Here is a 288,358-nt window from a genome sequence, read left to right as displayed (position 1 = left end):
GAGGCGGGATGTGAGCTGAGGCCCAGCTTTTTCCAGAGTCTTCATAAACTCCTCCTGCGCAAACGGTTTAAGCTGAGGAGGACTCTGAGAGGTGAGGAGGGGGAAAAAAAAGTAAATGTTAATCACCGTCATAAACGGTGAAACGTTTCTAATAGCCTTTTTACATTTTACGTGCAGTGTGCTCCAAATGTCTGGGAGCACTAGTGAGTATCTTTCTATTATGATTGCTTTCCTAAACTGATACTATTTCCAGTAGTTTCATTAATAACAAATACTCAAGTATTAAAAAAAGTAGAATGAATTGCATTTAATGCCAATGAGCACTCCAACTGGCATAGACACTGCAAGCCTGTGCAAAACCTAATTTTAGATCAAATCCTTCAGATTTTCGTCTGACCACATGCTTCAGTAGAAGAGATTAGGCGTGGGAAAACCTGCACTTGTGTGAGAACAGTTAACATGATCGATATCACACAGTTGCTTAAATAGGGTGCTAGAAACTGACGTGTCAAGAATGATAAATATTCAAGATATTGATCAAAATGGTAAAAATCTAATTTAATGTGGGGCTCAGACATTTGTCCACACTCTATGTATAGCAATACTGGCAATAATAGTCCTAACCGATCCAGATGATTATATAAAATAAATAAATAATAAAAAAAATAAATCATACTTTCCAGGCAGAGATGCTTTTCTGCAAAGGCATCAGGCTGGCCACGTAGCGCTCCTGCAACATCAACAGACACTGAGATTAGAAGAGACAATTTGTATTTTCACTAAACAAAAAAAGGTTAACTTAACAGTAGATGTACCTTCACATAATCGTAAAATATACTGACTTATATTATTTATTATGATATTAAAATTTTTTACCACACGTGATCCCTGGAATTCAAAACCATAAGACTAATCGCCTGACACACACGTCCTACTGTAACATTAACAGTCATCAATTCATACTAGTAAAACCTAGACCTGGTCAGGAAAATCACTGCAGCATCCATAAGACATTGGGCTTTGTAACTGGCACTGCAGGCTGAAACCGTTAAGGCTTTGAGTTACTCATAAGAAGGTTGTGGGTTCAAGCCCCATCACTGCCACTGGTGAGACCGTGAGCAAGTCGCTTGACCCTATCTGTTCGATCCTGGTTGATCCTGGGTTCTGACCCCAGCTTCCTAACCGGGATATTTTGAAAAAAAAAAAAAAAAAGAAGAAAGTTTTTACTCTGCTGTAAAAAACATTTAACACATAAGTAAATCTTAATCATAAAGGCTATTCTGCAGGGGCTTCCAGATTTTAAAGGATGTTGTTTCTCTTTACAACTGACATTTTTGTGCATGATCATGTGGCTCATGTAAGGTATGATTTGTTGCAGCCAGGACAGCGGTGAGAGGAAGCGAGTCGGACCAACAGGGAATGTGTGATAATTCTTATCGGAGTGTAATCTTGTGATTTAGGGGGGAAGAAAACAAGAAAAGCAGAGAACATGCATCACAGATGGAGAGCGAGACAGGAGTTGCTGAGAACTCACACACACGCAGAAGTGTGACACTGGAAAGTGTGACACTGGAAAGTGTTGATGAGGTGAAAACCCCAAAACATCAGGAGAGAATTTTATTTTATGTTTGTTTCTGTCAAATGTTGCAAAGTGCTAATGGGAAGTGACCCTGTAGCTCAGCGAGTCCGCCTGTCTCCGAGCTGCTCTTCTTGTCCACTTTCACACCCACCAGGCTCTACAGTAACCATAACAACACTTTACACCAGTCCTAGCCAGAAACAGCCTGTTAACTAGCCTGTCTTATTAGAAAGATTAAGATTACTGTCAAAGACTAACCCCCTCCCTCTCTCTCTCTTCTATCAGTCGCAGTCACATTAGCCAATTCTAGGAACCTGCGAGCTCATGCATGTGAAATGTGACATGTAGCTCTTTCCTCTTTGGGTGTTACACCACCTTATGACACAGCATGATCAGGAAAGACTTTTTCCCACCATGGTGCGCTTCCACACCACTGTAACTCTCACCAAGGGAATGATGAAGCTCTGCGTTAATTCCAAGAAGTATCGTCGCAAAATGGCATTCTGGGCTTCGGATGGACGTTTCTGCTGAACTCCCTGGGAACAATTATGATCATGATTATTATTATATAGAAGTAAATGAATAGAGAAACATGTATAAACAAATATTGGGCTTTAACCGACAAAGTGATGGTGTCTGCTAACCTTCTGCAGCTGCTTAATGATGTCTTCATCTTTGTTCAGAAAAGGCTTGTATGCCGTGTACACACCTGTTCATGCGAAGCGAGAGCATGATTTAATAAATGAGTTAATTACTTATGATGGTTTTATTATGGACAAGAACAAAAGAAAAGAAGCCACATAGTCACCTGGTTTGGAATCTAGAGTTTTCAGGTTCTTTAATTTCTTCACCTTCATCTGTTTGGCCATTTCTGCTTGAGGAGGAATTAAAAACAGGGATGACTGATATCACCCAGTAAAAAAATTCCCCTTTAAATAACTCTTATAATACTGTATGTATAGCTGAGAAATACCGTACTGAAAGGCAGTATTGACAGACACAAGCTTGCGTATGTTGTTTCCTTCCTTTAAGTTGCATTAAATACTCAGTAGACGTTTATTTTATTAGCAGTAGTATCAGTTGTAATTTTATTTTTTAATCAACAATACCCCATCACGTGCAGACCTTACACATTACTTGTTCTAATTTCTAATTAGGCATTATATTGCATTTAAGCACTTAATGCAAAGTTCTTTCCTTCAGCCTGGTTTTTGCCTTGGGGCCAGCTTAAACAAAACAAAACTATGCTACGACGCAAAATACACCACATTAACTTCCTGCCTTTGGGTCGATTATTTTTATCTGTACAACTAAAGTGCACCAGAGTTCATTTGGAAGCAAAGCAAGACAACCTCGCTCAGGTGCTCTCAGAGCTAAAAGTTTAAAATAGATTTATATATAAAAAAATAGAAAAAGATTTTTGTGTTCTGACTTGATTAAACACCTGCACCAAAATGGAAAACCTTCATTTCAAATACACTAAGGTTTCAGTCATTGTTCAATCAAATACAGATTATCAAAAAAAAAAAAGAAGACTTTTTTCCAGATTTAGCTTTGATTACAGCACACACAGATTCCTCATGCTCCCAGAACCACTCTGAGTTCTGAAATGCACCCGAGTCGTTAGGGAGGGAAACTTCTTAACTTGATACGCTCATTAATCCAGGATAGTCTCAATCTGAATTCATCATTTTTCGATTCCCATTTCGGTTCGATTCCCATCCAAAGCCCAAACCCCAGCCACTGGATACAGTGCCGGTCCCAAGCCCGGATAAAATGGGAGGGTTTCATCAGAAAGATATCCGGCGTAAAATCTGTGCCAACCTTGTATGTACACCAAACATTTACGTGATCTCTGATCACAAACATTCAGTCCAGTCCAATCCACTGACATATAATAATGTATCCTCCTCAGACATGATATACACATCTCAGAATGAAATTTTGTTTTTACACAGAGACTGACTAAAGTGGGATGAGGGAATTTTTAAAACAGGTTACCTGTTTGCTTCATGTCCCCTATGCGGATGATGTGCGGCCAGTGCTGAAGCGTTTTAGCAAAAAAAGGATTAGTGACGCCCAAAATGACAGAGGGTCTGAAAACAAAAACAGATACGAGCGATAAGCATGTCATCTGTCGGCAGTTCTACATACCTTACACATGGACTTTTACCTACAGCGTATACCTACAGGTAAAGATTACCAACAAATAAAGATGTTTTAAGATTAGATTAGAATCCTGGGCTGTAATCAACATGGACTTTGTAAATGGAAAATACACTGGCTCGGTTAACTCTAATATATCCGTCACACGGCTTGCTATCACAGTGACAAAGTCTCATTGTTAGAAGAGGACTGCTCCAAACAAAACGAATCAGTCTTGAGGGCAAAGACAGGACACACAGCTGTATCGTCAATATCACCAGATAAACATAATTAAATCTAGAAGAATAAATAGCAAGCTACAACCCATTCAGTAGTTTAGATCTAATCTTGAGTTTCTGCAACATTGAGAATATGACAGAGAACACGGGGATACTCACGGAGCCTGGGTACGAGTCGTGTACTCCTTGAACTCACTGTCGTGGATGGTGAAGTAGGGTCGGAAGTCACTGCAGTACCGTAGCGGGGCGATACAGCTGATAATAAGAATCAAAAACAAGAAGCATGGTATTTTATCTAATGTTTCATGATTTAAACAGTTACTCATTTTTGTTAAGTGCCTTCACTGCACCTTTATGATTGTGCTGCATCCAACCTCACTACACATGAATAAATGCATTGCAAATTCATCGGCGCAGATCGGTCAACCCTGTTGCTATACAGACTTATATATAAGTATATAAGTCACCTGACTAACGCCAGCACCGTGTCCGAGGACTCTGCCGGTGACGGTGCCATTACAACCAGGGCTTCCCCGAGCAGCACGAGCTCCCACAACATCTGGATGTGAAAGAAGACGGGGTAGAAACACCTAGAGTAGAAACAAGAAGATTCTGGTTATCAAATGCATTCCTCTCACTAAAGTAAAGCAAACCACAAACCTTTACCCTGGGACCTTCCTTTTCCTTCTTATTTTTGTATTTAAGTCCAACCAGGACTATTGATTGTACAGAAAACAGAGCACAGTTATAACCTCTGTTACACTAATGCGCTCAGCCCAGTGTTGCACTAGTGCTTGGATACCATCGAGGTACTGTAGGTACGTTTTTTTCAGTACACCAGAGCCCCTGCTTCATGTCTGAAACACTGGCCTTACACGTATATACACCGTATTCAGATATTATACTATTCAGATGCATAATGAGATAAAAATGTGAGTCGCTCTGGATAAGAGCATCTGCCAAATGCCTAAATGTAAATATAAATGTATATACATATACATACCTACACACGCTTTTTTCTTTTATTTCTCAGTATGGTAGGAAAGGAACAGATGGAATCCAGACACAGAGAAGACAGACCACCTGGGTGCCTCTCCACTTTTGCCCTTCTGCATCAGTCTCTTAATCATGGTGGACATTTACAACCATGAGTCATATCCTAGTCTATTTTACATACGAAGGAACTGAAGAAAAAAAAAAAAAAAGAAAAAAAAAACATCTTCCTGAAGCTAGGATTAGATTACATAACTTTAATTCTGATGAGTAACACTTGGGCAGCATGCAGAGTCAGTGCAGACTTGCTCTTGTGTGCAAATTTTATGAAAGGACAGCTGGCACAGATATACTAAGTAGGACAGACTACATCCTACCCTGCTGAGTAAGCCTCATACCAGTCAGAGAGCATTAAAATGTGATGCTAGTCGAGTGTGCTGGTCATGGAATTACAGTATGGGAAAGCAAAATGTGGACAGTGGACACGATTTGAACTCGATTTTTCACCATCTGGGTGCACGAGAGAAAAAAAACCCACCAAAACTCTCATATTTTAAAACAAAGACTACAGGCTTAAACAGGGACGTGGCACCTTGAGGAGGGAGAGGTAGAGTTTGCGTGAACAGCTTTGATTTAATACGTTTAAACATAATCGTGTCATTAGAGGGAAAATGATGTCAGTTTAAAATGTCATGTCTATGTGGAGAAGGAGGTAAATTCCACAGTTCCAGCTGTTTGGACATCCATGCTAGAAACACGACATCATGCTTTTTTGACTCTGACTTTGATTTCCTAACAAGAAGACATCTGAATAACAACAAGACTTTTTGTTATTCAATGTAAAATTTACAGTAATAAACTGCATTAATAAAAAAAGAAAAAAAAGTAGAAAAAAAAGTTATATACATACAGTATGTAAGTGGTGTATTTATATTCCTAAAGGCGTAGTGCTGAAGTTTAATTCTGTGTAAAGCAGCTAATAAAAAGCGTGAACTTCAAGTAATCCAATATAACTAACATATACAACAAGTCTTTTGTCTCCTCTTTCTCTCTCTCTCAGGACATAGGTGTCGCAGCAACCAGATACAAGCAGTGTGTAAACAGCGTAGTCATGGAAAGAGCGGCTCTGCAGTCTTCAATTACCTGCACTTCCAATTACAACCACCAGGTGGAAGAATCAATGATTGCATAAATACCATCTATTTCACAAATGCACTATTGAGCTCTGAATCATGAGGTAATAAATGCATAAATATGGGCTTTACCTGAACAGATCCACTTCATGCACGGTAGGAAGTACGACAGACACGAGACTGTCGCTCTGTAACGGTAAACATTCCAGAGTTAAACACACACACACTCATTGAGTATAACTTCATGACATGCACTTTTCCCTGACGTTCATCTTACCGAGGAGGACTGCACAAGCTGCGAGGTGCCCGGCTTGTCATAACACGTCGGTATACGCAGCTGAGGAAAGCAGATGGTGGTGTTAATGAATTCCTGTGCACCAATAACCAGTCACTAAATTAAAGGTGAATTAAGCGGTTACCTTCATGACAACACCCATGATTGGGAGAGACAAGATCTTGCCTGGACATGGCGTCGGCCATCGGTCGATATCGTTGCAAGCTATAAGGGCAATGAATGTAGCTTTTAAACAATGCTGTACGTGTGAAACACTTGGAGATTAAATGAATAACAAATGCACATAAACATTTCTGGTGAAAAACATACATTATGCGGGGAGATGTGTTGAATTTTAAAAGGGAATAACATTTTTTATTTACATTATATACGGTATAATTGTGTGAAATTGACATTAGCCACACGCATGTCTACGCAACACGTGACGAGAGAACAGCACATTTTGGTCAAAAACAAAAAGATGATCACTAGAGACGCTATTGAAAAAAAAAGAAACATCGTTCTTCCTGATTTCCAGGATCCAAAATAAATTCCCGCCTATTTTATTTTGCAATCCATTGGGCTACGTTTAAATGAGAGTCCTAGCTTACTGGACTTTCAGGGAAGTGTAAAATAAAATAAAAAAATTCAGATCTATATTATTATTATCTAGATAGCTCTATCAGTTATTACTACTTACTAGTCCATCGAGAGCTTTGTGATGTCTAGAAAAGCCAACCTGCTGTACTCACCGGCTTCTAAACACGGCTCCTGTTTCTCGAAATACTCTGGGGCGATGAGCTTCAGAAGCGAGTGGAAGAAGGTGACATACGGGAGCTTGCTGATAAGAACTAGAGACTGACACACAAACACAATGAACAAGAATATTAATGAGGCCTTTCTGATACAGTGCACTGAATACAAACCAAATTACACTTGGCTAAGAAACTACACTGCCTGGCAAGAAAAAATAAATAAAAAAAGTTGCACACACCAAGATTTCATTCAATCACATTTAGCTTTGATTACAGCACACAATGTGGTGGCCGGTTCATGTGTTCATTCCTCATGCTCCCAGACCAACCCTTTCACAACTTGAGTCCTGTAGTATTCCCGTGCCATCAGGGAAGAAACACTCCATAGACCGAACCTGGTCATTCAGTATATTCAGGTCATCAGGTGACTTTGACAGTTTCTGAGTCCAGACCTGAGCAACTGAATTTACCCCAGATCCTAACACTCCCTCCAGAAGCTCGTACAGTGGCCACTATGCATGATTTTGCATCGTTTCTTCTCTTCTAACCCTGATGCACCACTTGCTCTGGAATAGTGTCGGTCTGGACTCATAAGACCACAAATCAATCAATTAATAGCTCAGTGGTTAAGGCATTGGACTACGGTTCAGAAGATCCCAGGTTCAAACCCCATGACCACCAATGCTACCACTCTTGGGATTTTGAGCAAAGGCCCTTAACCCTCAACTGCTCAGATGTATAATGAGATTTAAAAAAAAAAATGCAAGCCACTCTGAATAAAGGCGTCTGCAAAATCCCTAAATGTTAATATTAATTGTAAAGTGTTGGCCAAATTGTGTTAAACTGAGCTAAAAACAGGATAAATCAGGTCTCGTCTTGTATGCTCCAAGACCGACTCGCATTGACCATCTAGCAAATCATAGATGAGGCTGAATTCTTATACTCAATCGCAGAAAGACAGAAGGCAGGATTTGCTGGAGAAATACAAATAAACCCAACCTTACCTACACTAGCAACAATTTGAATCATTAACAACAACCTTATTTAAAACTTCATTAAAATTACACATAAACATGGTTAAGGCTGACACTGAGATTAAATAATTAACAAATATTGTGCTAAAAAACTTTTGTTTTTCAATATAATGTGTGTATATTATAATAATTATTATTATAATTTTATAACTCATATTGTAAACAAGGGTGTTGTGAAGCTATGCTTTATTAAAAACCTTCAAGAGAATATTCCATGGGAACCCTTGCGGATCCTTCCACCGAGCTTACAGGTTACATAACAACCACTTGCACTGCCACTGAGCTCTCGTAGTGTGAAAGCTAATTACGGTTGTACCAGGAGAGTGACTCATACGACTGAAAGGAGAAACAGACTTAAGAACTCAGAGATCCCTCCTGCTCACTCGTGCCTCCGTGTTTCTGTTTTTAGGACTTCAGCAGTAGATTAAAAGCGCTCCTACCCCGAATTGTCTTAATTAGACATGACTGACAGTGAGGAGAATCAGCAAGGTGCTGCTTGTGTGAGACTTCCTCTAGTCTGCATTTGTACAGTGGATCCTGGCTTCAGGCTTTGTGGAACTGGATTCGTAAGAGGGTCTGACTGGAAAACTGGTCAACAAGCCTATTTAAGTACATGAGTTACTGGGGGTTTAAGCTCCTGCAACTAAATCGGAGAAAAATGGCGGTGAGTAGTTAAAGAGTATGGTGCATTAAATGAAATTTGTGTAAATAGAGTAAAGAACAATTTCAAGAAACACTGGTTTCCTTACACTGCAACAACATAATAGTCAGGTATAAAGATTAATGGTGCAATGTCTACTGTCAATTAAAGGACCCAGTGGAGTGGCTTTACTTATATGAGGTCACAACAGGGTAAAAATATATTTGGCTTGTTTAAGCCTGGGGCAAAACAAAAAGGCTACGTTCACTTTACAAGCCGCATTGCTCAATTCAGATTTTTTTTTTTTAAATGATTCAGTCTGCCTGTTCTAATTCGAGTTGCATGACCCCGTATCAGATACATCTCTCTGATCGAGGACCACATACGGAAGTGACTGTACAGACAGCAATCATTTAAAAAAAAAATCAGATCTGTGTCACAGAAAGCTGGAAGAAAATAAAAAAATCTGAATTTAGTCACTTCTGGTTGATAATGTGAACGTATCCAAACAAATTAAAGGCAGGAAATGTTTCTCCTTAATTAATTCATGTTTTTAGCATTCATCGATTGTGCAAAACTGTGCAAAAAAGTATTTAAAAAAAAAAAACCTAAATAGAAATGAAAAAACATATAGAAGTTGTGTGTATATTAATTCATATTTTTTTATGCGTGTTGTAAACAAGAGTCTTGTGAAGCCATGCTTCATTAAAAACCTTCAAGAGTATATTCCAGTAGATCCTTGCAGATTCTTTCACTGCTTACAGGTTACATAACCACATACGGAAGTGAGATCTCTGTCTCTATGAGGCTGAAAAATCTGAATTGAGTCACTTCAGGCTGGTGATGAGAACAGGGAAATGTTTCACCGTTACTCATTTTATGTTTTTTGTCCATATCTAAAAATGACAAAATAATGTTTGCTCTTTAATTCTTCTTGTGAGCAGGTAGGAAAACCTTTGCACTCCACTACAGGATCATTTTAAGAGTTTAACCAGGTCTTAATCTTTTAATTTGATCCCATCTGAGAATAACTCAGAACTTGTCATGATATGCATCATGCAGTAGAATTTTAACACTAATCGAATGAGAGCCGCTACCATGTTCCATCCTGTATGTCCAGATTCCTTAAAAGTGAAATCAGGTTTTAGGAGCGTCTTTAGATAAGCTAAAGTGAAGACAGCTACAGTAAAGACTTCTTCGACCTACTGTATGTTGACACACAAGAGTGACGTAGAATCTTTTAATCTGATTGGTCAGGAGGTACTGATTCACTTCCCTTTATACAATACTGACTTTTACAGGATTCTCCTAAATCAGTGCGAGTCTAAATAACAATTCTTAACCGAGAAAATGAGACAGAGATGCTGGTGATGTCTTTATCTCACCTTCTGAAAGTATCCCCTCTTCAGCGTTTTATCTCGAACTTGTCTAAAGTAGACGTAACCGTAGAAATGCCCCTGATCTTTCTAAAAGGTAAAAAAAGAAAAAAAAGATAGCATTCTGTAATTATTATACTGCAAGTTGTCTTACTAATTTATATTAACATTCTAATTACATGGCTTTAATTAGAAACTACTACATGAGTAAAAATAAATCCATATTTTTTTATACATGTGCTCGTTCTTAAAAAGCTTCCTAACCTTGAGGAACACCGGAGCGTCCCTGTCGAAGTGGTCCAGGAAACATCCGAGTGAGGACTTCCTGCCCGCCGCCTGCCGGAAACGGAAGCAAAACTGTGTGTCTCCTAAACAGCCTGGGAGTAGAAAGAGGAAACAGGAAACTCATCAAGTCAGGAATATAGGATAAATATCCCTGGAATTCTTCGTGCAGACTTGAAAAGTTTTTTAAGAGGAAAATTAGAAAGCAGCATGTATTCGTGAAACAGCCGTCATAACAGAGATTATCCCGCATGGATAGAATACACTCAAGGATAGAAGCATGGTTTTGTCTTCACCTGTGTCCTTAAGACAAGTGAAGGCCATATGATAGCTCACACGCTGATATCTAAAGTACAGTGTATACACTGTATGCAAACTGAAGACTCAAGAGCAAGGTGTTTTCAGCCATGTTTACATGTCATTTTTGTTGATACAGTATGTATATGTATAAACAGGTATTATAAACAGGCTGAGCGTACAGATACTGAAACCCCAGATCAGACTGCAGTGCGTCTACAGCGGCAGCACAGACACCAGACAGAGGTGAGAGCTCCTGAACCATCACGCAGGTAAATGGAGATGAACCTCCAGTCGTATTTAATGTTAAAACCTCACGCTAGTACATTTAGCACTGTACGGTAAAAGGCCAGAAAATGTACTGTTAAACTTCACTAACGCAATGTGTCTCTCTATATTGAAAAAAGGCAAATATCACACACTGTCTATTTATTTAATTGTGGCCCGTCTGTATTCGTCTTCCAATTACATTACAAATATATAAGGGTGATTGTGTGTAGACAGTTTAAGGAGTGAAAATTATTTTTAAAAATAAGAATAAAAAAAAACTTTTACAATTCCATTGATAAATCGGGTGACACATGGGGTCGTGACCCCTGGTTTAAAAACATTTGTGCTATAGTTTACATTTCGGTTCAAATCTTATTAACTCCTAATTAAGGCTCTTAACCCCCATCTGGTCCAGGGGGCGCTGTATCCTGGCTGACCGTGCAGTCTCACCCCAGCTTCCCAACTGGAATAGGTGAAGAAAAAATATTCCACTGTGCTGTAAGGTACCTGTGACAGACAACTGAATTTGAATGAACTTTTAATATTATATAGTGTGGAATTTATACTGTGTGTAAACAATGTAAAATAACTCTATTTTAAATACATCACAAAAAAGAAAAATAGGAAAAAACCTCCATGCACCAAGTATAATTCCTTACCAGCTTGAACACTAAGAAAACCCAGTGTTCTTGTCTCCAGGTCGGCTTTAAAGCCGTGCCAGACGGCAGTGTGTAGATCAGAGCAGCTTGAAGTACCTCTCTGCCCTTCCTACATTCCAGGCTTGAAGATCATTGGGCGGTAATTGAAGCAGGATGTGTTTTGGTGATGGTGAACGCTAAACAAAAGAACCTGCTCCTATGTAGGCGCTCACTGATCCTCGGGTGGAGATGTTGAATTTAGGCTTTAGTGCTGCGGGTTGAAGAGTGACATCCCGACTCTGTGCTCCTCTCTTTAGGGAGGTCAAACGCTGGCTGGTGGGATTGTGTGTGTGTGTGTGTGTGTGTGTGTGTGTGTGTGTGTGTGTGTGAGTAAATCAGTGAGCTGGGTTACAGGATATGACAGATGGATTACCTCCAACAACTCTTCACACACTGCTTATTGGTGTGTCCAATCGCATTATTTCTTTTTAAGCAAAACTTATCCAGTTGTGTCAAACATTTCTCAAACCATTTCTTTTTCCTTTTTTAAAGCATTTCTCTAACAGGGAACACACACCCAGGGCTTTTTCCAAGACAAACAAACACAGAGTGCAATTTTGAATGAGAGGCCTTATTTATAATCCTAGTCTAAAGCTACTTCCACACACACACACACATACACACATCACCACCTCTTTATTTCTTTTACTTATTCATTTGTTATATGAATTATAAGACTCAATAAAAAAAAGAAAAAAAAGATTAGTGCTCTGGCTGTAACATTTATTTTCCTTAACTTTTAGAAAAGATAAATACATCTTTTCTTCGACATGATCTCTTTGCTTTTCCACACACTTCTCACACCGTCTCTCAACTTTTAAAATGTTACGGCTGAGCTGCGAGCCACGAGTGTATCGCTACTTTACTTTTTCATCAGAAGTGAATCTTTGTCCTCGTAGGTCTACTTTTAAGGGACCAAACAGGCGAAAGACGGATGGACCGCGATCTGGGCCGTGTTAAGGAGTGTAAAATGCAGGGATACGTCATTTTAAGTCATGAAGTGCTGTGCACTGAACAGTTGTGTACATTCAAATAATTTCATACAAATATATAAATTAATATTCAGTATAAAGAAAAACTTTATCTTCATGAATGCAGCTTGTTTTTCATTGATTTCATGCTGTGTTGTGGGAATGATATTAATCCTCAAATGATCAGTTCTGCTGTAAGAGCCACGTTTGATTTATTTACGACACTGTCATGATGACATGCAAGATGACAACGCCCCTGGATAGCAGTCCTCGTGTTTAATATGAAGTTTAGGCTTCAGCTCTTTAATAAGCATCGCACTGTTGATTATCGATCATTTTTTCTGTTGATGTTTTAATCGTGGCCTTTGAGAATCCCAGAAAACCGGAAGCATTGATAAATGTTTCAGCTGATGGTTGACTCTTGAACTCTTTCTTGGTTGGAGATTGAGGATGTTTCCGTTCCATACTCTGCAGGTTACTCTCAGGCTTGTGGAATCCGTGTTTGCCACCAGTAACGTTTCTCTTTGAGAAATCCTTAGATTACCGATCAAAACTGTTTTTGCAAATATTTTTAAACAGTGGAAAAAGCAAAATGGTGAAATCCGCGGCAGTTGTCTGAAAGCTTTATGCACACAGACCAAACGTATAGGTGTGACGCAGCTGCATCCTAATCAGACAGCTCCAATCACAACTGTTTCAAGCCCCTATAACAGAGATCAGATTGTGATAATCTGATCAAAATTATGTAAAAAAAGAAATAAAAAAAGGAGAGAGAATGAGAACTGTTTGATTGCGAAGGCAAATGCTTCTGTTTATGTTTCCCTGCGAGTTACGAGGTACAAAATCAGACTACAAAAAAAAGGATCACTGCACACCGCGCAAATCACAAATTCGGCCTCTATTTTCGCTCACAACGCAGTTACAAATGAACTGATGTGACACGTTCACACCTGCACAGCTGTGACCTTCTAGACAGCAGCCTCGAACAGAAAGCGCTGATAAGACTTATCAGTGTTTTAATATAACTGGAATGTTACAGAATGCTTCTGTCATTACTTAAACAAATATGTTATAGCTGATGCTTATTATATATTAAACTCCTATTAAACCCCCCTATATAACTATTAGAATTACTCAGTTAGGATAATACCTGCTTCCCTTCTGGATTCACGCTCCAGACTCTGATGGAAAGTGAGTAAGGGCCCTAAGTCCCTGTTGTCATGCCAACCAACTCACTGGAAATGAAACTTGGACAGTATAGCATGAACGTTTCCACGTATATAGAGCAAACGTGCCAGATTGCAAGGTAACCTGATCAGGATGTTCTTCCACACGTACACGGACCTCGGTCCTGCATCCATCCTGGCTGTTTCACACAGAGACGAGAGAATCGCTGTCTGTCCGGCTGTCAGGCTTCGACTGCACAGCTTTTGTATCGATGTATACACCATACATGATGGGTACGAGACGCGATGCTCCCATCATGTATAGTGGACTCTGTACAAGACTATGGAGGCAGTGTTATGATTTCAATGCAACCAGAACTAATTTAGGTTTTCAATTATTAGGGATAAACACCTACACAGACACAACTTTTGCTGTCGTGTGAATTCCTTTCGAGTATCTGTTCTTAATGCAGCGTCAATACAACTAAGTGGTAAAGCTACAAAATCAAACAACTGGCTCGAACTATTCCTCTATCTCTTCTCACTGCTGGTGCTGTATAGCGTTTTTTTTTTTTTCCGTTTCTCTTTTCGCAGCTTTAGTTCCCATTTACTGTTCGATTTAAAAAAAGTAGAACAATACCTTACAACTGTGACACAAACTATACGCTGCCCCCCCAAAAAAAGTGACTGGAATTGTCCATAACGTTATTAAAACCAAAAAGGACAGCGCTGAACCATCAACTCGTTAAAAAATGTGTTCACAAAAATGTACAACGATTGTGATCTGAGATCATTTAAACACTTGGTGAAGTTGCGTTATACTAATAAAACAAAGCAGTAGGAATCAAAGTAAAAGTAAGATCATTTCTCTACACACAACGTGATGAGAACTCACGAGATTAGGACTAAACAGCTGTGTGCCCATAATAAAACAATTTGTTAGTGAAATGCTTCAGTTTGATAGGGAGCATAAAGATTAGACTTTGGAGCAATGAGTAAAAAAAAATAAAGAAAACAAAGAAAAATTAAGTTTAAAAAAAAAAGGGGCAGACACCACTAGTGTCTGAAGAACGTTTTTTTCGCTTGAACACTTATTCACCTCTCACCATCAGCACTGCTTCTGTCCCTCGCTCTGATTCAGCAACACCCATCTTCTTCATCTCTCACGTTCGTTTCTACTTCTTTCTCTTCGCTTATTTTCTCATTTCTTTCCTCCATGTCCTTCTCTGTCTCTCCTGCCTACTCACTTCTTCTTCTCTTTTCATATCTTCTGCAGCCTTTCTTAGTTAAAGGAAGTTGCCAATATTTTGACTGAATTGATCTTAACTCCTGGAGGACCACCTGTTCCGAACATTTTAAGTGTTTTCCTGCTCGGTCACGGTTTTTTAGAAAAGAAATGTTCCCTTTGAACTGCACATTTTCGCTCACTGCAGTTTGGAATCACACTTAACATGGCTGAACACCTAGTGAAGTACACTTCGCAGGGTACTTCAGGCCGTTTGGAATGCTCCAGGGCTGTGAAGCAGAGTTTTAAACCATATTTTTAGTTGCTTTACATTTCTTTTTCACTAGTGTGACCAAAAGCAGTCAAACGGGGCCTCATGGTTACAATCCTCAACTTCATTAACACAGTGAAACTATACGATGAATAAATATGCAACACAGTGTGTATGATTGGAGATGGAGGCACAGGGTATAGTCAGTAGCACTGTGGCCTCGCACCTTTAGGGTCAGGGTTCGATTCCCGCCTCGGGTCTGTTTGCATGTTCTCCCCATGCTTGGTGGTTTTCCTCTTCTGGGTACTCCGATTTCCTCCCACAGTCCAAAGACATGCAGATTAGGCCAACTGGCGTTCCCAAATTGCCCGTAGTGTGCCTCCATGTAGATCCATCCCCTGGCTGTAGATTAGCACCTCTCTCTTTGAAACTAAAAAGATGCTGAAAAAGCTTTGAAGATTGTGTTTTTTTCATTCAAATACTAAAATTCAAATATCTGTTTTCTGTACTGCATCCTTGTGTGTAAATTCTTCACACATACATACAACTAGTCTCAAATTGCAACAAAAAACCCTACAAAAAAAAAAAATGCCCATCGACTCCTACTTAGGTCTTCCTGACCTCAAGTTCAGTCAGTGACGTCAAATCGCCATGGCCACCCACAGCATCGGTGTTAAACAGCGCAGGACTTCTTATACTGGCATTTGCTTTTGATGAAGCAGCATACAGACACGTTCGTTTGTTTGTTACATCCATGCATACAACACTGACTATACACACCGCTTGTTTGTGGAAAACATACACTCATTACGTTTAACTAGCTAGCTCGATGCTAATAAAAGACCAAGTGGGAATTACGACGTGGGCCACTACAATGTAGGAAAGATCTAACTCAAACGGCTCTCAGGCGACTAATTCTACCCGTAAAGTCAGAATTTCGTTTAAAGAAACAGAACTTTGATTTAAATGTTGAATATTCAATAAAATATAAATTTAGAAGAACTAGAAAGCGTTGAAGCACTATTAAAACTGCACTATTGCCTACCTTTTAAAAAAAGAATTAAGCACAGGAAGTCCCCTACATATGAATATTTGTGTTATGAACTTTTGAACATACAAATTTTGGAAGTTCAATCAGATGTCCGGTGCACATCATCACGTGCGTGCAGTGTGCATCGCCGGATGTCCGAAACCAAGCGTGAAAAAAAGCAGCGATGTAGCTGGTAGTGCTAAAAAGTTCCAAGAAATAACGATAGAGACAAAAGTAAAAATAATTGAGATAATGGAGAGAGGTGAAAAGATGGCAGACATTGCTCGTTCTTTTAACGACTATTGGCATTATTCTAAAGAACACTACTGTAATATACTGTTTATAGACAAATTGTGACGGTATGCTAGTACCTAGACTATGTCTGCTAGACTTACGAACAAACTGGGCTTACGAACAGGCTCTCGGAATGGAGTTCGTTCGTATGTCGGGGACGTACAGATAGCTAAGAAAAACCTATTTGGAGATATTTGTTTTATTTCCATGCAGTTAACATGGCAAAAAGCAGGAAATTCAGATTTCCCATTTGCCATGAACATGAAAAAAAATGTAGTTATTACCTTGGATTTCTCTTGTTCGAGAAAAAGTTAAATGCAGGATTATAGCCTTGAGCTTAAACGCAACATTGTGCTGAGTGAGACACAATTTGGCAACCATATTCATAAAAGCTCAAAACACACGACTATGAATAAAGGTATTTTTCTGTTGAACAAGCCCAGGACCAGGGTGAGTCAAAAATTATCCGCAGTCTGGCTGACAGGGGAAAGACAGTAGCCTTAAAAGGAAAATACTGATAAGACAGTGTCGACTGACAACAGCTTTAATCCAGCACAGACAAGGTTTGACGCAGATTTTGCTATAACTGGCTAACATGGGGTTTGTCCTGAATCTTGACTGATTTTTTTTTTATTCGTCTCATAAGGAGAGCTTTAATGATTAATTTGTTTACTCATTACACAAGTATGCCTGAGAGGTTTAAATCCCCACTTAACAAGGACGTTTTCACACACACACACTACTTCTCCGAGTTTCTACCTTTTATTTGAGAAAAAAAAAAGCTTTGGATTAGCAGTGGGTCACGCACACGAGCGCTGCGTTATCATGTTTCAGGAAGGCTCTTACCGGTATGATGCTGTGCAGACGGAGGAGTGCCACGGATGCTCTGCTACACAACGTCTGACCGCTTCAATGAGTCACATGTGTGTGTGTGTGCGCGCGCATGTGTTTACTCTATTAATAAGAGCTCGTTACACACTCCTACTGCACAAACACCGACATCCTAGAGCACTCAAATATTAGGACTTTAGGAAATGCCACATTCAACACATCAGATATCACATTAATGATTTCATCCTCATAATAATAATAATAATAATAATAATAATAATAATAATTATCATCTATACATGGGTCAGTGCACAAGTTTGTACACCCATAAGCCAAAATAAAGACTACAAACATTTATTTATAGTGTATGGGGCCTAAAATGTAAGGGGCGTTCATGTCAAACTGGGACTTGTGATAAAATTTATTAGCAGGATAAGGCGTTGCTTTTTAAAAAATAAAAAATAACTCTAATAAAAAATGTTCAGGATGTGTGGTTTATAAGCGTTTTATGTCAACAGCCGATGTCTTCGCGTGGAGGGGCGGGGCTATGACAGACACTGTGTTTGGTCAAGTGTGAGGACGAGCAAATCAATACTCTGCATGCATCTGAATAAGAATTTACCCACTTTAAATTATTAAAAAAAAGAAAACCTCTATATAGGAGATCAGTGTGTTGATACTGTGTTTAACGACACAAACTAACCAGAGTGGAGGAAACACTGGACTGTGCTGCTAGAATTGTATAAATAAAACTTCACTTAAAACTTTGCCTTTAGGAATGACATTTTTACAAGCGTTTGCCTCTGCATTCTAGTAAACAAAAGAAAAAAGCTTACAAATTTTTTGTGTTTTTTTTTTTTTTTTTTTGCATTTTGTGCAAGATTTAATGAAGACATGGGTCCCAGGAATGTTATCAAGGACAACAGCAAGAAGAAAAGAGAGCCACTTTTAGCTTTGTTTTAAAAGCAGCCGGTGCCTAGAGAAATCACTAATTCAGGTTTAAATTCAAAGTGTGATTTAATGTCTATTTGTTTCATCTCCCTTTACATGTCTTTTTAATTTTTTTTATCATATTTAGATGCAGAAAATATGATTATTGTTGATTATTGATGGTAACATTGGTAATATTTTGCATTATTTCCTACTGTATATAAAAACGCGTTTCGCAATACGAATTTTCTTAAGAACTCGATTCACAGATTCAATTTGTATGCCGAGGTTCTGCTGTATGCATTACTTGATACACCTTATTGACCTTTCACATGAAATTTTCAGCATGCCAGTGCCACCAGTTACTGAAGAATGTTATGTAATCCTAAACAACACTTTGTCATTACAAAGTGCTTTTAAGTTGTTCTGTGTCCCAAATGTGTGGAACAAGGTATTGAACACTACATATACACAGTGCACTAACCATCCATTTTTCGCTATTTGGGATTCAAACCTAGAACAATTAGGTAGTTATTAATTAGAAAGCTTTTTTTATGGAGACACAATTTTATGGAGCGTAAAGCATATTTCCTTTGCCACAGAAGTACTGAACTATGAGCTAATGCGATCAATACACCACAGAAAGAATAACATTCTTGTACACCAGCTAAGGTTATAACATTACGATAACTTCTGCAAATTAATATCTTTGTTACTTTTTTTATACATTTTCTTACGCTTACTTTTCTTTTGAATAAATTACGAAGTCCATCATAACATACTGCATATGAAAATAAGGAGAACAGAAGCCATCAGGTGCTACGTTACTCTTTTATCTGTGAGACAAAGCATCAGGTCATACACTAGGTCATCAGGTAATCTTTTGGCTTTAAAATACACCTTGAAGGTAATTATCAATGAAAATCAATGGCAGCCTAACATGGGTTAACTGCTTCTGTCCGCTACTTGTGGTAGTCATGTGACTGCAAAAGACCAATAAGGACGTTTACTGTAAACACTTACCAGAGTTAGAATCTGGAAACGACAAGTAGCAGATGCTCATTTTCTGGAAAAAAAAAATAGGAAAAGATATAAGCAGGATATAAGCCAAGAGTTGTGCGAAAAGCACTATAGGCACATAAGATCAAATAAGAATAAATAATAAATAAATCAGTTTCCTACCTCTTTCTCTGTTAGCTTAGCATGGTGTGGGTATATAACCTGAAAATAAATACAAACAAGCACAAGTTACTCATTAAATAATTTTGTTTATCAAGTGCGTCATAAAATTATATGATTAATCTGATACATCAAACATAACACACAACAACAAGCTATGATTAACAGCAGGGTTTAGAGGGTTGTTATAATGTTTCATTTCATCAACTCATTAACTCAAATAATAATAACAACATTAAAAAAAAATAATAACAACAACAACAACAATAATAATAATTCTGCATAATAATACTCTTCTGCAAGTAGGTGACAAGTTATTTTCAAGGATGAGATGTTCCACTCGCTGAATGTTCACAGGAACGACTGCAGCGGGCTAAGAACCACCTCAGCTGGGATCGCTATTCACTCAAATGTGTTATCGCGAGTCTCATCACTGTACTGTGCTTCACGTCTTCTTTAAATATCTAATGATATCTAATATATAAATAATTGCTTTTACAGCTTCATTCACCATAAACTTTATCATAAATCTTAGTTTTACTCGAACGCACATCATTATAATAATGTTCTGCTGTATGTTATGTTTATACTACTACTAATAATAATAATTATAACAATAATAATAAGCTGTAAATTAGCATCCTGTTGAACTGAAAAAAGCTAGTGTGTAGACAAACCTGAAGAGAGAGCTGTAGAGATAGACAGCAACAAAGATAAACAGAGAGACAGACTGGCAGAAAGATAAACTAAGACAAACATTCACAAATGTTGTGTACAAATGGGATAGTTAATTGATATAAAAAGATTAATGAATATATATATATATATATATATATATATATATATATATATATATATATAATTTTTTTAGACATTATGGTTATTTTTTCTTACACAGTTATAGTTATCGCACTTTTACAGTTTAAGTTTGGTGCAAAGATAATTTCCTAATTTCCTCTCACACCACCATATTGTTTTGAACATGTCTTTTATATTTGTAAAAAATTTAAATATATAAGAGTTCTTAAATTTAATAAATCTGGAGAAAATTTTTGGGGGTCACAATCTGTAGACACAGACATGTTAAACAGACAAATGTAGAAAGATAGACTGACAGATCAAAAGACACCAAGTCTATCTAAAGAAATTGAAGTAAATAAAGAGAGATCAATATAAAATGACAAAGAGAGAGAGAGAGAGAGAGAGAGAGATACATAAAGAAAAAAAGAAATGCAGAGAGAGAGAAGAAGAAAAAAAGAGAGGGGGGCAATGTAGAATGACAGAAAAATGAAAGTCATACAAAATAACAGGCAAATAAAGACGGAAAGAAACAGACAGAGGGGGATCAATACAGAAAAAAGAGTTGGAGAGAGAGAGAGAAACGGAAAGACATGGAGAGGGAGAAAGACAGAGAGACTGAAAGAAAGACAGATAGAACAACATAAAAACAGAAGTAGAGAGAGTTACAGAGAGGGAGATCAATACAATATATGTGAGACAGCGAGAGAGAGAGAGACAGAGAGAGAGAGACAGACAGAGAGACAGAGAGAGAGACAGACAGAGAGAGAGAGAGACAGAGAGAGAGAGACTGAGAGAGAGAGACTGAGAGAAAGACAGACAGAGACAGAGAGAGACAGAGAGAGAGAGAGAACGACAGACAGAGAGACAGAGAGAGACAGACAGACAGACAGAGACAGGATGCTCGTGGAGAGGTGCGAGCGATACAGCACTAACGGATAAACACTCTCTCTCTCTCTCTCTCACACACACACACACACACACACCTCTCTAACGTGTATGTGTGTGTGTGAGAGAACGAGAGTTAAAGGCAGTAATACGATCTTTCTGTAAATCCTTCTGATAGAGCGATGCATCCTAGGCTCACTATGCTAAGCTAAGCTAAGCTAGCCGGTCATTACAGACGGCTCCAGCTGTGAGCTCGCAGGCCGGATCATCAGCACCAGGCCACAGAGCGGGTACACTGGGTGAGAGATACCAGAATAATCAGTGAGAATCCCGGAGCAGCTCACCTCCACTGCCTGGCCGAGCTCCAGGTCGAAGCCAACCACGCAGACGCAGTGCAGCCAGGCGGAGAAGCGATCCCACGGCAGCAGTAGCTGCTCCGGCTCCGCATCCCCGGGCCCGTCAACAGGCATCTCCTCCGCCGGGGAAATCCGCAAATCCTCCCCGTCCTGCGTCCGCTCGGCTTCTTCAGGCTGCTCCGCTACTTCCTCCGACCCGCGCGAGGCCATCCTCCAAGACCGGAATACAGCGCTCGATCCTCGGCTCGGGTCCTGACCGTCACCTCAGGCTTCGCTCACCCACAGCGAAGCGCAGCTCGCAGTGCGAACACTGCCGCGTATTCCTGAACCCTGATTACGCTTCTTGCGTAGACGACGCAGGCGTGCTTGGATAACGGGCTACGTTATGAGTTGCTCAGAAAATTCACAGATATTGATTTAATCTACTTCCGGGGAAAGTCATAGTGTATTGAATGCAGATCGAATATGTTTGCTACTTCCGGGTTGTTGCAAAGCAGCGGAAATACAAACACGCAACCGGAATCTTACGTCATATTCTTATTATATCAAATTATGAAATATCGTAGTAACAAACGTAATATAAATAACAAATAAACATATCTTACAGTATTTATCGTTCATTATTGTTATTATTATTATTATTATTATTATTAGTAGTAGTAGTAGTAGTATTGTTTAAATATAATTTTGCCTAGTTGTAATCACTGCTACAATAATGGCCCTCCCACAATATTAAAGTGAAATAGACGATTTCAACGTTTTTCAAGCATTTCGAGTCTGTAATTAATTTACAGTATTCACTTGTTTACATCTATTATACCGACTTCATGAATCTCAGTCTGGGCTGGAAAGAAATCGGCCTCAGCATTGCTTTGCTTATAGATCAAATTTAACATTATTCTTATAATAATGTTTCTCACTTGCCATGCGGAAGGCCCAGGTTCAATTCCCACCCAATGCCCAAACCCCAGCCACTGAATGCAGTGCTGGTCCCAAACTCGGATAAAACAGGAGGGTTGCAACTGGAAGGACATCTGACGTAAAACCTGTGCCAAAAGGTATTGCAAATGTGTGACCCTGTGATGAGAGCAGCCGAAAGACTTACAACAACAACATGAATGGTGATGCTGTGCTTGATTCTAATAATAAATAAATAATCCAAAATGAATGCTAAAGATAATAAGTTGGCAATATACACTGCGGTTTATTTCTTACCTCTTACACCTTCTTACGCCAGTCTGATCCGGTGGGACTGTTGAAAAGTCTTAAATCGATTGTATGAATGACTGCTCTTTTTTTCTTTATTTAATTTTTATTTTTTTTATCCCTTTAAAGATTTCAGTAATGCAATGTGTTGTGTGTATGATGGTGCAATGCTATGTTGAGCAGTTTGAAACATGTCAAAGCAAATTCCTGAACCTGACAAGTACTGGCAAATAAAGTTAGTCTAAACCGGCTCGGCTTATAAGGTTTTTTTACTCTGATTAAAAACAGTTTTACTTTAAAAGCATTAAACTAATGTAATATTTGATAAGAAATTATAGCTATAAAAAATTATATCGTTATGTATAATTTTAATTTTAATTGTACATATTTTACATGAATTAAATGGTAAAATTAAAACAATAAGAATTAAAGTATATTTTTAATTAAATAATTAAAATAATAGATGGAATGGTGGCTTTGTGTTTAGCACTGTCACCTTGCACCTCCAAGATCTGGGTTCAATTTCAGCCTCGGGTCTGGGGGCATGGAGTATGTATGTCCCTGTGCTTGGTGGGTGCACCACGCCTTTTGCCCTAAGTCACTAAGGCTCCAGGCCCTCCGTGACCCTATTTACAGAATAAATGTGTATGAGTGAGCGAGTGATTGAGTGAATGTATTACTTATTATTCTTTTAGTCTCATATTATTTGAGTCTCATATTATTTGCTTGATTTAATTAAATGTTAATAAATAAATAAATAAATACACCAATGCAATAATAATTAAAGCATATTTACAATTAAATATTAAATAAAACAAATAATGAACGAAATACTGAAAATAATTTTATTATGTCTTTAAGTACATTTAATTTTACACACGCTTTCATTTTCAGTTAGTCTCTCTCTCTCTCTCTCTCTCCTCCACTCCACTGGGTGGAGTCTTAACATAAACAACAACAACAAAAACAAAATAGTCCGCCCATTAACCCCGTAGACATTAACCTAATTCCCATTGGTTAATTTTATATACTTATTCGTTGTTGATTGCCTATTTTTAAGTGCGTCACTAAAAGGTCCCGCCCACCCATTAATCCCTTGGAAGACTCGTGCGCGAGCTCGGGTCGGCCAATTTGTGGTGTCATTCCAATATGGCGGCGGGAAGTCAATTAGGCAGTTTAAAAAGTTTTCCATAGTTGTTTTATTAGCTTTTTTTTTTCATAAGGTGGAACTAGATCAACATCTATAAGAAATAAGATTGCTTTATAATTTAGTATCCAAAGATAAATTGATGGATATTACTTGTTTTAATCTAATCGTATACATGATGTAAATGTGATACATTTGTGTGTCAACATATAATTATAATTATATATGTAAAGGTTCCCACATGTTTTAAAAATGTAAACGCAGCATAAATGATAAGAAGGTTGCCATCGGTTACATACGATCAGCATGCCCATTGGTTAACTTTGTATTCCGAGCCCTGTGGTGATTGGCTATTTTTTCAGTTCGTCACTAAGATATCCGCCCCACGGAAGATTCATGCGCGAGCGCGGCGCTTGGCCGGTTTGTGTGTGTTTCTCCTTGCAGTATGGCGGCGCGCGCTGCGGAGGAGGACGAGTATCTTTAAACTGCGCGTCATTTCACTCGGAGCACTTTATATTCACTTTGGATTTCCACTTGGACCAGGGCGGGACTTCGGTGACAACCGGTAGACTAACCCGAGTTTCGTAAAAAGAAGAAAACCAGAAACGCTAAGTGCTGCTGCGACGGAGAGTCGACTCTGAGTCTATTAGCACAGGTTGCTACGCTAGCTCAGCCTTAGAGACTTAGCGCGGCTAAGCTAACGTGTTTACGCGGATTAGACTGAGCGTCTCGTCTTTCCAAGTTCCTGACGTGTAGTTTGACGCCTAGGAGAATCACACTGGGTACGATATTCAGGAATTTAACGCGAAGTTGACGACCTCGCGAGCTCGGTTTTACTTCAAGTAGCCATAGTTTGTGCTAGCGCGCTCGTGCACTTAACGTTCTGCGCTAACATGCCGGACAAACACTTCATTCTGTATGTGTGGCCCGGTTAAGCGTTATTTAGCGTGTCTGGTAAACGTGTTTAGACGGGTTTCATTTGGTCTCAGCTAGCTAATTCCGAATTTAGTGGCCTTAATTATTCCGACCGTGTTTGCGAATCGTTTCCACTGAAAGCAGCGCGAGTCGACTCCTCAACCAACCGAGCCAACAGGTTAACCACCCAGCGCGAGACGTCTCACGTTGTATTTATATCGGCTTTATTGGGATTGGGAAAGAGTTCACCATTAGGTTTCTGATGAGGCTCGTTTGGTCGAGTAAACACGCCCATGCGTGTTAATGTAAGGCGATGCAAAGTTTGGAGCTGCGGCCCCTGGATTGCGTTTAACATCATGGTGGATTTGGAAGTCAGGATTACCACAAGAAGCAGAAGGAGGCTCGTAGAGGACATGATGTAGGATTGTTTTTTTTCCTTCTTCTTCGCAGTATATGATGCATATTTATTCGGGACCCGCAAGCAAAACGCTACTCCTTTATTACTAAAATATATAGATATATAGATAAATATTTATAGTCAGGCGTATCAGAAGGTGTCACTCTGGAGCAAGAAGCCCTGCCTTTCTCCTCTGGTTGGAGTAATACACTCAAGGCGTCATCAATGCCTTCGGCGCTGGCCGTGTTCACCTGCCGCCCGAACTCGCACCCGTTTCAGGAGCGCCACGTCTACCTGGACGAACCGGTGAAGATCGGGCGCTCGGTCGCGCGCTGCCGTCCGGCCCAGAACAACGCCACCTTCGACTGCAAGGTGCTCTCAAGGAACCATGCCCTCGTCTGGTTCGACCACAAAACAGGCAAGGTGAGGCTTCAGGCGAGGATCATTATGCTTGATATTATCTATATAAATAACAAGAAGGGTTTGTCTGTACATTGGTCAGAACTCGCTCTTTTAATAATATCTTTACGTCTCATGCATTGGAGGACCTGAGAACAGTTTCATAAAATGTTTGTCTGTATGTCTGTCACAGCATCACACATAACTGACTGAACAGACTTTAATAAAACTTTGTCCGTCCTTGGATATCTGCCTGAATTTAAACCTGGGAATAAAAGTGAAATCGAAATGTTGAGTGAAAGCAATGCTATAAATAGTTATGTGCTGGATAAGTAATTTAAGTAACATTTGCACCAATAGATATTAATTAGAAAAGCTAACCTGAATATTTTTTACCAGGATAAGTTCTGAAGTGGTATAAGTGAATTTTAACACGCTGGAGTTGTTTTAAGACAAAACTTTATCTTTATCCAGTCTTCTGTGATTCAGTCCCGGATTATTAGACAGGTCGTTTGGTAGTTCCATTGGCCACGACAGAGGTACAATTTGGCATAATGCGATACTCAACCTTACAGAATGTAATTTCTTTGTATTAATAAGTTAAGCAGGGAGTTCTCCCAGACAAATAGAGGCAGACATGTATGTGGGCTTCATCATCATTATCACATTAAATCTGATCAGCTTATTTTAAGCTTTAACTTTTTTAACTTTCTAAAAACTCCTTTCCTGTCAATGAAAGGTGCTTCCCTGGGTACTTCATCTCGTCAAACCTAAACCGTTTCTTGATTTCTTTTTCTAAACCATGTTGAATTTGTTGCTGCACAATGCTAGTTTAGGTTGTGGATGCTATAAACCCTAACTGGTTTTATATTAATCGGTTTTGATGGTACAGTGTTGGCTCAAACGGATAATGTGTTGGTTTTGAGTTACTGGATAACTGATTAGATGTTTTGGGGGTGGTCGGTTAAGCCCCAGCATTGCCAATCTGCCCCTTTACCCACCTACCTGCTCCATAGATGCTCGTATGATGACTGACCCTGCACTCTGACCCCAGCTTCTTAACAGGGTTGTACTGAGGGGGAAATAAAAAATCACTGTGCTGAAAGGTACATGTGACAAATAATTAAATCTTAACCTTACATGTATTGTATGTCCACACATGACTATCAAAGCAACATGCTTGTTGCACATCCTGTTGCTTTTCTAACAAGCCCCACTCTTGTGCAAATACCTTCTGCTAGGTGTTGAAGCATGCTTGTGGGAATTTGCTTGTTTATTCATTCAGCCTCGGGAGTTTTTTTTTTTTTGTCAGGTACTGATCCTGGGTGATGAGTGTTCAGTTGGGATGAGGTCAGGGCTCTGTCTAAGACACTTAAGTTCTTCCACTTCAGCTTTACCAAGCCATGTGTTTGTATTCAGCGTCCAATGAAGGGGAAATTGTAACACAACAGCATACAAAGACATCCTGTACAAAAGGTGTAGCGACAGTTTGGGAGAAGAACCACATGAGTTGTGTAATCAAGGGTGCACATACTTTTGTAGGTTATTTAAAAATTTAATGTATTAACTTTTTATTTTTCATTTTTGTATTTATTTTTTAAGTATTGGTTCAGGCACAGTTTAGGCACTTGTATCGATTTGGCACCGATATCGATAAAAACAAAACAAATAATACCAAACCCTAGTGACAACCTGTAATATCGGACCTTTTGGCCAACTGACAGTTATTGTTGCTGAATGTTTGTGTAATTTTAATTAATTAATAATTTTTTTTGTGGTGAGTTGTTTCTCATTAATGCCAGTTCAAAACCAAATCTGGTCTTAAACTCTGTGTTGCCATTGGATTAAATGTTTTATTTATTAATTTCTTTATTTATTTAGATCCTTTAATGGTTCCCATGACTCTATAACAAGATCTTGGAGAGTTGACTCAGTTTTTCAGGGGACCAAAGTATTGGGTGTCAGCTGATGCCCAGAGCAAGGGTGTGATAACTCGCATCACAATACCGTCTGCTCTCGATATCATCTGTACTTCTATAATCCAGCTGGACTCCATTGTAATTCTCAGTAGTTTATCTTTTACACTTTAAGATCTGTGCGTATTTTTATATGCACACATTTGAAACTGTTTTTTTGCAAGTCCAAAATGCACAGATATTATGGATAATGTATTAAGTGGGATTAATACAGTGCCTAGCCAAAAACATGACTTGGTGTCTAGTTCATGTGTGAAAATGATTCCTCATGCGCCCACAGTCACTCTTTTACAATTTGAGTCCTGGAATATTTCCGTGCCATCAGAGAAAAAAAAAACTTCTGTATATGTGGGACCCTGGTCATTCAGTACATTCATGTACATTTTTGCCACATAACGTTGCTGAGTTTAGACATGACCAACCTTAGATCACACCACTGGCTCCAGCAGCTTGTACAGTGGCCACTATGCATGATGGGTGCATCACTTCACGTACTTCCCTTTTTACCCTGACAGGCACATCGTAACGGGGTCACTCTGGACTCCTCAGACCATGTGATTTTTATTTATTTTTATTACACTCCTCCGGAGTTCAATCTTTATGCTCCCTACCAAACTGAAGTATTTTTTTTTATAGACACAGTTGTTTAGTTTCAGTCCTGTGTGTGTTCTCATCACATTGTGTGCGTATGAAAATGCTCTCACTTTTACTACTAAATATAGCCCTTATTTTTGTGGTTAATTTTAATTATTTATTTATTTTTTAACCATGCAACTAAGTGTTTAAGAGGGCGCCGTTCATGATTAATTCATGTCCGCATTCCATACACACGACTGTTCAGGATTATACTTCCCGGTTTAATAATGTGTTAAAGGGTTCCTGATCCTCTTCCAGTCATTTAAACTCTTGTTGTTTTCCTTGCTTGATGCAGTCCAATAATTTGACCCTTGCCTTTTTTTGGCTGGGCATTGTAGTAGTATGTCTAGTGCCCTGAACCAAACTGACAAGTTTTGTATTTCTGAAACTCCTGAAAGAGAAACACAGGCTAGATTGCTTTTTTTTTCCCACCTGACACTAGTGGTTGCATGGTCATTTCAGTACCGATTGCAAAGATCTGTTCTCTCTAAATGTGTTTTGCCTTACATTGAGACAAAACAGTTTGACAAGTTTTTAAATGAAAATTTTTTTTTTTTTTTTTACATTTTAAAAAATTACTTTGCCCCGGCTTGAAACCTAGTGTAGCTAGTATATCTCCTCTGCTCCAGTGCCTCTTAGACAGTCTGGTCCCTTTGTTGTGACCCACATGATGCAAACATCCATGTTTGTAGAAAATACGATTTCCTAGAAATTCATTTCTTTATTGCTGCTCTGATGCAAGTTGCTGTGAAAAAAGTTGTCAAAAATGTATTCCAACTATTCCCCTGATAAACAAATTGAGTCCAAATGGGGTGTATGCCAGTGACCGACTAATTTCGGGTGAAAATGTTTTGCAAATAGTTTCATTTTTTTTAGTAATATAAAATATATATATTTTTACATAAAGCATTTACTTGGACTAGTTCTTTTATTGGTGAAACCGAATGCGGGTCTAAAATGTCTAACAACGTGCTATAATTTTCTTTTGTGAAGAGAAAAGCAGGTGCGTGTTTCAGCATGTTAAACAATGATCCCGATTTCCATCCTGTAATCCCCTGTGCTGATGTTATCAGACTAGGCTGAGGAAAGGACTTGTTTTGGCTCTTCGGTTTGTGTCTGTGGCTCAGCTGGCAGTCTTGGGATTCGATAGAGTCGTCTATAGGGAGTCGCACAGGTAGATGTACGGGTTTCTCCACTCCGGATGAACAATAACTGTAAACTTAAGGTCGGACACTGAGAAATTCCCAGTTGTTTTTTTTACATGTAAAAACACATTTGTGTTCATTCGTGAAGGACAGATTGTGCTGTTGTCTATAACTTGCATATGGTCTCCCACTTCATACATACAAGTAACCTGGAGGCTAACGGCCTCCTGCAGGCTTGTTGTTTGAGGCGTTTTCACATGTGGAATAACATTTGCTGGTTTTATTAATTCCTAAAAGCAGTGGCTTTTTGTCTGTCAGTATTATTATTATGATAATATGTCACAATGTATAACCTTCACAATCTCCACCCTCAACTTTACCACTGAGATTGGTGAGTAAACAGGAATCGTGTTCTCATGCATCATGTGTTTACGTTCCCCCCCCCCAGAGTAAATCGAGACTCTTGTCTTCAGGAAACACTTGATCTGAGATGGATCAAGTGTCTCCATCATCGTTGTCTCAAAAAAATTAAAGCTGAAACCTCATGAGAAGAGAGATTCCCCCCACCATGGGGATAAATGAACTGTTTTTTCCTGGTCTTGTTTTTATGTTTAAATATGATCATTATGATGGTGGTGGTGATGAGCACACAGATAGGCTCGGCTAATTCTCGGAATAACCTTGAACCCAAGGAGTAATTAACTTTGTATAATGTTTCAATATCGAAGTTTATTTTAAACATTATACAAAGTTAATTACTTCTTGGGTAATATAGAAATTAACTGGGTATTGTGATGAAAAGCTATCTTTAGCTCTTGCATGTAGTTTTTTTTTTTCTTTTCAGAGCGAGTCCAAATAAATGTCTTTTTTTTAATTTTTTTTTTTATAGTTTGTAAGGATTTAAAATTTGTCAAAGTTGCGCGATATTTCCCAGCAGTTGCTGAACCGTGGAAGGCTCCTCACCCAAAATGGCGTCTGTGTGGATTCTGGTCACGTGTCTGACTGAATAGTATGAAAACGTGGAAGCGGAGGTTCACTGTCTGTGGAGTATGGTCTTCTCGTATAACGGCACAACCTGCAGTGTGTTATTCCTTTTATACTACACTGATGTTGCAGCGTTTCATTTATTAATGAATCATGTGCTGTGTGGTTGAGCAGTTTTTAGCTAATTTAATGCTCTGGAACATCTAACAAGGACAAGTTTGGTCCTGTTCTCACTTGCATTATAACTGATGATCAGTTGTTCCCTCAGCAGCAGAAGGGGGAAATAAAAAATAAAAGGCTGAGCGTGTGGAGAAAGGTTTACACATCACATGATAATATTCTAGACTGGGTAAAAAGCGACAAACATGCTACGTTAATTTCTTGAAATGTCTAGCAAGTGCTCAGACAAACAATGTTTATTATTTTTTTGCTTTGTCTTACTCATATAGGTAAGTGGAGGGAGGGTGGGTTGGATCTGTGAAATATATTATGGTCAATTAAAAGAAATGCCCAATTAATTAAAATATTGTGTTTAAGGTCACGAGTGTCATCTGTAGTGGACCAGTCTGTGACAGCTTTTAATACACCCTGTTCCATCAACTACAACCACGAATATCAGACCAGTGGGAAAAATTGTTGTTGTTTGGTTCTAAAGAATTTAGTTTGCCAAGATTGTCATAAACACACGATCATCAGCTAAAGAACTAGTGTCTAAATAGTTGTCAGATTTCTCTGCTTTTATTCGTCGTAACAATATCAGCTTATAAAATCATGACATTTTGGAAATGATCCAGACAGAGTCAAGGTCAAATCTTTAAAAATGTTTTTTTTTTTGTTCCTTCAATAACTTCCCTTGCGCTTAAAATTTATTTTTAGGGTTTTTTTCATGCTTATAGATTTAGTAACAAGATGGAGTAGACTTGTTGGCGATGAAATGTGTCTCTGCAAGTTCTATTGGGTTTAAAATCAGTTGTAAATTGTAGTAATGTTAGTTGTGGTTTCCACTGTGTCGAGCACCGCTGTTTCACATGGAGGTGGTGTGAAACCTTCTACAAACTCTGCTTGTAAAACCCCCTTTTTTATTTATTTATTTTTTTTTTAAGGATTTGATGGAGCACCCAGTTTGCGAGCTGGCTTACTTTAGACAAATGTTATAAGATTCTTCTATGTTTTTTATTTATTTATTTATTTTTGCAAATACCTAAGCTAACATTCATTTTGGGGTTTTAAAGCTGCCAAATAAGTACGTTTTAGTCATTTAAAAGTTGCACTTCTGTTTTGAAATAAGCCTTACATGTGAGGATGGATAACATTGATTGCGAAGTGTAAAAGACACTCGAATCATGTGAAATCTAGTTTTGTTAGTGTTCGGTGCCACTATAAGCCTCCTCTTTCTAGAATCTGTCAATGTTTGTGAAAGTGTCTGTGATGATAACCGACAGAAACACTCCGTGCCGTGTGTGTTATGTGCATAACCTGTGTTTATTCTAATCTGTACTGTCACTAAATTTGAAAGCATGACCAGCTCGTGCAGTAGCAAGATATTTTAAATAATATGAAAATACTGAACTGAAATCGAGCTTCTCCATTGTTTCCATACATTTATAAGCAAATTAAAACCCATGCCGGTCAGATGGTGTCAATTCATCACCATACACACTCCTTTGCATAAAGCTGAGCTCTGTTGAACTTTCGTTTGTGAGCCAGATTGAATTTGTCTCATTGCAAGTGGACAAACTTGCAAGGAGACAAAGAGGTGTGTTTTTCCCCCTAATGTGTGTAAACTAATTTCACCCTCAATTTGAAAGCTTCTCTCTCAGGTATGTGGTTCTTGCATGTAGCGTTGTTAATGCTTCGTAAAATGATTAGTGTTTATTTGTTAGTTTGTTAGAAAGTTAGTTTAAGTTAAAAATGATTTGAACACTAAAAGGTTTCACCTTTATGTGAAACTCCTATGATTTCAGGTGTAGTACTGAGTAATTATTACTATTGTTTTTTTGATAAACAACTGATGAAAGCTTGATTGATTACATTTAAGTCCTGTTCCACTGATGCGAATCAGAACAAAATAATAAGTTGTGAAATAGTAAGGCGTGGCGCTGAAATTAAGACCGAACATTTCTCAGAGCACCGTGGGCAGGTTTTCATTTTTCTTGCAGATACAGTTCACAATAACCACAGTGCAACTAACAATCTGGTGCGTTTGTCTTTGGTTTTTAATTTTGCTCTAATTTAGACTTTATTTATTTTTATTTTTTTCTTTCTTTTGGTCACACCATGGTTACAACAGGCATATGTGTATAGACCTTGTTTTGTTAACTTCACTCGTCAATATTGGTTCACACAAATGAGATCTGTATACACTTCTGTTTTTCTGTTTAATGTTCTTTAAACTTTTTTTTCACATTTACCAAACCAGCATTTCTGCTACAACTAATAACCGCATTAATCCTCAGGTTTTTTCCCTCATTAGCGTGATGCCTGTTTGTGCTTGACTTCTCCTTCTGACTGCAGATTTTTAGCCTGTGTGTGTCGAAAACAGGTATGACCTGTTTTTATTCTCACAATGAGTGGGAGACCTAATGTACTTTAAATATTTTTTGACTGCAAGTGTGGTCAGCTTGAACTTTTAGGCCATACCCACAAACGTTCATCACTTGAGGCGGTGTTTGGTGGGGGAAATATCTGTGCATGTAAAAGAAAATCAAAAACCCTTTTCCTACATTGTCGGGTTGATCAATTTGTTACCAATTTGACTTAATTTAGTCCTCAAAAAGGCGTCATTCAGGCGCTCCAGCAAGTGTGATGGAGAGAACTAGTGTGTGCGGATTGTTTATTTGTCTTTTGGCTGTTCCCTTTTAGGGGTCGCCACAGCAAATCATCTGCCTCCATCTACCCCTATCCTCTGCATCCTCTCATACCAACTAACTTCATGTCCTCTCTCATCCATAAATCCTCTCTCATCCATAAATCTCCTCTTTGGTCTTCCTCTAGACCTCCTGCCTGGCAGTTCAAACCTCAGCATCCTTCTACCGATATATTCACAATCTCTCCTCTGAACATGTACAAACCACCTCAATCTGGCCTCTCTGACTTTATCTCCAAAACATCTAACATTGGTTGTTTCTCTGATGAACTCATTCTCGATCCTATCCATCCTTGTCATTCCCAAGGAGAACCTCAACATCTTTAGCTCTGCTACCTCCAACTCTGCCTCCTGTCTTTTCTTCAGTGCCACTCTAAGCCGTAGAGCATCGGTGGTCTCACCACTGTCCTGTACACCTTTCCTTTTATTCTCGCTGATACTCTTTTATATGCTGTTTGTCAGATGCTTGTGAGACTCCACAGTAAATTAAGTGATGTACTGTATAACAACCGGATAACGGCAGAGAAATATCCTGGCATTTTGGGTTTACTTTAGTTGAACAGTCTAACACATTTTTTTGTTGCAGTAAAAAGCCTCAAGCATTGTTGTTTAGTTACTGGAAGTGCACTTTATCACAAAACTCACCGTTCTCACTGTATCACGACTTTTTGTCAGGGATCAGTTCATTTCCCATCAACTAAAAAAAAAAGGAGACTAATATAATTTAGCCATTTTTAATGCAACTTAAAAACTAAATCAAGCAAGGAACTCTAGAATATCTAATCAGATAATTGTTTTAACTTTTATAATTAAAAACCACGGTAAATTAGAGGTATGTATAAATTAGTACTGGTGTTGCTGTGTGGCCTTTTATTTATTTGATCATGATTTGGCAGGGGTGAGGGGTTCACCACTGTATAGGGGGATGTGCATCAATGTCATCTGGCAACCCTGGTCTGCAAAAAAAAAAAAAACACACAAAATGTTTCTTGTTTATGGATTAGGCCCAAATATTACACTGAACAATAGTAAACTCTTCATTTAGATATTAGAATCAGAAGATCAGATTTATCCTCCAGTACTACAGGTTACGATGTTGTGGAAAATGTGTGTCTCTCTGGATAAAGGTGTCTGACAAATTGTGTAAGTGTAAACTGTAGTTTGTATGTGTATGTCCTGTGTTGCGATGGTATGGATCACAAGTGAACGCTGATCTGTTGCACCACTATTATTTAGTCTTTGTAAAAACCCACTGCAGCTATTTAAACTGAGCCAAGTTTTATTACGGGCCAAAGACAGTTTTCCAGCCAAAGCTAAAATGCTAAAACTAAAACTGGGCAGAAGAGCACCTACTCTGGCAACGGCGGCTCTAATAGCTTCCTAAACGGATTGTGCTTGGTCTCCACACACCATGACATCCTAGTTTCGTTTATCAAAATACGCGATAAGCATCTTATAGGATGCCCAGTGCCTTAAGAATCATATCTGTGGATCTACAATGATGCTCAATGTTTCACTTGGGTTATAATTTTCGCCACCTAATTTCAGTCCATTTTATTTCATTTTTAAATAGTTCGGGTTGTCTTTTGTCTTAAATTGGTACAGGTGTTGGGGCATGGTAACATTAGGGCCGGGGGATTACTTCACACTAAAAGTTTTAGATTAGTGAGAATACAATTGTTCTGCGCTTGGGAATCGTGCTTGGTCCCGCTTGGAGGTGATCTCGAGCACGCTACAGCATACTTGGACACGGATCGAATCGGATATGGAAGCCGGTCCTATCCGAGAAAGTAGATCATTGTTTACATGTGACGTCATTAGTGTCGTTCCCTTTCTTACATAGCACGCAGTCTCACCCTTTGAGCTACACAGCCATAGCCTATAAAGTAGCAAAGGCATGCTCAATAAAAGCTCACCTTTTGACCTTTTCCTCGAAATATGGAGAGGAGGGAGCAGTCGTTCCTGGGTGCAGCACAAATCGTCAAGTCGTGCCTGATGTGAAAACGGCCTTGGTCAGATTATTTTTCAGTTTATTGCAGAAATGTTTCCTTTGTCTGTGTTTTTTTTTTTTTTTTTTTTTTTTAGGCTTTCAGTGTACAAATATTCTGATTATCTATAAAAAGAGGTTTTCGTGTGACTCTTGATTGGACTTTTTCTTTCTTCTTCTTTCTTTGTTTTTTTGGTCAAATATTGTTCATTTTTTTAGTGCACTGGTGCTCTGATCAGAATGTCAGTGTCAAGAATCAGTTTGTTTTTCAGAACAAATTTTAATGTAATAAAATGTGCCTGAAAAGACCTAATCAATGGCACAATGTCCCACGTTGTTGCATTTTTGCATCACAATGCATCATTACACCCAGCAGCAGAAATCAACCCCTTTCATGTATAATACAGGTCTGCTGTTCACCTAAAGCAGTGTTTGAAACCCGTTTGTGTTTTATTGAGCAGACTTTGTGCCGCTGCTGGAGCAGAAAACTGGAGACTAGACCAGATGTTGTCCTGGCAGTTTGGTGCTCACTGGCTCTTAGGATAGATTAGATTTCAAAACATTTAGCACAATGGCAGCTAACAATCACTAGTCGATTAGATCCTTGTGATCTGTTGTCTGTCTCTCCCTGTGTGTGTCCTGGCACTGGAGGAGACCTTTCTTTTGTACTGCTTCAGCAAGTACTCTTTTTGTACTTGCTGAAGCAGTACAAAAAGAGTTGTGCATCATCGTTTTATTTTGTGATGGTTTTAACAGAGTGCCTGTTACTCCCGGTCTAACAGAGCTGGTATTTTAAGAAGAGCGGAGTTCCCAGGAGGGCGGCGATGTCATCACAGGCGTCTTGGTGCGGTCAATGTATTATTCAAAACACATCCATGAATACACTGCCTTTGTTTGGAAGTGCTTTTGAGGTTAACAGAATGTTTGGTTATGGATGGATGGATCGCTGCAGTAAATCTCTGATGTGGTGATTGTGTCTGATTCCTGCCTCTGCAGCACCTGATAGACTCCTCTGACAGCCCAGAGATATTAACATACAGCTTGGTGGTTGCTTTTATGTTGCAGTGTGAGTATGCAACGTCCTCCGCTCTGGTGTGAACAACATAAGCATTTTTCCTGCAGGTTTAATCCAGTCCAGCAGCTCTGCTCGGTTCCTCAATAAAAGTAGAAAATGCTGGTTACACAGCACTCACTTACGAGTTTCGGGGTTTTCGCGGGTTCAGAGCAATGCACTAAACTTTGTACCTTATTATTTGGTATTTTAGTCTCATAAAACCAATAAAACAGTGCAACTCAGCTTTTACCCATTATTTTGACTTGTCTGGTACAGAAATGACACTGAAAGGCTCTGCTTTTAGCTCAAAGTGTATTTTCACTAGCGATCATGGTGGTTATGCAGTATGACCTGATTTGTGAGTGTTGACTTCAGAGTTTTATGGTTTATAAGGCACATTTACACTAAAGAAGCTTGTTAATCGTGTTTTATGTTCGGCTACTGAAATGAGAGGGGGATGAGAATGAGGGCCAGGCAGGAAAAACTAGCGAGCTAGTGAAATTGTAGGAGAAAGAGGTAACCGTGGCAACCCTGGCCAAAACAGTGTTGCACATTGGATGAAGGGTGGGACAGGGCCGGGAAGTTACGCTTTGTTTTTTCCATGGGCTAGAGGATCACGTGTATACATTTGTGTACCACTTTCCCAGCAATATTAGTGGCAAAAAAAATAAAAATGGCTTTACGAGCAGTTCTCCTAGCTTTGCAAGTCTGCTTTGCGATCAAAACATCATTACTTCAAAAAAAAAAAAAAAAAAGTCCATTCTCTTTTTTTTATTTATTTATTTTATTTTTTTTTTTTTGTAGTAGATAAAACATTACACTACTCCGGTTTAAACATGGCATTATCCTGATGTAAACAGTTTCTTGTTCAAAGTGCTTTATCTGTCTGAAACCAAAGAATTCGAAACTAGGCACTGGCTTTAAATGAGTTTCAGAACTGCCTTGGTGGCAAAGGGGTAACTAATAATTTCTAGATACCACCAGCTATAGATGGAATAAGACAAACCATTTATAATCGTAACAGTGGTAATGAGTTTCATGTGACATGACCTTTAGTATGATCAGACTCTCTCCATCTAAACCGCCGTAGTGTGAAGGTATGACGCCACAGGTATGTCTTTAAGAATCTTCACAAATACAGATTTAGTTTTACACTATTGACAGAAGAGCCTGATTGGTGAAGACGACCTGAAGTCTCAGATCTCTGTAACAAGCACTTTATATCCTGCATGTTGGATTGCTACACACCGAGGAGACGAAACATTCTCAACACCTTCTTGTATGCTGGACTCCTCAAGGCTTGTGCTGCGGTATCCGACACCAAGACGTTAACAGAAGATCATTTAATTCCTGCAAGCTGCAAGGTGGAGCTGCTGCAGATCAAACCTTTTGTCCAGCACATCCCACGTTGAGATCTGGGGAATTTTAGAAGCCAAGTCAACACCCAACGTATTCCTCAAACCCTGTATAAACCATTGCGAACTGTGGAAGAACACATTATTCTGCTCACAGACATTCCTGCTTTTAGGGAATACCGTTCATACTCATGTGGCGCTGAAACGATTCTTTGAGTAAATCGAGTAATTTGATTACAAAAAATGATCGTTTAATTAATTTTGTACGTTTGTATTATGTTTTTGCGCAATTATTTGTTGACGGTGCGTTTTTGACAGTGCGCTTCCGGATGCAAGCCGTCACTAAACACAGACGAAAAAGAAGCGCTTACGTCACCCATAAAGTGGAAGGAGAGACAAAGAGTTAGCTGTGTATTGATTTGATTGAGTGTTCTGTTGTGGGCTGCAAAATGTAAGGGGGCAATAAAAATATCAGCAAGCCAAGAGAAGAAAAAATAAGCAAGGGTAAATGACAAATTGTCAGTAAAGATTATATATTATGGCTGAAATGTAGATTTTGAAACTTTTAGTCCTGAAAGTTTAGTTGCACAACTTAGTGTTTTTGTATAATTATTTATTAGTCATATAAGTCATTAAAATATATTTATTTTTTATTTTTTGCATCTGAGAAAAGGCTATAAAATAAGAATGTATAGCACTGTAATGCACTTAATTCATCTCAGTCAACTTTAATACCCCTCTCACCTATGCAGTTTCGCACGGTGGCCAAAAGTAACATTCATCCTGATTCACTGGGAGTTTTGGCGCCGCGATTACGTTTCCATCTTTCTGCTGAAAAATAAAACATGTTTAAGCCACCTTAAAAACATGTTAAAATTTTTTTTGTCGGACCTTGCAGAAATTCGCGGAATGACGACGGGCAGTCGCGGCGGCTCACGGTGCCTAACCCCGCATCTCACTGCTAGTCAAACCGCATAGGTGTAATAGGGGTATAAGCTATTTCTTGTATTGTGAATATTGACAATGTTTATTTTGGATAAAATGCTGTATGCATTTAAAAAATAAAAGTTGTTGGTTTTTCGGCAAATAAAAATTGATTTTTTTTATAAAGAAAACCGATTAGTTTTTGTTCCTCTTATATATTTTACAAATACTCGATTAATAAACTATTCGATAGCTACAGCCCTATACTCATGGTTTATCTGGTCAGGAGCAGTATTGAGGTATGATTAGATGTGACAAATTGGCATTAACAGGGGAGGGGGAAAAAAAACATACAGCCCCAGTGTTATCCAGCAAAGTCTTGTCTGGGATGTTATCTCCTCAGTTGGCTTGTTTTTTCCCACAGTGCAGGACGGTATACCGTGCACACTTACCCTGTTGTCGATGTAATGTAAAATCAGCCTGGATCAGATCCTGCCTCGAGCATAAAGATGAGAAAGCTGGCGTATCAAAGCTGCTAAGGTTGTCATGTCCCCTGCATCCAACCTGCCAGTTATGAGAGTTTACTGTCAACGTGCCTCACCGTTATGTGATGAGCATTATTTATTTTAACTGAGTAATCAATCTTTTGTTTAATTGTTTTGAGATAATTGTGTGTATGTACTGTATGTATGATTGATTGATGGATTGATTTAGGCAGGTCATGTCTACAGATCTACTCAGGCTATGGGTAGCTCTGGCTAGTTTTAGCTTGCATGTAATGTTGCTGTGTGTGTGTAAGCCCAAAATTATTCATTTTCTTTGTCTTTTAGCTGTTCCCTTTCAGGCGCCGCCACAGCAAATTATCTGCCTCCATCTAACCCTATCCTCTGCATCCTCTTCTCTCACACCAACTAACTTCATGTCCTCTCTCACTACATCCATAAATCTCCTCTTTGGTCTTCCCATAGACCTCCTGCCTGGCAGTTCAAACCTCAGCATCCTTCTACCGATATATTCACCATCTCTCCTCTGAACATTTCCAAACCACCTCAATCTGGCCTCTCTGACTTTATCTCCAAAACATCTAACATTGGTTGTTCCTCTGATGAACTCATTCTTAATTCTATCCATCCTTGTAACTCCCAAAGAGAATCTCAACATCTTCAGCCCTGCTACCTCCAACTCTGCCTCCTGTCTTTTCTTCAGTGCCACTGTCTCTAAGCCGTAGAGCATCGGTGGTCTCACCACTGTCCTGTAAACCTTTCCCTTTATTCTCGCTGATACTTACCTCGAACGACACACCTTACACTTTTCTCCAACCTGCCTGTACCCGCCTCTTTACCTCCTTTCCACACTCTTCATTGCTCTGGACCGTTGACCCTAAGTACTTAAAGTCCTGCACCTCTTTACCTCTGCTCCCTGTAGCCTCACCGTTTCTCTTGGGTTCCTCTCATTCACACACATGCATTTTGTCTTCCTGTGGCTAACCTTCATTCCTCTGCTTTCATGAGCAAACCTCCACCTCTCCAAATTTTCTTTCACCTGTTTCCTGCTCTCGCTACAAAGCACAATGTCATCTGCAAACATCATAGTCCATGAAGACTCCTGTCTGACCTCATCTGTCATCCTGTCCATCACCAGAGCAAACAAAAAGGGGCTTAAAGCCGATTCTTGATGCAGACCCACCTTGAACTCTTCTGTCACACCTACAGCACATCTTACCACTGTCTTACAGCTCTCATACATGTCCTGCGCCACTCCAAACTTGCTCATACAACATCACAGCTCCTCTCTTGGCCCCCTGTCGTACGCCTTCTCTAAAGCCACAAAGACACAATGCAACTCTTTATTACCTTCTCTGTACTTCTCCACCAGCATCCTCAAAGCAAATACTGCACCTGATGTAGTCTTTCTAGGAATTAAACCGTATTGCTGCTCACAAATGCTCACCTCTGCTCTTAACCTAGCTTCCACTACTCTTTCCCACAGCTTCATTGTATGACTCATTAGCTTTATTCCTCTGTAATTGCCACAGCTCTGCACATCCCCTTGTTCTTAAAAATCGGCACCAATACACTTCTCCTCCATTCCTCTGGAATCCTATCACTATCCTATCACTCTTGTTAAACAAACTACAGTAAAACCTCGGATAAGGAGTAACGCGGTTTACAAGTGTTCCGCAAGACAAGCAAAGATTTTTAATAAATTTTAACTTGGAAAACGAGCACCGAGTATCATGTATCACGCATGCGCTTCTTGATTTGATGCCGAGCGTCACGTAATCACAACTGAGCCAACGTTTTTTTCTCCCTGTTGTGCTGCGGGTAAACATCTCCCCTGCTGGGTCTTAGTGCTCGTCTTTTACTGGTATAATCAACATCCGTGTGTGTGTGTGTTTCTTTCTCTTGCGCTGCAGAGTGTGTGCGCGCATAATTTGACACCACGCCGGTTCACACACACACACTCTCTCTTTTCTTTTTTTTTTTCTTCCACTTGCGCTGCAGAATGTGTGCGCGCGTGTAATTTGACACTGTGCCGGTTCTCTCACACACTCGCTCGCTCGTGCTCTCTTTCTCTCTCTCGCCTTTACTGTGTGGAAGTGTTTGAGTGTGTGTTTTTCTTTCTCTTGAGCTGCGTAGTGTGTTGTGTGTGCACGCATGTAATTTGACACTGTGCTGGTTCTCGCTTGCCTTTAATATGTTTGTGTGTGAGTGTAAAACAGAGAGGGGGTGGTTCACTCGCATCACCGGCACAGTGTCAAATTACACGCGTGCGCACACTCAACACACACTCAGTAGCGCAGGAGAGAGAAACGCACAGCCCATGTGTGCATACATGGAAACACTTATCTGTCGGGGATTTTTTATTACTTTTTTTAAGGTAACGTGCAGGTTAATTTGTTTTATTTTTACTTTATATTTTGTGTTAATTATTTTTATGTATTTATTTTTTTTAGCTGTGGAACAAAATGTTAATTTCCATTGTTTCTTATTGGAAAATGTGCTTTGATTTATGAGTGTTTTGGCATACCAGCCTGCTTCCTAAACGAGAGATGCTCATAATCCGAGGTTCCACTGTAGTTCGAAACTCTACTGCCACCTCTCTTAAGCACTTCCATACCTCCACAGGTATGTCATCATGGCCAACAGCCTTTTCACTCTTCATCCTCTTCAATGCCTTTTTCACCTCACTTTTACTAACATTTGCTACTTCCTGCTCCACAACAGTCACCTCTTCTACTCTTTGTTGTCTTTCGTTTTCCTCATTCAACTCCTCAAAGTACTCCTTCCATCTTCCCATCACCCTCCTGGCATCTGTCAGTACATTTCCATCTCTATCTTTAATCACTCTAACCTGCTGCACATCCTTCCCATCTCTATCTTTCTGCCCCGCCAACCTGTACAAATCCACCTCACCCTCCTTACTATCCAATCTAGCATACAAGTCCTCATAAGCCTAAAATTATTCATACCCCTGACAAATTGTGACTTGGTTACTTTTATTCAATAAGCAAGTTTTTTTTTTTTTTCTTGGTTAGAAATGAGATGGGCGTTTCCTAGAAGATAATAAAATATTATTACTCATCTTTTATTAACATTTAAACGTAAAGTGGCATGTCTAGAACTATTTACATCCTTTTCAATAATTAATAGGAAAGCCTTTTGGCTATTAGAGCAATCAAGTGCAATTGCTGACCCACTCTTTGCATGTCTTCACTTGTATTTTTTCTCATTCATCTCTTTAGCGATGAGCTTTCTCATGTTGGACTCAACTGGAGAACCTCAACTCTTTCAGGTTCGAGGGTCTCATTGCCATCACCCTGAGCTTTAGCTTCCTCCACAGATTTTTAACTGGATTTAAGTCAGGACTCTGGCTGGGCCACTGCAAAACGTTAATGTTTGTTGTCGTGCTGAAATGGTCACCGGTACCTATAACCAAGTTTTCGTTGAAGACTGCCTGATGTTGAGAATGTTGATGTATTGTTCCTATTTCATGGTGCTGTTTACTGTGATTAGGTTCTCTGGGCCACCGGCTAAAAAAATACCCCCAAAGCATTAGGCTCCCACCACCATGTTTGATGGTGGGTTGAAGGCTTCTCCTTTTTTACATTAAATGAAGGCTACCTTTTTGTGTGTGTATGTACATATACATAATTATACACATAATGTCTGTCTGTCTTGATGAAGCATGAATGCTGTTACATACGAGACTAGAGTTGACCTTATGTTTATATCTGTAGATGTGTTTTCCCATGGGATTAGGTACAGCTTAGAACCTCAGATTACTGAGAAACATGGTACTGTTTTGTGTGTGTGCATTTCAAAGGAGGATAACCTCTACGTTTTGTGACTGGTGGTTTCACATCACACTATGTACAGGTCTGACTAAAGAGAGAGGATTTGATTGCATGTTGATTGACATTATAAAACGTAAAGCGCTAATTGTATCCTGTTGTCACAGCGCTGGTGCAGTGCGGCAGCATTTATACCAGCTAGAGTCGTCGTCTCTGATTCTGACCAGCCTTCGGTTTTCCGTAGTATTTAAAACCCATTGTCTGTAACAGCTGTTTTCTGCTGCCAGTTTTCATGGAAATGAAAATGTGATGTCATCGCTGAAAATAGGATTTGGAATCTGAATGTCTGACCCTCTTACCAGTCTGTTATTATCAGCGGCTCTGAGTGACGGTTACTCAGCAGCTGACTGGAGCCACCAGACGCCACTGCCTGATGGGGGAGAGAGTCACACACGCGCACACACACACACATCCTGTCAGTAGCTCTGTGAGAATTAGCTGTGCATGAAACTCACTCGACCTGATCCTGTTTAAACTGAAATAAGTCAAAATATCTGGAAAACCTTGTACAGTTCTTTTGACCGTTTTGTGTACAGTGCAGTTTTTAAGCCATGTTTAAATGCAAACTTCTATAGATTAGTGATTACATCGACATGTATACATTGACATAAGAGTGTGTTTAAGATGTCAGGAATGAGGTTTGACCAAGGGCCGCCCGGTACGATATCACAATACCTATGGGCAGATTCGATCTGTATCGTGATTCTATAAGTATCATGATTTTATATAAAAAAAAAAAAACTCATTTTATATAATTACAATAATTTTACAATTCAAAACTTGCATGGGAAAAATTATTCGCTGCTACCCCACTTGGTGCTGTGAATAGTTTAGAGTGCACCACCTGTAGGATTGTAGATGAACTGCATGTAATTAAATAAATATTTAAAATATAAATAAAGAGATTTGTAGGTAATGCATAAATTGCCATACAAAATTACGATACACCGATTGATCCCCCCCTCCCCCCCTTTCCCCCATTTCTATAACATGTGCAGTGTAAAAGTCTGAGTTTTTGTTTAAACACTTGGTTGTTGGATGTGACTTTGACTCCTGTTATAGTCGTCACAAAATGTAACCATTATGTAATTTTAACAATAACTTGGTATTTTGGGGATCAACTTGGGAATTTGCAAAACGATCTTGGGATTTTTTTTATTTGATGTTGGGTAAGTAAAGTTTTCATTTAGCAGTTAAAGTCAAATTAAAATGGATTGAAGAAACCTAATGAACACTTTTGCCGTACTCCTGTTCGTCATCTACGCAATTCCTTTACTTTCTTTTCTTGGGCTTTGTTAATTTTATCTTGGGGCTCTCCACATTGGATCATTTGATTGGGTTTTACACCAAATTCGCAACCCTCCCATCTAACCAGCCTTGGGATTGGGTATTGGACCAGCAGTGTAGCTCAAAAAGATTTATAATTACTTATTTTGTTTGTATATAATTTTTTTTTTATTTAAACAATTTTGGATTGGTTAAAGTTCTTCAGAATCTTGGGATATCTTAAAATGGAGAGCGCCAGCACTGTTGATCATTAATGTCTTGTGACTCTGGATAAAAGCATCCACTAAATGCTTTCTTTTTGATTGACATAAGCAACTTGAACTTGATTCTGTATTTCACATGTAAAAGTTTGATAATACTCACAAATTTTCCCATTTACAGTTAGTATCAAAGTTAAGAGGTTTAGATTTGGTCATTTTATGTTTGAATTTGCAGATGCTCACGAGCATAAGTAGCATAGGTGTGAATTTTCAGTGTTCTCAAATATCATGCGTGTCGTCTAATTGTGCTTTTACTAACGTTTCGTTAAATTAATCTGTTCGTATCCTACCTGATGTACAAGACCTACACATGTATAACTAACGTTGACTTTTTGTGTCTAACTCCGCTCTAATGAATATCTTTTGACCTCTAGCTCCTGACCCGCCCCCTCACCCACATCTTTTGCCCTGTCAGCACACAATGTCTGTTTTGCCCTCATATCTTATAGAAGGCATGAGTTTTTATTTTTTTCAGTCTAGCTCAGCAAAATTTTACACAGATCTTAAACAACCCTAATCACCTGTGTAAAATGCTGTACAGTGTATCCAAAGGGTTAAGGCGATCTAATACCGTAAGTCATTCAGGACGTGGTACGAGTTGGTAAATCTAATTATTATAACTGTTATAAGATAGCTTAAGTTTTGTTGACGTCTTATGAGCAGATCCCAATAGCCAAGCGAATGGTTGTACTTTTATTTGACTCCTCTGTAGAACATTTGTAGAAACGTTAATGTACAACTTTGGGTAAACAGTGAATCCAAAATAAAGTTTGCAATAGCGTGAAAATTATTTATCTATCATTTATTTTAATTAATTAATTTATTTGGTAATTTGATTTAAAGTGTCAAACTCATTCTAGATTCATTACATGTAAAGGGAAAAATCTTTCACACCTTTGTTTGTTTTAGGCTACATAAACCTCACAAGCCACGTTGTTCAAATTTTGTTCACGGTTTGATTTTATTTTTTTTCTTTGATCAGATTGTACCTGCGTTTCATGATGTTTCGCATTCATATGTGCATGTCACTTTTATCTGACTGTAATGTCTGTCATCTGAAACAGCATGTTTGTGGGACTACTCGTTTATTTCACACAAGCGATGAGCGTTTTGCTTGGACCAACTCAATGTTCCAAATATCTACTAAATCATGGGTTTCACTTTTCTCGCTGCTCTCCTTCATTGTTGAAATGGAACGCCTGTGATGGTGGTACTGAGTGATGACATGAGCGAGCGCCACAGTAGAGGCAAAAGTCACATAAATTCTGATCTGCTGTTCTCATTGTAGTCGCATGACCACAGGCCTGAAAAATTAGATCTGTGTCACGTTAGGATAAATTGCTTTTTTACTTCACTTATCGTGGCAATGCATTAATTTTGATGATGCAGTTTAGAGCTCATGGGTGAAAAAAAAATTTCACTTTGACTGAGTAAATTACTGTTCATACCATATAAATGCAGTGGATCTGTTGGTCTAGGTAAAGAGAAAAAACTTTTTTTCTACCTAGACCAAATGAAGGAAGATAGGCCTTTATAACACCCCAAAAATATATTTTTTTTAAACCAAAAGAGAATGCATTCCCTCTTACATCAGTGATGCGCCAATTAGTACTGCAAGTCATTTAACAATGCCATCTTTTAACCATTTAATTTTTTCTCTTTTTTCTTAAAAAGAACTAAAATGCATTTTGAAGAAGCTGTTCGTCTTTTATCATGAGTGCACAGAGATAATAAAACACTTAAGTCTACAACATATCTTTTATAGTGAGACCTCTAGCAGAAAAGGTTACACCAAACAATTGAAACGGAAGTGTAACACCAACTCACTGTTACACACGCCTGGGACGATGGGATACAGTTGCTATTTTTTTTATATTCAGGGATGCCGTGTTACCGCCCAATCTTACAGACCATGCACTTTATTTCCCCCCTCAAAGTTTCTAGTGATGCTGTCATATTTAAGGGACACGATAGGACGATTTAAACACGCGTCTAGTTAAAAGGATTGCATCTCTTGGTGAATTCTTCCTTGCTGAGACTTTAGGAATGATTTTCCCTCAGTATGGCCAAGGTTGGCAGGATTTAAAAAGGTAAAGCATGTGCCAAAGCCCGGTTGATAAGAGCTTGGCAGAAGTTTTAGGAGTTTCCACAATCCTAATGTCATCTTTTACCTGGCAGATTTTCTGCCCGCAGACTTATTATAATGAATCTGTCCTGTAGCCTTCATGCAGATTTACTCAGCTTCGGTTCCTCATTGCAGATTTCTTTTAGACATTGCCTGTTGAGCTGTTGCTAGACACAGTCCAAGGCATCGTTCCTTTGCGTCGAGTTCACACTCGGGGTTTGAGTTGCTGTAAACACGCCGCACATCAACGCTTATTCTCGCTGATGGAGCCAGAACTCCCACTGCAGATTGTATTGTTTACAGAGCGTGCGCTTTCTGCCACGGAACTCTTCATTTCACGTCATCTACTCTACATTGTGACCATAATAGGCTCATAATGGTGATTTTATGAGGAAAAGGTCATGTCTGGAGAGGGACTTTGCCTACAAAAAGCAAAGAGTCTCGAGCTGGTTTAGTCTGGAGTCTTTAGTCTGGGATTCTGCAATACAAAAAATAAAAAGGAAACACTCTTATCGAGTAAAAACATGTTAGTCAGACTAATCAAATAAGTGTTATTATGACAAGACAAACATACCGCTAAGCTCGTTGCTAGACTTTTTGTTTATTGGGAAGTACCTGTAAAATATTGATATTGTAATTAAGTATCTTCAACTTTGATTGTTGTCATTTGTTATATAATAAGAGTCAACTAAACCTAATTAGAAGCTGATCCGTCAAACTATAAAAAATTTAGTTAAAAAAAAAAAGTATATAAGTGTATTTTCTTGTTGATAAATTTATTCGGACATTTTAATGCAACACTGCGAGTGTCTGCATGGACTCTGATATTCTAGTAGTAATACAGTATAACACCTCAGTCTGACCAAACACAATCCAGTCCAATCAGAATTAATTTTCTGTGGAAACCTTTTGTATAATCAGTTCAACAGGTAAGTATTAATCATGTAAACACTAGACATAATCATTTCTGTTGTTGGAATGAATATATTTTCTGTATGTTTACCCTACATGGAAGAGGAGGCAGCGATCAGCTCACTATTTTAAAACATCTATCCAGTCATTAGATGCATGATTAATTTTTATTTTACAGCATATAATTAGAAATAGAAATAATTATAATTAGAAATTAGGTGCCTATCGCAATCAGTGAAAACTTTTCAGGAAGCAATTTTGTTTTCATTAAGTTGCTGAAGGTGAAAATCCTCAAGCTTCATATTTGCTGAACTGAGTCGTTTTTTATATATATATATATATAAATAAATATTAAAATGAGAGGTTGGAGGAATAATTTTCTATTTAAGACGCTTAAACTGGGTTAAGGCATTGTGTAATGTTTTCAGGACTTTTGTGATAACACATTGGTTAGGCAAAACAGGGATATTTATTTTTTTAGTTTTTTCAGTAAATAACCGCTTCGATGTAATAAAAAGATGGTGCCATAGCAAGTCAGGATAAAGAGTTGAGTGTTCAGAGCCTTTGTAGAAAGGCGGAAGGGGTTTCCTCACATGAGAAGTATTCTGGAGGCGTTTTGATGGAAACACACACACACACACACACACAAACACACACACACACCACAGAGGCTAGTGTGCACTTGGATCCAATCCAGAGAATGAGTCAGAGTATGCCGTGTGGATGGTCTCGGCTTCAGCTCTGACCCAGAGTTCACAGGAAACCGCTTTCTGTGTCCAGTGTTTACAACGGCCAGCTCTTTACTCCAGCAGCAACGGATTGCATTAATGCTCTCCACATGTTAACATTTTATGCGTCTGTATTTCTGTATTGAAATTGCTTTTTTACACCAGAAAAGTGGCAGGAGCACTAAATGAAACTGGGACAGAGTCTGGTTTCTAATGCAGTGATTAGTAACTCGGCACTCCTCCACTCCGGTCTGTCTCGTGGTATAGTATTATTTCATTTTTGTTCTTACATCGGGCATGATGAACATGCAGCCAGTGCGAATTTAAGGGAACTTGTGCTAGTCTGCCCATGCTTTTGGATATCTTATATCTTCTGCCTGTGTTTGTTTATTTATTTATTTATTACTAATTAAAATTTATTTTTTAAAATAAAGTGATCACCAAGCCCAAGTTTTTAGAAATATTTCTTTTCTTTTTTTCAAACATGTATGCAGTAAATGCGTTACGCCGGGGGGAAATACCAGACGTTGGTTACCACTCATAAACCAAGCTTGGGCATGCTGCAGTGCTAAAAACCGTGACCGTAAATAATTGTAACAAATTATTAGCTGTACATCACAGTACGTTCATTCACAGCTTTATCAGATTTGCAGTCTGTCCAAAGGAAGTTGAAATAATTTAGAAACAGATTGTTGCTCTGCTCTGCAGGTTGTTAAAAATTGCATATAATACTATACAGACCGCGATGAAACATGCGTTACAAACCACAGAGCACTTTTTAAAAATATATATATTTTAAAGCTGCAGACTCCACGGTTTCCAAAATAGCGTCTAACTGTCTAATGTAATGTGCTGTGATGATATCGGGAGACTTGGTAAATTACCAACATCATTATTTGTCCTAAGGCCGAGGAGTCTAAAATACTGTATGTTTTATGTTTGGACCTCCAAAAAGCCCCAGATGCTGGAAAGAAAAGCATTACACTGCGATGTCACTCAATGTCATGTCACTCAATGTCATGTCACTCAATGTCATGTCACTCAATGTCATGTCACTCAATGTCATGTCACTCAATGTCATGTCACTCAATGTCATGTCACTCAATGTCATGTCACTCAATGTCATGTCACTCAATGTCATGTCACTCAAAGTTATTAATAATTTTTCAGTGTAAGTTTAAGGCGTTACCACAGCGGATCCGTTTCAGGTATCAAAAATCCCTCTACAATTTTGCATCCTCTACCTCTTTGGATCCCATCGGCCCAGTTTGGTGGCGATCATATAAATTCCCTAGGAAGAGTGAATCAAATTTCTTCGAGTGGGTTTTGGCAAATGACCCAAAATAACTGACTTCCTGTTGAGTTGAGCCCATGACATGCAATTTAAAAGTTGCTCAACTCAAGGAGATCTAAATGTCTAACAACTGTCATGCCGTTACTACAGCAGTTTTTTTTTTTTTTTTCTCCTGTTTTAAGTCACACCCATTCGAGTTTGAACACAGATTGTTCATAGTAACAGCACTAAACAGCTCTCGATTTTTTTTATTTTTTTTTCTCGACACTACACAACATTTTTCTTCTTTTTCTTTAGGGCTGATTTTTATTTACGGTTAAAGCGCGCAACCATGTAATTAAGCTTTGTGATTTTTGGGACAAGAAGATGGAACATCCTACTGTTTTAAAGTGACACTCGCACCTTTTAACGAGCGCTGCTGCCAAGTTTAAGGAACGATGTTTTTCCTTAAATTAAGTTTAAATTCAAGCTGTGGGGACTAAACTAGATTTATTTATTTTTCTTAAACCTGCAGGATATGTGAGGTATTCTGTTTCATGTCTAAACCTAGGGCATGTTCACAGTTCTGTTTGTGACAACTGGAATTTTATTCAAGAAAGAGTGAGGTATTAATGGTTGATGCATTTGAAAGCTGTTTGTCATGGATCGATGTTCTGTGATCATCTCAAACCTCCGATCTTTTGTTTGTTCAGAACAATGTTATGATAATCCGATGACTCGTCCAAAATCAGCTCACGTCAGGCCAATGAGTGTGGATGTGCTGTTACTGTACAGATCTGTAAGATTTTGCTGGTGAAGGTGTGTGCGCGCGCGTGCAGTTCTTTATTTGGATACGAAAATAACTCTTCTGCCTCTCCTTTAATTATCGCCTTATGAAGTGACAATCGTGTGATTTTTCTCAGCGCTCTTCTTCTTCCGCGTGGGAGACTTTCAATGCTTTAGTACCAGATGACCTAGAGTTTATTATTGAACCGACATCCATTTTGTTTTTAAGTCGTCATTTTGCAATACTTTTGTTTACGCTGCTTGGGATCGAATCAAGCTATGGGGTGGACGTGCAGTCCAGCGATTAGATGTGTAGTGATCTCACAAGATCCGTCACTTACCGCCCACCAGCATGTGTAGTTTAGATTCAGAGTGCTGCTAGTAGTGTACAGTGCTGACTCTCCTGGGCACTTCAGGGCTTCATAAGATACCGTAATTAACAGACTAATTAGCTGGGCTGTTTTTAATCATACTTTAACATAATGGTATGTTTGAGTAAAGTTGAATGAAGTAGTTTTAGTTAATTTTTTTTTCTTTTTTATACCACAAGTCGTGTTGAGTTCTTCATTGGTCAGAAGATATAATAATCTATAAGAGAAACTTGGACTGCACTTTAGCTACAAGACACAAGTACAGGGTTACATCATGATGTCCTTGTTCTAATAGAATGCTCACCAAAACGGAACACCCGAAAGAGTTTGTGCATGTGTCAAATAGACAGCGCAGAAATAGTTTTAAGTGCTGTCGGGGATAGCGCTGTGGTTAAGGCATTGGACTACGATTTGGAAAGTCCCGAGTTCAAACCCCTGTTGGGCCCTTGAGCAAGGCCCTTAACTTTTAACTGCTCACATGTATAATGAAATACAAAAGTACGTCACTGTGGATGACGGTATCTGCCAAATGCCTAAATGTAAAAAAATTTTAAACCATTGAGATCTATAGCAGAGTCTGACTCCTAATGTGGGAGCACTAAGTACCTCTCATCCCTCCCATCTGAGAGAGCTCGGCCAATCATTTCTCTTTCGGCTGCGAGAGGTTACAGCATCACCTGGTAATCAAACGTGTTCATGCTTTTTAACAGGGGTAACGGTATAAGTTTTCGACATGAGATTAAGAGGCTTAGAAGCTTTGTCGTCCGCCCCACCACAAAGAGAAATGAGTCCAGTGAGAGAATTTATGCTTTTTAAAATTTTTATTTCATTTATCAGTTAGACTTTATTATAAAAATAAAATATACATGCATACCAACACAGAGTACACACAAACGCCCTGCAATTGCTCTGATTAGTGACCGATACGGTAGTCATGTCGAAGATTTCAGTGAGCAGTCCAAACCTTGGGAATGACTGTGTTTAGCTGCTGTAGTGCAAGAGATTACAGAAACTAGCAGGTGTAACACAATATTAAACACTTTGATGTCCATGGATGATGTAGAAAAATCCTTGAAAATATGTGCAGATATGTTGTACACACATACAGTCTGGGTTCTATCTGCTGGGTGCTAATCTTGTTTTTTTTGTATGTGTGATGGCCTTGGATTTTTTCTGTAACCATGGGGACCAGGCAACGAGAAACCGCCTCACACAAGATGCTCGAGCCGAGGTGGTGCTGTCGACTTTTTGTCTTTTCCTTTTTTGTTTAATGCTGGCGTATATCTGAATCAGACTGGTGTTATTTGAATCCACCTGCACGCTGAATGCATGGGTGAATGAAAGCCGATCTGTTGTGTTTCTGAATGCGTGGATGCTGTCACACTGAGGGGGAGATGGGAGAGAGAGATGGGTGGCTAGGCAGCACATTACCACCCATGGCTGGTTTTAGTCTCGTTAAAATGAAATAGTGTGTTTATTTAAAGACATTTATGCCATAATAAGTCTGCCTCGTCTGTACCTCATGTGTGCCAAGGATGGATTCTGCTGATCGATCGGTCGGTCTATGACTGTGAGTGTGTGAGTGAGCATGGCGGAAAATGAGCTCACACTCAATAATAGCAGAGACCGAGTACAGAGTAAGAGCATAAAATAAAGCTTTCTGTCTGAGCTGGAGATTTGGATGGAACACAGATAATTGTTGCAACATGAAAACATAATTTTTCAGTCCGTCATTTGCTAATGTAGGTACATCAAAGATAAAGGGCTTACATTTGTATTATAATGACGCATGCCTGATGTTTCATTGTTCAGGCAGGGCCGCTTAGTATAAGATTACCGACTTCACTGCACCACACTCCACCTTAGTCCCAGGATATACTTTTGCTTCCTTAGTGGCACGGAGATGGTATTTCTGTCTCACAGTTCAGGGGTCCCCTTTTTAATCCTGGGTTTGTGTTACTGTCCATGACACTTCTCCAGTTTCCTTAACCCTCTCAAAAAACATCCTTTTACGATACACTGCACTAAATTAGCCGTGTGTCTGTGTGTATGCATGATGTCTTAAGATGAACAGTCATCCCATCCTAGCTGTACTATCTCTCTACATCCGGTATAAAATACTTATGTTTGTAATATTTGCCTAGTGAAGTTCAGGGCAATTGGGCTGCCCGGTGGTTTTAGTGGCCATTGCCGCCTTATACTTTCAGGGTGTGGGTTTGATTCCCAACCTCTGTCCTTTTGTTTATGAATTTTTGCATGTTCTCTCCTGGCTTGCTGGGTTTCCTCTGCATGCTCTAGTTTTCTCTCACAGTCCGAAGACGTGCAGATTAGGCTAATTGGCAACCTGTCCAGGGTGTCCCTCGTCTCTTTCAGTCTTCTGGATAGGCTCCAGACAATAAACACAATATTTTATTACACACGTAATGAAATTACTTAATTAGAAGGCAGAAGGAGAGCGCAGATCATTGGCGATCGGCGCTTTAATTGATTGTGACCGAGCACGGCCAGCCTACCGAACGTCCTCGACTCCTGTCTACAGACGGCAACTACAGAACTTGCCATCACCAGATGATGGAGCCTTTTTTTTTTCTTGCCGCGCCACTTTGTACAGAGTCTGAAATACTCTGAAATTAGCGCAGTTTAAAGGCCAAGTCCGAATGTTCAGATGATGTCCAACACAGTTGCTTAACAAAAAAGCAACAAAAGAAACGTTGAGTAATTTCTGCTGATTGTGTGTGTGTGTGTGTGTGTAGCTTTGTGTTTGTTAGCACTGTTTTTTTACTTAACTTTTTACTTAAGGCAGAGTTTTTCTTTCTTTCTTTCTTTCTTTCTTTTTACTTACAACCCCCCCCCCCCCTCCCCGCCTGGAAAACAGGACTACTCAAAAGCTGACTGTAGCTTTGTTTTGTCAGATTTGGAGACTTTGAACTGTGGCCATGCTTGTTTATCTGCTGTTCGGTTCTTTAATTGTCTTTCTATTTTTTTTTTTTTTTTTTAAACAGTTTTACCTCCAGGACACCAAAAGCAGCAATGGCACCTTCATTAACAGCCAGCGCCTGAGCCGGGGCTCTGAGGAGAGTCCGCCGTGCGAGGTGCTCTCCGGTGACATCATCCAGTTCGGCGTGGACGTAACTGAAAACACGCGCAAAGGTCAGCCTCATGTTCTCCCTGTCTGTTATGAGCGTTACAGCTTAGAGTTTTTTTTTATTTAGGTAATGTAGTGCTCGTGTTGCTCAATAACAGCATCCTGTTTTCTCTGTGCTTGATGGTTACTGAGAAAATGTCAAATAAGCAGCACACTTAAATGTTAAGAGCTTGGAATGATGCAAACTTTTTTTTTTTTTTTTTTAAGTTAGAGAGCATGGATAAAATTTTTTAAATTGCTTTTTGGTCGCATCCTGGGTATCTGGGTTTATGAAATCCCTGAGCATTTAATGATCGCTGCCTCCAAGGTGTTGTAATGCCAGCGGTGAAATGACGGCTTTCGCAATCGGATAAGAATGCAACGTAACTCGCGTTAAGAGCACAGAGACGAGCCTTGGAAACACACATAAGAAGACTGTTTTTGAGGTTATGGGCTAATCAAGAAATGGATAATGTGTTTAAGTATTGAGCCTTTTTTTTCCATCTTGAGATTTATTTTGTTGATAATGACTTGACCATTGTGCCTTTGGGTTGAAAAAGTTCTGGCGTGTAAAGCTGTTCAACTTGTGCATGAGTCAGCGCTAAAAGGGAGTGCCTCAAATTTTTCATTACACACCAAAGCAGCAACAATTCAGCTGTCTTCAACAGAAATCGGGGACTGTTAAGTTTCCATGTGAAGCTAGGATCTTACACTGGAATTAGGAAGCTAATAAAGATTTCAAACTTGCCTTGCTGTGTAGCGCTCTCCTGACTCTGACTGAAATAACTTATTTGTCGTCTTTTTCTTTTTCCTCTGTAGTCACTCATGGCTGCATAGTGTCGACCATCAAACTCTTCCTTCCAGATGGCATGGAAGCTCGACGGCGATCTGAGTAAGACCTGACTACTATGAACACTCTCTCAGACACACACGCACACGCGCACAGACACAATGTTTGTAGTGAATGTAAGCCTGGGGTGTTAGACTGGGGAGGGGTGTTAAATGTTCTAAGTGGTGATGGTCATGCGGCAAGACAACCACAGTGCTGCGTAACAGCGTCTTCTCGTTAGCGGTTTCAGCTTTACGTAAGGTCGCTGTTAACTAGAATCATGTCCCTGTAAGTCATACAAGACAGTTTTACTAACACTGCGTGAAGTGCATGTGCCGAAGACTCAAGTCTTCCTTTTGGGTTTTTAACCTGGTTTAGATAATACAAGTATACGAGAAGTTTCTTACTGTAGTTAAATGTTATTGTATTTTCTTCTGTCATAAAGCTAGGGACTGAATGGTTTAGCTCTTTTGCATATGATTTAAAAGATAAAAGCAAAAAAGAAAATAAATAAAGCTAAAATTTTCATGCAATATCAATACTTCAGAAAAGCATTTGATAATGAAAGTGAATCCCTACGATGCTCGGGCCATCCATGGCTGTAAGTCTAATTTGTCATGTCAGAATGACTTTTTCTCCTATCAGTACGAGTGCTACTAGCTGATAAGACATGTCTCTCACACGTAGAAGTGAGAGGATAGCACATCCTCCAAGTCTGCCATTCTGCCACAAGACAGAGTCTAAGCTTAACTAGTTTGAAAAAAATCAACAAGTCGGCCATTACCCTTAAGGATCCGTAGCTGTTGCATAATAGTGGACGTTGCACTGAAGACAGTAAGAGCAAACTGAGACTGCATTAAAGACACAATCTGGTGAGTTTTTTCCCAAGGAAAACAAAAGCAGCAGATTTGAACCTGTTCTCTTTTAGGGCTGTAGCTACTATGCACGCGAGTTTGTAGTCACCAGGCTGCGGTGTTGAACATGAGCATGAGTATCCTGGTTCTTTAATAACATATGTTAATATGCATAATTTAACACAGGCTTGTTAAAATAAAAAAAATATTAATAAATAAAAAGTACTCTTGGCTGTTTATCTGCTTTATGATGAATTTGAAAACTCAAAGTATTTTTGGAGATACTAATGCCAGGATTTGACTAACGCTAGGTTATAATAGAGTGGAGTCCAGTAGCAAGTTAAACCATCTAGGCAGGAAGGTGAATTCCAGATAATAGAAAATGTTGGTTCTATGGAGCATTGTTTACAGTAAACACCAAGGGAGTTAAGGGGAGTTGTTTGTCTCACTATTGTTGTTTGTGTCTGTGGTACATCTTTTAGTCACAAGGGGGAGTTTGTAGTAATAAACTAGAACCACTGGCACGGTTTCTGTCATAATTCCGCCTATAGTTAGAGTAAGAATAAAGGAAATAACAATAAGAGTCTAATTTAGAGTTTGAATTTATTTCGCCATAATTTTTAAAGTCTGGTTGTATCATTAACTTTTGAAATAAACATTTTCAACAGTGATTTGTCTGTTATCTCAAAAATGCCTGGTTTACCATTCAGGGTAATAAAGTGATGTGTAAACGGCAATAAAAAAAAGAATTAGTGACGTGTAATTTTAACCTTCATGATTTATAACTGATTGTTTATCACAAGTTGTCATTTTAAGTGCGTGCCAAGGGAAAAAAATAGTTTAGGAAACGCTGATGTAGAGGGTACTTACCACATATTAAATCATTAGCATTTTATTAATCGTGCAATTTACCGGCAAGCTTGGCGAGATCACACCGAATTGGCAGTTGAAGTTGTGTACAAAAAACGAATTTAGCTTAGTAGAAACGATGATATAAAGTCAATCTGTGAAGTATTGTCGTTTATCTAAATTGTAGCCAGTGGGTGTGTGCACAGACGTGTCACAGACGGTCCTTCCTGAATGTAACGGTAGCGTCATCATCCTTTGTCATAATATTGGCGTGTCACAGGCGCTTCTCACCAAATACAACAGTAGACGGTGTCTTCTCCAGCGAAAAACGGGTATGTAGGACCGAGCTCATAGTTACTGAAACTTAAAAACTTTTTTTTAAAAAAAGGGTATCGATCAGTCGTGTCAGGTTGGCGACCACCCCTTATTAGAAATCTGTGAACAAAGAGTCGAGCGCATGAAGCCCTCATGCTTTACTGTATGGGTGCTCCTGTCAGTGGCTTACAGTAGTTGTTTTTGGCTTTGTGTTGAGCTGCTGCATGTCATGTCTAGGTGTGTGGATGATTTGCTGACATCTAGACACTGACTTACAGACTGTGTGTGTGTGTGGATCACTGGCATGCCGTTGAAAGCTTCCCTGCGACTGCTGGCTCACAATGGGTGCTGCAGACCCAGCGCTGGCAAAGCCCGTGGACAGGAGGTACACTGTACCCAGGCATCCATGCTAATTCTAGCAGCAGGGTTGTTTTTAGACGCACTGCTTATTTAACGCTAAACCTGGAACTCGGGTTCAGATCCATTCTAAGGAAATCATACATTCAAGAAGTATAATAACTGATTTTGGCATGTTGATATTTTTAACAGCTGAGTCTGTCTGATTCAAAGGTGTCTGCTGTCTGAAAGAATGTGTGGGAGTTTTTAAGGAGTGTACGTCGAAGATCATGGACCAGCAATCTGTCCTTAAATCGTATTTTCATAGTGTTGCTATTTTTTTTTGAGTAAATCCAGTTTTGTACTCAAAGGATAGTTTAGTAGTTCTTACAAGCGAGCAGTTTTACGAGAGGAGCCATGTTTGCCTTTTTAAGTTTTTTTAAAGCTTTTTTCCACCTTGTGAAGGCATTGATGCCCAGAAACCTATAACATTATAAAGCTAAATGTGTCATATTGATGTGAAATATTGAAAATGTGAGGTTGAGTCAAAAATGATCTACACACTAGCTGTAGAATTTATTTTAGTTCATAACGCGTTTGTATAGCAGTCCTTTGTGTCTAATCCAAAGTTTATTCTTTAGTCAACGTCTCACTGTAATGAGCACTGTCAATTGTTGATGTTCCAATACTGGCCCTTGACAATCACATAAAACTGTAAACTTTAATTTTCCAGTTGATTTACTTTTTAACATTTTTTTTTCTTTCGGCGAGGATGTTTGCGTTCCAGACTTTGTCCTTTATTCTCAGACTCGTAGTGATGCATTCATGTCACATCACCAGTAATAATTCTCCTCAAGAAACTTTTAACTTCCATAGAGTATCGTCCACAGTATACCCTCAGACCACACACAAAAACACTAAAACCCTGCATGCTGGTTTTCTTTCGTGCAAATCACAAGCGGGGAATCTATTTTTGCTCGCACTGCAGTTACAAATGAACTGATGTAACCCGTTCACACCTGCACATCTGTGACTGTGAAGAGAGTAGCCTTAAAGTTTTTTTTTTTTTTTTTTGGGTTGTGCATTTGTGTTTTGTTTAAGGATACGGTTATGTGGGGAAACCCATTTTATTAACGTGGTTCTGCTTAGTGCTGGAACATCCTGTGATTCTGTCTTTGTGCACCGTTGAAGCACTAACTAAGATTAAGGTGTGAGCCGGTCTGTGTTAGATTCGGAGGTGCATGGTTTGTCAGATGGGGCATCAACACGTCAACACTTTTGACTTGAAATTCATAATCCGGCTAAGAATCTCTCTCATGTGGAGTTTAAATAGACAAACATTTCAGTGTGTATGAAGATCCTGGATTTATTTGATTTTAATTTCTTTCTTGCTCGCTCGCTCTCTCTCTGCTTGTCCCCTCTTCCCACCCTCTCGGGGCTCTCCATGCCATTCCTCTTGGCCTAAAGTCGTGCTTGCTGATAAATTTTCTTTTTTACCTGAAGCCGAGCTCTCAATCTGAACCTCATTCAGTGCCGTGTTCACGCTCGTCTCTCAGACCGAGGCCCTGTTAACGGCGGTACTTATAGAAGCCACATGCTGCTCCTTGCTCCTCTTCTTCTTCTTTCTGGAATGCAGCCCGGATGAGCGTGATGAGGGCCCCCGGCTCATTTTTTGTCTCCATGTGCACCTAAAGTTTGTTTAAGGTTATGGGTTTTTAACGCTTAGCTTTTAAAAATATATATTTATTTATTTTCTCCCTCTATCTACAATGCCTCAGGACAGGCCTGAGTAAGCCGAGAGGAGCTTCTTTCCAGGCCCGGCTGTGGAAAATTCTTCCTAACAATTCGACTGAAGACATCTGTTAAAGATATTTCTCCATGCTTTTTTAGAAAGTTGCTCATCTATAGAGGAAAGAAAAGAAGAAGAAAAAAGCCTGTGTTGCTTTTTCGTTCTGTATGGAAGGAAAGATGATAAAAGGGTGATAAATATATAGATGGATGAAGTGACTACAGGGGAGTGGCTCAGACTGTTTTTTTTTTCCTTTTTCTGGGAGAGCAACACGCCAAATGAAGATGGCCGTTTCCTCTAGGCCTAATCCTGAATGCTGCCTCATCATTGCAATCCCCCTTTCTCTCTCTCTCGATTTTAGGCAGCGTTCTTACTTTCACTTAGCAAACCAGGTCTTCATTGTAATATCTTTTAATATCCTAAGCATGATAATGGGCAGGGTACATCCCGGGCAGGGTGCCAGTTCATCACAGGGCACCAGTGCATACCCACTCGCGCACGCTACGGGCATTTTGGGAACACCAGTCAGCGTACTCTGCATGTCTTTGGGCTGTGGAGGAAACCGGAGATCCAGGAAGAAACCCACATAGCACAGGGAGCGCATGCAAACTCCCAACGCACACAGACTCGAGTTGGACCACTACGGTGACATTTGGGTATATAGTGTATATTATACAACAAGGCAGGGAAGACTTTTGTCCTGTCCTGTTAAGAAATGAATAGGAGAAATAACTGGATGTAATATTATGACAATTATTAGTCTTTTCATTATTTTAGCTTTTGTATTGATTTTAATTTCTAGTCAGAACTGATTTGTACTATAAAGCGAGTTACTGGAACATGGTTTGATCTTTTCTGTTAATGTAAATATTTATGCAGTTGAAAACAACATGACAAGAGTACTGTCCTCCTGATTGTCAATCCTAAACACCACGAAGACATCGGCAGAGATTGTGTCTTCAGCCCTAGCACAGAAACACTACTATGACTCACTGGAGGCTTACATAAACCTGACAGAACACGTGTGAACACACACACATACACACATATATAGCAGGCAGTGTGCCTTGGGCTGTACTCAGCTCTGATTTTTGGGGACATCAGCTGAAGCCAGGTGGAGGTCCAAGCAACATGGAGAGATTTAGCCACTTTTGGATTCAGCTAATATTTTAGCTTGAGTTCCTGTTCAGGATGGTTATGATGTGCGTTATGATGTGATCCCAACACAATGTGTTTCTGCATTCAGCTCTGGACCCGTACTCTTCTTCTTCTCCTCTCAGCGGAATGTACTCCAACCTGTTAGATTGGTTCCTTCAGCACATTTCTCCTACCATGCAATCGACAGCAAGGGGATCAGGTTTGGCAGCTTGATATCTCCCTGACTGGGGCTTTACCGCTTGAAACATGTGACCTGTGGAGATCCAAGGCGAGAGATTTACCCAGTTTAACCTCAACCTGCAGCTCTACGAGGCGCGTCAGTTCGAAAACTAGAGAAGTGAGCGCTACGTTTACGAGGGAGGATCATGTAAAAGCAGGAGAAAATGCGGCTGGACCATGGAGTATTTTATTTGAAACTGGAATAAGGTATAACTGAGACCTGTTCTGTTTAGTCTACGTTATCTGGATATGAACAAGCACCTTCTTTAATTCAGGTAACTGAAACTAACCCAAAAGAGGAAGAGGCATGTGCTTGTATGTGTTGTTCTCCAGAGGTCATACATATGACAATTGATAGGAAACAATAAGCTCAGTACCGGGGGAAACTTACAGGTCACCTGACTTTACGTTCGTCCTAAGGCAGTTATCGCCAGTACGCCGATTAGAGAAGGGCGTGTGCATTCAAGGTACTGTACTTATCTCTTTACTGTTCACTGGTTTATAAGGCAATCTGCATTCTGTGGTTATCAGTCAAGTATCACTAGAGTTGAAGTGCAAAAGTAAACAAGTACAAGTTTTAAAAAGCTTGTTGTAAATCAAAAAGTGATGCAATGCATCATATAGAATTATGATTTGCCATGATATATAGCACTTTGAAAAAAGAAAATTGCAGTATGAATCTCTACAAAATGATTTTGACATTAGTTATTTTGTGACTGTGCTTTAATTTCCCATATTTTACTATTTTTTTAGCAAATTAACTGCTTTAATGCTTCAGTTGAAATGCTACTCAGGTTACGCAGTGTTTTGCAGCTAAAACCCCATGTGTTTCACTTCTCCTCCTCCTCCTCCTCCAAATGTGCCGTTTCAGTGTCTGTAAATGAGCAAATGCTGAGCCGCACCCCACTGGCAGAAAGGGGGAGGGGTGTCTTCTTATGAGGTCACAATAAGGGGAAAATCTAATTGGCTTACAGGTCGACATAAAGTGAGAGTGCAAGGTAGTGCAAGTAGCTGTAGTGAACATTACATGTACTATGACGTGTAGTTCACACTAGCAGGTAGCAGTAAGGTGCAGTAGGATTAAAAAATTTTTTTTTTGAACAGCGGGTTGAATATAGTCCAGTTCAATTGTTTGAGGGTGGTTGCCTGTGGAAAGGAACTTTAGGTGTGCAGAGTGCTGGTTGTGTCCGGTGGTCTGTGGAGATTTTTCCTGCCTGTTTTCTGAGTATTGTAGAGTGGTGAAGTGGGGGGCAAGGGAGCGCTTATTATTATTATTATTATTATTATTATTATTATTTATATTAATTTCCTGCTGTTTATGCTGTTATATATATTTTTTTATATATATTAGGTCAGGCTCAGTGACTGCTGTATAGAACTGTGTCTCAGCAGCTCCAACTGTGTGGCAGACCATACGTCCTCAGTTGGCGCAGAAGGTACATCCTCTGCTGGGCCTTTTTTCAGGATTGACTTGATGTTGGATTTCTATTTCAACTCACAGAAAATGGTAGTTCTCGGGAGTTTGAAGGTCTTTACAGTTGACGCAGTGTTGTTGGATACTACTGTGTCACCTAAAGTTCAGTAAACCGCACAAGGTGATCCACCTCCTGCTGATATGCAGATTCGTCACCATGAGCCCAATGAGCGTAGTGTCCTTGGATGTGCAGTCATTAGTATAGAGGGAGAATTGCAGCGGTGAAGGACACATCCCTGCGGAGGACCAGGGCTGACGATCTGCACAAAAAAGTGTGTTCATAAGGAAAAACGGAACTAATGAAGAAAACGCCCATCACACACATTGATTCTGTAATTTCACTTCAAATGTAGAAGCGTACGTGGCAGTAACTTTAATTCAGGAAATGAATGATTTTTGGATTAATGCACAGTTGTATTTCTGTGCTCTATGAGCAGGTTTGTGATTTTTGCATAAACTGGTCTGATATTAACGTCAGACAAAGCTCTCATGATAAACCAGAGTAAAAAAAAAAGCGTTCTTCTGTGTGTGGAATCTGTTATACTGTACAGTACATACTGTAGCAAAAAATAGCGCCTTGGCTTGAGCCTATAGGCTTGTGCTCAGTGACCTTTATGAATGAATCACCCTGTTGTGACGCGATCCTGATAGCGTCAAGATTTCATCTCTGGCTCTCGGCCATTTCAGACACCGCTCCAGTAGCACTGCTGACATTTCAGGCTCGCAGCCGGTGTCTCTCATTTGGGGTCAGGAAGCAGCATCGCAGTGTACCGGGCTGTCAAGATGCCGCTCCTATCTGCTTTTCATTAATCTTAACAAGGGGTTGAAAAGGAATAATGCTAAAAGGGTCTTGGATGTTGCTTTGTTGATTTGCGTAGACTTTCATTTGATGCACCCCCCCCCCCCCCTTTACTTTACATTAAAGTAAAATAGTACTTTAACTGAGAAGTCAGCACTATCTACTTACTAGCACTAGCATCTTGTGCTAGGATGTAGCATGTGTATATTCACGTATCATTTTAATACTTTCAGTAACAAATTTCATGAATTTTCTTTTTTTTTTATCCTACACGTTTCTATGATTTCTTTTTTTAATCATAAGCAAGAGAAAAAAGCAAAACGTGAAACCTTAAAATTTTTAACACTTATTTATAATTTTAAAAATAAATGTTTTAGTGTTTAAAAAAAAAATAATTCCCCCGCCCACCACTAAAGGGTTTTCTTCTTCCTTCTCTGCTTTTCTTGTTAGGAATGTTGCCGCTTTTGTATGAAGTCAGTAAGTCTTATCTGGGAGCGAGCTTTAACTCCATGGTTACGCAGCCACCATGCACCTGCTGCGTCACTGTTAAACATTAAACCAGAGCAAAGTAGAGGCCACCTTTTTTTTTTTCTTTTTTTTTTTTTAAACTGAAAAAGGCTGGACGGCTACATGATATGCACGTGAACCGGCATGAGTTAGCATTGTTTTGATCCGTTATTGATCTGTTTTTCTCTTTCTTTGTTTTTTTCCTCCAGTGTCATTCAAGCACCACTACCACTACCTGTTGATAAGGTAAGGTTTTTTTTCTCTACATACTATTTAAACTGTAAGCTTTTGACCTGACTTTAATTCCTAAAACTTTCTGTAGGCGATATTTTATCTCTTGTGACATGAATGATAATTTGAAGCGCGTCTTTCGCTCCTTCTAGAGGCGTCTGCGTCGTCTCCAGCATGTAAGGCGCTTCCTTTGGTGTAATGTTTATAGCACTTGCTACCTCGGGATAGTTCGCTCCACTGACTTTGCTCTGTGCTGTAGCTGGCTTGCAAATGATTTTCTTTTCTTTCATCACTGCTGGAGTTAATGTTTGCGCTGTAGTGTGACCATATCGGGGTAAAAGCCAGCTCGCTTTCTTGAGATGTTCCTCAGCCTTTGCGTTACCTTAGAGTAGCGCGAGCCTTTTGGACAGTAAGAGTATATTTATTTGTCTTACTTGATCTACTAACTGCTCTTTTTTTTTTGAGTTAATAAGTCAATTATTGTAAATTTTTGTTCTTATGGTTAGAAAGATGTATCGTCCCAGTTGACATGAGGGTAAAGATTTTTCCTGTGGGGGGAAAAGAGGAGGCTTTGTTTCATCACCTCCCTGTAACTAAAGAAAACTCCAGTTGCAGAACACTTTAATACAAACACAATGTCTTACTTGCACATCTGAGCTTTATTTCGTGTTCTGAACATGTGTACATCATAGAGGTCTCGGAGATCATACAGATGGTCCAGCATGTGTGGTCCCAGTCTCTTTACAACCGCATCAATTCAAATATTTCTTTAATAAAGCCTTATGAGAAATAAAGTGATTTATGAATGCTACCCATAACTACTTACTCATAGCCTTTTCACTCAGACGTTTGTTTAATTATCTTGTTTATGAATAATGTACAATCCAACATCAATAATGCAGCTGACTTCACTCTCATATCATCATCGCCTGGGTGGGATATCTGTTCTTGGAGCACCTGAGCTAGACAGGAATTGACAAACAGTCTTCCCTCTCTGAAGACAGGAAAGAGATGCGAAGAACACTTAATCGCATTAGTGAGCAAGCTGAAATCTAATTAAAGTCTTTTCACCCTGGCCTTGAGCCTGCTTTACTGATTCTCACAGTTACTGGGAGTCTCCAGGTATCGTTTTTCTTTAACTTAATCTCATGCTTTATTTGTGTATTTTTTTTTTCGTCATGTGAAAGGAGTAATTTTTAAAACGGAGGGAGGGAAGATGAAATTAAAATGGTTAAAAATAAATGGCAAAATGAGAAAAATAATAGAAATGTGACACTTGTACAGATATCAGACATGTCTGTGTGTGTTGCTGCAGGTTGGTCAGGCTTGAGTTGCTTAGGTTTCTGTTTGGTTTGTAGACATCACTGAATTTGAACACAAAAGCATCTCCATGTATATGTCGCATTCCTAGCACATGATACCTCACAGCTTCAGTCTCCACTACGTTTGGGGTGTCACTTACTCCTCGCTCCTTCTTTTGGCACGTCTGTGCTATCCCAGAGAGGGTGTAGTCGGTGTTGCTTCCCTCTCGGCCCTCAGGAATGCAGGCCTGCCAGGGCTCTGCTCATTTACAGAGACTCGTAACAGTGCGCTCACCATCGCGTATATATCTGACTGCAGCATTTGGCGCTGTCCGTTTGAGTTTATCTACTCCTCTCTCTCTCTCTCTCTCTCTCTCTCTCTCTCTCCTTTCGTGTGGACTCTTCTGTTTGTGAAAATTCAACATCCTGTTAGCGTTCACTGACATTTACCTTGTTCACAGCGAGGTCCAGATTCAAGGTCGAATTCATTCAAGTGGGAAATAAAATGCTGTCAAAAATCAGCCGTGTCACTTATTACTGTACTTCTGTGTATTGTTAATCATTAACGGTGCCACCATGAGTTTAGCATTTTCATCTGAATTCCTAGATGAAGCACGGGGCATGTATGTGCTTGTGCTGTTACATTAAAAAACTTTTCCCGAAGCCTGAGGGGGTGCTATGTGCGATTACACTATATGTGGGGTTGCTCAGTTTTTTTCACTGCTTTCTCTTTATCCCTCCAGGTTGCTGCAAATACGCCCAGTATGTACTCTCAGGAACTGTTTCAGCTGTCCCAGTACCTGCAGGTATGGTGCTGCACTGACCCCTAGTGGTCGTTTTAATGAAACGTTTTAAATGAGTAGCTGACCTGGAGTTAATTTTAATGTTACCATTAATATTTTAATATTAATATTTTGCTAAAGGGTTTAAGTTGAGCTGTATTTTTATTTTTTTTTGTGCTTGTGTGCGTGCACCATTTTCAAATCTTTAGGAGGCCTTACACAGGGAGCAGATGCTGGAGCAGAAGTTAGCCACTCTGCAGAGGCTCCTGGTCAGCACACAGGAAGCCTCTGAGAGCAGCTGGCAGGTAAAGGCTTAATATTATTAGCCTAAAAGCTGCGCTTTTGCTTTCTGCCAAGATAAATGGAAAAATGTTATTAAAACAAATCTTATTAATTTATCAGTGTATATTCAGTTATATTCTGCTTTTTAGACAAGTTCATTGTTATTAAACACAAAACAACACTAGGATAAAATCATGTTTTTAGGGGAAGCGGATGCTTGCTTGTTTATTTATTTTCCTTTTTTTTTTAATGGACTGTTCCTCTAACACTGGTGTTAAGGTTTTATAACTCTGGATGTCTGCAGGCTTTAATTGACGAGGACCGGTTACTCTCCAGGTTGGAGGTGATGGGAAACCAGTTGCAGGCGTATTCAAAAGTAAGGCATTTGTAAATGTAATGTTTTTTTATTTAAACAGTCCTAATTTCATCACACTGCTCAGTAACGAATCCTTTTACAATCCCTCCAGAACCAAACGGAGGATGGGATCCGAAAGGAGCTGGTAGCCTTAACGGAGGACAAACTAAATTATGAGACTACGGCCAAAGAGTCCCTGAGGCGGGTTCTTCAGGAGAAAATTGAAGTGGTTAGGAAGCTGTCTGAAGTGGAGGTAAGCTTGAAGTGTTGAACGTGATCGTAGGAATGCCAGATCCATATAATAATACATACACTTTTTTAATTCCCCCTCCCCCCAGCGAACTCTGAGTAACACAGAAGATGAATGTACGCACCTGAAGGAGATGAACGAGCGAACTCAGGAGGAGCTCCGAGAGCTGGCCAACAAGTACAACGGAGCCGTGAATGAGATAAAAGATCTCACTGACAAGATCAAGGCAAGGCTGATCAGTGTGGTGGTGGTGGTGGTGGTCCCCCTCCCATCACCCCTATATGGGATGTAGAAATGAAGAAGCTGCTTTATTCTAGATGCTTTATTCTAGATTTATTTTACAATGCCATTGTTTGTTTCAGCTGGCTGAGGGCAAGCAGGAGGAGCTCACACAGAAAGGTCAGAACGAAAAGAAGGAGCTGCAGCTGCGAATCGAGGAGATGGAAGAGAAAGAACAAGCACTTCAAGCGCGCATCGAGGCACTACAGGCAGACAACGACTTTACCAACGAGAGGCTCACAGCTCTTCAGGGTATAACATGCGCGCACACACGCACACAAACATACTCTTATCAGTGTTTATTGAGTCTGGTGCGACGAGCAGAGAACCTCCCATCAACATCGGTGTCCCTTCAACCAGGAAGTGTAAGTGTAACAAAGTACACGTGCTTTACTGTGACAGAGGTTTATGGATGGGAGAATCTGAAGCAGTAATAACTGAAAAATCATGCAGCTCAAGACATTGTTTTTTTTGTTTTTTTGTACGAAGTTCGTTTTATCTTTCTTTACTTTTAGTCATCCTTCATTTGTCATTTTTCAGTCCGGTTAGAGCAACTGCAGGAGAAAAGCATAAAGGAAAACAACAGTTTAGGTGAGTTGGGGTTGCTCATGACAGTTAGTGTCGTCTGCTAAATTTGCTTCATCTCTCCTACTAATTTGGCATGATGGCTTTCCTTCTGTTGCCTGTTTGTCCCACATCAGCTGTCACTTCTGGTCTTTTTTTCTTTTTTTTTAAGGTTGTAGTGTGATTTATTTATTTTTCTATATTTGAATCCATGCGTGAATACATGTGCGCACATACTGGGTTACATTTTCAAAGTCATTACAAGAGGTATATGTTCTTTCTTGCTTTCTGGTCTTTAAGCATATTTGTATTCCAAAAAAGGGGCGAATGATTAATTTCAAACACCTATGAAGTTACACAAGGTGTTGCTGTGAACTGACAGAGCTGCGTCCATTGTCATGTAGTAAATTATTTTCTTTCCTATTTGCCTACATGTGGTGTGTGTGGTATACCAAAAACAACAACCTTTTGGCAAAAGGGAACTAGAATGAGCCTTAAGAGTTTTAGAAGCTAAAAATCATTGGAAGAGCATCAGGATTTTTTAGGATTTACTACACTTAATCACCATACAACAGTACTGTTAAAAAAAGGAAAGACATTAAGAAATTGATGCGTTAAATAGAATGAAGTTGTTCGATAATTTGTACAAGAAGACAATATAGGTTGTCCAGTAGTAAAAGTATATACTGTATGTGTATACTATAAGAATGTACGAAGGTGGGTAAAAAATTATCCGTACTCTGGTTATAATAAATCGTCTGATTTATCAGCACTTTCGGTTCAAAGCTACTGTCACCCCATTCATTCGTCTTTACAGTAATAATTTTTTTGTGGTTTGATGGTGTGTCTGGTGTCGTTATTTATCGAAGAATTTGTGTAAAGGATCGGGAACGTATATATGAAGGGGGATGATGAAGTGCAAGGAAGATCGTACTAGTGTTAGCTATCAAAAAGAAGCTGGATGCCCGTCCATGGCTGACGGCAACATTTGAGCGTACACATGAAACGATCGTCAGATAGACGAGTGACCATGGGTTGATGGTCAACTTTTAAACTTTTTTCTTTGGTTGGAAATTGATTTGCAACATCAGCTGGAAAATTTAAGCTCATAGTTTTCTGAGATTCTTAGAATGCTACTGGAACATCATCAGGAAAAGGTTTTAACAATCAACAGTGCTTATTAAAGATCTGAAGACTAAACTTCAGATTAAACCCAGACTGCTATCCAAGGGCATTGTGATCTTGCCCGATCGTGCACTTCTGCTCATGCCATCGACACTCTGTTAAAGCATCTTTCCAATGTCTTGATCTTGCTCCATCAGACTTTCACCTGTTTGCTCTGATGAAAGCATCTCTACAAGCATGTTGATTTATTTAGTCTTTTTTAAAAGTAAATTTTTGTCCCTTGTCGCTTTGGGAGAAAAGTCCTATGGCTTAATTAAGGAATAATTTTCCAAAGCTTTGTGTCATATATGACACGTTATCAGTTAATCAGGTAATATTTCCTGACTTTGTGAGGGCATTTAAAAGATTGTTAGTTTGTCATTCCAGCAGAGTTTATAGCTTTGTGTGTGTCTGTCTGTGTCCAGCCCCCTGCATCTCTGTCTCGTTACGTGTCATGTCCTATGTTTTTAAGCTGGCTTTTTATTGTTGTTTTTATTTATTTATTCCTAACCATGGCTTAATTCAACACCCCTCAACTTACCGTAGGGGGACATTCTTCTTTCAGAGCCAATATTATTATTTAATGGTGGGTTTTCCTTTCTTTGTTAGACCACTTTCTTTTAAAGAGTGGAGGGGATTGCACTTTAATCCAACAGTTCATTGAGTGCCAGCGTGAGTACACAGCATTCTTTCCACTGCCTTCTACAGCCGCGCTAATGAAAAGTCTTACTAATGGACTTCAGAGCCACCGGGGAGAGACTTGTTTTTAGTTAAGAAAAAAAATTTATGAGCTAGATCTGTGTTCTCTCCGCGGCATGGCTGCAGACTTTATGCTCTTTGTAGGCTGTTTGAGTGGTTTGTAAATAATGTGGCTTTATGGTTTTTATTTAGCATCATGTCAATGGTGAAGTTTTGATTATTTAAAAAAAAAATCCCCCTGGTAAGTCAAATGTTTAGTTTCTAGAATGAACAAGTGCTTTGTATGCATTAACAGCCAGTTCATGTTTAAAGTCATGTCTTTACAAGTCTAGCCACTGTACTTGTATACTACAGTACATGTAGTGAGGAACTGTCTGTTTTACATCATGCAGATTTTCCACAAGTCGTTCCATTTAGTCAGTGTTTGTGTTTTTTTTTTTCCAGATTTTATTTAAATTTTTTTTTTTTTTCCAATTTCCAGTCATACATAGTATGATAAGCAGTGAAATGCTTATATGACCACATGTGCTCTAAAATTTAATCAGGAAGAGTATCCAAATAGAGACACAAAATATGAAAGAGAAAAATATAGAAAACCGTTAGCTAAAAAAATGTTTACAGTATGTACAAGAAAAAAATAGAAATGTACGTTAGATGTTAATGTATAAGGATTTTCGTTATGTCCACTGATTTCTCACTGCAATTCCTATCTTCCATCAGCAATGTAATTCCTCTCTGTCCTTATATGGACTGTGCAATAACCTAGCCTTGCATGTCACCTGTTACCATCTCACTCCTTACCGACTTTGGGTTCCCTTTTGCTTTGGGTATTTTTCCCTCTCACGCGCATGCCCTTGGGGTGCAACAAGCATCGCTTTTAATGCCCTACCTGCCACACGTGTATGTTGATAAACAACTATAACTCATTCTTGTATTTCCATTTAAAATTATTTGATAAAACTGTTGGATTGTTAAAATACATAAAACGCTGCTAGATAACAACCACTGCTGATAGTTTTTTTTTTAATCAAGCCAGTCGCCCACTGTTCGGGCACACAGTCATACATTTCTCTCTTCCTTAAATAGCCGTGAAGCAGCTGAAAGGAGCCGTGGATTCTTCAATTCACAAACTGTCAAACTTTGACGGTAAGCTGCAAATAACTTAATTTATTTTTAAAGAAATCAAACGTACATAAGAGAGAATTTATTTTAAAAATTACCAATAATTTCTCTATTTTTAAAGAAATCCCTGCTTAGATCTTTTTTTTCTTTAATTTAAGCACAGTGGGTTAATTTAGTACATTTTAGTGAGTAAATGTTTAACATTTCAGAGGTTATAGACGCACATCTTCAGAACAACCAAACAGATGACAACAGCTTCACCACTCCAGAGAAGCTTAAAGGTATGTTCCTTTGGTGATGCAGTCACATAGTACCACATTGCTGCTGTTATGACGCTCAATGATAAATTACTTAATATTTTTTGAGCTTTCAGACACAACATTTTGTCTAGAGCGATTTGTAAAAAGATTTCTGCAGTGTTTAGAAAATAATATACAGTACACACCTCTGTGCTTACACTACAGTAAATGATTCTAGTTTTGTCTGAGGCTGTGGCGTTTCCCCCTGAACTGGAAGCTCGGGCTTTCAAAGCCTGCATTACGAATGTCACATTATTAGAGAAGTGTATCAAGAGCCAAAAATCGCTGTACACTCCACCATATGTGATGAGATCATGGCTTTTTTTATTTCCATCCGCTTTGGCAGCAGACTGTGGTCTGTTAGTGTTAAACTTGCATAAGTAATTGATGTTAAGACATAACATGCCGGATAAGTATAACGGAAATATCTTTACACTTTGTTCCCCCGGCTTTGTTGTGTTTTAGCTCTTGATCTAAAAGCCTGTCCCGCTGCCACAGCACATGTCATTGTCCAGATTTTTCCCAGTTTTCAGTTATGACTCAGAGGCGACCCGGGCCGATCCCTGAACAAAAGCTCAAAACTATTTTAGAATGCAACAGTATCCCCTTCTGCTGAACGCTCAGCTTGGGTGTATGACCATGTGTGGTGAATAACTCTCAGGAGTGAGAACGTTCAACCTCTGGAGGTGTTCGTTCTCAAAATGAAACTTTTTCTTTGCTAACCTGACATCCAACAAAAAAAATATTGTTGTTAGTTTTGTTAGATTTATAAAGATAGAACCATAACCAATCAGAAGAACTGTTTGAGATTGCTGCTTTGGACTATTTGAACTTGTTTATTTATGTCTCCACCCCTTTCTGTCTAAGTGGTGTCTTCCAACCTGCCCACAGAAAATCAGATAGATGCTAAAGAGTCTGATATGTCAGACACTCTGAGCCCCAGCAAGGACAAAAGCAGTGACGATACTTCAGGTATAATTTGTTTAAAATTTATTTTAAATAATTGAAAAAGTACTTCAAAATAAGATCTTGTATTGCATTTTTTTCCCTTTTTATTGATTTTCATGTACTTGGATTTTATATCTTTATGCCCCTTATGGTTATGAACATTATCTATTTTTTTTTTTAGACGGACAAATGGATGAACAGGAGCTGAATGAGCCACAAAACAGGGTCGCCATGATTAAAGGTACTTTATTTATATTTATATATAAACACACACATATAGATATATATATATAGCGTGTAATATATAAAAAGTGTGTGTATATGTATGTATGTGTGTGGAGATATATATATATATATATATATATATGTATATATATATATATATATATATATATATAAAAATAGTGTGTATCCGTGTGTGTGTGTGTGTGTGTATATATATATATATATGTATGTATATATATATATATATACATAATATATATATACATAATATATATATACAGTGTAACATAACTCCTCACAGCTACATAATTTCTCGACCACTCTGTGCTGCTTGAGTTAAATGTGATGCTCTTATACAGCGTATCCTAATGGGTGTCGAGTTTTTCTCACATTAGGAGTTTAATACGTGTGAAGATGAGAGTGCTGGTGTTAAAAGCCAGGTATCTTCTCTACAGAACCTGTGTGTCCAGGCTAAGCTTTGCAGCTGTCTTACTTTTGCCTTTTAGTGAAGCACACAACGGTGGCAGCTCATGAATGTAAGCCAATTAAAGTGCAGTTAGGAAGGAATGGCCTAGGGTGGGGGACTACTGTTGGTAACGTCACGTACGTTTTGGACAACAAGGGTCAACTATAAAGTGTATTATTTACAGATGTCTGTGCACATTTTTTCATGGCACCTGGTTTTATTTTTAATTTATACGGCTTGGTTGTCACATGTATAATGAATCGTTGTTTGAACTCATTCATCCATTCAAATGACTTAAATTAAACGTATGCTAAAGGATTCTCTCAGCTTGTATGTTTAAAAATGGTGTGACGTTCCTGAGCTAGTGTTAAACACTGGTTTGTGTTGGTATCTGGCTTGGCTGTCAGCGTAATCTCCTGTCATTCTGCAGACTTTAAACTCGTCTTCTCCACTGATCTCGTTTATCCATCAGTTGCTTTTTGCTTTTTGCCCCCCCCCCTCCCCCCCCCCCCCTCCCTGCTGGAGCCTTTGAAAGTTCAACCCGGCTGCTTTGCACTCAGTTCTAATGGATCTGTCCAGTTTGGGGATTTGACGTCGTTCCAGCTCCAGCATGACTCGGCTGTTTTCTGACCGGTGCATAAAAGGCTTCTCATTCCTCTAGTCCCTGTTTATGGCTCTGTATCCATGTCTCCATGCTGCTGCTGTGGGATTTAACACATGACTATGCCCTAAACACAGTCATGCAGTGGTTACAGCATCCACCTGTTGCACAACTGCCTTAAAAAGACATACTGAGCATGCCCAGCTTAAGCCCTGGTCTGTACTGGTACATGAGCTCTGGTTAATTAGGATCATCATTTATTAAAATAATTTCCCCAACGACTGCTGATTTATAAATGTATCTTGATTACGGCTTTTAAGAGATATAAGCCCAATTTTTAGTCTGCGTTTCGCAGTAGATGAGTCACGGAGTGCCCGTACCAGAGCCTGGCGCTGTTTCTTTGGTTTTTTTTTTTAATTGGTGTGACATTATAGGTTGAAGTTGAAACGTCCTGGTTTGACCACTGGGTGTCACTATGACATGATGCTAAATGTAGTATGGTTTAGGTTTCAGACTACCCCAGCCTTTTAAAATGAACCATAGCTATGCAGGATATTATACAGGCTCCCAATAGGGAGTTTAATGTGTATTTGTTAAAAATGTGTTACTTTGATGAAGCATAAATGCTGGGAAATATATAATTATGCATTTAGTTTCACAAATGAATAAATGTTATTTCACATAATCTTTGTCACATAATCGGTTTCACATCCCACTTTGTTTTTTTTTTTATTTTAAAAAATAAATAATCGTGAACACTATGCACGCCTGCTTCAGTGAGACTATAAAGGGCCGTATTAATCAATGAACATTTTCTCCATAAACGGCGCTCCTTTTTAAAATTTTGTTCCTGTAAGCTGAGTCATCCCACCAGCAAATAAACTATCGTTTGTGTTCAGAGTCATTGAAACTGTCCCTGTCTGCACCATCTCTTAAAAACTCACATTTGAGAAACCATGTCATTCATCTATTAGTGTCTGTTGATGTTCTCTGCAGAACTATTTTTGGCAGGTCGGAAAGAAAAACTTGTGGCCATCCAAAATGTTTTGCTGATGATAAGTGTGTGTTGAGATCACCACTTCTTTCCTGTCGCTTTAATATGGCGCTCATCTGTTCACAGTGAACTCATGTCCTTTAATGGGAGTCTGATAACAGACGCTGGCTCTGGGTAACATGCTGCGAGATCCAGGGGAGGAAGTGGCCTTTCACAGGCTCATTGTGTTCTTGAACTTGGTGACAGATACAACGGCAGCTAGAGCAGTAGGGGGTAGGATGTTGACACTGGCGCTGAAACATGAAATGCCTCATAACTTATTTGCTGCTGGACTTTGGGGTTGGGTACATGGGGGGTTTGGGGTATTCATAAAACATTGCACTTGTGAACTTACTTAGTGGAATGCGAAAGCCATCTTTAAGCTCTAAACTGATATTTTGTGCTCCTGGAAGTAGTGATCTGGATCGCAATATAACCTTGGATTGTTGCATTCACACTGATGTGACTGCGACGACTCTTCCTGTTATTGCCGTTTGTAGGTCGGTGCAGGAGTCAGAATGCCTTAATGACAGCTGGAGTGAGTAATATATTTAGAGGCAAATGACCCAAAATACTAAAAGTTTGGGGACACCTTCTAATTCCATGGCCTTTTTTGATTTCTCTGTACACTGTAAAACAATGCTGAAGGCATCCAAAAATGCAATAATTTCCATCATATGAGTTTTCAAACTTTTACTCGTAGTTTTTGTATATATGTCACATTAAGCCTAATGCAATAGATCTGTGATGAGCCTTTACTAAACACTAGCCAAAAATCTGTCTTGGGTATGGACTTCAAGTATTCAGGACAAGTTTGAAAACATGCATAGTGTTTTTCTTTTCTTTTTTTCCTTCTTCTCACCCCCCCCCCCCCCCCTTTTTTTTTTTTTTAAATAAGGCTTCAGCAACTATAAAGTGATCCTTGAATAGAAATAGCAGTGGTAAAAAATAAGATGTGGGTGAAGAGCAGGTATGCGTTGTGGGTGAAGGTCAGGTAGGCGTGACTGAAGTGCAGCAAATGATCTAACCGGGAGCGAGATAAATGTTCCAGGCAAAACTCATCTGTGGTTAAGGAGGTGAGCAGTCACTAGAAATGAATCATTGAATGAATGAATGCAAGTACAGAAGTGAGTACTTTAGTAGCTTGGGATTACACACAGCCCACATTTCTGTTGTCCTCCTTTTTTGGCCTGTGTTAAAGCACTTTTGTTGTTAAGTGAATAGAAGTGAGCTAACAACAACACTGACCCTAGTTTTATTTAAACCAAACTCTTGTCCTCCTTTCACAGTGTTTTTACTTTTCTTGTAAATAGGCATTACATCATTCAGACTTTAATGTGATTTGGAGTAGAGCAGGCTTTTCCTAATTGTTTTCTTGAGTGCTTCTTTTTTCTCTTGGTTACCTCAAACATGACATTCTCTGGTGCAGAGAACTTAATGGCCCAAGGGCAAAAACAACTTTCCTGTAGCACTAATCAGTTATTAGTCTAAAGTTTATATTGTGTGATGAAAATGCGTGGAGCATCGTCAATCTCTGATAAACTTCCCTGCCATTTCAAAGCAGTAAATGTTACTATAAGCTGGTAAAAAGGTACACCGTGATGTGTGTAACTTTAAACAATCCTGTAAATCAGACCAAGTGCATTGTTGATTAATTTTCTCAGATGGCATGCTCGGACTTCATGTAAAGGCATTTCATACATCTGAAACAATATTTTAGCCTCCAAATGATTAGGGAGTATAATTTGATCTTTATACACCATATATTCACGCTTCTTACCACTGAGTCATTACTATGCCATAATGGCATGCGATGTTACAGTATCTTTCAGCACTCCTGTGCATTTAGGACAAATCCAGTGATTTACTTGTGCATTATTCCTATGGATCAAATCCTGACTTTTCATTAAGTCTGTGGCAAAGGATCACAAGAGGGCAGCGTTTCTTGCATAATCGCTCATGCAACACTGCAAAACCTCGAAACCTCATTTGACAGGCATTTGGCGTAAAAGACCAATCTCTTTGAGCTAAAACCGGAGTATGACATCAGTGTTCACATCTGTACCGAGACAAGCGAGATCCACTGGTTTATGGACGGGGCTGAGGTTTTTGCCAAAGCCTGTCATTTCTAGAGCACATGTGGGGATCACAAGGAACGGCTTCTCCGTGGGGAAGAAAGACTGAAAAACCGAGAGAAGCAGTGTGGAAATCTTGTCAGCATGGCTGCAGGCACTTACAGCCTTCTATTGTGGATCTGGCCTGTAAACAGCGCAGGTCTTCACATAAAACACTGTGATTTCTGTGTGATGGAGAAATGTAGCGTATATGGAGCAGTATATCATGATGTCTTATCTCTCTGCTTGCACTCATTCTCTATCCTCTTCTGAATTTACACACCTGCTACATGATTAAGCTTTTTTTGAGGGGAATTTAAATCACACCAATATGTTAGTAGTCAGCTGGTGGTGATATTACTGCTTCGGATACCACACATCAGTCTGGTTATGTAACGCAGCAGGCACAGATGTAGTAAAGCAGAAAGTACAGATACTTGTTGTAAGATAATGTGGAGTAAAAGTAAAAAGTTCTCATTAATTAAACTACTTGAGCAAAGAACGAGTACGAAAACTGTACCGAGGGGGGGAACAGTAACCTTTTACCTCTGATAGTCAAGTAAAACACATCCAAAGCCCTGGCTTTCAGTTGACAACCCGTAAGATAATTGCTCCAATATGAGTTACAGCACAGTTGTGTTTGGATACATATTCAGAAGTGCTAATGTTTTGTACTTTGACTTTCAAAATTGCTCACCTCCCACCATCTTTTCCCTGCTCATGTTTTACTTTATTTTGTGTGTAGATGAGCTCCAAAGGGCCAACCTGGAGCCTGGAGACACGGAGCAGGTCATCCATCAGTTGCATAGCGAGCTAATGGAGGCACAGGAGCTCGCCAACACTGGCAAGCAGAAATGTCTTGAGCTGCAAGGTACTGAACCTTCTTGCAATAAAAAAAAACTTGATTGAAGTGCTCATTGTGTTGTATAAAATTTATTATTATTATATATTTTTTTAAATAAAATTTAGCTCGTCTTAGATGAGGCTGATTTCACAGAATATAGATTAATCAGAATTGGGTTTTATTTGCCAAGTATGTTGAGCGCAAGGAATTTGATTACGGCTATTTGTGACACTCTAAGTACAGACCTACGTAGTTGGTGTTTGCTGTTGATGCAGAGAGTTTCAGAGGACACTGCTAAATGCACGTTCTCACTTTCAAACCGATTCAGCAAGCCAGATGGAGATGGCGATTTCCTGGAATTGTTCTGTAGCTTTATCATCTGTGATGGCTAAGAATCAGTTTGGCTGATGTGGTTACAAACAGAAATCATGGTGGTTATGGCAACGTTATATTTTTGCAGAGAGCTGGAGAGCATAAATTGTTTTACATGCATATTCATGGGTTCGGGTGTTAAGTAGAGTCTTGGTGTAGATGTGTTCCTAAGCTGTTTTTTAGTAGTCAGCTGGGCATTAAACCATGTAAAACAATTTATTATATGTAGTTTATTTTTATAGTTTAAAACCACTTACCCAGGGGTACTATAAGACATCTGAAGGATCACTTAAGCTCAGAATATCAGTTTTGTTCCAGCAGTAATCTGACATGCAAGATTCCGTGTTCTGCCTTAAGTAATTTAAATAACTAAACTCTGTATAAGATTAGCACCTGAAACATCATTATTTTCTGCTATGTTATTTGTGATTTTTCTAAACTTTTTCTCCCCCCAAAGCTCTGCTTGAGGAGGAACGGAGAACCAACAGGCAGCAGACTGAGGAATCATCTAAACAGATCCAGTACCTCCAGAGTAAGTGTGACTCTGAGACACCCCTCTGACAAAAGCAAATGTCGTATAAATTTTCAGTTTTTTTATTAATAGTAACACATACGTATCCACAAAGGTGTAACAATAAGATGTGTTGGCTACGTTAGAGTGTAAGAGTTCCCTTGGGTTAAAATGGAAAAAGTTTATTTAACATTATGGTTATAATAATGCAAGGAAAAGTGCTGACAGGAAAACAGGTTCTACCGGCATTCTTTTAAACACAGTATGACCAGTTTGGTTGTGTAAATGAATAATGGTACATATTTGCCTAATTGGATTATTTGCACAAAAACGAATGCTGGTTGTGTTTTTACACAAGAAGGTCTTGTCTGGCTGCGAATTGTTTTAGAACTTTCTATAAAGTCTTCAAAAATTATCTGCACTTTGGTTATATAAGAACATCTGTTGGCTATTCTGTCAAGTTTTTTTTGTTTTTCCTTCCGCAAGGCTACTATCTCACCATTTAGTTTATTTGTATCTGTGGTGCAAACAAAAATGGATGCCCCACAAAGAAGAGCAGCATGCTGTACCCTGAGGGTGTAGCTGGTGTCGCCATTTATCAAAGCCTTTTTGCATAGTATGGAGAAAGTGTTTTGAACAACAAAGTGCGTTAAACCTCAGGTTAAATGCAAAGGACTGCTATGCATGGCCTATTGTGATCTTGCACCTCTGCCAACACTATCAACACTCAAGTTTGTTTTGAGGTGTTAAAGCATCCTCCCTATAGTCTTGATGTTGCTCTATCTACCTGTTTGGTCTCCTGTAAACAGGTAAGATGAAAAAGATTCACTTCTGATGAGAAAGTGTAAACTGCGGTCCTTTTGTGGGTGACGGCTAAGCCTAAAACATTTTTAATGAGGGAATTAGTTAAAATATATTCTACAGCCAGAGTGTGGATCATTTTAACTCACCCTTGTAAACATCCACTCATAATAACGTGGTAAAAAATAGTGAGAGCGCTAAGCTTTGCCCTACCTCCTCCTGTAGGCCAGCTCGCCAAGCTGCAGTCGGACATGGAGGCGCTGCGTGAGCAGAGAGAGAACACCATCTCCAACACACGGGAGGAACTCTACAGCGCCCAAGAAGAGGTGCTTGTGCTCCGGCACGCCATGGAAGCAGCCATGGCCGAGAGGGAGCGCGACATCGCCGCCCTGCAGGGAGACCTCGCGGCTGTCACAGCTGAACTCGACAAGTGGAGAAAAGCAGCGGCTAACTACGAGCTAGAGATCAGCTCCCTGCAGGAGAACTTCAAGCTGCAGAGCCAGCACCAGGAGCGAGCAGTACAGCTACAAGGTCAGCATGCATACTTCTTTTAGATTAGTTTTCAGTTTTTTTCATTCTCTCCATGTGCCGTGTGGTGTTCGAGCTACAGACTTTTAGTTCTGATGCAAGCTTTTGTTTGCTTATCATGTCTGAAAATAAATTCCTGTTTCCTGTGACTGCTGAAATGAAGAATGGCCCAGGAAAAAAAATATATAAAAAAAACCTCTAGTGCATCATTTTAATCGATTTTTCCTTATTTACACAGGCACTTTGCAAAATCTCTTCCACATGTGTGACGTGCGTATGTGTTTACAAATCATACAGTGCTAAAGTCTGAGTCTGGTTTGTACAGGCCTGATATCTTTGCTTGAACTGTAATGCCGTAGTTAAATAATAAAATCAATAAATTATTAAATTAATTAATTAATTAAAAGGTCACTGTACCATACCTAACATCCAACTGAGCTTGAATGTCAGGAACCTGGTCTGGGTCAAACACAATATCGCAGACGCTCATAAATTTGCATCACAGGCAAATTATTGAGCTGTCTTTCCATGAACATTTATCTGGTTACACAATGTTAGCCGACAGTTAGGTTACACCTGTTATCTATTTGGCTTTTGTCGTTTCGATCAGTTTCTTTATAGCATATTTTACTGTCCAGTGTTGTGGAAACTTTTACTTTCCGCTGAGATGTGTAAAGAGACTATTCAACCAAGGACATGTTATCTGAATTGACTTTCACTTCCCAGGGCTCACAAAATCTCAAAATATCTGGTAGCCCTTCGGGCAGGCACTCTTCAGTTTTTGGTAGCCTAAAATAAATATAAGTAGCCCAAATAAGCTCAAATATTTGGTTCTAATTGAACAGAAATTTCTATGAACTTGTAAGAACTGGTATTTGGTATATTGGTATTTGTTCTGGGAAAGATGCTGCAGACTGAGCACCAATGCATGTCTTGTGATGCAGAGATTTCTCATGGTTTCTGATGGGGTCTTTCCTAAAATTAATGGTCCCAGTAACAAAGACACTTGTCGAGTCAAAAATCGAGGGAAACTCATGACACACCCGGCAGAACATTGTTATTTAGCTTGTCATAATCCAGCCACAGAAATTCTTTTGCCCATAAAACCAAAAAGCTGCGCTTTCTTTTTGCCTCATAGTCTGATTTGTCATAACTTTTCCGCTTTGTGAAAGGCTTTTCTTTGGTTGTACCTTCCTCACCCTGACCTGTCTTATTTGGCTTAGCAGAACTAAAATACCTGTGTAAATTTTTACACACGCACACACAGCGGTCAGCGATTTTTTATTTTTTATTTATTTTTAAGTTCTCTGCGCAATCAACCTCCATCTCATGTTTAAGCTTGTGGTGGGAGATTTCACTTGTCACATTTGAATAGGAAGCTAATGAGTGATAAGACGATGTCAGAGGAATTGGTGAGAAATTTATTCGTCACTGAACAATCAGTACTGCTGCTCTTTATTTCTCTATCCACTCTCACTTGCCGACGCAAAGTGAAAGTAAAAAACAAGCGTGAATTTAAACGCGATTTCAATGTTTCACATATTGACAGTGGCTCATTGATGCCCGAAAATGACAGAATTACCCAGCTACATTTGCGAAAAAATGCAAAAGCATTGACATTTTTTTTCTTCCCATGATAGCCCGACGGGCAGGGCTGAGATAGATTTTGGTGGCCCGACTGGACCTCGGGCTAGCGATTTTGTGAGCCCTGTTCCTATCTGTGTCATGTGGCTTCAGATGTTAAGTGATTAAGATTTGGCAGAAATTCTAAATAATAAGCTGGATATTAAGACGTGCCATAGTGATTAGCACCGTGGCCTTGCACATTCAAGGTTGATGATTCGATTCCTGCCTCTGGTCTGTGTGTGGAGTTTGTATGTTTTCACTGTGCTTGGAGGGTTTCTTCTGGTCACTCCAGTTTTCTACCACAGTCTAAAGACTTGCAGGTTTAGATTAATTTGCATTCCCAAATTGCTCATAGTGTGTGCATATGTGCTTTGTAATTTCCTGAGCCTCCTTAGAAAGTCCATGTACAGAATAATTAATATTATAGATAAACTTATTGACAAGTTTAGCCTAAAAGATTTAAACAATTTTGTCTTATAAAGCAAACTTGTATTCCACATATACCAACACTGATAAAATGTAATTTCTTCATGGTTAAACAGTCTGTGTCTGTGTGTGTGTGTGTGTGTGTGTGTACGCCCGCAGGTGAACTAGAGAAGCTTCAGGCCGAGTGCTCGACCCTGCATAAAGAGTGTGAGTCTCTGCGCTCAGAGAAACTAACTTTGCTGGAGAAACTGCACAGGCTGGATGTGGAGCTCAGCAGGTCAGTGTTTATCACTGAGAGAGGATTTCTCATTGTTTGTATAAATCTTCCTCAGTCTTGGTTTGAATATAAATGTATAAATGATACAAAACCAAATGAACTTAACCTTCACTATGCAAATCAAATTCAAATTTTATTTGTCACATACACAGTCATACACAGTACGAAATGTAGTGAAATGCTTATACGACTGCCATTGACCCTAAAAGAGAATTAAAGTTTACAAATAAGAAATAAATATGAATAAAAGAAATACAATAGAAATTAAATAGAAAAATTAAATTAGACTAGGAAAAATAGAACTAAAAATAAAAATAGAAATGTGCTAGGAAAAATAGAACTAAAAATAAAAATAGAAATATGATGTACATAAAAAATAGAAATATACGACTGCTCACGACTGCACTAGAATGCTAGCTTTAAGAAAATAAAGCTTTGCGCAATTATTAGTAAAACACTTAGGCCCACTGATTTGTGATGGTGTTTCTTTTGTCATGGCAATAGAGCCCCTGATATAACTGGGCCTTGGTTTCCAGTCCGGATCCAGATTCTGGCGGCTCCGATTTGTGATGAGGACCCATGAAGATTTTCTCTTCGAAACAGATTTTGAAATATATAACACAGCTTTTTTGTCACACAGCTCAAAGGAGCAGAGTGCCACCCTGAGCAGCAACCTGAACGCTCTGGAAAAGAGCCAGGGCGACCTGGAGAACAAACTGGGCTCTATACAGGACCAGCACCAGCAGGACGCCAGCAGGCTGAAGGTGGAGCTCGCCCAGGCCGAGACCCGCACCAAGAGCTTGCAGAAAGAGGTGCTGATGCTGTTTGCGGGAAATTGATAGCCAGATATTGAGAAATGGTTTTATAACTCACGCTGTCTCTCTCTGCAGTATGAGGACACTCAGTGCCAGCTGTCAGACCTGCGGCAGAGGTATGAGCAGACCGAGCAGGAGAAGCGCTCCATTAATGATGAGCTGGAGCAGTGCAAGGTCAATCTAAAGCTACTGCAAGAGCAAAGCAAGAATGTAAGTGTACACACACACTGCCTGGAGTGTCTCCTCTTTAAACCAGGGGCTTGTGTGTGTGTGTTTTGTTTTAACCGCAGATCACACCACTGCAAATGTACTATAGCTTTTCCACGGACTTGACACTTGTACTCAGGTTTCACAGAGACCAGGAGATTCTTTTTGTTTAGTTTCAGTAATAAAAAAAATCAAACGTAAAAATACAGTAGTGTTTTGGAGAGAGACCAGGACTCAGTGCAGCTGCACGACAGGTATAAAAGCGAGTCCCAGCTCGGCTAGACGGCGATCACGTTGGTGACAGTATTAGAATGACGGATGATCTGTTTGAACGGGTGAGGAGTGTATGGCTGAGGAGGTGAGAAAGCTGGACATTTGGAAGGAGTAAAAACACAAGCTAAACTCGCTTTTATTACACAATAAATCTTGATCTGGTGTTATGTAGAAGTTTTACTGTTGGTCAATTAGTTTGGATTTTTTCAAGCACAGCTTCTCTTAAGTTCTGTGCAATTATTTGTAAAACAATTTGGCCCCTGATATCACTGCTTCTTAGTTATAACCTGATGCATATTCTGGCATCTCCAATTTGTGATAAGGACCCATCTTTTTTTTTTTTTTTTTTTTTTAAATCTATCCTGGAGCTCCTAAAGCTGTTAGCATTTTATCCATCATCAGTAAAAGAGGAAAAATCCTTTCTAAGCAGCACCACCTCCTTTTTGTCTTGTTCAGCGTATTTCAGAACTGTTCTGATTTCCCAGGTTGTGAAGCTCCATGTTTGATGGCAGCTAATTAGCCGCTAGGTCTCAGGAGTCCTGCTGCTCACCGAAGTCAGGATAAAGTTGACATCTTGCAGCTCTAGCATAAGTGAATGGCATTGAGGTTATGCTTAGGAAAGTGGTTCAGTGTCAATGTACGCACCTTTATTAATAGGCTTATAAATAATGTGTTTCTTTTATTTTGTGAAATTGTTTTTCCTTTATATTTTCTCATCCAGGCATCAGGCATTTTTTTTTTTACCTGACAATTTGCTACACACAGCTAGTGATCACTGCTTACAGTGTTAAACAGTTCTCACATCACTAGCTCGACACCTCACTGCTCACGTGTGCTGTTGATTTGAGCAAGGAAGTCACATAGGACTCCTTAAACTGGAACCTTAAAGGACCTTCCACCACTTTGGCACATAATATACGACGTGTGTGGCTCATTAGTTAATGAGTAGTACTGATAGATTAATCATTTAATTCTCCTGTTAATAATTAAGTAGTGGAGGACTCCTTTAACACAGTTCCATTTTGTTTTCAGAAATAAACGCAGATAACTTTCTTTGTGTCTATTAACACCTCTCACTGTCCTTTGTTGTATTTGTCCTGCTTCTAGATGTCAAAATGTATCTGTGGCTATCAGACATTCAATAATTTTGTTTTTGTTTAATGTTTTTGTTAAATTGATTCAGTTCTGTTCCATTTGTTTTCCAGTTAGCAGTTACAGTGCTCCCCTTTCAGACCCGATTTCTGTTTGATTATTTTAAAAATTGATTCTTGTAATATCCCTTCCCTCCTCTAGCCATCCATATTGCAGCCTGTCCAAGCCATTTTCATCGGCCTTATCCTGGCTTTGCTGTATTGGTGCTTCGGCCAAATGTGGTAGAAAGGTACACAGCGCTCCTGTTGAGTCCGTGTCCGTGTGTCTCCTGTTGTTTTTCCTCCTGTACTCTTTACCATCTTGTATATCAAAAGTGCATGGCCACCAGATGCTTTGCCCAAAATCTTTTTTTTTTTTTTTTGGTGCTTAGCAACATTTGAGGAAAACTAACCATTTCCTCGTCCACACAATCCCATCCACTAACCTGTCATCCATTATTGTCTGTCTTTGCTTGGACCACTACTGGGAGTGACTCTGCAATAGGGATTTTGGATTATTTTGGCTTACCATGTGCTTATTTTTGTATGCTCATTTTTTTCTTTTTTGTTAAAAAAAACACTGCTTTATTTTATTCCTTTCTTTTTAAGAGAAAGAAGGCTGTGTTTGATTTTTAATGGCCAAATTGCTCTGATGATATTATAGATCTGTCATTCTCATTCATCTATAGATGTCTTTCTCTCTCACGCTGTCACTCTTTCTTCTTACAAGGTCTTTTTTCCCCCTTTACTTTCTTTCTCTCTGTCTCTGTCTCCAAGCCTGCATTCTTTTCCTGCTGTCTCTTGCTCTCTCTGTCTCAGCCAGTTCCAGTGCTGTAAGAGCTGCTCACTCTGCCATTGTCATGGAAATGTTGTTAACCCTGTCACTGTTTCTCGTCATCTTTTCAGAGAGGATGGATGCCCTGGATGCCAGTGGTTGCTGTGATGGTCGCCGTGGCAGCGGCGGTGCTGTATCCCAGTCTATCCAAGAGCTCCTCTTGAGGCAGATATCCAATCACAACACAGCGCGGCTCACCTTGTCACAATAATGTCTGTTTTAATGTTTTAATTCTGAAGTCAGGCTCGTTCCAGACTCATTACCTCTGAACGTGAGAATGCAGCTCCAGGGTCTCTCTCTGTCTCTCTCTCTCTTTCTCTCTGCAAGAGGAGTGCTGACTGTATAAAGTGCAAATGTACATAATCAAGAAAAAGAGGGGGTATAAATGGGTCTAACTTCTGTTATAGATAAAATAAATATATATGCTTTTTCAGTTAGATGGGAACCTTGATAATTAATTAATTAAAGTGGCCTAAACTAGGCTGTTTTTTTTTTTTTTTCTTCCTCATGGGTACCAAATGTTTTCTGTTCACTTTTTGTTTGTGTGCGTGTGTGTGTGGTTTGCCATGTTAGATGTTAATGTGGTATTCCGAATAGATGCAAAGCCAAATTATAATCTTCAGATTAGGCACAATGAGGTGAAGTGCCTAATTTAACTACTACTAAATGTGTAATAAACACGTACTCTCACACACATATGCATTTAAATTTTTTTATTTAATTTTTTTGTCCTCATTAATGTGCCACTCATGCTCCACTAATTCGTGCAGTATTTCATTTGGTTGAAAAAAAGAAATAAAACAAATAGTTCAGTCCCATGTGCTTTGATTGTGCGTTCCAACTGACCTGTCACTCCATTAAGCAGCACAGTAAGGTTGATGTACTCTAGCATAGTTTTCTTTGTATTGTATAATTTAAAAGAAAATATTCTTGAGAGACACTACAGGACTTTTCTAATTCAGATTCCTTCAAGATGTACAGGCTCGGTGAAGAACATTTGACTTGGATGTATTGTAGCTTTTAAGAACACACTGTCCTCCCGTTGGGATTTGGTGGGACTCCTTTCTCTTTCTTTCTCTGTCTGTCTCTTTCTCTCCGTGTTTTTTGAAGATTCAGGCTTGTCATTGAGTGCTGCAGGTCCTCAATTAACATATACAGACTGTTTTTCAGTACCTCCTGAACAAGGCTCTAAGATCTCGCTGCCTTATCTGTAACGTCGAGATCTTATTTTTTTCCTTTTTCGTTAAGTGCTAAATTGTAGGGGTTGTTAAAATGTCTACTTTATCTGAAGCACAGTAACAGAGTGGATTTCTTTGATGTAATTAACGGGTTAACGGGGACAAATCAAACTCTGAGTCAGAACGGAGCAGTGTTCTGGAGAGAAATAACCAATGATTTATATGGTGTTGGTTCACATTTTGTCTGCTGTGCTGTAAATAAACACTCGGTCATGGAGCGAATGGCCTAACGTTCCACCTTGTCAATAAATGTCCTTTTTTTATTTTACTTTATTGTATTTTATTTTATTCTAAATGCAAAACTAACTAAACATCTATGGGAATTTAAAAGAAATGCAAAGCATGGTGTAGCACAGAGAGGTTCACTCTGTACCTTCCCCAAAGCATCAAAAGTCTAAGCACTTCAAGAACTTTGAGATTTTTTGTTTTTTAAATATCAGAAGTTTAAAAGCTCTTCCTTCACACACATCTAAGGCACGATAAGAACATCTGACCTTGGCATTGTTTGTAAATATGTATGTACGAATGTATGTGTGTAAATGTATATAATATTCACGAAATAAAGTTAAATATCAGTGGCACTGATCACGTCAAATGTTCTGCTGCAGTCAGTTTGCAAAGAAAGAATGACGCAAGCTTGGATCACAGTTTAGTTTTAGCATGTTTATTTTATTTTTTTCTTTTTTCACTAGACCAACCCCTTTATCGTTCATATCCTTATTGCTTTTTGAAGTTTTATAAAATTGTTTTAATTTTTCGCACATGATGCATGATGGTTGTTCCCCTAGATGCATTTAAACAAAGCAAAGTCATTCTTAACATAGAATAATACCAGGTTAATGTTGTTAAAGGCTGTCACGGATACGATAATGCAGTACACTAATTCAATTAGCAAGAGTTTGTACCACGTATGTAGCTTAATCATGCTGGTCAACAAATCTACGAAGTATAGTCTCGTCATCCAGACCAGTGGTGCAGCATTCAGCCTGTAAATTATAATTTTTTTTTATTTCCTTTTAGGTCGTTTTATCATTTTTAATTATTCATTTTTTCAGTTCAGATTTCCTTTTCCTTACCAGAAATCTTTGTTTGAAATTCTATTTTGTAAAAAGCACAGAGCTTACAACAGAGTTTCTGGAACACAGAGTGAAATATTTGCACTAACACAATGTGATGTGCATGGTTTTAATAAAACGACTTTCTCTCCTCAACACTTTTTTTTTCACTTATTTCCTTTCGTTTGGTTTGTAAATGCTCTGTGCTAAATGAGATGTCAGACGTGGGTAACAAAAAGAGCTTGTGTCAGACGGGTGTTGGTTTGAGGCTCAGCAGTTACGTTTCTGCTCTGATGGCTAAATGTTATGAGTTCAAATCCTGCTACTGGGCTTTAAGCAAAACTTTTTGAATCTTTACCCTGAACAAGTCAGCTTGTGATCAAAAGATCTGCCTTGGATAGAAGTAATTAGATTCGGATGTGGTTAATCTCTTGTAATAATACTCCGCTTCCTCAGTAATTGGTTAGTTTTGCAAGAGGCGTGTTTCTTTAGGAAAGTAATCAGTAACCAGGGATGTGATGCAGAATTACTCTAACCGTGTTTTATCCCTTTAATCCTTCAGCACACTTTCTGTGCTTTAACAACAAACATTTTCTATGAGGTTATGGTTGTGTTTTTAATGTTTTAGAAAATCTTTAATAGTGTTTTAGAAGCACCAGATCTATAGAATTCTTTATTGAGGTGAAATCCTGTCATGTTTTTGAGTAACTGCAAAGCCTTTTGTGTCTGGGGGGAAAAATAAAGAGCTGACTGTGATTCTTAATAATTAAAACCGAAGACTCTTAAGAAGCCTCCTTTATGTGGATTTCCACTGTACAGTAGCAGTTCATGTCTAACTTATTACAAAAACAAATTTATAAGAAGAATTAAGTAGAAAAGTTTTTCTCACAGGTTGGAATCTCCGACTTATGAATACTCTGGTATACATGAGTACAACGTTCATACTATAGTGAATACGTTACAGCTACAGCGTGTTAAAGTAAATAGTTTGTTACAGTATACTATAGTAATTACCATTTTCACTCGTTTGGGCAGTGTTGTGTTAAACCACGAACACAAGATGGCAGTCCCCAACATATATGCACTACTTATGAGTGGTGTATATTTTCTTACAAACTTTAATTCTACAACACTGTTCTGTATACGTGCACATTCACATGCTGTTAAGCTGTAACAATACGACTCAGGCTCAGTCTGTTTGCCAAAAGAAACAACACGGGGCAGGAGTCGGGGTAATCTCTTACAGCCCCCTCAGCCCTGTCTGCATTGGTGCTGACGAGGACAATGTTTTCTTCTGAGATTCAAAGAGAATTTATAATGGTCTCATGCATATTCCAACAAAGAAAATGTATGCCGGATATTAGCATAAGTATGTTGTATGTGTGTTTGTATGCAGAGGTGGCTTGGAGCCCCCTGCAGTCATTCCCATGAACAGAGATTGGATCGCCCTCTCCTTGAAAATCGACAGATACTGTAATTTGCCGCCAACCTGTGAAAGAGATGCACCTGTCTGCAACTCGACACTCATTCACCAACACAATTTGCACATTACAGGAACTCGGCTGGGAGTTATTGCCCTGTATAGTTCTGTATAGTGATTTTCACATGGTTGGTTTATTAAAGGAATTCCTGGGAGGCCAGCGTTTCAGACATGAACCAGGCAGTCCATTGGCATGTCATTGCTCTGAGAAACTGAAACCTTTTAGTATGATTGTATCCATGCACTAGTGCATTAGTGTAGCAGGGAATTATATAGAGAAACTAGATGGGTAAATTTTTTCGGAAGAAAATGTAAGTGTCTTTTGTCTTTTGTAATGATCGTCTACGGGACCAGTTGCTAAGGAGCTCTAATTGCTTGCTAGGGCGTGGCTTGACAGCGTCATGATGATCTAGAGAGACTGACTGGCTGAGGAAAATGAGCCCACCCCCATGTCTCTATGACAATGGGATTCACAGTTTGGAAGTTACCATAGCAAGGGATACAACTGTGGGCACTTCCTGTTTCAGTGGGGAGTACTTTAACCATAATAATAGGGCAAATTTGGGCACATCCTGCACCCCAGGGGTACAACTTATTTTTTACCTTTTTCCCAAATTCCCAAAAAAGCCACACGAGTTGATCTTTCTTGGGTCCATGACAAACGGTACAGGACTAGTTACACTGCAAAATCTTTTTAAATACAGTAATGTATGAGCTCCTTTAGGACAAATTACTGTGGCAGTGTGGCGTGGCATGGAGGTAATCAGCCTGTGGCACTGCTAAGGAAATCGTTCGAGACCAGGTTGCTTTGATAGAAGTCCCGCAGCTCATTTTTAACTCCGTATTATTGTCAGATATACTGTACAAGTCGGGGGTTTCACAACTCCCTTTTGATAAAATCTTGTGGAAAGACTTTTCTCAAAAGCATTGTGGTTGCTATAGCAACAAAGCAGAAATGAATCTGTTCTGGAACAGGGATTAATGACTGTGATAGTCAGGTGTCCACTTAATTTTGGTGACAATAGCATATATTGTTAAACAATTCTGGCCACTTTTTAAGATAACAGTGTCAAGAGTGACAAATCACCCAGAGATCCTTTGGACTTTGTGCTGAGTGTGTGATAATTTCACTGCACTTGCACTTTGACTTTTAAACAAAACTTAAATAAACAAGGACACTATTCTAGTCTGGAATTCCTGTTGACCCTGCTCTGCATTGTTCCTTTATCAGCTGGATGGGAGGAAGTTTGCTGGACTTGCTATGATTCAAGGAAATACAAGTGCATTCAGTCTGATATTGAATCTATGCGAATGATCTGAGGAATGCATCTCGATCCTGCTAACTCCGAAACTCATCTACTTGTCATGTTAGGAATTATAAATGTGATAATGACTCGAGTGTTTTCAAATGCTGACGGGAAACTTCACACCCTTCAACCTGAGATGTGCCTTATACAGAAAGGTGACAATCAATTCTTAGAAAGGGCAGTGCTGTTTAATGCTTGATTAGGCACAAGTGAGGCAGAAACTCAATGATGACGATAGGGTGTCTGATTCATGGTTCATCTCACCACCATTTTCCTTTATCAGCACACCATGATGTGCTTGATTCCTTACCCAACAGTTCCCTCGCGGTGCTTTGCCATGACGTTAAGTTTGTTTTCAGTTCCTGATTGTTTTAAAGGAAATGACATTGTCTTGTCATTGGCGTGCCAAGCAAGAACATTGTAAATGTTGGCCCTGTAGCGCTGTAGCTGTTTTGGCAGTAAAGTTGCCGCTAGGTAAAGTTCCACTGGTTGGACTGGAGTGCTCTTTAGAATTGCTCCCCTAGCTGTGTTTGTCAGTCAGTCAGTCACGCCTTCACCAAAGAAGAATGAGATAAGTGAACGGGTTCGACTAGCAACCATAGTTTTTTAAAATGCTTTCCCACTTCCAGCATTTTTCACATCATTCCCATTCCATTGACTTTTGCCTTTGAGGCATACCAGATGTTTATATCTTGTGGTGAAGCCCCTGAAATCCTGAAGGTGACGGATGTAGCTCAATGGGTAAGGCGCTGGACTACTAATCGCCCCACGCTCAAACACAAGCACCACCAATTTGCCACTGATTGGGCCCTTCAGCAAGGCCCTCAACCATCAACTGCTCAAATATATATAATGAAATATAAAATGTAAAGCTGATTGCTGTACATGTAAAAGTAAATGTAGGTGATTCATTGATTTCCAGTCAATATAAAATATGTGCTATTCTTTGATACATTTTTTTGGTTTCTGCTCTGTTAATAAGCTAACAGGACGAACGGCCGAGAAGCCAAACCGAAACAAAGACATAGTCCATGACAGACTTGTCATTATTTTATTTTACATTCAATATGAAGTGTTTAATCCAAGTTTACATTTGGTGACAGGAATCTAAGAAGAGCAGATTACTGACAGGTGTACACTGGCTCTAGGGCAAGTTGATGCAACTCCTCAGATGAATCAGCTGATGATGCGGCCAGACAGCCGGGCCTTGGGTGTCGACACTTAGTGAGCACCCTGAGAAGATAATCTTGTGATTGCGACACACTGATTAGCTCAAGAAGGTGGAGCCCTATGAGCAAATCCTTTTGGTCATTCGTTACCATTGTGGCAAGCCAACTGATGTCACCCGTAGATGTCCCGACTGAAAGCCCATGCTTTTTCTTTTTCCTTTTTTTTTTTTTTGAAGAAATACACATCAAAATCTAAACCTGTTGCTTGGTCAAATGGCAAGATGAAAGGCTGTGCACACTTGTACTGTTCTTGTATGACACTGGGTGTGGTGCATGTCCTTGTTTGCAAGGAGCTGTGATGCAATGTTGAATCGTCTGAGTGACTAATGCTGCTCATGTCCTAGCTAGAAACATCGAAAAAAATTAATTAACATGTTACACTCTTAAATAAGTACCCTTCACTTTGTTACTTGGCCGAGAGCAGATTTACCTACAATAACTCCAATAGTGGAAGAGTTAAGTTTAAAGGTTTGATAGTTCCATTGCTCAAATTCACCATCCCAGTACTAGCTTTAATGGGTATGTTGTGTTTGTGCTGGCGTAACAACTGTAATGTAGATATACTGTAATGCAACTTTAAAACCTTCTCATACTTAAGAAGTACTGTTGTACATTCATACCTTGCCAATGTACAACAGATTTCAAATAGAAGAGTTATGGTACAGTTTAGAAGATCATGCTTCATCACATATACACTACAGTGAAATTATTGTTCTTTACACCTCACAGTTTGTTAGAAAGCCTTGGTTAAAGAGTAAGGTCAACCATGATATAGCACACTTGAGCAGTGACGGTTAAGTGCCTTCCTTAAGTGCTCGACAGCAGGATCCCTGATGGAGGTGCCATCTGAGCAATAATACAGAACCTCATTGATACATAGGTGTAAATATGCATAGTACAATGAGACTCATGACACAAGGCAGGGCACACCCTAGACAGGGACACTATGGGGAATTTTGAAATGCCAATTAGCCTACTGTGCATTTCTTTTCAAATGAAGATAATAAGGATGTTGCATTTATAGGGATTTATTTATTTTTCCACAACCACTTATTCTGTGTAGAGTATTGAGGGGCATGGAGTCTATCCCACGGAACTCATTGTACAAGATGGTGGGATCCCGGGCCTGTGTGCATCGAGTTGCATGTTCTTTGCATGCTTAGTGTGTTTCCTCCCAGTCTGGAGACATTGGACCGAATTGGCCTTTCCAAATTGCCTATAGTGTCTGAATGAGTATGTGTACTGTATGTTTGTGTCCTGCAATGTATTGGCACCATGTCCAGGGTGTACCCCGCCTCTTGCCCTACGTCTACTGCTATATGCTGCAGTATAAAGCGGTATAGACCAAGGGTGAGTGATCAGCAGGAAAAATGTTGGGGGAAATATCTCATAAAATAAGTGAAACACTAAAATCATGAAAAAATAAATGATGATAATTAATAATTTGAAATAAATATCAGTCACACCAAATTATGTCATTGTTGTTACTGTTACACAAAAAAACATTTAAAAAACAAACATTTTATCGTTTGAAATTGTTCCTGCGTCCGATATCTCTAGAAAATGAGCACTAGATAAATGCAAAAGGTATGTCAGATGTCTTGCTTCATTGGTTTAGAAATGTCATCATTTATTTTGGGATTTTATGTGATTATGTGCTTTTAAGTCAGTCACATGTAATAATTAATTTTGACATAATAGTAAACCATGTGGGGAGACACAATAGTGTAGTGGTTAGCACTGTTGCCTTGCACCTCCAGGGTCCGGGTTCGATTTCCGGCCAACGGTGATTCCCGTCTCTGTGTGCATGGAGTTTGCATGTTCTCCCTGTGCTTGGTGGGTTTCCTCCCACAATCCAAAGACATGCAGATTAGGCTAATATCCATTCCCAAAATTGTACATAGTGTGTGAATGAGTGTGTGAGTGCATGTACGTGTGTGTGTGTGTGTGCCCTGCGATGGATTGGCACCCTGTCCAGGGTGTACCCCGCCTCGTGCCCTAAACTGCCTGAGATCGACTCCAGGCCCCTGTGACGCTAAATACAGGATAAAGTGGTATAGAAGATGAGTGAGTGAGTGATTAAAAACCATGTGGTCTTACATGTAGTGGAATTCACTCAGCACCACAAATGAACCACCGACACCAGGCTCTTTCGGGGATAAGTCTGCAGTTTCCTGACAGAAGACAGACAATTAATACACATCCCATCACATACGATGTGATTCATCTGAAGGATGCTAAATAAAATGCATTAGTAGCAACTGTAATTCTCATACACAGAACGGTCTATTAACATACGTTCTGACCTTAAAAGAAGTTTCTCACCTTTACCGCACTCAATGACATTTCCGCCGACTCAATCTATTAAAAAATATTGATATAAGAGAACACGTATTAAAACGGAAAAACTCTACGCTCAATTTAGGCGCAGGTGGAAACATGAAACTAACATGTGAATCTCCAACAGGTAAATATGAGTTCACTCATTTCAGTTTCAATACTCCCTCATGATTAATACTACCTCAAACTCCAACTAGTAAAGCACATTTTTACTCTTTTCATGCAGAGCACCGCGCGCACACACACACACACACACACCTGACTCTCTCCAGTCACAGGAGAAAAAAAAAATTGATGAAAAATAAAAGTACCTCTTTTTCTCCTGTTCTATAAGGTAAACAAATAAAAGATCATACTCTTAAAATAAATAAATAATATAAACATTTGTTTGCCTACTGAATTGAATAATTTGGAAACTATTTTAATCATAAACAAAAAAAGTTTACATACACATACACAAGTTCACAAAACTCAACACTACATACACATGGAAGCTATTTTGTAAATTGTTATAATTTTTCCCTAAATTGTCATTGGTGTTGCAGTAATTAGTGTTATCAGGAAGAGAAATAACACTCACTTACTCTCTATATTGCTTTATCCTGCCTACAGGGTAGTGGTGGGCTTGGAGCCTATCCCAGGAGACCTACGGCATAAGGCAGGGCACAAACACACACACACTCACAAACACACACACACACACTCACAAACATACACACACACTCACAAACATACACACACTCGCATGCACACACTAGGTCAATTTCGAACAGCAATAAGCTTAATCTGCATGTCTTTGGACTTTGGTAAAAAGAAACTGGAGAACCCGAAGGAAACCAGCCAAACCCAGGAGAACATGCAGACTCCATGCTCACAGACCCAGGCCAGGAATCGAACCCTTGGCCCTGGAGGTGCGAGTAAAAGTTTCAAAGTAAGGTTTTGCTATTAAAAAGGCTCTATATGTGAAAGAAGATGTACATTTCTGGATATATTTATGGCCCAAATTCCATCTTCTCTGTAGAAGGATCCAGGCCTGATGTGAACTGCTCATTATCCAGAAGCAGTGTGGTTTATAGTGCGCATGCGCTCCGGCAAAGGGGGGGAGAAAAAAAAAAAAATCCTGCAGAGGACAGGGAAGAGTTCAGACGCTGCTCGGCAGTGCAACACACTCATACACACACAGAGGCGCGCGCAGTCAGACTCAAAGTAAGACGACTATATAAAATAATAATAATAATAATAATAATATAATCTAGTTATAGAATAGAATAGTGTAAGAGTTTCAGCATGCCTGCTACGGAGAAGGACCTGGCCGAGGACGCGCCGTGGAAGAAGATCCAGCAGAACACGTTCACGCGCTGGTGTAACGAGCACCTGAAGTGCGTGAACAAGCGGATAGGCGACCTGCAGATGGACCTGAACGACGGCTTGCGGCTCATCGCGCTGCTCGAGGTCCTCAGCCAGAAGAAAATGTACCGCAAGTACCACGCCAGGCCCACCTTCCGCCAGATGAAGCTCGAGAACGTCTCCGTAGCGCTCGAGTTTCTGGACCGCGAGAACATCCGGCTCGTCTCCATAGGTACCAGCATCTAACCTCACCGGACCGCCTAGCTGTCTGTTTATTTACTCGTTTGTTTTTATGTTTGTTTGTCCGCGCGGGCGGGCGCGCGCGCGCACGAATTCGTTGATCTCCGTCTTCTTCTACGCACGGTGAGACTTTAACACCTGCGCGAGGTCTCTATATAACAGCGAACCACACCTGGTCGCTCGAATGGCAGCGAGAACACGCGTAAAGCAGGCATTTCTATACATCTCACATCCACACAGAGGAGTGTGTGCCGCCAAGTGCAACTAAATTACACTTATACACAAGAGTTTGAGAGAATTACTTCAAAAAAGACTCTTGAAGTCCAAATACACCTGAAATATGAAGAGTTATAAGAGCTCACACGTCTAGTATGTGAATGCGAGAGGTTTGCAGACATCACAACTTCAACTATTGAAAAGCTAAATGTCTCCAAGTGAACACACAAATAAGTGAAATTTGACTGTTTTTGTTGAGAAATTCGAATCCGGCACATTTGTAAAAGTTTTAAAACATGTCATTTGACTTACAACACAATTTTTTGAGGTAAAAAGAAGTGAAGTTAAACCTACAATTAGTATCAGCGTTTTTAAGAAAACACTTTTATAAACATGGACACATTGGATCCGTTATCAACCGGTCAAAAAAGATTTTTACAGAAATACAGTAAGCATGACTTACTTGATTAGCTAAAATATCAGCATGAAAGAGGGAATTCTTGTATACAAAAAAACATCTATTTTTTAAAAAGAATTTAAATCTGGCAAATTTCAATTGAATATTAAAAAGATGTTGAGGGAAAATTTTGACTAAAAGTCCAATCAACATAACAGCATTTGTAAGAAAGTACTTCATCGATACACCTCGTCTGCTTACATAGAAATGCCACAGACTAATTCAGCGATTAAAAAGCAAAAAGTAAAAAGTATTTTAAAAAGTAGTGGTTAAAAATATCAACATTTAGCTGCATGGAAATGCTTCTATATACATGGATGCTTTCCTGTCCACACCTACTCTGTTTATGTAAAAACACACCTCTTTCCCAACACCTACTCTGTTTATGTAGGAGGTTACATGCCAGAAATTTCAAGAATGGAATTAATAAAAAGCTAAATTTAACTGAAACAAATTCAAGGCTAAATAAAGCTGTTTAGCAGTGGGTGAAATATCAAAATCTATACAGAAAAATGAAGGCCATTTTCCTAGTACCTAGAATGTTTATGTTAAAGGTAAAAATAAGTTAGTTTTCAGTATAACTTATAACAGAATGTTCAACAGTCAAGTCAAGTTATAACTAATTAGAAGTGGCTGAAAAAAAAATCTTGTATTTAAAAATGCATGCCTCCTTCTTTCTTTACACTTAGTGGGTTTGTATAGAAATAGAACATCACTCAAATTATAAATGAAAAGTGAAGTTATTCTCAAAATAATTTGTGTGACTAAAGTATTAATTTTACAGAATAATTTTGGATAAAAAAATAATTGACAGCTTGGTTGTTTTATGTTTTATGTAAAATAGCAATAATTAAAACTTAAAAAAAAAAAAAAGTTTGTAAACTTAAAAAAAATGAAGCTGCTTCTTTTCTAATGGTATGGTAGTGAATAGTATCTCTCTTTTTTTTTTTTACTCTCCTCTAAATTATTAATTGCAACCCATCAAAGTCCATATTGGATAATAACCCATCTTTTCTTGATTTTTCAGTACTAAAGTTTTATAGCTTTGAAATCAGCAGTACAAAAAAACCTGATGCTATACAATATATTGATCTGATAAACCACTAAAGACTAAGAACAAGCTCCAAAACCTAATCAAATGTAATCCTTTTTTTGTTATTATCATTTGTTGCTTTGATTTATTCCTATGGCATTATTACTCTGTCTAGTAAATTTTACCAGTTAAGGGGTTAATACGTTTTTCTAATGTTGTGTTTGAAAATCATGACCCTGACTTTATAACATGTTTATCTAACAAGAGTTGGTCTAACCAGTCATCATCAGAATCAGAATGATGACTTGCCTTCTTTGTTGGATGAAGTAAACATGGATAAACTTTGCCATGCCATCATTTCCAGCATACAAATCACAACAATGTTGAATTCATTTATCATGAGCTTGAAAGGCTGAACTGCTTCTACAGTTTGTTGTGTGGAACATGTTAGAGGAAAATAATCCATTCGGACAGTTTGCTTTGTACTGGGCATGGGCATGAACATGCTTCTGTCTTATTGAATTGAACGTTTTGAGATTTCCTGAAGCACTTAAGCTCTGCAAGAATTGTACTTGTATAGGCTTGAAATTTCTACAGTTTCTTGTTTAGATGGCAGCATGCTTTGTTCTGATACTGTAGATGTAGATGTTCCCAAATTAATCCTGAGGTATAAATGTGTAAGTGTGTGTAAAACAAGATTTTATCTTGTCTATTTATAATAGTGCCTGACCAAAAAAGGCAAAAAAAGTATAATTTTTGTTACATTATAATATTATATGTTCAATAGCATTTCCATACATTCACAACGTAATGAGAACTCGCAGGATGGTGACTAAATAGATGTGACCACCATTTGTTAGTGAGACTGGTCATAAAAAAGGCTGCAGTTTGCTTGGGAAAAAAAATATTGGATTTTGCAGCAATGTAAAAAGGTCATGTGGTCTGATGAATTTAGGTTGACCCTATCCCTAGTAATGGGCGTGTCAGGGTGAGAAAGGGAAGCATATGAAGCAATGCATTGTCATGCATAGTGGCCACTGTACAGTATGATCTTACAGTATGATCTGAGGTTGCTTCAGTTTGTCAGATCTAGGCTCAGCACTAATACAATGTGGCAGTAAATAAAGTCAGCTGATGATCTGAATGTAGTGAGTGACCAGGTTATCACATCTATGGAGTTTTTCCTCTTGTGAAAGAGTGGCTGTGGGAGATGACGATTCATTTTCACACATAAACTGGACACCACATTGTGTGTGCAACCAAATCTAAAGGTGACTGAAATCTTATCAGGTACAACTTTTTTTCTTTTGGCTAGGCTTTAAATCCACATCATTCCCTTAATTCCCTTTATCCCCTTAATTCCCTTAATTCTAGGGTCAAGGTTGCATTTTGTTTGAGATGATTCAGCAAATCATGTTCTAGTATTTTACAGGTTTATACTCGCATCCTCAACCTCCTGCACCTACTGTACTGTTCCTCTCTTTAGCTTAGTTTACATCACCTTTATCAACTCGTTTATTTACTCAGGAAGTAGATGCTTGTTTTCCATAGGTGACACATTACACAGTCGTGTCCTGAGTGATGGTGACTTCCTGTTCAAGGGATGCTCATGTGTTTACTCTGGCTCTATATGTAGGGATGTTTGGAAATGGTGATCGATGACGGGATCAGTAAGTCGGTGGACATGTAAGCTTACACAACTTTACACAACAATTAGCTGAAGTGACAACTGAGAAACTTGGGTAAATGTGAATTGTTCAGTAAAGTATATCTAATGTGGCTTAGTCACGCCTGGTAGTGTTTGAGGATTGTGATGAAACAAGTCCTGTAGGGTAGATACACGCAAAGGGTCTTTTTTTTTCTTTTCTTTAACATTCTCAGAAGAGGAAAGTCACAAGTTTGAAGCTTATTACATATTCTAGCGATTATTCCTAGTCGCATTGTGTTATAGGAGTGTGGTATGTTCTTTGTTTCAGATTATATTATGAAGATCCTCTAAAGATAGAAATGGGATGAAAGAAAAAACTATCATGTGCTTACGACCAGTGTTGGGTTTAACGCGTTACAAAGTAACATAAATTACTTTTTTGATGTAATGAGTAATTAAACGCGTTATGTCCGCCAATTAAGTACTCAGTTATTTCGTTATTTTTTCAAAAATGTAATCCGTTATTCAGACAATTTATTGGCTCCGTGAGCCAGACAGCCGTGATTCCCAATCCGATATTGTGTGTGTGAAAGTTGTCCTACAAGCCCCGTCCTCGATAACTCCTCCTCTGTTATTCCTGCTGTTGTACCCCTATCTCACCTACAGTATGCGGTTTGTGGGGACCAACGCGTGGAAAGATGGAAACCTAATCACAGCGCCAAAACTTTTTGATGTAACTGATTATTTTTTAAAGACAGTAATTTTGTAATGTAATTAGTTAATTTAAAAAAGTAATAAGACTAAAAACCAAATAAATTTCTTGTCAGTGCTACAATTTTGTCAAGTACTGTCAACACGGTTGACGTGTTTGTTTTGGTGCGAGTTACACTCAGATTTAAGAACGGTTTCCCCGAACTAACGAATGACGTCGTTCTCATTGTAAGGTCAGAGGGTTTCTGCATTGACGAGGGATTAAGTGTCCGTTAACTTCGCGACTAAAAGAGCTGCGGAATTCTGCTATGCTGAGAGCATGCGTTCGATTTACCTCAAAGTGTACAGTGACGGATGATGCACTGTTTCTCACTTTCCACATCCCGATGGATCTCGTTTTACCACGTCTTCAATTGTGGCTCCGTTTCTGCCTCGAATATTTCATCAACCCTGTTCCAACGTAATCATAGTTTAGACTTGAAATGTCTTGAAATAGGCCTAGCGGTCTCCTTGTTTTTTTTTTTTGTTTTTTTTGTATTATTTTTGCTGAGGTTGCTTGCTCTTGGTAGCAGAAATCACAATTTCATAACCCTTTATTGAAGTACAGGAATTGCTTAAAGAACTGCAGGAAATCCATCGCATTTATGATTGCATAATAATCTAAAGCTGGTGTTGCTCGGAGGATATACGGCTTTATGACACGACTTAATGGCACTAAGTGTCTTTCCATGTGTTATATTATTGTTTTTTTTCATGACATGGTCACTTCAAGTTGAGCCGTGGGGCCACAGAGTTGGTTAAAAAGCCACAACCCACATGACGGTTTGCCTTACTGTTTTTATAGCCCTATGAACTCAACCTCGATGCGTTTTCTATCACTTTGGAGAAGGGCTATAATCTGCGCATCTAAAAAGAAAGAAACCGCCGCAGTCCATAAATTCCAGCAGCAGAGCAGAACAGAACAGAGCAGCGCACGGTGGCTGTCGAGCAAGGAGGCGTGACCCAGTCTCTACCGAAGTCACAGCGGAGATCTGGCTCGGCTCTCGGATGAGCTGCTCCGCCGGCGGCTTGTTCACGCACCCTGACCTTGGAAGCCACTGCAAGCTTACCGCCTCCACGTATCTTCTAAGCGCAGCCTAAACAAATGTGTTTCTCTAGGAAGCGTGGTCACGCATATGGAATTCCGCTAGTGTTTTAGGGCTCTTTAATCACGATGACGACCGCAAGCCTGCCACAGACCTGCCTCCCTTACAGATCCAGCGCAAGCAGGAGTCCAATAAATCAGACCATGCCAAAGTCTGATCTCTAGAGAATAAGGCCAGAGAGGAGGACCGGAGGTTCTGTGATTGCTGCTGCTTTCGTAGTTTAAAGGTTGCAAGTTCACATGAGTTTGAACTTTTCCTGGGTGGTACCTTAGAGGTCGTGCTATGCTGTTGGTCAGCATTGCTGTCATTTATGTATTACTGAACTGTGTGCTTTTGTAGGAAGACTAAACAGATACGTGCGTGGTGTCAGATTGCGTAGAACGCCAGGTGTTTAAGGTTTACAGCTGCCGTCTGGTTAAGCAAGCCTACCCCGTGTAGAAAATGCCGTGTATTAAATCTAGAACCAAATGAAAAGACAAACATGACTGGTAAAGGGTTATTAATTAACATTTATGGTGTTTTACCCGACTGCATTGTTACTAGAATTGTTATTATTGTTAACATTATTATTTATGAAACGTTTCTCATCTTGAGTACTTTACCTGGGGGGAAAAAAAAGAAATCTTATGCAAAGTACATATGATGAAGCGCTTTAATGAAATGATCTACAATCGATAATGAGCTGTAATGATGATAATTACTAGTTTTTCATAAAGCTCCTCTCTTTTGAAGCTGATAAGTGCTCCTGTGCTGGCTCTCAGTGCTGCTGTGATGCGTTCGTAGGCAGAAGGGTGCAGCACGACCTTGTGTGTGATTTTGCTTTTTTTTTACCGCATCTCTACAAACACCAATTATTATCAAAAGATTATGATTTGTTTGTTTATATAACCAGTTATTTTTCTCCGCCAATACATCCTTTTGTGGCTGGCGGAACTAAGTAACCACAACTGGCGGAGCTGGCGATAAGACTGTAACTGTATTTAACCGGTGAAAGTAGTTCACGGTACTATATAGCCAAAAGGTGAGCAGAAGGAGAGAGACATGGATGTGGTGGACAGTCCTGTAAATTTTACACCGCAATTAGCCTGGTGTTAAAAGCTAGTTGGCTTTCTAGTTTGACTTGGGCATAGGTAAACAGCCCAAACATGGTGCTAATGTGTTTTACCAAGTGGAAAAAGTGAATTTTCAGATAAGGTCATGTAACACATTTCCTGTAATATATGTATAACATAAAAAAAAAATTCAGCACCAAAAACAGGGAGGCATTTCAAAATGACTTGGAAGCAATTAGTAAGTACACAAAGTGCTAATTAAATTGACAACGTTATCAGATGTGTTATTCCGTTCAAAGTGCTCTCATGAGAATTAAAAAGCAGCACATTAATGCTGCACAATTAAATGCACAAATATCTAAATATGGACCTGCAAAATAATTTACTTGTCATGTATGTCATGGTCAGGAAATTACTATATGTCGAGTTTGTCGATAATCAAAGTGTTAAAAAACCCTCAGGGTCTGTGTGCGTGGAGTTTGCATGTTCTCCCCGTGCTTGGTGGGTTTTCTCCCACAGTCCAAAGACATGTAGATGATTGACATTTCCAGAATGGCATTAGTGTGTGTGTTTGTGTGTGCATGCTTGTGCACTGCCATAGATTGGCACTCCGCTCAGGGTTGTCCCTCAGGGATGGGCCCTAGGCCACTTTCATCCAAACATGTGAGGTGATTTCTATCCTGTACTCCATTCAGATCTGCTGTTCTTTACAAAAGTTAAATCATTCAGCACATTCTGATCAGTCACAGTCCAGTAGTGCTGTGGTATAAAATAAAGTCCAAGCTCAAGAGCTATAATCTGGCTTAGGTAAACAATGGCCTGCGTAATTGTCTTTTTTTTTTTTTTTTTTTTTTTAAAGACCAAACATTTGGTCATATCTTTAAATATCCTATATTTCCTCTTTTTCCAACCCAAAGATTTCAGACCATGATTGGCTCTTGAAGAAAACATCATTGCGTAATGTTCATGCTGAAGGCGATGTTTTTGTCTTCGGTTATTGAACATGATATCTGTGGGTTCAGCTCCGTGTCTCCCTTAGCGGGCGGTAGCCGTTCCTCCGTGGCGCTGTCAGTGGAAGCGTGGCAGGCTTTTGTTCAAACTGTGAATGGTGAAGTGGGTTTGCGAGTTCTTTCTGATTGCCAGAGCTTGCAAGAAGCTTTTGTCCAGTTGTGATGTGAGAAGGCGTTTCTCTGTGATGAGTATACAGCTGAGGGGACAGGCTACTCAAAAGGTGATTTCCCTACATGCTTGAGTGTTGTACTGCTGTCCTCCTCCACTTTCACTCGCTTTACTCCCAGGTGCATTGCTTCAGAGGGCCTGATCTCTCTGGATTCTTCAGCTCCTTAGTTTTAGGCTTCCGGAGAGAACAGATGTCAAGAGGCACTGTCTGTTAAATTACTGTCTCGGTTTAGTGGTAGGTGTTTCATCTGCCATGCGGAAGGCCCGGGTCCGATTCCCAGCCAGTGTCTAATCCCCCAGCCACTGGATGCAGTGCCAGTCCCAAGCCCGGATACGAAGGGAGGGTTGCGTCAGGAAGGGCATCCGGCGTAAAACCTGTGCCAAGTTGTTGTGCGGACCAGATACTAAATATAAATGTTTTTAAAGAAGCCTCAAATATCCATTAATGGCGATCCCAGCCAAGGCCTGCTACAGTCGTTCCCATTAACATTCAACGAGTGGAACACCTGATCCTTGAAAATCAACTAAGAATCTGTAGCCAAATACAGAATAGACGCATTTGACCGTGGGAACTGTACGCGCAATCATTCACCAACACCACTTGCACGTTACGGGAACTCGGCTAGGTTCTACCACATTCCCTTGTACAGTCCTGACCTCACTATCTTATCACTCTTTTGCACCAAGGATTGGCTAATGTCATTATGATTGACAGGAGAGGGAATATAACATCCCTCCCACTCAGTGAGCACAACTAGTTTAACTTCTTTTGCTCCCTGACCCTTAAAGCTTTAGCATCTAACTTGTGATCTCCCAGTGAAAGTTTAGTTTTTTCATTTCATTTACAATTTGTCAAATAATGCTTTAGTCTGTTTTTGGTTTATTCATTATTTATTTATTCCATAGATATTAATAAAGGTACCTGCAAAACTTGTACTGAACATGTTATCACAATAGAAGTAACACAGCCAGTCACCTACACAAAAAAAAAATCGTACTGTATGCAAGATTGCGAAATCTCCAGCGCCAAAGCTTAGCCTTGTGAGAATTATGTGATGGTCACAAGTGTTGGGTAACTGTGCGTAAGGAATTATTCCAGTTTTTCCACATTTCTTTTCGTGAAAGTTCCAGAAATCTGACTGCGTGTGCTGACGGATCGAATGTGACGCCTTCGTACGTTGTCCAAGATCCTGATCAAAAGTGTTTAAGAGCCTGCTATAATTCTGTCGGTATGCTGACAGGGCAGAACTGAAATCATTTTCGTTCCCCCCATAACCCCCTCTCCCACCACCCCCACATGTCTGCCTCATGGGTGATGAAGTTGTATCCGAGCTAAAGTTCTCATGAGGACAAGGATGTGACTAAGATACTCTGAATCCCAGCATGTTTTATTATATGTTTATTCTAAGAGTCTGTCAGTCGTCTACATGGATCTACTTCTTTATTTACTTACACACGTGAATATAATATTTCTTTTTCATTCTGTTGTACTGTGCATGCTGCATGACTGACAAATGTGAATATTTTTGGTGATATTTGGAAGTTTGGTGCCGGCAGTCCTTCTCGTGAGCTTTGAAACGAGTTGTACTTGGCACAGCACGAACATGATGCAGCACTGAGAGTGTGAGACTCAATCATGCAGAATGGGTAGATCTTTAAAATAAGCTTTTTAAATCTTTTTTTTTTTATTAATGCATAGTATTTGAGTCAGATCTAAGTCACTTTCGTATGTGACCCTACATCATATATATATATATGTCTGATACATTATCATGCGACTTGAATGAGAATGGGTAGATCAGAAATCATGTGACTTTTTTGCCACTGCGCATGTTAAGGGCAATTGTCAGTCAACCTTAGCGTGGGGATTTCATAGCAGTGCTAGCAACAGCTGCTAAAACAGCTAAGGCAAAACGCCTGGCTTTCTTCCTTCTGCTGTATTCCTAACAATTACAGCCGACTAACAAATTACAGCCGTCCTCCAGAGCAAAATCCCAATCTAATTTTTTGCCAAAATCGCATCCATTGTTTGAAACGAACGTGCACTCGCACAAATTTGAGACCCAGATGGCGTGAGCAAAGACATATAGATGTGCGCATGCATGCCATTTTAGAGGACTGATGCGTCTGCATTGAAGTCAGATACTGTAAAAGTCACTTGTCATTATGAACGTGACCAGTCATGACATCCAAATCCCATCCGCACCTAAAAAAAATAAAAAAATCTGAATTAAACAACGTGGCTTGTAATGTGAACACAGGCAAGATCTCTGTAGGTTGGTAATGCTCCAAGGTTAAGTGCATGCTGGCACTCCTCAAATCCACATTTTATCGGCTCTTATCAAAGCATTGGGTGTGAACCTGAATTGCCGGATGTTCTGTGCATGAAAAAAAATTCCGTTCCATTAAAGTCCTCACTGTAACACTCTCTGCGAAATGGAACATTTGAGTTGTCTCACACTGTGCAGTTTATGGAATTTATTGACTTTTTCTGGGAAAAAACCCATATAGAATGTTAAACATATGAAATATATATATTATATTTTATTTTCAGAACAAATTTATGTTTTGACCCTGCTTTTGTACCCCTGTCACTGTCAGAAATATAAATATATATATATATATATATATATATATATATATATATATATATATAGATAGATATATGTGTGTGTGTGTGTGTGTGTGTATATATATATATGTGTGTGTGTGTGTGTATATATATATATATATACACAGATTCACAGACAAGAAACCGTGTCCGTATTTATCTGTTTTTAAAGTGAAACGTCTGCCCCACCGTATTTTCTCAAAGGCCTGGAATTCTCATTAAAGGAAACCCCTGCATCAAAAGGCCACACGCTTCCTTTTTCTTTTTTCTTTTTTTTACTTATCTTGTACTTATCTCCAGGGTGACATCACCATCTTCACAAACAGCATCTTCTGTTCAGCCTAAGGTCAAACCTACTAGACCTGCTCTGTTTTTTTATACACGGATATTTGAGTAATTTATGCTCCATGTGTTTTGCATCAAAAGAACCCTTCAGGCGGCGTTCACTCTGGATCGCTTTTCGCGTCCTCTGTGGATGTTATGATTCGTCGTTCTGGTTGTCCAGAGCAGCGTGAGTGGAAAAGACGGGATGCACCTGATTTGGCTGTGAATCGAGAACAGGAGGAATCACGCAGGGCAGGGTTGTGGGAAGGAAGCTCATTCCTTGTGAAATGCCTGCGCTGGAAATCACGGATGCAGTGACGCTTTGGGAATCCAAATGTGCTCCAAAACTCCCTGGAAAATGAGTGGTCACTTTCATTTTGTTGTACCAGTGCAAAAGTTGTAATCTGCATGCTTTGCGGTCAGACTGAAACAGAAACCTTGTTGTTCCTTGCACCTCAGCATGTTGGAATGTCCCGGGTTTGCCACCTCAGGATGAGCAGCGACTATATGTGGAGTGTTTACTTTACATCGATACTGATGCAGATTCTGAAATAATGACCTACTTGGCAGTATTCAGGAGTCATGTTTGTCATGTCATAACCCTCGATTTAGTTTCATTTTTTTCTGTTGTTTGTTTCAGTTTAAGCTGTCTGCTGCTAGCAATGCACTCCTTGTGCTAAATGTAATGCTTGATGAGACATATATATCTTTTTTGGGAGGGATAAAGACAATGAAGTTTATAAGCATAATTTATTTTATACAATGAAATTGGTATAGAGCTTTCAATAATTAGTATGACGTCCTTTTCAAAAAGACATCTGCAGTCCTCTGGTGTTACTCGCCCTGTCTGTGCCTGCCTGATTGCCTCATGAAGATTGTGTACAGAAAACGGTTTCTTCACTGCTACCGGCTTTTTCATTATTAGAGACCCAGGCGATGGCTCCTTCTGAAACTGTACAAAATGTATTTGAGACTATATTCTAAACAAAGGGTAATCATACCAACTAAATATAGAAATTTATTTTACTAAAAACAGTTGTTTGCATGGGTTAAGGACTTCTGCACAGTACCTGTACATGTCTTAGCTAAGCATCAGTATTATGCTGTTATTAAACATAAAAAAAAAAAAAACGCTGTTATTGCATTTCAAAGAAGTTGTTTCTTTAATATGTAACCACAAAACAGGGTGCTGTCATTGCCCGTTGTTCGATTATTAGTGCTCCGACTCGCACGTTGTCCTGCAGTATTTGTTTTCTTATGCATGTATACAGTATAAGCACAGTATGGGTCAGAAACCTGATACCGCTACGCATCCCTAGTGTTTACAGTAGCTTGGTTGTTTTGCCCCAGGTTTATTACTTCGCCGCACCCGACACCTCAAAGTGTCAATGCTTTGTCTATAACTCTTGTACAATCTCAGCTTTCGTCTCAGATCAAGTGTTGCTTCGTTGAAGACGACTGACTCGGCAAGCGGTTTCTCCTAACTATCGTCTAAGCATTCCGCACTGGAAGATGTTACCCTAGACCCTAGACACCATTTTACCTTTTAGTCATCTTCTGCTTTCATGTTAAAATTTCTGAATCTCTTCCATTACCTAAAGCTGAGCGCTCATGCCAGATTTGCCTGGCAGGAATTGTTTTTCCTGCTTTGGTCATGGTCCCATGTGTATGTGTGTGTGAACCCGAGTAATAAAGAGTAGCTTTCCAAGGTCGGCACAGGAAACGCTTATGCCGTCGGCATGGAAACCGAAGGCCACGTTGCGTCGTTTGGAGCGCGGCGCTGACCTTAGAAAAACCTGGGTCTCTGCCACAGGCACAGGAAACCCCTGCCCTCAATCTCGCTGACATCACGGGTGAGCTAATATTTAGGCATGCTCAGACCCACAGAGCGCCTGTTAATTTATGACCGAGCTAGTTGAGAGTTCTTTATGAAACTTAAACACCAATCTTTTTCTTTGAAACATCCCTCGCATGTCGCTCGGTTGTTGGACAAAATATATGATGTGTTGGAGTCGCGGATGAATTGCAGGCGTCGTCTCGCGTCAAACGGCCTTAAGGATTGCGACATGGACTCTTGGAGCGTTTTCTTCCCACCTGGGGAAAAAAAAACAAAAGGTCACGCGGCTCTTTAGCCCCCTTGCTGTGCATCGGGTTAAGATTAAAGTTAATGTTTTACGTTCTCATGACATGCCATCTGTTTTAAGCCCGTGCTTAAAAGCGTTGCGTTCGATGATCTCATCCCTGCCTCGTTCTTACACAACCGTACCGCGCTCCCTGAACGTGTGTTTAAGCAGCAGGGAGCAAATGTTTCAAATGTTTGTGCTCCAGTAATCAAAAGCATGTCCGACTCGTCCACACACCTGAACTTTCTCAGAGCTTTTACGATCTGCAGGCCCGAGCGGATTAGAAATCGGTGCCGATTGGCTGTTTCAGATGTTTTCAAGGACGTTCAAATGGATAGTGTTTATAGCTTTCGACTAGCAGAATTGAGGAGGATTAGGAACCCTTTCAGATCGCAGAGACTCCACCCTTGGGTCAAGGCCAGTGCTTGTTCAGAAACTGTAGCAAAGCTTGAAAGCTGCCATTGGCTGTTTGAATTACAGCTCTGACACGTCTGACAGATTATGGAGCGTGGGGTAGTTTTATGAGAACGGGTAAAATGTGCAAACAAAGAAACCCATAGAAACATGATCTCTTTATCTGGCACGATTCGAGACGTAATCGTCTCTTGCCGTGTGCGTTTCAAATCGACGAGTAGTTATACATCGATTCCTTGCTCCTGTATTATTTGTTTTGGCCGCCTTAGCCAGATGACATCAGATCTATGAATCAGATCTATGTGTCCTCAAAACCTTTTTTTTTTTAAAAATACATCAAGGAGACAAGTTTAGGCATTCGAGTTCAACAAAAGATTATATCTGTTGTTTGCAAAAGATTTCTCCTGGCAGAATGAGACTTGTATAGCATTTCGGCTTGTTCGTTTAAGTTAACGTTATTGGCTGATTTTTGCGTTCTGTAACTATCAGTTTTTATGTCAAACATCCTGTGATTGATTAGTTTGAATTAAGCATTGAATATTTCATTTCTTATTAAAAACAAAGTATTTGAGATTGAATTAATGTTAATGGCATGCCTGACTATCAAACAATAATTGAAAATCATATATGAAACTGGAAACTATGAATGCCACAATGTTTAACTTTAATCGTTACTGTCCGTACGTTTCTAGCGTGACCATAGACAGGCCATTCATGCATGAAAACCCTCCAGTGTGGTTGAATTAAAACAATTCTGCAAAGAAGAGTGAGCCAAAATCCCTCTACAGCGATGTGAAAAACTCATTGCCAGTTATCACAAACTCTTGATTACAGTTTTTGCCACTAAGGGTGGCACAACCAGTTATTAGGTTTAGGTGCAATTACAATTACTCACATAGGGCCAGGCAGGTTTGGGCAGCTTTTTCTCTTTGTAATAAATGAAATCATCATTTAATGGCTGCATTTTGTATTTATTCTGGTTATCTTCTTGTAATATTCAAATTAGTTTGTTGAGCTGAATCATTTAAGCGTGACTTTTACAACAGTGTAAAATTTTACATTATATATATATATATATATATATATATATATATAATAGAATTATAGAGGAAATGTGACATTATGCCACCTCAAATGCAACCAGATTGCATTTTTTTTACTTGAATTTTGAAATCAGTGTGGCGATATATGATTTACCACACAATAGAATCACAATACGTAAAATAATATAAAAAAAAGCCTCTCTAGCATCTCTGAACACCTGCACTGCAGTGCACAACATAACATATTTTGTGTATGTTATGTTGTTAGTAAGGCTTGTAAAAAATAAAAGCTTGTTTTTGCCTTCCATGGTCTAAAAAAGTTTAGAATAGCCCTAGAGTTTATTTTTTTTTTTTTCAGGTTATTTAAAAAAAAAAAAAAAGGCCGCAAAAATGTGGAACTTAAAAAGCATGAAAGATAAACCACACAAATGAATTCAGGTCTCTGCAAGAGGAGGATTTTTAATCCAACACCTCCCTAATGGCGAGAGTGCTTGCCCACCCCTAGGAGAATGTGACGACTTATGGCAGGAAGACATTTAATAGCTGTTTTCTATTAATATCTATTTTTTTTTTTTTTTTAAATGGTATGGTACAGGGGGCGTTCAAGTCAAACCCGGACTTTGGAAATCATGACATTTTTAGTGAATGGAGGTATAAAAATAATTGACATTTACAGAAGACTTCAAGCACAAATGCTAAGATGAGACCCTTAGCCGCAGTAAAACATAGCAGTCATTCCCAAGAACTTTAAGCAAGTGAAACATCACTTTACACCCATTACAGAACCTCGCCTGGGCGTTATTGTCACAACCCCTGTACAGTTCTGATCCAAGCCATTTCCACATGTTTGGGCCATTAAAGGAGTTCATGGGAGGCCAGCATTTCAGACATGAAGCAGGCGTTCTGAGAAAACAGGGACTTTCTACCTTGATGGTATCCAAGCACTAGTGAAAGACTGGGATAAGTGCATTAGTTTAGCAGGGCATTATATAGAGAATATAAAGTAAGCTTTTTCTGTAAAACTGTTTTGTTATTCTGCACGATTAAGTCCCAGATTGACTTGAACACCCCTCGCGCATATACAGACAAAAATCTGTTTATACTGTAACTGTGTATGCTGTGGTGTTTGAACAGCTTTGGGATTCCGTCTGTTTCAGATCAATCCGGGATGCAAACTTACAGTAAACGTAGTCTGTGATGTCTGTCTTCATCGCATGAACAAAACCAGAATATTGGCTTAACGGATTGGCCTGAGACACACGTGCGTCAACAAGATGCTTAAATCTGCGTGCAGTATGGCGTACCTTTGATTTTTAGCCTACCTGTTTTTAAAGCCTAACGCTTTCAAGTTGAATGTGTAAAACAACCTTCTCATCTGATCATTTCGTTACTCATATTTGTCGCTTGTGCTGTTTTCTAAATGACCGCTTTTGTTCCTTTTGGGGTGAAAAAAAAATAAAAATCCCAGTCCAGCTCGTCAGACAAAGATGTGTTTAAAGAGCTCTTTCTTGGAACGCCATCGAGAACTCTTCAGGTTTCTACCCCGTTTCTGTCTTTTGTCCTCCTCCACATACGGCCACAATGCCAGGTTTCTGAGATCACACAATGCTCTACACAGGAGTACTGTGTCTGCTTTCGAGACCTGGAAACCTGAGCTGTGGCTTAGGTGATGCATTCCCTCCGCTGTTTTTTTTTTTTTTTTTTTTCTTTTTAGATGCTTCTTATGTACTTGTTTTTTTTTTTTTTTTATAGGGATGTTTTTCATGAAACTCAGAAAGCTTCTTGGTCTTGCATACAGACAGCTGTTTCATGAACGTGAGCCAAACCCCATCGCTTTTTCTAATGGACATGAACCGTGCGCGTGGTGCCAAGTTCGAGAGCGCTCCCTCTGTCTTGGCTGATGAGCTTCCTCGAAAACATTATTAAACTTTAAATAGAGGCTATATTTTAATATAATAATAATAAGTCTAGTATTGAAGCACTGAGGCTGCGGTGATGAGTAATTAGATTTGTGGTGGAAGGAACTAAAACGATGTAAATGTTAAAAGAATAATTGCAGTCTTTAAAACCGTGCCGTGTAGCACTTTTCCCAGAATTGTCCAATTAAATTACATCCATTAAAAGCAGTTAAATAAACAAACCTTCCCTGGCCGCTGTTACTAGAATAGGCAGGCAAAAGGGTGATATCAACAAAATCTATTACTTCAACATTTTTTGGGAAACCGCATGCATCTGGTATTTGATTTCTTGCTGAAACTCGACTTTAGATATCTGATTCTGCTCCCCAAGCTCACCCCCGTCCTGCTGTTCCAAACTTTGCCTAACACACTTGAACCAATTTGTAAGTTTTCTTAGCTCGGTGTCAGTAAGCTAGTACAGCACAGAGGGTTGGGGATTTCTCCAGGATTAGAGATGCGCGTTTAGTCCTGTCATTATTTCAACAGAGCGCTTCTACGATCAGTATATCTAACACTTTGTTTATCTAAGCCAATGCGTTCGAATGGTTTTAATCATGAGAAACGCAAGTGCTGAAGATTGCATCCAGCACACGACTTTGGATATGCGCCCAGCTCAGGCAGCTGTCCGTGATCCCTAGCTGCTGTCCCTGGAAACGGTCAAGATCACTAAGTTTGTACTTCACCCTTATGTCTAGGGTTGAAGCACTGATCTTAGCTAAATTATCAAATCTTTACATTTTCGCAGAATCTAAAATGACTAATCAAGGTTCCTTTTGGTTTTCATTTCAGCTGGGCCTGTGATGCAGGCGGTAATTGAAAAAATCCGCAAGTAACACAAGTAACAGTACCATGCAAAAGTCTTAAGCCATCCCTCATTTCTTCATGTTGAAGTAAGTTAGTCTGGAGAACTGTTGCTTAAGACTACATTAAAAAAAAAAAGAAGACAAGAGAGTCTGGCTCTTTGGAAGCAAAATACACTGATTTAAAAGAATACACCATTACTTTCAATACCCTCTGGCATAGGGTCCGTCTGGACTCGTCAGACTACATAACCTTTTCCCATTGCTCCAAAGTCCAATCTTTATGCTTCTTAAAAAATTCAAGCCTTTTTTCCTGATTATTCTCACAAACAAGTAATTTTAGTCCCTGTTTAGTCCCAATCCTGTGAGTTCTCATCTTCTCTTACCCTTATACCTAGACAGGGGGTTTACTGTTGATGTTTTACAAGGAAACTTCACGTAACATTTGTTCCACAGAGTTGACGGTTAAGCCCTATCCGTCCATGCTTTGATGAGGTGTTGAAGGGTTCCTAACCCTCTTCCAGCAATTTCAAACCTCTTGAGTTGTTTTATTTGTTTGATGCAGCCCAGTAATTTGACCCTTTTGGCCAGGCAGTTACGACATGAGGGCTGACTCGAGACTTTTGCACAGTACTGTAAGTTGTTAGACTGTACTTCAGAAGTGATGATCTTGGTGTGGCTTGATCAAAAGGTCGTAATATTTTAGGATTGCGGGATTATAGGATTTTCGGTTTATGATGTCCCTCATGTCTTAGGGTTCTCCCTCATCATACCGCAACTTCATACCAAGGTAGGACAACTGCTTTCTTCAAGATGCAGAAAGCCAGATGCCTGAATATATTCAAACTGCTACCCGTACAATTAAGTAGAAACATCTTATGTGCTTCCTTTGGCAGACAGAGCTCATTACCTTGGGATAAGTGCATGCTTCAATAAAAGGATGATGTGGGTTTGAAATCAATGAGAGCCTGAAGAGCCCCTCAGCATTGATAAAAGGTTTAAGTTTTTCATGAATACTGTATGCATACACATGTTTTGTGAGGGAGACGACTGTGTATGAGAGGAAGCTGGGGGTACGAGTCTGGCGGCAGCATGTTGATTTTCTGTTCCGCTTAGATTCAAGAATGAAGGAGATGATCTCGAATGGATTCGGTCAGCCGGGAGTTTTGCTCAAACTCCTTGAGCGAGAATCTGTCGCCACGTCCAAAGAGCACTTCGGATCGGGTTAGTTTTACATACCGAGGTGGCGTGCTATTTGTTTCTGGAGTGTTTCTGGGATAATAGTCTTGTCCAAATCTGTGAAATTGTAGAGCCTGTCATGTCTGTGATTCGTACAGACTCTTTAACCACAGTATTATAGAGTTGTACGAAGCTGACTCCTCTTGTTAAACTTGTGCTGTATTTATTGCATTCATCTCGTTTGGCGCTTTTATCTGGTGCGTCTATTTAGCGTAATCAGAAGGAAGTGTCTTCATGCGTATGAAATAGCTTTTCGTTGAAGGTTCAAGCAGCACTCGGGGCTTCCATATGATAACCGAGTCCATCCAGAATTCAGACCAGACTCAGATAATAATATGTAATTGTAATCCACCCAAGTGACTCAGCGACCACCTGCATTGACCAGTGAAATGTTTCCGTAAAACATACCAGTTTGGTCTTCTGGATTGTGTTTAACATCCCCTACTCATGAACTAAGTGGCCTGTAGTTCGTGTTTTCCCACCAGATTTGTTCAGAACTTTTCACTTAACGGTGGTTCCGCTTTGGGCGTTTATTGAAGTAGACGGCAAACATTACAGTACCCTTTTGTTATTAGTGAAATAAATCTTCAAGTGCAAGCTGTATAACCAAGGTTCACTGCTTGCTCTTGACTGGGTGCCATTTTATTATTTATCTAATGTGTGTTTTTAACACAGGCCATATGTTTTATCCCCCTCCCACTGTTTAATTCATGCCTGTTGAAATGTCTACCTTGAAATCACTGTTATTTTTCTTTCAAGGAGCACAATTATGAAACTGACACAGTACTGCAGTGGTTGTGCTTTTGTTACGCGGGAAGGGAGCCCCTCTGTGTTTCGCATGACCTGACCCGGGAGCTAATGGGGTTCTGGGATGGGGCGCTTTGTTCTCCTTCGCTTCTTATTGGTTGTTGTCAGAGGGGACGGCGGTGATCTCATGGAGGAGGAATGTCCTCTGCTAGGTAAAAGCCCACATGCCTGGTCCCAGACGACGGCCGGCGCTGATGTCATCATTAGGACCACAGACGCTACGAGGCACATAATCTTTGTCATGCATCAAGACTCTTGGCTTCTTCCTCATCGTTAAATCTGAAGCTGATTTACTACTCTTGCTGGGTTTCTGTAGAAAATCATAACAAGCTGTTTGTAGGACTGAAATTACATTGCATATGTTTGACCCCATGGCTGTGAGATGATTTATAAAGCTTAGCTCCTCATTAGCACCTTTCAGATTAGAGAACACCGCCATCTCAGAAGCTCAGAGGAAGCAAGTTTGAGCAGTCACGTGAATTCAGCTGTTTGTTACTGATGAACTGTTTAGATGATCCAGCTCGGTTAATTGATGTGCATTGCGGCTGCCCTGAGCGACTTATGAACCATTGTACGCAGGGTATTGTAACACTTTCCGGAATGACGCCAAGTCACTTCATGCACCCTCGGTCTGCGAGATTGCAGCTGTTGGGTCATTACATCAGCGATGAGGTAATGTATGAAACCGCAGGAAATAAGCAGCATTAAAGTGGATTGATTGATTTGTGCTGTTTCTAATTCTAATTAAAGAGCTGAAGTCACATCAACAAGAACACAAATGGATGAAAAACTCACCCAGGTGGTCAGGACAAGCAGATTTCAAGATTATAATTAGTGAATTTTATTCCTCTTGGTTGCCAAATATTAGACTTTACCAACCAGAATAAAAACACATCTTGTTCTTTTTCCCTTTCAAAATAAGAATATAGTTATTGCTGTCGTGATTGATATGAGATGCCACGAGGAATTCCAACTCGGATCAGTGTGCATTTATGGGCATGTTTTTTTCCTGTGTTTGCTGGGTTTTCTCCGGGCACTGGTGATTAAAAATAGCTGGATAGATAGGAAATTCCAAAGTGGAATCCAGAGTGTGTGCTTGTGTGCTCTGTAATGGTTCGGCACACCCTCCAGGTCATGAGTCCTCCTGGATAGGCCAGGCCTCCCGTGACCATGTACTGGACAAGTGGTTCAGAGGATGAGCTTATCCCTGAGCGTGGCAGGTTTTATGCATGTGTCTCAACACTCTCTCTCTCTTTTGCATTTAGGTTTTTGCAATTCCAGTTTGTTTTGGCTGGCAGGCGTGGCACGAATATACCACCTTCATAGCACAGACTCAGCATCTTAACCGCATTGTGGTGCTCACTTGACTGGCATGTTTCCAGCCTTGGTACCTTTTTTCGGCAGCTCCCGTTTGGTGGTCACCGCGCTGCATCGCTGGGTCCGCAATTTTGACTTGGCACACGTTTTATGCCAGATGCCGTTTGGGGCACAACCATCCCTAGTTTATCCAGGCTTGTGATTGGGACCAAGTTTTCACTGACTCATATAACTCCCAGTAGCTGGGTTACATTTCCAGTTGTGTTCACATTTCCTAAGCCTTTATTCAAATCTCCAATGAAGGCAAAATCCAGTTCTGATTCAGAATCGAGCACAGGCCAGAAGCATAGTTTGTGTGTTAAGGAGTTAAGTTATTCAGTTATATAGTTGACTGCATTTTTATATCGCATATGTCTTTACAAGGGAGTTGACGTTTTTTGTGTGTTTTAGTTTTTGTTTTTTGGAGACACTACAGTGCCTTCATAAACTCGCTCAGCTAAGCAATTTTTCTCTCCTTTGTTTTACACTTGGCAGAGGTTTCGATTGCATCCTGTTTATGACTTCCAGGTGCATCCAGGACCACACTCGCACCACAAGGCACTGATTCGGTCCATTTGGGATGACATACTCAAGCTTGTGCATTTTACTGCAAGGATTTTTTATGTCTTCATGTCCTCTACGTTGGATTCACTGAGACACGTGATTGGATTCAGTTCTATATGACTGACTGGAGTTCTCATTGTTGATCAATAGAGTAAAACCTAACTGGCCTATGTCCAGGGTGATAATTAAACGTTTATATTTTCGGTGTCCTTGGCGTCCTGAGTCTCAACCCGGCGATAAGAGAGCTGCTGCTTCACTCCTCCCCTAAACCAGGAGTAATGTTGTTGTGGTGTTTGCTTTGTCTCCGTGGCAACCACACACTAGAAATTCCCTCATAATCATGTGTCCTCTTCTAAGTATTACGTGCAGACCTTTTTTCCCTCTTTTAAAGCTGTTAATTATACTTTGACAAGCTGGTCTTTCAAGTCCTGTACAACACCCCCACTCACCCCCACCACCACCCGCCTCTTTCCCGAGCCAGAACCTGTCACAGGTTAGGGGTTTCACTGATACTGGCTTGAAATAGTGCTGTGGGTGTGTTAATATCTCTCTGATACCTTTTCAGAAATTCCTGAAAGTATTTTATGGTCCTTGAAGGTTTTAACATTCCAGAGCGAGAGAGAGCGACTGAGAGAAATTGTTGTTGTTGTTTAAACATCTCGGTGAAATGGATGTCCAGATGGATTTCTTTGTCCCAGTTATTAAATAATAGCTCAGCTTTTTATCTTATTTTCTTTCGTTCTTTTTCTTCACCTTTATGTGAAACGTCCAGGCCGTACCCTGGCATATAGACTAAAACATACCAGCGCTTATCATCTTGTACGCTTACACAAACACAGTCCCTGCCCCATAACGTTAACACTTACAACAACGTTGCTCAATCGAATTATGCAAGAGCAGGTTATTATCTCAGCCGTGCACACATGCAGGAGAAGGTTGAAAGTTTCATCCGAAGCCACATTGCGCATTTTATGGGTTTTGTCCTTTATTTATTGTCACTGTGACTTGCTGTAGGCTAGTGGACTTTGCCACTAAGTTAAGTTGGTTTCGTTACCTGCAGCAACCTACAGTAGGCGTGTAAACCTTGAGTTACGAAAATCCTCATGGATGAAGGCGTAAAATCGATTAACGGTTACGGAAAACTTGTGCAAAGGTTTTAAAGAAACCGGTTGGTATACAGACAGTGCTTGCATGTCACAAACACTGCTTGCATGTTACAGGAACTCATCTTGGAGGTTTCTGCCACATTCCACGTACAGTCCTGACTTTGCTACACGCGCTTGCCACATGTTCGAGCCATTTCAAGGAGTTTTATGGAGGCCAGTGTTTTAGACGTCAAGCAAGCAGTCCGATCTTTGCTCCGGCGAACTAAGAAGACTTATACCAATACCAATTACCAATGTGGACATAACACAGTATTGGTGCTGATTGTATTTTTATGTTATACATATAATACAGAAAATGTGTGTGCCGAGGAAAGAACTTATCGAACATGGTTTATGCAACTTGGAATTGACCAATCTTGCTCCCCTTAAAGTTGCTAACCTCAGGCGTTTTTGGAAAGACGGTTATATGTGCCTCCCAAAATTTTCAGGGTTATATTGTCTTTCTTCAAACAGTAATCATCTTAAAATGCAAATGAACCACAGACACCATGGCAATGTTTTGTTTTTTGTTGTTGTTTACCAGACCCTACATTGGAAACCGTTGCATTAGTCTTTGGGGATGTGACTCTCTTGGAATGACGTTTGTTTCCCCAGTGCTGTCACCGTGAGCATGCCTGGGACACTGTGTGGATTTATTGGTTCCACCCATAAGATATGTTCAAGGTGTTTTCCTTCTTTTGTTATCCACACAGGGCAGATCCTAAAAGGAAACTCTCTTCTGTGGTACAATTAAAGGACTATTAAAAGCCAATTAAAGTCAGATCCAGTTAAATAGTACAAATTACTAGATCCTATAGCCTTACATTCTAATTGCGATCTTTGTTTTTGGAACTTTAATTCCAGGTGGTTTACCGTGTAGGGAGGCAAAGCCGTGCCAAGTAGGTCATTGCTCCCACGCTTGTTGGTTTAATGGAAAGGAGTGTTTCATTTCTCTGGCCTTTCACCACCTGCGATAATTTTAAAATAGCTTTTCTATCTTTTAACAAAGAGACTTTTTCCACAGCTGTCCTTCTGTACTTTGTTGCAAGGTAGGAGAGGACCGATAAGTGTGTATGTATCAGATGTTCTGCTTGTTTTTACTGTTCCCGCGTCAGATAATGATTCTTCAGCCGAAAATCCGGAGTCGATCCTGAGCCGTGCCTGGTCCCTGGGAGAAATCGATAAGACAGCGTAGGAGCATAAACGTCGAGGGCTCGGCGCACTCATGAGTATCATAACCCTTGCAAGTGCACCACGCCTCGCTTGGCTTGTTCCTTCTTCAGGAAGCTGAGTTCTGTGTTCCTTTTAAAGCCTATTTTTCTTCTTGATTTACGACCACAATTATGAACATGAATGTGACAACATTCAAGAGTCATTGACCCTGACAGCTTTATACCAAGATACTAATTATGGGCTGTGTTCAAGTTGAAGAACCTTTACTCTTCATACTCAACAATACCCCTTTTCCTGCGAGAGCCTTCGACCTGAATCTGTGCATCCTTATCTGGGAATTGCAGTTGCCCACGCTCATCAGGATCCATGTGCAAGTTGCGCAAGGACAAAACATGAACATGGAAGTGTCGTGTAGACAACTGTGTCGATGTTTGGATATCTTTTTAAGAAGTCATTGTTGAAGCAAAATCCACAGAACAAATACATTTTGGATAAAAGGGGCTAATTCAAACAGGTTTTCATATTAAAACATCCAAAGTCTTCACTGATTTGTCCTTCCTTTGCTCATTTCTTCCATGATATCTGCTGTTGCATCCTTCTCTCTCTTGTCCTGATATCTGTATAAAAATACGTGACTGGTGGAGGTAATGTAAGGGTCTCTATCTAAATCTGAATGTTTTTTTGAATTTGGGGGTTGTCTGTATGGCAATGGTCTTAATTGGTTAGCCTGCATACGTTAAGCAATATAACACAAGAGGGAGTGCTGAACAGCGGTGAGAGTAGGTTTAAATTCTTACAAATACCATGTAGCCAAAAGGTGAGGAGAATAAACTATGTACAGTAGGTGGGGGACAGTCCTGTCCTGAGGAACTCACGCTGTACTTTATTTTTCCACTTCCTTTACTTTAAAATACCAGCTGACTTTAGCTCATATCCGAGTTCTATCCCAAACTGCTTTAAATTGAAAGCATGTGTGTTATGTAGGATGTAAAATCCCTTGTTCCACACATTAAGTATCATGGGGTTAAGTATCATGGCGATCATGGGGTTAGAGAGGGATTTGGGCCTTGTGTTATTTAACAACATGGACGTTTCAGAAGAAACTCTGAATGACCTAGAAGCTGGAGACAAAGTTTTGTTTAGGATGATATAACATTATCAGATGTTCTTCTGTGACTGGTTTTGAATTTGGGTTTTGGCAGGCAGCTGCTCTCCCCTCAAAATGTGTGGTTTAATCAATTTTTTTCTGTTTTTTTTTCTGTATTGAATCGATTAGTCGGTTTTCAAATCGGAATCAATTCAGCTGTTAAGCGGCCATTTAAACAATGAATTCACTACAATCGATCGCTTCCATTAAAAACACAGCACACCATGGCATTTTTGCAGTTTCTGGGTACTTGGTACAATACTGCCACCTACTAGACTGGTGTGAGGACCAGAAGATTGGCAGGATAGAAGGTTATCGTGTTGCATGAGACACACAAATTACACAATGGTTCAATGATTTTTAAGTACTTTTAGCAATTTTAATACTCCAAAACCTATAAGGAATGTAGCTGCCTGAGATGAAATCAAACAATTGTGCCATTGAATCCAAATTATTCAATTTTGCGGTGCCCTAGAATGTATTGGAATCCACAGTCTACCTATGATAAATCACTCTTAAATGTCCTCATAATGAATCTTGTGTTTGGATGTATGCCATTAGATATGTCGTGGCCCCAGTAATCACAATGTTGAAGGTTGAGGAAGTGCTGTTAATCTATACTCACAATCTGAGAGCTTTATCATAGAGAAGATAGAGAGATCTATTTTATTAAAGACACCTCCCTAAAAAAAATTACACGAGTCTGGCTAAAGTGCCACTTAAGAATGATCTTGCTTTGTATAGCAAAACCTAAGCTTACGTTTTAATACTCCGGTGCCCACAAGGCATCTAGTGTTAGCACATTCACACTTTCCCAGGGTTTCGATGGACGACCTCAGGCAGTCTTTATTTTGTATTTACGGAAACTTGAAATGGCATGCACTTTTGTTAAGTTTTTTTTTTTTTTTTTAAATGCCAGAGCTCTCCTACAGCCGCTCGGCTCCTGATGGAAATTCCATTAAGCACCCCTGGTGATGTGGGGGGGCTTGTGTGTGATGTAGAACCCTGCACTAATGAATTATGTTTGGCTGCATCCAGAGCCCCAGAGGCCGCCTTGGCCCCTGTCTGGCACCACACGGTTCTTTTGAAGCCTTGCCAGAACATTCTAGGCTGGCGCGTCACACAAGCAAACGACTTGGAGCGTCCAGTCACATGGCAGTGTGGATATGATGTGGTGTGTGGGTCAAACGCTCTCGGGGCGTATCGGACATTTAGTCGTATATGACACCCCGTTTTATGTGACTGTCTTGGTAAGAATCTCTCAGTGTATTGTCTTATGTTTAATTTATTTCTTCCTTATGAAATTTAGAGCGTAAGGTCAGTTTAGCCTCTTTGGCTCACCACCATAAACGTTATCTTGTGTAATCTTACAAAAATGCCCTGTTTTATATTTTACCCCAAAATGTGATCCATTTGATCCATCGTACCCACGAGAACACTGACTTGTGCCCTGTCTGTCCTTTCTTCAGGGCCAAAGTTCAGTTCAACTGCATGGTATTTTGGCGCTTGCTAAGAGGATGTTTGCAAGAGATGGCTGATAATGCTCCACAAAGAAGTAGTGTCGTACACTTACACGCACGTGTGTGCTGGCTTTCTCGTCACTGTACTGGGTGCCGCTTCAAGGCGTGGCTCTTTTAACTGTAATGTTTTCTCAAGGAGGTCAGAAATAACCAGCTCCAAGTCCGTGAAGAATAGACTTAACTGGTCAGGAATCAGTCCGCTTGGAATTGAGAGAGACGAGACGAAATGTATTTTGTTGTTATTATTTTATTAAAACAGCTGGATTGTTTAATTTCTTTGACTTTGACCTCGTCTAAGCTTGGCTTGGGTTTAAGGGTCAGTGTCTCATTTCACTCACTGGTACAGATTGCATAATGTAACTTACTGATGCATTCCGGGAAATAAAATGTCAAATTATAAACATTACAAAGTGTTTAAAAGATGCCAAAGAAATAAAATTTTATGGAAAAAAAAATATTATTAAGATACATAGCTATTAATAATTTAAATAAACAGTTAACAAAATTAATAAACAATTAACAGCACATAAAATGTTTGCATTAAAAACAATACATTTAATGATATGAATTAAAACACACATTCATAATAAAAAAATTAAATTATGTAATAAATTCCAGTGATGATAGAGATGCTAACTCGATAGAAAGTCTCAGTCTGGTTTTTGTTAACTTGGCATACAAGAATCTTGTACAGTAATGATGCGAAACAAATTCTTCCAGTTGTTCCCTTATTGTCCGAGTTGTGTTCAGCTCCAGTGATTGAGCCCTTTTGTGTGTGTGTGTGTGTGTGTGTGTGTGTGTGTGTGTGTGTGTGTGCGTGCGCGGTCGCAGACAGTAAAGCGATTGTGGATGGAAACCTGAAGCTGATCCTGGGGCTGGTATGGACGCTCATCCTGCACTACTCAATCTCCATGCCCGTGTGGGAAGAAGACGAGGACGAAGAGGTCAAGAAGGCGACGCCCAAACAGCGACTCCTGACCTGGGTGCAGAACAAAGTACCCGACCTGCCCATCAGTAACTTCAGCCAGGACTGGAGGGATGGCAGGGCTCTGGGAGCCTTAGTGGACAGCTGTGCACCTGGTGAGTGTGTGTGTACAACGTGTGTGTACATGCATGTATGTATGTAGTGTATGCCTGCGTGTATGCACATGTGTATGTGCGTGTATGCGCGCTTGTGTGTGTGCGTATGTGTTTTTTTTCTCTTTCTCTATATTGTTCTGTATTGCCTTTGACTCTCTACCTATTTATCTGTCTCTCTGTCCCCTGCTGCTCGTCTGTATCTCTCTCTCTCTTTCCCTACCTGTGTGTCTACTTATGTCTATCTGTCTCTCTCTCTCTCTTTGCCTGGCTCTGTTTGACTCGTTGTGTCTCTGTAACCTGCTTTGTCTCTGTCTTTCTTTGTCTCTTGGTGTCCATGTATGTGTCTCCCTCCCTCCCTATCGGTCATATCTCTTTATCTGTGTGTCTTGCTCTCCGTTTATCTCTCTCACTTACACACTCTTTGTATGTCTCCGTTTCTCTCTCATTCTGTCTATTTTTCTCTCTCTCTCTCTCTTTCTCTCCATGTCTTGTGTTTCACCTCCATCCATCTGTCCATGTGTCTGTCAGGTTTGTGTCCTGACTGGGAGACATGGGACCCTGTGAAGCCAGTTGAAAATGCCACAGAGGCCATGCAGCTGGCTGATGACTGGTTGGGAATCCCTCAGGTGAGCAGCAGTGTGCATCACTCTAACCCCTCATTCACACACTGCCGTAGCCCAGTGTACAAGCTCTCGGGTGTGTGAGGTAAACGAACCGATTGAGTGGTGTGTTGTTGTCTTTCTGATCGACTGAACTTTGTCCTTAAAAAGGGGTTGGACTCTTATCTGTAGCCTGTGCGAAAGTTAATGTGTTTCTCATTTATTCTTAAAAAAAAAAAAGTGATTAAAACGTATCAGATTTGGACGTTGTATTTGTTTAAGGGGAGGCTGACGTTGATTTCATTAATGTTTTATACATAACACGCACACACCCAATCACACCTTCGCAAACAGAAAGGTGTGCAGATCAGAATCACTCGGGATACACCCAGTGGCCTGGACTTTAACCGAGCTACAGTAGTGTGTTCTTTTTTCCCATTTGGACATTGTTCAAGTCAAACCGGGACTTTTGATTTCTCTATATAATGATTTCTCACTTTATTTCTCTATATAATCCCCTGCTACACTAACGCACTTATTCCCAGTGTTACACTAGTGCTTGGGTACAATCAATGTGGAAAGACTTCTCAGTACACCTCGGTGAGCCACGGTCAGACTGCATGTTTCACGTCTGAAACGCCGGCCTCCCAGGATCTCTCTTATTGGCCCGAACATGTTGAAATAGCTCCTAGCCGAGGTTCTGTAACGTGCGAGTGGTGTTGGGGAATGATTGGGAGTACAGTTGTTTACAAGTTATCTGTCGATTTTTAAAGGATCAGGCGTTCTATTGGCAGAATGTTCACAAATTAAGAGTCTCATTACTGTATTGTGCTTGAAGTCTTCTGTAAATGTCTGTTTTAGGCCTTCATACACTTTATACATCTTAGTGTGACTTTGGTGAGAGCATTGTCCATGTTAACAGCCTCTGCACAGATTGTTTCTTATTAACAGCGTTAATTTCTGTGTGTCTCTTCAGGTGATCGCTCCAGAAGAGATCATCGACCCCAGCGTGGACGAGCAGTCTGTTATGACTTACCTGTCTCAGTTTCCTAAGGCCAAACTCAAACCTGGAGCGCCTCTTAAACCTAAACTCAATCCCAAAAAGGCCCGTGCTTATGGTCCAGGTGGGTATACAGTACTAGCTATATTTCCTGTATATTTCCTTTAATCTGAGTTGATTTTATAATTTTTGATTAGAAATTAAGTTATTTGGGTCTCAATAATGACTTAAACTTATAGGTTTTAAAGGTGTATTGTTAGACATATTCCTAAGGTTGCAGTTATACTGGGATACTCCTTCATTATTTTAGAATCTTGAATCTCAGTATCAGGTTTAATTTTTTATTTTTTTTTCCCCCCAGTTGGAAACTGACCATCATAATGCTTATTACCAGTGCAGTTATTCCTAGAAATCCTCCAGTCGTTGAAAGATCCTTTTTTGGACTGTACATTACCATAAAGGGACTTCTATTAAAAACACCACCGAAGATTAACTTCTAACCACTACCCAGCTTTATTTGAACATTTTTCCACCATGTTGCACTCGACCCTGGCACCCATTTCACCTCGTATAAAATCCCGCTGTGTAAATATGGTACGGCTCTGTAAGATTTCATACATGGCTGATAGACCCTCGATAAGCGCCACCCCTAGCCTGTTGTGAAATTCTTTAACTCTGCAAAACAACAGTAGCTAATGCGTCAAGACACATTTAAAGTGTTCTTCGCCCATAGTCCCGGTTTATTCGAATGCCACGTTAAGGCCCTGTTAAATTTGCCGTAGCAAAATGGCTACCTTTAGTGAAACATTAACGTTTTTAGAGTGCGGTCTCTATAGAGGAATAATTCCGGCTAGTTTACATTAGAGCACGGGTATCCATCACTTTAATGTTGCGTCTCCATTATGTAATCCCCTGATCGCTTCCTGCGCAGCCTCTAATTTCAGAGGTTCATAGAAAGCACGAGAGGTCAAACTTCGTAAATCATGTAAGACTGCTTGCAAGAGGTTTACTTAATAATGTCGGGGATGTTTGTTTTCACAAAGCAGGATTAGTGAGAACTTGCTCTAGTGAGTTTCTAAATGCGTGTAGGTTTTTTTTTTCCTGTATTTATTTCCGTAATCTAAGGAGTTCATTCATTTTATTAACTACTCAAGGCTTAAACTCGTACTGACCATAGTACAGCTGACATAATGCATATTATAGTAGAAGCAGTAGATAGTTTGGGCACTCCTTCTAACTTCATTTTCTGTCCTGATTGTTATTTCTTTCTACACTGTAAAACAAGCATGAAGGCATAGAAGATATGCAATAATCTCCTTCGAACTGTTGATATTGAGATGTATCCGCTACGTAACGCCTTCATAACGGCTCTAATCCGATATAGCAAATAGATCACTAAACAAAAAAATTTATTTAAAACAATTGCATAGCCCTTTTCCCAGCGTGTACATTTCCTGCGTTCTGATTGGTTATAAAAATGCGCATGAGCCGTGACCTACGGGTCATTTAAAGCTGCAAACACCAAAACAGAACCGGATGATACAGTAGAATGCCTGATCTGAGTGGTGTTTTAGCTTGAACATTAACACACACACACATTTTGGAGACCTCTTCAGAGATTTCTGCTCACTTGTTAACCCGAAGTAGAATATGTGACCTTTAAAAAAGGAAAATGGAAGGACCCTGCGTAATTCAATTAAAGGAAATTCCTGGTCATTAGCTCCAACAATGGCTTTGTTGTATGTGGATGTTACTAAGGTTGACTTAGTAATGTTCTGCACAGGATATTCACCTTCTTTAGACCTTTTTTTTTTTCCTGGCATCACTAGGTAGTGTGTTAATTAGCTTTCCATCCCTTATGTCAGAGCATTTTCAGGTCATGGATGTATACAAGTTCAGGACTGTGAAAAGGACCTTTTTTCATGTCCAAATCAGTTGTACTGTATATTTAGGGACGTGTGTCTTGTGTTAGGTATTGAGCCGGTGGGCAACAGAGTGATGCAGCCGGCTGTGTTCACCGTGGACACCTTCAGCGCAGGACAAGGGCAGGTCACAGTCTATGTTGAGGACCCTGAAGGTAGGAGGGAAGAGGTCAAGCCTGTACTTAACGAGGGCAAAAAGACCTACGGCGTATCGTACATTCCTCAAGTGATGGGCCCGCATAAGGTGAGTTCAAGGAAATCAAAATCTTCGTACATTTTTTGTTTATTTAAACTCAGGAAGAATTTTAAGACTCAGACCTGTTTTTGTTCCGGTCTCTACAGGTGACCGTGTTGTTTGCCGGCCAGGAAATTCCCAAGAGCCCTTTCGAAGTGAACGTGGACAAGGCTCAGGGCGACCCCAGCAAGGTCACAGCCAAAGGTCCTGGGCTTGAGCCGGTGGGCAACATCGCCAACAAACCCACCTATTTTGACATCTACACAGCAGGTCTGTTGGCTGTGTGTTTAATGTAAATATAGCAGCACTGGCACGGAAAGTCAAGGCATGATGTAAAGCTTTTGAGTAGACTAAAGATTCCCCGAGGACCTGGAATGTCTTAATGCCGTGTCAAAATTGTGATGATTACCCCAGTTTCCGACTAATAAAACTCGCTCAGGTCTTTTTTTTTTTCTTTCTTTTTTCGGTTTTAATTAACCTCAGGATTTGACGTCAGGTTATAAAACAAACAAAAAACAACCCCATGGGGTTCCACTATTACAGCAATTAAGGCTGTAGTACCGGGAATTAACTAAGTTTTACTTTTTTTTTTTTTTTAATAGGATCAGAACACAGAGGTCCAAAATAATTAGTTTTTTACACTTACAAGTTTTTTTTACATTATGTTAAAATTAGTTAAAAGAAGCTGCAGTGTTTTTGCATTACTGCATATACAGTAGGTGTTCGTATATGTTTAGGAGTGTGTGTAACCATAGAAGCGAGTCAGAGTGTAAGGAGATGACCAGCTTAGACTGGAATCCAAATCGTCTCCTTGTAATTACTATAATTCTAACACGATGTGAACGCACTTCATGTTTGGATAGAGGTTTATACACACACACACACACAACCCCACACACACACAACCCCACACACACTCTGGGTTTAGTTAAGGACAAACGTCTGTAATCTTTAGTCGTAGAAGTTGCATAATACTGTCGTATGCTGATGGTTATGGATGTGTGAATTGAGTGCAATTTCTTGTCACCCCAGTATACAGCTGAGACTTCAGTGTGTGTTTGTGTAACAGGTGCTGGTATAGGTGACGTGACAGCAGTGATTAAGGACCCTCAGGGCAACAAGAACACCGTGGAGGCCATGATGGAGGACAAGGGTGACAGCATGTTTCGCTGCACGTACAGACCCGTTCAGGCCGGTCCTCACACCGTCAGCGTCATGTTTGGAGGAATCGCCATTCCCAAGAGCCCTTACACTGTCAACGTCGGTCCAGGTACGCACACCATTTAAAGATCTCATCAGCTTTCCAGGTTACTTGTCTTACTCGTTTAATCTGATTAGTTCTGCTAAATAACTGGCTGTATAATACTTAGTGTTTCAGATCTTGCTTTTTACGTTTTGACATGAACTTGGATTCTTCGCCTCCTAAACCCAAATGTCAAATGTGATATTTCTCAAACCAAAAATACAGTTGAAATAAATGTCCAAAATAAACAGGGCCGTCTTTCATTTACTGAAGATCTGTTACTTTGTAACCCCAAGCGTCTGCCCTAAGCACATGCAGTGGGCATTTTTTTTGGCTGGGTGTTTGGTTAAATGTGCTCCAGAGCTGTTTCTTTCTTGCTAAGGAACATTCTTTCCTATACATTTAATCAAAAAATAAAAGCAACATTTTGACTTTCTAGCGTTTTTGTATGTAAGAGGTGGTACACAATGCAGAAGTTAGCTGATGATGGCGTGCCGACTGTGCTTTTTGTTGATTGTACATGTAACACTGTTGGTTTATACTGGTCTTTCGGGTAGTCCCATTGAGGGGTCGCCAGGGCAGACCAACTGGGTTTGGGTTTTAATATAACAATTTTGGGGGGTGTTTAGATAGATATGTTTTCATATCCTAGTGTTAATATTAGGCACATTAACTGCAAATTATCTTGCATTATTACTTATATAATAATAATAATAATTATTATTATTATTTTTATTATTATTATTATTATTAATTATTTTTATTATTAATGTCTTGAGGGTCCTGACGAGTCACTATCATAGCACATACAGTTTTACTCTATCTATCTGAATAAACCCAAACTGGAATCAGCACTTGTAGCGGTCCTTTCATAAAATATACAATTAAAATATTCTATAAACATACCAAAGAAAATGATTCCATTTGTAAAATAGCATAAATAAATCATGGATTGTGTATAAAGTGATTAAAAAACAATACAATGCATGTTATGATAAGGAAAATCTCCCTTTTTGTCCATTCCAGGGATTAAAAACAGTAACACTGTCAATTTTAGAATCTGTAGAATCTCAGTGGTCCGCGCCCAACCTCTCACTGGGGAGCCTTTCTTTTAATTTAATAGAGCACCCGCATGATTGCTTTAGTAATCTGCGTGCCAGGTTGCACGTTTAGTTCAGTTTATTTTTTATTTTTTTTACTACGTGACCCCACATGACCCACATGACAAATTGCTCTAGTGTAATATGGTTTTTGCACAAACTGCATCACAGAACAGATCTCAGACATTAAGCTGTTTTTCAAATTTAGTATTTCAACAAATTCCTTTTGTCCAGTAATGCTTTGTGGCACTTAGTGGTTACGTACACACATTTCCTAGCATCAGCAGCATGTTCCCTAAAGTCCCTCTCAGGCCATCAGTTTGGTATTAATAAGTCTTTCAAAACCAACACAACACCAACGTCGTCCCAACACCTGTAACGTTGCCAAATTGACGTCACCACAACCAAAAATTCCTGATGTGCTAGCTCATATTAAATCTTTAACCTCTGTTTCGACGCATCTACTTTGATTTGAATATGACATGATATACAGTAACAGTAAAGGAGTAAGTTTGGTAATTAAATTGTCAACAGGATGGAGTATAATGTTTACATCAGTTATTAAAGCAGCGTTACGCTACTCTCCTGAATATGTACAGTACTGGATTGTTTTTTCCAAATCGTTTAAACAATTTCGACTCCTACTGTAGCATTCAATATGACTACTGACTAGTGGAAGGTGGGCAATTTCCCACACATTGTTTAAATGTACAGTTTTGGAAAATACTTAATGTTAATGTATGTTAAGTACCGACACGGCTGTTAAACATGGATTATGTTCAGAGAGTTTTTTGAAAATCAGTTTATTTGTAAGCCATTAGGTAAGTACTCTGTGTGTGTGTGTGTGTGCGCGTGTGCATTCGTGTGTGTGCGCATCAAGAACCACTCCAACATAGAGGTCGATTGTGTATGCCAGTGAACCAGAGTTCTGGCAAACCGATTTCGAGAGCCTGTAAAATACCAAATTCCTTCTCTCTGAGGCAGCTTTTCCAAACCAGGTTAGCGTGCGGCATTTTGGACTTACAGGAAACCTAATTGAAGTGATTTTCCCAAATAAAAATGACGCATTATCAAAATGGTACTTTTTGGTAATGAGACTCTTAAAATAAAAAAATAAAAAAATCTTTTTGCTACTTGTATTTGTAACCGAACAGTGAAAGCATTGTTCAATTTACTAAGAGACGGCCGGGTGAATTTTTGCCCTGCTGTTCTCGGTGCATGTAACAAACTACAAACTGTAATCTGTTAATCACTAAATACAGAACAGGAGAAACAATCTCTTTTGGATGGGGATCTAATGTTTTCGAATTTAATCTCTCAAATGGATCGTTTGTTGTAGACTTCCTGTTAAAGAACCCATACACGTCTCTTACTTGCCGTGTTAACCTTTTCTTTAAAGGAAGAGGCACCATCAAGAAGCAGTAAGGAGGCCATGCTAGTCGTGATGTTTGAATTTTACATATATCAAATGGTGTTTTTCGTGCACTGTTTATTTAATCTACTTTGGGATACTCTACGTCTTCGCCGAATCCATCCAACCTGACACTAGCTAATCATGGAGAAATTCGCTAGACGTTTTTTTACTTACTCTTACTGGTTATACGGTTTTGAGGATCGCCTTCTCGCACAGTATTGCAAATCCTTAGTCTGGTGTAAAACTGCTTCCAAAGTCGTTTAAACCCAGCTTGCATGTTTTTTTTTTTTCCCCCTAAACCTGATGTAAAATAATGGTGTGGGTTTGTGCAGGGAGCGATTATAGTGCAGGGAGTGATTATAGGATGTTGTAGGTGTGTGGAAATTGCATGGTGTGTTGAATGTGAAGGAAAGTAAGTTGGAGCTATGTGGTAGATGGGTAAGGATATTGATAGATACTGTAGAAGGGTGGGTGGATAGGTTGATGGGTAGGGGGTAGACAGATGGGTAGGTTTGAGGGATAGATAATTGGGTAGTGCGTGATAGGTAGGTACAGTACAATGAGTAAGTGATGGTAGATGGAAAGGTAGGTGGGTAGGTAGGTAATGGGTAGGTGACTTAATAAGTAGTTGGATAGATAAGTGAGAACCAAGTGGTGATGGATAGGTACATGTAGGTGAGAGGATGGAAAGATAGGAAGGTGGATTAATAGGTGTGTGGGTATACAGTATTGATATATAGATTTTTTGATGGATAGATACAATAGATGGATGGAGCAAATAAACAAACAAAAGCTTAATTCGTCTAAGGACTAAATTAAGTATAAATAAAAATAGTTTTATGTGAACTGGTGATGGTGTTGAAAAAGAGAGTCTGATCATGCCGGTGTGTTTCAGCCTCCACTCCCAGCGCTTGCCGAGCAACAGGTCGAGGCCTTCAGCCCAGAGGAGTGCGTGTACGCCAAGTGGCCGACTTCAAGGTGGACACAAGAAACGCAGGAAGTGGCGACCTGAAGGTCACAGTAAAAGGTCCTAGTAAGTATTTTGCTCGTATGGTGTTTTTTTTTTTCCCCTCTATAACCCTACTTTTACTCTCCCTGATGTTGAGCCCGGATAATGAACTCTGTAAAGGTCTGTTCGGAGAGTCTGGTTGAGCTCCGAGCTCCTGTGACAGTTTAGCTACAAGTTCGCAACATGAATATGAAGTATGACCTCACTCATAGAAGAGGAGGCCAGGGTGGAGGATGGAGGATATTCCCCGGCCATCGCCAGGCTCTCCTTCCCAGATGACGTTATTCTAGCTGAGTCAGCAGGCTTCGTGCCAGGACGGTGATTAATGACCGGTCTGACTCCACAAGTCGCGGCAGCACTTCTGACTAAAATGACTTAAATTGCTTGCTGTAATTATGCTGCGTCTGGTTGTCCACAATGACTGGTCGCTTTGTTCGCGATATGTTTTCATTTGAGTGAAGATGCACTGTTTCCAGGTACAGCAGACGTGTGTTGTGTTTTGCAGAAGGCGTAGACGAGCAGGTGAAACTAAAAGAGGCTATGGACGGGGTCTACGCTTACGAGTACTATCCGAACGCACAGGGCAAGTACACAGTGAGCATCACATGGGGCGGCCAGCACATTCCCAAGAGGTGAGTTCCTGCAGAGACGTCTACTTGTGGTGTCTGTGGTAGGGCAAGGTAAAAAGGGGCATGTCATTACATCATCCTTTCCAGTGTGTGTGGGTCTAGGCTTGGAGAAACAGTCTCACAGGGAACTCCTGCGCACACAGACCCTGTGTGTGTGTGTTCTCGTCTATGCCATGTGGGATGATGTAGATCAATTTTACAGTGTTTGTGCTCACTGTAAAGTTTATTAGCTTTTTTTCCCCTGATGGTTGTGTTGTTTTAAAAAGCTTCTGTTCTCCTTACATGATGCAAGGGCATGTACTGGCATTCCAATAAAATGAAGAGCATTTATTGGGCAGGAAGGTATTTTCCATGAGATCACACCCTAAAAATGTAATGGCATTTCTGAAAAGGGTGCGCATGTGTGTGCGCGCGTGCACATGTGCTTGCGTGCGTGTGTGCGTGCGAGTGTGTTTATGTGTGTGGCCTAGTATTTACTCACAAATATACCGCTGTGTTTTTGTGTTAATATAATATTTGAGGTGATCTCATACATGGCATGGGAGATGAGAGGACGGGACAGGGTGAGGCTGAGTTATAATACAGCTGGCCTCTGTTCACCTGGACCTTCCTCATTTTCACACCTACACACCCATCAGCCGTGCGGCTCGGTTATCGTTACCATGTTAAACATTCACCGCGTGGTCATGAACTCTGTTAACCCATGCTGCTAGAATCTGTGTCTGCTGCCAATCATGATGTTTTCGTGTTGGTGTGCAGTGTGAGTAATCTCAAATAGTTAAGGCTCTGGGTTTCTCAATGTGAATATGAAGGTCAGGGGTTCGAGCCACCGATCATGCCATTGTGTTGTAATATCTTACTGTATATTCAATTTGTGTGTTGTATGAAAGTTTCGACTTTTTTTTGGGGGGGGGTTTTAGTCCGTTTGAGGTTCTGATCAGTCCTGAAGCGGGACCACAGAAGATCCGAGCTTGGGGTCCGGGTCTGGAAGGAGGCATTGTGGGAAAGTCTGCTGACTTCGTAGTCGAGTCTGTTGGCACAGACGTGGGAGTGCTGGGTGAGTTTTATTATTTTTTTCTGATCATTTGGAGCAGTAGATGTTTTTTTAAAAGATTGGATACTGGATTCAAATTAAATCACCAACTTTTAAAGAGTGGCTTTTAACATCTGGCTTTCTAGATTTCTAATTTCTAGATTTTAAAGCAAGCCTTTTGTGTTCGTCTGCTGCAGGTTTTGCCATCGAGGGTCCCTCTCAGGCCCGGATCGAGTGTGAGGATCAGAACGACGGATCCTGTGACGTCCGGTACTGGCCCACGGAGCCTGGCGAGTATGCTGTCCATATTATGTGCGATGATGAAGACATTGAGGAGAGTCCGTTCATGGCTTACATTGTTCCCGACAACAAAGCAAGCAATCCTGACCAGGTACAAACATATGGCGAGGCTTTGTTACTAACAGTTTAAAAATAAGTGCTTTGTTTCCAAATTTGTACATTCCGAATTATGCATTATGTTGGGGTATTCAGGTCAAACCGGGCACCTTTTATTTCTCTATATAATCCCCATCCTACACTAATGCACCCATCCCAGTGCTTCACTAGCGCTTGGATACCATCAAGGTAGAAAGATTTCTCAGTATGCCAGAGCCATGATCAGACTGCTTGTTTCACGTCTGAAACACTGGCCTCCCAGGAACTCCTTTAATGACCCAGACATGTGGATTGGAGTGAGGTCAGGACTGTACGGGGAATGTGGCAATAACTCCCAGCCGAGTTCCTGTAAGGTGCAAGTGGTGCTGGTGAATGATGTGTGTATACAGTAGTTCACGCAGACAGATGTGTCTCTTTTGTAAATTGGAATTCAAGGATCAGACTCACTGAATGTTCTTGGGAACGACTGCAGTGGTCTCCGAGCCACCTTGGCCGAGATCATCATTCACAGTTGTACAGCCTACTTTAAAACATTTGTACCATTCAAAGAATCTCATCGTCACATTGTTCTTGATTCATAAGAAATTTCATCACTTCATCATTACAAGTCCCAGTTTGACTTGGTAGTATAGTATCATTTTCTATATATAATAATAATATTAATAATATTATGATAATAATGTTATTATTTTTATTTTATTTTTTATAATATAATTATTATTATCATGTATATAATAGTAGTGTGCAGAGTGTGCATTATTATCTGTAATTGATTTAGGTTAAAGCCTATGGTCCAGGCTTGGAGAAGACCGGGTGCATCATCAACAAACCTGCAGAGTTCACAGTAGAAGCCAAAGATGCAGGAAAGGGTCCTTTAAAAATCCTTGCCCGGGTGAGTCCAATATTTTATCATCTTCTGCATCAGAACAGGCTTATGTTCAACATATTCATGTATATTGTTATCATTATTATATACAGTATATTGTTAATATACTATAAATCGCGTACCTTTTTTTTTTCTTTTTTCATCGACGACTCAGAATGCCGACGGCGAGCCCATCGACGTCAAGGTGAAAAATAAAGGAGACGGAGTGTACTCCTGCTCTTACACTCCCACCTCGGCAATCAAACACACAGTGGCGGTCACCTGGGGAGGGATCAACATTGCCAACAGCCCTTTCAGGGTAAGCCGTCCCAAACTGCAGAGCTCCACAGTTCCCACCCCTACTAACACCTCGGCAACTAACCTCTCCACTGAGATCACTAACCTAACGGAGTGTAAGGCGCCTGAGGTGAAGGCTGACCCCGCGGTGGCTGACCTGATCGGATTGGACGGGCCGTGGGAGCCTTACATCCCGAAGCGCAAACCCATCATTGTTATTACCACCTACATCGAGGAGTCTCGCCTCGTCTCTATAATTTGATTTGCTCTTGATGATGCTATGTGGAGTTTAAAAAAATGAAGCACTTTTGCTCAAAGTTGTATTAATGATAACAAAAATTATTATAATTTTTTTTGCTTTTTATTAATATTTTAACAAATCTTGCTTTGTTTACAAACCAAATGAATGGCAGGTATTTTTTTTTACTCTTTCTGACTAACACAATTGTGCATTTGTGTAGTCCAGTGATGCTTTACATGTAGTTCCTCAATGCAAACATTTCAATGTAAACTAAGTATTTATGTAAGGATTTTTATTTTACATACACATTTCACTTTATTTAATGTCATTTTTTGATTTGCTCTGTTTAATAGGTGTAAAAAAAAGTACATGAAGATTTACCTGAATGTAATGCTGTGATGTATAAGACTTTAAGATCAAAGAAAGTTCTCTTTTTCAAAAAGTCTTTGAGCATCTGATCAAACCGGTATCATGAATATGAATTAAAAAAAAAAATGATTTTTGTTGGTGTTGTATAATCCTAAGTAGGAAGCACTTTTGGAATCAAGATGCACTTCTCAAATTTTTTGTCAATAACTGAACTATTAATTGTGAATCTGATATTTGTGTAATTAAAATAAATGTCAATGCAAGGCACATTTCAGCTTTTGCATCTCATTGTTGTGTTCATGTGTCAAATGGAAAAGCAAATATTTTTCATTTTTCTGTTGTGCTTTTGTATCATTGTACTCACCTGCACATTGTGTGTAAAACTTTCAATAGGTAGCGTTATATTCACGCTAATGGAAGATAAACATGTGAACATTCCATGGTTTTTACCCAGGCTCCATGACACAATGTTCCATGAGACACTGCGTCACTGGAAATGCTTTTGTTTTCTCCACTTGAAGTTCATATCCTGTTTCCTGCACAGATTTATAATCAGGAGAAGTGCCAAAAGAAAATGCAGCATATTGCTCCTTTAAAGTTGTTTGAACTATACACACATAAGTGGTGTATCATTTATTTTAAGTACGCTACATATATTGTAGTTTTGTTTTAAATGTAACTTGTGCCTTAGGTTCAAGTTGGAAAGGGCAGTCACCCTCACAAGGTCAAAGTGTTCGGTCCAGGAGTGGAGAGGACTGGCCTGAAAGCTCACGAGCCCACACACTTCACTGTGGATTGCACTGAAGCCGGGGAAGGTATCAAAGACACACACCCGTGTGCATGGACATGCTTTATTTGAAGCACTTGTCTTACTTAATGGGCTCTTTTTCTTTTTTTTTTTTTTTGCCATGCTATAGGTGATGTCAGTGTGGGTATCAAGTGCGACGCCAACATCATCAGCGATAAAGAAGAAGACGTCGACTTTGATATCATTCCCAACGCCAATGACACCATTACAGTGAAGTACATCCCACCAGGGCCTGGACGCCTCACCATCAAAGTCCTTTTTACAGATCAAGTGAGTGAGGTTACTGATTAAAGCTTACAGATAACCTCTGGAACTGGAATGGAGTTATATATAAATATATTGTACCATGTAGGAAATTGCATCCAGTCCATTCCGTGTCAAAGTGGACCCTTCGCATGATGCGTCCAAAGTTAAGGCTGAGGGTCCTGGGCTCGCTCGAGCAGGTCAGTGTTTTCGTGTCCATGTTACGGCTTTTCTTTTGTTTAGCATTCCAGTGCTATTTAAGAGACACGTTCTTTCTACAGGTGTGGAGAGTGGGAAGCCTACTCATTTCACCGTTTACACCAAAGGAGCAGGAAAAGCACCGCTGGATGTGCAGTTCTCCGGTCCAAACAGAGGACAGCCTGTTCAAGCCTTTGAGGTCATCGACAACTATGATTATTCCCACACTGTCAAATACACGCCCGTCCAACAGGTACGGTATTATAATTTTTTTCCTCGTTGCTAAATATCCCAGGTACATTCACTTATGCATTGATGTCATCCCTATACAGTCTATTAAGTATACTGTAGGTTTATACAACAGTTTGTTCTGACGGAGTAATCGGATTGGACAAGAGCCGTTCCCTGAGTGGTGATAGAGAGAATAATAGGACTGGGTGCTCAAACAGTTGCCATTACCTTCAAACATTCAAAACCTTAGTAAGAAAAGACAGGAGGCAGAGTTGAAGGAAGCAGAGCTGAAGATGTTGAGGTTCTCCTTGGGAGTGACAAGGATGGATAGGATCAAGAATGAGTTAATCAGAGGAACAACCCATGTTAGATGTTTTGGAGATAAAGTCAGAGAGGCCAGATTGAGGTGGTTTGTACATGTTCAGAGGAGAGATTGTGAATATATCGGTAGAAGGATGCTGAGGTTGGAACTGCCAGGCAGGAGGTCTAGAGGAAGACCAAAGAGGAGATTTATGGATGCAGTGAGAGTTGGTGTGAGAGAAGAGGATGCAGAGGATAGGGTTAGATGGAGGCAGATGATTCACTGTGGCGACCCCTGAAAGGGAACAGCCAAAAGACAAAGAAGATTCAAAACCTTAGTGATTGCTTCTAAGTCATTCCGAATTGCTTCGGAACCGTCCATGTTGTTCTGTTCACTCTAGCCCCTGGTGAAAGGCACTACTTCTTGTATGGAACACCACCCACCTCCATGGTTTATTTGGGGCTGTGCCCTCGTGACTCATCACAGCCATGCTGATATTCAGTACAACTGCACTCCCTCTTGTGTGATATTGCTTAATTATCTCTTTTTTTTTTTTTTTTTTGGTTTGGTTCAACAGGGCGAAATGGTGGTAGCTGTAACTTTTGGAGGTGACCCCATCTCTAAAAGCCCCTTTGCGGTGGGAGTGGCAGCGCCGCTTGACCTCAGCAAGATTGAAGTCGATGGCCTAGAAAGCAGTGAGTTTTACTGGCACACGCACCTGGCTTTGTGGTTCTTAGTGAATTATTTACTGCCAGTTCTACCGCCAGGCCTGTGGTGTCTTTTACACAGTCTTGTGCCACGTTATGTAACTTTCCCTACGTACTTGTGCTTAAAAAGGTTTTATTTCCAGCACTGGAAAAGTTTTATTAGGAAATGTAACCATTGGGTCTTAAGATGAAGTAATCCTTGTAACCAAATGGGTCGATGCTCATTGCTTTGTAGAAAGTAATGATTCTGGGTGTTTCAGGAGTGGAGGTCGGGCAGGATCAGGAATTTGCAGTCGGCACTAAGGATGCAGGTGGTCAGGGAAAACTGGAAGCTCGGATTACCAGCCCGACAGGCAAGTCCGTGCCGTGTGTAGTCGACCCACAGCTTGGTAAAGGAGCCAGCCTCTTTAAATACATCCCGAAAGAGGAAGGTGCATATGCTGTAGATGTCCTTTATGATGGCAACCCTGTTCCAGGGAGCCCCTTCACTGTGGAGGCCATGTTACCTCCTGATCCCAGCAAGGTGAATCATTTATATGTACTTCCACATAATCTAATAATACCTTAGTATTTAATTATCAATGTAACCCAGTATGAGTAGGTGCACTACCTGGGATGCTCAATACTACTTGACCATGTAACATGCCATACTCATATTATGTGCAGTCAGTTATTATTTTGGAATGTACATTGTCCCACGTACAGTATATGCAGCTATGATGACTATATATATATATATATATATATATATATATATATATATATATAATGTATACACTTTGTTAGATGAAAGAGCATGTTGCTATAGCATAAGCACAGTGTTTTGTATGCTAGAAAAGATCAGCAATAAAGCTGTGAGTTAATACGTTCATATTTGTGTACAGGTCAAAGCATATGGTCCAGGGTTGAAAGGAGGTTTGGTTGGAAATCCTGCACCATTCACAATCGACACCAATGGCGCTGGAACAGGTGGGCTAGGCCTGACCGTAGAGGGTCCAACCGAAGCCAAAATCGAGTGTTCAGATAACGGTGACTGCACATGCTCAGTGTCCTACCTTCCCACTGAGCCCGGCGAATACCTTGTTAACATCCTGTTTGAAAACGTCCACATACCCGGATCTCCTTTCCACGTCGACATCGAGTACCCCTTCGACCCCGCAAAGGTTGTAGCGTCAGGTTCAGGCCTGAAGCGCGCTAAAGTAGGTGAGGTCAGCATGCTCAACGTGGACTGCGCCAAAGCCGGGCCTGGACAGTTGACTCTGGAGGCTGTGTCGGACGCAGGCTCCAAGGCTAAGACTGAAGTGCTGGACAACAAGGACGGCACTTACACAGTGACCTACGTGCCACTGACTGCAGGCATGTATACTCTGCTGCTGAAGTATGGAGGCAAGACTGTCCCGGACTTCCCTGCCAAAGTAGTGGTGGATCCAGCAGTCGACACCAGCAAGGTGAAGGTGTTTGGACCGGGAGTGACTGGAGAAGGTATACAAGGGTTGAAATTTCATATTAGAATCTTATTCCTTTATTGCCTTTTGGAATTTTGATGTTTTTCTGGTTCTCGTGGCATCTTGTTAAGACTCGCCTTTCTTTTTTACCCAGCTCTTTTATAATATAGACATGTCAGAACATCGCCATGTCTCATTATACATTGAATGACCTCATCTTGAGCTTGAGAGTGTGCTTGCCGTGTGTGTGTGTATCTGTTTGTGGACGGGCATTTAATCTGAAAAGAATTTCTGTGAAAGATTATTATTATGTTTCAGAGCACAATAATGATGATGACAGTTTTATGAAGACGAAATGCCTTTTTAAATAGACGGTTATTCTTAGCGAGTTGCGCTCATGCCTGTATACTTTTTGAATTATTTCTTTAAACATCATTTGACCGTTTTTACTTTATCACCCTGCAGGCGTCTTCAGGGAGGCTACCACCGACTTCACTGTCGATGCTAAGGCTTTGACCAAAGTGGGAGGGCAGCATATTAAAGCTCAGATTAAGAACCCATCCGGCGCTGCCACAGACTGCTTCATTGATGACCAGGGCGATGGCACTTATAAAGTGGAGTATACTCCGTTTGAGAATGGTACAGCCCAAAGCATCATGATGTACTTTATTACTACTCAGAATATATTAAATCTTGCTACGTTTTCATGTTTAGAGCAGATGATGACTAGCTTGGTTGCTTTTTTTTTTTTTTTTTAATTAGTGTGGTTGTTGTATCATGTTGTTTTGTAGGTGTTCATGCTGTGGAGGTGCTCTATGATGAGACGCCTGTGCCCAAGAGCCCCTTCCAGGTAGCAGTGATCGAGGGTTGTGATCCCACTCGTGTTGTCGCTAAAGGCCCTGGATTGGAGGGGGCGCTAACTGACAAACCTAACAAGTTCTCAATAATCACAAGGTAACTGTTGTTTTTTGATATCACAAACTGCTGCTTTAGGGTTTATGGAAGTGGACTCCTGCCACCATTTTTTTATTTAAGTATTTTTTCTCTCAGAATTCTGACTTTCTTTCCTAGGAATTTTTACTTTTTCTTTCAGAATTCTGACTTTCTTTCCTAGGAATTTCTACTTTTTCTTTCAGAATTTCGACTCTCTTTCCTTGGAATTTTTTATTTTTTCTCTCAAAATTTTGACTGTTTTCCCTAGGAATTTAGACTTTTTTTTCTCAGAATTCACATTTTCTTTCCTAGGACTTTTGCCTTTTTCTCACAGAATTCCGACTTTCTTTCCTAGGAATTTTTAATTTTTCCTCTCAAAATTTTGATTATTTTTCCTAGGACTTTTGACTTTTTCTCCCAGAATTCTGACTTTCTTAGGAATTTTGACTTTTTTTTTCTCAGAATTCAGATTTTTTCCCCCTAGGACTTTTGACTTTTTCTTTCAAAATTCTGACTTTCTTTCCTAGGAATTTTTACTTTTTCAATCAGAATTCTGACCTGGCCCCCTTCTTATAGCTTTTTTCTGGAGGGGGGGTGGGATTCAGGAAAGAGATCAGTAAAGGTCTGACAGTGTGTCTAATCCCACAGAGGAGCTGGTATTGGTGGCCTGGGCATCACAGTCGAGGGCCCATCCGAATCCAAGATGTCCTGCAAAGACAACAAGGATGGTAGCTGCGATGTAGAGTACACACCTTATGCTCCGGGACTTTACGATGTGAACATTACATATGGAGGACAGCACATCCTAGGTACATATGCTCCTGTGGTGGACTGGCGTCTGATATTTGTACAGCTTGTAAACCACATATGGAATTAGCAACATAACTGACCTCTTGTAAATGAATAAAAAAATAGGAATAAAGTTTTGTTTCTATAGGGAAAATGCACCTGTGTGTAATATAACACATTTACACTCAGTTATAATTGACAAGTACTCGTTTTACGGTTATGTACAAAGAAATTAAAATGTGTCTTAATTTTTTTTATTCTGGTTCAATTTCTAACCTTTGCAGGCTTGAATATGTAAAATAAAACATCGACAAACAGAATCTCACTTCTTGCTAATCTTAACCCAAGGATTAATTAAGTCATATTTCTACCAATGTTGGTCAATTTGCACAAATGTATATCTTTAATTAATTTTTTTTCCCTTAAATAAAATGGCCCATCAGATAACTGACGTATAAATCGAGAGTCTACGTTATTTAGTTTGCTAGTTCTCTTGCCTTTTCTTGCTTCAAAGGTGCACTAACATATAACACTCTCTCAAGGGAAACAGATCTCTTAACCTTATTTCTAGTCAAAGTTTAGTGCAGTAAAACACATCGTTTAATATATCCCTACAAGGGAGCTAGAATGAGATTACGTTGGTTGGAATAAAAGGTATCATATTCCTTTAAGAGCTTTTTTTTATATTTAGTCTGTCATTTTTATTCCCTTTTCAGGAAGTCCGTTTAGAGTGCCTGTAAAGGACGTGGTAGACTCCAGTAAAGTGAAGCTCTCTGGACCTGGAATGGGCTCAGGCGTTCGTGCAAAGATCCCACAGACTTTCACTGTGGACTGCAGCAAGGCTGGAATAGCACCACTTTCTGTAGCTGTAACCGGCCCTAAAGGTGAGGCAATGCTTTGTACTGTTATAAACATAATAATCTAAGAATAAGGCACATTGAGTATGGAATGACTTTTAAGATTTAGAAGTAAGACCTGACTAGACATCTATAATTCCTTTAAAAACTGCTTCCATTCAGGGGTTGCTGAGCCGGTTCAAGTAAAGGATAACGGCGATGGAACACACACCGTAGCCTACACACCCTCTGTGGAAGGACCTTACTCTGTAGCAGTCAAGTATGCCGAGGAAGAGATTCCACGCAGGTACTGTTCTATTTCCTTACACCACAGCACTCGTCTCTCGACTATGCAGTAGCTTGCAATCTGCAATAACATTTCCACACTGGCCTCTTTTCAGTCCCTTTAAACTGCGGGTCCTGCCCACACACGATGCCAGCAAGGTCCGTGCCAGCGGGCCGGGGCTGACTACAAGCCTGCCTGCCAGCCTTCCTGTGGAGTTCACCATCGATGCCAAGGATGCAGGAGAGGGCCAGCTATCCGTCGAGATAACGGTGAGCGCCAATGTGGGGAAAAACTTTTTATCCGGGAAGGGTAGGAGTTTGTGTCGTGTGTGTACTGTATATAGGACCTGATTTAAATTTGTCCGTGTTTATTAGATATTTATAAGAATCTTGCTAGTTTAATATGATGACCGGGATGACTAACATGAGAAAAATTAATGAAAGGATTTCAGTGATAATTGTGTCACAGTATTGTTCACAAACTTCAAGTAATACAGTTGTGCTTTACTTTAAATATATGATGATAAATAAATAATATATTTTTTATTTATTTAAGTTAATTACTTGTTAAAAAAAATTAAAAATCTATGCAAATCTATGCATTCCCATCAGGTTGTAAAATACAGTTTCACCTACCATGCGGAGGTGAGTTTTTAAGGCGAACTTTTATATTGCGAAACGCATATTCCCATAGGAAATAATGTAAATGCATATAATCCGTTCCAGACACCCAAAAAATATTATCAATTTCCAGCAATATTATAATATTTTTGCATATAAAAACAACTAAAACATTCAGAAAAGAATGGTAAATGAAGTTAAATATAAAATAAATAGACATAATTCCCCTTGGCACAGACTGCTTTAGAAACGAAATGGAAAGTGCCTCCTTTTTCTTCTTGCTGCCGTCCTTGCTTCTTGCACCAATTGCAAAAACCACCACAAAAAACATGTAAACTTGATGCCGTCTTTGGCCGCTCGTATGTCAAGGCAAATTTCTTCTTTAGGCAAAAATTCTTAAGGCGGACCCTTTGTATACCGAGTTGCCAGTGTATATATATTCTTTCATTTAATTATAAATTTCACAAAGGTATATTGTAACATTATTTACTATTATTTATCTGTCTATTTATCTGTGTATTTATTTATAGGCTATAGATACTAAATAGAAAATTCCAGTAGTTATAGTTCATGGTACATTAACATGGTTGGCAAATCCACTCTTCAGTTAAAATTAGTTCTTACTTAGTGTACCACACAAAAAGTACCTGATCCTCTGGAGCAATAGAGGAGGTCAGACTTGTTAGACCAATTGAAATTGGTCTAAAGGTACAAACAGATTAAATTAATGGAGTGTAGATTTGTTACTCGAACACTAATCGATTCTAGATTCTCTGTGTGTTCTCTGTTCATTTGTGCTGTTTAGTCGGCCCTCGACCTGTTTTGAAAAATGACTGTGCTGCTCATCCAGTTTTACTGTTATAGAGCTCATACAACACTTTCCCACTTGTCGCCTCCTGGTCCAAAAACAGATCCCAGGGATTACTGTAATAGACCAGCAGTAAGAGAAATGGCCGTCTTATTAAAGCCAAATGCAGTCTCTTAAGCAGTTGTGTTTGAGTTATTTCCGCTAGAAAAATTAGATACTTTCTCTTCCTCTCTCTCTCACCCCTTCTTCTTCACTGTCTGGAAAGTGATAAAGCACTACTACGTGATCATAGAGGTTTGTGATCGAGCCAAAGCTGCACTCGTTTGAGAACTTGTCCTGAGCACAGTCCTTGCCTAAACCTCCTTAAAGAAATTGTCTTGCTTCTCTTTAAGTTTTATTCTTGGCCTTTTTATAGTCCTGATCCTGGTCTAGACAGTAGACAGATCAGTGCTGATGTGCAAATTTGCATCTTCAGGACAAAGACGGGAAATTGAAGAAGATCAGCGTCCAGGATAACCGGGACGGGACATACAAGGTGTCCTACGTGCCGGATAAAGTGGGCCGTTACACCATCGTCATTAAATACGGAGGAGATGAGATCCCGACATCTCCGTATAGAGTGCGGGCAACGACTACGGGTGATGCTAGCAAGTGCACAGTCACTGGTAAGCTTTAATAGCATAAAAAAAGAAAATACTGCATAAAAAAAATGCTTGGCAATACAGCCTCATACGCAACATAACCTTGGGTTTCAGTGCAGCGTGTAAATAATAGTCGAGATTCTTTCCATTTTACACTCACCAGCATGTTTCCATCAATTTTCTCAGCCCAGATTGAACATCTGATTTTAATTTCGCAGGCCCTGGCATCGGGCCTACCATCGGCATCGGAGAGGAAGTGGGCTTTGTCGTGAACACAAAAGGTGCTGGTAAAGGGAAGGTCTCGTGCATCGTCGTCACACCTGACGGGACCGAAGTGGAGGCAGAAGTCATCGAGAACGAAGACGGCACCTTCGACATCTTCTACACCGCGCCAAAGCCGGGAACCTACGTCATCTACGTGCGGTTCGGTGGAGAGAATATCCCTCACAGCCCTTTCAAAGTCATGGTGAGGATCAGCTCCGGACTGCAGAGTCTCCCTGTAGATACAACATGTGCGGAAACTGGGTTTGTGCGAAGAGGCGTAACTGAAAACATCTGGAAATAAACATTGTAGTCGGTTTATATGGAGATGAGTACACAAGTGACAGGAATGATCGATGATGCTAATTGGGAATGTTTAATTCTTTTGAATTTTGCAAGTTCAAATGGATTTTATATCGCCTTAACTCCATATTAAATTACAGATCATAAATCTTAAGAAATTCATTACACAGTTTTCTAGGCCTTGTGTTTAAACATGATATGAACTATATCAACATTAGGCAGATTCTAATGGCTTGTCTTAATACAGTACGACTCGTGTATGATTTATAGTCTAATAGCACCACTGCATTCTGCCTAACACCTGCAAGTGATATACAGTAGAAGACACATGATGAGGTGCCTTTGGTGCGCATTCACACGCAGGAAATGAAAGATTCATCTTCACATCACGTTTACTGTACAGTCCTGTGCAAATGTCTTGAACCAATTCTCATTTCCTTGAATGATTGATCGGTTACTGTGTGGCTTAATGAAATCCTCTGAAACTTGCAACTGAAAATGAGAGTCCTCCGGAAATGATTCCTCAAAACTATGTTAAAAATTTAAAATCTGGCTTCATGGAAGCAAAGCTAAAGGGGTGGCTGAAGACTTTTGCACAGTATCGTATGAAAACAAAAAGGCAGACAGTTTCTATTAAGTAGCTTCACGTCAGACACGTGTCTGTCTTTTCTTACACTGGCTCTGGGGGGAGAAAAACAGATCCAAATTCAGTTCCGTCCACTGAGATACGCTCGGGTTTTGTGGTAAAATTCAGATTGCTGCTAGGTTTTTCCTGCCAGCAGGTTTGGCTCTGATGCAGAATGTTAGCCAGAGCGTTCAGGTATTTGCCTACATGCAATTTGTTTTCTGTCAAGTCCTTTTGGCAAAAAGACCGCTAATGTATACTGAGAGGAAAATTGCTGTCTCATTTCACAGCGCGTATGTTTTTCACATATCCTCAGTGCCGTGTGTGTTATGATTTGCGCTCTCATTTCCCAGGCTACTGATGAGGCTCCTTTGCTGCAGCAGTCAGTCCAGCAGAATCAACTGGCTCCAGGCGCCGGCTTCCAGCCCTGGGTACACACACACTCCACTCGTCCTCCCCTCGTCCCTCTCATCCGTTTTTTTTTTTCCCCCTTCTGTATACAGCCTGCGCCAGCTAGGAGAGCCCGAATGCACTACTGCCATTACCGCTTCCTCTTTTCAGTCCGTGCGCTGACTTGACCTCCAGGCTGGCTGTAGATATACACACTGTTACATCTCTTTCTTTCTGTCTCTCTCTCTCTCTGACTTTTTCTCTTTTTCATCTATGTCTTAATATTTCTTCCCATTACTCCTGTCCTCCTTTGTAATGGAAATGATTTTCATGCAGTTCCGCCTCATCCTGACATCGTTCTTTTCAGGAAATGGCTGTGTTCATGGCCCATCTCCTTTCCAACTCCTGAATCGAGACTCTGTTCTCCTCCATAGCCGAATTTCCCTGGAAAGTTGCTAGTACAGTTCTTTCATGCTGGCGCCTGAGAAAACATGATCATTTTGTTTGGGGATAAATCTTTTTAAAGGTTTAAGGAAATGTGGTCCCGATAGCACCACCGTACTTTAAATAGATATAAAATAACATTTAGGGCATTTGGTAGACACCCTTACCCTGAGCAGTTGAGGGTTAAGGGCCTTTCTCACAGGCTCAACAGTGGTACAGTAGCTTGGTGGTGCTGGGATTTGAACCCATGACCACCTGATCTATTGGCCAATACCTTAATTAGTAAGATAGTTTAATGCCCTTTATAAAATTAAATACAGTATATAGAATCTACAGGGAAAAAAGCAATAAAAATTGTATTCTTTCATTCATTTCACCTCAATTTGAACACCAGGCATAATCAACATTCATCCTGTGTTTCTTCTGAGCCTTTAATCAAAAGCATAACACCATATGTTTTAATGATCAATACACTCTTTCCAGATTTGTTTTCATGGTATGCAAGTGATGATCTACCGCTTCATTTCTCTCTCTCTTTAAAGTCTTGTCACGACTGTTGCAGGTGTGCTGGGAGTTCGATTCACCAATTTACTGCACGTCTCCAATGCATGTTTCTGCTGTGGCTGAATCACAGAACTTGTACCATCTCCTGTCTTCTCGCACTCCTCGTACTTTTCCCACTGTGTTGTTACTGTTCTGAGAATGGAAATGTTTTTCAAAGACTTGTTGATCTGGAGATGATGTGTGAATCCTAAATGTCTCCTTTTTCATATCGTGTCTCTTCTCATGCACAGGTCACAGATGGCGCCTTCATTCCAGTGAGCAGTATGAACGGGGCTGGCTTCCGTCCTTTCGACATGGTCATTCCCTTCACCTTAAGCAAGGGTGAGATCACAGGTGAGGAGCATGCTCAGTTCCAAGCCAAGTGCATGTTGCGATGTCGACATCATTTGACCAAATTTTATTTATACTATATATGATAAAACCTTATATATGGGAGGAGTAAAACTAGGACTTTTGATGCAATTTCTCATGATTGAAGACATAAAACCGGTTGACATTGACAGATGATTTCATACACAGTCCATTTTTGAGACTATTAGCTGCAATAAAACGTTTGAACGGTGCAAACGTTTTAATGAGGGCCGTACGCCCGTGAATGACGATCTTGGCCCGGTTTGTTCGGAGTCACTGCAGTTGTGTTTGTGAACATTCAGCAAATGGAATACCTTATCCTTGAAATTTGAAAGGTAACTTGTTACCAACACCACTTGAACGTGACAGGAGCTTATCTGGGAGTTAAACAGAATGATTGTAGATGAATGGCTGAAGAAGCATGTATTTATTCTACTCATGTCTGATTCAAAACCAAAGTCTTGTCTTTGTTTTGTTTTATTTATAGCCATATAAATAAGCATAATAAGCATTAGTTAAATATTCCAGTTCTACTATCATTTACTGATGGACAGGCCCATGCAAAAGTAGTGTGCAGCGACCTACAAAGATAAAAACAGCAATCATCAGCATTTTGTTTTCTCTGTATTATTAGCCAAGTCATGCACGCCTGTGAGGTTAGTTTGAAATGACCCTATTGTTCCATCCGTATAGTGTGCAATAGAAACAAGACCTCAGGCATACCTCATGCTTGTTTATGGTTATAGTTTTTAACTCAACTTTTTCTATCTAGGCGAAGTTCATATGCCGTCAGGCAAAACCGCTCAGCCTGAGATCATCGACAACAAGGACGGGACAATCACAGTGAAATATGCTCCTACAGAGACAGGACTTCATGAGATGCACATCAAGTTTAATGGCGCCCACATACCAGGTAAAAGTCTAAGGGATTGTCTTGGAGCTAAAACACGCACCGGCCGTTCAAAAAGCATCAGAATGCACGAAATGCACGCAGTTCTCACTAGTGGATCAATTTCCTCCTTCATAATTAATTACTGTACCTATCAGCTTTCTTTTCTCTGTCCTTCCTGCGTTCGGGCTTACGCAGCACAAGCGTCGACGTACTATAGAGGTTGAAAGGAGTTGAACAGCTTCACCTTTAATTATATCAGTGGGAATGGGAAAACTGATGATTCATAATGATCTAGTTTGTTGTTGTGCAAGCTCTCCCGTATGACATCAAGCTTAGGAAATTCACGCAGCCTTGATGTAGTATGGGAACTTTTAGAGTCAGGCACGGATCCTCAAGCTGGGGCTTGCACACCAGGCGGCTATGACATTATCCAGGCACTAATCCCCATCTGTCAGCTGTCACAGCAGGTATTAAGTGTCATGCATTATGCTAGAATAGTGCATCAGTTTAGTCCAGACAATAGAGTCAATAAGGCAAGCCTTACCCTTAGCTATGTTACCATAAAAGGCATTAATCACATGTGATTCACTATTCCTCCATTTGCCCAAGGATAAAGGATGACTCAAGGCTAATTACACATGTGGATATCCTGTTCACTGCTCCTAGATAAAATACCCATTGTCTATTGTTTGCCCTGTTAAGATGCTGCATAGTATTTGAATACATTGTGTGATACACTATATAATTACTGTTTGCAGTGACCAAAACAAAAACTGGTATTGTGCCAAGTGCTTTTGCAAGAATTTTATTTGTTCTGAAATCTAACAGTAGCCAGTAGAGGATTGCCTCACCTCTCTTTGTGCTTGTGCTTTTGAGTACTTCATGTGTACACAACACGCACAAATCCGGATAATTAACAGCAGAGGTGGTGTAAAAGTATATAAACTCAATACTAAAGTAAAGGTACAGTATCTATAAATCTTAGAGGCAGAGTATCTTCAATCTGTGTCCAAATCTCATCATCTACAGTGCATAGCATCATCAAAAGATTCGGTGAAGCTGGGGAATGTGCATAAGGGACAAGGCCGAAGACCTTTCTTGTTGGATGCCCATGGTCTTCAGGCCCCCAGACACTGTATCACTCATCAGCATAACTGTGTCATTAATGTTAATAAATAGACCCAGGAGGAGGGAGAATTTTCAGCGTGTTATCAGTGTTAAGTTTAAAAGCCAGCATCTCTGATGGTATGGGAGTGCATAAGTGCATATCATATGGGCAGCTTGCGTGTTTTGGAAGGCACTATAAATGCTGAAAGGTATATAGAGGTTTTAGACGATGTCTATTTCAGATAAGGCCTTGTGTAGTTCAGCAGGACGATGCAAAACCCCACAGCTATTATGACCGCATGGATTCGTAGTAGAAGAGTCCGGGCGCTAAATTGGCCTGCAGTCCAGATCTGTTACCTATAAGGAGCATTTGTCGCATCATTAACCAAAAAATGTCAAAGATGACCACGGACTCTTTAGCAGCTGGAACATTATATCAGGAAAAAATGGGACCGAATTCCAACACCAAAAACTCATAACCTCAATGCTCAGACATCTTCAAACCCGTGGACCCGTTCCAAACTTCCTTTTGGAGGCATCAACTTTAAAATAAGCTTATTTTGCGTATAAAATTGTGTTAAACGTTTATGTTCTCTGTGGCATATTGTGAGTAAAATATTGGCTCATGTGATTCGAAAGTCTTTTAGTTTGCATTTTATTCTAATTTAGAAAACGTCCCTACTTTTCTGGAATTCTGCTTGAAATCTGAGCTTTCATAACGACCTGCCAGGACATTTCTGTAAACTTGAGCTGGTGGAATAGTTTTGTTCCTGTCCCTCCTACATGGGTTGAAGCTTACAGTACTGTAGGTCATTCTATGGTACAGTATGAGTGTCGGTGTAAATGTTTATGTTGAGATTAGAAAAGCAACAGACTTTTGATTTATCGTCATCTATAACGTAATAAGAGTCTGTTTATGTAGGGAGTGAAAGTACATTTAACATACATATATATATATATATATATATATATATATATATATATAAACGTAATTACAGTAATGTAGTAGTACTTTGTTACATGCCACAGATCAGTGCCAGCCTTCATAGCGTGTGTTTCCTTTATAGAGAGTCCACTACAGTTCTATGTCAACAACGCTAACAGTCCCAACGTGACGGCGTACGGACCAGGCCTGGTTTATGGCGTTGCTAACAAGCCTGCTATGTTCACCATTTATACTGAGGATGCTGCAGAAGGTGAGCAAAAAACAAATCAAAATAAAATAGGGTAGCAATGCGGTTTAGTTCTTGAATTGATGTCTCTGTGTGATTTTGCCGCAGGCGGGCTGGACTTGGCTGTCGAAGGACCGTCAAAGGCCGAGATCGGCTGCGTCGACAACAAGGATGGCACTTGTACAGTCACGTATCTTCCTACGCTACCCGGAGATTACAACATCCTGGTGCGGTATAACGACAAGCACATAGCCGGCAGCCCCTTTACTGCCAGGATCACAGGTGACGACCTCAGCGGCATGTGTAGTAACGTTATACATATATACAAAGAATGTTGTGTTAATAATTAAACAAATTCTCCGGAGTTACTAAATGCTTGGTCTTGTTTGCAGAGGACAACAAGAGGAGGTCTCAGGTGAAGCTGGGCTCGGCTGCTGACTTCTCGTTGGACATCACAGAAACGGACCTCAGTCTGCTCACAGCTAGCATCAAAGCCCCCTCGGGCCGCGATGAGCCGTGTCTGCTCAAGAGGCAGACTAACAATCATATCGGTATGATATATATATTTAAACTTCTGTCGGCAGCACTGTCAATGCTTGTCGACCTGTGATTTGCATGAAAGAAGAGCTGTGTGCAGTGATTGATTTTTTTGTTGGATAAGAGGGTGTATCCAGTGCCGAAACAACTCACGGAAGAGAATAAGGTGTTTGTATATCTGCAAAAAAAAGAATTTGTAGAGGATCATTACTGGCGACGAGACATGAACAGTATGAGTATACGGCAGTGTAATGGAATAGAAATTAATTCTCCATTGTATTGAAAACCTGGGGGTTATTTTAAAAACAGGGTGCGGATAATTTTTGATTCACCCTCGTATAATGAACTCAGTTGATCCAATTTTTTAGAATAAAAACAAAAAAGGTTTATTTGACATTTAAACGAATCTAAACTAATAGTTAGAATACACCGTTAAAATAAGACCTAGGGTTAACTGTTATTCTAAGTGTGGTGTGTTAATCTGTCCTGTCAACTTAAAGTAAGTTTCTGTCTTAAATTTTAAGTTTCTTTCTGTGTAGCTATTACAGTTTCTGCTTTTTCTTCCCCTAGGTATTTCATTTATTCCCAGAGAAGTTGGCGAGCACTTGGTCAGCATTAAGAAGAACGGGCGCCACGTCGCTAACAGCCCCATCTCCATCATGGTGGTCCAGTCTGAGATCGGTGACGCCAGCAAGGTGAAAGTGTTTGGACCGGGCCTGGTGGAAGGACGCACGTTCCAAATGGCTGACTTTATAGTGGACACCAGAGATGCTGGTAAGAAATAAAAGCGCTTTTTAGTTTTGTTTTTTAGATTTATTGGGTTGTTTTTATTGTATAATATATTGACTGCATGTTCAAGTCAAACCAGGACTTGTTAGGAACTTTCTGATAAGTGCATAAAAAGCGATTGACATTCACAGAAGACTTCAAGCACAGTACGATGATGAGACTCTTAGTCGTAGAGAAACGTTTAAATGGTGAAAATACTTTAAAGACGGATGTACATCTTTAAATCCTGGCACTGCAGACATCCCATGAACACTGAGTGAGTGGAACAGCCCGTCCCTGACCAAGCATCAGTGAAACACTGGGATAGTGTATGGGTGTAACAGGATTATACGGTGAAATAAAAAAAAAAGTTTTTATTCAAGAATTCAAGGATTCTTTGTCATACCAGCACACTTCCATGTTTTGGTACGAAATTAGGGCCCAGGTCCCGTTTAAGCCACATACTGTAGATAGCAGAGTAATATAAATATGAGGTGTATATATGTATATGCATGAATATAAATAAGACCAGTCAGAGATATATTATGCAGGAATTTAGACATAAACTATACATAGTGTATTGCACATTTTCAGAAACTGTATTGCACACATTGTACTGTACATTTGACTTATACTGTAGGGTTATATATTCATTGCACCATAGGGTTATATATTACACTAAAAATAATGAGATATGTTGTAATATCATACTATCCAAAGGTATTGTGTTTGATTGTGTTTGATGGGAGAGGACCTACAGAGCACGGCTAGAGTTCAGTAGTCTAATTGCCTCAGGGTAAAAGCTGTTTTTGAGCCTGGTGGTCTTGCACTGAAGGCTCCTTAGCCTTCTGCCTGAGGGAAGAGGTTGAAATAGGGCATGTGCAGTGTGAGTAAAGTCCTTGATAATGCGGAGGGCTCTTCCTCTACATCTTGCAGTGTACAGTTCAGTGATAGAGGGGAGCCTGCTCCCCACAGTCCTCTGTGCAGCCTTAACTACTCTCTGCAGGGCTTTCCTCTCAGCTGATGATGCTTTCTCCCGCTCCTCAATAGAAACTCTTTAGAACCAGACTCCCAAGCCCAGCTCGTTTTATTCTTCCTAAGGAAGTAGAGGCGCTGGTGGGCCTTTTTAATCAGGCCCGAGGTGTTGACGCTCTAGTTTAGGTCCTTAGCTATGTGGACGCCTAGAGACTTAAAGCTGGAGACCACTTCCACAGCTGCTCCATCATTGTGTAGGGGGAGAGGAGTTTGCTTGTCCTTTCTGATGTCCACCACCATCTCTTTGGTCTTTTTTACATTGATGCAGAGGCTATTTCCCCTACACCACTGTACCAGTTGTTCTACCTCCTCTCTGTAATAGGATTCATCGTTGTCAGTGATGCGTCCCACTACTGCTGTGTCATCTGCAAATTTAACTATATGACAGCTGGAGTGTCTCGCTATGCAGTCATACGTCAATAGAGTGAACAGAAGGGGGCTCAGCACGCAACCTTGAGGCGAGCCTGTGCTGAGGGTGATGGTGGAGGAGATGGTATCATGGATCCTGACAGTTTGAGATCTGTTGGTCAGGAAGGCTAGTCTCTTTTAACTGTGTTGTACTTCAAAAGTCTTGGTTTGACTTGAACACGCTTTGTATGTTATAGAGAAATGCCTTCCACATTGTTGTAAGGTTTACAGAAAGCGTAAACATAGAGACACGATGTAAATGGGATTAATTTGTAGTTTACATTATGTTTAACAATGTTTAGTTGCTGATCTTGGAGGTTTTCTGTCCCTGCTATTAAGCACTAGGCCAGATTTAGATGTTAATTGAGTAGTCCTGATGGGAATTATTTGCAGCAGGCATTTCCCTGTCAACTTTGTGAAATGTTGCCGTGTCATTATGGTCTATTTAGTCTAATTTGCAGCATCTCTAGGGTGAACTGCATAAACGCTGAATGAACGAGTGCTACAAATCAGCCAAAATGTCTCCTTTTTTATTTAGTTAATTTACTGCTGTATTTATTCTCCTCAACTTGCTTAATTGGACAGGATACGGTCCAACCGCAAATGTGGCTTTTGGGGGAATTTGGAAATATAAAATAGACATAATTGGCGCGCTGTTAAACTGTAAATCATTGTAGCTAGACTTATAATAGACTGATCTGGGTGCTTATGTATTTTTTCTTAAACATTAACGTTTTCATTTCTGTCTACCTTTTTTTTTTTTTGGACAAAGGTTATGGAGGACTGGCTCTGTCTATTGAAGGCCCAAGTAAGGTGGACATTCAGACAGAGGACATGGACGACGGGACCTGTGGCGTTGCCTACTGTCCTACAGAACCTGGGACCTATGTCGTGTCCATTAGGTTTGCCGAAGAGCATGTTCCAGGTGAGTTACACACATTAATGGAGGTGTTTCATAAAGGTTATTTTCACTTATTCAACACTCTTAAAGCCTGTATACGCATTAACAGCAAAGTGAAAGCTCACATTTCTTGATGGGGAAGGGGAACCTGGTTAGGAATGCTGCTTTGTTTTGTGTCTCAGGTAAAACGTGATATAGCCCGGGGTGTTATAAAGATAAAAGCAGTCTAAACATGCCTTGGGCTTCTATGATCTGGTATTGGATTTCGATCCTGGCATCATTGTTAATGTTAGCCACGTTTAAATCTGAATCTCCCATGGCCACAAGAGACTTGAGATGATTTTTGATCACTTGGCTGCTTTTCAATATACAGTATTAAGATATATCCGTGTAAATGTTCTCTCAGTGTTAAATCACTGGATCTGACTCTATACGCACCTCAATCTCTCAGAAATAAACTTTCATTGCCTCTGTCCAAAATCCTGACAGAACTCAACCACTGATACTGTAGATGACACAAATGCTAGTTGCCATATTTTGCCCTTAAACACAGCTCTTATTGTAAGACCGCGTGCAGATGTCCTTTAATCAAGTGCATTCCACGGATATCTAACACCACTGTGCTTTGCAAAAGGTAAGACTGGCTCATTTAGTCATTTTCGGGGTTTCGTTTTCCTGTGTCTCTACAGGGAGTCCGTTCAGCGTGAAAGTCACCGGAGAAGGACGAATCCGTGAGAGTATCAGCCGTCGCCAACGAGCCGCTTCCGTCGCCACAGTTGGAAGTGTGTGTGATCTGAACCTCAGGATCCCAGGTGAGGAAACGAAATCCATTTGTAAAATTGTGAGATCATGATTGTGATGAATTTTAAGAAATAAAATGCATCTGGGCTAAAAATATAATATTAATAATAATAGTAATAATAATAATAATTAATAATTATATGGTCTGATGCAGTACAGTGTTATTTTTAACCAGTTTTTACCACAGGTTGTCCTTTTTAATATATTCAATTCCACTTATGCCACAGATTATTTATTTTATTTTTTTTCATTTTATTGATTAATGATTGACGGGTCTTACTTTTAAAGCCAGCAATAATTACAGTTGTAAGAGAGGCTGCACTCCAGCCTCTTACCCCCTTATTTAAAAGGGTCTGGGCCTGTAGATGTTATAGAGGTGGAAAATATCCTTGTAACCATGGCAACAATTATATATTTTCGTTGTTAAACACTTGAAACTAATTTTTTTCTATAAATAAAATATTGGCTTCTCTGTGAATTAGTGCTATAAATTGTAATTTACTAGAGCAATTAAGTTAATATGAATCCATGACTTGTATGTAAGAGTTGCTACGATTGAAAAAAATCTGCTTTAGTTCACATTTGTGTACCTGATGTATGTCGATTTGACACCCCCCTTCTCTGGGCAAGGAAAAAAAAATCCTTCTTAAATCAATGACTCAACCACATAACTATGCTCACCATGTAAAAGAACGCGCTTTGTACCGTGACATGAGTTATAGCCGGTGAAACTTTACCACGCGTACCGAGTGTATGGAGATATCAAACAGAGGATGGCTGCCACCTGGAGTTGGTGGGTTCCATGTAAAAAAATAAAAATAATAATAAAATCAATAAAAACCTTTCAGACTTCAACCCAAGCGTGCACCGAGTGCCGGACCGTGCCACTCCCAGGGCAGAGATACTGTATGGTTTATTTGTGCACACACCCATCAGCAGGGAGAGCTCCGTTATATACAGTAAATGCTACAGCTGAATGAGTAAGATCTTGAGCCAGATTTGAATGAAGATGGAACTTTCAGGGCACCTCACCAAAGAGTCATGAATGCATTCAGAAAAACAATACAAACCATTGTTTTTTATTTTTATCTTTTTTTATGAATAGTGTTTCTGTTAACATTCAGGTGAAATTCATGAATATAAAGATCTGATAGCAGATCTGATAAATGAATGTTTTATGCTAAATGGACGCGTTAATGTCTGTGTTGTTTCCCGGATTCAGATGGATGCCAGCATAGTGTCAGTCTGGTATCTGGAGTTGGGTTTTTTTTGCCTTAAAAGTACGAAAGAACCTGTAGACATGGAAATGTCTGAAAACTTGTAATTTAACAAACAGAACAGTTTTCTTTATTTATCCTTCGTCATGTCAATGTGTCGATGACGCTAATTTATATTTTTTTAAACTGTGGGCCGTACCGATAGTAATGCAAAAGTTGCCATAACCTTTTTATGGAATGAGGGAAAACTACAACTTGTTTAACATGTTGTCTTTAACTATAACACAAGTGATAGCAGGAACTAGACAACTCAGGACATTGCATCTAACTAAAAAAAGGATAACACTATAGTGGGTTGTTCTGCAAGTTCTTGTTCTAGGAAACGAATCAACATTGGAGCAGCTCTGCTCTGGGTCGAGCAGTCACACACTATCATATGATGGATTATTTCCTTACTGCTTACTCAGGTGTCCTAACAAGACCTAGCTTTTGTCTGTTTTTTTTTTAATTTTTTTTTTTTAACCTGAACCTGTTCTTTATCCGAATGGCTTCAATCTTAAAAACACATCCATCCAAAAAGATCCTAATAAACAAAGGGAAGGTTTATACTCTTTCTCACTTGCATCTCACCAAATGGGAATCATATAAGGTACAGTAAGTAAAACCATATGGAACATGACGCACGCGGGTCGTGTGTAATATTAAAGAATGAGGACACTGGATCCGTGCTGTAATTTAACAGTGTTGCGCTAGAGACCAGTGCAGCTGTTGTGTGGAGCAGTCACGTCAGATGGTCCTGGGATGTGTCGATGGAGTTTGGTGTGGTGACTCAGGCCATATGTGAGCCATGTTGAAAGTATCAATCTTAGAGGATGAGACTGTAATGTAATGGAGGCTTCGTTCTGAGTAATGAGTACTGTAATGGAACCGAGACCACACAGAGATTTGCCGCCTTTTGACATGGCTCATGTACTGGCTGGGTGCGAGGGTGGTGAGGCAACTCGCTTGCCAACTTGTGCGCACTTAATCCAGAGCTAAAGCCTGGACCATTCTGTATGTGTAATCTGAATAGCAATATCATGTCGTTAAACAATCGGGACGTTCAGTACTGTGCAAAAGTCTTAAGCCACTTTTTTTTGTTTTACTGAGACAGGCTGCAAAGTGCCTAAAGATTTACACAATTTAAAAACCGCTAGTTTATGTAACAACTTGAGCAGCAACCTCATTTCCCCTCTCGTCTGTTCCAACCACTCAGTATTCAGCATCACTAGTAGACTAATCACCAGCCTGATCATCTGTCATCATCTGCACCTGTTTCTCACTGGTTCAAGGCTTAAAGTTAGATACTTAGGTACAGGGACTGGACTGAAAATCGGATCCAAAAATTAAAGGAAAAAAAAGTCTCTAAGGAAGACTGGCTAACTATTCACCAAGACAACATTAAAAAAACAAGAAGGGCTGACTCTTTGTCAGCTAAATATGAAAAAATTAAGGAATGACCCTTCTTTAAGAATTTTGCATCTTTTGTATTGTTTGCATGATATAAAGATGATGCAGATCAACTTTTGCTCTTTAGATTATGAAATGAGCAGTTTCTTTAATAGTGTACGCGACAAGCTCTGGCATTTTCCCTGCACTGTCGGTTTATAGCAAGAGAAACGAGAGGCTAGTGAGGACACAATGGTTTTGTAGCTGAACTAACTCGTTTATGTTCCTCGACCATTTAACCCTCTAAGCTCTTGGCGCTCTAATACATTATCTTGAGGCATGTTACTGAGTAACTTAAGTGGAGCTAATCAAAAAGGTCTGTAAGTAGGAGTGTGGACTAGAGTCGTCCGTCCTACAGTACAGTAGTTTCTTTCAACCCCTTTTTTTTTTTCATCTTTTTCCACCTTTGACATTTCCTAGCTATCTTTTTCCTTCTTTTTACCTTTCCTGACTTGTTTCCTTTCTCTTTCTCTGCCTGTGTCTTTGTCTCTTCAGTGACTTGGTTTCTCCTGGCTCTGGCCCGGGAACTCCTCTCTCGCGGAGTGTATCGCTCTCACTGTTCTCTGTGGCTTGGGGGAAAACCCTCGTACTCTCGCCGGTGCTCGAGCGTCAGGAGCATCACTGTGCGCACAGTGAGGCTCAACAGGACGAGAACACCATCCTTGTCGAGGCCCTGTGGGCTGGAGGGTGCGTTGTAAGCGCTGGGCATGCAGGACAAAGAGGTTGGCAGAAAGCGCTTGCTATTGTTTGCAGCATGAATCTTCTCCCCCTGCATGAAAAATAGCAAATGGTTAGTTCACATGCTGAATAACCATGTACTATTAGACTTTTTATGCCATCATGCTTGCAAGGCCAATCTGAGCTTCTGGGAAGTCTGGACATCCAGGCTGCCGAGTTAAACACTGCTCTTGATCTATTATTTCTGCCTGGAGTTTGAGTTGTTGAGTTTTGTTACCCTTTAACACTACTTCATCTGTCCATCTCTGTTCTGTTGTTTTTGCGCTGTCCAGGGATCGACGCACACGACCTCTCCGCTCAGGTCACCAGCCCTTCAGGCACTACTGAACCTGCTGAGATCGTGCCGGTGGGCAACCACACGTACTGTGTGCGTTTTGTTCCACATGAGATGGGCGTACACACTGTGAGCGTGAAGTACCGTGCGCAGCATGTCCCAGGCAGCCCCTTCCAGTTTACTGTAGGACCTCTGGGAGAAGGAGGGGCCCAGAAAGTGCGGGCAGGAGGCCCTGGCCTGGAGAAAGCAGAGATCGGTGTCCCAGGTACGGAAAATCTAATAGAAATCTTGTTTAAAATTGATTAGCATGGTGGTCTGCTAGTCTGTAATAAATTCTCAAAAAATAGCACATCTTTACAGTACTGAAGTACTCGAGGTGGGCTTTAGTGTTTCTGAATATCAGTAAGATGTAACTGATGTGTTTGTGTACAGCAGTAGATAGGTGTCTGTTTTCTATTAAGTAAAGTCTGCCACCATGTTCTAGCCGAGTTCAGTATCTGGACACGTGAGGCTGGTGCTGGAGGTCTGTCCATCGCCGTGGAAGGCCCCAGCCGTGCAGAAATCTCCTTTGAGGACAGGAAAGATGGATCCTGCGGCGTCACTTACGTGGCTCAGGAACCCGGTGTGTAGGTTTTCACTACGGTTGTGATACAGTGCTAAACTCGGAAACATTGCTAACGGGTCTCTGTGTTTGCAGGTGACTATGAGGTGTCTGTGAAGTTCAACGACCAGCACATCCCTGACAGCCCCTACCTGGTGCCCGTGTGCGCACCTGCACACGATGCCCGACGCCTCACTGTTACCAGTCTTCAGGTGAGACATGAGGAAACATCACCACACCGGGGCATGTCCGCAGCTATCAAAGATTAGCAGAGAAATCTGGTCGTATCTCGAGCAGACGCTACAGAAAAAAATATATAGAATGTAGCAGAAACATCTGCAGGTTTGAGACGAACATAGAACAACAACAAAAAAAAAAACACCTTATGTGGAGGAGATAACGTTAACGATTTAACCCTTTCCCCCTGAGCACTGAGATGCAAAAAATTATTTACAAAAAAAAAAAAATCTAAGATAAATTATTTTTCATTAATAATTACTGCCAAAATGTGAATAGTTTAGAGTGCACCTCCTGTAGGATTATAGAGGAATTGCAACATTTTACCTCCTCAAACGCAGACGTTTTGGAGTCAGTGTGGCAATATATGAATATACACAACACAAAATAATCGCAAAATGTAACGGAATTGATTTTCCCCCCATCTTTAATAAATAGTGGTGTCTAATTAAAGTGAAACAAAAAAGTTAGGTATTAATAAGTTTATAATAAACATTAATATAATGTGTCTCCTCTTTATATATTATGTATAATATCTTATGAATGTATCATAAACATGTTCATAGCTAATTAGCTAGATCATATTCAATAAAAATCAAATGTAGATGATATGATGTTAAATAGTGATGGTTTAAGCTCAAGCGTTCATTGAATGCTAGATATTATAGATGGTGTGCAAAAAGTCAAGAACCAGTCTGTTGCTCATATAACCCACATAAACGTGATACAACAGCTGGATAAATGTGTTAGGCTGAACACGTAGCCCACATGTTGTAACTAATAAATCCAACATTACAGTATGTACTGTATTTATAGCAAGTGAACAACTTTAACATAAATAAATAAACAAACAAATAAAGCTAGCCTACAGTACCACTCCCTGAATCGTAATAATTATGCCCTTGAGAGGACAGATAAACGCCAGGGCGCCCTTTCTAACATTAGTCTAATCCAAATAATAAACTTTCTCTGCATGAGTTCTCCTGCTCCATGTGAAGGGTCTGTCCGAAGGAGAATTCTAGGCGATAAAGTAAATGTGTTTGTCATTACACAGCTTGTCATTATGCTGAGAGTCATTTCTTTGTATAGCTGCAGGACATCAATACACTCGTGTGGGACTTGGGGTGTTTCGCTTGTGTTTCATTTAAAGGCTTTTAACAGACATCCAACTGCAAACCTTACTAGACCTGGCTAAAGCAGTGAGAGAGAGGAGCACCACATGCTTGTAGCAACTTGGCTTTCATTGTTTTTTTTGTTTTTTTTTGGTAGTGTTAGTAAATCTAGTAGTTTATCTGTAATGTTCGTTGAAAGTATCTTGTAGAATGTGGAACCTCTTTCTCCTGAACTTTAGCTGGTCGGTTGGGAGATCAGGTAATGGTATGGATGCAGACTGACTCACGCAGACACAACCAGATGCACAAAGATAAGGACATGCATGAAGTGAGAAATGCACGCAGACAGACAGGTTCACGCAGAGAGACAGAGGCCGACACAGGGAGACAAACGCAGACACACCCAGAGACAGATGCACACAAAGAGGCAGGCTGGCACAGAGAGGAAAAACACAGACGCAGAGACAGGCACACGCGCAGACAGACAGACAGGCGGACGCAGACAGACAGACAGGCGGACGCAGACAGACAGACAGGCGGACGCAGACAGACAGACAGGCGGACGCAGACAGACAGACAGGCGGACGCAGACAGACAGACAGGCGGACGCAGACAGGCGGACGGACGCAGACAGGCGGACGGACGCAGACAGGCGGACGGACGCGGACAGGCGGACGGACGCGGACAGGCGGACGGACGCGGACGGACAGGCGGACGCGGACGGACGGACGGACACGGACGGACGGACGCAGACGGACGGACGGACGCAGACAGACAGACGGACGGACGCAGACAGACGGACGGACGCAGACAGACAGACGGACGGACGCAGACAGACAGACAGACGGACGGACGCAGACAGACAGACAGACGGACGGACGCAGACAGACAGACAGACGGACCTTCTCTAAGATTGCCACTGCTTGGTTAACACACACACACACACACACACACACACACACACACACACACACACACACACACACACAGAGTTGTCTCTCCCACTCATGATGAACTCATGTTAACACATCTGGTGTTACGCATGTAATTGTTTGGTCATGGTTTCCCCCAGTTTTTATTCACACTGCAATCCGACCGGTGCAAACAAAGCTATCGTGCAAATGAGCCACAGCTCCTGGAAGTAAAGAAGTGAAGATGGTTAATTGGTTGCACTTTTAAGCAGGACAATATTTGTTGCGGTTTATTTTTTATGTAATACATATTCCATAATGTTGTGACTCTTTGGGGTGATGGGGGAATGATTGAGTCTCCACTGTTTACTGCTTCAGGAGTCAGGCCTGAAGGTAAACCAGCCAGCTTCGTTCGCCGTGCGTCTGAACGGGGCTCAGGGCGTGATCGATGCCAAGGTTCACAGTCCCTCTGGAGCTCTCGAGGACTGTGTGGTTTCCGAACTGGAACAAGGTAAGACTCAAATTGGGGCCAGGAGACAGAACATAAAGAAATCATCAGAAAGTTTGACATGTACTGTTTTTCTTTATTTAAAAAAAAAAAAGCCCTGACAGCATGACTCGACAGCGTAAAGAGCTAAATTCATCCAAGCAAAACGTTTAGCAGAAAATGTGTTTTCATTGCTTAAGAGCCAGAGACACGGTGGCCTGTTCCATTTCTCTCTTCATACTTGTTGGCAGACGTTTTCTTTACTTAGCTCATCTTGTGCGCGGTTCACATTGCCCTAACTCTTTCATTGGTTCTCCTCCAGACAAGTACGCTATTCGTTTTATCCCGCGAGAGAACGGTGTCCACGCTATCGATGTGAAGTTTAACGGCACACACATCCCAGGCAGCCCGTTCCAGGTGAGAGTCGGGGAGCCAGGACAAGGCGGAGACGCCGGGCTCGTCACCGCTTACGGCCCTGGATTAGAGAAAGGAACTACAGGTAACAGTTGATGAAGTAGTTTATTCATGGCTATCTCTCATTTTGCTTGGAGTTTACTGTGTTTATCTTCCACTCATGCCAGTTGGGATGTCTTTTTGTGCTGATGGATGGCCAACATTACTTACCAAAAAAACTTGGAGATGGTTCTAGCTGCTAAAGAGAAGTTAAATAATAAAAATGACACGTTTTTGGAGATACAGTGTAAGACAACAGCCTGGACGGTGCTCTCTGAAACATTTAACCAACTTTAGTGTTTTGTAATTTTTAAAATGTCCTGAACAAATAGTATTTTCTTTTTTTTTGTGTGAGATAATTTTGCTGTCCCTTTTGTTACTTGTAGAACTTAAAGAACACTTAAAGTTTTAAAATCAAAAGAACGTTTGAGATTTCCAGTGGTTTAAAATAAAATTTAAAATAAAATGTTTAATTTGGTGAATTATTTTGTAATATGAGGATTTTTTCGTACATTATTTAATGTGGACACATATGTGGGGGCATAGAAACATTCCTTGTCATAGGAATAAGGTCAGTACCTTCGTTTGTTTAAACAATAATAATTAAAATCCTAATTATCCTGTTTATAAAAATGAAGGTGATGTTAGTGGAGCTAAGTACATGCATAAAAAAGTAAGTTACCGTGTCAGTTCTTGTACAGATGTTTGGCCTGTTTTGTTTTAAGTGATCTGGCAACCCTGGGCTGCACAAAGCATGTGATGGGGACAGTTTGAGTAAGAAAAAGTAGAATTAATTATTGAGTTTTTCACTCAGGAGGCCCAAATATAAAACCAATACACAGTCTGTAAATTTCCACGATGATAACATTTTGCAATTTATTTGCAGTATACGTGCATGCTGCACGTGCGATATGATCCGTCCGGATCACGGATCAACTCTGATCCATTACATCATACAAGTGTATGCATCCCTTATGTAAATTTTGTAGGACTGTGAATCACCAGGGAACTCCCAATACGATATTATCAAGGTACCTAGGTGCTGATTTGGTTTGTTTTACGATTCTGTAAGTATTGTGATTTTATAAATATCCTGGTTTGATATAAAAAAAATTTTTAATAGATTTTGTTATAATTCTAAACAAATTATTTGATCAGGAAGCTGTACCGTGTGGACAGTTAATAGGGCACCACCAGGAGGATTATAGTGGAATGGCAACATTTTACCACATATAAAAATATACACATATAAAAATGAATCTAAAAAAAAAGAAAGGAATTGCAAAACATAACTGAATAGATTTTTTTCCCCTCCCATCTTTAAAATGTAGTATAGCTGGTATTCATTTTATTTTCACATTTTTTCGCAAGGATGAAAGGAAAAGAATTCAAGTTTGGTTATTATGCTTTTCTTTGTATTTTTCCCCCAAAAGTGTTATGATGGCAACATTTAATTTATAGTCAGAGGTTGACGTCCATAAATTCATTAGTTAGCACACTGGGTAAGGAAAACTAGAGCCTAATGCATTATTGTGTATTACGCTTATGTACTTAAATCTAATTGTAGTCACAGGAGAAGCCTCTACTGGCTGAGAAGCATCCTTCTATAACTCTTTATGTTCAGGGTTCGATTTATACACTGTAATGGTTTACGTGTTAGTGTCCAAGCTCCACAAGGGAATCATTATTCTCCTGTTAATGTTTATATCCATAAGCATAGCTGTGGAAATAAAGGCTTAGAGATATGGCTTTCATTGCTCAGGAATAAGACCGTGGAGGAATAATTCTGTGCCAAGTTTTCCTCTTCCTTAGGATTTACACTTTTCTCTTTCTTAGAATTTACACTTTTTTATTACTGTTTATCATGTTTATGTAAGTCTGGTTTTGTCTGGCTAAGGAAACCGTGGTTGTAAAAGTTTTCATGCCATACCTATTATTACTAGTATGATTATTATAGTGCTGAATTGCTGCTCATATACTTCACCCAGGCAACCAATCGGAGTTCACCATCAACACCAGCAAAGCAGGACCAGGCTCCTTGGCCGTGACGGTTGAAGGACCTTCAAAAGTGAAACTCGAGTGCCAGGAGTGTCCCGAGGGCTATAGAGTGCACTACACACCCATGGCTCCTGGAAATTACCTGGTCAGCATCAAATACGGCGGCCCGAACCACATCCCAGGCAGTCCTTTCAAGGCCAAAGTCACGGGTAAGGAGAAGAATCGAGATTAGACATGCTCAGGGTTTCACAGATGCGCATCGCTATTTTATTACTGATGATAAGACGATAATTCCAGCTGGTCTGATTCAGACTAGTAACATGCAAGCAAATTTGGAGTGAGCATCATTCTATATGCATATAAAATAAATCTCTTTTTATTATGGTTATATTTTATTTCTCTCCATTTCCCACTTTTGCTTCTCAGTACTGGAGTCCCAGTGAGACCTTAAAATAGAACCACAGTACTGCTTTGTAAGGCTTGATTTGTCTTGTGGTCATTAAACAGTTTAGGATGTTCTACAGTTTTTGTCTGGGTTTCACCACAGTCAATCAGAGTCTACGCCCCTGTCTAGTGCAATTTTAGATGTACACTGTAAGTTTTTTCTGAAGTGTGCATCAAATTGCTTCCTCTTCAGGTCCCCGGCTTGTGAATGTAACCAATGCCAGTGAGACCTCCACACTGATGGTGGATTCCGCAGTCAGGGCGACAAGTGCCAGCTCCTTTAACGCCATGCCCAGGGCTGCTTCTGATGCCAGCAAAGTGACCAGTCGAGGCTTAGGTCTCAGCAAGGCCTACGTGGGCCAGAAAGCCAGCTTCTCTGTGGACTGCAGCAAAGCGGGTGAGCAGCAAAGACACTTTGACTCCACGTGACTCTTTGTGTCAAATATCTTTTCTTGTCAATCCATGTTGAATAATTGATGCGAAATGCTCTGCACTATGGGGCAGATTGCTCAGAAGCAGAATGTTGTTTTGGATTCTTAGAAAGCTTTCATTTGTCTGAAATATCATTTGATCTGGCCATTGATTTTGTGCTTTTCGTTTATCTTTTCTCATAAATGTTAAATTTAATCTACTTTTAAGCCTAGAGAAGCAAGGAAATCTACCTCATTTATGGTTTATCTCCAAAACAAATAGAGAATTCCATGATGTTAAAATGTAACTCCAACCTGTAACAAAGCAGAACTGAATAGAAAAATCAACAGGAAAATTCCTAATAGTCTGATTATAATTTGATGGGTGTGAGTTATTAAAGCAAACATTCAATCTATAATAATCTGATTAGATAAGTCATGAGTGATTATACATCACATTGTACACTACTTGGCTGAAAAAAAGACAGCATGCATCAAGCAAAGCAAACATTTTAATGAATTGAGTTAAGAACTGTCAATCACATCATTAAAACCTGGAATGATAGTGCTGAGCTGACAACTTCACAGAATAAATGGTGGTTGGAAATAAATGGGGGAAAAAATCATAAATGACACCTGGCTGACACCACATTGCATTATAAAAACAGACAGTGGAGTTCTATTAAACATAGCTCTGATTTCCACTGTCTGTTTTTATAATGCAATGTTTAATAGAACTCACAGGATTGGGACAAAACAGCTGTGTCTCCATAAAGAAACTATTTGTTGATCAGAAAAAAGCTTACATTTGCTAGGAAGCACAAAGATTTGACTCTGGGGAAATAGAAAAAGGTCATGTGGTCTGTCGAGTTCAGATTGAGCCTGTGTGTCAGGGTGAGAAAGAAAGGACATGAAGTGATGCACCCATCATGCATAGTGCCACTGTTCAAGGCTCTGGAGCCAGTGTTGTGACCTGGGGTTGCTTCAGGTGGTCAGGTCTCGACTCAGCAACGTTATGTGGCAATAAAATGAAGTCAGCTGACGACCTGAATGTACTGAATGACCAGGGTATCACATCTACATCTAAGAGTTTTTCTTCCCTGATGGCACGGGACTCAGATTGTGAAAGAGTGGTTCTGGGAACATGAGGAATCATTTTCACACATGAACTGACCACCTTCTGAAAGAGGTTGACATAAACACTACTGTAGGATAACTTATGAGACTACACTTTGCATTTTTCATCTTGAAGATTTTTGATCATCATTACAGAAACTCCGGATATGCATTACATTTGAAGTAGCCTTGAATCCTAAAGTAAATCTAAATTGTGTATTCTTTTGTGTGTTAGGTAAAAACATGCTTCTGGTAGGAGTTCTTGGACCTCAGACCCCGTGCGAGGAGATCATGGTGAAGCACATGGGAAGCATGCAGTACAACGTCAGCTATGTCCTGAAGGAGCGCGGAAACTACATTCTAGCGGTGAAGTGGGGCGAGGAACACATCCCAGGCTCACCGTTCCAGATCTCTGTGCCTTAAATCTAACGCAAACTAAACCACCATGGGAGCAATAGGAAACAGCCAATCCGTCTAACACTTCATCACGCCCACGTATCACAAGATGACAAACTTGCACTCGATTTTGTATTTTATACCTGTGATCTGTGGGCTGTTGCATAACCTTTTTTTTTTTCCCACCACTGATGAATTTCTCGAGGACCTCCAGTGTGCAAAAAAAGCAGATTTGCAGACACAGGTTGGATTCAGGTGTCTGTTTGAATAGTCTGTAGTCATTTGAAATTTTATTAACTACTGATGCTGTTTTGTCTGTTCGACTCACATCGTTTTTTCCATTACTGTCATTTTTGATTCTCGTACCTGCTGCGTAACCTGGACTACTGGGACTGTTTACATGTTCACGAATCAAAACGAGGCTTCAGAGTTGCTCAAGTTATCGATTAGAACCACTTCAACAGACTTGCCATGCTTCTGTAATCAGTAATTCATTCGATTAAACAGTAGATGTGTTATAATCATATCCAAACTGTATTGAGTTTAATCCAGTAGCTGGGGATGAACAGGAAAGTGATTAGAAAGTGCATGAAGAATGCATTTAAAAAAAAAATTTCCTTTGTGTTCTTGAAATTGCAGCATTTGTATCAAGTACTTTTAGCACCTGTTTTTACAAAGACTTTCAGTTGGAATGTACACTCCACCAAGGCACGCAGTATTCCGTCTGATATTCATACACAAGATCGGAGTATTCGAAAAATACACGTCCTAGCAGTTACAGATACCGATTTACAGTAAAACGTTATTTTGATGTATACTGGTATTTGCTTATCTAACTACTTTTGATAAGGTATTAAAGTATTTTTCTTCCTTAATGTTTTAAAAGCAGGTAGGGCTATGCTATTATCTTACTCGTAGTCCAGGGTGCCTTAATGTGAAATGATGTACATTTGGAAATTTAAAACAAACTGGAATAAAGGTTTAAAATGAAAAATATGGATGTGTCTTGTGGCATAAAATTAATTACTGGGTCTCCTCAGGACCATTTTCTCACACTAGGCGACTCTGTTGTTGCCATGTGGTGAATGTGTGGATTATTAGCAGCTGCAAATGAAAAAGCACTTTGACCCCTCTTTCTGGCTTTTCCATAAATGAATATTTTTAAGAATATACTTCAGGCCAGCATGAGTGTGTACTGTATTTTCAAGTCTTTGCTAATTAATCTCTTTTAGCTTAAACTTTTCCTCTATGCTTGACAGGAACTCTGATGCTAGAGATTTTAGATCGTGCTAGGCTAAATATAGGCGCCTTTGTCCGTCCTGTGCCATGAGCCCGTTTCCCTGCGACTCCCACTATGCAGTTGTAATTTAAGTTGCCATGCGCAGCACAAACCTTCCATTCAAGCAGATCTCAATTACATGTAATGTGCTTCCTGGCTGACGTGTGCTACAGTATTTTCCGATCCACTTTAATCGGGAGTAGTTTTCGCTTCCTCTCATTTTGGGGTATTAAGATTTTTTTTTTGGTTCCTGCACCATTTTTTAAGCCTGGACTGAACAGACTGTGATCTTTAAAGAATGCCACTGCCATCATTTGGGCTACTCTGTGAACTGCATTTGCAAATGACAGAAAGATGTCCAGAACAAGTGGCTCCTCAAACATGTTTCCCCCCTGTCACTTCTCTAACTCTTTATTCAACATCTTTGTGCAAAGAAAATGGCTATATTCTTGCTGAACTGCAAAAAAATGACAATTTACTGTAGCATGTGATGATTGAATTGTAGCATTTTTATTATAAACTAATTAACCTATTATAGACATTACTTTTAAGCTTGTGATTTAAGCTTTGCTGATAGTTTTGCTTATTTCTAGAAGTAATGGCTTCAAAGTAGCAAACTGACCTGCAAGACAAACAAGAAATATGTATGGTTAGAAATTTAGGGGCAAAAAACATAACGTACTATACGAGGGGTCAAACTGTGCTTTTGATTGTGCAGAATAACAGAACACAGCAATGAGAGTAAAAACTCCCGTCAGGCCATCACTGACCTGAGACCACCCAGTGAGGCACCTCCAACCAGCGATTGTTTTTAAAAAAGGGAACATAGAGCCCATGCTCAAAGCGGAGCCATTACCAGGTGAGCAGACACCTCACTCTGGACCCATACCAGTTTGCAGATGACACCGCCAAGAGGTCATTGTGAATTTTAGCCTAGCTGACAATTCGCTGACTTACCCGGTCCCTGAACTCTTTTTTCCTGGTTAGGAAGGCACAACAGCGTCTGTACTTTTTGAGAAGCCACCTGTGCTCCAGGATACAGGCACTACAGGTGCTTCAGAACCAGCAACAGACTGAAAAATAGTTTTTGTTTTGTTTTTTTCTCTGTGGCAGTTACCGCATTCAACAGCTGATCATGATCTTAACTAATGCACCACTGCACTGTGACTTTCTGTCTATATTGCATCTTACTGTATATCTTCTGTTTGTTATAATACATTATTTATTGTACAGTAAATAGGCCACTTATGCACTTCTGTTCAGATGCTAACTGCATTTCTTTGGCTTTGTACATGTACTGTACTTTGCACAATGACAAAGTTTAATCCAATCTTTATTTCTTTATATAATCCCTTGCTTCACTAATGCATTATTCCAGCATTTCACTAGTGCTTGCATACCATCAAGGTAGGAAGTTTTCTCAGTACGCCAGAGCCATGATCGAACTGCCTGTTTCACATCCAAAACACTGACCTCCCAGGAAGTCCTTTAATGCTCCAAACATGTAGTAATGGCTTGGTACGAGGTCAGGACTGTACCGTGTGTCCAGTTCCCACAGTTGGATGCAATTTGACCTACTGTACAGTTCACACAGTTTCCAAAAAGAGTTTCAGTTCATGAAAATCAGCAAACAGCTTCGACGACTTGCGGAAGAGATGCATCGCATTAACTAATCGTAAGAGTCTTATCACATATTATGCTTAAGGTCTTCTGTAAATGTCAGTTTTACGCCTTTGTTCATGAGACATTTTATCACAAGGCTCAGTTTGACGAACAAATATTATTTATAGATTAATATTTGTATATTATTGACTATTAAACCCACGCTAGCAGCACAGACTGAAACGTGGTCTCTGGTAGATAGAAGAGCAAATCAACAGTTAGTATCTGTCTCTTAACTGTACAAAAGTCTTTTGTGCATCTTAATTGCTTTTACACTTAATTTACATGTCCCGGTTTTACTTGAACATCCCTCATTAGATTATATCCAGTCAATTATAAGATTAAATAGCTCATTTTTTGACACATTATTCTATTTTTAAGGCAATTTTTTATTGTACTGGCAGATTATTTTGCCAGGTTTAAGCATTTAATAATGCTAATATAATTTATTAATGTTATTATTTAAGCAAAAAAAAAAAAAAAGTTCTGGCAATAAAATTGTTGTGCCAATAGAACAAGAACAAAATTGGAAAAATCCATCTAGATATAAGCTTAATCTTATATTAAGATTTATATATTGATATATATTTTGGATAAAATTGCTTAGATTTCTAAGATTATTACTTGTCAGCATGGCTCACCTTTGTTTTTCTGTCAGTACTTTTTTTGTTGTTGTTGCAGCAGTTCTGTGCGTTCTCAGTTTACCCTCTCCCGCTGAAGATCAGGCCTCTGATTGGGTGACCACACGCAAAGCCCTAGTGACAAACTGCTCTTAGGTTTCCCTTTAACCAGACTGAGAGACTCAGGCCAGTTCACATTAACTCCAGTCTGAGGATGAGGACTTTACTGACAACTCAGGAGCAAAACAGCTACCGGGAGCTGATTGTGAAGGAGGCGTACACACGCTTCAACTGGAAGATGAAGTATGGCAAAGATCATCCATTCAGATTTGCTCCACGCAAATCCAAGACCGCAAATCTGACGACTGCCCCCAAAGTCACTCTTCCTCCAGTAGTAAGAGCTCCAGAGAAGAAGAAGGAAGCTCCAGTGCTACAGCCTTCCAGTCAAGTTCCTCTGATGAGACCAATCAGTCCTCGATCCAAAGAGATTTTTTATAATGGGTTATCAAAAGAGGGCAAAGGATGTAGCCAGTACCTGAAAAGACGCATGCAGAAGATGCCTGAAGAAAGGTTTTACTACCCGCTGTTATCTTCATGGGAATATGGATGGAGATTAGGTAATGAAGTCTTTGAGTTTGCTTTTGTTTCGTTTGTGGTATTAAGATGAATGCATTTGTTTTCCTTTTTAAAAAGCCTATTTTATTTGCAGGATTGTTACATTTACTTAACTTTGTTTACAGGTGATTATGAAAATGATTACAAATCACCAATTAATGGAAAATCAGCGGTTGTCAGGAGTACTTTCTATGCCAGGAACGGAATTTTTAATATTCCCTCTGCAACCGATCACCTTGGGTAGACCGGATCCCTCCATGAAAAATATCACCACAGAAATGACTTAGAATTGTTATGCTGCAAAATGTTAAATTATCCAAATTACAATAAAAGAAACAGTAATTTAAGAAGTTGTGTATTATTCAAGTTCTCTTTAATGACATTTTATCTTTAATTCACATGCCATCAAGTAGAGGATTAAACTCATGGGAGGTGAAAGGTGAAAAAAACTTCAACAAACTATTTCCTAGTAACCACAAAACAAACCCTGGATCGGGTTAGTTTATAATTAACTATCTCAATCGAAATAAAAGGCCTGAGGTTGGCTTCTTGGGGGGAGAAAACACCACCAGTTAGTATTGTTTCCCTTAACAAACAGTGACACTTTTGAGTTTGAGTGACACTTGATTAGTTTTCAGTTACTTTATTGTGCAAGACAAGATTTTTTTTTTTTTTTTTTTAAGAATGCAAGGTCCAGAAATAAATTATTTCAACCTTTTTTTGGAGCTGCATTTACAGTAATGCACAGAGGAAAATGGTCGCTCACGGCCAAGGCCTAGGAAAAGGAAAGAGAAAAAAAATAATCTAGCAAGAATAATTGCAATTACACTATGTAACACATTTAGTTTATTGATAGTATTCAATTAAATTTTATTTCTATAGCACTTTTAACAATTGTCATCATTGTCACAAAGCAGCTTTACACAATCAAAAGAATTATGTGTTCTTAGAAAATAGCCCTTCTTCACTTTAAACTTAGCTTTTCTGTAATGGATAATGAAACTAACCTATTTTATATGTAATAGCAGGCGATTTCATTTCTTTAACAAAAATGTTCAGAAGTGAGTAGTTTTTTTGAGGCTTGCACCTGTACAGTAGTTAAACATAGGTTGGTGTGTTCACTTTGAAAATCTTTGAAAATACTTAAAATTTTTCTCTCATTTTAGAGATTTCTTAAGTATTCAAAAAGGTTTTTGAAAATTCCCATAAGTTCTACACCATTCTGAAGTTATTTCAATTTATCATATGTTCTACAACATTCCTGATGCTGAAGCAAAAAATAACTCTGGAAATAAGATTTTCTGCCCAGGAACATGAAAAAAGTAATTTCATTTGTTTCACTGTGTTTTTACTGTCCTAGTGTTTCAGCTTCAGCAGGAAGTAACAAATCAATTTCCAAAGACTGGTCAATCCCAGAATATTAAATGCATCTATATGTAAATGTGACAGGTTTTAAATTTTTGTAAAAAAAAAAAAAAAAAAAAATTTGAACAATCAAAGAAATTTGTTTCTGAAAAGCACAACATGCATTAGGTATCTGTCCAGGATCAGTACCAGAGCCTCATGTATTCCCTTGATGTACTTATAAGTATCTTAAAAGGACATACAGGTTTGTGTTTGGATATATTTCTGTACCTCTTGTTCAGTGAGTCCAAACGCCTGTTTGAAGTCATACACTTCTACTGTCTCCGGTTTGACTGCTTGGATTATTGTCTTTCCGTGAAGAACGACCCTGTCAAAATGTAGCATGTTTTTAAAACACACCAGGTAATGAACTTCAAATACTGTACATCTATTTAAAACAGTTAGCATACTTGTTTAGGTTGTGTTAGTTAACTTTTATTTTAAAGTATTATTATGAGTCATGTTTTATTAGTTTTTCATGAGAAAAATGTACCTTGCTTTATTTTATTCATTTATTCACTTTATGAGATAGGATGATGATAAACAGATAATTTATTGTTAATGTTGGATGCATGCTTAATTTCTTTTTTTATTAAAACTGCAACAAATTGTGAGTTAGATTTAACTAAAACTTCTAAAAGAATCTTGACACTTGCAAAATTGTAGCAAAACGCACTTGTGAATTATATTTGCATGAATGCAGAATAAAAAGGATGGTTTTGTTCAACTCATCCTTTATATTATTACTAATAGTTGTAGTATTACATTGTAAACTGAATACTGAATTAACAATTAAATCATTATTAATAATCATTATTACTTATTAAAGAATCCTCTCACTTTTGCAACTTTGTAGCATTTTGCATGATATGGGTCATGAGAAAAGTGACATCAAATAAAAAAAAGTTTTTAATTAATGTTTTTATATTAATAAAGAATGTTTTTAAATAATAGATCTAATGATGCCCTAATATAAGAATATTAACAGAATTGTCTATTTTGATTTAAAGCCATACTGTATTATGACATTATAATATCCGCTTCAATGTCTTTTTTAATTCCTGACCTGTCGTAAGCACATTTCGTGGATTCTTTCACTGAAGTGTCCAATTTATCGTCCGTTAGCCAAACAAAACTGGTGTCTGAGCGCAGGCGAATGTTACGCCATTCCTTCTTAGGGACGTAGCCACAGGCAGCATTGAAGTCCCCAATAATGATGAAATTCTGTTGAAAAGAAAGGCCATGTAGGAGGACAGAAGCAAAACAGGAACGTAATCAGAGACCTTGTGTGTGACAAGATCAGTTACATTGGTTACATTTGTTCAGAGGAACACTTCTCCTATTACAGCTTTATCCTTTGTGACCTCTACAGTCTACCACCAACATATATCATATATCAATCAGCCATATGTTAATATAGAAAATCAATGCTTATACAAGCCCTTTTGAACCTGTTGTTACTATAGACATGATAAAGTATCCCTGCAGTGGAATAAAACAAACCTGTAAATATGTATCTTGTCGAGTAATCGACTAATCAAGTATGACGATTTAAGAGCTTAGTGGTGTTCAAGAAATTTATAATAAATCACTGATTGTGTACTTAACCTGTGATTGCCAGTGTTGAGAGACATTTTGGTGAACATCATACAGCTCGTCTATTTCTTTAACTGCTGCCTCTGGAGGTGTATGAATGGGTATAATGACGAAATCCTTGATCTCTGTAATAAAAAAAAAATGTTGCCACATTTACGGCCATTCAAATTCTTAATAGTTTAAATCAATGTTACTGTTAGTTAGATGCTGTATGTCACTGAACCCGCAAAGGATCAAATAGTTGACTATACGGTTCAGGAATATGACTTTGACATTGCATGCAAAACTAGTGGTTGACCCTATTTTAATCACTAGTCAGCATTATATGAGAATAGTGCACTAATTAGAAAGCAAAACAGTTCCAAATTCTACAATTAAAACCTTTGTATTGGGCTTGTCTGGGGCAAGTATCATCTCCTTATTATGCCTATTGCTGGTTTTGCATGTGAAAAAATAATGCAGTGAATAGCAATGGTTGTAAGTGGCATTTACTTTGTGACTATTCTTAAGTAAAGTTTTCACATATACAGTATGTAATTTACTTAATAGTTTTATCGGTAGATTCACTTTACTTTTACTCCACTACAGCCTACAACAAATATCTATACTTTCTACTTCACTACATTTGTGCAGGGTATGTAACTACAGAGCGTATCACATTTGAAGGCGGTAATATTGCTACCTGTTGACTATTTGTCCTTTTCTCATAATGCTGAATCATGGAGCAGCTGTTTGAAATGAGAAGTATGGAAGTTACTGTTTGATGTTATTTTTAATGTTGCGTCTGACTAGCTAACTCCTTTGTTCTGTAAAGTCCCACGCATTGGTTATTAAACAGGGTTTATTATATCCAGGGTTTGTTTTACCTGTAGTAGGTGATGAAAACCACACAACAAAAGGTTCTCTGGCGAAAGCATCGATGTCTTCTGGCTGTGTGTCAGGATACTGATACACTGACTTCACTGAAACCAACTTCTTCCTGCATATAGAGAAAATAAACATAGTCAGCCTTCAGTAAAACACATCATTAATCATGTGTGTTGTTTAATACTAAAAGCACCATGATCCTTCTTTCTAAATCATATCTGATGTGTGAACCCAAATAGAAGATACCTGTAGACAAAGGCATACTGCTCCTTGTATGATTTCCGCCCAAGTCTCTGAGAGATGACGTAGCCGTATTCAGGCTTCTGTCCTTTGTACTTCCTGTGGATGCAATGACTTGTTCAGTGACTACCACTTCATGCTAGTTTTTTATTTTTTTTTTTGTTTATAATTGGTTACTTCTCATGTTCTGCTAGAAAGATAAATTGATGTGAACATTTGATTACTGTATATTCAACAGTATAATATGAGTTCATTCAAACCTGTTGAGATGAGTCATCAGGTGATGAAACGCCTGTCCCTTCGCATCTTTGATTTCCATAATGAGCATGATGTCACAGCGAGTGATAGTCTGCATTGTGAATAGTAATGATCTATAGTTATGGATGATGTCACATAGTTACTTCATAATAAGTATATTACTATTAGTAGGTTTAATAATACAGTATACAATACAGTCATATTCAGTGTCCATTTATTTGCTAAAAAACAAGACCTTGCAAGCTTTTTAAACTAAACATGGACATGGCAACCATGTCATTAATTGCTTATTATTACACTGCTCCTTTTCTACTGAATTGTTGTACAGTAGCAGTACAGTTTCCCTCCTCCGATGTACAGTACCTTCTCAAATGCATGCTGCAGTTCCCATTTTGACCACTAGGTGCAGGACTAACTGTAAGGAAGCATGAAAGTCCACTTTAAAATTTAAAGGGGAAACCTAATCCTACATGGCTGTCAATGGGGTCATGGAATAGACTTGCTCCTAGCAGGTATAGTGTCGTAGGTGTTTCAAAATGGTGGTCAGTGGGGTCATACAGTTGCAGCAGTCATAGGCAAAATTCGATCTTTGATTTATTCATCGACAGTATCAATAGTGACCAAATAAAATAAAAGTGACCAAATAAAATAGAACAAAAATAGCCCCCAAAAAATTACAAGGGGCATTCAAGTCAATGTGGGACTTTGATTGTGTAGTAATAATAATAATGATACATTTTATTTGATGGCGCCTTTCAAGACACCCAAGGACACCTTACAGCAGAAACACATGCAATAAAACACCAATACATAAAAATAAATTAATTAAAAAAAAAAAACCATAATAATAATAATAATAAATAAAATTACAATGAATAAGCAGATTTGAAGAGGTAAGTTTTAAGTTGCGATTTAAAAATGTTAATAGAATCCAACTGACGAATATGAATGGGTAGTGCGTTCCAGAGTTTAGGGGCAGTGTAATTAAAGGCCCTGGCTCCCATTTTAACCATTTTAACTGAAGGAATAGACAAAAGACCAGAAGAAGAGGAACGGAGAGCACGACAAGGAGTGTATGGGTGAAGCAAATCAGACAGATATGTGGGAGAAAGGTTACAAAGTGACTTAAAGGTGAGAAGAAGGAGTTTGTATTGAATTCTTTGGGTTATTGGGAGCCAGTGAAGTTGAATGAGAATCGGTGTAATATGTTCAGTTGATTTTGTGCAAGTAATGATTCTTGCAGCACAGTTATGGACATTTTGAAGTCGTTGAAGAAGCTTCTGGGTTAAACCGAAAAGAAGGGCATTACAATAGTCGAGACGTGAGGTAACAAGGGCATGAACAAGAACTTGGGTTGAATGCTGAGTGAGTGATGGGCGGAGTGTAGAAATATTGCATAAATGAAAAAAAGCTATGCGAACTGTATTGTTAATATGTGAGAAAAAAGAAAGAGTAGAATCCAGTATTACACCTAAACTTTTGACCTGAGAGGAAACGGGGACCAGACAATGTTCAGTGCATATACTGATAGGTGGGGATTTGGAAAGTGTAGAATTGGAACCAATGAGAAGAACTTCACTCTTATTGCGATTTAATTTGAGTTTGTTATTTGTCATCCAAGATGTAATGGCCTGTAAACAATCAATAAGTGCAGTGGGGCATGATGAAATACTAGGTTTTGTGGAAATGTACATTTGAATGTCATCAGCGTAACAGTGAAAGCAAATTCCAAAATGCCGGAAAATATTACCAAGGGGAAGGATGTAAATAATAAACAAAAGAGGACCTAACACTGAGCCTTGAGGAATTCCATGATGTAATGGAGATGAAGATGACTTGATATTTTTCATTTGTACAAATTGTTTCCTGTCGCTTAGATATGAAGTAAACCATTTTAGGGCAGTACCAGTGACCCCAATGCCGGCCAAACGCTTGAGTAAGACTGGGTGCGAGATGGTATCAAAGGCGGCACTAAGGTCAAGGAGAATGAGAATGGAAAAAAGAACAGAATCAGCTGCACGAAGGAGATCATTGGTGATTTTAACAAGGCTGTTTCAGTACTATGTTTAGAGTGAAAACCAGATTGGAAAGGCTCAAACAGATTGTTATTTTGAAGATGATCCTGAAGCTGTGCAGTAACAATACGTTCAAGAATTTCCATATATTTACACACTCCCTTATTTCTTTATATAGAATACACACTCCCTTTATTTCTTTATATAATCCCTTGCTACACTAATGTACTTATGCCAGTGTTTGACTAGTGCATGGACACCATCAAAGTAGAAAGATTTCCTAGAAAATCTGAGCCATGATCGGACTGCCTGGTTCACGTCTGAAATGCTGGCTTCTTAGAAACCCCTTTTAATGGCCAAAATATATGGAAATGGCGTGTAGTGAGTTCAGTGACTCCTGAAATTTGCAAGTGGTGTTTTTGAATGATTGTGTGTACAGTTCCCAAAGACAGATGTCAGTTTTCAAGGAAATATCACTATTATTCACTAATATTTACTCTAAATGGTGCGTCTTTGCTCACAACAGATGCAGTGTGGCTTTCTACAACTCATGGGGAATTAAAACTGTGGGTTCGAACCTACAGTACATAGGCTAATTTATATATATATATATATATATATATATATAAAAGCATGTGCAATAAAAACATGAAAACAGTCCATTTTGATTAACACGGGAGTGTTTTAAATGATTTGTGATTAAATTTCTGTGTGTATCACATTCATTCTTCCCCTTTAATTAATTTTAGGAAGCTGATTGAATTAAGTTTGCTGAAAAATATTGCAGGCAGGACAAAAAAATTCAGTAGAGGGAACACACCCTAAAAAATGCTGGGTTAAAAACCCAATCTGGGTTGTTTTTAACCCAGCTGCTGGGTAACTATTGGACTAACCACATGCTGGGTTAATTTATCCCAGCAAAATGGGTAATTTTTTTAACCCAGCAAAATGGGTTAAATATTTAACCCAAATGCTGGGTCTTATTTAACTATAATGCTGGGTTAATTCTACCACATAAATTGGTCAAATGTTCTACCCAGATGTTCGTTTATTTTAACTGGAATGTTGAATTAATTCTACCTCACAAATAGGTTATTATTATTTTCATGTTTTACAGTGAATCTGTAAAAAAAAAAAAAAACTACCCACGTCTATTAAACAGTTAAGTTACTTTGATATACTGGTTTATCACACAAAAAAAACTTAAGTTTTGCAAACCATACATATATGCAATAAACAACATCCTATTAAATGTTCATAGAAAAAACTTTTATTTTTCAAAAGCACAAGAACAGATAATCAACAGCGACATCATTACTATACTATTACTCACAAGGGCAGAATGGAGTGATAACACAAATAGGCTGAGGCAGCTTCTACAGAGCAGGATCTCTTTGTGACATTAGATATCTTTTCTGCAGAACAAAACTATCCAGCCCTGGTCTCATTTTAACATACAAACACTGTCTATGACTTTTCAAGTAGGCCTTGCTATTTCATAGCAACATTACAAAAAGTCCTATACGGGAGCACACTGCTTTGGATAGTTAATGTCAAAAATATAAAATGCCTTGAAGCACACATCAACCGCCCCAAGTAGTGTGCATTGCTCCAGAGTCAGTCCCACCAGAATGACGCAAGCCTGAGAGCAGCGCTGGTCATTATCTTCCAACGTCAGGATGTACAGTAGGGGTACGGCCTTGACACTTCAGCCTGCTGGAGGTATTCCACCATGTTGGTGCCAACCTTAGAAAGAAGTGATAGAAAGTTAAAAATTTGGTGAATAGCAAAGATTAAACTGAATAAGACTATTAATTTAGTGTGTAATAGGATTTATACTAAATTAAAAAAAAAAAAATGACAAAGCTAGGGTATAAGTAACCCGAAACAAAAACATGGAGAAAGCTACTACCAAAAATAAAATTATATATATAATTTTTTTTTAATTCAGACTAGTTGATCTTGTGGTCTGCGTTGATTTTAAGCTAATTACCGAGGAGATGCATTGTCATATCTGAAGTCATACTGGCACATTACAATCACCCAAATATTAATACTTCCATCTAGTAGTTATCTGTACAGCTGACTGATAGTTAATTTAGCCTGAGTCACAAGCAACTTTGGTTAAAGAGGGCTACCTGGTTATCTTACATGCAGCCGTCATATTTGCATACTTGCCAAAGAGGGAAAGGTGTAAAATATTGTTATAACTCGGGAGAAACGCGGGCGACTTTTGACCGCGGAGTAAATTACTAGCTAGTGAAAAAAGGGAGGGTTAGCAGGTGTGTATATTTGTGAGAGGGTCAGTGTTTTGTAACACCCCAGCATTTTATTGTCTCAAACAGTGAGATTAATAAAGTTCTAATGTTAATGTGGTTGCTAACGCTAGCAACCTAACTAAATGCTAGCGTCATGCTAACACTACAGTTACAGTTTCGTCACCCTGCAAACATTCTGCAGAGAAAGATAAAAAGCTCAGACATCTTAGCCGTTTCCTTCATACACAGCTGGGGTTCTTTGGCTAACTAGCAGCTATTGTCAGCTAAATTATCTTACCTCAGACCAGCCTGAAAGTTTGAGTGTAACCTTAACACGGTAACAGTACTACTGTAAATCTTACATATAGTAATAATCTTTCAGTCATATGTGACTTAGGTGAGTGAACATGTGTATACAGACCTTGTATTTAACGTCATTTTCCCTTAAATGAACCGTCATCAGCGGTGTGGGAGCTGAAGAGAGACACGAAGCTCTGACTGACAGCCGCTGAATCCACCGGTGAACTTTGGGGGAGAGGCCAATCAAACTTCAACCCAGCAGCTGGGTTACACAAAAACTACCCAACTCTCTGTAAATAACCCAGAAAAATGACCCAACAGAGGCAACCCAGCGCTTGGGTAGAAGAAACAACCCAGCGTTTTTTAGTGTGCAGGATTTACAAAGGTCATGCATGCATTTTGGAGATATAAGAGCAAATTATTGTCTTGTGATACTTTGGGAAGTGAAACGCCGATGGTAACTTTGAAGAACAAAATGTTTCGAGTTCTCAAGAGTACAGTATGCATGTTAGTATTTACAGAACTTCCTGTTTGTAGGTCATAAACATTTGCTAGTAGTTTAAGTAGCCTATGACGATTGGATATATAGTAGTTTGAAATATTGTTTTTAGTATTCACAGCACATATTTTAACAGAGACAATAGCTACATTTATATGAAAAACATTTAATAGTAATGCCGCATTTGCATTTTTCTAATGCATAATCATATAAATGCATTATATAATTCCAGAAATGTTCATTTATGAAGCGTACAGTACAATATTCATAACCCAATGTAGACATTTTTTCTGTACTAACAAATTAATTAAGGTACATAAAGCAAATTTTACCTCCAGTATCACTTTCAGTACTTCAGGTTTGGAGATTTTGCTTTCTCCAAAGGATCTGATGTTAAAGGAGCATATTTTGAGGCTTAGGGCTCCCCCGAGGCTTAGCAGGAGAAACACAGCAGGCTTCATTACTGCAGCAGAAGACACAGCAAATGAGAACTAAAGCTGTAGTTTCCTCAGCTGTCTAATGCCACCACTTCCTCAGTTTTATTGTTACCTCGTGTGTAAAATCACCAGTATTTATGGAAGAAGTCTTTATTATAGGAACTACTGAGCTACTGTGTAAACCACTGTCCCTCCCATGGCTTGTATCTAGAGACACATAATGCACATATCCTGTATGTGTCTGTGAGCAACTCCATATTAGGCAGTAAGTAAGAAGCATCACTTCCCAATTCCCAGTGTAAAACTCAGAAGACTGTGAATAAAGACTGCATTGACATCTGATTATTTTTCATTTAGACTAGTCACAAAAATGAAATATACTATATACAGGATCAGTGATTTAATTGTTAGTGTTGAAATTATGCTGATTATAATAAAAGCATTGCAGTACCCTAGTAATAGACCTACATGCATATGGATTCATCACCGCTAAATTTGAGTAAATCAACTTTCTTTTTGCATTTTAGACTGTCAATAAATAAATGTAAATAATAAATTTATGAAACTCATTACTGAAATGTGAGGTAACTGAAAATTAAATAATCACTGCTGTAGCAAAAACAAACAAACAAAAAATATATAATGATATAAGAAACTATTAATTATGTTCAAATGTACTACATGCAAACTCATATGAAAGATGGTCAAGGTGGGACTTTTGTTTGTGCAGAATAACAGAACACAGTAATGAAAAAACTCCCTTTATTTCTCTATATAATCCCTTGCTGGTCTGTGTCTTTAACTCTTCTGTTTTATGTAGTAATTCCAAACACTCTTCCAGTACCACTCAGCATTTAGTTGGAGTTCTGTAAGTTGCATTACCACTGCCTATAGATCTCTCTCTCTCTCTCTCTCACCTCATCTTCCCTGTCCTTTAAAGCTGACTTTCCAGTCAGTCTTTCTTAAAAAAAACATTCAATCCTTCCTTCCCTAATCATTTGATCAGTGACTCCCATTCTAAAAGACTCTTCACATTGCTTTCTACTATCCCTAGTTCTCTAGCCTCTCCTGCATAAATTTTCAACAACACAATGCTTGACAGTCTCATTTTCATGACATTCCTCAACAGTTGACGCATGGTGTCCGTAAGTTCAGGAACGCTCCTGTCATCCTATGTACAGGTCATTTTTTACTTCTAGAAAATTATATACTGTAAATGAAGATGATCTGCCCTTGGTTCAGGACTTTTCAGACACTTTGCTGAATCAAAGTTGATGGGTAAATTAAGGGCAATGCAGTTATAGGAAAAGCGGGATGGTATGATGTATAGGTCCTATAACCACCCTGAAACTGATTATTTTTCCAATAACAGCAGATCTGAAAGTGTTAAATTCCTCTCATACCACAACAATTTTGCCATTCATTTATTTTCCATAATGCTTATCCTGTATGGGGTCACATGGGGCCTAGGGCCTATACAGGAGAGCTAGAGCACAAGATAAGCAATACCCTTTACGGTGTCCCAATCAGTTACATCAACTAAACCAGGAGCACACATGCACAAATTCACTCACACACTCAATCACACACTACAGACAATCTGGAAATGCCAACCAGAATGCCTTAGGACTGTGGAGGAAACCAGAGTACCCAGAAAAATGGCACCAATCTGGACACACCAAACAGCCAACAATGCATGTCTTTGGACTATTTGAGGACACTGGGAAACTGGAGAAAATGCACCACCCGGGAGGAGACCATGCAAACTCCACACACAGTGACTAGAGACAAGGTTCGAGCCTCCAACCCTGCACAAGAGAAGCGGCAGTGCCAACCTTCGACCCACTTTAAAGGTGACAAATTTTTATATATAATACAATGCCTTATTCTACATTTCATATTGTGAGATTTCCATAAAATATGTTAGTTTTTGTTTTCACTTTTAACAGCTGTAAACTATTTCCATCACCAAACTATTTTTTTCTCATTTTATAAATCAATAAAACAGAACTCCAGCTTGTTTTGTTACTGAGAAACTGCAAAGATTTGGTGCTTTTAAAGGAAACTCAAAGGAAACGCGGTGAGGAAACACGTCCTCCTGTGCACTTGTCAGATATTTTGTCGGCGTACAGTAAATGTGGCTTCCCCTTTAAATGTCCAAAGCGGAATCCTCGGTCGTGTAGTTAACTGTGGGTTGCCAGATTGCTCGTAAACTAGTATACGCAGCGCTACTGTAATCACACGTATGAACAGATTGCATTGATATGGCTGATCATACTCTGTATAATCATCATATGAAAATTACATCACATTCACAGCCACTACACAAAGCGTATCAAGAAAATTCACATAAAAATAAATTATATGGAGAAAAATCAGGGTTTTGTGCTGGATAAATGAATTGTATGAAAACATTAATTAGATAACAATAAAACATTATATTAAGTCTATTTAATGATTAAATAGACTTAATATAAAGTATTTAAATAAATTATTTTTAAAAAATCACAAAAATAAACTGTAGAATTTGTATTTAAAATATATAAAAAAAGAAAATCCATCACACCTGCACTACTTGTAAAATAATAATAAAAGGTCACATTTAAAGAAAAAACATACAATACATATACAAATATGTAAAATGACAAATTACTTAAAAAAATTTGTAGATATATAAATATCAATACATAAAAAATATAAATGAACACTAAGATTTAATTTAATCAATCTCCTTTAGCTTTGATTACAGCACACGATTTTAAAAATGACTCCTCATACTCCCAGATTCACTCTTTCACAATCTGAGACCTGGAATATTCATGTGCATCAGAGAAGTAAACTTCATGGATGTGATATTCTGATCATTCAGCACATTCGGGTCATCAGATTTCATTTCATTGCCACATAATGTTGCTGAGTCTGGACCTGACCAAGTGAAGCCACCTCAGATCATAGCACAGCCTCCGGAGGCCTGTACAGTGGCCACTATAAATGATGAGTCCATTAATTCTCTGCTCTAAAATAGGGTCCATCTGAACTCATTGGACCACATGATGTTTTCCCATTGCTTCAAAGTGCAGTCTGGATCCTATCCTAGGAGACAAGGCAGGGTACACCCTGGATGGGGTGTCAATTCATCACAGGGAACACACACACACACACTTCAACTGGAACACCAGTGAGACTAATCTGCAGTGGAAGGAAACTGGAGCACCTGGAGGAAACCCACGGTGATAACATGCACACAGACCCGAGGCGGGAATCGAACCCTCACCCTGCAGGTGCGAGGTGACCACTAAGCCACCTCGCTGCCACATGCACTACACCGGATACAAAAAAACATGCAAAAAGTCAGCTGTGGAGAAAAAGGTTCGAAAGTATTTTTTTTTTAAATCAACAAGAGAAGTGACTAAAAAGCACAAATATAATATTAAAGAAAAGGTTAATTATTAGTAGTGTTACTGTGGTATGAACGCATTATAAATCAATCTGGCAACCTTGTATCGTGTGATTACCTAAGCTCTTATAATAAAGCAGACACAGAAGTGTGTGTGTGTGTGCGCGCGGTGGAAGAGGCACATTCAGCTTTTTGAAGAGAACCTCTGTGACACCTGGGAGACCGCTGAAGGTACAATCTGTCATTATTACGTATTATAGTGCTAATAAACACGCAGAATAAACGCGTTTTATTCAGATATAAATAAATAAACCTGTTTGTTCCTGTTTACGCTACACGGAACTGCGGTAATGCGAAACACACTCACTCATGTATACTTACCTGGATGCAGATGAATCGATAAGTCTCTGTCTTTTCTTATTATTTTATTCTTTTATCATATACACGTTGTTATCATACATGTACAGTGGCTGCTGTAGTCACGTGACCTTGCATGGACTTTGGGTTCTGTTCATGTTATAATCTGCACTTTTGCACTAGTCACCCTCAGCAAGCTTTTATCTGTGTGTCTGTGCATTAATCCCTGACATCTCTGCCCTCGACCCCTCTCATGTCCTACTCTAACAGATTAAAAACTACCCTAGACTGATGTTGCTCTCTGTCTCAAAGGATCCTAAGACAAACTTGTACAGTATATATATATATATATATATATATATATATAAATTAATATAGACCAGGGGTTCTACACTGATCAGTCATTACATTATGACCATATTGCCTAATGTTGCATAGGTCCCTCTTTATACACTGTGTGTTCTGACACCTTTCCATCACAACCAGCCTTAACCTTTTCATGTTACATGTAAACTCCCTGCACACAGGCCCTGAGGTGGGAATCGAACCCAGACCCTGTAGGCGCAAGGCAACAGTACTAACCACTAAGCCACTGTGCTGCCATCTGTTATATATTATTTGTATTATATTGATCAACATACATAATAATAGAATACAGAGGTTTGGAACAAGAGAGGATGTGGTGCTGTATGAATTTTTTATTTACAGGGTTTATATATTATAGAATTGAATAGAATTTTGTTACAGTAAATCTATATTATTTAACGACTCCTGCATTACTGATTTAGTACAGAAAACATTGTATATTCCTAAACATTTGTTCTTTAACAGAAATTGTAATGTTACAGAAAAAACATTTGTGCATTAGTAAGGAAATCATGTTATATAACAGACCCCCTTTTAGTCTAAAAAAAAACACAATGAAGGCTGTTGGCGTTCGCTGCAAATAGAAAAAGGACACAGGTACCTACAGTAGGACTACTGTGTCGTCGTTTTTTTCAAGCAAAGAGTTACCTTTTCAAATACAATCAAAGGAATTAGGATAAAGCACTTGCTATAAAATTAATGCATGGATTAATATAATGAATATAATCATGCATGTCATCTATATTAACCATCTAAAATATCTTACATTTATATTAGTATATGTTAAAAGAAAAAAACATGCTAAGCCACCTTAAGAACAAAGTTAAGGTGTGTCACAGTTTTATTACAGTACTGATCCAGTTTTACATTTGGCCTGCTATATTACAATTAATTACAATTTAATGCATTGTACTTTGTACTTTTTATTCTCTCTCTCTCTTTTTTTTATTTTTTTACATTTTTAAACAGCAGTCTAAATACATAATTCTGAATTAGTATTAAAAATATGTTAGTGTTCGTATAGTGATGCATTTAAAAAAAAAATTGTTATTAATTATACCATGTGCAGCATTATTCATCAGACACATAATACTGTACTTAAAACAGAACCACATCACTACACCAGGGATTCATTTGACAGGAGGCTGCAGAATACTTCTCACAGTGTTTCTTTCAAACAGCTGCTTTCTTTTCTAAATTCTCTTTCATTCTCATTCTCAGAGCATGTAAACCTCTATGAAAAATATGAAAACAAAAACCTAAAAACGATTGGCTAGTGATAAAAGTGTAAAATAATGCTGTGTTATTTGGTATGGCTTACCATTTTACAAAACCCTTGGCATGCACAAATGTAATGTAAAGTTATGTTCATTTTTGTTTAACAGGTGAAAGTTGGTGATGGATCTGGATGTGGTGAACATGTTTATCATCGCTGGAGGCACTCTCGCAATCCCCATTTTAGCTTTTGTGGCTTCTTTTCTGTTTTGGCCAGCGGCACTTATTAAGATTTATCACTGGTGAGTGTGATAGAGATTCATCTGTTTATATTAAACATGTTATTGCTTCGGTAGTGACATCTAATTTATATTTGTATAGCATTTATAGAATGAGTCTCTATTGTTAGCACTAGAGGAAAAGAGGTGAATGACCTTTTATAGCTGCCATGTTTCACGACAATAAATGCAACCATAAACATATCTTATTAAATAGAAAAAAAGTTTTGGTTCGCAAATTGGTGTGCTACCGTATGAGATGTAAAAAAATGCTGTTACTTGAAAATTCAACTTCAATGTGATAAAGGTCCACCGGACCATATCACATCACAAGTTTCCACCCATGTGTTACATACTGCATTGGTTATATTTTTCATGTTTTGTGTCACCTTGTAATCTCACGGTACATAATACTATTGAATTCTTCTGTATTTTATGTAAATCCTGAGCGGATTCAGTGTTGGTTCCACATGCCCTTTGCTCTGTATCTGCAGACTTGTACTTGTCATGTACATATCTCGCTTAGTAACTATCTCTTGTCTTTGAACACACGGTCATGCAGAAGAAAGACAGAAAGAGGGAAGCTTTTATTTTATTTTCCTTATCTTATCTGTTCATAAAGATTCTGTTCATTTTAGTTGGCTTTGGGTGAAAGGTGATTGGGCGAATGGTGACAAATTCCAGTGTAGAATAAGAGGATTTTATGGAAAAAATATTTTTACAGGTAAAATGAATATACAAATATTATTATATACTGTTAATTAGTGATTTCTGAGGCTGGTAACTCAAAATGAATTTCTTCTCTGCAGCAGAGGTTAGTTTAGTCTTGCTTTCCTCTAAAAGTCTTCAAATTTTATCATGGTGCTTGATGGGTTTTGCAAATACACTTGACAATACTGTTCTTGCAAGACATATTCCAGAAAGTCTGACCTTTATGTCTTAAAATAACAACTGAATGTTGTTGTTGTTGTTTTAACATAACCCAATGCCATACAGTATGTGTTATTTTATGGTTTGGGGAAAAAGTACAGTATTGTTCTTGAATATAAAAATACACAATATTTCAAATATTGTGTTTTAAATATATATCACTTGGCATTGGGACAAATTTGGAATTACTTTCTAATTTTTGAGTTACAGGACCGTTTGTGGACATGAATAAATTAATATATTTAAATAATTCAAATGAGAGGTTTTTTTTTTTGTATTTTGACTTTTGAAATTGTTAGTTGAATAGTTGTATGGTTTATCTGTCCTTCCAAAAACATGAAAAAAGTAAAAATAAATGACACATCTGATAGTAAAGAATGACTAATTAAGCAGTTGGAATCAGGTGTGGCGTCTGCTTGATTGGAATGAAAGCCTGCACCCACACCACTTAGTAGGTCAAATATTTTCAATAAATATCTGATGCACAATGAATGAACAGTAAATTATAGAATGACTTCTATACTTACACAATTTTTTTCTCAGTTTTAACAGGTTGTCCTCTACATACTGTATGTATAATCACAAAATTTTCATTAAATTAGTGCACTTTATTGTCCAAAAAAACTACTTGACTACTTTTGTAGAATTCATTTAAATAATTTTTGTAGAAATTTTAAATGTCCATCATTAAATATATCATGCTAGTTCACTAGGTTACTAAGTAGAAGTACGATTAGTCAAAAACTGTTGGGAAGGATTTTATAACATATAGTATATATTTTAAAGGGTTAATTCAAAAACCTAAGAAAAAGTTTTCTTTGTGTTCTGATACTTTTCCAAACCAGCATTAACCTTTTCCTAAATTCCTACAGCTACAGTAGCTCTTCTGTTGGATCGGACTATACGGGTCAGGACCTGCTGAAAATGCCAGCAGGACTGCCAGCTGGGTCATGGGTGGCCAAGGCTTATTGACGCACATGGGGAGTGAAGGCTGGCCCGTGTAGTCCGATCCAATGAAAAAGTTAACATTTATTTGGTCCTGGATTATGTAAATAATAAAAAGTAAAATCATTGTTACTCATAACTTTATTCTAAATCAGACCACTTTAAAGACTACTTTTAGGGCATAATAACCTGCACATAAGAGTTTGTGATGAAATATTACATTAGAATGGTACATAATATGCACACGGATTTGGTGTAATTACACAACAGCATTACAGGTCACCACAACTGGTCAGGAGTGATTAACTGCCTCAGGGACATTCACCTCCTACACACGTTTCAGGCCCAAATTAGGACACGTCTCTTATTCTGACCTGACCTCTTTCTATTTATTAATGTAAGGTAAATAAGCCACAGCAATTGTATTTTTGCTGCACTTTTACTTACAGAACATACAGAGTGATGAGACTATTATAACTCCCTTTACTGCAGAGTTTCTGCACATGGGTACATGGGTTTTTGTACTATAAAGCACTTTTCGTGGCCCTAAGCAGATGCAGCACAGCATTGTTATAATTTTAGCATCGGCCTAATGATTTATTATTTATAGCAGCGTAAACACAAATATCAATACTTACTGAAACACATGGTTAAACCTGCTCTTTAAAGGTTATCTTGCTCAACATTATTAACATTTTTGTTTCATATAGTACAAAATTATAAATGTATCCACAGAGGTTTAATATTACCTTATTGTCTAATTATTTTAATTATCTCTTGGTCATTTGGCTTTAGTGCAAACCACTAAGCCACCAGGCTGTCAATGAGAAATCAGTTTTATAGTCTTACTAGTATGGTCATGCTATCTGTATACCAAAAGATACAGTAGTTACTCTAAATAATATATCTGATAGTCTGATTAAAAGCCAAAAATGACTATTTGAGCAGTTGCAATCAGGTGTGGCTTCTGCTTGGTTGGAATTAGGGCTGCAACTAACGATTATTGTAATAATTGATTAATCTGTCGAATATGTTTTTTTCTGATTAATCGATTAATTGGATGAAGACACAAAACCCAAGAAAAGCATTAATTTCCGACCCTTTATTCAAAAACAGAACTAAAATCTTTAGAAAGTGCACAAACATATTGCTCCTTGAGCTGTTATAATAAAATAAAATAAAAATGGATTAACACAAAAACATAGAGATGTATTCTTTACATCTGCCGAATATATACAGTATATTAATTAGGGTTGGAGCTGAACTCTTTTGGACCTCTTTAAGGCCGAACTTGCCTACCCCTGGTCAAAGGTGTTCAGTGGGGTTTAGGTCAGGCTTTTGTGTAGGAGACTCAACTTCTTAAATTTTAACATTGTAAAGCTATTTCTTCTTGAGTCTTGCTTTGGAAAAAGGATAAGAAAACAGGTTTGTGTGAAAGGAGCAAGTCTTGAAGCTAGCTAGGCAAGCAAAGGCATTCTGTGCAACTTCAGGTTTGTGGCAACAATTTGGGGAAGACTCACACATGGCTGTGAAGTATGGTGTCCACATACTTTTTTATGTTATTTATATTTATGTTGTTTCTATATATCAGGTATTGGAGGAGGAGACTGGGGCTGCAGGTGGACTATGCAGAACAGGATGGATATTGCTTCTGTTACACACACCGTGGGAAACCCGGAAGTCGGCCGTCGGTCCTCATGCTGCATGGCTTTTCTGGTAACAAGGACATGTGGCTAGGTGTGGTTAAGGTATGGCCTTTCTCTCTCAGAACATTTCCGAACATAAACTGTCCTTCTTTAACCAGGCTGTTGATCTTTCACAGTATTGTTTTTACATTTACATTTAGGCATTTAGCAGACGCTCTTATCCAGAGAGACTTAAATAAGTGCTTTGAAGTTTCCATCATCAAGATACTAAGTAGAAGTACCATAAGTCAAACACTGTTGGGAAGGATTTTTAAATTTATTATATAATAATATATATATATATATATATATATATATATATATATATAAATCCTGGATTTCAAGCACAATTTTCAAAACAAAAATAGAATTTTCCCATAAGAAATAAATAGAAACTCAAATTATTCGTTCCACAGTCCCAAAAAATACATAAAAATAATTTATACAAAATTTAAAGTAAAAATTAAACAAATTAATCTGCACTTCACCTTTATAACATGTAAAAATATATACCGACACACAAGTGTTTTTTGGTTTATGCGCGCAGGCGCTGTGTGTGTGTGTGTGAAGCTATAAGTAAGAGGAGAGGAGGAATCAGCCCGTCCCGTCTTCTCGTCTTACATAGTAACACTTCCTCCTCTCTTAACATATTAACGGAAAGACTGTTTTATCAGATAATAGAGCAGTGTAGAGCAGAGAGTGTGTGTGAAGGCATGGGGGGGTGAAGGGGCACAGTGTCAAATTACACATGCACACACACATAACGGCATGCTGACCCAAGGAAAGAAAGAAAAGGGATCTTTACCCTCTCTAATGAGACTTTCTTTTGCTTTATACTCGTGCACACACGCGTTATAAGAAACAGTACACGCGCGTTATACACACACGCATACTAACACAAAATAAAATATGTTTTACGCGCACACACGTGGTCACAGTGTTATAGTATATGTTGATTATACCAGTAAGAGACGAGCACTAAGACCCAGCAGGGGGAGACGTTTACCCACAATTTCACAGCACAAAAGAGAGAAAAACCAGTGGCTCAGTTGTGATCACGTGACGCTCGGCTTCAAAACAAGAAGCGAATGCCTGATACATAATCAAGTCAAAATTGATTAAAACTCTTTGCTCTTCTTGTGGAACACTCACAAACCGCGTTACTCGCAATCCGAGGTTTCACTGTATATATGTTGTGATACCTTTCTACCGGAACCAGTGGTAACCTTTCAATGCCTGAGCTACAGTAGCTCTTCTATTGGATCTGACACAGGTCAGGAAATGGTTAATGGTGGTTGTGATTGAAAGGTTTAGAACACATGGTGCATCACTGTTATGGTGGCAAAAGGGGGGCCTACTCAATATTAGGCAGGTGGTCATAATGTTGTGGACATATTGTATTATGTGTTTTGTTTAATTGTTTTAATTTGTCATAATTTTTTTTTTTTTTTTTTTTGCAGTTCTTTCCATCCAACGTTCATCTGGTGTGTGTTGACATGCCTGGCCATGAAGGCACGACACGCACTAGTGCAGTGGACTACTCTATTGAGGGCCAAGTCAAAAGGATACATCAGGTATTGTTTCTTTTTATTTCTGAATGTGCCTATGCTCATTGTTTCTTAATTCTATTTATACATACATTACGTTAGTTATGAGTGTGTTTCTTACACAAAAAAACTAAATGCATTCAAGAGTCAATTACCTTTTCTGTCTCTAATACATACAAGGCCTATATGAAAATAATGCAAAAGTGGGCATAACTTTTTTATTAATTGACACAGGTCATTCAATTCAATTCAATTCAATTCAATTCAATTTTATTTGTATAGCGCTTTTAGCAATTTTCATTGCCGCAAAGCAGCTTTACACAGTCAAAAGAATTATTTAAGTTTGTATGAAATGTGAATTTGTATGAATCAAAATGGTCAGTTTGTCCCTGGTGAGCATTCAAGTCATTCATGTTGGTAGAGTAAGTTTTTTCTCTATGCAAAGATATGTATTTCTCTATGCTTAAGATAGTATTCATCACAAGTCGCAGTTGATGGTCTCGCACTATGTGGTTTGTCTCCAATGCTGGTTTTCCCTTCCATAAACCTCTCCATCCATCTGTGCACACTGCTCTTGTCAGTGGCGTCATCTCCATAAACATTCTGTAGCGCAGTGGGAGACTGCGGCAAAGAGGATTTTTAAAGAGGAATTAAGAGAAATGTATGGCTTGATTATTACCTGTGTATTGAGAATGAGTTATACTACCAACATGTGCAATTTGAGTGACTTATGTTACTGTGGTTAATAAAAAAAAAAACTATGCCTAGTTTTGCATGACTTTAAGTACGGAAGACGGAAAAGAAAAATAAGTCTTGAATGCTTTGAAATTTTTTCTTGAAAGATTCTGCATCGGTACACATCATAACATGCACATCAGACTTTTATCTTTTACATTAAACATAACAATATCACATAATATTAAGTAAATTATGTTTTTAAGGATAGGTTGGACATAATACTACTGTATATATTACAATTACTGAAAATATTTAAACTATAGAAAAAAAAGAATAATCACATCCCGGATTAATTAAGGAATACAATACTTTGTGTTATTACTATACATGAGATGGTATCAAAAAGATGTTTACAAGTGTACTTTACAGGTACTTTATTACTTATTATTTACTTATAATACTTTATTTTTAACTGGCAAGTAGGGTTTGTGCAGAAGTTCTCCGTTCATTATGCACAAGTTGTTAAATGGTTTCAACATTTTTGGGGGTTAAGCTTGTTGAAGGTCTACTTGGTCTCTTGTCGTCTGCCAGTGATGTTCTTGCATGCTGTTCAAATCACAGTATCACAGTATCACTCAGAATCACTATTAGTTCTAACGTGCTGTCCATGATTAAATAGCAGACTCGATAATGCATACAGTATGGTCAGAATTGCACCAGTGGCGTACTCAGGTGTTGTGCTGCCATCTGTTGGACCATCTGAGTTACAAAACTAGACTCAAAAAATTTTGATAGAGCCTCGTACCATATAATAAAATATTGTAACTGGTAGCAAGTTGCTGTGATATAAGAGATGGGACATGTTGTTATTGAAAAACAATTACGTGCCAGATTTAATAATCTACATTAAAATAAGCTACCGTACTAATAAGCTACTTGTTCACAAACACCTGCACCAACTAGAAAAGCCAAACTGAATATTTTTACTGGGATTAGTTTGTATTATCACGACAGAAATAACAGATCTGAAGTGGTTATACAGTAAGTAAATTTTAATGTTTGAAGGCTAAACTTAATCTTTATCCGGTCTCTTTTTTCAACTTCCCATCTGATTCACTCCCCGATTACCAAACGGGCAGTGTATTTGGCTGACGACGAAAGAAGGGCAAACAAGGAGTCAGTTACTTAACCTTACAAAATTCTATATTTATGTATTAATACGTTAGGCTGAGAGTTCTGCCGAACAAAAAGACATGTGCGTGGGCTTCAACCTGAAATAATAATATCACTGATTACATTAAAGCTGATCAGCTTATTTTTAGCTTTAAACTTTTAACTATTTCTATAAACTCTTTAACCCTAAATGACAGGTATCTTCGATAGTACAATATATTTTGGTGTGTACAGTATATGAATAGATGTATAGTCCCTGTAGGATGCACTATAGGATGTATAGTGTACTGTATAAGAATGGATGTATATACGATGATGAGAAATTGCTGTCCTGTGATAAGAACCTAATGGTGTGTAATCCAATTTTGCTGTATCTGTAAAGAGACAGATTCACAGTCTTAATGGTGACCAGTCATGTGCGTGTAAAACACACTGTCCATTTAAACATGGTCAGGTGACCTCCTTGCGTCACCTGGATTCCCCTCGTAATTTGGAGAAAAGTCTTGCGAGAGTAAAAACAAGAACCAAAACATAACTGATGCGGCAATACATTATATGGGATCAGATCATAAAGTATACAATGGCATATAAAAAATTCACCCATTTTTGGCTGCGCTGCATGTTATGAACGGTAGTATCAGGAGGAACATGGAGCCACTTTTGTTTTTAAATCATAAATTTAGGTTAAGTGAGGTTTGTAAATGTTAATTTATTTTATAATTGACCTAATTTACATGGCTTTTCTAAATGTTTTAATTTTTTTATATACAAAAATATATTTATAGTGTTGGAAATTGGTAATTTTAATAATATTTTAGGGTGTCTGGAACAGATTATATGTAGGATGCACTATAGGATGTTAAAATAAGAACACATTGATTCCTTTTTTAATTGATCTTTAGTTTTTTGTGTTTGCAGTAAATCATGGAAACACTGGGTGTTAGAAATGCATCAGTTCATTAAAGGTCATTCATACAGTACCTATACAGCGGTATTAAGTTTGATCAGATAACTGTATAATCATTAATACATAAATATTAGCCACTAAGTGTGTATCAGTCAGAAAACACTGTGTAATATGATTGGCTCCCACTGAGTGCTCACACTAACGCATCCTCTCCAAAATCATGTGCCTGAAATAGATGCCCTTGTTGAAGCTTGAGGCTATTTTTGATCACTGTGTCTGTGTCCTTGAGTTACACAGGGACTTTTCAATGTTTGTGTCTTTTTACACCAAGTAAGCTTGTGTATGATTTAAATTTACACTTGTTGTGATGCAGTTTTAACCACAATACATTGATACAGATTTTTTTTCATCTCCAAATCAGACATGTTAGCTGATTGTTTTACATTACAGAATGAGCCTGACCTTAATGTCGGCTTTCTGCATTAACTGTATTTGTATTTGCTTGCATTTTTTTTTTTTTTACATCTTGCTCACTCTGCAGTTTGTAGAAAGCATTCATCTGAATAAGAAGCCTTTTCACCTAGTGGGTACGTCCATGGGTGGCTGTGTAGCCGGGGTTTATGCTGCTCGCTATCCCTCAGATCTCTCCAGTGTCACACTGATCTGTCCTGCTGGTTAGTATGGCATGGCACTGGTACTGATCTGATACTGATAATATTTTCTTTGGTAAGACCTATAGAAAAGTAAGAAATCTGCCTCGTTTTTTTTTATTATGTAGGATTGAAAAATGCCCAGGAGAGTGAGTTTGTGAGACGTCTGAGAGACATGGAAAACAGTAAGGATGTCCAAAGCATCCCTCTCATTCCGTCGACTCCAGAGGAGATGGAGGAAATGCTGAAACTGTGCTCTTTTGTGCGCTTTAAGATCCCTTATCAGGTATTTCAACTTTAAATCATATTACAGGAACTTTCTCTTAAAAGGATATTTTATCTTGCACGTGTTTTTTCTCAGAAACATCTTAATGCAGTGATCAGCTTTGTGCAGGTTTATGTCATTTTAAGTAACAGGCCACATGAACCACTTGGTCCACTGTCAAGTCAGGTGGAAACCAAGCAGTTTAGTAGATGGATATACAGACATACAAAACTTCTCTTAACTTTTTACTTTACTTGCAGTTATGCTAAAAATATGTAGTTTAATAATATATACGGTATATATATATATATATATATATATATATATATATAGTTTTGCAATATATCAAACCAATGAGCTTGTCAATGTATTGCTCTATTGCCCCCTAGTGGAACAACCGAGCACAACATGGGTTATAAAATTTATTTGGTGTCCCAGATCACAACATTGGCCATGCTTATTCCCCATACGGTGATTATTATTACTATTATTGCCTGGAAACCTGTGAGTTAAAATTTGCCAACTTTTATACTAATTATTAAGTATTATGGCAGATCCGCCTCTGTCCACCAATCGTCCTCTGCAGCTGAACCAGAATTCAGCTGCATGTCTCCTTTTCAAACTTCCCAAGTTCTCCCACACCACCTCATTTCTCCGCTCCCTGCACTTGCTTCCTGTAGCTGCCCCCATCAAATTCAAAACTCTGATGATTGCCTATAAAGATAAAACGGGCCAGAACTTACTTACCTCTCAGGTGAAATCACACCACGCACCGCACCACGTTCCCTCCAATCCTCCAGCACTGCTCGACTGGTCCCAGGGATCAGGGGATTCATCCAGACTCTCTTCTGTTCTGGCACCTATAGTAGGTGTCAAATGTCCGTATAGCTGAGTATTTGATTATATTTAAACCATGACTCAAGACGTATTTGTTTCTTTAGTACTTGGATTAATCCCCCCGTATTCCCCACTTAAAATATAAAAATCCCTTTCCCAACTGTGTTTGACTGAGGCATGTTCACACAGGCGCTAAATTTTTGAATAAACGAACGTGCTCTGAACGTCTTAGGCCTTGTTCACACGGGCGTTAAGTTTTTGAATAAACGAACGTGCTCTGAATGTCCTAGACGTTTATGTTGCATTTTGTAGTGGCGCTTGATTGATTTCTACACCGGCGTTCGTTTGTCTCTGTCTAACGTCAGCCTGCAGCCCAGATTGTAGTTTGTGTGTTAACCTGTGGGGGGCAGTGTGTCGAGAACTCGATATGAAAGCCCGCTGCTACCGGGTTCACTCTGACTGCACAATGTCGGATTAAAGAAAGTTTTTTTTTTGTGGTTTATAAAGAAACGCATATGTGTTTTAACAATTTATTATGTTTTATTTTGCCTTTTTCCGCATTTCCCTATGTATATCATGTAGGATCATGGGATATATCCGGTGTTATGCGCTAAAATGCCCCCTGCCATGGATTGCCCCCCCTACATAATCGCTATTAAATATTGTATTAGAATATAAATTCATAGGTTAATGGTTTACAAATTACAAATTACATGAGACAATAAGCAATATAAAAATAAATATGTTGTATATGAAAAAAATTGATTTTTTTCATATACTGTACAACATGTATACTTTTGGATTGTTTATTTTATAATAAAAATAGTTTACTCTAATTTTTCATCATGAACAATATTTATTTTTATTGTATATAAATGCTTATTTGTATATTCATGAAAAAGCCCTTAAAAATAAATGTGCCACAAAATAAACATTATACAAGAATTTGTATTCATGGTCTTGACGGCTGTCACATAACTAGGGTTTATTATAAATTAATATCATATTTGATAATAATAAACCTATGAATTTATGTTCTACTATAATATTTGATAGCGATTATGTATGGGGGGGCAATCCATGGCAGAGGGGCATTTTAGCGCATAACACCGGTCCTCCGAAGCGTAAAATGAATGTGAAGAAAACGCACTAAAAGCGTTTTCCTTGCGTTCGTTGGGATTTGAATGGCAAGAAAAAGCTGCATGCAACGTTTTTTTGATGCAGTATAAACGCGAAGCCGGACAAACACACGTCACCAAAGCTTGTGTGAATACTCTCATTGACTCCTATGTGTAGGAAACAATCTGCGCTTGATCCGCGCTCACCGGACGCTACGAACGCAAGAAAAACGCTTGATTTTAACGCCCGTGTGAAGGCCTGATGGCGTTTAGTTAGTAACATAGTAACCCAGTGTTAGTATCTAACTAATGACTGAAACTTCAAGGAACTTTTTATAAGTTGCTCTGGATAAGATATAAATCTAAATTATTATTATTATTATTATTATTATTTTTATTATTATTATTTATTACTTAATAATAAATGCAGAGGATGAATGGTGAACAAGGTTTTTTGTTATAAAGTATTGGTTTAATGTGACTTGCAGAAATATTCACCCCCTCGACACCACTTGAAAGGCATATTGTCATAAATTTACACAAAATAAGCCACTATATCATGCTGTGGTAATTAATATACCTAAATGCAGAACTGAGAAGATTTGTTCTTGCTTAATGGGATAAATATAATGTAATCCGTGGAATGCAAAACATGAAATATTTTAATATTTTCATGTTTATAAAATATCTCACACTTTTAGGACCAGCTCAACTGTTTTCTAGTTGATGTAGCTATTTTTTATAACAACACTTACCAGAAAAGATTTAATATGAAAGAAAGTTACTTTTACGTTCATGCACTGCATAGTCTTACTTAAGGCATTTTAAAAAGAATAAAAAAAATAAATAAAAAAAGGTAAATATGTATTCATTGTAAAATGCTGCATGCAAGTGGCTTTATTTTTAAAATTATTTTTCTAATGCCGTATTTGTTTAAAATAGATCCTTCAGGGATTGGTCAAAGTCCGTATTCCGCACAACAGCTTCTACCGTGAAGGTACGTTCCATTCTCTGACATTTTGTACAAGTGTTGTCTGCCTGCTTTAAGATAAAAGGACACAAGAATTACAGAAATCCTCTTTGTGCTTCAGTGTTCATGGAGTTAGTAGAAGAAAAATCGAGACACTGCCTGCATGAGAACATGCATCTCCTAACAACACCGCTTCAAGTCATTTGGGGGAAACAGGATCAGGTAGGACTAGATCACAACGGCAAGAAATATCATGCAACAACAAAAAAAAAAATTCGAGCTGATTAGAGAGGACATTATATGTGTGTTGGTCAAAGAAAAAAAATTCTTTTATACACAGTCAGGTAAGTTAACATGTTGACAGATATAAGGAATTATGTTGGTCTTTCTTCAATATACCACAACATGTTTAAATTAAATTAAATAATAAATATGTGCAAACATTCAGCTTTTATTTAAATGTGCTCTCCTCCTTTTTAAGGGGCAAAATGTAATTGGCGAAAATAAACAGAATTATAAACTAAATTGTATATTTTTTAACTTGGTTGCAAATCCTTTTAATGAATACCCCTGGTAAATTGTTACTTGAGTAAAAATCTATTTACATTTCTGCATGAGTAAAAGTATAAAAGTACTTAACTTCAAATTCACTTGTATTAGCTCACAGTAGCATTTAAGGGTTTGTAAAAGAAATGAAGTGAAGTAGAAAGTACAGATATTTATTGTAAATGTAGTAGTTTACCTTTAGTAGCTTTACTTCTACTCAAATACAGAATGTGTGTACTTTGCCCATCAGTGCTTTCTTCTTTGGTGATGCTCTGCCAGGTGTTCACTGCAGCTGTTTGCAGTTCCTTCTTGTTCTTGGCCTGGTTTTGTCTTCAGAAAATAAATCCAGGTCACTTAGATTCAGGTCATGTGATTGACCCGGCCTTTTGTAACTTACTGTCTTTTACTAATTATTGGGCTGCTTTTAAAGTTTGCTTTGCGTTTCTACCTGCAGTCTTAAGCTATGAAAAGTGGGTTTTGAAGTTTTTTAGCCGAATCTGAACAGATAAAATATCCCTATATTTTCATTTTCTGCTTTCTTCATTTCACATTATTAGTAAATACAACATAACTACTGCTATTGGCAGCAACAATAACAGCTACTTTACTTTAGATCAAGGGCAGTTTACTCTACCCTTACCTTTTTTATACTCCTCTCTTCCCTTCATTCTGGTACAAGTTTAAGTTCAAATTCAAATCTACACAACCATATACAGTGTGATATGCAGTAAAATATTTACACGACTGTTTGTGACCCAGAAAAGGAGAAAGGAAGTAAGGAGGCAAAATACTAATAAGAGAGAATAAAATATTAAATATAAAATCTACAATTTTAAAATAAAATAAAGTTTTATTAAAAAGTAAAATAAAGTAGTAATATGTAACGTATATGAAAATGTATAACTGCAAAAAAGAAAGAACTGTATCATAAACTGTATTAAGTATGTGAAATGTGGAACGTGCAGACAGCAGCAGTACGGGGTGGTCATGGAGTGTGAAATGAAACGATGAGCAGCAGTGATATTGTCCATCTTTAATGTACAGTAGTGCAATAGTTTTCATCTTTTCTATGCAAACATAACCAGAAATGTGCAACATACAGTATATGTTTTGTGTACTTCAGTCTTTTAGTCCTGTGCAATGTTTGTCTCATCTGTCCATAGGATTTGTACAGACTTTTTTTGGTCTTCCTGTTCTATACATCAGGGTAAACCCTCTGTATTTACCTTAGTGAAGTCTTCACTTGATTGTTGACACAGATACACAGAACTTATGGAGGGTGTGCATGATCTGTCCAACAGTTACCAGAGAGCAAATTCTTGTCATCTCCCACAGTTTTTATTTTTTCCATGGTCTTCCATGTAGAGGTGCACATTCCTTTTTCCCCCACTGAAACAATGTGGGGTGTGTAAACATTTATAGTTACGATATGATTGTGTGGATGTAATGTGTGCAGGTGCTGGATGTATCCGGTGCATCTATATTGGCTGACACAGTGCCTGGATGCCAGGTCGATCTGTTAGACAACTGCGGCCATTCTGTGGTGATGGAGCGTCCTCGGAAAGCTGCTCATCTCATCATGGACTTCATCACGCGTCAGCAGAGTTCCGGGAGCGGTAGCAGCAAAAAGCTCTCCTGAAACCACACTTAACAAGATTATATAATTTGTAAGAGATTTGTAAATAATGTTAATTGTATTTTTCTAACAAACCCTCAGGGATGGATCACCAGGGTTAAGTTAATTCTTATAATATTTGATAGTTAGCCAAATTAGAATCAGAAACACTGTAGATTTAACTGTGAACTGGAAAATAACAGGCAATAACATTTTAAACAGTTTCAGGTTTTAAATGTTCACAGCATGCTCACACACAAACAGACACACATGCACACAAACTACTATTATTACTTTTTAAAATAAATGTGACCCATCATGTTAAATAAGTCTTATTTTGGATGATTTGAGTTCAACTTGAGTTTCAGGTTCCTGGTCCAATAAGCTCCGTAATGGTATAAGTTTATTACTGTACCATGTCCGATTGCTAAAAGTGTGAGTTTCTTAATGAGGAGCGCCTTGGAAAACTCAATTGAAATCCTATTTTTAGAATATTTAAATGAGGATTCCAGACATATTAGGTAAAGGGAACTCTAAGCCTCATTGTGGCACCAGGATTTTCCAGCTACAAATAAATTAACTTCGCCAGCATAGCAGTTTTATAACAACAACTGCATGTTTTTCTCTGACCACTAGAATAATCAGCACACTCATTCACACACTACGGGCAATTTGGGAACACCAACTAGGCTAACTTGCATATCTTTGAACTGTGGGAGGAAGTCAGAGTACCCAGAGGAAACCTCCAAGCACAGGGAGAACATGCAAACTCCATGCACACAGAGACGGGAATCGAACCCAGACCCTGAAGGTGCAAGGCGACAGTGCTAACCACTACACCACTACACTACACTGCTGCCCCTCAGCTTGGATAGTGTTCAATGAAATAATGTTCAGTATTAAAACTTTCTTAATTGTGTTGAAAGATTTGGAAGATTATGTGTTTATCAATCGATTTTTGCTGAAATAAAATTTGAAACATTTCACATAGAGTATTCTCATGGCCATAACACAAAACTAACCTGTGCAACTTAATACCTGGCCTGATAGGAAAGGCCACAAATGTTCTGCATTTTTTTTTTAGGTAATAGTGAAACAGTGCATGAACTTGTTTGTAGCCGGTGATGCAAAGCACTTTTTAAAGCCTTTCTTTTATGAAAAAGTATCATGTTTTAATCTGTATGGTACAGTATGTCTTCTATGTTAAAATACCAGTTTATTACTTAACACAAGTGCTAAAAGGAAAACAGTGTATTATTATTTTAAAGAGAGATGTGCTGCACTCCTACACAACATCATTCTAAAAACTTAGTAAAAAAAAAAGCACTGAAGCCATAATGCTAAACCTAGACATATTTCTATAAAAAAATATATTTTTACCAGTTATTTATACTGAGTTGCCAGTTTACTAGCTATCTAGATTGAGTCAGTATTTAAAAAACATACAGTACAATACAAATGTTATGTAAATTATAAATGTAATATGCATTTATTAAGTATGTTCACCTAGTAAGCTACCAACCTGGTGTATTTTGGTATTAATACATTTTTACAGAACTTCTCGACAGCTAAAAAAGGTTTGCAATATGCAAAAATGTTGTATGGACTGAAATGTTGTTTATTTGGGGGCATGCAATTCTAGTAAAATATTCAATGACCAAATTAATTTGAATAAACAGGAAAAAAAAACAGCATTTATTTGAGACTTTAACCTTGACTTATTTTGTCTGAATAAATGTTTAAATTGGACATCTGGAGTTTTTGCATGACACATTATATCAAATTACACATTTTTTGAATTTAGTCACGAGTTACGTTAAATAATACTTAATGTGATAATGTTTTTTTTCTCTGGGGTTGTGGCCAAGAAGATATGTTAAAAGGCTTTATTAGAACTTGCCAACATTTCTTTTATTGTAAAACAGTAACAATGACTAAATTACTGCAAAACCCCTGCCATGGTCAGTGTCGTCACTCACTCTCACATCATCTATACCGCTTTATTCTGTATTCAGGGTTGCTGTATTCAGGACTGTAAAAGGAACACGGAGTACCTGGAGGAAACCCATCAAACATGGGGAGAAAAGGCAAACTTCATGCACACAGAGACGGGCATAGAACCCGGACCCTGGAGGTGCAAGGGGACAGTGATAACCACTACACCAGCCTGCCGCCTCAGTAGCCTCCTATTTAATAAATAAAAAAAAACACTTGATTGTATTAGTCTACTTAACTAGGTTCTAGGATTGTATCTTTTTTATCTAGAATTAGGAGAAGTGCTTAGGCCTGTACTGTAATTTATTACTTTTAAATTTATTAAACTTGTTTAGTTTCTTTCCACTTTCATTGTTTACGTGCTAAGAAAATCAGTATAGACAAAATGTTGATAGATATGTGAAAAGGCAAACATTGGCAGTTGTGCAGTTATTTTATAAAAGGCATTGTGCCTTTTTGCATATACTGTAGTTAACAGACCTAAATTTAAGTTTGTGTTTCGGTAGCACACAGACCGGTCATGTTATATTGGCTACGATCACATTACAAGCCACATTGTTCAATTCCAAGCTGTTTTAGCAGTTGTTGCCAGCACTGCTATGGAATCCCCACACTGCTGGTGCTGACCGATGAATTCTGAGTTGCATTTAAGTTGTAGGACCACGTAGTAGATATATATTTCATCTCAGACCACATATGTAACTCACGTATGATCTAGGAGAGTTTTTTTTTTTATTGAGTTACTTCAGGGTGGTAATGTGAATGTAGCCATTGCTGAGGTGCATGGATAGTTAAAACAGTCACCACACACATTCATATTCTATTAGATAAACATAATAGAAATAAAGAAATTTAGTATTGGTTATGAGCTAAATTAATCTTTTTATTGTAGCCATATTATAAATAACAACCATACTCTGTTTTAAAAAAATATATATATATTTAGCCTATTTTTTTTCACACTTTCTACAGCACCGTAGGAACGGTTGCTCCTGCTTGTTGGTGACATATACCAACTAGTAATTTAGATAAATATTTTTTCTTATAATATTTTTATTAGTTTAATATCTCTAGTAAAATTTTGGTGTTTTTTCTTACCTTACAATATTTCATAGCTTATTTTTGAAGAAAATCTAGTCAATGGAAACTCACCAGTTATACAGTTTTTAGCAAAAGCATTTATCATGTGATATTATTGGTAAGTTGTGGCTTAGTTGTACAGTAAGTTTACTGACCTAGAGCAGAACTAACATAACTAAAATGACCTTATTATTCTCCTATATACACAGTCTGATTCTTTTGGAATATTTAGAAAAAAAGATGGTAGAGATTTCTAATGTATTCAGGCTATTCACAATCTCATTCATAACCTGAACCTATAAGGCACCTTTTAAGTTTCTAGATATTTACACAGGAAATGCAACATCCATAAATTTTATATATAATTTTATTCTCATTTAATTGGAAAATTACACAAATCACTAGAATACTATCCATTTAATGAAAGAAATTAATGTTTAATTCAATATACAGTTCGGTCTACTATTAAAAACACTAGACCGACTTTTAGCGCGGGAACAATTTTGGGTAAAAACAGGCAATGCATTTTAATGAGGTCTCACAGATTTTTTTACCTGTTGTCCACCAAAAGAGCGATATGATGTTTCTATTTAAAATCAGATGAAAATTAAATAAGTTTAAAAATAAGTAAATTTCTAGATGGAAAGGAAAGCAAGATTTCATTTCTTTTATTTGATTTTTTTTTTTACAAACAAAAAACTTGCAGAAGAATCTCCATACTGAAGTAAAGTCAATAAGTAATAACTTTTAAAAAAAAAAATTTAAAGCAAGCTATAATCATACTAAATAAAACACCATAAAATTAGATTTGCTGTATTAATTTTTCTTAATTACTGCATTAGTATTTCTTACAATCTTCTACAAATTAAACAAATGGATCTCTGCACCGATCCCTCACTGTGGTTGTAGAATCTAGTTTTTATTCTGATTCTTTCACAACTGCTTTTGCATCAGTGTAAGTGAGACCTTTGTAGGTTCCACTGGTTGGAAACTGTAGCACACTATTATTACAGCAGGTAATCTGTACTGTGCCAGTGTAGGGGAGATCAACTGTTGCTCGGCCAATTGTAATGTCCACAACCACAGATTTGCCTGGGCGGACTTTGACAGGAAACGAGAACGTCTCAGTTTTCTCCTCACTGTTCTCTAAACCATATGTGCTCTCACTACCCACTGAGAAACTGAATCCACTTGATACTTCTAAAACCATTGGAATTACTGCTTTCACTTCCATGTTGAATGTCATTTCAAGCTTGTTGGTAACAGACCAGGAGGACTTTTTTATGATTGTTTTTGAGGTTTCTATCTTATATTCTTGAGTATCACTAGTTTCATTCTTATAATTCATAGATTTAATTTCCTCAACATTCACACTGGGTATCACACTATGAAGTGTGGGATAGTAAACATTTGTGAGCACAGTAGACTTGATTGTGTTGATGAACATGAAGCCTAAGCAATCAATATCTGCACCAGCTTTTCCAATGAATCCCGTGCAGATTCCAGAACCAACATCAATTGGATATTCTGTTTTTAGTCCCCAGTCTGTCATACATGGAAAGAACTCCCGGGAGCGATTGGTCTTGAATTTGATGGCACCCAGGCGTGTTCCAGCTCCATTTCCCCAAAGCGAAAGAGAGGTGATATGCTCACCATCTTCAAATTCAAATTCAAAAAACTTTCCTCCACGTTTTCCAAACTCGTTGCACTGGCCATCAGTTAGCCATGCCTTGATGGCTTTTATCTGCCAGCCACCGGCCCACACCCAGATCTTTTTCAGTGTGGATCCATTTTCAGCGCCATTGAACCTAATTGAACTTCCTTGTTGCCCACCAATTATTTGGACAGGTACCAGATATGACATGATTTGACACTAAAAAAAGAAAACAAATATTAAGGTTTAATATGTTGAAATGGAAAATGAATATTCAAAAAACAAGATAAATTTTGGTTTGATATTTACTTCCAAATAAGATACAAAAATATCAGAAGCATACAGTATATCGTGCTCCTGCAAATATTGCTTGCTGTCTGAGTTGGTAAAGCATTATCAAGCTGTCAACATATAATTTTATATTAAATGTATATATCCTAATGGCCCATGCACACTATGTGATTGAAGTCATTCATTCACATAAAGGGTAGTGCTTTCCATGAAGATATTTTCTTTTTACAATAAAAGGAAGTTCTATCAACATATACATAATAAAAATAAAATACACACTTCAGAAAAAATAAACAGTATTTTGTATATTATAACAATATACTAATAATATTATTATATTATGATTATTATAATATTGTCATATACAGGTGCATTATAATAAATTAGAATTATCATCGAAAAGTTGATTTATTTCAGTAATTTAATTTAAAAACTGAAATTCATATTATATGCATTTATTACACACAGGCTGCTATATTTCAAGTTTTTATTTCTTTTAATTTTGATTATTATGGCTTATAGCTAATGAAAACCCAAAATTCAGTTATTGTTGCTAAGAAAATTGGAATATTCTGAAAAAGTTTAATATTGGAGACTCATGGTGTCACACTTTAATCAGCAAATAAACTCAAAACAACAGGAAAGGTTTCCTGAACCTTAAATGGTCTCTGGAGTGCTGTATCCAAGTACATTAGTGGAAAGTTGAATAAAAGGAAAAGTATAAAAAGGTGCACAAGCAACAGGAATAATCACAGTCTTGAGAGGATTTCGAAACAAAGCCCATTCAAGAATTTGTATATCAATATATAACATTTAGCAATGAATGTAGTATTAAAATAAGTTTTTCTTTTCTTGAAGTGTGTATAATTTTTTTGGCTGACTTTGTATATAGAGCCTACCCCAAGTAACTCAAGGGCATGAGGCAGGGTACACCCTAGACATGCATTGCAGGGCACACTAGCACACACATTAACTCACATCAATTTGTAAACGCTAAACATGCATGTCTTTATCCTACCCTGCATGTCTTTAGACTGTGGATCAGATCATGTAAGGGGAGAACATGCACACTTTACTCTGAGAAGGGACTTGAACCCTTGACTCTGGAGCTGAGAGGCCATACCACAGGCTAACCACTACCCACCATGCTGCCAACAACAACGGAACAAAAATCAAAACAAAAGACAAAAAATTTTCACAGTAGCCCCAAGATTTATTTTAGGCGCTTATGTTACCGTAGCAATACACTGAGGAATTTTGTTGGGGGTTGTTCTCTTAACCAACATTTCCTGAACAGGGAGCAGGGAGTAGTGAGTACAGTTTATTTACATTGTCAAACCGAACACATCCAGCTCATGACATCAACTGAATGCGTGAAAGCCAAAATAAGAACTTTAAATACACAGCAAAGACTCATGCAGAAAAAAGGGTGCGGAGCCCAAAGAAATTCTGTGACAATATCAAACACTTGTAATAATTGGTGATTTTAAAAAAGGAACAACTGCTTCGAGCATTTTGCTAAAATAATAATTCCAAGGCTTAAATAAATAACATAACCAGTAAATTGAATCAGAGTAGTAGCCATACTTACAAGAAAGTTGTTCAAAGCAGATAGCACAATGTCTTCCTTAAGAGTTTTGTTTAGAATGGTAGTTTAATGAACAAGTCAAATTCAAATTCAAATTTTATTTGTCACATACACAGTCATACAAAGTACGATATGCACTGAAATGCTTAGATGACTGCCCGTGACCTTAAGATAAGAGACTAAGTCTTCCCTATTTATATTAAAGAAGGTGGGGTTCCATACTCTCTCTCTCTCTCTCTCTCTCCAATTCAAATTTGATTTGTCACATACACAGTCATACACAGTACGATATGCAGTGAAACGCTTGGACAACTGCTCGTGATCTTAAAATAAAAGACCATTAATAGGAAATAAATATGAAAAGTAAAAATAGAAAATCAATTTAACTAAGAAGGAATAAAATATCTATGCAATACAAAATATACGATATAAAAATTGACAGGCTGATTTGTATATTTCAGAAAATCACTTTTTCACACAAGTTTCAAGTGTTTACACAGAATATCACAAAACAAACAAGCAAACTAATCAATCAATTAATTTAATTAATTAATTCAAACATCCAGTGAGGATAGTTCTGCTGACAGAAAAACCTTGTTGATGAGGAAGGTCAGAGGAGAATAGCCAGACTAGTATAAGGCAACAGGAATGCTATTGTAACTCAAACAAACCCTTCTTTACAACCATGGTGAGCAGAAAAGCATTGCAGCATGTTGAACCATGGGGCTTAATTTACATTTACGGCATTAATCAGCGACATCCATTTGTCTCATCAAACATAAGTTGAAAGGGTTTGAGTCCATGACTCTCCCATCAATAGTCCAAGATCGTAACCACTGAGCTACACCTGCCCTATTGGGAAGAGTGTGTTTTGTTTTCATTCTCAGCGTACTGAAAATATTTTTTTCTTGTTCCACTCTTCAAATGTCCAGGTTCAGTAGTCAGCTGTTTGGATAATTACATGAATGTGCACCTAAAGCACCACTTAATGAAAGGTGTTAATAAAAGATCTAACATTCCCTCAGTATACATTTGACTGACAGCTGATAAGTCTATGCCACACATAGCACACATTCCTTTAAACAGATTTCCTTTCCATGTTACCATACAGTTCAAATACAGGTTAAAACTCTTTGTGTGAAAAAAAAAGGAATGAACATTACAATTCCTGCATAACGAGCAAGTTTTATTAAGTGAGTACAGGGAAAGCTTTTCACTTCCCACACTTAGTCTTCACTTCTATATACCTGCACCTGAAGCTCATAAGCCCATCGGCTGTCCTCTCAGTACTTAGTGTTATTAATGCATTTGGAAGATTGAGGCGCAGGCTGTTTTCTCCTGCTCTATTTAAAGTGCTCTAACTCTGACTGGTGAAAAGAGAATCCTGCCTCAACAAAAATAAACTATGATGATTTGTTAAAAAGTAAAACCACTTGTCTGCAGTAGTGACCATTTAGGTCTATGGTCAAGTAGGACCGTAGTAATACAGTACCATGGGTAAATATGTAGCTTTCCTTAAGAGGGTATAAGCATGAAAGTGTGGAAAAACTTAAGGTAAAAGAGAACCACAGGATACAGGATAATATAAAGAAACAGAGTATTTTTGTACAACAATTGGATACCATACTAAAAGCTTTAGAGTATAATTACATCCCCCTCTTCCCCCCCATATTCCTATATTTCTATATCTTGTAATATTTTTATTATGCCCTTATTTGTACAGTTTATTTTACTAGTTAAATTTATTTTCTTTCGTATTTCTTTTTATTAATATTTATTCCTTACGTAGCCTATAGTTTTTATTTTCTTTTTAAGGTCACTGGCGGTCGTACAAGCATTTCACTGCATATCGTACTGTGTATGACTGTGTATGTGACAATTAAAATTTGAATTTGACATATCATATCATCAGGGTCATCGTACAGTATACGGCAGTAGAACCAAAGGTTACATAGTAAATCCAAAGTGTACCATAATGTTATAAGTATGTATAAGTTACCATAGTAGAACCTACTCAGGTTGTTCGTTATTAAACTGAATGCAAAAATCATAATTATGCTGTAGTTTTGTAACGTGGCTCCACACTAGATCTGTGCAATATGGCTGATTATGCCAAATTAATAAATAAAACTATTAAATATATAATAAAAATATATAAATGTTATTACCACAGCAACCAATGCAGATAGATTGACATGGTGTCAGATTTGGACTGCCAGTCTGACCAGAGCCAGATCCGATCTGATCGCTTTCAAATAACAGTGTGGATGCACAAATCAGATTTGCCTGCAGTCTGAACAAGGCCTTTAACACTAGAAGCGCCGAGCAGCGGTCATTTGACTGCAAGGGGGTAAAAAAAAAAAAATACTTCACACTCGATCAAATTCCAGGACCCTCCTTTCATGACTTTTCCTAGTTCTGTGAGGTTAATCACCCTGTATGCTTACATTTTTTAAATCGCACCAGTAAAAGCCAGTATAAAGCTATTTTGCTCTTATTTACGTGAAATCGCTGACAGCTGCGCGGCGGCATGACGTTTCCTGCCTTTTCAAACCTGCGATTCTCATTTCTCTCAGCAGATGGCGCAAGGAATCGCGCCAATTATCTATGCGTCATTCAGTGCGTATATGTAACTGTCTCAGGTTTTATTCCATATATGCAGTTTATATATATAGGCTTCCGTGAAATATCGACAATTCGCCATTAATTCTGGCGTTGATAATCAGCGATATTTTATAAGGAGATTTAGGGGATTTCGCTTTACTTAATTTTATAACGTTTTGAGAAAATTCATTAGTTTGTTCATTCTGTTAGAAGTGTAGTTACCGAAATCTTTGGTTTAGTTCTCATTCAGTGGCCACACATCTCTTCCACATTTCCCTCGCTTTTATTACATGAACATAAACAGTGAAACAATTCGCAGGTTTATAATACACTGCGGACATATGTAATGACCCCTCCTGAGTATATACAGTAAAGCCTCATTATTGAATTTGAATAAATCAGATCTACTACAGCAGATAATAAACTATGCTATGTCATAACCGAAGCAAACACCACGATTATGCCTCGTTTCGTTCAGTGTTGCTAGGCAACGGACCACGCGCCTAATCGGCGGGAATGCGGTTCACTTGGCCGCGGTGTATTATAAACCTGCGAACTGTTTCACTGCTTATGTTCATGTAATAAAAGCGAGGGAAATGTGGAAGTGATGTGTGGCCACTGAATGAGAACTTAACCAAAGATTTCGGTAACTACACTGAGTGTAACATCTGCATAGTGACACTAAACAGCTGAACACCTTCACTTTTCCGTTTACCTCTGAGAAAAAAAGCTGTATTTGTTTGTTTATATTTAGAATGTTTATAAAAGTACACGAAGTAGGCGCGCGCGCGCACACACACACACACACACACCTCCCCTGAGCCCTCGGTCAACATCTAATGACCGTCGGTATGCAAATGAGTCAAGACGTAGCCTAACGTGGTGTCGTGTCGGATTTCAGCGGTCACGGAGTGGAAAGACTTTGAAGCAGTTGCAGCGGTTTTTCAGTTACAACAAGCACAGCGATGAGTCCACGTTGTTTCACTGGTTATGACATAGTGACACTAAACAGCTGAACAACTTCACTTTTCCGTTTACCTCTGAGAAAAAAAGCTGTATTTTAGTTCGTATATATTTCCAACCACCTCTCACAGTCTTTTGTTAGTTTTAGTGATTTGGCAGCAACTAATTATCACTACATAAGTACCCCAACACCATTGATCATGAGTTTCAGCTGAAACTAATTCTATACATGCAACAGAAAATGTAGATGCAGATTCCAAATGTATAAAGATGCATGCTATATATTTGGTCTGTATCCACACTCAGCGGTCACGGAGTAAGACTTTGAAGCAGTTTATATATTAATCTAAGCTTGAACTTATCAACATTGTTTGATTCTGCTTCAGTGTGTTTCTGAATCTTTCCCTATATATATTTATCTTTCCCTATATATATTCTTTTTTTTTTTTCAGATAAAATCGCTATTACTTGACCCTGAAGTTTAGTTTAGCACACACAAAAAACTGAAAAGTCCTTTCTGGTAAATCAATTGCATATGTAGTTTATTTACAGCAATTCTTAAAAAAAAAAAAAAAAAAAAAATATATATATATATATATTGTACAGTACAAGGTAAACACGAGAAAGATTACAAAATAAAAAAACAAACAGTGTCTTCTTTATAAACAGCTTAGTATACTGTGCGTCAAGATGCTGAAATCCCTTGCATGTTGCCCCTCAATTTTGTGCTTCCATTTCAGTGGAGAGATATTTGACCAACAGCTTAGAACAAAAGAACTGTAGGTGTGATCACAACCCCCTCCGAACGACCGTGCCATCAATCACTGACCACCTCAGAAGTTCCCTCCAATGTATGCTGATGTTTTGCAAGTATTTTTGCAAAACTATGGCACTCTCTTGAGAGGTGGTTGGAATGTGATATTAATTTATTTATTCTATACAAGGGCACTAACTACACAGACCAAACTGTTACCTTATTGTATTATACTCATCGCTGTGCTTGTTGCAGGCCCGTAGCCAGCCCAGTGCACTTTTTTTTTTTAAAGTGGACCTTTTTTCTCAGTATTTTGTATTTGAGTATTTACTCATTTTGTATTTCATTTTGAGGTTTAAATACTGCATTTTAGTGACATGTGCTGGATTAGCTTGTCTGCTGGTATCATAATGTGCATGCTTTTGATGCACCAAAAATATTTACTACAATGTTGTCAAATTGCTTATTAAGATCACGTGCGACTTTTTTCACTTCAAAAGCACACCCACACCCACACACACAGAGTTCAAAAGTTTAAAAACCACACTAACAACAGAATACATTTAAGGAATTTTTACTGGAATATTATTAAACTACAAACTCAACTTCTCTCATCAACATGCTCTCTCATTTCTTTGTCTTTGCCTCTTTACTTTATTGAACTTGTATAAAATATTGTAGCGTTTTTCACCGCCACGCAGGAACTTGGAGAGACGAGTGAGCTTCCTGGCTGCCCAATGCAAAATGGCTGGGAGAAGTTTATTATCTAACAGCACGTAATGACAACAATAGCACATCCACACTAATTAAACAGACATCTAAACACACACACACCTCCGGCCGAAGCCACTAACTTAAACACCTTTTCCCAACAGGGTGAACACAAAACAATCCCTCCCGCAAAGCATGATGGTAGCCCATCAAAACCCCGCCCACGCCACACTGCCCCCACCCGAGCTGTGACCGTCCCCGGTCATCATGGCGAACTCAGTCTAGGAGGCGTGCCGGTGGTCGGCGCTGGCGTTGTGAACGCCAGAGTCTCTTTGCAGAGGAAGGAGGGGTGCAACCGTCCTCCTGAGGCGGCCCGGCCTCCACAGAGTTCGATATCTCGCTGGCATTGGGCTGATAGGGAGCGAGACGGTCCCGGTGGAGCACGACCACTCGCGACCGCCCCGTCAACCGCACCCGGTAGACTACGTTGGAGAGCTGGGCCAGTACCGTGCAGGGCCCCACCCAGTGAGACATAAGCTTAGGGGAAAGCCCCCTTTTCCTTCCAGGGGAATACACCCAAACCTGCTCCCCAGTAGCAAAGTCTCGTCCCCGGCTGTGGGTGTCATGCACGCGGCGCTGTTTAACACCAGCGTTCGCCAAGTGTCTACACGCTAACTCGTGGACACGGAACAGTTTGTCTTTTAGCGAACAAAAATAATCCAACCCCGGCTTCGTAGGTAAATCCACTTGTGGAGGGGGGCCGAACACAAGGTCCACGGGCGTGCGCAATTCGCGACCGAACATTAACGCCGCTGGCGTCAGCTGTGAGGACTCGTCCCAATCCTTCTGCCGGGCGCTGGTAAGCACGGCGAGCTGGGTAGTAAGTGTCCGGTTGAAACGCTCCACGAGGCCGTCACTCTGCGGATGAAGGGGCGTCGTGCGGGTCTTTTTCACCCCGAGGCGCTCGCACACCGCCGCAAACACCTCCGCCTCGAAGTTACGCCCCTGATCGCTGTGCAACTGCTCCGGGGCACCAAACCGGCTGAACACCTCATCCACCAGCACTCGAGCCGTGGTGGAAGCGCTCTGGTCAGGAACGGCAAACGCCTCCGGCCACTTGGTGAAGTAGTCCATGGCCACCAGCACATACCGGTTCCCGCGATCGGAAATGGGAAACGGCCCGAGAATGTCCACGCCCATACGCTCCATAGGTGCCCCCACCCGAAAGTCTTGCAGGGGTGCTCGCGAGCGCTGGGTAGGGCCCTTCTTTGCCGTGCAGACGTCGCATCTGTGCACAAAGAGTTCGTTATCAGTGTGGCAGCCCGGCCAGTAGAAACGAGCGCGCAGCCGCCGCAAAGTTTTTGTTACGCCGAAGTGTCCCGCGCCCGCGTGCCCATGGACCATCCCTAACACCCGTCCGCAAAGTCCGCGGCACCAGCAGCTGAAAATACTCGCCAGCACCGCACGGCCGTTCCCAGTGGCGATAGAGCAGGCCCCCCCGCAACGATAGTCTGTCGAACTGTGAATGGAGCGCTTTTACCTCTAGGCCCAGGTGGGCGACCGCGTTATACTCCGGTCTCCGGCCCGCTTTAACCCAACCTAATACCTGCTGCAGCGCCGGGTCCTTCTCCTGCTCGGCGATTAACTGTTCACAGTCCAGCTGTGGCACCGGCGCAACGGCTATAGGCGATGGTTTAGCGTTTTTCACCGCCACGCAGGAACTTGGAGAGACGAGTGAGCTTCCTGGCTGCCCAATGCAAAATGGCTGGGAGAAGTTTATTATCTAACAGCACGTAATGACAACAATAGCACATCCACACTAATTAAACAGACATCTAAACACACACACACCTCCGGCCGAAGCCACTAACTTAAACACCTTTTCCCAACAGGGTGAACACAAAACAATCCCTCCCGCAAAGCATGATGGTAGCCCATCAAAACCCCGCCCACGCCACACTATATTTAATATTCAACGAATTGTTATTTATATAGTATATTAATTAGGCGAAATATAATAAAATATGTTAAATTCAACCTTTAAAATCCCAGTCATATAGCACAATTCAATCTTTATAAGCATGTCGAGCATTTACAGTAGACTATCATTTACATTCAGAACGTGAAGTAAAGAGATTGAAATGAGGAATATAAACAAATATAAAAATATTACCAATAATTATCTAATAATAATAATATACAAATATTACGGGGAAAAGACGATCAGTTTATGTACTTACAAGACTGTGGGATGGATAAAAATTTTTTTTTGTGGGCTTATTTTATTTTATGTTTTATGTAACAATTAATCATAATAAACTTCATTCGAATGCTGTCTACACCGCATATAGACACTAGACAGAATCGCCTATGGTTAATAGAATAATTTAATAAATTTACTAATTTAATATAATAATTTAAAATAAAATGTTAATAAGTCCTAATATTATGCATGGTCAAGCAGGTTTGTTTACGCATTAAACTCGTCGTTCTTTCTTTTCTTTTCTTTTTTTTAATAGATTAACATTATTTAACATAATAAATTCACAGATCCATCAGATAGGCTACTGTCTGTTAATGTTTATTTAAGATGTTACAGACTTGTCATAGCCATTCAGACTGCTCAAGAAAAGACACAAGAGAACTATTCTGTGTGATGTGGGGTTGACGATTAGCTACCATTTAACTAGCGTTACCAATTTGATCTTGGCAGTTTGGCAGTGTTTTTTGAACATATGTTCAATATTCTGCGATAATGACGCTGCTGCCTGCTTTCTCTTCCGTCTCACCTGCTCTTTTCGACCCATATTATACACCGCCGTATGCCGCCGCACAGATTAAAAAAAAAAAACATCAGTTGCTGCGCAGGTTTGTCACGTTGCGGGTTTTTTTTTTTTTTTATTGTTTTGTAATAAAGTGTTATTTTAAATAATGCCCAACAATTTTAATCTGTCTCAAAAAAAACAACAAAAAAATTAAATAATAATAATAATAATAACAAAAAATTCTGGACCTTTGGCAGTGGGGGTGGGTCGTTTGAACCACCCGAACCCCCCCTGGCTACGGGCCTGTGTTGTAACTGAAAAAACGCTGCAACTGCTTCAGGGGAGTTGTGTGTGTGTGTGTGTGTGCGCGTGCGCGCGCTGCAGCCTGTGAATGAATACGCACAGCCGAGAACAGAGACATGAGGGACATCTAATACCGTATTGTGTAGTGTCCCTTTTTCAGCGTTTTTTTTTCGTTTTTTTCTGCTAACGCAGATCAGTTTATCAACTTGTAATATATTAATTTTAGGAATATATTAACATGTGCAGACATTTAGTTGCGGGGGCGCTGCCCCTCTTGCCCCTGAATACTGCGTGCACACGTGTTGCATGTATAGAATTAGTTTCAGCTGAAACTCATGATCAGTGGTGTTGGGGTACTTATGTAGTGATAATTAGTTTCTGCCAAATCATTAAAACTAATAATAGACTATGAGAGGTGGTTGGAAGGTGTTACTCTGAATATAAACAAACAAAATACAGCTTTTTTTTCTCAGAGGTAAACAGAAAAGTGAAGTTGTTCAGCTGTTTAGTGTCACTATGTCATAACCAGTGAAACAACGTGGACTCATCGCTGTGCTTGTTGTAACTGAAAAACCGCTGCAATTGCTTCAAAGTCTTTCCACTCCGTGACCGCTGAAATCCGACACGACACCACGTTAGGCTACGTCTTGACTCATTTGCATACCGACGGTCATTAGATGTTGACCGAGGGCTCAGGGGAGGTGTGTGTGTGTGCGCGCGCGCGCGCCTACTTCGTGTAACGTTTATAAACATTCTAAATATAAACAAACAAAATACAGCTTTTTTTTCTCAGAGGTAAACGGAAAAGTGAAGGTGTTCAGCTGTTTAGTGTCACTATGCAGATGTTACACTCAGTGTAGTTACCGAAATCTTTGGTTTAGTTCTCATTCAGTGGCCACACATCTCTTCCACATTTCCCTCGCTTTTATTACATGAACATAAGCAGTGAAACAGTTCGCAGGTTTATAATACAATGTTCATGTAATAAAAGCGAGGGAAATGTGGAAGTGATGTGTGGCCACTGAATGAGAACTAAACCAAAGATTTCGGTAACTACACATCTAACAGAATGAACAAACTAATGAATTTTCTCAAAACGTTATAAAATTAAGTAAAGCGAAATCACCTAAATCTCCTTATAAAATATCGCTGATTATCAATGCCAGAATTAATGGCGAATTGTCGATATTTCACGGAAGCATATATATATATATATATATATATATATATGTATATAAACTGCATATATGGAATAAAACCTGAGACAGTTACATATACGCACTGAATGACGCATAGATAATTGGCGCGATTCCTTGCGCCATCTGCTGAGAGAAATGAGAATCGCAGGTTTGAAAAGGCAGGAAACGGCATGACCGGCGCGCAGCTGTCAGCGATTTCACGTAAATAAGAGCAAAATAGCTTTATACTGGCTTTTACTGGTGCGATTTTAAAAATGTAAGCATACAGGGTGATTAACCTCACAAAACTAGGAAAAGTCATGAAAGGAGGGTCCTGGAATTTGATCGAGTGTGAACTATTATTTTTTTTTACCCCCTTGCGGTCAAATGACCGCTGCTCGGCGCTTCTAGTGTCAGACACTACAAATGCCTGGCTGGGGTGTAGTGGACGCTGGGTAATGCCATCCTGAGGTGAATGCAAACCTAAAACATTTGTAATCACCTGCACCTTATTTAGCTTATTAGTCTGGCTATGCCTATAATTAGTCCTTATTTGAGTTGGTTCCTTTGTCTCGCAAGGCTGATCGTGCGGCTTAGATTTTTTTTTTCTTTTCTGTTTTGCTTAGTTCATTGTTTTGCATCTCGTGTTGGTTAGTGTAAGTGTTAGCCTAAGTTCCTAGCCATAGTTACTGTACTCACGTTCATGTGGATACATCATGTTTTTGTTTTTACTACCTGTCAGATTATATGTATTAGTATCCCGGCCAGTACTCCTATGAAACTCTAGTATTAATTTTACAGATTTTTTCATCCAGTCCACTAATGATTTTAAACGACACATCATTTTATGTTTGACCTCAAATCACACCTAAAAGCACATAATGCTGCTGATGTGCTTCATAATCATGACCTGGACCACTTCTATACAATTGAACTGAGACTGCATTATTTAAAAAAAACTGCATTCAAATATCATAACAATAGCTATACAGAGTGTAAATGATTACACTCAGCAAAAAAAAAAAAAAAAAAAAAAGTTGACAAAATGTCCTTAAGTGATGTGTGGCCACTGAATGAGAACTTAACCAAAGATTTCGGTAACTACACTGAGTGTAACATCTGCATAGTGACACTAAACAGCTGAACACCTTCACTTTTCCGTTTACCTCTGAGAAAAAAAGCTGTATTTGTTTGTTTATATTTAGAATGTTTATAAAAGTACACGAAGTAGGCGCGCGCACACACACACACACACACACCTCCCCTGAGCCCTCGGTCAACATCTAATGACCGTCGGTATGCAAATGAGTCAAGACGTAGCCTAACGTGGTGTCGTGTCGGATTTCAGCGGTCACGGAGTGGAAAGACTTTGAAGCAGTTGCAGCGGTTTTTCAGTTACAACAAGCACAGCGATGAGTCCACGTTGTTTCACTGGTTATGACATAGTGACACTAAACAGCTGAACAACTTCACTTTTCCGTTTACCTCTGAGAAAAAAAGCTGTATTTTAGTTCGTATATATTTCCAACCACCTCTCACAGTCTTTTGTTAGTTTTAGTGATTTGGCAGAAACTAATTATCACTACATAAGTACCCCAACACCACTGATCATGAGTTTCAGCTAAAACTAATTCTATACATGCAACAGAAAATGTAGATGCAGATTCCAAATGTATAAAGATGCATGCTATATATTTGGTCTGTATCCACACTCAGCGGTCACGGAGTAAGACTTTGAAGCAGTTTATATATTAATCTAAGCTTGAACTTATCAACATTGTTTGATTCTGCTTCAGTGTGTTTCTGAATCTTTCCCTATATATATTTATCTTTCCCTATATATATTCTTTTTTTTTTTTCAGATAAAATCGCTATTACTTGACCCTGAAGTTTAGTTTAGCACACACAAAAAACTGAAAAATCCTTTCTGGTAAATCAATTGCATATGTAGTTTATTTACAGCAATTCTTAAAAAAAAAATATATATATATATATATATATATATATATATATATATATTGTACAGTACAAGGTAAACACGAGAAAGATTACAAAATAAAAAAACAAACAGTGTCTTCTTTATAAACAGCTTAGTATACTGTGCGTCAAGATGCTGAAATCCCTTGCATGTTGCCCCTCAATTTTGTGCTTCCATTTCAGTGGAGAGATATTTGACCAACAGCTTAGAACAAAAGAACTGTAGGTGTGATCACAACCCCCTCCGAACGACCGTGCCATCAATCACTGACCACCTCAGAAGTTCCCTCCAATGTATGCTGATGTTTTGCAAGTATTTTTGCAAAACTATGGCACTCTCTTGAGAGGTGGTTGGAATGTGATATTAATTTATTTATTCTATACAAGGGCACTAACTACACAGACCAAACTGTTACCTTATTGTATTATACTCATCGCTGTGCTTGTTGCAGGCCCGTAGCCAGCCCAGTGCACTTTTTTTTTTTAAAGTGGACCTTTTTTCTCAGTATTTTGTATTTGAGTATTTACTCATTTTGTATTTCATTTTGAGGTTTAAATACTGCATTTTAGTGACATGTGCTGGATTAGCTTGTCTGCTGGTATCATAATGTGCATGCTTTTGATGCACCAAAAATATTTACTACAATGTTGTCAAATTGCTTATTAAGATCACGTGCGACTTTTTTCACTTCAAAAGCACACCCACACCCACAGAGTTCAAAAGTTTAAAAACCACACTAACAACAGAATACATTTAAGGAATTTTTACTGGAATATTATTAAACTACAAACTTAACTTCTCTCATCAACATGCTCTCTCATTTCTTTGCCTCTTCACTTTATTGAACTTTTATAAAATATATTTAATATTCAACGAATTGTTATTTATATAGTATATTAATTAGGCGAAATATAATAAAATATGTTAAATTCAACCTTTAAAATCCCAGTCATATAGCACAATTCAATCTTTATAAGCATGTCGAGCATTTACAGTAGGCTATCATTTACATTCAGAACGTGAAGTAAAGAGATTGAAATGAGGAATATAAACAAATATAAAAATATTACCAATAATTATCTAATAATAATAATATACAAATATTACGGGGAAAAGACGATCAGTTTATGTACTTACAAGACTGTGGGATGGATAAAAATTATTTTTTTGTGGGCTTATTTTATTTTATGTTTTATGTAACAATTAATCATAATAAACTTCATTCGAATGCTGTCTACACCGCATATAGACACTAGACAGAATCGCCTATGGTTAATAGAATAATTTAATAAATTTACTAATTTAATATAATAATTTATTATTATTATAATAATTTAAAATAAAATGTTAATAAGTCCTAATATTATGCATGGTCAAGCAGGTTTTTTTACGCATTAAACTCGTCGTTCTTTCTTTTCTTTTCTTTTTTTAATAGATTAACATTATTTAACATAATAAATTTACAGATCCATCAGATAGGCTACTGTCTGTTAATGTTTATTTAAGATGTTACAGACTTGTCATAGCCATTCAGACTGCTCAAGAAAAGACACAAGAGAACTATTCTGTGTGATGTGGGGTTGACGATTAGCTACCATTTAACTAGCGTTACCAATCTGATCTTGGCAGTTTGGCAGTGTTTTTTGAACATATGTTCAATATTCAGCGATAATGACGCTGCTGCCTGCTTTCTCTTCCGTCTCACCTGCTCTTTTCGACCCATATTATACACCGCCGTATGCCGCCGCACAGATTAAAAAAAAAAACGTCAGTTGCTGCGCAGGTTTGTCACGTCGCGTTTTTTTTTTTTTTTTATTGTTTTGTAATAAAGTGTTATTTTAAATAATGCCCAACAATTTTAATCTGTCTCAAAAAAACAAACAAAAAAAATTAAATAATAATAATAACAAAAAATTCTGGACCTTTGGCAGTGGGGGTGGGTCGAACCCCCGAACCCCCCCTGGCTACGGGCCTGTGTTGTAACTGAAAAAACGCTGCAATTGCTTCAGGGGAGTTGTGTGTGTGTGCGCGTGCGCGCGCTGCAGCCTGTAAATGAATACGCACAGCCGAGAACAGAGACATGAGGGACATCTAATACCGTATTGTGTAGTGTCCCTTTTTCAGCGTTTTTTTTTCTGCTAACGCAGATCAGTTTATCAACTTGTAATATATTAATTTTAGGAATATATTAACATGTGCAGACATTTAGTTGCGGGGGCGCTGCCCCTCTTGCCCCTGAATAGAGCGTGCACACGTGTTGCATGTATAGAATTAGTTTCAGCTGAAACTCATGATCAGTGGTGTTGGGGTACTTATGTAGTGATAATTAGTTTCTGCCAAATCATTAAAACTAATAATAGACTATGAGAGGTGGTTGGAAGGTGTTACTCTGAATATAAACAAACAAAATACAGCTTTTTTTTCTCAGAGGTAAACGGAAAAGTGAAGGTGTTCAGCTGTTTAGTGTCACTATGCAGATGTTACACTCAGTGTAGTTACCGAAATCTTTGGTTTAGTTCTCATTCAGTGGCCACACATCTCTTCCACATTTCCCTCGCTTTTATTACATGAACATAAGCAGTGAAACAGTTCGCAGGTTTATAATACAATGTTCATGTAATAAAAGCGAGGGAAATGTGGAAGTGATGTGTGGCCACTGAATGAGAACTAAACCAAAGATTTCGGTAACTACACATCTAACAGAATGAACAAACTAATGAATTTTCTCAAAACGTTATAAAATTAAGTAAAGCGAAATCCCCTAAATCTCCTTATAAAATATCGCTGATTATCAATGCCAGAATTAATGGCGAATTGTCGATATTTCACGGAAGCATATATATAAACTGCATATATGGAATAAAACCTGAGACAGTTACATATACGCACTGAATGACGCATAGATAATTGGCGCGATTCCTTGCGCCATCTGCTGAGAGAAATGAGAATCGGAGGTTTGAAAAGGCAGGAAACGGCATGACCGGCGCGCAGCTGTCAGCGATTTCACGTAAATAAGAGCAAAATAGCTTTATACTGGCTTTTACTGGTGCGATTTAAAAAATGTAAGCATACAGGGTGATTAACCTCACAGAACTAGGAAAAGTCATGAAAGGAGGGTCCTGGAATTTGATCGAGTGTGAAGTATTTTTTTTTTTTACCCCCTTGCGGTCAAATGACCGCTGCTCGGCGCTTCTAGTGTCAGACACTACAAATGCCTGGCTGGGGTGTAGTGGACGCTGGGTAATGCCATCCTGAGGTGAATGCAAACCTAAAACATTTGTAATCACCTGCACCTTATTTAGCTTATTAGTCTGGCTATGCCTATAATTAGTCCTTATTTGAGTTGGTTCCTTTGTCTCGCAAGGCTGATCGTGCGGCTTAGATTTTTTTTTTCTTTTCTGTTTTGCTTAGTTCATTGTTTTGCATCTCGTGTTGGTTAGTGTAAGTGTTAGCCTAAGTTCCTAGCCATAGTTACTGTACTCACGTTCATGTGGATACATCATGTTTTTGTTTTTACTACCTGTCAGATTATATGTATTAGTATCCCGGCCAGTACTCCTATGAAACTCTAGTATTAATTTTACAGATTTTTTCATCCAGTCCACTAATGATTTTAAAACGACACATCATTTTATGTTTGACCTCAAATCACACCTAAAAGCACATAATGCTGCTGATGTGCTTCATAATCATGACCTGGACCACTTCTATACAATTGAACTGAGACTGCATTATTAAAAAAAGACTGCATTAAAATATCATAACAATAGCTATACAGAGTGTAAATGATTACACTCAGCAAAAAAAAAAAAAAAAAAGTTGACAAAATGTCCTTACTAAAGGGCTTTATGCAAGACATCTCTCAAGTGTGTGCAGGATTTCAGGATCCTGCACACATTAAGAACCAATCTCTGCATCCTTGACCCGATTGGAAATCGATAGATGACTGCATATCTGTTCGTACTAGATGGTTTCTCGGTTCAGCAAAAAAAAAAACATGGTACGGACCATTCCCATTAGGGCCACACCTTCCATAAAACCTTTTGCATTTTGTTCTAGATATGTAGGCTCACACATTACATTTGTAACACAACAATTTTTTTTTTTAAATGACATAGGTCATTCAAGTCAAGTCAAGTCAAGTCGCTTTTATTGTCACATCACGTACTGGTACACTGGTACCGTACACGTGAGTGAAATTCTTATGTGCAAGCTACACAAGCAATAGTGGTGTACAATTATAAGAATAAATATACATATGGATAATACAGAAGTAAAATATAGTGCAAGTGTAACCCTATAAAGCCTGACACATTTAAAAATTGGAATGCGTCTGGTGTGATAAAATCCGCAACCACCATTTTGAAAAGCTAGAAAATCACCCCTCTACTACCTGCAGTACAGTGAAAGTCCACAAGGTGGCAGAATACACGTATCAAATTAGATACAATAGGTTTTCAAAGAAAGTATTGCTCTCATTGAGTCAATATATGTCTTAGAAACTCGTGTATCAAATATGATACGTGCGGTATACATATATCTACATATGCACATACACACATATGCATACATGTATATACCCATACACACACGATTGTGGGAGTGTTTACTTGTGTATAATGTATAAGGAATGATCGCAATAATTGTTGTGCAAAAAGGCAATTATGTGCAGTGTGGAGTGCATAAAGTGGCTTAGTGACTGTAAAGTGACATTGTGAAAGTGACAAGTGGAGACCTATTGGTCAGTGTTCAGTAGTCTGATGGCCTGATGATAGAAGCTGTCCCTCAGCCTGCTGGTTCGGGACCGGATGCTTCCATACCTCCTGCCTGACGGGAGCAGTTTAAATAGGTGGTTACTGGGGTGACTGGAGTCTTTGATGATCCTCCTCGCTTTCCTCAGGCACCGCTTCCTGTAGATGTCCTGGAGGGAGGGAAGCTCACCTCCAATTATCCTTTCGGAACACCGCACCACTCTCTGCAGAGCTTTGCGGTTGTAGGCGGTGCTGTTGCCGTACCAGGTCGTGATAGATCCAGCGAGGATGCTCTCGATGGCACAGCGGTAGAAGGACCTAAGTATGCGGGGGCTCATGCCAAATCTTTTTAGTCTCCTGAGAAAGAAGAGTCGCTGCTGCGCCTTCTTCACTGTTTTGTCAGTATGAACTGACCATGTGAGATCCTCTGCTATTTGGACACCCAGGAAGCGGAAGCTGCTCACTCTCTCCACAGCAGCGCCGTTGATGATGATGGGGGAATGTGCACCCCTACACCTCCGGAAGTCCACTATCAACTCTTTGGTCTTTCCGACATTGAGGGAGAGATGATTCTCCTGGCACCAATGTGTCAGGGCACTGACCTCATCTCTGTATGCCGTCTCATCACCGTTGGTGATAAGACCCACCACTGTTGTGTCGTCCGCAAACTTCACAACGATGTTGGAGCTGCTAGTGCCCGTGCAGTCGTATGTGTAGAGTGAGTACAGTAGAGGACTCAGTACACACCCTTGTGGAGCACCCGTGTTCATTGTGACGGTGGATGAGGTGATACTGCCCAGTCTGACCATCTGGCGTCTGTCGGACAGGAAGTTGAGAACCCAGCTGCAGAGAGAGCTGCTCAATCCTAGATCTTGTAGTTTCCTGTCCAGCTTTGAGGGAACGATGGTGTTGAATGCAGAGCTATAATCTACTAGCAGCATTCTCACATACGTATCTTTTTTCTCCAGGTGGGTGAGGGCAGTATGTAGAGTCAGGGCTATGGCGTCATCAGTGGACCTGTTGTGGCGGTATGCAAATTGTAGAGGGTCTAGTGAGTCCGGCAGCGCAGAGCAGATGAAGTTCCTGACCAGCCTTTCGAAGCATTTGCTCACGATGGGGGTCAGGGCTACTGGTCGCCAGTCGTTCAGGGATGTGATGGTGGAGGATTTGGGTACAGGGACGATGGTGGCCATCTTGAAGCAGGCTGGGACTACAGACAGAGAGAGGGAGAGGTTGAAGATGTTCATGAACACTCCAGCCAGCTGAGCTGCGCATGATTTAAGGACACGGCCGAGGATTCCGTCAGGACCAGCGGCTTTGCGTGCGTTTACCTGTCTGAAGCACTTCCTTACATCCTCTTCAGACACTGTGTGCGCACTTACGTCATCCATGATGCGTTCGCTGGGCAGTCTCGTGTTGTTTCCTGTGTCGAATCTAGCGTAAAATACGTTTAGATCCTCACACATAGAGGCCGTGGTCTGCGGTGTGCTGGTTTTCTCTCTGAAGTCCATAATTGTATTCAGTCCCTGCCACATTCTTCTAGGATCATCAAATTGTTGTTCCACTTTGTCCCTGTACTCACGTTTCGCAGACTTAATAGTCTTCCGAAGTTGATAGGTGGCGTGTTTATATTCCAATGTGTTAGCAGAGGCAAAGGCAGAGTTCCGTGCTGCCAGTGCAATGCGAACATCACTGTTTATCCATGGTTTCTGGTTTGGATAAATTTTTACTGTTTTGGATGGAACAACGTCATCTACACATTTCCTGATAAATCCACAGACTGAGTCTGCGTATTCATCAATGCTGTCTGCAGCCATTCGAAACATTTCCCAGTCCACGTGATCAAAACAGTCCTGTAACATCGAATCTGATTGGTCCGACCAACAGTGCACCGCCCTTAGGGTTGGAGCTTCCTGTTTCAGCTTCTGCCTATAGGCAGGCAGAAGCAGAATAGAGCGATGATCTGATTGGCCGAAAGGGGCGCGGGGGAGGGCTTTGTACGCATTCCGGAAGGAAGTGTAACAGTGGTCGAGCAGCCGCTCTCCTCGTGTGTTGAACTGAATGTGTTGATGGAGTTTTGGTAAAACTTTCCTTAAGTTGGCTTTGTTAAAGTCTCCAGTCGTAATAAACACTGCCTCTGGGTGCGCGGTTTCCTGACTGCTGATCGCGCTGTACAGTTCCCCGTGTGCACGGTCAGTATCGGCTTGTGGGGGAATATAAACAGCCGTAATAATGACTGCTGAAAATTCCCTCGGTAGCCAGAATGGACTATAAGCATCAGAAACTCCAGGTCCGGTGAGCAAAAAGACTTTATCGGGTGCACGTTTGCATAATCACACCAGGAGTTGTTGATCATGAAGCGCACGCCGCCGCCTTTGCTTTTCCCAGTTAGCACCTGCGACCTGTCTGCGCGGTGCACGGAGAATCCTGGTAGCTGAATCGCGGAGTCCGGTATCTTGTCCGACAAACAGGTTTCTGTAAGGCAGATCACGCAGCAGTCCCGCGTCTCCCGCTGGAAGGAGATTCGTGCCCGAAGTTCACAAAGCTTGTTCTCCAGAGACTGTACGTTTGCTAGTAATAAGCTGGGGAGCGGTGGTCTGTTACTGCGCCGTCTCAGTCGAACCAAAGCGTCGGATCTTCTACCTCTACGCCGGCGTTTGCAGGTTCCAGGTATCCAGGACAAAGGCGTCTCGGACGAGATGAATGGGGGATTTGTAAATGGAGGATCTGTGTTCCAAAACTTGAACTCCGGAAAACGGTAAGAAAGTCCTGCTCTTATATCCAGTAATGTTTGGCGGTCGTAAACAAAAAGACATAACGTGTTACTAGTAATTAAATAAAATAAAAATAGAATTAGATACCAAAAACCACTATTGCTTGAGGGAGCTCGCGACGAGGCAGCCATACTCGGCGCCATCTTGGATTCATGTTGGTAGAGTAAGTTTTTTCTCTAGACCTTTAAGCTTAAGATAGTATTCATCACAAGCCATGCATTTGTGCTATCAGTGAACCCACCTTTTGAATCCACTTTGAAAATCTGTGCACTTGAATGCTTTGAAATTCTTTCTTAAAAGATTCTGCATCGGTACACATCATAACATGCACATCAGACTTTTATCTTTTACATTAAACACAACAATATCACATAATATAAAGTAATTTATGTTTTTAAGGATAGGTTGGACATAATATGATATATTACAATTACTGAAAATATTTAAACTATAGAAAAAAAAAGGAATAATCGTATCCTGGATTAATTAAGGAATACAAAACGTCCATGTTATTATACGAGATGGTATCAAAAAGATTAGCTTTGTTTACAAGTGTACTTTACAGGTACTTTATTACTTATTATTTACTTATTTATACTTTATTTTTAACTGCCGAGTAGGGTTTGTGCAGAAGTTCTCCAACGATCTTCAGGCACAAGTTCTCAAATGGTTTTGACATTTTTGGGGTTTGAGCTCGTTGAAGGTCTTCTTGGTCTCTAGTCATTTGCCAGTGATGTTCTTGCATGCTGTTTAAAACACCTTAAATGACTTGTTGCAGCATAAACATGCCGAATCATCTTAAGCTTCTCTTTTGCATGCTCGCCCTATCATCCGGAGATTGCTAGTTTGGTTCCCGGGTGATGCTCTTGCAGCCGGAGGTCTGGAGAGAACTGACTGGCTGAGCTCTTTCAGAGGGGAGGGATGAGAGGTACTTTGTGCTCCCACATTAATGACGGCTCTACAGCCAATCAGGGGCGTCTGTGAGCTCGCACAAGCGGAGGGAGCGGACAGCGCTGCCCTCCTAGTGTGTTACGCCACCCCTAACGGTGCTTGAGCGAGCAGTTCGAAAAGATGCGGCCGACTGACATCACATGGTTTAAAGGAAACACATGGTAGTCTTTGGCCCTCCCGGCTGAGTGGTAGTAGCAGCCTTAATGTGGGAGCCCCCTAGTGGGGAGGAATTGGACCCCACTAAATTAGTTGCAGACTTATCCAGTTTCATTTAGAATCATTAACGTGCTGTCCATGATTAAATAGCAGATGCAGTAATGCATATGATCAGAATAGCACCAGTTGCACAGCTCCTGATGTACACATCTGTTGGCTCGGTACAAAACTAGTACAAAACTAGACTCAAAATATTTTGATAGTACCATATACAGTGGCTTGCAAAAGTATTCAGCCCTCTTGAACTTTTTCACATTTTGTCACATTACAGCCACAAACAGGAATCAATTTCATTGGAATTCCACGTGAAAGACCAATACAAAGTGGTGTACACTTGAGAAGTGGAACGAAAATTATACATGATTCCAAACATTTTTTACAAATAAATAACTGCAAAGTGGGGTGTGCGTGATTATTCAGCCCCCTTCGATCTAAGTGCAGTCAGTTGCCCATAGACATTGCCTGATGAGTGCTAATGACTAAATAGAGTGCACCTGTGTGTAATCTAATGTCAGTACAAATACAGCTGCTCTGTGACGGCCTTAGAGGTTGTCTAAGAGAATATTGGGAGCAACAACACCATGAAGTCCTAAGAACACACCAGACAGGTCAGGGATAAAGTTATTGAGAAATTTAAAGCAAGCTTAGGCTACAAAAAAAATTCCAAAGCCTTGAAAATCCCACGGAGCACTGTTCAAGTGATCATTCAGAAATGGAAGGAGTATGGCACAACTGTAAACCTACCAAGACAAGGCCATCCACCTAAACTCACAGGCCGAACAAGAAGAGCGCTGATCAGAAATGCAGCCAAGAGGCCCTGGTGACTCTGAACAAGCTGCAGAGATCTACAGCTCAGGTGAGGGAATCTGTCCATAGAACAACTATTAGTCGTGCACTGCACAAAGTTGGCCTTTATGGAAGAGTGGCAAGAAGAAAGCCATTGTTAACAGAAAACCATAAGAAGTCCCGTTTGCAGTTTGCCACAAACCATGTGAGGGACACAGCAAACATGTGGAAGAAGATGCTCTGGTCAGATGAGACCAAAATGGAAGTTTTTGGCCAAAATGCAAAACGCGGAAAACTAACACTGCACATCACTCTGAACACACCATTCCCACTGTCAAATATGGTGGCGGCAGCATCATGCTCTGGGGGTGCCTCTCTTCAGCAGGGACAGGGAAGCTGGTCAAAGTTGATAGGAAGATGGATGGAGCCAAATACAGGACAATCTTGGAAGAAAACCTCTTGGAGTCTGCAAAAGACTTGAGACTGGGGTGGAGGTTTACCTTCCAGCAGGACAACGACCCTAAACATAAAGCCAGGGCAACAATGGAATGGTTTAAAACAAAACATATCCATGTGTTAGAATGGCCCAGTCAAAGTCCAGATCGAAATCCAATGGAGAATCTGTGGCAAGATGTGAAAACTGCTGTTCACAAACGCTGTCCATTTAATCTGACTGAGCTGGAGCTGTTTTGCAAAGAAGAATGGGCAAGGATTTCAGTCTCTAGATGTGCAAAGCTGGTAGAGACATACCCTAAAAGACTGGCAGCTGTAATTGCAGCAAAAGGTGGTTCTACAAAGTATTGACTCAGGGGGCTGAATAATTAGGCACACCCCACTTTTCAGTTATTTATTTGTGAAAAATGTTTGGAATCGTGTATGATTTTTGTTCCACTTCTCACGTGTACACCACTTTGTATTGGTCTTTCATGTGGAATCCCAATAAAATTGATTCATGTTTGTGGCTGTAATGTGACAAAATGTGGAAAAGTTCAAGGGGGCCGAATACTTTTGCAAGCCACTGTAATAAAATATTGTATATTGGACGTGTTGTTAATAATGTTGTAAAATAATCTGCTTTGGTACAGTAACAAGAATTAGGCTCAGCACTCATTACATTATTCCATTATTACTTACTTCCACACAAACCCTTTTTTAATTTTGAAAAGTTTATTGCAAATACAGTGGACCCTTGTCATATGAGCTTGCGGATCAAAATTTTGGCTGATTCACAGTCTTAATGGTGACCAGTCATGTGCGTGTAAAACACACTGTCCATTTAAACATGGTCAGGTGACCTCCTTGCGTCACCTGGATTTCCCTCATAATTTGGAGAAAAGTCTTGCGAGAAAAAACAAGAACCAAAACGTAACTCACGTGTACAATATATGGGATCAGATCATTAAGTATACAATGGCATATAAAAAATTAACCCATTATGTGGCTGCGCTGCATGTTATGAAGGGCAGTATCAAGAGGAACATGGAGCCACTTTTTAAATCATAAATTTAGGTTAAGTGAGGTTTGTAAATGTTAATTTATTTAATAATTTACATAATTTACATGGCTTTTCTAAATGTTTTATTTTTTATTTACAAAAATATATTTATAGTGTTGGAAATTGGTAATTTTAATAATATTTTTGGGTGGCTGGAACAGATTATATGTGTTAAGATTAATTCCTATTTATTTCCTATGGGAAAATGCGTTTCTCTGTACGAAATTTTGCCTTAAGAACTCGCCTTAAAGGGGTCATACAGGCCTACATGCACTTTTTTAAGCCGTTTGGACTGAACTGTGTGTTAGGAGAGTGCGTACACAACCACTCTACGATGATAAAGAGCCGCCCAGTGGTTTTCTTTTCATTTATTACAATAACATGCCCCTTCTGAAATCAGGACAATCGCAAATGCCTTGCCGTGTGACGCCACACCACAAGAGGCCGCTCCTACACTAGTTGATTGACACTGGTGTTTTAGCAAAGACCCGCCCCCAGTGAGAAGAAGCTGTCGGCCATTGTTTTTCGCCGCTGGAGCAAAATGGCGCCTAAGCGAGTGTTGTGTACAGTTGTTGGGTGTAATAGCGAACACAGCAGTCGTCATTCACTACCTAGCGTTAGTGACCTAGGGTACCTAGCTAGGGTTAGGTATCTGAGCCACTGAGGACGCAGTGGCTGAATTTAGTTTTTGAAGCTAACGTCCCTGCTGATTTACATAAATGCGTTCATGTTTGCGATAATCATTTTTCACCAGATTGCTTTATAAACGCGGGTCAATATAAAGCAGGTTTTACTAGGAAGCTGCTCCTAAAAATTGGATCTGTACTAATGCTTCATGTTCCTGCTTCATCTTCACCAGGCTCGGTGAGTAATTCCTTTTACTATTACTCTTTGCAGATCGCCTTTTCTAATAATCACGATGAATGCGGAGTGTAAGTTAACTTACATTCTCATAGAACATGGTTATGGCTTCTTCTCTGTGTACATCCGTCTCTATATAATCCCTAATCGCCTGTTTATAATAAACAATGCATTAAGGTGAGTGTCTAGTTGCAAACTGTGTACGTAGTCGGTAAACTATATTATGCTTACCTTTGTTACGTTAGATGGTTTATAACGATGTCTGTCGAAGATTAAGAAGTCATGTAAACACATCAGTAAACACATTGCGTCCGTATCTCTCTCAGTAAGTTTCTCCGCTTTTTGTTGTTGTTGCTCGCGGCAGCGCAACAGCCCGTTAATTCATGCCCATGCAGTAATGAGAAAGACAAATCGAGTCGATGCATGTCCATTCTTTTAATTTCTGCGTTGTCAGGCGATATTACAAACTTCCGCATAGGTTCCGTACTTAAATCAAACCAAAAACGCCTGAAGAAAACAGGCTCAGGCTCCATAATCCAGCGTTTTCCAGTTTGGACTGCATTACCCACAAAGCACTGCGTTGTGGGCAATGCTTTGTGGATAATGCAGTCCAAAGCATTGCCCGCACTGGACTACACTTCCGTGGCTATACCCCAGGTGTGTTGTGAAGACACGCCCCACAGAACTGGGGGGGGCGGGCTCAGCAGAGGTCATGAGCATTTAAATTAGCATGTACTGAAACAGGTTGCTGAGAACAGAGCTAGTTTTTACCAGGTAAAAGTAGTGTTTTTTTTACACAATCCTTTTGAATTTTTAATTAACGTATAATACAAACTTTTCATTAGGACCCTAAAGATCATATTAACATTTAAAGAAAAATGGGATGTCTAGGACCTTTAAGAACGGAGTAAATTTGTATGCCAAGGTATCACTGTAGGCACATTTTTATTTTTAATTGTTAAATTTTTTATATGCTTTACAATCTGTTTTTAATTTATGTCACACTTTTAATCTTTTTTCACACTTATGACGTTAATACAACTTTGGAATAATGTGATTCATCAATAATGAAACATTTTTCAGTAGCCTCAAGCTTCAATTACATTTAGTCTCTATATGGTTAGATTTAAAATACTGCTAGTTATATGCTGTTTAAAATAAAAACTCATTGAGAGCAATAAGTTATCTGACCCATCGTTATCAGTATGTAGACTTAAATGGTGATTATTCTGCATGTTCTCTAGTGGAGTTTGGCGTTCCGCAGGGTTCAGTTTTAGGTCCACTGCTTTTTTCCCTTTACATGCTTCCTCTGGGCAACATAATCCGTAAGCATGGTATTAGTTTTCATTGTTATGCTGATGATACACAGTTATATGTCTCAGCAAAACCTGATGAGAAAAAACAGCTTACTAAAATTGAGCAATGTGTGCAGGACATAAGAAATTGGATGCTAATTAACTTCCTTCTGCTTAATCCGGATAAGACAGAAGTTCTAGTCATAGGACCGCATACAGCTAGGAGTAAAATTTTAGATCACACCGTAACTTTGGATGGTCTTTCTGTTCCATCAAGTGCAACAGTGAAAGACCTTGGTGTGATTATAGATTCCAGCCTTTCATTTAAAGCTCATGTAGATAATATTACCAGGATAGCATTCTTTCACCTCAGAAATATTGCCAGGATAAGAAATTTATTGTCGCTAAATGATGCGGAAAAACTAGTTCATGCTTTTATCACCTCTAGGTTGGACTATTGTAATGCCTTACTGTCTGGTTGTTCAGCTAGATGCATAAATAAGCTTCAGCTAGTCCAGAATGCAGCAGCGAGAGTCCTCACTAGAACCAGAAGATATGAGCACATCACCCCTATCTTATCTTCACTGCATTGGCTCCCTGTGAAATTTCGCATTGATTTTAAAATACTACTCTTGACATATAAAGCATTAAATGGTCTCGCGCCGCAGTACCTGCGCAGAGATCTAGCTCATTTACAGGAGGACAGACATAATCATGGTCGTTGATGTTGGAAATGTCTGATTGCTCTTTGCGTTTGTCAGATGGCATGATTATGTTCTTAATTGCATGCACTGATCTCTGATAAAGAAAATAAAACAAAACAAAATAATGCGTTGAAACAGCTAGGTTTTACAAATTTGTAAATTTTGGTCAGGAGCTCTGAAAACTAGGTCTTAACAAGGCGCCATCTTGGACCAAGCCGTGCGTGAGCAAGCCTAAGGCTATTACTTCCACTCAGTCGGGAGGGCCGAAGACTATCACGTGTTTCTTCTGAACCACGTGACGCCAGCTAATTGGCTGTAGAGCCGTGATTAATGCAGAAGCACTAAGTAGCTCTTATCCCTCCCCTCTGAGAGAGCTCGGCCAATCAGCTCTTTCTGGACCTCCGGCTGTGAGAGGTTACAGCATCACCCGGGAATCGACATGAAGTATCGTTGGTGAGACCTGAAGAATTTTTTTTTATTATGTAGGCCTGAAAAATGCCAAGGAGAGTGAGTTTGTGAGATATCTGAGAGACATGGAAAACAGTAAGGATGTCCAAAGCATCCCTCTCATTCTGTCGACTCCAGAGGAGATGGAGGAAATGCTGAAACTGTGCTCTTTTGTGTGCTTTAAGATCCATCATCAGGTATTTCAATTTTACATCATATTACAGGAACTTTCTCTTAAAAGGATATTTTATCTTGCACGTGTTCTTTCTCAGAAACATCTTAATGCAGTGATCAGCTTTGTGCAGGTTTATGTCATTTTTAAGTAACAGGCCACATGAACCACTTGGTCCACTGTCAACCCTAGTAAAAAAAAAGTATACTAAGTATATTAAATCCTAGCATGCCAAAGCATACTTAAATGTACTTGCAGCCAGACTAATGACTAGTATACTTGAAGTTTGCTATTTTGGAACAACTAATTTTGTACTAAGTGTATTTAAGTTGTAATTAAATTGTACAAAAGTACAATTTTAAGTGTATTAAGTATACTTTTGTGTGCTAAAGTGGAACAACTTTAAGTATACTTAGTACACTTAAAGTATATGCCTGTGTGTGTACTAACGTACATACCTGACAGTAATTAATACAATTTAAATATATATTTAATATATTATAAGTACATTACAGCTATTTCTACTGTGTTACAAATACATGATTAATATACTATGAGTATATATTTTTATTACAGCAGTAGCTGTTATACTTCTTGTCAATTACAAATACTAAAAAAGTACACTTTGTGGTTAATACAAATATACTTTATTGTATCATACAGTACATAAAACCTTCTATATTACAGTATTGCAAATGTATTACCAGTACAATAAAGGTGTTTGGGATAATTTACAAATGCTAAATTTATTTTCTACACTATAACATGTTTTTAAAACACATTACATTAGTACAGTAATTATGAGGGAGATTTATTCATGAGTTCAACAGATTTAATTTGCACAAGGTTACAAAAAACTGTCCTATAGTTTATTTGTATTTAACAAACACACAAATTTAAATTTAAACTGTAGTCTGAACACAGACAGACATCAGTATTAGAGTATACAGGTACAGTATTAGTTTAAACCTGGTGTGTGGACACAGACAGACATTAGTATTAGAGTATACAGGTACAGTATTAGATTAAACCTGGTGCGTGGACACAGACAGACATCAGTATTAGAGTATACAGGTACAGTATTAGATTAAACCTGGTGCGTGAACACAGACAGACATTAGTATTAGAGTATACAGGTACAGTATTAGTTTAAACCTGGTGTGTGAACACAGACAGACATTAGTATTAGAGTATACAGGTACAGTATTAGTTTAAACCTGGTGTGTTGATTCTGTTACACAGAGACTGAAAACAGGCCGAGAGCTACGGAGCATTATACCACAAGCAAAGTACATGAGATTTAGCAACAACACATTAGACAATACATACTATAGTTTAAAGTATGTACTTAATTACAAATTACCTAACAAAAACCGTGAAATTTACCTTATGCCGATGAAAATAAAATAATAACGATACGAACTAACGCACGCGATGATGCAGCTTCCAGGCGTTAATTCAAACTAGAAATGGAGGACTGGGGAGCCAATCAGAGAGCGGACTTTCCGAATCTGCCCGCCTACAAACAATTGGCTGGTGGGGCGCCGAATACTAGTCTATGGGTTGCTGGAATAGATACAAAGATATCACACCGCTGCAGTGTCACTTTATTCTGTGAGCGCACAGAAGAGTGAGAGAGTGCAAACATAAATTATCTTGAACAGGAAAAAATGATTTTCAGCGCACAAAAACGAGTTTAACATCGCGCGCGCGAGAGAGATTCAGCGTGAAGAAACGAGTCTAAAAGCACGAGAGAGTAGTGCACTAAATATAAGTACATTTAAATTTAACTGATAATATACTGAGACTACCGAATATTAAAAATTGTTTTCTAATGTATACTTTCTGTACATTTGTACAATGATTATTTCGAGCATATTTTTTTAAAATATACTAAAAATACATTGAAAAACAAGTTTAAATAAGTATACTTTGGAAATTAGACCAACCTTTCACTTAAAGTATATTTTCCAATAATATATTTTTGAAAAGTGTACTATAATACAATTATTTTTAAGTATATTAAAATTTTAATTCCAAAATTTGGTAAAAGCATGATGTTAGTATACTTTTTATATATTAACTGATGGTACAATTTTTTGTTAGTATATTTGCAATGTACTATCGAGGATTTCAATATATTTGTAATACACTAAAGTGTATTTTTTTTTCACTGGGGAAGTCAGGGTGGAAACCAAGCAGTTTAGTAGATGGATATACAGACATACAAAATTTTTCTTAACTTTACTTGCAGTTTTGTAAAAAAAAAAAAAAAAGTATGTAGTTCCATAATATACATGTGTATATAAAAAATTTTTGTTCTGCAATATACCAAACCAATGAGCTTGTCAATTGATTGCTCTATTGTCCCGTAGTGGAAGATCGAGCACAACATGGATTATAAAATTATTTTGGTGTCCCAGATTACAACATTGGCCATGCTTATTCCCCATATGTTTGATAATTCAAATTTTTCAACTTTTATACTTATTAAGTATTATGGCAGATCTACCTCTGTCCACCAATCGTCCTCTGCAGCTGAAACAGAATTCTGCTGCATGTCTCCTTTTCAAACTTCCCAAGTTCTCCCACACCACTTCATTCCTCCGCTCCCTGCACTGGCTTCCTGTAGCTGCCCCCATCAAATTCAAAACTCTGATGATTGCCTCTAAAGATAAAACGGGCCAGAACTTACTTACCTCTCAGGTGAAATCACACCACGCACCGCACCACGTTCCCTCCAATCCTCCAGCACTGCTCGACTGGTCCCAGGGATCAGGGGATTCATCCAGACTATCCTCTGTTCTGGCACCTATAGTAGGTGTCAAATGTCCGTATAGCTGAGTATTTGATTATATTTAAACCATGACTCAAGACATATTTGTTTCTTTAGTACTTGGATTAATCCCCCCAAAATGGTGGAAAGGGCTTTTTGTTATAAAGTATTGGTTTAATGTGACTTGCAGAAATATTTACCCCCTCGACACCACTTGAAAGGCATATTGTCATAAATTTACACAAAATAAGCCATTATACTGATAAGTGTGTAAAAGTGTGTGCAAATAAATCACATCACAACTTAGTAGTTTTGAAAAGAAGAACATTTGCAGCTTCTTTTTTAGCTGGCTAATGAAGCAAAGTTTATTGCTCCATTTATCTATTAGTAGAATAATATATATATATATATATATATATATATATATATATATATATATAATTCTACTAATAGATAAATGGAGCAATAAACTTTATATATATATATATATATATATATATATATATATATATATATATAATTATTATTATTATTTATTTATTTTATTTTTTTACATTTGGATTAGAAACTCATTTGGTGCCCCAGATTACACCCTTGATCATGCTGTGGTAATTACTATACTTTAATGCAGAACTGAGAAGATTTGTTCTTGCTTAATGGGATAAATATAATGTAATCCGTGGAATGCAAAACATGAAATATTTGAATATTTTGAATGTTTATAAAATATCTCACACTTTTAGGATCAGCTCAACTATGTCCTAGTTGATGTAGCTATTTTTTAAAACAACACTTATCAGAAAAGATTTAATATGAAAGGAAGTTACTTTTAGGTTCATGCACTGCATAGTCTTACTTAAGGCATTTTAAAAAGAATTTTAAATAAAGAAACGATAAATATGTATTCATTGTAAAATGCTGCAAGCAAATGGCTTTAATTTTTAAATTATTTGTTTAAAATAGATCCTTCAGGGATTGGTCAAAGTCTGTATTCCGCACAACAGCTTCTACCGTGAAGGTAAGTTCCATTCTCTGACATTTTGTACATAAGTGTTGTCTGCCTGCTTTAAGATAAAACGACACAAGAATGACAGAAATCCTCTTTGTGCTTCAGTGTTCATTGAGTTTGTAGAAGAAAAATCGAGACACTGCCTGCATGAGAACATGCATCTCTTAACAACACCGCTTCAAGTCATTTGGGGTCAAACAGGATTAGGTAGGACTAGATCACAACGGCAAGAAATATCATGGAACAAAATAAAAAAAAATTCTAGCTGATTAGAGAGGACATTATATGTGTGTTGGTCAGAGAAAAAAAATTCTCTTATACACAGTCAGGTGAGTTAACATGTGGACAGATATAAGGAATTATGTTGGTCTTTCTTTAATATACCACAACATGTTTAAATTAAATTAAATAATAAATATGTTAAAACTTTTTAAATATGTTAAAAATAAATTTTTTTTCTCCTAATGTAATTTTTTTATGGCTGGCTAAACCAACAAATCTGATTATCAGAGAGCTTTATGAAGTCTCCTAGATCATATCTGAGTTACGAATGTGGTCTGAGATGAAATATACGTATATCCACTACATGGTCATACAACTTAAATGAGAAAGTCATATCAGAATTCATCGGTCAGTGTGGGGATTTCATAGCAGTGCTAGCAACAACTGCTAAAACACCTAAAGCAAGCCATAACAATTTTTTTATTTTTTCTGGACCTCAACAAATACAGCCCGCTAACTGCTTGCCATCTTTCCAGCCATTGTTTCAAATGAATCAGTGGTCACACAAGTATCACCTTTTTTAACCCAGATGGATCTTTGTGCATCTGTGCTATTTAAGAGGAAAGAAGTGTCCACGTTAGAGACAGGTAAAAGCCAAATTATGAATATGAACTGTCATGACATGCAAATCTGATCTGACAAATAAATCGGAATTGAACAATGTGGCTTGTAATGTGAATGTAGCCAATATAACATGACCAGTCTGTGTGCTACCGAAACACAAACTTAAATTTAGATCTGTTATTATATGCAAAAAGGCACAATGCCTTTTATAAAATAATTGCACATTTGCCAACGTTTGCCTTTCCACATATCTTTCAACATTTTGTCTATACTGATTTTTTTCTTAGCACGTAGATAATGAAAGTGGAAAGAAAATAAACAAGTTTAATAAATTTAAAAGTAATAAGTTTCAGCACAGACCTAAGCACTTCTCCTAAGCACTTCTCTTAATTCTATATAATAAAAGATACAATCTTAGAACCTAGAAGTAGGATTATACACTCAAGTGTTTTTTTTATTATCCCCCCAGGGATTGCATGTTCTTCTTGCTCTTAGTAAGTTGACTCTGTTTTAGGAACTTTTTTTTTTTTAAGATTATTATTATTATTATTATTATTATTATTTATTACCTTTATTCTTTATTACCTTTTCTTAGTTAACAACTGTGAGCACCTGTAACCGAGCATAAGCAATTTCCCTCTGGGATTAATAAAGTTATTTGAATCTTTTGAATCTTTTGCGTCTTGAATCTTCGTCTCCTCTCACAATATAAAGACATACGGTGTAGTCTGATTGTCATTTTCAAATTGCTTTGGATGCAGATTGGTTGGAGTGTACCCTGCTTGGAGTGTGCAAGTGTTAGATCAGACAACATAGAGTTAGGGTTAAAAAAATAACACCCTGACAAACAGCAATGCAATCAGGAAGAAAATCAGGCCCACAAGGCTATACATTGGCCAAGGCTATATACATTTCCATCTTACAAATGAAAAGTTGTGCAAAAATTAATAAAAATAATACATTTTATTATTTCCTCTAATTTCCTGTAATAACGAACCACTATTTTAAATAAAAGCTAAAATCTTGATTTTATATATGATATATACTTAGTTGTTGTCCTTTTGGCTGCTTCTGTCAAGGAGTTTAACCTGCTTATAACTTGGGACAGGTTTTAAACTGGTTGCCTGTCCTGACAAAACCCTCCATTCTATACAGCTTGGTACTGCCACTAAGGAATGTGACACAAAAAATGTTGCATGTTTGATTTTCTACTAAATGTGTGTGTGTGTGTGTGTGTGTGTGTGTGTGTGTGTGTAAATGCCAGTGAACTGATTTAATTGTTAAGAAATGAGAACAGTGACTTAAGACTTAGTTTGGTTTAACTTGACATTCTGCATTCTACAAATAAGCACATATTAACACTTAAGTAATAAATTAATAAAAAATAATGTAAGAATTAATTTATAATCATTACAAATTATCATAGTAAATTGTAGTGCAAACAGTGAAATGGACTCACTGTAATGGTCCTTGGACTTTAAACAGCACTCAAACAGTACTCATTTGGTGTTAAAAGGCCAAATGTGTCTCAAAAAACACTCCTTGCACTCTTACATCAACATCAGCCTAAACAGTTGACGCAAGGCAAGTTGGGTCCATGAACTTTAGCAGATTATGATATTTTTTTAATCTGTTCTGTTTTGATGATCCTGTGCCAATTGCAGTCTAAGATTTGTGTCCTTGAAATGGGTTTTCTGATGTGCTTTTCTGCTCACCATGGTACATTAGTTAATTTAGTTACTTTGGCTTTAGGTCAGCTTGTACCAGTTTGGATCTTCTCCTCTCTTCTCTGTCAGTAACTTTAAAAACTTGCAAAAGTAGCATAAGTTAAGTATTTAAGGCTTCAATTTAAAATAAATGATTTTCCCACGGCCCCTATGGAAGACATTGGAATAAGACCCTTGACAAAATCTTGCTTAACTTATTTCACTGGTCAATTTTTTTTATGAAAAAACAAAAAACAAGCCAAATACAACTGCTGTTTTTGCACTTGCAACACAATTACCTTCTGTAGATAAACATAATAGAAATAAAGGAAAAATTGCTTATTAGCTGAATTTAATTTTCAATGTAGCTATATTATAAATAACAACCATACTCTGTTTTTTATTTTATTTATTTATTTTGCACACTTTCTACAGCTCCGTTCTGGTGGAACGGCTGCTCCAGCTTGTTAGTGACAGAACAAAAGGCCATTTATTGATAACATATAACAAATAGTAATTTAGATACATATTTTTCTTATAATATTTATATTAGTATAATATCTATAGTAAAATTTTGGTGTTTATTTTTACCTTACCATATTTCATAGCTTATTTTTTAAAGAAAATGTAGTCAGTGGAAACTCACCAGTTACAGTATACAGGATATAACCAGCATTTATCATGTGATATTACATGATGTAAAATACTATAAATTTTATGAAAGAAAAGAATGTTTAATTCAATTTAATTCAAAACATTGTTGGGTGAAAACAGGCAATGCATATTAATGAGGTCTCACAGACTTTTGCACCTGTTGTCCACCAAAAGAGCGATATGATGTTTTTATTTAAAACCAGACGGAAAGTAAATGAGTTTAAAAATAAGTAAATTTCTGGATGGAAAGTAAAAAAAGATTGCATTTCTCTTAATTGATTTTTTACAAATAAAAAACTAACATAAGAATCTTCATACTGAAGTAAAGTCAATAAGTAATTACTTTTTTAAAAATTTGTTTAAAGCAAGCTATAATCATACTAAATAAAACCACATAAAATTAGATTTGCTGTATTAATTTTTCTTAATTACTGCATTAGTATTTCTTACAATCTTCTACAAATTAAACAAATAAATCTCTGCACCCATCCCTCACTGTGGTTTTAGAATCTAGTTTTTATTCTGATTCTTTCACAACTGCTTTTGCATCAGTGTAGGTGAGACCTTTGTAGGTTCCACTGGTTGGAAACTGTAGCTCACTATTATCATAGCAAGTAATCTGTACTGTGCCAGTGTAGGGGAGATCAACTGTTGCTCGGCCAATTGTAATGTCCACATCCACAGATTTGCCTGGGCGGACTTTGACAGGAAACGAGAACGTCTCAGTTTTCTCCTCACTGTTCTCTAAACCATATGTGCTCTCACTTCCCACTGAGAAACTGAATCCACTTGATACTTCTAAAACCTCTGGAATTCCTGCTTTCACTTCCATGTTGAATGTCATTTCAAGCTTGTTGGTAACAGACCAGGAGGACTTTTTTGTGATTGTTTTTGAGGTTTCTATCTTATATTCTTGAGTATCACTAGTTTCATTTTGGTAAGTAATAGATTTGATTTCCTCAACATTCACACTGGGTATCACACTATGAAGTGTGGGATAGTTAACATTTGTGAGCACAGTAGACTTGATGGTGTTAATGAATATGAAGCCCAAGCAATCAATATCTGCACCAGCATTTCCAGTGAATCCCAAGCAGATTCCAGAACCAACATCAATTGGATATTCTGTTTTTAGTCCCCAGTCTGTCATACATGGAAAGAACTCCCGGGAGCGATTGGTCTTGAATTTGATGGCACCCAGGCGTGTTCCAGCTCCATTTCCCCAAAGCGAAAGAGAGGTGATATGCTCACCATCTTCAAATTCAAATTCAAAAAACTTTCCTCCAGGTTTTCCAAACTCGTTGCACTGGCCATCAGTAAGCCATGCCTTGATGGCTTTTATCTGCCAGCCACCGGCCCACACCCAGATCTTTTTCAGTGTGGCTCCATTTTCAGCACCATTGAACCTAATTGAACTTCCTCCTTGCCCACCAATTACTAGGATAGGTACCTGATATGACATTATTTAACACTAAAAAAAGAAAACAAATATTAAGATTCAATATGTTGAAATGGAAAATAAATATTCAAAAAACAAGATATATTTTGGTTTAATATTTACTTCCAAGTAAGATACAAAAATATCAAAAGCATATATGGTGCTCCTGCAAATATTGCTTGCTTTCTGTGTTGGTAAAGCATTATCAAACAGTCAACATATAATTTTAGATTAATTTATATATTCTAATGGCCCATGCACACTATGTGAATGAAGTAATTTATTCATATAAAGGGCAGTGCTTTCTATGAATGTATTTTCCTTTTACAATAAAGAGAGATTCTATCAACATATACATAAAAAAAATACAAACCAGGCAAAAATAAATAGTATAGTACTGTACTATAGTAACATCCTTCATGACATCAACTGAATGCGTAAAAGTCAAAATAAGAACTTTAAATACACAGCAAAGACTCATGCCAAAAACGTGGTGCAGAGCCCAAAGGAATTCTGTGACAATGTCGAACACTTGTATTAATTGGTGATTTAAAAAAAGGAACAACTGCACTAAGCATGTTCCTAAAATAATAATTCCAAGGCTTAAATAAAAAACATAAACAGTCATTTGAACCAGATTAGTAGCCATACTTACAAGAAAGTTGTCTGAAGCAGATAGCACAAACAATGTCTTCCTTAAGAGTTTTCTTTAGGATGGCAGTTTAATGAACAATTCATTCTTATTTATATTAGTTGAAGAAGGTGGAGTTCCATTCTCTCTCTCTCTCTCTCTCTCTCTCTCTCACTCTCTTTCTGTGTGATAATCATAATGATAAGATCAACCCAGTCTTGTAATCTGCAGCACTCTTTATATGCTGAATATTGAACACATTGCATGCATCAAACTAAATGTATTATTAACAGCTCCAACTTGTATCACTTATGTTGCTGTGGTTATGTAGCAATACTGTTTCTTTAATAAAAATAATAAACTTATTGTTTCTTCTTTGAGCTACGATATGCATCAACAAAAAACACACATGAAAAATAGTATTTTGTACAATTCTGGTTTTCCAATGTTAAACTTTGAATGGTTCTTTCTTCTGACTGAATTATGTATTAACACACATGTATCATGTATTATACAAATGTCTTATGTACAGTATAAGACCTTTTACCATGGTATACTGTAGGTACTCTGCTAGTCCGATGGTACTATTAGCTACTTTAACTACTGTATGTACCACCACAGTATGGTACATATTTTTGTAACCAGTACATGTGTTACAGTACTGTATAGTCTGGTACTATGAAACACACACAAGAATACTGTCAATAATACGTTATACTGTACATGTGTATGTACCATAATGCCAATATTTATATTGTTTGCTATGGTTGTATGCATGTAGTAGTAATTAAATACCATAGTGTATATTGAAACTCTCAATATGACATACAAACAATGTCTTCCTTAAGAGTTTTGTTTAGGATGGCAGTTTAATGAAGTGGTATATTATGGTATATTGTAGTATGTGTATGAGAATATAAAAAAGAGAAAACTCAGATTAGCTGAATCTGTGAGTGTGAGGCAGGTCCAACCCAGAGGGATAAACAATGCTTTGATGATGATCCAGTGAGTCAAAACTAAATTAATTTAATTAATTTAAAATGTGTTTGTGTCTGTTTTTACTGATAAATAAAAGTATAATGTTTCATTTTGGATAGATAGTTTTTCATCTTGTTGTACTAGCACCTCATTTAATTCTCAGTCTCATAACATTCCTTAGAACTCCACACCTTTCACAAAAATCTGAATCTGTCCACATAGAAATAAATTCTTTTTATTTCATTTCCTTTGGATATTGGAATAATAGAGTCCATGTTTTCTTTTTGTTTTCCCCTATGCTCCATGTTCAGATGAATCTGTTTGTATTCTGTCTTGAAGGTGTGTACAGACTTGAATAGTCTTGCTTTTGTGGCGTGGTCTGCAGACAGATGAAAGAATGTGAGATTTAACAAAAAACCTGTAAAACATTAATCTGAAGACTTTGTCTAGGTGGAAATCTTACTGACTGTTTAAAGGCACAAGCACAGGAGAGTTCTTACATAAATGTACAATAAACATCAACTAACAAAGCTTTACCAGATCAGATTAACTTTATATTAATCATGTTAGATCATGTGTTGCATATACAACAGTCAGAGGTGAAGTGAGCAATTCTGTGATGTAAATATTAATAATGTTCTCATATCTTATAGATGAATTTAACATTCTTATTTATTCACCATATTTACAACCCTCATCATCTTGGACTTTTAAAGTCTGTACGTTTAATACAGTTAAAAAAACACCCTGTATTAAAAAACAAGTAAAGCAAGTAAATAATGTGCAACACAATCAAAGATAAAAGTTTTCAACAAATGAACACACACACACACACACACACACACACACACACCAATATACGTGATGAACTTCAGTTTCATTGTTAAATAGTAGGGATGGAAATCAGGGACGGATTATGGGTTGTGTGTGCCCCTGGGCAAAACGTTCGTGAGGGTCCCCCCCCTCAAAAAAAAAAAAAAATGCCAGCTAGTTGCTACATCATTATGCCACTTGTGGGTACAAACTAGTGCGGCGTATGCTACCGTGTTGTAAAAGCAGAATGATGTTGACAAAACTATCTTTTGCCGCTTTTTACCTCGGAAAACGTGAAAAGAAGGTGGCTTAAGTTGATACAGTAAGTTGGATCTCAAATTATAATCAGTACACCCTAATGCCATTACCTCACGTTAATGTTAGCACCAGGTTACCCATCTCTGTTTATAGAGACAGGTAGCAACATAGCACAACCAGATCGTACCATAACAAACATTTGTTTGAATTATCCAGAATGTGCTAGTTCCAAATAGAAATGGAAATGTCTATAAAAGTGAACCAAAATGCCATGTACCTGTTATAATCTGCAATTGTTGCTTTGCAGCTTTTCCAAAGAAGACAATTACATCCTCGTAGCTAGGGGGCAGTCATATCATGCGCAGGGCCAGGAACAAATAAATTCAAGGACACCAACAGAATGAAATGGTAAAGTGAGCGAAATCACAAATTCTACCCACCCGTGTCATATTTAATAAACCAATACCTTAGATAAACAGCAGGTTTACACGTGGGTTGTCAGAATGTTGTGGAGAAGTGCGCTCATGTAGTTGAGCGGTGGCCGGGCGTTTGCTTGCCAGATGCAAGTTGACATGTATAAATCTAACGATGGTATAAGGTGCAACAAATAGACCCAACAAGAAATATGATGCGGTCAAAATAATATGTGCTGTGAATTTCTTGCCAACTAGAGCCAAGGCGGGCAAATGATAAATGAAACCTATTGTCCTACCCTAAAACTTCGTAGCTACAGTTAATGTTGTCGTTAGCTGTGTGATCCTTTTAATAATAATAATAATAATGCATTTTATTTAAAGGCGCCTTTCTGAACACCCAAGGACACCTTACAGCAAAGTACAGCTCACGTAAGCCTGAGTAAAAAAAAAAAGTTTTAAGACGGGATTTAAAAATATGAAGACTGTTACTGTTCCGTATGTTGGAGGGGAATGAGTTCCACAACCGAGGTGCCACAAAACTAAAAGTTCTCGCTCCGATTGTACTTAAACGAATGAGCGGCGGCACGAGAGAAATAGAGTGCATCGATCTAAGTGAACGAGAAGGAGTGTAAATATTTAAAAGATCGGTGAGATACGGAAGAGACAAACTATGTAGAGCCTTAAATGTAAGAAGCAAAATTTTAAAATCAATACGGTACTTAACTGGGAGCCAGTGTAATTGCTTTAGAATTGAAGTGATGTGCTCGCGTAGAGGAGTCCCAGACAAGACGCGAGCGGCTGAACTTTGAACCAGTTGAAGTTTGCGGAGAAGTTTCGTAGGAAGACCAGAAAGAAGAGCATTACAGTAATCAATTTTTGAAGTGACCAGCGCATAAATTAAAATTGCTGTACTGCTTTTAGTAAAAAAGGACAAAGACGGATAATATTACGGAAATTAAAATATGCGGCACGTGTAATGTTATTTACATGACTTTTTTGTCTTCTTGCCGGCTCATGGAAGTCTTTATCAGTTTAAATTTGCGATTGTAGATCTACTTTTATTACATTACTTTTCGTTCTTTTACTTTATGCCATATAGATTTAGGAGGGCAAGCATACTTTAATACAGATTGAAAAAAAAAAAAAAACACGTTGCGCCATGACAAGAAAAATATATCCATGATTTCAACTTGGGAATGCCCACTAGAAACGTCTACCGCACGCCCATATAATTCTTTTCTTTTCCTTATTTAAATTGCTTAATTTTTTGTCAAATCCGTGTGCATTGCTATTACTGACCAATTGGGCTGAAATTAACTATACCCTTGTTTAAAAGCATGGCTTTTCTTCCCTTAGCAACCGTTGGCATGGGTAAACAAAATCAACTAAGCAATATGATCCAGCTTATTTTGCTGATAAAATCGGCAATGTATTTGGTACAATAACGTGGATTAAAATAGCATTAAAACAATGTATTGTATGCAGAACTTCCTAGAATCTTCGATCCGAATATTAGCAACATTCCATAACCTGTGCCAGCATGTGTCACGTTCTTAAGGGGGGGTTTGCCTGTTCGTAGGTTTGCGGTACATCACATACTGCTCTATAGCAAAAATCTATGCATGTTTGCAGCTTGTCCTCCTGATTATCTACCTCAAAATCCTTTAAATGAGCTGGCCTCCTCCGAGTTCTTGATGGGTTCCTTCTCACTAAAGTGTCCTCAGTCTGTTCAGGCACAGTCTCTACAGTGTCATTCTGAATGTCCTTGTCTGACACATCTTTCATATTTTCATCAACATTTCTCTCACTGTTGATCTTAGGACTCATGATATCATATTCTTTATGTGTCTGAGATGTTTGCGTCTCTTTTTCTGTTGTTGTCTTGGCCGTGAACTTGACTAACCTGTGTTTTTGGATCTTTGCTGTGGTGGGGTAGTATACTAGATAAGCTGGGCTGTTTTTGTCATAGCCAATGAAAACACCCTCTTCGCATCTTGAGTCGAGTTTGCCCTTTTCTTGTTTGTAAGCAAAACATGTGGATCCAAATTTCTGCATTTTGGAAACATCTGGCTTCCTGCCTGTGAATAACTCATACGGCGTTTTCTTTGTGCGTCTGCAGTAGCACCTGTTCCTCACGTAAGCTGATGTCTGCATTGCATAGTTCCATAACTCGTCTGGTAACTTTTCCAGCTTTCTATTAGCTAACATCTGGTCATGTCACCGAGTGTTCTCCAGCCTCTCTCTGCTGTACCATTCTGATGAGGTGAATACGGTGCAGACGTTTCATGCCTGATCTTATTCTTCGTCAACAGTGCTTGAAATTCTCGACTCGTAAATTCAGTGCCGTTATCTGAACGAATGCACTTGACTTCTTCATATGGTGCGATGTCTGCCAAAAACTTTTCTGTGGCTTTTACCGTATCTGCTTTAGACTTCAGGAAGTATACCAACATAGTACCGGAGTAGTCGTCTGTAAGAGATTGAGCATATCTGTGTCCTTCTTTGTTCTGTGTTTGCATTGGACCAGCCAAATCAGTGTGAATCAGCTCTAGAGATTTTTCTGCCTTTCTGTCAGGTTCTCTGTTTCTTGTCTGTGTAAATTTTCCCTTTGTGCACACTTCACATAGCCAGTTTTGCTTAGTTGGATCTCCTTTTATCTTCATACCTCTAACTACCTGTTGCAGCTTCTGAACATCCTCATAGTTGCAGTGGCCCAAAATTTTATGCCAAGTTTGTAAATCGTGGCACACTTTGCACTGGTCAATATTTTCTTCAATAGTTGGCAAATAGTACAGATTTTCACTCTCGTGGATATTAAATTTGCTACCTTCTCTGGTAATCATACGGCTGTTTCCTCTTTCAAAAATGATTGTCGCTTCTCCATTTGCTGCTCTTGCTACAGAGAAAATGTTGTGTGGGTAAGAAGGCATGTACAGTGCCCCCCTTAGTTGTGCTCTATGTTTTCGTCCATTATCATCCAGGAAATAAATCACTGCTGTTCCTCTTTGTTGTGCCATTCCACTGCACTTTGTTCCATCAGCTAGTTCCACTGAATGAGTCTTTGGTTGAAAAGAGCTGTCGAAATCCTTGAACTTAGTTATGTCATTCACAATGTGAGATGTTGCACCAGCGTCTACCATGATACCTTTCTTCTTCACGTTGTGCTGTGGTCTTTCGTATTCTGAGTGTTCAGCTTTAAAGAGATGATCTTCGGCATCTTCGCATCCATCTGTAGTCTTTCTGGCCCAATCTCTGTCACCCTTTTTCTTACAAAGGTATTCTGCATGTGTGCTATTTTTACAGTAGTTACACCACACTCTTTTGTAGCATTTTCTTGCTCTGTGTCCTTTTATTCCACATTTGTAACATGTAAAATTTGCATCTTCATTTTTTCGTTCCTTTGTGTGAGATTTGTACAAGTCTTGTCCTTGTCTCGTCTGAGTCTTCATCACATTATCTGTTGTCTTAACTCTGTTCATTTTCTCTGCCTCCTCATAATCCCGCAGTCTTCTTTTGAAGTCTGTGAACGTGACATTGTCCTCGTTTTGGGTTATGTGGACAGCTAGTGGCTTGAATGAATCAGGTAGTCCACGGAGAACCATCGCAATTGTTAATCCGTCACTCATTGTTTCTCCTGCATCTCTTAGAGCAGTAATATTATTTTCTGCTCTAATTAAGTAGTCAGTAACATTCTCGTTATCAGCCATGCGTAACTGGGTCAAAGATGTGTACATATTTATTATCCTTGGCTTGCTTTTTCCTGAATAATGCTCTTTCAGTATTTTCAGGGCTTTTCTTCCATCATCAGCAGATTCATGCCTTATCAGTGAAAGGCTTTTATCATCTATCAGTCTTATCAGTTCAGCATAACAATCGGCATTCTTTAGTCTATCTGCAGCTAGTTGTTCAGCGTTAGCATCAGTGGGTTCATGCAGTATAGTTTCTTTTAGCTTTAGACTGTGCAAATATCCAAGGAATCTTGTTTTCTCTATAACGATCGTTTGTCCCGGCGCCTGGGCCCATAACCTGTTGAGCTTGAGTGCGTAGCTCACTTTTTATTCAAATAGGTAGACAAAACGAATCGTTTCCAACTGTGTTTATTGTACACCCTTGCCTTGCGCTCTCTGCTCAGCATGCGACTCGGACATGAACACTTCCGAATCAAACAACGTGATGACGTTAAACACGTAAACAACATGACGTCATCATTACAGTATTATTATACTTTCAAATATAAAACAATTAAACAATTTTAATACAATGAGCAAGAGTGTAAATACTTTAACAAACCTCCTACTGGTTACCCAGAGTTAATGCGAGTGCACAGTGCATTCATAAAGACATTTTCAATGGATTGCCAATTTCACGAGTCAAAATGGAAAATCAAAGTGAAAAAAAGAGAGCGGCATACTTCACAGAGGTTTTAATGTGCGCACATTAAGAATTCAAGCCAATAATAATAAAAAAGCATTACGGTTGCACCGGCTAAAGAAAGAGAGTTGGCTTGGCAAAAAATGACAAAGTAAATGCGTGAGTGTACTAAATTGCAAATTTTACATCGCATCCCATTTTATTATATTGCTAAATAATTAAACACCCCTTTCGCATCCTTTTGACTGTTAAATAAAAGAATTTACTTTTCCTCACATTCATTTCTTAAGGTTAAAATACCAATGTATATTGACTAGGAATTTATGGTTTCTTATTTAATAAGGTGTAATCCTTCTGGAACCAGAAACCAAGTGAAAATGAAACAAACATTCGGCATAAAGGTAAGATTTGATTACACGATCACTGAACTATTTATTAAACCTGATTTAGTACATTCTTTCTGTAATGTAGCTAATAGAAAGAAGGCTAAAGCCTGTGTAACTGGCGGGGGCCCACCACCACCTCACCGCACCCCATCTGAGGAGCGGCTCTGTCCCTTAATAAAGGGCGACCAGTGACACTAACATGGTGAAATGTAAGTTTACCACTATGATTTGTTTTCATTATATGACGTTTATATTATATTGTTTTTATGCAGGCTTACTTTATTTAATTGCATATGATGTAAAGGCTACTGTGATCTTGGTTGTATTACTTTGTCATGTAATTAATAAAGGTAATTTTGATAAAGCCTGTCTCTCAAAAGTCTTCCATCTCTGCTGTGTGCCCAAATCTGTAGAGGTTCCTCTGGGCCATCTTCTTTAATACAAGGAGGGTGGCTCTCTCTTCTTATAGTGACAATGTTGTGAAGCACAACACAAGCCACTATGATGTTGCATACCCTCTCTGGACTGACCCGGAGCGCACGCAGACACTGAAACCTAGACTTGAGGATCCCTATGGTCATCTCCACCTTGGCCCGTGTTCGGCTGTGAGCCAGGTTAAAGGTCCTAAACATCCTATTTTTCATTAAATGTTAATATGATCTTTAGGGTCCTAATGAAAAGTTTGTATTATACGTTAATTAAAAATTCAAAAGGATTGTGTAAAAAAAACACTACTTTTACCTGGTAAAAACTAGCTCTGTTCTCAGCAACCTGTTTCAGTACATGCTAATTTAAATGCTCATGACCTCTGCTGAGCCCGCCCCCACAGTTTTGTGGGGCGTGTCTTCACAACACACGTGGGGTATAGCCACGGAGGTGTAGTCCAGTGCGGGCAATGCTTTGAACTGCATTACCCACAAAGCATTGCCCACAACGCAGTGCTTTGTGGGTAATGCAGTTTAAACTGGAAAACGCTGAAATATGGAGCCTGAGCCTGTTTTCTTCAGTCGTTTTTGGTTTGATTTAAGTACGGAACCTACGCGGAAGTTTGTAATATCGCCTGACAACGTAGAAATTAAAAGAATGGACATGCATCGACTCGATTTGTCTTTCTCATCACTGCATGGGCATGAATTAACGGGCTGTTAGGCTGCCGCGAGCAACAACAACATAAAGCGGAGAAGCTTACCGAGAGAGATACAGACGCGATGTGTTTACTGATGTGTTTACATGACTTCTTAATCTTCGACAGACATCGTTATACTGTACCTGTCACGCAGGTGTGATATTCGGATGTACCGATCCTGTGCAGGTGTTGTTACACGTGGTCTTTCACTGCGAGGATGATCAGCTGTCCTTCCTGTCTCCCTGTAGCGCTGTCTTAGGCGTCTCACAGTGCGGACATGGCAATTTATTGCCCTAGCCCAGTGGTTCTCAAAGTGTGGGGCGCAATGAACGGGAGGGAATTAGTGAAAAATAATAGGAAAGTACCTATTCTAATTCATGCTTTTGTTCATTAACAATAAAGATCGGACACTCAAAACTAAACAATCACACACAAAGAAATGGATCATTAATACAAGTGAATTAAAATAACAGAGAAAAAGTGGAACCATAGTGCAACAATAACGATTTAACGTCGGCATGTTAATTGCAGAGGAACAATATATAAGGAAACATTTGGTATTATATATTGTGGCGTGGGCGGGGTGGCGGCTGACAACCAGCATGCCTTGCGGGGATGTCGGTGTGTTCACCATGTTGGGGAAGGGTGTTTGGGATGGTGGCTTCTGCCCTGTTTGTGTGTTGTGTGTGAGAGACAAGTGGAATGTGCGCCGGTTTGACTGTGGGTATAAAATAAAGTACTCCCAGCCATTGCATTGGGCAGCAAGTAAGCTCACTCGTCTCTCCAACATCCTTTTTGGCGGTAAAACGCTACATTGGTGTCAGAAGTGGGATGGAGAGAAACGGGTTGGAGCGCACTATGGAGGACCTGCTAAAGATCGGAGCGACTACTCGAGAAGAAAAAGCTCTTTCTTGACAGAGCTAGCTGACTGTAAGGAGGCAGCGTGCAAGGAGCTGGCGATCCACGAGCGGGGCTTTTCGGCAAACGGCCTGATCCTGCCTTCAACATCCGGACCGTTGCTGGGGGCTACGTGAAGAGACATTCTGGAGAGATGGGGTGCGGTGCTGAATTTGTCTAGCGGGACTCTGCGTGGTAACTTCGGGGTAGCCAGGTTGCTAGGACCCAAACCACAGCCGGACAGGTTAGTAGCACACACCCGGGGGGTGGAACTTCCGGTAGCAGACCGAGCGGGAAACCTACACGCTAACACCAGTGCGTCATCCCGACGGCCAGCCAGCAAAGCGCGTGGTCGGTACTGCGGGCGAGTGAAACGCCGTGGCGACGTAGAACCCTCGACGCCTAACATTCTCCCTGTGCAGTCCTCCAGGCTCTCTGACGGTGATCAGCCGTCTGTGCCAGCGTGCAGTCGGATTACTGCATCACCCAGAGTGATGCACGAGTATTTTATCTGTTTCGAACTTGGTGTTATTTGATCTTATTGGTTTAGAAATTGGTTTTTCAATAAATAGTACACTTGCCCGTTTCCGTTATCATTTTGTTGACAAGTGGGGCTTGAAAATTTGCCCACCCCCTTAAGTGGAGAATGACAGAAAATGTTTGAGAACCACTGCCCTAGCCACATCAGCAGTCCTCATGTCTCCCTGCAGCATGCCTAATGCACGTTCACACAGATGAGCAGGGACCCTGGGCATCTTTCTTTCACAGTCGGTAAACAAGTCTCTTTAGTGTCCTGCGTTTTTAGAACTGTGACCTTAAATGCCTACTTTCTGTAAGCTGTTAAGGTCTTAACGACCATTTCACAGGTGCATGTTAATTAATTGATTATGGTTAATTAAACATGCATGGAAACATTGTTTAAACCCTTTACAATGAAGATCTGTAAAGTTATTTGGATTTTTACAACATTATTGTTGAAATACACAGTCCTGAAAAAGGGACGTTTCTTTTTTTGCTGAGTATATTAAATATGTGTCATCAATTTTACTACAAAGGACAAACCTGGCACTCTGTGGAATTCCTTTTTAATAACAGGCAGAGGTTTATGGCCAGGGAACTGTACACACGTGTGTAAGAAGCGTTTAAGTACCAGACATACTGTGCGAATGGCTCTACACAGTTGCCTTTCCCACATGCTCTGCATCACATGCCCCACATTGTACAGAAAATGCCCTAACGCAAAAAACCTACGTGCTATGCACAGAATGTTTTCTGTTCTAAGTGCAGACCCGCGGTTTCTGACATTTGCAATATGCGGTTTCAAGAGATGTGTTAAATAAATTAACGATTCCCTTGAAAACCAATAACGCTCTTTCAAATAATCATTAGGAAATGAAAAGACATCAATACGCGATATAACTGTCTCCCGTATAATCATATAATTTGTGCCTCCACATCCACAGGATCATCATCAAAAGGGCGCGCCATGCTTCTGAACCAAACTTACCCTGGAACATAACCTGATACTGAGCAGGTTATCTTCAGAGAGTAAGTTGCTATGGTTACATACATACCCAAAAAGTTATCTCTGTTTTTGGAACCGAAAGTTACTCTTAAACTTACCCGGGTATGTCACATAACCTGCTTTCTGGAATACTCCCCTGGTTTGTGTTTCTCCGGTTTAGTTTAACTCTTGTTATGTTTAGTTCCTGTTATGTGTAGCTTCTGAGTTTTTTACACTGAACAAAATAATCCTTGAATTCACTTGATTTTAATGTGTACATCGGTCCCACATCATCAAAATGTTGCAAAATTACAAAATTTTTGCCTGCTAAATTCATGTTAAACTTCTGTGAAAAAATCATGTTGACTTAACATAATCTATCATTTATAGTAATAGCAATTGATGGTGTAATTGTATTGTAATTCAATTATGTCTATGATACTCCACTATCATTGAAAAGTCTAACAATTTCTTAGTGCTTACATTATTCAAATATTTAATGTAATTTAACAGTAATTTCATCATGTTCCTGACATATAGTAGGCAATGTCACTCAAAAAAATAACTTGTTGAATGAACATAATTAAATCATGGTTACCATAACCAGTAGCATAAACCATAGTTAACATAAATGAATAGGGTTGGTACGACAAATTTTCTGTTGTAAGTTGATCCAACTCAGGTAAATTTAAATTTTAAGCCATGGTCAACAGAATTCTGTGAAGGAAGGAAGCATAAAACAAATGGGATAAAACTGAGATTTTTATTTTATATTTAATAAAAACCCTGTTTGACACCAGCAGCAACTTACAAATGAGGTCTCAATTTGAAAAGATGTAAAACATAAAACACCACAAATAAGTATTAATTATAGAAAAAACAATTAAACACCAACAGAAACGTTTTGTACTTTATAACGGTTCGTTATGACCTTTAAATATGACCGTTAGATAGACCGTTTCCTCTGAGAACAGCATTTATGTCCATACTGAACTTGGTAGGAGTAAATCAGTGTGTAGTAGGACCCACTCATAAAGCAGGTCACACTTTAGATTTAATAATATTATTTGAATTAAGTATAAGAAATTTATTCACAATTCCACTATCTGAAGTTATCTCAGATCACTATCTTGTCTCAATTCAAGTGTGTCACAGTAATAATGTACGCACAGCGCCGCGCTACCGTATGAAACGTACATTCACATCAACTACCAAACAGAGTTTTATCAGTAATCTCCCAGAGTTCAGGCGACTGAATATTTAGAGTCGACATTTCGCTATACCTTAGATAATGTAGCTCCAGTTAAAAGAAAAATTATTAGAGATAAGAAACTTGCTTCCTGGTATAACGATCACACGCGCACTTTAAAACAGACCGCTCGGAAATTAGAACGTAAATGGCGTCAAACTAAATTACTAGTATTTCAAATAGCATGGAAGGAGAGCATCCTGAACTATAGAAAAGCTCTTAGTGTAGCTAGAAGAACATATCTCTCCACTTTTATAGGAAATAACAAAAATAATCCTAGATTCTTATTTAATGCTGTAGCCAAATTAACCAGTACAAAGTGTAAAATAACCCTGGTGGTGAGGCAGGGTGTAAAATAACCCTGGTGGTGAGGCAGGGTGTAAAATAACCCTGGTGGTGAGGAAGGCGAAGAGGACAAAGGCAGAGCAGAGGACAAAGTGGTGGAAGCTGAGAAAGGAAGAATGTTGTGAAGTCTTTAGGGAGGAGTTGAGACAGGCTATGGGTGGTCAGGAGGTGCTTTCAGTTGACTGGACAACTACAGCCAATGTGATCAGGGAGACAGGTAGGAGGGTACTTGGTGTATCATCAGGTAAGGGGAAAGTGGACAAGGAGACTTGGTGGTGGAATGAGGAAGTCCAGGAGTGTATACAGGGAAAGAGGCTAGCTAAGAAGAAGTGGGACACTGAGAGGACTGAAGAGAGTAGACAGGAGTACAGGGAGATGCAGAGTAAGGTGAAGGTAGAGGTGGCAAAGGCCAAACAAAGAGCATATGAGGACTTGTATGCTAGGCTAGACAGTAAGGAGGGAGAGGGGGATCTGTACAGGTTGGCAAGGCAGAGAGATAGAGATGGGAAGGATGTGCAGCAGGTTAGAGTGATTAAAGATAGAGATGGAAATGTACTGACAGATGCCAGGAGGGTGATGGGAAGATGGAAGGAGTACTTTAGGGAGTTGATGAATGAGGAAAACGAAAGAGAACAAAGAGTAGAAGAGGTGACTGTTGTGGAACAGGAAGTAGCAAATATTGGTAGAAGTGAGGTGAGAAGGGCGTTGAAGAGGATGAAGAGTGGAAAGGCTGCTGGTCCTGATGACATACCTGTGGAGGTATGGAAGTGCTTAGGAGAGGTGGCAGTAGAGTTTTTGACAAGTTTGTTTAACAAGATCTTGGAGAGTGAGAGGATTCCAGAGGAATGGAGAAGAAGTTTATTGGTGCCAATTTTTAAGAACAAGGGAGATGTGCAAAGCTGTGGCAATTATAGAGGTATAAAGCTAATGAGCCAGACAATGAAGCTGTGGGAAAGAGTAGTGGAAGAGCATTTGTGAGCAGCAATATGGTTTTATGCCTAGAAAGAGTACATCAGATGCAGTATTTGGGGCCAGGGGTAGTTCAGTGGTTAAGGCATTGGACTACGGTTCGGAAGATCCCAGGTTCAAACCCCACAACCACCAAGTTGCCACTGTTGGGCCCTTGAGCAAGGCCCTTAACCCTCAACTGCTCAGATGTGTAATGAGATAAAAATGTAAGTCGCTCTGGATAAGAGCGTCTCCCAAATGTAAATGTATTTGCTTTGAGGATGCTGGCGGAGAAGTACAGAGAAGGTAACAGGGAGTTGCATTGTGTCTTTTTAGATGTAGAGAAAGAGTATGACAGGGTGCTAAGAAAGGAGCTGTGGTATTGTATGAGGAAGTCTGGAGTGGCAGAGAAGTATGTTAGAGTGGTGCAGGACATGTATGAGAGCTGTAAGACAGTGGTAAGATGTGCTGTAGGTGTGACAGAAGAGTTTAAGGTAGAGGTGGGTCTGCATCAAGGATCGGCTCTAAGCCCCTTTTTGTTTGCTCTGGTGATGGACAGGATGACAGATGAGGTAAGACAGGAGTCCCCATGGACTATGATGTTTGCAAAATGACATTGTGCTCTGTAGCGAGAGCAGGGAACAGGTGGAGGAAAATTTGGAGAGGTGGAGGGATGCTCTGGAAAGCAGAGGAATGAAGGTTAGCCGCAGCAAGACGGAATACATGTGTGTAAATGAGAGGGACCCAGGAGGATCGGTGAGGCTACAGGGAGCAGAGGTAAAGAAGGTGCAGGATTTTAAGTACTTGGGGTCAACGGTCCAGAGCAACGGAGAGTGTGGAAAGGAGGTGAAGAGGCGGGTACAGGCAGGTTGGAATGGGTGGAGAAAAGTGTCAGGTGTGTTGTGCGATAAAAGAGTATCAGCGAGAATGAAAGGAAAGGTGTACAGGACAGTGGTGAGACCAGCGATGCTCTACGGCTTAGAGACAGTGGCACTGAAGAAAAGAAAGGAGGCAGAGTTGGAGGTAGCAGAGCTGAAGATGTTGAGGTTCTCTTTGGGAGTGACAAGGATGGATAGGATTAAGAATGAGTTTATCAGAGGGACAACCCACGTTAGATGTTTTGGAGATAAAGTCAGAGAGGCCAGATTGAGGTGGTTTGGGCATGTTCAGAGGAGAGATTGTGAATATATCGGTAGAAGGATGCTGAGGTTGGAAGGAGGTCAGGCAGGAGGTCTAGAGGAAGACCAAAGAGGAGATTTATGGATGCAGTGAGAGAGGACATGAAGTTAGTTGGTGTGAGAGAAGAGGATACAGAGGATAGGGTTAGATGGAGGCAGATGATTTGCTGTGGCGACCCCTGAAAGGGAACAGCCGAAAGACAAAGAAGAAGCCAAATTAACCAGAAATAAGACCACTGCAGAAATCTCCACAACAACATCATGCAATAGTGAGGACTTCATGAACTTTTTTAATAATAAAATTGTAAATATTACGCATAAAATTGAGGTTTTGAAACCGAACAATGTAATTGATGCAGATGTTAATCTAGCCATGTCAGATCAGAACCTAGAATACTTTACTCCCCTTGAAGAGAATGAACTAATTTCATTCATCTCTTCTGCAAATTCAGCAACCTGTATATTAGATCCTGTACCGACACATTTTCTTAAACAGATAGTACCAGCAATAACAGAACCCCTGTTGAGAATAATTAATTCTTCACTCAGCATTGGTTATGTTCCAAAATCTTTTAAATTAGCAGTTATCAAACCAATAATTAAGAAACCTGACCTCGACCCCTGTCAGCTGTCCAATTACAGGCCAATATTAAACCTCCCCTTTATCTCTAAGATTCTGGAAAAGATAGTAGCGGAGCAGCTATGCTCATATCTACATAGAAATGGCATACATGAACTGTATCAGTCAGGATTTAGGCCTCATCACAGTACAGAGACAGCACTCGTTACGTAGTAAATGACATCCTATTGGCCTCTGATCAGGGTTGTGTAACTATGCTTGTATTACTCGACCTCAGTGCAGCTTTTGACACCGTTGATCACGCTATTCTTCTGCACAGATTAGAAAATGTAGTAGGCGTTAAGGGTACAGCCCTCTCCTGGCTCAGATCCTATCTGACCCATCGTTATCAGTATGTAGACTTAAATGGTGATTATTCTGCATGTTCTCTAGTGGAGTTTGGCGTTCCGCAGGGTTCAGTTTTAGGTCCACTGCTTTTTTCCCTTTACATGCTTCCTTTAAGCAACATAATCCGTCGGCATGGTATTAGTTTTCATTGTTATGCTGACGATACACAGTTATATGTCTCAGCAAAACCTGATGAGAAAAAACAGCTTACTAAAATTGAGCGATGTGTGCAGGACATAAGAAATTGGATGCTAATTAACTTCCTTCTGCTAAATCCGGATAAGACAGAAGTTCTAGTCATAAGACCACATACAGCTAGGAGTAAAATTTTAGATCACACCGTAACTTTAGATGGCCTTTCTGTTCCATCAAATGCAACAGTGAAAGACCTTGGTGTGATTATTGATTCCAGCCTTTCATTTGAAGCTTATGTAGATAATATTACCAGGATAGCATTCTTTCACCTCAGAAATATTGCCAGGATAAGAAATTTATTGTCGCTAAACGATGCAGAAAAACTAGTTCATGCTTTTATCACCTCTAGGTTGGACTATTGTAATGCCTTACTGTCTGGTTGTTCAGCTAGATGCATAAATAAGCTTCAGCTAGTCCAGAATGCAGCAGCGAGAGTCCTCACTAGAACCAGAAGATATGAGCACATCACCCCTATCTTATCTTCACTGCATTGGCTCCCTGTGAAATTTCGCATTGATTTTAAAATACTACTCTTGACATATAAAGCATTAAATGGTCTCGCGCCGCAGTACCTGAGCAAACTGCTAGTGTATTACGATCCGCCACGCCTACTTCGATCAAAGGATGCAGGCTGCTTGTCAGTACCGCGTATTATGAAAAATACAGCCGGGGGCAGAGCTTTTTCTTACAAAGCCCCAAAGTTATGGAATAGTCTTCCAAATAATGTTCGGGACTCAGACACAGTCTCAGTGTTTAAGTCCAGGCTAAAAACCTATTTATTTAGCCAAGCATTTTTATAAATAGATTTGCCATAGGTAAAGGAGCAGATCTGGGGGACTCATGGACGTAGAGTATTATGGTGAACTGGTATGTTTGGATGCTGTCTTCCTCACTCTCATTGATCACTCAGGTTTGCTGACGGTGAGGTGATTGTTTGCTTTACATGTCAGGAAGCCCTCATGTTTGTGTTTCCTTCTGGCTCTCCCTTTTAGTTATGCTGTCATAGTTAGTCCTGCCGGAGTCTCTGCTTGCACTCTACAGTTAATATACATTCACATTATACATTGTGTGACTGTGACCATACCTAACTGCCATCTCTCCTCTTTTTCTCTTTCCCCCCCTCTTTCTTTTTCCTCTCTCCTCCTGTCCCCCCCTTTCACTCCTTCCCTCTCTCTCTGTCGAGCTACACATGTCGTTCCTGAGCTGCCAGTGATCCAGACTCCCTTTGCCCTCCGGACCTGTCTGACCCATCCTGGTGCCCCGCTTCTGGCTGAAGATCTCGTCACATGGATGCCCCGTGTGTCTCTCTGGGATGCGTCTGGTGTCTGGGAATGATTCTCTCTACCTAGAAAATGGTTCTGGCCTTGACTGGTGTTGGCAACTGTTTCTCTGGGGACTTGACAGTTCGATAGCTCATGACTGGAACTTCTTACAAGTCTACCTGAGTCTTCAATAACTACCTGGACTCCATATTAACATCAATTAACATCAGCTATTATAGCTGAACTGCCTCCCACCCTACACACTGTATAAATGCAGATCATTTACTGCTTTCTGTTTCACCCAAATGAGGATGGGTTCCCTGTTGAGTCTGGTTCCTCTCAAGGTTTCTTCCTATTACCATCTCAGGGAGTTTTTCCTTGCCACTGTCGCCCTCGGCTTGCTCACCAGGGACAAACTGACCATTTTGATTCATACAAATTCACATTTCATACAAACTTAAATAATTATTTTGACTATGTAAAGCTGCTTTGCGGCAATGAAAATTGCTAAAAGCGCTATACAAATAAAATTGAATTGAATTGAATTGAATCTCAGGAAGCCCTCATGTTTGTGGTTCCTTCTGGCTCTCCCTTTTAGTTATGCTGTCATAGTTAGTCCTGCCGGAGTCTCTGCTTGCACTCTACAGTTAATATACATTCACATTATACATTGTGTGACTGTGATCATACCTAACTGCCATCTCTCCTCCTCTTCTCTTTCCCCCCTCTTTCTCTTTCCTCTCTCCTCCTGTCTCCCCCTTTCACTCTTTCTCTCTCTCTGTCGAGCTACACATGTTGTTCCTGAGCTGCCAGTGATCCAGACTCCCTCTGCCCTCCGGACCTGTCTGACCCATCCTGGTGCCCTGCTTCTGGCTAAAGATCTCGTCACATGGATGCCCCGTGTGTCTCTCTGGGATGCGTCTGGTGTCTGGGAATGATTCTCTCTACCTAGAAAATGGTTCTGGCCTTGACTGGTGTTGGCAACTGTTTCTCTGGGGACTTGACAGTTTGATAGTTCAGGACTGGATCTTCTTACAAGTCTACCTGGGTCTTCAATAACTACCTGGACTCCATATTAACATCAATTAACATCAGCTATTATAGCTAAACTGCCTCAAACCCTACACACTGTATAAATGCAGATCATTTACTGCTTTCTGTTTCACCCAAATGAGGATGGGTTCCCTGTTGAGTCTGGTTCCTCTCAAGGTTTCTAAAAGCAAAATACAAATAAATTGAATTGAAAAGATACGGTTGGTCAGGTAACTCCTGAAGTCAGATGCAGACAGGACACTTTTCACTCACAAACTGCTGTGAAAAAATACAGAGATAGATTAAATTTAAATTCATGATACTCAAATTAGCAAATGAAAAATATTTATACTTTGTTCCTCTTGCTTCAGAACTCATGAGAACAGACCGAAACCAGAACAGCAGTTCTGGTTTCGCAGATAAAGCACGCGCATATAACCGTCGGTATTTTAAGTGTGATTAAAAATACAAGAAATAGCTTAAACCAAAATAACGTGAATAAACATCGCTAAACAACAGGTGACATTTATGTTCAGTATTTCGTTTCTATTTAAAAAGATGGAAATTAATTCCTGCTTACCTTTTCCACTCGCCCGCCAAACGTTTGTCTTCTCAACACTGTGTTCTCTTTTCGCGATATTTCCGGTTTTGCTATTTCCGGTTTTCATAATGACAAGATCTCTTTGGTTTATCTCAACATAATTGAATCTAATACATGTTAAGTTGTTGAATTTCATGCAAATACAACATAATTTATTTATGTTCATCTTGGAAACATGAAATTATTATGTACAAAAACATATTTACATTTTGGTACAATTGAAGTTTAAGAAGTTATGTTTAATTAAAAGTCTAGGCGTTCTGCCGATTAATTGGTAATTTTTAAAAAAGGAACAACTGCACCGAGCATTTTGCTAAAATAATTCCAAGGCTTAAATAAATAACATTACCAGAATAGTAACCATACTTACAAGAAAGTTGTCCGAAGCAGATAGCACAAACAATGTCTTCCTTAAGAGTTTTGTTTAGGATGGCAGTTTAATGAAGTGGTATATTATGGTATATTGTAGTATGTGTATGAGAATATAAAAAAGAGAAAACTCAGATTAGCTGAATCTGTGAGTGTGAGGCAGGTCCAACCCAGAGGGATAAACAATGCTTTGATGATGATCCAGTGAGTTAAAACTAAATTAATTTAATTAATTTAAAATGTGTTTGTGTCTGTTTTTACTGATAAATAAAAGTATAATGTTTCATTTTGGATAGATAGTTTTTCATCTTGTTATACTAGTACCTCATTTAATTCTCAGTCTCATAACATTCCTTAGAACTCCACACCTTTCACAAAAATCTGAATCTGTCCACATAGAAATAAATTCTTTTTATTTCATTTCCTTTGGATATTGGAATAATAGAGTCCATGTTTTCTTTTTGTTTTCCCCTATGCTCCATGTTCAGATGAATCTGTTTGTATTCTGTCTTGAAGGTGTGTACAGACTTGAATAGTCTTGCTTTTGTGGCGTGGTCTGCAGGCAGATGAAAGAATGTGAGGTTTAACAAAGAACCTGTAAAACATTAATCTGAAGACTTTGTCTAGGTGGAAATCTTACTGACTGTTTAAAGGCACAAACACAGTAGAGTTCTTACATAAATGTACAATAAACATCAACTAACAAAGTTTTACCAAGTTAATAACTATCAGATTAACCATATATTAATCATGTTAGATCATGTGTTGCATATACAACAGTCAGTGGTGAAATGAGCAATATTCTGTGATGTAAATATTAATAATGTTCTCATATCTTATAGATGAATTTAACATTCTTATTTATTCACCATATTTACAACCCTCATCATCTTGGACTTTTAAAGTCTGTACGTTTAATACAGTTAAAAAACCACCCTGTATTAAAAAATAAGTAAAGCAAGTAAATAATGTGAAACACAATCAAAGATAAAAGTTTTCAACAAATGAACATACACACACACCAATGTACGTGATGAACTTCAGTTTCATTGTTAAATAGTAGGGATGGAAATCACAGAAGAAGAAGAAGAATATTTAATTACTTGTCACATGTACTTTACAGCACAGTGAAATGTCTTCTTTAATAAAATATTTTCATGATACCTACTGTAGGTGCACATCTGTATTGCAATTCTATAAGTATCAAGTTCAAGTAGGCTTTATTGTCACTTCAACCATATACAGTTAGTACACAGTGAAACGAAACAACATTCCTCCAGGACCAAGGTGCTACATGCAACATAAACTTACAACATAAATTAACAGAGAAGCTAAACTAGCTAACTAAGAGTTCTAGTTAGCTGGCTAGCAGAGACAAGACAGATAGTCCTAACATAAATAACAACATAAATTAACAAAAACTAACTAAAACTAACTAACTAAGGAAGACTATCTACAGGTTTTATAGACAACAGACAACATAAAGTGCACGTGCAAATGTGCAAACGAGCAACAACAAAGTGACAGTGCGACAACGACATATCAGAACATAAAAATATGGTGTTGAGGTAGCAAACATAGCAGCAAGAATTGAGGAATTAAGGTTTTAGATTATGATTTTTCAAACAATTTGAAACAAACTTAGAAAATAATTTATTTGTAGCACACAGGTTTGCTGTGCTGACTGCCACAGTGTAAAAAGAGCTTTTAGGGGTCTATGATCAAGATTTGTTCATTGACATAAAGCTGAAAAGGGTTACAAAAGGAGAATTTGGAAAACCATAAAATTCCAAAATGTTCATATACTTTTTTTTTAGCACAGTATGTGTATTTATATATAAACAATATTTGGGTAGGATGGCAAAACATGGATTGCCACATTATGTATTATAATACATAAATGAATCAATTTCCCCCATCCTTATAAAATAGTAATTGTGGATTTCCCAGCCTCTAGTCAATTGTTCCTCTATAGTGCGTAAAGCTTCTTACTAGATATGTAGATTTATATTGTCTAAGCATTTTTTTAATGATTACATTTTTAAAATTGTAATTTACTTTTATTGTTGTAGCATTATTTTTGGTAAGACTAGATTTTACTTACAGGCATATTCACAAACACACTAAGGCCACGTTTACACTGCAGGTCTCGATGCCCAATTCTGACTTGTTGTCTATATCTGATTTTTTTGACCGTCTGTTTACACGTTCTTTTAACTATGACTCATATTCGATACACGTGTTTACACTTGCCATGCCATATATATACGTATATGTCACCATGGTTTTAAAACGGAGGAGGATAAAAAAAAGGGCATAATTGCAGCCTGTACATATGCTTCATTCACCAAATACTGATTTCTTAATTTTATTTAGCCCTAATTAGCATTAAAAAAGGGGGTGGGGGGGACTGGGTGCTTTTCCTTTGTCACCTGTGATGTTATAATTCCACACGTGCTTTCACCGGAGAATAACATTACGTCATTAAACCGCAAAGAAGTCGCAGTTTTAATGACGTACAGAACGCAGTGCCTCAGGAAATCTGATCTGTCTGTTTACACGACAATCACATTAGCACATATCTGATTTAGATCTGATTTATTTCCACATATGAAAGAGGCCTGAAGCCAACCTCGAAATATCGGAATGCATGTGTTTTTTTCCTTTTTACACGGACATAGAACATATCCGATATGTGTCACATATGAGCAAAAAATCGGAACTGGGTCACATTTAACTGACAGTGTAAACGTGGCCATACACACACACACTAACTGAAAACCTGCTCTGTCTGGAAACTTTTTTAACCTTACTTATAATACCCGTGCACACACACACTAACGGAATCACTGCTATAAAGTAAAAATAAAACAAATAAAAATGCACTTCACCTTTGAAAAGAATTCCAACAGAGCAGTGTTTCCGTTGGTGTGTTTGTCTAAAGGCGGGAGGAGAGAAGGAGAGAGGGGGTTACTGTGTTAAATGACTTTCATACACAAACACACACACACACACACACACACACACACACACACACACACACACACACACACACACAAAAACACTGCTCAGTCATGAAATTTTTTCAACAAGGAACCTCATAATGACACTTGTTATAATAAACAGTACATGCGCTCACGGATGTTGACAATACAAGTTACGCACGCGCATTGAAACTAAGCATGGAAAATGATTACCAATAATCCCAAGAGAGAGAAGAACCATTGGCTCAGTTGTGATCACGCGATGATCGGAAGACAAAGCAAATGCGTTCTATTAAAGTAGGCTATATCAAGATCTCGCTTGTTTATTAAGTTCAAATTTATCAAAAGAGTTTGCTCGTCTTGCAAAATGCTTGCAGCCCAAGTTACTTGCAATCTAAGTTTCAACTGTATATTTAAAGCAAAGGCAACATAGTTGAGCCCCTCCCTTGAAGATAAAAGCAGTGTGCAAAGGTGTTTCGTGAGCTACACCATCTTGCAAAATTCAAATTTTATACACAGTACGATATGCAGTGAAATGTTTGTACGACCGCCAGTGACCTTAAAAAGAAAATAAAAACTATATATAAGGAATAAATATTAATAAAAAGAAATACGAAAGAAAATTTAACTAGTAAAATAAACTGTACAAGTAAGGGCATAATAAAAAATATAGGAATATAGGGGGGAAGGAAAAAAAAAAAAAAAAAAAAAAAATATATATATATATATATATATATATATATATATATATATATACATTTTAAAGTGGCAATGGCTGTGCAAATATGCATGAAAAGTGACTTGAGAAAGTGTCATGTGCAATGGTCAGATATATAAATATGTATTGCATGAATGTGTCCATGATTGTCCAGTCAATGTCAATGTTAATAAAAAGATATTACTCCTGTGTGGTGGTGTGGTTGAGAGACCTTATTGCCTGCGGGAAGAAGCTCCTCCTCAGTCTCTCTGTGTGGGCCTTCAGGGAGTGGAATCGCTTCCCAGACCGCAACAGAGTGAACAGTCCATTGTTGGGGTGGCTGAGGTCCTTCACGATCTTCCTGGCCTTGGTCCAGCACTTGGTCAACACAGCGTTTGCTGTAGATCGAGTGCAGGTCAGGGAGCTCGGTGCGGATAATGCGCTCAGCTGATCACACCACCCTCTGTAGAGCTTGTCTGTCCTGCATGGTGCTGTTCCCGAACCAGGTTGTGATGTTTCCCATTAGGATGCTCTCTATGGTACAGGAGTAGAAATTCCTGAGTACCTTAGAGGGCAGTCTGAAGTCTCTCAAGCGTTTGAGGTGGTAGAGACGCTGCCGGGCCTTTATGAATCCGACTCCTAAAGACAGATTCACAAGTAATCTGCCGGATCTGTCCCAATTTCTTATTAGACCCCTAAATGCAGACGATCTAGATGAAGTGACCAGCAGCAAGGGCACTATTTTTACCAGTATAATAGACACTGTTGCTTCTATCAGATTAAAAAAAGTTCAAGATAAAACACTTGCACCTTGGTACAATAGAGTACCCTAGAGAGAGCAACCCGTAACCTCGAGCAAAAATAGAGAAAAACTAAATTAGAAGTTTTTAGAATTGTGTATAAAGACAGTATGTGCAGCTATAGACAGGCTCTAAAAGCTGCTAGAACCGAGCATCTGAGCCAACTGATAGCAAGAAACCAAAACAATCCCAGGTTCTTATTTAGTACAGTGGCTCGCCTAACAAAACCTAAGATGCCTGCAGAGAGTATTCCATCACAGTTTAGAAGTGAAGACTTTATGCACTTCTATGAAAAAATCAATAGTATCAGGAAGAAAGTAACGGAGGTTCAACCCCTAATAGCATCTCATGATCCAGTTCAGCCTAGAGCTTCACATTTAAATTTTCAGTGCTTTACAGGTATAGGAAAGGAAGAGCTGTATAATCTTATCACCTTGGCTAAATCAACAATGTGCTTGTTAGATCGAATCCCAACCAGATTTTTAAAAGAAGTGATGCATACGGTTGGAGAGCTACTTTTAAACATTATTAATTCCTCATTATATCTAGGTCACGTCCCTAAACCTTTTAAGTTGGCAGTTATTAAGCCTCTTCTTTAAAAAATCTAATTTAGACCCGAATGCAATAACAAATTACAGACTGATTTCAAACCTTCTGTTTGTCAAAAATATTAGAAAAGGTAGTATCAGCTCAAATATGCACATTCTTGCAACAAAACAACATCCTTGAAGAATTTCAGTCAGGCTTCAGGCCCCATCATAGTACAGAAACTGCACTAGTTAAGATTGCAAATGACTTGTTTTTAGCTTCGGACCAAGGCTGCAAAGCTGCTTGACATTGTGCTGCTGAAAGACAGAACTCCGTCTGCTCTAGCCATGTTGGGATCTGAGAATAGGGGTTTTGTAGGGCTGTGTAAAGCTGATGATCGTTTTCCAGAATTTTGGGCGTTTCACTGTATTATTCATCAAGAGCACTTGGTGTCTGAAAATCTGAACTTAGACCACATCATGAAACCTGTGCTGGAAATTGTCAATTTTATACACACATGCTCTCAATCACAGACAGTTCAAAAATCTTGTTGATGAACTTGATGAAGATCTTCCATCTGATCTGCTTCTGCACTGCAGTGTGAGATGGCTTTCAAGAGGTAATGTGGTTTCTCGTTTTTTTGAGCTTTTGAATCCGGTGAAGCTGTTCCTTGCAGAGAAACATAAGGACTATCCTGAGCTACATGATCCCCAGTGGATTTCAGATTTGGCTTTTTTGGTTGACATTCTGCATTATCTCAATGGACTGAATGTCAATCTGCAAGGGAAGTTAAAGATGCGGCCTGACCTGGTGCAGAGTGTTTTCACATTTGTCAACAAACTTAAGCTGTTCAGGACACATCTCTAAAAGAGAGACTTCACACATTTTCCAACCTTGTTGAAGGCAAGTGAACAAGCTGTAAAAGGGTTGTAAAAGGGAGTACTGCACAATATGCAACACTGCTTGAAAATCTTGAGAAAAGTTTTGAGGAGAGATTATCCAATCTACGGCAAAAAAGACCACAGATTACATTTCTGATCAACCCATTCACTGCTGAATCAGACTGTTTAAAAGCCCCTTTAGTAGAAGATGAAGCAGCATCTCAGCTTGAAATGATTGAACTTTCTGAGGATGACAGACTTAAAAGCGTTCTGAAGGAAGGAACCCTGGAGTTTTGGAAGATTGTGCCGGTTGCGAGATATCCCAATGTCAAACAAGCTGCACTCAAACTACTCTCAATGTTTGGGACAACTTACATCTGTGAATCACTTTTTTCGAGACTGAAACAAGTGAAATCAAAGCATTGCTCTTTTCTTACTGACACACATGTAAAAGGGTTACTACGAGTAGCCACAACTGAATACAAGCCAGACCTAAAAAAGATTGTGGAAACCAAGGACTGTCAAGTGTCCCACTGAGTCAAATAAAAGGAGGTAGGCTGATTAAAATCCATAAATTTTTTATTCTGTTATGTAGTGTATAAGTTATGATACTGTTGTTTGCACAACTGTTGTGTGGCTCTTTGCAGTGATAAAGATTTTTTTTAGCTCATTATGGTAAACAGGTTTGCCACCCCTGCTATAGATCATAATATTCTCATAGATCGCTTACAAAATCACATAGGTATTCAGGGACAGGCATTAAAACAGTTCCCATACCTGTCTGATCGATACCATTTTGTAGATCTGAATGGAGAACTGTCTGGGGTAATGCCAGTGAAATATGGGGTCCCACAAGGGTCAGTTTTAGGACCTTTGCTGTTCACAATATACATGCTTCCCTTGGGTAACATCATTAGAAGACATGGGATTAGTTTCCATTGTTCTGCTGATGATACCCAATTATATATCTTAACTTAATCAGAGAAAATACCTAAATTGTCCAGACTAACTAAGTGTGTCCAGGACATAAAAGATTGGATGACCAATAACTTTCTTTTACTAAATTCAGACAGAGATATTATTTATTGGCCCAAAAACTAGTACACAACAGCTTTCACAATTGAGCCTGCGTTTAGAAGGATGTACTGTTACTACCAGCTCGACAGTTAAAGACCTGGGCGTAATATTAGACAGTAACTTGTCCTTTGAAAATCATATTTCCAATATCAAAAAAAAAAAAAGTTATTCCTTAGAAATATATCTTAGAAATATCGCCAAACTTAGGAGCATCTTATCCACATCTGATGCAGAGAAGCTGGTTTATGCATTCATGACCTCCAGACTGGACTATTGTAATGCATTACTAGGTGGTTGTCCTGCATCCTCAATAAACAAGCTTCAGTTAGTCCAAAATGCAGCCGCCAGGGTTCTCACTAGATCCAGAAAATATGATCATATAACCCCAATATTATCATCCCTGCACTGGCTACCTGTTCAGTTTAGAATTAATTACAAAAAATCAATCACCACGTTCCTTAAGATCACAAAACTCCGGACTTCTGGTAGTTCCCAGAATTTCAAAATCTACAAAAATGGGTAGGGCATTTTCATACTTAGCTCCAAAGCTTTGGAATTTTTTTTGAATAGCCTTCCAAAGAGTGTTCAGGGCTCAGACACAGTTTCCCAGAAGTAGACTCAAGACGCATCTCTTTAATCTGGCATACACGTAACTCATCCCATAACCTCATACTCCAGTATATCTATCCTGAATGGCAACTACGCTAATTCTTTTAATCTGTTCTGTATTTTTCTGCCCATCCCGAGGCATCTGGATATTGTGCCAGCTTCAGAAGACAAAGCCAACCCTGCAAGGTTCCTGAGGCATCCAGAGAAGGACCAGCTCCAGCTTGATTCTGCTTTATGATGGTTGGAGCTACACATCCTGCTCCTGTGCTCCCAGTGATCCAGACCTCATCTGCCCTCTGCACCTACTGACTCATCCCTATGCTGAACTGGACTTCATGTTAATTTAAAGAACTTCTGTTATATTGAACCTTCACCTGCATAACACACATGATGTTATATAATTCCTATCTGTTATCACCCAAATGAGGATGGGTTCCCTGTTGAGTCTGGTTCCTCTCAAGGTTTCTTCCTATTGCCATCTCAGGGAGTTGGCTTGCTCATCATAGACATTTCATTCATCATTTATTCATTCATCTCATTATTATCTAGACACATTTTTCTCACACATTTTCTTTTAAAAAATTTCTTTCACTTTTTTGAAGCTGCTTTGAGACAATGACCATTCTTAAAAGTGCTATAAAAATAAAATTGAATTGAATTGAATAGGGGTATTAAGTCTGTACTCTGTCATCTCATCTATTTTATCCACAAGTGTTTATACAACCCCAACAACTGACATGCTTCACATTGTTTCTGAAGCTGGTGAAGAGTGTTGTCAGCTGTTTGTCAATCACTTATGATTGTATACCCGGTTTGTTTCACCGCCACTGCAGGTTACATGAAAATATTAGCAACAGTTTGATGATTTAGTTTATATATTTGTCTATTATTGCCTGGTATTGTTAACCCATGTCGAAATAAACGTTATTGGAAGAATTTTGTGCAATGTTTAATTTGCATAGAAAGTGCTGTCTTTCTTAACGCTGTCATGCAAAATAAGTAAATAAATCGATTCCTGAGCAATCAATGTCAGCTAATTCAGTACCTTCACTGTAGACAGCGCCTTGTAACGTCGGACGTAAGAGGCAGCGACTTAAAAAGAAAAGTAAACAACATACGTAAGATATATATTAAGAGTCTTTCCAAGCGCGGTAAGAGTGTGCGTTATCGGGAAACCGGATCCAGAGCACCAAATTTCATTAAAAGGTGAGGCATGAAGAAATAGAACCTGTTTGTCATTGGTACAGATGCCTGTGGTAAAGATGCATGTATCAAAATGATAAAATTTTATCATTTAAAGATTTTATCATTAACATTTTATAATTATCATTTTATTAAGCAAGAATATATTTCAGTATAATAATAACTTTAAAGGTTAGAAATAAATGTGCAAAACAGCAAGGAATAAATTAGCAAAAAAACAACAACTTTCCAACAGTATTTGATGGTACATAGTTAATAACTTAGTAATCCAATGTATGGATCTATCCAATGACAGAAAATTAAGCTGTGGATTAGAGCGTCTGCCGAATGCCTAAATGTAAATGTATAGTGTAAGTGTTTGGGTGTTTATTTTGTTTGTGTTTGTTGGTGATGTCAGTCCAATCCTACTGAGATGTTTAATGGCTTATGAAATAAACCTCTTATACAATTTGGCTGAGTGGACCAGAATATTTTTTCAGATGGCGGGAGGGTGAAAGGTTTGTATGAGGGATGTGTGGTCATTCACAAGGCTTGTGGCTTTGCGGATACAGTGTGTGGACTATGAAGTGTCTATAGTGGAGGAAAGATACTCTTGAACCACTTAATTATGGTGGTTGATGCAGGATTCAAGGAACCCCCTGGATACAGGCAGGATAGTGGTGGCCTTAAATGGGGGTTGGCACTGATCTCAGTAAAAATAAGGACACATGCTATGTATTCTGCTGGAGTTTGTTATTTGCTGGAGGCAAATCAATAATTACATCTTTTTCTTCTTCTTCTTTCTTTTTCTTCTTTAACATAATTAAAATACACATAATTATATCTGTCATCGTTAAATTATCTTTATTCTCTAAATCCAATAAATCGATGTGTTTACAGCCAAGCATTTTTATCAATTACATATGACTTCAGTAATAAATTTTTTTTAATGAATTTTTATGTTTTACAAAGATGCTAATAACAAAGTCAGCATTCCAGTCATGCATTTGTGAAGAATGTATTATTCATATCTGCTTGACTATAAATGTATGGAAACTATGTAATCACAAAATCAAAGACATCTTGGGACTGTCCGTTTGTCATATGACTGCTTAGTTATTATTTCTCTGCATAAATGTGATTGTTATAATGTAAACACATATAAGTTGGCAAAACTAAAAAAATTTGATGATGTTTTCAATTTCAAGTAAACAGAACTATCAGTTTTTGAGTTTGTTGAACTCATTTCTATTAATTGTTCTTTATTTGCATTAATGAGTAGCCTAACTCATACTATTTAATAGTAATTATCATTTTATCAATGATCACACAGACTTTCTTTGGAAGTGTAAGGGAAAAAATCATTGCCATTCTCTTTAATAATAATACAGCATACAGCTCAGTAATAAAGATCCTCCAGTCATTGCAGATAAGGACAGATAGGTGACGAAGCTCACCTGAACCAAGGTAGCTCATTAGAGGGTTATAAAAAGATGTTAGTTCTGGAAAACTGGGTCAAGCATTAATACTGTATAGTGGGCATTTGTTTTGTTTTGTTTTGTTTGGGATTTGTGTTAAGTTGGCTCTAGAGGCTTGTTTTCTGTGTTAAATGTGGTTAAGTGTATCTTTAGTTTGACCCTTTGACCCTTGTATTATGTGAGTATTGTTTAGTGTGTCTCTAGTTCTCTTGTTTTCAGTTACTCATGTTTTTTTTTTCCTCCTCTTGTCTCTAGGTTCTCCCCATGTCTTTAATGGTTCTCTCCTGTCTCTAGTGGTTCTCCCCAGTCTTTAGTGTCTCTCCTTAGTCTCTAGTGTCTCTTCCCAGTCTCTAGTGTCTCTTCCCAGTCTCTAGTGTCTCTTCCCAGTCTCTAGTGTCTCTCCCCTGTCTTTAGTCTATGCTCTAAGCCTGTGTGGTTCGCTCATAGGAGCGCGAGTGTGTGGTTCGCTCATAGGAGCGCGAGTGTGTGGTTCGCTCATAGGAGCGCGAGTGTGTGGTTTGCTTAAAGGAGCGCGAGTGTGTGGTTCGCTCATAGGAGCGTGAGGCTGTGTACCAGGCTTAGAAGATCCGGTGGGTCATGCTTAAGAAGTTTTGTTTATTTAGTTTGTTAAAGTATTGTTTGTTTTGTTTCAAATAAAATACTTTTTTCATGTTTTGAAAACCCTCTGCGTCTATGCAAGCCCTTCTTAAGCCCACAGCGTTAACAACAGCCAGCAATACACCCTAGAATGTGACAGAGTTATGCTTATAAATACACATATTTTCTCCCAAACTGTGCATGCATGATCAGAACGTTGGAGCAGATGATCCCGATTTGTTACCTCATTCAGCTGCTTGAACTTGTTGTATACTCTTCTGTACTGCTTTAATAATACATTCATTGATTTGATGGTTCATAGAACAACAGAACTTGATTAGAAGAGATTAATTGTGATTTCAGTTTGGGGATTCTGGCAGTTGAGTTTTCCTGAGATTGGAGTGTTTGAGGTAGTGCAATTAACTCAACATAGATAATGAATATAAGATTAATAGATTTAAAAATCTAGATTGTTGTTGATTGTTGCTGCACCTATCAAGGGGTCGCCTTAGTGGACCATCTGACCCCACACACAACTTGGTGCAGGCTTTACACCAGATGCCGTTCCTGATGCAGGTCTTTAACAATCTAGATAATGTTCATAAAAAGTAATATAAGGTCACAAATTTAAGTGTTACTGAAGTGTTATTTTGACTTGTAGTAGCATATTTATCTATATTATGCAGCTATGAAAACACAAAGATCATATCAAACTTAATAACTAAGCTGATCCTCAATACTAAGAGATTGGACCAAAAGGCAGAAAAATCAGTAAATATCTGATATGCTGTATGTTTAAGATGAGACCTAAATATAATATGTTAATAAGCAGCAATATTAAGCTAATGTTCAATTTTGTGAATATTAAGCTAATTCAGAACAGCGCACTAATTACGCGTACATAGCACTACTGTATGTTAGGAACACCTGTACACTTGCTTATTCATGCAGTTACACAGCCAATTCATCTACCAATCATGTGACAGCTGTGTAGTGTGTAAACTCGTGCATTTATAGGCCACCAGCTTCAGTTAAATTTCACATCTACCATTAGAATCGGGAATCATGTGATCAAAGAATACATAGCATGTTGAACTTTAAGGCTGAAGACCAAGAACAGAAAGGTGAAGCTGAAGTGGGCATAGGTTTACCAAAACACAGACAGGCACTGTATAACCTGGTCTGCTTAATTTTTATTTCTCCTGAGCCACTCATATAACAGGGTCAGAATTTGGCCCCAACAAGATGAATCCATTGAACCAACCTGCATAATGTGAATAGTTAGAGATCGTATCAATGACAGCATTGAGCAACCAGTCTCTCCTAGCTCCAGAGTTCCTCAGCCAGCAGACTGACTCCAAGCTGGAGCAAGGCAGATATCCTAAAGATGACAGTCAGCTTTCTGAAACGACAGCAACAGCAGCAGCCTGCATTCTCCACCAGCTCAGCAGCTGTCAATCAAGGCTTCTCCAGATGTGTCCATGAGGTTGGTCAGTTTTTGTCTAAAAAGAGGTGAAGATACCTGACGCCATCTACAGATGAGAAGAGGAGGGAAAGTTTTCTGCCTCAGCTGAGCTCTCCAGAACAGCAGATCATCAGCAAAGAGAGTTAAATTAAGAGCGCCCTGGAAATGGAAATATTAAGACTCGAAGCAGGAAACAAATTTCATGTGAAGTGTTTAGTTTTCCTTTAACTTCTTTGCAAACAGGATTGTAACTGAGTTGTTAAACTTATTATTGTCTTATGGAAATAGAACTATATTTTTCTACTTTGAAAAAGATTGTTAATGAAGTTGCTGTTAGAAACCATTTAGGAGCAACGTCAAGATGTACAGTTTTGACAATGCATGTTGATATTAATATAAATAATATTAAATAATTGTTTTTATTTCATGGAACATTTTCTTGTTTATTCCCTTTTAAAGAATAACATTGTATGCATTGTTTTAAATTTGAATATATAAATTTTATTATCGTTTTATTTCTCATGTTTTATATGATATTCTTATTACATTTTTATTGTGTTTGAGAAGGTTTCACCAAATTTTGTGGTGAACAGAAACTATAAAATGCCTAAAATGATGTTCTATACTATTAACTATTAAATAAAAACAATTAACTTTATCAATGTGTTATATGTTGATTATCCATCCTTCTTTTAAATTTCTTTTTTCAGTACCTATTTAATGGTACTATTAATTATGAATAAATATTTTCATATTTATGTTTAATATTTATTTCTTTAAAGAAATATTATTACTGTTCAAACTGTTATGAGCACCATGCCTGTTAAAGAAAAAAAAAAAATCTACTTTTTCTAACGAAAATCTAATTAAAACCCAAAGTACAGCGGTGATAGAAAAATTATTTTGAACTCCAAAACCAATTTTTTTTTATTCATCTATTGCTTACTGCTCAATTTCCCACATAATTATATACGTAAGTACCTGAGTCAGATTTTTAATTATTAATTTTCTGCTCTGTACTTTTAAATTCAATTTAGCATTTCTTCTATCATTAAATGTAACATTTTACTTAAAAGAAATTTGATTTCTTTGCAAAATCCAATTCTTAAAACAATTGTTGATTTATTAATGTTATGCTTGTAACTTTTTCTGCTAAATTATTTTATATACAATCTTGCAAAATCTCACTCATAAAAATCAATTGTGTTACATTTTGCCTCAAGGTACCTTTTTAGGAATAAGAAACATATTTGGGTTTAAAAATGCAGAACTTAAAGTAAGACAAATAAAAAAGAAAGAGAAAATACATAATGTAAAAAATAATAATAATAAATGTTTAAAATATAAATATTAACAGGACATCTCAGCAAATAAGTTTTTTTCCCCAGATGGTGAATGACATCAGACTCAGAGTGTTTAGTCCTCAGTAATGGTTCATTCAGGTCTCTAAAGCTTTTGTACTCCATTGATCTCAGCACAGAGGACATTAAAGTAAAAAAAAATATTCAGTATGTCAACTTCAGTAAAAGAAATTACCTTTTTATTATTAAATTACCTTAGCTACCACAATTTCCCTGCAAAGGATAAATTGTTCACTTGTTATTCTATTATACATGGTTTCCTTACATAATATATTATGGTACCAAACTTACCCAGGAGATTTCTGTTTAATTTTTACATTTTTTAATTTTTAATCTAAATGAAATCATAACATTAGCTTCTCTGTCTTAGGTATTTAATTAGGATTGTTTTAAAATGAGGTTTTAAGTAAGATTTACAATATCTAAATTTATTCAAATTTATTAAGAATAATGAATAAAAACATGTCATGCTATTAAAAGCAGTTGATAAACAACCAAAATGTAACACTTTGTACTAAAAACAATAAATGAATTGTGTGTGGTAGCTGGGTAGATCCCATTAGGATGATTTAGGAGACACTTTGCTGTCTTTTGTGGAGATTAGTGTGAAAGAAAAATCTGCATGTGAATAGGCACACTTCTATTGTTTAGGACTCTCTCTTTCAGTAGTCAGAGTGTGGGAAAGCTCAGGAGGGAAGAGTCACAGTTTATCGTCATTAACATCCTAAACATTACCACCCACTGGATATTACGGTACACACAGGGGAGTAGACACACTTATGGATAAGTGATGAATTTTACCATACAGTTTTCCTGGTGACATTAGCATGACCGCTGCAGTAAAACATTGAAAGATTGTATTAGAACCCAATAAGAATAGCTTAAGATAATAAATACAGTGATGCAGCCAAAAGTAAAAATAATATTAATGTAAAGCTCAACATATCTTTATTGTTATATGTTGTATGTCAAAGTGTATCAGGAGATTTGGGTTAACTATTAACAATTAGTGATTATTTCTAAGTATACAGTAAATGAGGTTTACTTTTAGACATAAAACATATAAAATTAGCGAAATTAATAATACATCCTTTTATATCCAATTAAAGTAAGGATCACCTCCACACGTGTGAGCAGTGATGATGAGCGTGTGCTCTGTCAGTGATGTTAATCCCAACATCAGGCAGCAGATCTGTTCTCTTTAAAGGGTCACCACTTTCCCAGATTCACAAAGTGTGGCACCCCACCCCTCCACCAGCTCCCCTGAGACATGGACATTGTCCTCTATTAGAAGACCACTGAGCATGTGGCAGCCCTACATTCCTCATTGTGTGTCCAAGCTCTCCCATTGGCTCCAAACTGTGAGAAACTCCAACAAGCCCAAGACTCACGCATTCATATGGAGATTTGGGAGTATAAATAGATGAGATGCAGCCAGTACAAACCACACTTACTCTACACTGAGAGAACTACAGCACAGAGACACAGCCATGGCACCAACCATCACTTCAGCACTGACCATCTCAAACGAGCATCTTCCTCTGAACAACAAGGTAAATTAAGATCCTGCTTTCTTTCAACGTTAATTATTACCAGCTTTCTATACAATAACTCTTCATAGTTCAAGATGACTAAATGTTCTCTCTTTGTTCACAGTTGCATTCATCTGCAGATGAGGAAGCCGATGGTGGAGAAGATGCGCAAAGATCGTATCAACAGCAGCATTGAGCAGCTGAAGTCTCTCCTGGCTCCAGAGTTCCTTAACTAGCAGACTGACTCCAAGCTGAAGAAATCAGATATCCTAGAAATGACAGTTAGCTTCCTGGGACAACCACAGCAGCAGTCTGCATTCTTTTCCAGCTCAGCAGCTGTCAATCAAGGCTTCTCCAGATGTGTTCATGATGTTGTTCACTTCCAGAGAAAATGGCTGAACCACTTCCAGAAACTTCAGTAAAGGTAAATCTTCTGATAAGAACAAGAGGAAAAGTGTTCTGCCTCAGCTGAGCTCTACAGAGCAGCAGATCATCAGCAAACAGAAGAGTTGTTAAGAGCGCCCTCTGGAGGCCCTGGTAAAGGGAATATTAAGACTCACAGCAGGAAATACAAGACAATGTGGACTCTTAAGTTTTCTTCAAGCTTCTGTGTAAGAAGAATTATAACTAAGTTGTTAAACTTAATATCTTATTTTTGCCTTCTTGCAATTTAACTATACTTTTCTACTATGAGAAAGATTTTTAATGAAGTTGCTGGTAAAATCCAGTTAGGAGCTACGTCGAGATAACATAAATAACATTTTTATTAATTGTTTTTTAGTTTATGAAACATTCTTTACAATGCTATTTTTGTTTCTAGGAAAACTGTTGTATGTATTACTCTATATTAGAGCTAATATTTGTATGTTATAAAATTTGTATTACATTTACAGAATTCTGTGGAATTCGTCACCACATCCTGGAAAACACACTGTGTGTCATCTTTAAATACACTATATTTATTTAGTCACAGAACATATTTAAGTATTAAGCGCCTTCTATGAAGGTGATCACTTTCTGATTAATACAGAATTAAGTTTCATATTTTCATTTTATGAAGTGTTTAATTATCATTTTATTTTAAATGTTTTGTTTTTGAGAAATATTATCTTGATATTTAACAGATTTTATCTGTTGGAAATGTTTGTGTGTCTTTTGTAAAGAAATGCTGTTTAAACTCTGCTCTGTTATGAGCATCATGTGTGTTGACTGTTGTGATATATTATCACATATTATATTGCCTTTACTGTAAGACCAAAGTTTACCAGAAAGAGAAAATAAAAATGTTTAAAAGCACTTTCCTTTTTCCTTTTCCTTTATCATTAAACCAGAATGCAAAGTACATTTGAAAATTACAGGAAGTATTTAAGGAAAATATGAGTATGTGACCAGAATGAGTGCTTTAAGCGTACTTTCATTTTTACACAACAACATTTCCTAAAACATTAACATTTAAATTTACATTTAGGCGTTTGCCAGATGCTCTTATTCAGTGTGACTTACAAAAGTGCCTTAAAATTTTCCATCATTGGTTAGACTGAATACTAGGTTACTAACACAACCATATTTCTCAAAACAGAAAAAAAAAATCACAACACAAAAAAAAAATTTCATGAAAAACAACCACATTCCAAAATGATAAAAAAAGGTACGATAGCTTATTTGAAACTATGGAAGAAGAGATTGAATTGATTACAGAATATTTCAATAAAGGATTTTCATCTGAAGTAATTTGTGACTTGCTGTCAACATGCCACAACATTAAAATGTGCTTTCAAACTCTAAAAACATGTTTGAAAACAGGACTGTAAAGACGGGGCAGCTACTCTTTAAAAATGGCATTAGAAAAGCCATCTTATCACATTCTCTAAAGGATTAACTCAGAATCAAACTGAGTTCTCTGAAGAACAACGCTTATTGTAAATTTATTGATTTGGGATTGTGAGGAAGAAGCCAGGCGCGTTTGTACATGTTAAGCCACTCAGCCATGAAAGCTAACTACAGCAGCTAATCTGGTCTATCTAACTCTGACACAACCTTGTTTCTCAAATCACATTTCTCAAAACACCAAAACATTTTTATAAAATACAAAAACATTTAATGAAAAAAACTATGCTTCAAAATTACAGAAAATATAAGGTGCTAACTTGAAAATATGGAAGCAGAGACTGACCGTATTACAGAATATTAATACAGCTATGGAAGTTGACTACAGCGGCTATGCTGATCAATCAAACTCTGACTCAACTTTGTTTCTGTTCAATGAAAAAACAAGAATAGGGCACCTATCTTTTCAGTAAGGTTTTGTAAAACAGGGTTGTGTTTTAGAACATTATATTGTGTTTGGCGCTTCAGGGCTACCGTTGTCACTAATTTCAGTTCATGAAACAATTGTTTATAAAGTTAACAATGTTTAAAGATTTTGTACTGTAACTCAACCGGTCTCACAGTGGCGTAGTGGCTAGCACTGTCGTCTTGCACCTCCAGGGTAGCGGTTTGATTCCCGCCTTAAATCTGTGTGCCTGTGGTTTGCATGGTCCATCCTGTGCTTGATGGGTTTCCTCCAACAGTCTAAAGACATGCCAATAAGGCCAATTGGTGTTCCCAAATTGCCGGTAGTGTGTGAATAAGCATGTAAGTGTGTGTATGTGTGTCTTGCAATGGATTGCACCCTATACATGGTGTACCCTGCCTCGTGCCCAAAGTCTCCTGGGATAGGTTCCAGGCACCCTGTGACCCTGTATACAGCATAAAGCAGTAAAGACGATGAGAGAGTGAGTAAGTCCACCTTGCAGGAGATGCAGTGTTGATGGCTTTTTAGGACTCTTGTGAGGAGCCTGTCAGGATCTGCTTACCCACAGATTCATTAGCATCTGAACGGACACACTTCTATTGTCCGGTGCTTCACCTCAATGAGAAAAGTGTGGGAAAGCTCAGGAGAGTAGGATCACGCTTATTAATGGTGCCAGCATGCTTAACCCCACTGGCCTCTAACTATTTCAGTAACAAATGAATAAATCAGACCCCTGGTTCAGCACCTGAAAACAAAGTACATCAGTAATATCAGATGAACACAAATTATTTTTGTATATTACAAATGTTTTTTTTTTAGTAAACAAAAAAAAAAGAACAATTCTAGCAACATGTTTAGTCTTTTCCCTAAAGACGGTGAGTGACATCAGTTTACAATCCACCACACACTGTTTAGTCATCAGTAATGCTCCATTCAGCCATCTCAAGCATTTGTACTCCATTGATATCGGCTCAGAGACCTCAGTGTGGGAAACTCAGACGAGCTCAAAGCTCAGACTGACTTACAAATACATTTGGCCTGCTGGGCTATTTTAAATGAATTCACACAACAGAGATACTGTGTGTGCATTATGTGTATTTTAATATATATTGAAAAACATTTTTTAATCAAAAAACACTGGTAAAGTCCTTCATACTTTAGTAGTGGGATGCTGTGGATTTTTAGATTTACAATCAATATAAAGCAATAATTAGAGCTATGGTGTGACTTCACACGTGTGAGCAGTGATGATGATGAACATGTGCTCTATCGGTGATGTTGATCCCAATGTCAGACAGCAGATCTGTTCTTTTTACAGGGTCACCACTTTCCCAGATTCAAGACAATGTTCTTTGAGTTCATCTCCATCACCAGACCCCTTCACCTGCTCCCCTGAGACATGGACATTGTCCTCGATAGAGGACCACTGAGCATGTGGCAACCCTACATTGCTCATTGTGTGTCCAAGCTCTCCCATTGGCTCCAAACTGTGAGAAACTCCAACAGGCCCAAGACCCACACATTCATATGGAGATTTGGGAGTATAAATAGAGGAGATGCAGCCAGTACAAATCACACTCACTCTACACTGAGAGAGCTACAGCACAGAGACACAGCCATGGCACCAACCATCACTTCAGCACTGACCATCTCAAACGAGCACCTTCCTCTGAACAACAAGGTAAATTAAGAACCTGCTTCTATTCAATCTCTATTATTACCAGCTTTCTATACCATAACTCTTCATAGTTTAAGATGACTAAATGTTCTCTTCTTGTTATCTGCAGATGAGGAAGCCGATGGTGGAGAAGATGCGCAGAGATCGTATCAACAGCAGCATTGAGCAGCTGAAGTTTCTGCTTGGTCCAGAGTTCCTCAACCAGCAGACTGACTCCAAGCTGGAGAAAGCAGATATCCTGGAGATGACAGTCAGCTTCCTGAGACAACAGCAACAGCTTCAGTCTGCATTTTCCACCAGCTCAGCAGCTGTCAATCAAGGCTTCTCCAGATGTGTTCATGATGTTGTTCACTTTTTGTCTAAAGAAGAAGTGAAGACACAAAGTCAGAGAAAACTGCTGAACCACTTCCAGAACCTGCAGCCATCTTCAGATGAGGAGGGAAACAGGAGGGAAACAAGTGTTCTGCCTCGGCTGAGCTCTACAGAGCAGCAGATCATCAGCAAACAGAAGAGTTCAGTTAAGAGGGGTCTCTGGAGGCCCTGGTAGTCCTCTAGGCTAGAACTTAATTTACCGCTATTGACCACATTGGTCTGATTATGTGATAATGTGAGAGTAATAACTATGTATTTTTTCTGTTGGGTAACATTTACTCATGCTCCCTGTTTTTTGGAGTATATTGTGTTATACTGTACGTCACAAAATTTTCTTCGCAACTAAAAGAAATCAGAAAGACTCCTAAACATTTTTTTAATGCTTTACATGGTAATAATTAATTCATATACATTTTTTATAGACCATTGTTTAAATCAGTATAAATATTTAGATTTGCCTTTTATAAAGGCTCCCATTTTCTAAATAGAAATACATTTGTGATATTCTAACGCTTGTCAAGCTTCCAGGGTTTTGTTAACCGTACGTATCTTAACCTTATGTTTACCTATTTGTAAACATTATTTTGATGTTCTGATCCTTTTGAACTTCATAGTGAATAATTATCCTTTTTGGATATTCCTTCTGTGAAGGCATTACAGTATATTTAAAAATTATAATTTAATGTACTTGTGTTATGGCATGGCGAAATAAAACAATCAGTAACATTTTCTCTCATTTCCTCTTCTTTCCAAAACACACACTGATCACAGAAGATAATGATTACTTTACTATTATAGCAGCTCTGACAGCATTTCTGGTTTTAATAGCGAATAACAGGTTTACAGTATATGCATGTTCTATATCTTGTATCTCAATTATTTATAGGAAGTGCTAATTCTAAGAGATGTCTTGATATTACTATGTGCATTGCATAACCTGATTTTGGGGTAAATGCGCTGAGGCATGCACTCCTGGGAAGTTTGGCAAACTGTCTTGAATGCTTTTTATTTGTGAATAATCTTTCTCACTGTATTCCATGTTAAATAGTAAACTCCAAATTGTTTGCAATTGTTTTATAATCAGTTCCAGATTAATGTGCGGCAACAATTGCTTCTCTAACACCTAAGAAGTCTTTCACTCTTGGCATTGTGTTAACACACCTGGATACACCATACCAGTAAATAATAATAAAAAAAAACCATCTAATTTTGATTTAGGTCTGCATACCCGCTAATGATCAATTACTCAAGAGCTGCAACTTACCCCTTTAAATCCTGTGGATGCAGTAAAGGGTATTTAGCATTGCCCACATGCTTTATTTGTGTTAAATAAATAATGGCAAGGTGAAAAAAAGGTCAGTCAAAAATTATCCACACTCTGGTTATTATCTAGACACATTTTTCTCACACATACACACTTCCATAAATTTTCTTTTCAAATTTTCTTTTCATTTTTGTGAAGCTGCTTTGAGACAATGACCATTGTTAAAAGCGCTATATAAATAAAATTGAATTGAAATTGAACTATTCGCTGCACAATCTTATAATCGCTTTGTGTTCAAGGCCACTGTCTTCCGAGCCACTGTAAAAGTGTTACATCAGTGCTTATATTTTTTTAGTATTAAAAAAACTCCAAACATTGGATCAAGTTGATACAATTGAGTAGTTACTGAACAATATTACCTTATTTTATAAAAAGAATCATATCAGCAACTGTATTGATAATTGTCTTGACTATCATCTTTGGAAGACTTATGAGTAAATAATCAACCATTCTAACTTCTGAAGTGCTAGTCCCTCTGTGACTGCATCATTATTAAAAATAACTGTGTGCCTATTCCCATGTGATACTAGTTAAGACCCACCGATTTAGACACCAACATTATAATTATGCTAATTATGTCAACAAAAATGTGTGTTAAAGTTCACTCTCATATCCATAAGCGTGTCTACTCCCCTGTGTGCAGCTAAAATAAAAAAAAAAGCTGGTGAAAGCATGATTGGTTAGACTGTGACTCTTCCTTCCTGATCTTTCCCACACTCTGACCATTCAAAGATGTGATAAAGTGACAAAGAAGTGTGTCAATTCACATGCTAATGTCTCTTCTTTTTTTTTTTTGGAAAAGACCCTTAGGGGTTGTTTGTCATTTAGAGGAGTGACTCACAGTGACCTGTGGTTAAAGACACAGTCACAGGACTGTAAAAGAACAGTGTAACTTCAGGAATTCTTATACTACAAAGTGATGTTTTTTTTTTTATAAAGTTTAAATATTTTTTTAAATAATCGCCTACATTTTGGTTCCATCATGCACATAAAGATTTTCTTTATAATTTTTTTATAATATATGTATACAGTATGTAGTTACATAAATGCTTTTGTAAATTATCAACATAATGATGCAATAGTTATTTCTAATCATTTCAGTGATTTATATATAAGTCATATTCACTTTATTACTTTTTATTACTTCTTTTCAACATAAGGATCGAATGTGTCTGAGTTTCCCCACACTGAGCTTTCTGTGATAGATCAGGTGAGAACAAAAACTTTAGTCCTGAATGAATCGTTACTGATGTCTATAATGCTTGAGGTTTCATAAAGGGGCTCAAAATCACTTACCACCTGGAACGAAAGATCCCTATTGGCTTAAATGTAATAACAAAACCATCCATGTATAAATAGATGTGCATGTTAAACCTTTGGTTATTTTTGTCATTGTCAATTAGGGGTCAGTTTTAAGGTAATACTGTATATAAAATGCTTTGATAAAATAAAAATGAAGATATATTCAATAAAAAAGAGAAAACTTTAAAATATTTGAAGGAAAAGAAAAAAAAAGAAAAAGACGAAGCCGTGGTTGGCTTTTGTCCAGAGTATTAAAAAATGTAATTTCTATTGATATTTAATTTTATTTTTATTTGTTTTCCCAACTCAAACAGACATAAAACATTATACAATGCAGTCTATATAGCTCAATAGATATCTGATGCCCAATTTCGTAGCATGAAAATATTGTACAATAATGCAGAACAAAATAAAATAAACAGTATATAGTAATTATAAATAGGCATAACTCTTTCTACAGGACAGGGATGTGCCTATACTATTGTTTAACAATTTTCAGATTTGTCCAACTTAAAACACAGACACATGACATTTTCATATGTAAGTCTTTCTATCCTCATAAGAAAGTATATTTCCAGTTCCATATTACTAGCTGCAGTAATAACTATTAGAGCTAAACCTAATGTACTGTGCAAAAGTCTTCACTGAATTATGTATATTTAATTTTTAAAAAGACAGGCTGGTAGTATTTAAAAAATGCAATTTGAAAAAAGGGTTGTTTATACAGTATAGAAACCTTAGCAGCAACCTCATTTCCCGTCACGCTTAAAGTTAGATGTTTTTCTATGTTTAAATAATTCATAAGTCAGTGTGGCTTAACAAACAAAACCATTCCTCTAAAACTGGTCAGGTACAGGGACTGGACTGAAAATAAGAGAGAAAAAGTCCTTCAGCAAAGCCTGGATAACTATTCATGAAAACTATATTAAACAATCCAAGAAAGGCTCTTTGGAAAAAAAATAAAAAGAAATAAGAGATGACTCAAGACTTTTGCACAGTACTGTAAATGTGGCTTTTTATATGTGGCTATTATATATAATAATAAATTTATATACATTTCTTTTTTTTCTTGTAACACTGACTTTCAAATTGTGGACACTTTATGCTTAAATACCATTTTTTCTTGATAAATTTTTGCCCAAACTCACCACCTGAAAAGCAATATAATACACAGTATCTACATGGTATGACCAATATTGTTGTGTTTTTAGATGTAGCCTACTACATGTACTATATGTACAGTAAGTTATTAACAAGGTAATAATAACAAATCTTAAACCAGCACTATGGATGTAACAGAAGTGTCTCATGTTGTGTCTTTGTAAGTCAGTGTGAGTTTAGAGCTTGTCTAAGTCTCCCACACCGACTCCTCTGTGCTGAGATCAATGGAGTACAAAAGATTCAGAGTTCTGATTGAAACTTTAGTGATGACTAAACACTCTGAGTCTGATGTCATTCACCATCTGGGAGGGAGGTCTGAACTTGTTTCAATAAAATGTTGCCAGGTTTTCTTAATCTCAAGGAAAATTAAACATACTAGTTTACCTGCTTTTTAAGAATGTGTGCCTTAGTCCATTGTGACATAAGCAGTCAGGAAACCTGGAGGAAAATGTCAATAATATGTCAAGTGACTGACAGCCATCAAATGCATAGTGCATTTCGAAAATGTTATTCTACTCTGCTGAGCTTTCCCACACTTTTCCCATATGTGTAACATATTGGACAATAGAAGTGTGTCCATTCACATGCTAATGATTCTATGGGTAAGCAGATCCTGAAACGCTTCTTCAGAAGTGTCCTGAAACATCTTTTAAAGAAATTAAAGAAAAACTGAAGCTTAGGCAGTCTGCACAAAATATTTTTACCACCTCATTAACATTCTTTATAACAAACAGGAAGGCTATGGTTTTTAATAAATGATCATTTAAATGTTAAATATGAATATTATTTTTTTTAGTGTTGTTTCATGACCTTGTATTGTCTTGGTAAATTTTAAATACTGCAAATATTATTTCTTGTTGGCAACTGGGTTTGCGATTATTTATTTTTACTTCCTAAAATATATCTCTTATAATGTTAATTATTTATGAATTTGCTTTTCGTTGATCGATGTAATGTTTCATTAATTGAATAGGGTCTTAATATGCTATTTGTTTTTTTCCTATAAAAGTAAATGTGTAACAAGTCATTCATATTTTAATATTGTTATCTTTCTAAAAAGAAATTCTGTCCAAACATATTCAGTACTTTAGTTCCAAAATAGAAAATAATTGACAAAATCAAATAAGTAATTTAGACTACTTTATTAGTTCAGTATATAGTATATAGTAAAGAGGAATTTTCTCAGGTGATAATATGTCATAACATTCACTTCACATTTCTGAAGAGGACACACATGGTGCTCACAACAGAGCAGAGATAAAACAGCTCGTCTTTACAAAAGACACAAGAAACATTTCCAACAGCTAAAACCTGTTGAATATAAAAATAATATTCTCCAAAGAAATAAATGGGAATTAAACATGTACTGTTGCAACAGATACTGGAAGTGACAATGTTTAGGTTTCAAAAAACTGGCTCTCATGAACACCATCCCAGGAAGGCAAGACCAAAAGTTACTTCTGCTGCAGAGGAGAAGGTCATTTAGAGTTACTGTCTCAGAAATGACCAATTAACAGAATCTCAGATTAGAGCCATTATGACGGCTTTACATAGATCATAAGTAGCAGATACATCTTAACATTAATTATTCAAAGGAGATTATTGCATATTTTGGACGCTTTCTGCATTGCTTTACATTGTAGAAAAAAAGAAAAATCCGGACCATAGCAAGTGACTTTAAACTTTTGAGTGGTAGTTAATATCTCCTTAAAAATATCATAGTACTAAAAATTTTATTTTTTAAATGATTAAATAACACATTTAGTCAGCTCTCATTTAAAATGAATATAAGTCCATGTAGAATAATTGTTCCTATAGAAATTATAGTAAATAAGACCAATCAGCATCTCTGTAGGGATGATGTTTTCAAAGGTGCATTTGGTAACAGTGTGGTAGGAAATTTTAAATCAATTGTGTTTTCTAAAAGTCTACATACTCATGGGTCAGTTAGAGTTGCAGACTTGGAATATGTGTTTGTGCAAGAAAGAGCAAGGTGTACGGAAAGTGAAGACCTTGATCTAACTTTGTTAACAGAAACTCTCGTCAGAAAATGTAACTCACCTGCTTATCAACACCCATGGGAACAGCTCTATTGTTTTCTTATACATTATGTGTTTTATGAGATGTCACCATGACCTTCTCCATTAGAATATATAAGGCACTGGGAGATGAGGCACTCTAACAGATGCTTTTGCTGTGTGTGTAACAGGCATGTCCAGCGCTTTTTAAATAAACTTCTACTCTTGTTGTGATACCATTTGAAGTCTCCAAAGTTGTTTTTAATTTAATTTCCACCACATCAGTCAATTTGTTTAAAAAAAATATGGTTAGTGCAATACTATAGGGAATGAGGAACAGGTCACTCATCCAAATGTCCAAATGGACTAAAATTAATACCTTTACATTTTATTACATTTAATATATCTTTGGGGTTATTTGTACAATTAAAAAAGACAAATGTCAATGGCATGTTTAATATACACATGTAATCTAAATTATAGCTGACCCTCCTGTGAGAACAACTATTCAAGAAAATGTATTTAGAAGCACTATGAGATTAAAGTCTGTCATACATAATCTTTAGATGATGGAATAGGTTTGTGGATCATTATAGTGACACTTCAGGAGAGAAAGATCTCTATTTGCAGAAATGTAATGTCAAAACCCTCCCATTTTTTATGCATGTGAGTAGTATATATTTGAGTTATTACTAAGTTTAGATTAGCAAGTCTTAATTCAGCAACTTGAATGTAACAGATGGGCCTTTTGTCATGTCTTTGTAAGTCAGGGCGAGTTTAGATCTTGTCTTAGTTTCCCACACCGACTCTTCTGTGCTGAGATCAATGGAATACAAAAGATTCAGAGTTCTGAATGAACATTTACTGATGACCAAATACAACATGTGACAACACTCACCATCTGTAGGCAGGTCTAAATGTGCTACTATAGATTCTTCCCAGGTTTACTTGCTATACAAACGCATTAGGATTACATGTGAAAAATATGCAAAAATGTGTTAAAAATTTGTTATGCCATCACAGAATAAAAAAAAATTATGCTTCTTTTTAGAATGTCCACTTCAGTCCAAATTAGTCACAATCTGTCATGAGACCTTGTAGAAAATGTCAATAATATCTCAGATGACTGACAGCCATCAAAAAATACATACTGCAGTTAAGGAGTGTGGTTCTACTCTCCTAAGCTTTCCCACCTTTTTTTCATCTGTGGAGCATGCTGGACAATAGAAGCGTGTGCATTCACATGCTAATGCTTCTGTGGGTAAGCAGATCCTGACAAGCTTCTTCACAAGTGTCCTGAAAAACACTGAAGTGTGCAAAGAAATTGAGATTTTGTTCAATATTAACATGATATCATTAATTAGTTTTTTCAGATTTGTCTGCTGCACATCTATAATGCAAATCTCCTGTTCACCACATCCAATGTGCTCTGTTAGATTAAGGTCTTTAAGCATTTTTTCCCAGAGAACTGCAACTCACTGGATATTTCACTTTTTCAGACCATTCTTTGTAAACCCAACAGATGGTTAAAGATCCCAGTAGAGTGGACTTGTTTATATAATATCAGTATAGTTTTCTTACAAAGAACATTTCTGATAACACATCACAAAATATACTTGAAATCTTCCAGACAACTGGCACTCAAAATAGATTAGTCATTTCTGACACATGAAATATGCTAAATATATACACACTTACTTGTGTGAAAAACAATTTAAACAGGATTTAAACTTCAACTGTGTCAGCTGTGTAAATAACAAAATGTATGTAAAATATCTCTACCATATCATTTAGTAGGTACATTTATCATATATGGTCATACGGAAAGACTGGAAGCTTAATATCATGTCTATAAATAACAAGATTATGAATTTTAATGATCATGGATTGCTTAATATCAATGGTGTGACTTGTTTTGAAAGCGTAAAAGATTGGCCTTCTGAATAATTATACATTGCTTTGGGTAAAAAGTCAGAATGTGGTAAATGTGTTGTACATTAAGTTAATTGACAAATTAAAAATCTTTTCAAAGATCATATCAAATCAGACTTATCAAATCAGACTTTTGTACAAGTAAAAGCTGGTATAAAGCTCAGGTGTACTATAGAACTTATATGAAGACAAAGCATTGCATGGAAATGGAAATAGTATATTAAATGCACATAATTTTTAGTTAATTTGTAATCTGTTTATGTCTAAAATAGATACATATTGAGATTGCTGGCATTTCTTATTTCTACCATTGAGTCAGAAAACAATAAAAGCATAATGATGAGAATATTGCCATGAGTCAACAGAGAAGTTCAATTCAATTAAATTTTATTTGTATAGCGCTTTTAACAATCGACATTGTCGCAAAGCAGCTTTACACAATGAAAAGAATCATCTTCTACACTGTAAAAAACTACCTATAGAATCTACCCAAAAAATGTGAGGTAACAATTTGCATTTAATTTGTTTGGGTACATTTCACCCCATATTTTTCGTAAAAAGTACCAAAATAAATTAGCTATAACATGAAAATTAAAATTAGGTAAAGCCTACCCATTGCATCACATGATGAATTACTTACTAAAATTAAGTAACATTATGTTTATGCAATGAGTAGGCTTTACCTATTTTAAATTAGCATGTTATAGCTAATTTATTTTGGTACTTCTTACGAAAAATATGGGGTGAAATGTACCCAAACAAATTAAATGCAAATTGTTACCTCACATTTTTTGGGTAGATTCTATAGGTAGTTTATGACTAACTAGCCATAATTTAATCAGAAAAGTTTAACTTCATTTAAAAAGTTCACCCGACACAGTAGATTATGATCATATATATATATATTTTTTTATTAAACAATCAAATAACAAAGAAACGAGGTACAAAACTATCTTTTATAAAAATACCAGAATAAGAGAATAACACTGAATAACCGTACTTGTGTAACTGTCCCTAACATAAAGCAAGGAAGCACTCTATTCCATTCAGTGTGGAGTTTAGCTGAGTTTACCTAAACAGTCAAAGGCAGACAAATGCACCCCATGCAGACAAATGAGTCCAATTCATACAGACAGGAAAATCCAAATCCTACAGACAGACATATGCACACTTTTATAAACATTTCAAATTGTCATTGAACATAGGATTATAACAATTCTTTATTTTTAACACATATATGGCATTGACCTAATCATAGCTCATAAAAAGCACATCTTAAAGTCAGTTATATTCATGTTACAAAAGGAAAATGTTGTGTGACTGTCCTAATTTTAAGTAGTTTGTATCAAACCTTTTCATTTTAATGAAGAAATAGATTAAAGACATAATTTAGAAAACAAGTGTTCTAGATTTCAACACTATGTTAAACTCAATATCAACAACAGCACTGTTAGCATTATATACTGAACAATTGTATTTTTAATTTATGCACACTTGCTGAAGTAAAAATTTATCTACAATTAAGTTAATATGTCTATCATTTTTCCAACACAAAAATAACATTTATTTGAGTGACAAACATTCTTAAACACATCTTTAAGATCAGGCAAGTGCATATTTTAAATGCTGTTGCTAAAGCTTAACTCCAAACTTCTTGTTTTACCAGCAAAAAACACAAATACTTATATTTAAACGTTAGCTTTCTGTAATTAAAGTTATTTCTATCTTTTTCGTTAACTTTATCTGTTAGCCTAGACTTTGGATAAGGCAGCCAGTAGCTAGCTACTGTATAAGAGTTGACTATCTTACTAGCTAATGTTTCAGTAACTTAAAACGGATTGTGCTTTATTACTTTACAGGCATAAAATACGAGACAGTATTATATTACCGGTAAAACGTTTGAAATCGTGTTTTTTTTTTCCGTACTTATACCTAACTAATGCGGGGAAAAATACTTTTTCTCCTGTACATTAACATTAGCTAAGCTAGCTTGTTATGACAAATGTTTGCCTAAAGAAAGCTACAAATGTGAACTTCTAATCGAACATGACCACAAACCTTATGAGAGATAAGAATAAATGTTACCCTTTGCTTTCATGATATGATAAATAGACAGCATATTACAAAGATATCTTACCTTCAGCCCAGAAGCTTGACAAATGAACATGTGCCTCAAATAGCTCATGCTTACAACAGATCCAATGTTTTGGGGTATATATTACAATGTTTTTTTAGGTTGCAGTTATTACTATAAATAATTAGGTAGTGTGGGTGAATTTTACTTATTATTATATAATTAAACTTGATGACAAA

General features: G+C 38.6%; 8 protein-coding genes and 2 pseudogenes across 19 annotated transcripts in view; 6 read left to right on the top strand and 4 right to left on the bottom strand.

The window, feature by feature from the left end:
• dennd6aa (DENN/MADD domain containing 6Aa) overlaps positions 1-22,082 on the bottom strand; it is a 23,210-nt gene extending 1,128 nt beyond the window's left edge. Inside the window, exons 1-17 of the mRNA XM_053484552.1 lie at positions 21,643-22,082; positions 19,616-19,654; positions 19,457-19,499; positions 10,433-10,545; positions 10,178-10,258; positions 7,116-7,221; positions 6,509-6,588; positions 6,367-6,426; positions 6,222-6,277; positions 4,431-4,553; positions 4,123-4,218; positions 3,581-3,675; positions 2,388-2,453; positions 2,224-2,288; positions 2,026-2,115; positions 677-730; positions 1-84 (exon numbers count right to left, since the gene is read on the bottom strand). The exon at positions 1-84 is cut by the window's left edge and continues 26 nt beyond it. Coding sequence (XP_053340527.1) covers positions 1-84; positions 677-730; positions 2,026-2,115; positions 2,224-2,288; positions 2,388-2,453; positions 3,581-3,675; positions 4,123-4,218; positions 4,431-4,553; positions 6,222-6,277; positions 6,367-6,426; positions 6,509-6,588; positions 7,116-7,221; positions 10,178-10,258; positions 10,433-10,545; positions 19,457-19,499; positions 19,616-19,654; positions 21,643-21,864 — 1,473 coding nt within the window. The 5' untranslated portion in view covers positions 21,865-22,082. The remainder of the gene's footprint in view (positions 85-676; positions 731-2,025; positions 2,116-2,223; positions 2,289-2,387; positions 2,454-3,580; positions 3,676-4,122; positions 4,219-4,430; positions 4,554-6,221; positions 6,278-6,366; positions 6,427-6,508; positions 6,589-7,115; positions 7,222-10,177; positions 10,259-10,432; positions 10,546-19,456; positions 19,500-19,615; positions 19,655-21,642) is intronic.
• Positions 22,083-24,435: 2,353 nt separating this feature from the next.
• On the top strand, positions 24,436-85,860 carry slmapa (sarcolemma associated protein a). 9 transcript variants are annotated; one of them, XM_053483718.1, is made up of 24 exons: positions 24,437-25,742; positions 53,744-53,891; positions 54,685-54,757; positions 63,204-63,240; positions 65,270-65,332; positions 65,518-65,613; positions 65,895-65,966; positions 66,058-66,198; positions 66,284-66,421; positions 66,558-66,726; positions 67,015-67,065; positions 68,812-68,874; positions 69,988-70,047; positions 70,233-70,304; positions 71,214-71,294; positions 71,452-71,511; positions 76,455-76,580; positions 77,383-77,457; positions 78,463-78,768; positions 80,977-81,094; positions 81,735-81,906; positions 81,985-82,119; positions 83,683-83,770; positions 84,426-84,563. In XM_053483718.1, the coding sequence occupies exons 1-23, from the start codon at positions 25,545-25,547 to the stop codon at positions 83,764-83,766; spliced, it is 2,538 nt and encodes an 845-aa protein (XP_053339693.1). In that variant the 5' UTR covers positions 24,437-25,544; the 3' UTR covers positions 83,767-83,770; positions 84,426-84,563. The 9 variants fall into 9 exon arrangements, with proteins under 9 accessions (XP_053339692.1, XP_053339690.1, XP_053339696.1 ...); XM_053483716.1 differs by having other exon boundaries at positions 71,190-71,294; XM_053483717.1 differs by lacking the exon at positions 83,683-83,770 and having other exon boundaries at positions 24,436-25,742; positions 84,426-85,860.
• An 8,382-nt stretch (positions 85,861-94,242) lies between these two features.
• LOC128510931 (filamin-B) lies at positions 94,243-165,964 on the top strand. Of its 2 annotated transcripts, XM_053483468.1 has the most exons (45): positions 94,243-94,582; positions 121,087-121,335; positions 121,864-121,961; positions 122,911-123,058; positions 124,907-125,100; positions 125,199-125,361; positions 126,161-126,361; positions 129,744-129,881; positions 130,363-130,489; positions 131,407-131,543; positions 131,717-131,910; positions 132,694-132,807; positions 132,956-133,099; positions 134,379-134,502; positions 134,605-134,765; positions 134,848-134,938; positions 135,020-135,189; positions 136,046-136,163; positions 136,436-136,698; positions 137,060-137,657; positions 138,086-138,259; positions 138,412-138,574; positions 139,202-139,362; positions 140,059-140,226; positions 140,362-140,485; positions 140,580-140,733; positions 142,368-142,557; positions 142,752-142,999; positions 144,076-144,153; positions 145,351-145,453; positions 146,244-146,384; positions 148,538-148,666; positions 148,751-148,924; positions 149,035-149,193; positions 149,750-149,953; positions 152,163-152,315; positions 152,981-153,103; positions 156,808-157,074; positions 157,294-157,431; positions 157,507-157,622; positions 160,049-160,181; positions 160,480-160,656; positions 162,599-162,817; positions 163,246-163,449; positions 164,814-165,964. In XM_053483468.1, the coding sequence occupies exons 1-45, from the start codon at positions 94,291-94,293 to the stop codon at positions 164,999-165,001; spliced, it is 7,812 nt and encodes a 2,603-aa protein (XP_053339443.1). In that variant the 5' UTR covers positions 94,243-94,290; the 3' UTR covers positions 165,002-165,964. The 2 variants fall into 2 exon arrangements, with proteins under 2 accessions (XP_053339443.1, XP_053339444.1); XM_053483469.1 differs by lacking the exon at positions 144,076-144,153.
• A 1,937-nt stretch (positions 165,965-167,901) lies between these two features.
• LOC128510984 (protein ATP6V1FNB) lies at positions 167,902-169,394 on the top strand. 2 transcript variants are annotated; one of them, XM_053483571.1, is made up of 3 exons: positions 167,902-167,928; positions 168,597-169,152; positions 169,276-169,394. In XM_053483571.1, the coding sequence occupies exons 2-3, from the start codon at positions 168,750-168,752 to the stop codon at positions 169,392-169,394; spliced, it is 522 nt and encodes a 173-aa protein (XP_053339546.1). In that variant the 5' UTR covers positions 167,902-167,928; positions 168,597-168,749. The 2 variants fall into 2 exon arrangements, with proteins under 2 accessions (XP_053339546.1, XP_053339545.1); XM_053483570.1 differs by lacking the exon at positions 167,902-167,928 and having other exon boundaries at positions 168,490-169,152.
• Positions 169,395-169,777: 383 nt separating this feature from the next.
• Positions 169,778-179,159, bottom strand: LOC128510983 (deoxyribonuclease gamma-like). The gene is made up of 8 exons (XM_053483569.1): positions 178,920-179,159; positions 173,518-173,606; positions 173,264-173,356; positions 173,017-173,129; positions 172,163-172,275; positions 171,621-171,778; positions 170,786-170,882; positions 169,778-169,925 (listed from the first exon to the last, which is right to left on the bottom strand). The coding sequence occupies exons 1-8, from the start codon at positions 179,046-179,048 to the stop codon at positions 169,860-169,862; spliced, it is 858 nt and encodes a 285-aa protein (XP_053339544.1). The 5' UTR covers positions 179,049-179,159; the 3' UTR covers positions 169,778-169,859.
• A 3,410-nt stretch (positions 179,160-182,569) lies between these two features.
• On the top strand, positions 182,570-198,832 carry abhd6a (abhydrolase domain containing 6, acylglycerol lipase a). The gene is made up of 9 exons (XM_053483656.1): positions 182,570-182,652; positions 184,530-184,661; positions 188,104-188,260; positions 189,658-189,771; positions 193,044-193,176; positions 193,281-193,438; positions 196,315-196,369; positions 196,464-196,564; positions 198,345-198,832. Exons 2-9 carry the CDS (start codon positions 184,543-184,545, stop codon positions 198,525-198,527), a joined length of 1,020 nt encoding a protein of 339 aa, XP_053339631.1. The 5' UTR covers positions 182,570-182,652; positions 184,530-184,542; the 3' UTR covers positions 198,528-198,832.
• A 3,535-nt stretch (positions 198,833-202,367) lies between these two features.
• Positions 202,368-213,338, bottom strand: LOC128511433 (aerolysin-like protein). Of its 2 annotated transcripts, none has more exons than XM_053484299.1 (2): positions 213,294-213,338; positions 202,368-203,451 (listed from the first exon to the last, which is right to left on the bottom strand). In XM_053484299.1, exons 1-2 carry the CDS (start codon positions 213,336-213,338, stop codon positions 202,498-202,500), a joined length of 999 nt encoding a protein of 332 aa, XP_053340274.1. In that variant the 3' UTR covers positions 202,368-202,497. The 2 variants fall into 2 exon arrangements, with proteins under 2 accessions (XP_053340274.1, XP_053340275.1); XM_053484300.1 differs by lacking the exon at positions 213,294-213,338 and adding an exon at positions 205,115-205,241.
• A 24,895-nt stretch (positions 213,339-238,233) lies between these two features.
• Positions 238,234-239,272, bottom strand: LOC128511488 (aerolysin-like protein). The gene has a single exon (XM_053484372.1). It carries the CDS (start codon positions 239,270-239,272, stop codon positions 238,328-238,330), a length of 945 nt encoding a protein of 314 aa, XP_053340347.1. The 3' UTR covers positions 238,234-238,327.
• A 34,644-nt stretch (positions 239,273-273,916) lies between these two features.
• On the top strand, positions 273,917-274,506 carry LOC128511543 (transcription factor HES-5-like; annotated as a pseudogene).
• Positions 274,507-277,814: 3,308 nt separating this feature from the next.
• LOC128511504 (transcription factor HES-5-like) lies at positions 277,815-278,495 on the top strand (annotated as a pseudogene).
• The last annotated feature ends 9,863 nt before the right edge of the window (positions 278,496-288,358 follow it).

Source organism: Clarias gariepinus, chromosome 23 (assembly GCF_024256425.1).
Source record: "Clarias gariepinus isolate MV-2021 ecotype Netherlands chromosome 23, CGAR_prim_01v2, whole genome shotgun sequence".
NCBI lineage: Eukaryota > Metazoa > Chordata > Actinopteri > Siluriformes > Clariidae > Clarias > Clarias gariepinus.
The sequence above is the reverse complement of the archived record's forward strand: the minus strand, read 5'-3'. Positions and strand labels throughout refer to the sequence as shown.

Excerpts from the sequence above, each read along its gene's own strand:
- slmapa (XM_053483715.1), top strand. The coding sequence starts at position 25,545 with ATGCCTTCGGCGCTGGCCGTGTTCACCTGCCGCCCGAACTCGCACCCG. Across the intron at positions 54,758-63,203 it reads GAAGCTCGACGGCGATCTGA|TGTCATTCAAGCACCACTAC; the intron begins GTAAGACCTGAC and ends TTTTTCCTCCAG. Across the intron at positions 78,769-80,976 it reads GCGAGCAGTACAGCTACAAG|GTGAACTAGAGAAGCTTCAG; the intron begins GTCAGCATGCAT and ends GTACGCCCGCAG.
- LOC128510931 (XM_053483468.1), top strand. The coding sequence starts at position 94,291 with ATGCCTGCTACGGAGAAGGACCTGGCCGAGGACGCGCCGTGGAAGAAG. Across the intron at positions 131,544-131,716 it reads CACAGACGTGGGAGTGCTGG|GTTTTGCCATCGAGGGTCCC; the intron begins GTGAGTTTTATT and ends CGTCTGCTGCAG. Across the intron at positions 145,454-146,243 it reads AAGCAAGGGTGAGATCACAG|GCGAAGTTCATATGCCGTCA; the intron begins GTGAGGAGCATG and ends TTTTCTATCTAG.
- LOC128510984 (XM_053483571.1), top strand. The coding sequence starts at position 168,750 with ATGAGGACTTTACTGACAACTCAGGAGCAAAACAGCTACCGGGAGCTG. Across the intron at positions 169,153-169,275 it reads GGAATATGGATGGAGATTAG|GTGATTATGAAAATGATTAC; the intron begins GTAATGAAGTCT and ends CTTTGTTTACAG.
- LOC128510983 (XM_053483569.1), bottom strand. The coding sequence starts at position 179,048 with ATGAAGCCTGCTGTGTTTCTCCTGCTAAGCCTCGGGGGAGCCCTAAGC. Across the intron at positions 173,130-173,263 it reads CAGTATGCCTTTGTCTACAG|GAAGAAGTTGGTTTCAGTGA; the intron begins GTATCTTCTATT and ends CTCTATATGCAG. Across the intron at positions 172,276-173,016 it reads GTTTTCATCACCTACTACAG|AGATCAAGGATTTCGTCATT; the intron begins GTAAAACAAACC and ends TTTTTATTACAG.
- abhd6a (XM_053483656.1), top strand. The coding sequence starts at position 184,543 with ATGGATCTGGATGTGGTGAACATGTTTATCATCGCTGGAGGCACTCTC. Across the intron at positions 193,439-196,314 it reads GCTTTAAGATCCCTTATCAG|ATCCTTCAGGGATTGGTCAA; the intron begins GTATTTCAACTT and ends TGTTTAAAATAG. Across the intron at positions 196,370-196,463 it reads CAACAGCTTCTACCGTGAAG|TGTTCATGGAGTTAGTAGAA; the intron begins GTACGTTCCATT and ends TTTGTGCTTCAG.
- LOC128511433 (XM_053484299.1), bottom strand. The coding sequence starts at position 213,338 with ATGTCCCTCATGTCTCTGTTCTCGGCTGTGCGTATTCATTCACAG. Across the intron at positions 203,452-213,293 it reads CTGTGCGTATTCATTCACAG|TGTCAAATCATGTCATATCT; the intron begins GCTGCAGCGCGC and ends TTCTTTTTTTAG.
- LOC128511488 (XM_053484372.1), bottom strand. The coding sequence starts at position 239,272 with ATGTCATATCAGGTACCTATCCTAGTAATTGGTGGGCAAGGAGGAAGT.